A 288,358-nucleotide genomic window follows, 5' to 3' on the forward strand; every position below is an offset into this window, starting at 1 on the left:
TATTTGGAGGCACCAGGGTTGTGCTTGCTTCAGACATTTTCTGTGTTCTCGATACAGTATTTGTGCGATTGGTTGATCTAAAGTGGAGTCAGTAGAATGCATCAGAGCCTCCGAGAAGCTCCCAGGAGCTGAGAGCCTGGGAAGGCATTTTGCACACCTGGTTGGGATGCTTTCCTCACCATCTGTCCCCTTCTGCTCCAGTGACTGAGAGACTGGTGGCTGGAAGGCTGACTTTGTACCTATGGTTTAAAAGGAGTCTACTTTGAGCTCCATGGTTACCTGTAGGTTATATGGTTTTCAATATGCTTGGGGCAATTTAATAATTAAATTAAGGTACTGCTGATCTTCATGAGATATTAATGTAATTAACATTTTGTTTGCTCTTAATGATTTTGACAAGGATGTCACATTTTTGCCCCATGCCATTGTATTTCCCAGGAAACTCCTGATCTCAGTTTTTTGAGTCTTGATTGCAAGTTTGTTAAATTCGCTTCATTTGTAAAGTTTTTAGCAAGATCCTTGCCAATGAAAAATAATAGCCAAACCAGACTCCACAGGATCGTTGCTTGGTTGGACTCAGCTCTCTGCTTGCAGGCAGCACTGGGGGAAAGTGCTGGAGAAACGCCGGAAGCTATTCCCTCTCTGCCCCCAACCAGGCTCCTCCAGGTCCCTGTGGGCTGGAGGGGGCTGTGATTTCACATTTCCATGAGAAGCAAGCTCAGCTACTCTGGGGTGGAAGTGAGGAGACATGCTGCATCCTCTTTCTGTTCCCCGCGGGCCACCAACAAGCTCCCCTGCCCAGCTGTCCCCTCTGAGTTCTGATGTCATGGCATAAAACCAAGCCCAGGGACCCGGGGCTGAGGCTCACTTTCTCAAACAGGCCATATTAATATCATTAAGCTGCCTGGTTTTAATTTTCAACCCCTTCCCAACTGTCCATTTAGGAGTGCTTAAAGCCAAACCCATTCATTCTTTCCACCATTTGCTGGAGGTTGGAACAGCTTAATGATGGTCCTGTGAGGAGGAGAGGGGATACAGACTGGGAACAACCACCGAGTGATGAGAAAGAAGGGTCATAAGTTGGAAGAGAATGTCAAGATAATAAAAGGGTAATTGAAAACATCACACTTGTACAATTACCATGGTGTGCCTTGCTTAACACAGAATCTAAATTTCTCTCATTGTTGATAGTCCGCTGTGAGAAATAAAATATAAGAAGATCCAGGGGGCATGCCAGTATTTCTCAACAACTTTATCTAACAGTTTTGTATGTGGGAAATAGAGCACAGGGTGATTTAAGTGCCTCAGTGATCCCCTTGCTCTCAGAAAGTACACCAGACCTGTGATAGACTGTTCGGGTCTGAGCCTGGTCACTGACCAGGACTCCTCTCCTATACACATATGGGGGGGAGGGCGCGGGTGGACAGACATGTTTCTGCCTGACTTTGATTGCAAGTTCTTCTCATATTGACAGACCTTCCATCTCAGGGCAGTGTGGGGACTGCTGAGGTTAGATTTTTTCAGATGTTTCCCACTTGCCTTGACCTGTGACTTGTCCACAGCTGTCCTGTGGGTATCTGGAATACGTTTTCCCAGCATCGACCTTCACATTCCCCAAATAATGCCCTTCTGCAAAGTAGTTCCTCACCCTGGGAAGTGCCTGTGCCTCTCAGGACTTCCCCAAGCTCCAATCCTACCTTCCACACCCTTACTTCTGGGGAACCCCATGCCCATCCTGGCCTTTTTGCCCGCTAATGCCTATTCTCTCAGGTGCTGGAGGGTTCTCATTATGCTTAAAGTAAAGTGAGAGTGTTCAGACCCCTGCAGTGCCCTGCGGTCTCTGATGGCCACCTGGTGCCCTCCCACAGGAGAGAGCAGGCCAGAGTCCTGCTATCCTTTTTGTTTAGAGAATGGCTCAGGCCCCTGCACACTTAGGGGCCTTCCAGCCCTGAGTCTTCTACCTGCAACACCACCCCCGCACCTCGAGGTTGTCCCCTGGTTACAGGTCTCTCTCTGTTCGAACACACCTCTGCAGAGAGACTGCCCTAGTCCCACTAAAGTGAGCCCAGAAGGACAGCATACTCCAGGACAAGCAGTTCTCAAGGCAAGTACTAGTGCCCTGTCCCCCACGAATGAGATGAGTGATTTCCTGTTATTGCAGAAGATTTAATAATTTATTCCTAGATATATTTTGAAGCCCTGATGAATGGCATTGTTTGCTGAATTTCTTTCTTGGTGGGTTCATTATTGGTGGGTAGAAAAGCTACTGATTTTTGTATGCTGATCTGTATCTTGCTACTTTGCTGAATTTCTTTATAAGATCTAGAAGTCTTCTGGTGAAACTTTTAGGGTCTTCTAAGTATAGGATCATATCATCTGCTTTTAGGAATACACTTAACCAAGGAGGTGAAAATCTCTACAATGTGAATTAAAGAACACTTAAAAAAAATTAAAGAAGACACTAGAAGATATATATATATATATATATATATATATATATATATATATATCTCCCATGTTCATGGATAGGCAGAATTAATATTGTTAAAATGACCATATTACCAAAATTGATCTACAGATTTAATGCAACCTCCATAAAAATACCAAAAATATTCTTCTCACAATTAGAAAAAACAAAATTCCTAAAATTCATATGGAAGAACAAAATGACTCAGATTAGTCAAAACAATCTTGAGCAAATAAAAAGCAGTGCTGGAGGCATCACAGTACGTGATTTCACCTTGTGCTGTGGAGCTAGAATAACCAAACAGCCTGTCACTGGCGTAAGACCAAACCTGTAGACCAATGGAATAGACAGATGCACAAAGCTTCAGTCATTTGATGCCTGACAAAGGTGCCAAGAGCATACATTGGGGAAAATACCAACTTCTTAATAAATGATGTTGGGGAAACTGGTTAATCCATATGGAGAAGAGAGACTAGATCCCTCTCTCTCAGCCTGCACAAAATTCAATCAAAATGGAGAGAAGATGTTATAGTTTGGATGTGAGATGTCCCCCGAAAGCTCACGTGTGAGAAAATGCAAGAAGGTTCAGAGGAGAAATGATTTGCTTTGGTTGTGAAAGTCTTAAGCCAATCAGTGAATTCATCCCCTGATAGGGAGTAACTGAGTGCTAACTGAGGGCTGGCAGGGTGTGGCTGCAGGAGGGGCTTTGGGGCCGTGGCTTTGGGGTATACATTTGTATTTGGCCAATGAAGAGTCTTTCTCTCTGCTTTCAGATCATCATGTGAGGTGGTTCCCTCTGCCACACTCTTCTGCCATGAAGTTCAGCCTCACCTCAAGCCCTGAGGAATGGAACCTGCTGTCTATGAACCAAGAGACCTTGAACCATGAGCCCCAAATAAACTTTTCTTCCCTAAAACTGTTCTGGCCAGAACTTTTAGTCACAGCAGAGGAAAAAGCTGGCTAAAATAGAAGACCTATGTATAAGACCCAAAACTTTGCAACTGTTAGAAGAAAAAATAAATTCAACACTTCAACATATAGGCACAGGCAAAGACTTCATGAATAAGATCCCTAGGGTCCAGGAAGTGAGAGCAAGAATCAATAAAAGAAATGACATCAGATTGAAAAGTTCTGCATAGCAGAGTAAACAACTAACAGAGTGGGAGAAAATCTTTACTAGCTACTCTTCTGACCAAAGATTCATATCCAGAATGTATAAAGAACAAAAAAAAAAAAAAAAAAAAAACCTCAACATTAACAAACACAAATAACCCAGTCAATGAGTGGGCGGATGAACTGAACCCTGGCAGGCACTGAACTTCATGCCTTTTAATATCACAGCGAGCAAATGCTTTCGTTTGAGGACCCAATGCTCAGCTGGGCTTTGGGGTTTCCTCTAGTTCTCTTCAACCCCATTCCCTTTCCCAGGGCTGTAGGTGGTAGAGAAATGAATCGGAGGGCTTCCCGAGCCCCTGAGAGTTCCAGCAGTAACACTACAGATAACCCTACATAGGTTGCCAGGGGCTTGTGGAGGAAGTAGTGTCAGAGGAGAGAAGAGGGGTGGCATGGTGATGAAGGAGAAGGGCAAACACAGCAAGGACAAGACACTCTGAAACTGCTCCTCCTGAGAACATGGAGAGGAACTGCCACTTCTATGGCCAACCCCCAGACACAGATGTGCCAATCACAAGAGAAATGATCACAAGAGGAAGGGCGACGGCTGCGGGGCATCTGCACAGATGAGACGGTTCTCCTTGCCCAGTCTGCCAGGGCCATTTTTCTTGGATGTTGGAGGCTGCGATTGCTGCCACCATATGTTGTACCGGAGACAACACAGCCAGCCGAGCTTCGTTTTGAATAAGTGTTGGCAGCCACCGTGATTTAAAATTAATATTAATGTCAGGGTTGCTTTTTATAGTTTTCCTCAAGTTTTTAACAACAATAGACTAGGTCAAGGTTCAGGGTACCTGAACCCAAATCAAGCTCACATTTTTTGATGCATATTTAATTTGGTTTTGGCAGAGAGTCTGTGTTTTTCTTGGGTTTTACATCATTTGTGAGGTTGCATGGATACACTCTAACAAAACATCATCTATAATCAAATGAGACTCACAGAAGAAAGAAATGCATGCCAACTCCGACTAATCTTAGCCTTTATGGGAATAGCTGTTTGCTGTGAATGATTAGCCAAACATCTGTGTCAACACTTTCTGAGCTGCAGATATAGATGTTGTTAATCACCACATTTACAGTGATATTTCCAGCTCTATGGAGGGGGAAATGCCTGACCACAATCAAATCCCTTGACTAAGCTCTTCTGAGTAAAATCCACTCTCTTAATTATTTCTAACAATTAAAGGCAGGGCTATTTTTATGGAGTGTGTGTGTGTGTTATCTTAAGAGTTTTGTCTGCATCACACTAAATTTTATAGTAAAATGATCTTCAGTCATTACTATATCAAATTATAGAGTCATTTTAGGTAGAAAATGATTTTCTTTTCCCTGTTATGCACAGGCATCTGGCCCCATCTACCCCTCTAATCTGGGCATCATCCAGCATTTGCTGGGTTGAAAAGAAGCAGACATATTCCTCAAGGAAGATTTATGTGATCAAGGATGACAAAACATCTCAATCACTGAACGCACTGTAAAGCATTCCGTACAAGAGTCAACATCTGTCCCTGATTGTTGTACACATACGTGACAGTTTTGAGCTTGTTGTGGGGAACATATTTCTCCTGGTGATCACAAAAACACAGCTGCCAGACAAATTATGTCCTTAGTCACACTTCTGCTGCTTTGGGGGAGTGGGGATTGTGCGAGCTGCGCCTGGCAGGAATGTCTTCTTCCCCCTTGGCACTTCGTCTTTCGCTGCAGGTTGCCCATGATCTGTTAGGTTATTTGTGCTGCTGGTTTTGAGAACGGATCTTGAAGACCAAGTGTGATCTGCACACATTGCTGGCTAATGTGCTTTGGGGCCATAATTTTCTCAGGTTTAGAAATAGTCCCAAGCTGTAGCCAATCAAAATCAGAATGCTGCTCACAACCTGGGGCCAGGCTGGTGCTTCTTTGGTGCTTCTCTGCCGTTTTCCTGCATTTCAACGACATCGGAGCCAGCTGAAAGCAGCCCTCAGTGTTGGGATCCGCAGCTGTCCCGGGCTGCTCTGTTTTATCAGCGGTGTCCTCTGTGGGCATGCTGGACTTTCTGAAGCCCCCAGAGGAGGCAGCATGAAAACTGAGTCATCAGATCAACCAGAAACAAATTCCTTGATTTAATAAAGTGAACTTCTACATCAAAAGAGTTTTTCTTTTTAAATATCTGTCTCTGTTGAATTTGGATCCTCCTTAAGACCCCAAACTGAGGTTCGAAAGAACAAGGGATAGGAACACAGCAGCCCGAGATGGCTCAGTCTCTGATGCCCGTGAATTCTTTGCTTAGTAATGTCAGGCCAAAGACATGCCATTTCAGATTGGATCTCGCTCTGGAGAGGCTGTGTTACCTTTCAGTTTCCTTAAGTGTCCTCACTTTGGAAGATTCGCCTACAAGGTGGGATAGGTGGAGAGCGAGAAGACACAGCCCCAATGTTTCTGGACAAAAAGAATGAGTCCAGCAAAGACCTTTTGCCCCTCTTTCCTTCTCAGAAGAAAGCCCTGGCTGTCCTCTAAGTCACCAGATTTCCAACAGGGGTTTGCAAGCAGCTCCCACCAGCTCGAGAGCATGCAAGGGTCAGCCTGGGCCTCTGGCTCCGCTCCACTTGTGTCCAATCAAGGGCCTCAGAATTGTTCTGGTTTAGGCACGATTAACCAGGAAAGCAATTTATTCCCTTCACCAAGAAGACTCACACCGACGGGAGAGAAGGTGGGTTGCCATTTTACTTCAAGGTTGGCAAGTCTGGACGTCAGTAGATGAGGCTCCCAGCTCAGTGGCCTCTGATGGGCCATGACAGTGTCACCAGAGTTCCTTAGTCCTCTTTCCTACTTCAGAGTCCAAGAGCCAAATAGAAGCTCAACTTGGGAAATCTTCAAGGGAGCGGATTCATTCACAGTATCCTCCCTCATCCATAGCTCCCCTTTCTGAGGTTCCCATTACCCCGGCCATTGCAGTCCAAAGGCATTGAATGGAAAGTTCTAGAAATAAAACAATTCATTAGTTTAAGATTGTGTGCCATTCTGAGTGGGATGATGAAATCCTGTGCCATCCTACCCTGTTCCACCACGATCATGACTCATCTCTGTGTCCAGCTTCCTGCTCTTTGTGCATTACCCTCCTGTTAGTCACTTAGTAGCTGACTGGGTCATTGGATCAACTGACATGTTAAATGTTTGCTTTTAAACAACCCTTATTTTAGTTGACAATGGCCCCAAAGCACAAGAGAAATAATGCTGGCAATTCAGACAGACCAAAGAGAAGCTGTGAAGTGCTTTCTTTAAATAAAATGTGGAAGTTCAATAAAAAACAAATCATGTTCTGAGTTTGCTAAGATCTAGGGTCAGAATGATCTTACATCCATGAAACTGAGAAGAAACAAAGAAATTCATGATCCGTTACTGTTGTACCTCAAATTGCAAAAGTTACAACCACAGTGCTCGTAAGTTCTTAGCTAGGAAGAAAAAGAGCTTTGCATTTGTGTATGTATAGAGAAAATACAGTATATATGGTTTGGGTACTATCCATAGTGCCAGTGGTCTTGGAATGTGTTCCCTAGAAGAAGGGGGACAGCTATGCTCAGCACCATGTTTACCAGAGGACAATAATGTAGCTACAGAAGATGCTCAGGTACTCAAAGAACTTTCACCGAGTAGAAGTAAATGCTTTTTCTCAGTAATTCCATCTGACATCACCAAGTCCACCGGACTCCTTCCTTCCCTTGTGAACAACCCTTTGCTGGATGGCATCAGCCTCCCTGCACTATGTTAGGGAGATGGGGTGACCCTGAGTTCTGCCACACTGGAAGGTCCCTCTTACCCCCTTTCTTGAGCTCCAGAAGACTCACATTCCAGGCACCTGCAGCCAGGACACGTTTGGAACACAGACTAAATGTGCTAATAAGTCACATGGACGAAATGCTATTATCACACCCCTTACTTTGAAAATACTATTTATTTAACTAGATTGGTGGGTGCAACATGCTTCCTGGTCAAATGTGTGAGTCAGTCGCTGCTCGTTAACAGAATTCCAGGTCTCAGTCACTCTGGAGTGAACTGGCGTGGCTCTAGGGCTTTATATTCAAGGGGAATTTTCATTAAGTCTTATTTTGTTATGGTGGAAACAAAATAAAAGCTCTTCTTCATTTGAGTGTGAAATAAGAATTCACTTACTTTTTGAGACTGTAAACTAATTTAAACACTGGGAGGTTGGAGAAAGCCTAAAGAGGACAGCTGTAGGAATGAATAGGAGGCTGATCCCAGCCCTGGAAGTGACTTAAACTCAATCTTCATCCTTAAGATTTACCTCCCTGCACAGTGATTCACAAACTGCCTTGTTTCGCATGTCGTGAACAAAAGCCTGCGGGGCTGCTTGCTTAGATGAGCTTAAACATGCAAAATTGACCTCGAAGTTACAGACGGTGAGTCACTGTTTCCAGCAGTCTCTGTGGGCTTTGCCTTTTACTCTGGGATTTGGTCTGGTGACTTTCTTATGGTTCAAGTCCTCAGAAAGGTGCAGAACAATCTGATACCCTGTCTGTGATACAAGTGGTGTTTGAGTTAAATCCATCCCACATGCTCCCATATGCCCCTCTCCCCCCTCCAGATTCACCTGCAGAGGAACTCAGGTCAAGCAGCGGGTGGCAGGAAGACAGTCACCACTTACCAAGAGTCACTGAGACTTTTCTGCACCATGATCCACAACAGGACAGCACACAGACCTAAGATGGTTTTCTGTATTAATCCATTTTTACAAAATATGTTAACTTTACAGGAGTTAGTTTCCAACTGTCAGACTTTCTAACCAGTTAATTTGAGTCATTGAGAAATCATCCTGTTTTGTTAAATAATTTTCTCCAATGTGTACTTTTTATTGAATTAAATGTTTGCAATTAGAATGATTAAAAGTTAATTTATTGAATCCACATACTCTGTCATTGTGATTTAGTTTTGATATTAGGATGTAAGAAAACATGAATATGAGGTTTGTTGTCTAAAATTTTCTTGGGATACTGTTTAAAGTTTTGTCTCAAAATTAGAAAAATCATCCTTTTGATATTGTCTTATTGACTTTTCTATTGTCCAAAAAAATAAAAATAAATAAATGGAAGGGGATGAACCAAAGAGCCGATTAAACTTCTTTGCTTTCCAATGTCCTTTCTGTAAATCTGTCCAGGAGAGAACAGAGGGACATGAGGGAAGAAAGAAAGGGAAAACGTGGGGATCCAGGCACCACCCAGCTCCCCAATTCCTGACACCCCACAGCTGGAGAGGTGCGTGTGGGAGCCCTGAACCAAGTGAGTGGGCAGAATTCCCTGCAGCATGTCCTTGTCCTGGGGGCCTAGGGGAAGGCGGGTGTGGGGGAGTGGGCTGCTCCACCAGGAGGACATCTCTCTAGTCCCTTCCTGAAAAGAACCAAATATTTTAAGACTTACAGATTTTACCATTTCTTTTTATGAGCCACTTTTCTGGAAATGAAACATGACTCACTTCCTTTGGAGGACAGTGGTCTGTCCCCTTCCTGCTGTGCCTGGCCTCTCCTAGGCGCTGTCCCCTTTCCTTTGGGTGAGCTCTCCTCTCTTCTTCCCCAGGCCCCCTCCCCTCCTCAGGACAGGAGTGCTCACCACCCTCTCGGGCAGGGCCCTGGGACACGGGTCTCTCTTCCCTTTAAACCAGGAGCCACCGACATTCAGTGTCACAGACACTCCATGCCGACTTCCACTCCCACCTCAGGCTGGAGCTCCCCTGACAGCTGGAAGGCCAGCTCATTGCTGGGGAGATTAGGTCACTGTGGCTTGTCTACACAGCTGTGTTTCTGGCAGGGCCCAGGAACCACACTAATCCCATCCCTCATGGAGGAACCAAGAGTTTAGTCTCAGATCCAGTTTCCAGGCAGGCTCCCACTCCTAGAAGCATGACATATTCCCATAAAGTCAAAGCAAGAGTCACCCAGCCCTGAATGTAGCCCTGCACCCACTTCCAAATGGCCCTCTGTAGGTTCCGTTGCTCCTGGAGGGGGCCCTGGCCTCTGCCTTCCTCCCAGCTGGTGAGTGGCCAGAGTGGTTGCCATGATGACCCCTGAGGCTGGCGCAGTGAGTTCTGCAGACCCGGGTTGTATGTGGGAGCTGATCTTGGGATGATGAGGGCTGTGCTGCAGCTTCAGGGTAGGGAGGCTGGCAGCTTCAAGCTGGCCAAGTTTTGTCGCAATAGACACACCTAATTTGGAATCTGATGGGTGTCAGCAGGACCCATAAATTGGGTCCAAACCAGAAGAACGTCAAAGACATGCCAGAGGGAGTTGGGAATTAGGTAATAGGGAGGGAAGAGTCTAGGCCGTGACTGGGCTCTCGGTCCATCTGTGGTCACCAACAGTCATGGGTTGGCTGAGGTCGAAGTGAAGGCCAGGCCAAAGTTGTCAAAATAATAAGTCTGCTTCAACACAGACCTTATAATCATGGGAGGTCAGAGAAGAAAGTGACTCAAGCCACTCTAAAACCTGAGAGGTTGAGCTGGTGGCCTGAGGTCACAGAAGCTTGGGACCTGAGTCCAAGTTGCTTCCCTCCCACTGGCCAGTAGAGGTAGGTCAAAATGAGACAATGAGGAGCTCACTGACACCCATGCACCCCGCTGCTGTTACCCACAAAGCTTGTCAGAGGCCCATGCATTTCTGCAGTTGCTGGAAACTTTATACCCCGCATCACTTCCTGAGTCACTTAGAAGAACTAAGTCATTGTGGCATCTGAGGATAGTGAGCAGAAGTGACAGGCCACCACAAGCTGATAGGCCCACATGGTCCCCTCAGACTCCGGCCCTCTTCTCTGTCTTCCAGGTGGCCAGATCCAGAGAGGTCCTGTTGTGTCAGGAGCCTCTACCCAAGGCCCTCGTGACTGACCCAGGGATAGAAACCTGATCCACACCACGAGACTCTGACTCGTCCCCACGTTGCTTGAACAGGAAGTCCCTGGAGGTGCGAGTTGAGCAGAGTGGGCCGGGGCCATCATGCCATGTTTCCTGCCATGGGGAACACTGTGGCCCACAGAGAGGGGCCATAACGGGGGTCTGAAGCTGAGGACACAGCATCACCTGTGTCCTGGGGATAGCAGTCCTGGGGGTCAGGGTCAGAGGATCCCTCCTCCTCCAGGGTGGTTGTGCAGCGTCCCCTTGAATTCTGCCCAATGACCGGCGTTTCCACAAGCTCACTTGAGTCAGTTTCTGTGTCCTGCCACAGAGGCATCCTTCCCCCAGCCCTCGTCATTCTGGAGCCCAGGTCCTTGTGAAAGAAAACTCTTTGGAGCCCTAAGATGAGCAAGAGGGTCACCTGTCCTGATTAAGGCCTAAAAGTGGATGATCCCACACCCTGGCTGGGAATGAAATCAGCCTTGGCCACGAGGGGCAGGGAGGCCTGTGCCTAGCAGGGTCTCCCTAGAGCCAAGCATGGCCACATCTCACAGCGAACCCCAGGCACATGTCCTCTGGGACCAGCATGTTCCAAAAAATGCAGAGCTGGAGAGTTAGTGAAAGTGAAAATGTGTCGGGATAAGGAGACCTCAGCATAGGCCTGGGATCAGTGTCATTTACTACAAGGGGGAGTGGGAATTTATGACCAAGGAGCAGGCTGGGGGCCAGCAGATAGAACATTTCTGAAGGGAAGCCTCAGGGGTCAGGGGATTCTGGCTAAACTGACTTACCAGGATTCCCGCGGAGGCAGGCCCCAGGGATGAGACGACCCCTGGGGGACAGCAGAGGAGGAGAAACCTGGTAACACTTGTGAGCTGGTCGGGGAATGGTGGATTCCAGCTAAACTGACTGAACAGGATTCCTGGTAAGACTGAGCAGTGCAGAGACCAACTCCAAGTCCAAGAGTCAAGGCCTAGTCAAAACCACAAAGGAGCTTCAGTGGTCTGGTCCAGGAAAGAAACTGTCCTCTTGAGATTTTTTTTTTTTTTTTTTGGTTAGAAAATAAAATGATAAAAAGAAGAAGATGATAATTTTAAGATGAATTTTAAAAATGAAAAATGATGGGGCATATCACATAGAGCTACTGATAGGGTTGTCAGTACCCAGATCTCCCCAAATAGTTAAGAATGATGTTTTAGTCAGCTCTTTCCCTGCTGTGACCAAAGTACCTGACAGAAAGAATAAGAGGAGGAAAAGGTTAGTTGGGGATCATGGTTCGGAGGTCTCCTCTATAGATGTCTGCACCATTTCTGGGCCTGAGTAAAGGAGAGAGAGAGAGAGAGAGAGAGAGAGAGAGAGAGAGAGAGAGAGAGAGAGAGAGAGAGAGAGAGAGAGAGAGCTCCTCACCAGGACAAAATGCAAACCCCAAAGACACACCCCAATGACCCACCTCCTCCAGCCACACCCTGGCACCTATAGTCACCATCTTGTTAATCCTCATCAGGGGATTAATGCACTAATTAGGCTGAGGCTCTAATTTCACCTCTGTACTTTCTGGCATTGCCTCTCACAGGAGCTTTTGAGGAACACCACATGTCTTATCATAAGAAATGGTAATGATCTGAAGAAAAGTCTTGAGCTCACTCACTAGTAATTAGGTATGTACAATAAAGGGAGAGAAGGGGTGGCTCTTGCTCCAGTAGAAAGCCAGTTTGGACTGGTCAAAGTGGGGGGGTGAGGGGTGGGGGGTGGCCTGGAAGCCCAGTCTCCTCAGGGAGGGCGGGTTCTGGTGAGGAGCAGGACAGGGGTGTATCTACTGAGCCTCCTCAGAGACTGCCTGTTAGAGGAGAGGGAAAATCTAGTAACCACAGAGGGAGAACCCGGGCCACACCCTGATAAAGGGCTGGGTAATGAAATCAGCCTTGGCCCCAAGGGGCAGGGCGGCCTGTGCCTAGCAGGGCCTCCCTAGAGCCAAGCATGGCCACATCTGCACAGCGAACCCCAGGCACACGCTCCACAGTCATTTCAGAGGAAGGGTGGCCGTCTGCACAGTGTGGGACGAGCAGAGTCAAAGAGCAGTCAAGGGGCTGTGTAGGCATAAGGTTCTGTAAGAATGTCATTGCGGTGTGTGTGACCCACACTGGATCCTTTCCAGGAGAGGAGAAGCCACAAAGGACACCCGTGGGCTTTTTGACCCAACTGGAATCTAGATGGTGGGTTGGATAAAAGTACTGTACTGACGTTGAATTCACTGACATGGATGACTGTACTGTGGTTATATATGAAAGACTGTTTTTAGGAGTAAAGACATACGACGTGTCCAAGCTGTTTTTCAAATGTTTTGAAATACACACACACGCACATACACATGTACACACAAGCACACACATACACACACAAATAGTTATTCCCTCTATCTGCAGTTTTACTTTCTTCTGTTTTAGGTATCTGTGCTCAACTGCAGTCTGAGAATACTGACATTTGTCTTCACTCTTTTAAGGCAGAGACCACAGTCGTATGTATGTATGTATGTGTGTATATATATATATATATATATATATATATATATATATATATATTACAGTTCTATTTTATGATGAGTTATTGTGTTTGATTTCTCCCTTTGCCTAACTCATAAATCTAACTTGATTGAAAGTATGTATGTACAGGAAAACCGTAATACCTACAGGGTCTGGTAGGGTCTGAGGCTTCAGGCATCCCCTAAGGTCTTGGAACATATGCCCCATGCATGAGAGAGAATCACTTGAATTTGTGTATATGTATTCATATGTATTTATAGGGTATTGCAAAATTTCACTCAGCAGGTAACACTTGTTATCTTTTCACCTTGAAAAAGCAAATGGAAAAGGTAACATGAGTTGCTTCTGCATACACAGAATACATGAGTTTTAATTCTGTTTTTACATTTTTTTCACTAATGTTGAAATTATTTACAAATAAAGAGTTAAAAAAACAACAACACTGCAACAAAAGCAATGTACCCACCTAGAATTAAGTCAACCTAAGTCAAGAACAAAGAAAATTACATTCATTTGGGGATAAATAGATTGCCATCTGGGAAGCACAGACTCAGGCAATTTTGAAAATTTGCTCTGAGGTTTTGCAAAATGGAGACTGCACTCCTAGCTGTGAACCACATGAGGGTTGGAATCCTTGTCACCCTCCACTCAGCAATTAGGACTGGTGTTGGCAAAAGTCAAGGTCCCTGGCAAGAAGGGCACAGGGTGCAATCTCAGCATCTGGGTAGTGTGTGCTGAAGTGACCTCAGAGGAGTTTAGCAAGGTGTCAAAGGGCACTGCACATCTGGGGAGAGTATCTGCAGCCCTGAGGGTTCAGCTGTGAGACTGATGACAATGGCCTCTCAACTCCATTCAGAATGCCCTGAATCAATGCTATGCCATTTTGATTTTTCCCAAGAGCAGGACCCACCCAGTGTCAGTGAGTCCTGTGTCCTTGCTGCCGCTGGGCAGCCTCAGCCTTGGTCCTGGGGCCTGGGCTGCTCAGTGCCTGGCCCTCTGCTGTTTGTACTCACTCCTCAGGGAGTGTGGCCTGGTTCCCAGGAGGCACACTTCCACGCTTCCTTGTACTTAGTTACTTTCTCCTTTCCAGGATGTTCCTTTCAATTAACCTCCAGGTAGCAGAGGGTGAAAAAAGCCCAGCTGGATGCCAACAATTAGGCTTGGCTCTCCTTCGACCTCAGAAAAACTGCAAACAAACAGAACGTGAGTGATTTTATTTGATCTGGAAAAGGGTTAGTGAAGTGTTCCAGGATGTTGGAAACAAAAGATATTTTGAATACCACAAGGTTTTAAAAGAGTGCTTCAGAGGGTGTAATACTGCTCCTACTAGCTGACATCGATTGGAAGGAAACTACAGCTAGGAACCAAACCCCAAATGTAAGATGAAGAGAGAAAAAAACAACAAACCTCAGTATCTTAGAAACTAACACTTGGAGGCTCTCTATCTTAAGTGAGCAATCATGACATGAACCTATGTTTGAGATACTTGAGCTCCGTGACCAGAAGGTCACTCCTTTTGTGTCCATCATTTCCTTTCACTGCTACAGCATTCAGAGCTCAGAGAGGCTGTGGGATTGCAGCACGGCCAGGCTGGAGGATCAGAGTAAGAGTTTCTCAAAGTAGGGCCTCGGGGCGGGCAGCATCGGCACCACCCAGGGAAAGTGTTAGGCATGCACCTTATTGAGCCCATGCACCTTATTGAGCCTAAGTCAGACCTGTCCAACCAGAACTCTTCCTGGACGTTTTAACAAGTCCTGCATGTGATTCTGTTGTACTCATTGGTTTGAGAACCATGGAGTAGTTCTCATTTCCATTGGAAATCGAGTGCTCAGGAGAAAGGGTCCAATCCAGCTTTATCGCTCATGTGACTTTGGGTGAGTTAAAGCAGTGGGCCTTATTAGTAAATTCAAGGAATCTGATCAGAGAATTCCTTACTTTCCACTTCTTGCTTCTTATTTGTTTACGCAAAATAATATAAAATTGGATTTATTTAATTCAAAGGTGTTTTCAACCTTGATACAAAGGAGCGGGCTGAGCGTTCACTTCTGTACTGACTTATTAACAACAAGGAATCCTGACATCAAGTTTTCTGGTGCAGGGTTTGTGGAAAGACATTGGCAACTGTGAGAAACTCCATTCTGCCTTCCCACCCCAGTCTCTGGTCGGGGAGAAGATGGCCATTAGAGAAGTTAGGCTTAGGGTCCTTCTAACCTTCCCTTTGGCGAGCCTGTGGGATCACAGGGTGCCTCCAGTGGCCTTGCTGGAGCGCCTGTCAGCTGGCTAGAAGGGTAGCTTCACTTTTCCCGTGATGGAGAGGCAAGGCACAGGAGCTCCCCTGTTCCCCTCCTGCATGGGCTCCCAACCCTCAGATCCGGCACCTCCCTGAGCTTACTGCACCACAGCAGCCTCTGATGGGAAGTCGATTCTCACCAAGCCAGTGCGAGGCAGGGCTGCTCAGTGGGTGGTATTAGGGAGGCTGGGACAGCCGGGCACAGGCCTTCCCCTGCTGCCACGATGGAAGCCCCCCAAGCCTTGGGCTGCTTTCTGATCACCCCTAGATTCATGCTGGGTTTGAATGTGGCCACCCCAGCTTTCTCAGGAGGGCATCTCTCCTTCTATGAGGAGGTCCTGGTGCTGACCCCTTCCCAGGTTGCTCCTTTTCCTTCACCAAGAGTCCCAGGCTCAGGAGACATCCTGGGAAGGGTGGTCCTTTTCCTTCTCCACAGGGAACTTGTTTCCTGATGGTTTGTGGATCCGATGACACCAAGTAACCTGCCTGCTTTGATTAGATCTGTTTCTCAACAGTTCATGGGTTGGGAATCTAGGAGGTAGGGGCTTTTCAAGGTAATTAGGATTGAATGAGGTCATAAGGGTGGGTCCCCCATGATGGTGATGGTGGCTTTATAAGAAGAGGAAGATAGACCTGAGCTGGCATGCTTGCCGTGTCTTCACCATGTCAAGGTGCAGCCAGATGACCCTCACCAGATGCCAAGTAGACTCTAGCATCATGTGCGTGTACTTCCCAGCCCCTTGAACTGTCAGCCAAATAAACTTCTACTAATGATACATTACCTGGTCTCAGGCATTTTTTTATAGCAATAGAAAACATCAAGATACTAACCTTCAAGAAAGAGAACAACAACAACAACAAAAAACCACAAGCTTTTCTAAATGTGTGGCTCAAGAGACACAAGATTCCTCCCTGATTATGTTCCTTGCTCCCCATTCCTGACCCCTAACACAGGAACCTGTTATTGTCCAGGAGGACTGGGTCCCTTCTGACCATGTGTGCTGGGCATGGCCCAGCTGCCAGGGCGCCCCTGGAGGTGGGTCTTGGAAATGCATCCTCCTTGCTGTGGCTTCTCCTTTCAGTGCTCTGGGAAGGCATTCCTCCAACGGATTCTCCCAGGTCTGAGTGTGGGAGGGCTCCCCTGGATCCCACACTGGCTCGCGTTAATCATGACTTCACTCCATTCGGAACTGAGGACTTTTGTGGAATAAGTAGAATAAATAGGAGAAATGATGGCCCAGGGTTAACTTCTGGCAGAGAGGGAGATTTCTCAGCCTGGCATTCAGAGTACTTGGGGTTTCTCTCTCCCGTACTCCCCTCTACCTCTCCTGGACAGGGGACTCCCCAGTTAGGAGATCCTATCATCCTTATCTGTATCTCAATGGCTTCATCTCCTGGTGTGGTACATGGCAGATGTTCAATAAATGAACAGTTCAATCCATGAACTCAAAAAAGAGTGTCACCAATACATTCCTGTAGGAAAGGCAGCATGTAAGTGAGCAGTGAGCTAAAACATAATCTGTAAATCAGAAATATCTGCATGAACTTCCCAGAGCGCCTGGTCTTTCTGTAGGTGCTCAGCTTGCTCCTCAATGACAAAGCCATCAGGGAATGGGATAGTGACAGTGAAGCCTGATGAGGTGGGGCAGGGGAAGACAGTCTTCAGGCCAGCAGTTCAGGAGGTGGCCACTCCATCATCAGAAGCACCTGGATGCCGAATCGGAGAAAGGCTTTGGAAGGTGTGAGTAGTGAGGCTAAGGTGAAGGTCAGTGGTTGGAAAGCTGTGAAGCTCTCCAGGTAGATTGGCAGGAAGTGAAATGGCAGGTTTTTTTTTTTTTTTTCTAAATCCCTCAATTACCACAGTTTATTTTCCTTCTTTCTAAATGTGTGCAGCTCCTCTCTCCATGGCCTTTATGCAGGGGCAATAGAAGGAAGTGTTCTCCATCTAGAAAGTGGCTCTGGGCAAGACAAGAGAGCAGGTGGACGTGGGGTGGACTCCTGCTCCCTTGGAGGCTATGTTGCCAAAGTGGAGAGTGAAACTCAGGGTCTTCCCCAGCAAGAAGAGTCACAGGATAGCCTCCAGAAGATGCTCTGAGGAGGAAGAAGAGGCTGAAGTTTTTTTTTTAGCTAGTAAGTCCTGTCTCACTGCCAAAATAGTAACTCATGCTGGAACGCCATGAATTCATCAAAGGAGAAATGGTGGGGAAACAAATCTTGGAGCAGGGGTTATGAAGGCTCTTGATCCAAACCTGCTTTTGGAATAAGTGGGTTGGAAGTCAATATGTGTGCGTGTGTGCATATAATGCATGTGTGAACGTGTATGTGTGTGTGTATGTGTGAGTGTCATGTGCACATGTGTGTGAGTGGATGTGTGTGCACATCTCTAGGTGTGTGCGTGTATGTATTACACACATGTGACTGGATGCATGTACATGCCCTCTTTGTTACCTTCAACACCTAACAGAGTCTTAGTGGCCACTTGAGAGTGGACAGGAAGAGCAAGAGAAAGCAGGAGAGAGAAGCAGAGAAAGGAAAGGTCCCAGACTAAGGGTCTCTTGGTGGCAGTCGAGGGAACAGGGCTGGCCAGGTGCTCCCCAGGGTGGCATGTGTTGGGCACAGCATCTCTCTCCAGGCTGTCTGCGTGCCTATCCTTTCTTCTGTCCTTGTTCCACTTTGCTTTTGTAAAGAACAGCTATCTTAGTAGGTGTCATCAGGAAGAGCATGTGTGTTTACCTGGAGGGAGGATATTAGAGGCAGCTGGACCCTAAATTCTAACTCTGGGCCTGCCGGGAGGCAGCCGAGCACCATGACTCATGGCTTAAACGCTGACACTTTGTCAGTCAATCTGAATACTGATCAAATGTTACCATGACACACATTGCACTCATGGGCAATTCTCTACTCACCAACAAGACCAACTTGCAGAGAGAAAGTTGTGTGCACACATACCTGGAATTCAGTATCTGTTTTATGTCCTATCTGATCTGAATATATAGTCAAGCACTTTGCTTATTTCCAAATTCAATAGCTGACTTTGAAATAAAATGAAAAAAAAATGTATGTAACTTAGCTCAGGGACACAAGCTAAAATGAAACTGTGAATGTACCATTCACCAAATCACATGCTTGAAGGGGACTACAATTATGACTTCTATCCTATGTGAATTTCACCCCACAAAGTTATATACATAGCGTAAAAATAAAAATGAAGAAATCACCCTCACTTGAAAGCTCCCAGTCTCCAGTCAGGCTTTCCCACTGCTGCTCCTTGTGGGGCACACAGGGTGTTCAGAACCTTCTGTGCCGGCTCACCCTGATTCTGCATGGTACCCCATTCTTACTGTGATTGGAGAGTCAGGACCCCCAGTCTCCCTCTGGTCCCTGGATCCAGAACCAGCAGTTTCAGGACAAGGGGAATCAATAAAGGACCCTGGGGGTGCGTCTCAAGACAGCTCAGTGCCTGCTGGTGCCGCAGTCTGGCTGGGCACAATCAGGAGCCACTTGTCAAAAGAAACTAACTTTATTTTTAGAACCACACACGCCAAACAAAACAGCCTCTCAGGAAAAACCCTCAGAGCCTCAACTGCCACCACCGGCTTTCCACAAGCCTCTCTCTCCCACACCAGCTTCTCTCCACCTCCCACAATCCTCCTGCTCTTGAGGCCAATTGGCTGGGTCACGTGGGCGGAGCCAAAAAAGTCCCCCAATGAGCAGCTCCTTGGTCTGAAAGGGCAGGGAAACAGCCCAATGAGCATCACCGCAGAGGAGCCAATCAGCTAGATGTTGCTGGGGCCGAGGAGCCAATCAGCTAGATGTTGCTGGGGCCGCTGTGAGCCAATCATCAGCCGGCAGCTGGAAGTTTGCTGGCAGCTGGAAGTTTGCTGGGGCCCCTTCGGCTGTGGCTCTCAACATCTCCCCCTCTCTGTTTAAACAACAAGCATGTGGCTTAGGGACCGTGCCTGCCTTAGGTTGTCCAATAGTACATATGGTCTTTACCCGTTAGGTTGGTACCATTGCAATTGGATCTTACCCGTCACTGACTACCGGTCCAGTATACAGCCACACCTGTGGAGAGGTCTTTGTACCAGCGGGGGGGGGGGGTGAGGTTCTTTGCCTCACCTCTGTTGGCCCCCAAATTTTAGCTGGACGATCATGACAAGCAGAAGGGAGGAAGATACACCAAGCCAATTGACGGCTCCTTTTGGAAAAATTGTACCACCAATGACATCATCAGCAAAAATACCCCAACACTACCACAAGTCGCTGCACCAACAGATAGTTCACAATGCATACAGGTGAGCTCACAATGTGTCCAGGCAAGTTCTGCAAGCAGTTCAGTGATGGCTATTGTAGAAGCTGTAGATTGGTTTTATCTTTGACTTCACCAGCACTGGGATGAAGATAGGAATTCTGGCAATAATGGCTAAAGAAAAAATTATGTAACATTACAGAAGGCACTAAAAGAAAACAATTTTCTTAACAATTTACATTATCTTTAAGAGAATTATTAAATATAATGAAAAGGAAAGGTGAAAGTAAACAAACAGATCTGTTAACCTTCTTTTTTGTTTACATATTAAAACAATCCTCAACAGTTGTTTACCCAATTTAAATTAAACCATATAAATCACGTGAAAAAAAAATTTGGATCCATTTTATCATGAGCACTCATCATATATGATATATGGACATACGTACATTCAAACATATAACACAAAACACAAGTGTGCACACATAATATAATACATACAACACATAACATTATAGTAAAGGCCTTATAACTTTTTACAGGTGAAATCTCCATTGCAATGTTTAAAAACTCTATAGTCAAAAAATAGAACTGATCAGCAAAACATTAACCTAGGTCTGTATGAGCTCAAAAAACAAAATAGAACTTCATGATATGGCAAAGGGCAATAATAAAATAGATATTGAAAAAAGCATCCTGGTTCTGTTGCAGATGTAAGAATAGCCAAACTGGAGTTTTGGATATCAGTTGTTATGGATTTGAGCCAAATCATCTTCTTTTTGGTCTGTAGAAATCGCTTTAGTTAATCTTTCTGGAATCCAAATCGGCTGCTGTTCTCCCTGTGGAAACACACAAACAGACCCCCGACTCCAGACAATTACTGGGTCAGGACCTTTCCATTGTCCTGTTGGAATATCCTTCCAAAGTACCTTGGGCTTATGCACATTTTTTGGACACATATGCCTTTCCGCAGCACTAAGTCCTGATGAATCCAAATTTAAAAAGTTTAGAGTAAAAAGGGTTATTTTAAGTTTATCTTTGGGGAATATATACCCCTTCCCAATTCCTTCTTTTTGCTTTAATAAGTACATTTTAATAGTTTGATGAGCTCTTTCAACTATGCCTTGTCCCTGTGGATTGTATGGGATTCCTGTTATATGAGTAATGCCAAATGTTGAGCAAAATTGTTTAAAAGAGGTAGAAGTATAACCAGGGGCATTATCTGTTTTTAACTGTTTTGGAACACCCACAGTGGCAAAATTTTGTAAGCAATGAGCTATAACATCTTTAGTTTTTTCTCCGGCATGAAGGGAGCCCATCAAAAATCCAGAAGAAGTATCAACTGTAACATGCAAATATTTTAATTTTCCAAATTCTGGCAAGTGTGTGACGTCCATCTGCCAAATATGGTTAGGTATCAATCCTCTAGGATTGACTCCAAGATTAACTTGTGGTAAAAAGGTCACACAATTTTGACATTGTTTTATTATTTGTCTAGCTTGTTCCTTAGTTATTTTAAAACGCTTTTGTAAAGTATTAGCATTGACATGGAACTTTTTATGAAAATTTATAGCTTCTTCTAGTGTAGAGAAAACATGTATGTCATGTGTAGTTTTATCTGCTAAATCATTGCCCAAACTAAGGGCTCCAGGCAATCCTGTATGTGCCCTGATATGTCCTATAAAGAATGGATCTTATCTGTCCTAGATTAGACTTTGTATAGTGGAAAGCAAAGAGAAAACAGTAGAAGAAGGGGAAATCCTACAGCATCTTCAAGAGATACTATAGCATTAACTACATACTGACTATCAGAAAATAAATTAAATACAGAATCTTTAAACATCACAAAAGCTTGTAAAACTGCATTAAGCTCTACCTTTTGAGCTGATTGTTTGGGTACTAAAAATGTAAAAGTTTGATCAGGGGTAACTACTGCTGCTGTACCATTATTTGACCCATCAGTGAATATATTTGGAGCATTCATGATAGGTGTTTTTCTTGTCATTTTTGGAAAAATTACAGGATGCAATGACCAAAAAGACAATAAAGGATTAGATGGTAAGTGGTTATCAAATGAAACATTAGATTTGCACATGATTATTGCCCAAGTATTTAACTCATTAGCTAACTCATCAATTTGATTCATAGTATATGGAGTAATAATTTTATTGGGAGAAATTCCAAACACTCCCTTTGCTGCTTTTATTCCTTTGAGTATTAATTGTCCTACAGCCTCAGGATACCTAGTAAGAATAGTGTTAGGAGAATAAGATAAATGTATCCATAATAATGGACCTTCTTGCCAAAATACTCCTGTAGGAATATTTTTTGTTGGTAGTACAATAAATAATAAAGGCAAACTTATATCAATTCTATCCAAATGCATATTTTCCATATATGTTTCAATGATTTTTAATGCCTTTCTTGCTTCAGGCGTTAACATTCGGGGTGAATTTGGATCTGATGGACCTTTTAGGATATCAAATAAAGGTCCCAACTCTCCTGTTGGTATACCTAAATAAGGCCTTATCCAATTTATGTCTCCTAATAACTTTTGAAAGTCATTAAGTGATTTGAGTTGATCTACTCGTATTTGAATTTTTGGTGGACGGATCATGGTTGAGGATAATAGAACTCCTAAATAATTAATTGGAAAATTTAATTGTACTTTATCTATTGCTATCTCTAGATTATAATTTTTTAATAAGTTTGTAAGTGTGGCATAACATTCTAGCAATGTGTTTTTATCTTTGTGTGCTAATAATATATCATCCATATAGTGAAATATTTGTAGTTCAGAATTTTGATTTCTAAGTGGCTGGATTACTTTGTTAACATAAATTTGACACATAGTTGGGCTGTTAGCCATCCCTTGAGGGAGTACTTTGCATTCATATCTCTGATCAGGACCTTCATGATTCAGTGCAGGGATAGTAAATGCAAAACGTGGACTATCCTCAGGATGAATTGGAATTGAAAAAAAAACAATCTTTAATATCTATAACTAAAACATACCAGGTTTTTGGCAAAGCAGACAACTGAGGAATCCCTGATTGAGCAGGTCCCATAATAACCATCTCATTATTAATGGCTCTTAAATCTTGCAATAATCTCCATTTACCAGATTTCTTTTTGATGACAAAAATGGGAGTATTATGGGGAGATACAGAAGGTTGTATATGTCCTTCCGCTAATTGTTGTTTGACCAGGTCATGGGCTGCTTGTATCTTTTCTTTAGTCAGGGGCCACTGAGGAACCCATACTGGTCTTTCTGATTTCCAAGTAATTTTTATTGTCTCAGTGGCCCTTTCTGAAAATCCAACCCATGTCTTTCTGTTCCTTGATCTGTTTGTATTGGTGCTGCTATACCTTGTTCTTGTTTTTCTAATTTCACAGAAAGGGGCTGTGCGGGGAGGTCAGCTGAGCTGAAAGATGCCCTGGAGAGCAGCACTTCCAAAGCCCTCTCCTTCTTCCCCTGGAGACAGCAACCCTGTTCCTAATTCACACAGAGGACTTAAGTGACCTGTGATCAAAATTCTGGTCTCAGCTCCCAAACAGAGCGCTCTTGATTCTCACCTTAAGATACCTTAGCCAAGAGCAAACTCCCCAGGCGCAGCGCAGGGAGGGTACAGAGAAGAACCGCACTGCAGTCGTGTGTCCTGAAAGTGCGCCTGGGATAAGGCAGTTGTGTTGGCAATGGGCAAACGCCTGGCTAACTTCTGCAGGAATGGGGCTATTCTAGTGACCTGGGGTCTTCACAAACGGAGCACCTGTCCATCTGTGAGCTGAGGAGGAGGCTCTAAATACCCCTGAGGGGCAGGCACTTTAAAATAAATGCTTGGCTTTTGTGTATAGATTGAATGTAAAGTCACATCCAGGCCAGGCCTAGGATGCCTGGAGCATGCTGACAGAGAGGACAGGCTATGGCAGGGCTGCAACTTACGCGTTTTGTTTAAAGGCGATTGGGGGTCGTTGCTCCTGTCACTATGGTGCTGTGAACAACTGCCCTCCCAGACTATCACATAAGAGCAGCGATTCTGAAATGGAACAACCCAGAGGCACCACGAGAGGCAATTTGCTTCCTGTCTAGCTGGGATGTGGTCATTCCTGACGGTTTCAGTGAGCCGGGGCCACTTCACACTTCCCGAGCTCCTACGATGCATCTTGCTGTCTGATTCTTGTGCAGAAACGGTTCCTCTCCTGACAGAGGCCCTTATTCACCAGTACTGACTGTCCCTGTTCCAGTGGTCACAACTGAGCAACTCACAGGCCTGGAGACCCTCCTTTCCTGCCAGCATCCTGCTCCAGGTCTCCGCTCGCCGGCACTAGCCCCGGCCTCTCAGCCATTTTCCAGGTGAGTGTCCTGATTGGAGGCCTTTCTCCTGATCACTGTGGGCAGGTGAAGGCCAAGGGGGCTTTGTGGGATTGCACCTTCTGTGCCCAGCTAGCTCTGTTTACCAACTCATCTGGTGACCCTGGAGATGGCTTTGTCCTTTGCACAGACTGAAAGAGCTTTGAGAATCAGAAGCCAGAGGCCGGAGGGACACCTGGGCCATTGGTAGCCACAAGTTCCCAGGCTCTGAGCCTCTTTTGCTCACAGTTTGGGGGATCCCCGTGTTCTAAATGGCCTCAGGTTTCTTCAGCTAGAAGAGGAAGAGAACTTCTGTCTTGTTTACTCTCCTAAATCTTTCCAAACACTAAAATCTTTGTTCAGCAAAACTATAAGAAAGACTCATTTATGGAAGTTGTGTTTTATACTTCTATACCCTAGGCTTATTTTGGCAAAGGTCATTCAAAGATTTGGGGTGTGAGGTGGTTTCTTCTGGACAATTTGTTATTCTGTTGGCTGTTTGTCATCAAATACAACAGCCTGTCCCAAGTCCAGCCCTTGGGAGACCAGGCATCACACACAGAAGGGAGAGAAAGACCTGTCGACATGGCCTGCCCATCTGGATCCTCTTGGTGCTCTTCAGAATTCCAGGCAGCTCTGCAGGAATGAGCTGTTGGCAAGTGGCCTCAGGAAAGCATCCTGTGGCAGTCAGGTTCTTAGTGCAATCACACCACTCAACTGTCAAGCACCAAAGCACAGCAGAGCAGTCGTGGTGGATCTTCTCACCTTGGACTGAGCGTGAGCTCACTGTGCTCTCTGGACCCTGCCGGCCTGGAGCTGAGCCAGCCCCACACCCTCTTTCTTCTCCAAGGCTGTCCCCAGCCCACCCTTAGGTCCCTGTACGGCATGCCTTGCTCACAGCCCCTGCAGTCCCCTTGATTTCTGGGTGTGGCTGGTGCTACTGAAAAGCCTGAACCCTTTCCCCACCTGCACCCTTTCAAAGAGGCACCTAAGGGAGGGAGGTCCGTCATCTCTGGGGAGACTGGAGCCCTCTCACCTCTTTCTTTACCCTCCCTTCCTTCCCTGGCCTTAAGGGCTTTGGTCCTGAGGAATGATAGGCAGTTCGCTGGCTACCCCAGGGCTTGGCTCAGAGCTTGGCTAGGAAGGGCACAGGGACCCTGAAAGACCCTAAAGACCCCTGTGGAGACACATGTTCATACATTTATTTTTTCTGCTTTAGCAATTCCGGGACACTAGGACTGAAGCCACACAACAAAACCAAACAGGTGAGAGAATTGCAGCTCCCAGGTGTGGCTCATGCCTGGGCAGTCTTAGAGTTCACAGAATAACCCTGGTCTCCCTTGTCAAGAAGGGGCTGTCTGCCCTGTACACTCCATGTGCAGCCTGGCCGTGTGTGGAGGGGAAGCCCTGCAGGCGTCCTTGTTCTGCCGAGAGCGCCCATGCTCACAGCAGAAGCACGTCTGTGCGAGGCTAGAGAGGGCACATGCTGATGTGACAAGGTGTTCTTCCACAGTCATTTAATCCTCTGGGGGGGGGGGCGGGCAGCAAGCCGGCTTATTGGGTCCCAAGTGCTCCTGTACATCTTGGTTGAGGTCCCCACCATCTATGTCCTCAGATACACGGGTCTTGGTGAGAAAATGGATGAAAAGTAGTATTTCTCCCCAAAGAAAAATAGTGAAGTCCAAATGCAATGCTGCAAGTCTTTTGTCATCATTTTACACTTGTGCTGAGTTAAATTGCCACCCAATGTCAGAAAAAAAACTTTGACACTCCTGAGGGTGGCAGGCGGCCAGTGCTAAGGAACTGGAGTGATCTGAGACTGAGGGCCGCACTCTTCAGAATCTCCCAGTGAGGCTGAGGCCTTCTGGGTCCACCTGGAGAGGCGTCCCTGCAGAACTGGCTCTTTGCCAAGGCTCCAAGCCACATACGTGGTTCCAGGTCAATCAGTCCCTTCCAACACCCACAGGAGAGATTTGTGCCCTCTACCCAATTCATATGAAGTTCAGGCTTAAAATGATTGACATGAATATGTTGTCCCTGAAATGCTGCACCCAACCGCAAGGTATCCCAGACTGGGCATGTTGTATGTCCCCTTTGAACCCAGGCCTTGTTGTAAGGACAAGCTGTGTCTCAGCACAGGAGGTCAGCTGCCAAAACTGGCTGTCCAGTCACATTAGTCTTAAAGTCAGCTCAAAACATTAGAAAATCTGGAATATTAATTCCATGACTTGTGCTACATGTATCCTGTTTTAGGATAAGCCAGAGAATGCAGACAATTCATTTTAATGCTTCTTGAAAGAAATTACTTCATTAGTTGGAAAGATCAAGACACTCTGGACGGTGTGGACAGCCCGAGTTTCCAGGCTCTCCTTTGCTCTGCACGAGCACGGGACATTTCCCAGGTTCCTCAACTGCTAACCTCGTGCACAGAGAAGGTCTGCACTGTAGCCAGGGCTGTGTTCACACTAGCTCTTTATGATCTGCAGCTGGCTGAGAAGGCTTTCAGTGCTTCTCGATCACACTGGGATTTATGTTTGCGCACTTGGGGCTGGTTTATTTTGCTTTTAGGTGTGGGGATATCTCCTGTCCAAAACCAGTCTGTTTGATGATCATAAGATGTTTATATGTTAAAAAGAAATTTGTGAGTATCATTTATTCCAGTTTGTCAGGAAGACCATCCCCTTTGACCTCAAGGTCTCTAGCTTGAGCAAAGCCCAGAAGTTTATCTTTGAATTAGGTGACAACTTTAAGGTAACAAAGTCTACATATTTCTGAAGGGATCTGTTTTAAGTCTGCAGGCCTGGCATATCTGAAGACCAACTATGTTTTGTATCCTACAAAGATACATAGATCATTGTGATATTAAGTGATTTCTAAGAAGACTACACACACACACACACACAGAGAAAAGTATATTTTATAATTATGATTAGCACTTCATTGTTGATGATTTTTTAAATTACAAAATGTACTTCTAACCCAGAGACCTTGCAAATAATTTATAATGCCTGAGCTTTGGCATATTTTCTAGAATTTAGTAATGCTAAACTTAATTTATCATTGCAAGAATGATTGTGAAATTCAGTGACATGACTTTCAAATAAAAATAAAAGCTAATTTTTGGCTTCAAATTTCTGCTTATTGAGTAATTTAAACCTCTGTGACCTTAACTTTTAAATATTTTGCCCATATTAAAGTAAAATTGGCTTGCTAGCAATATCAAGTTTTGTGGATCCATCCATCCATCTGTTCCTTCCTTCCTTCTTTCATGACTTCATGTTCTCACATTAGCGAGTCTCGTTTTCATTCTGTCATGGGAAATGGTTTGGAGAATTCACCTGGTATGATATGTATGTCATGTATCTTGCTTTCTCCCCTTCTCTAAGGTCAAAGTTAATTTCTTTTGGAGGTCTAGGAAGGAATGTGGAATTGGAAGCATGAATGAAGCTTTGAGGGATAGGAGCCATCACTGTGCCTTGGGAAGAAGCCTGTGGGACCAGTGAGGACCTGGGTCACCTGAGCAGTGGATCACACAGAACTTCCGGCAGCTGGACCCTTGGAGTCAGAACACAAGCTGGAAGGAGAAGTGATTCTGGCTGGAGTCACTGGGCATACCTCATCCACTTGAGGTGTCCACTCCCGAGTCCCTGGGACCCACAACGGGTCAGCAAGAGCAACCTGCACCACCGGGGAGCCTGACGTACCATGGAGGGGCCGATTACTACCAATGGTGAAGGAATGCATGGAAGTCCTCCATTACCAAGTGCTGGTGGTCATGGCTGAAGTCAGAACAGAGAGGAAAGTATCAAACACCGAAAGACAGAACCGTGCCATCAACATCATAACCAAATCACAACCATCAGATAAATAAAGATAAAGCAATTTACTTTCCCAAGCAACAAGAAAAAACAGCCAGTCTATGGGCTGAGTCTAGCACCAGCACACTTTCATCCCACAGGGGGTAATGTCAGTGGTTAATGTTAATTATGATTTCTTTCCACTAATCAAAGATCTAAAATTAAAGGTCTCATGAGTTTCTAGGCTTCACGGGACCACATTTCTCTTGAGTAACCTAAGATGAAAAGTAATTTTTAAATAGCTGAGTCCATGGTTTTCTTAAGTAAAGAAATATCAGAAACATGTAGAATTACACAACCATATTCGAATCAGCGGTGTTTCCCCATCCTGTGATTGATGACAGGCCACTGGGGCACTGGTGTGTCACACCACAGGGGGCCACTGTGCCAGACTGTGTTTATTTACTGAGAACTTAAAAGGAACACAAGACCATTGGGATGCTCACGACCTTACAAAGGATTAGATCAAACAGGAGTGGGCTTCAGCAGGCTGTCCAAAACCAATGTTTAGAATAGGACGAGGAAGCCCCAAATGCAACAAAACCCCAGTCCTCTGGCCTTTCCATCAAGACCTGTATATGGGTGGGGCCACGTCAAGATGCTTCTCCTGGCTGGGACCAGTTTCCTTTCTGTTGAAAGTGAGGCCCTGGCTTTGGAGGAGGACATCTCTGTTTTGGTCTGAACACTTCTTCTTCTTGTCAAATGTCTATCAACCTTCAAGGGAGCCCGTGGTTCCTGCCCTCTTCCTCTCCATGGGCCCTTGGTCTGCACAGTCTGGAGGTAGGGAGCCCGGCTATCTGTGCCAGCAGAGGTGACTCAGGGGCTTATAGGGTAAAGGCACAATCAGACATTGAGGCATGGTGAGCTGGTGACAGGGCTTGCCTTGCTGGGTGTTCCCTGGAGCTGGCGAAGTTTGGAGCCACTGATGCTCACAGGACAAAGGGCTGCCTTGGGCTGGCCACATCTGTCCTCCTCAAGATGGGGATGACCTGTGATGGAGCACTGGATGTGGGGCTGGTCACACAGTAGGTGGGCTCTGGTCTGCCTTTTAGTGCTTGGGTGAGCCTGGGCAGGTGCTCACGCTGCCCTGGTTCTGTCTCCTGGTCTGTGCCAGCCTTAGGTCCCCTGTCTGTCATGGACTGGGAGACATCCACCCCCATACCTCACAGAGTTGGAGAAGATTAAATGAATAGTCCACATAAATCACCTTGTCCAGAGATGTGTAGCTATGAAATGCAATATGAAAATAAAAGTCATTTCAATACATGCTACCGGAACCACTGGACATCAGCATGTGGAAAACGAACCTCGCATCTTGCACAAAAAGTATCTTCAAGTGAATCACAGATAAATATCTAGCTAAGTAAAGAACTTCTACAGAAAACATGGGAGAAAGTATCTGTGACTCAGGTTAGGTAAAGAACCCTAATGACATCACCAAAAGCACAACTCAAATTAAAAAAAAAAATGCTAAATTGAACTTCATCAACATTGCAAAGACTTATCTACCAATAAGAAAACTGAGATTTAAAAAAAAAGATATTTTTGCCAGAGATGCTATTTGGGTGGCAATGGGAAACATTTTGGGTACCTGGGAAAGAGCTTATCATCAGAAAAGCCAATGAAATCCATGCAGGAGACCAGTGCATTCCTATTAGAAAGACTCCAGCAAAATATCTCAGCAGGACCCAGTGGAGAAGCCACAGGTGGGCAAGCACCCTGGACACTGGGTGGTGTCCTGGGGGTAAGAAGAAGAAAGGGGACACTCAGAGCAGAGACAGCCAGAGCCTGGGCTCTAGCAGAGCAGAGCCCACCTGGCAGGAGGCTGGAGAAGTAGCTGACTGTAGTTGTCTCTGCCATCAGCAGTAGGGGACCCTTGAAGGTGGTTAGTCCAGCTATGGAGCCAAAAAGAGGCATATCCATTTCCTAAAAGTCTGGATTGTACTGTGGACCCCCATGCTTTATCCGCACACTTGAGAATACCCAACTTTTGGAAAGAATACTCATTCTGCAAAATTAAATGGCTAGGAGGCTGGAAATCCCTTTCTCCCCAGCCAAATGCCCCCTGGAGATGTGGTCCATCTGTGCTCATCAGCAGCTCCTTGAGGTCCTCATGGATGGGACTCAGCAATGGTAGGAAGACCCCGGGGTCCGCAGAGAGGCAGCTGTCAGTTTTAAAGAGAACATTTTAAAGGATTCTGCTGCAGTGGAGGGTTTCAGGTATTTTTAGCATATTTAAAATTCTGTTTTCCAGATGTATGCACACACAAAACCCCAGAAGGCAGAGCAGATAGAGAGGCCTGGGCAGAAACCACATTTCTGGTGGGTGCAGCTCTCAGCCTCCGCATCAGGGGAAAGTCACTGGGGATCCACTGGCCTCCGTCCTCTTCAGCTGGGAGTCTCTGTACGTGCAATACCATCCTGCTAGCTGACTTTCAATGGAGCAGGCCTCTTGACATTCAGAAGATTGTGGTTCCAGAATATTTTTTTAAAGCCTAGAAGGAAATGTATAAAAAGTTTAATAGTGATTATTTCCAGCTGGTGTGATCAGTGATATATATTTTTCTTTTCTGTACTTTCCAAGTCACCTACAGTGAGTATGTGATAATTTCATAATTGTAGGAAAAGTGGAGCAGGTTGCAGGTCCAGCAGACTGTGGTTGGTTCTGGAAGGCCAGTACCTGAGAGAGGCTGGGCTTCACCCCAAGAGGGGCCTCTGTGGGACTGTGGCTTTAAGGAGCTAGTTTCTAAACTGTGACCCACGGGCATGTCTCCAGAGAAGACCACTCTGGCTTTTGCTTCCTCCTGAGGGAGTGTGGATCCTGCATGTTGCCCGTTGACTAAGATGTTTGATAGCAACTATTCTCTAGGGAGATCTTGTCTTTATGTTTATTGTGGTGGTGGTTGTGTGTGCCTGTGTGTGCGTGAGTGTGTGCTTGCATACGAGTGTGTGAGCACATTTATTATGAAGGAAGAGAGACCTAAAAGTCGATGCTCATTAAAGCTGGGAGTTTTGCATTGCGACTCGAAGGTCCCTTTCTGTGAATGTCCAGCTTTTGGTACAGAGTCCATGAAGAGCGGCCCTGCCTGTGAGGGCAGAGGCCCTCGCTCGCCTCACCCCTCTGGCTTGCCCAGGTCCAGGGAGTTCACCTAACCTCCCTGAGCCTTCACCTTCTGGTCCGCAGGTTATCCTTCCCAAGTCACCTGATGTCTCTGAGCAAATGAGACAATAATTGTTTATGTTTTGAAATATATGGACCAAGATATTGACAGATTGGTGTGTGTGTGTGTGTGTGTGTGTGTGTGTGTGTGTGTTCAATGGCAATGTGCGGCTGAATTCAACTGGGATTCACAAAATGCTCCATCTCTTCACCTTGAATACTCAGGGCGTTGAGCAAGGGAATGAATCTTAGTGCCCAGCCGAGACCTCAGGGGTAATCATGGAAGTCCCCAGTGTTTCCAACCCCAGGCCTCTCAGAACCCACTGCTGATTCCTGAGCATTTCATTGTTTAGTCAGGAAGACATTTGGCGTGATGAGGAGAACAGGCTGCTCCTCTGACACCCACATCTGTGCCTCTGTTTCCTTAGAATCCATGGAGGAGAGAGCTGCTCACGTGATTGCCACACAGCGCATCCCACAGCCCAGTGCCGCTGTGACTGCGCCTCCCCAGAGCCCGGCCCAGATAGCAGCAAATGTTAGTTTTCTAAGAACACAGGCCAGAGCAGATGTGCAGAGGCATCCAGTGACGAGGTTTATGTCAAAACTACAAACAAAGGGCTGCTTTGGCCACCCAGCGCCAGGCAATGGAGCTTGTGGAGATGGCCTTGCACGGGGTGACAGGAAGCAGTGCTGAGTGGGCACGTCCTGCGTAGAGCTAGGCTGGGTGTGCTCCTCGGGGCGTAGTTCCCTACCCCCACAACCCCGCGAGGAGGCGCCCACTTGGTGGAGTAGGCACAGGTCTGCCCTCGGCCTCCCCGACTCCGCTCTCTATCTCTTCTAGGCAGACAGACAATCAGAGAGTGTGTGGCAGTGAGAGACAGAGATGATGAAATCCCTCCTTTCTGAGACTTTGGGCAGAACGGTCCCCACAGTGGCTGGAGGGACAGCAGCTCTCACATCTCTCACACCACATCCAGTTGCACCGTGGAATCTCTGGCACTACCCGGGTGTCCAGTGACTCACTTCAATTCCAACACCATCTGCTACAATTTGGATATGGAATGTCCCCCAAGGGCCCCGTGTGAAGGCTCAGTCCCCAGCCGTGGCACTGTTTGGAGGTGAGAGACCTCTGGGAGGTGGGGCCTCGGGAAGGAAGTTGGTCCTGGGGGCGTGCCCTTGAGGGGAGGGGTGAGCACAGCCCCTTCTTCTCTCTTTGCTTCTTGGCCACCACAGTGTGATTGGCTTGCTCCAGCACATATTCCTGGCCATGATGAAGCCAAGGGCCAACCACCATGGACTGAAACCCCTGGAACCTTGGCCAAATAAAACTTTCCTCCTTACAAATTGTTCTGGTGGTGGACGCTAACCTACCGTCTACCAGAAGTGGCCTCACATCCACAGGTGAGGGGCTCGTTCCCACACGACTGCCTTTACTTGGGTTGGAGCTGTAACCAAGTGGCCATGTCCTGGGGGGGTCCCAGCACGTCCGCTCAGGCTCAGCGATGTCCTGTGGTGGAACTCACAAAGCCACTGTGCTTCCTATGGCTCGTTTATTATTCAGGAGACAGGTGAACAGCCACAGGGAGAGGCTCTCAGGGCCAAGCCTGGAGGGGCCTGAGCCCAGGAGCCTCCGTCTCACGAAGCTGTTTGCCCCCTGTGGCAGGTGCATGTGCTGGCCAGCTCTGAAGCTCTCTTAGATGGTTCCACGGATGTTCCATAAGGTGGACAAGGCCAACGAAGTCACTGGCCCTTCTCCAGCCCGCCTCTCCCTAAATGTGTGTTCAGTCTTATCTGTGATCTCAGACCCTGTGAGGATCTTATGAGTCCAGGATCCTCAGATGAACATGGCAATGTGACAGTTTGCTTTTTGGTCCTTAGGCTCTTGTGATCAGCTGGTGTCTTTGAGAGCACAGACTTGACAAATGCTGTTTAGGGTACCACTTAAAACCTGCCAGCCCCTGTCTAGAGATCACAGCCAAGTCAGGAGGGCGCTGGCTTGGAGACATTCCTTTTCTCGAGTCTCTTTCTTTTCCTGAGTTTACAAGCTTACTACCTTAGGGATATTTGTTAATTTTATATACTTATATTTTGTGCATAAAGCCTTTTCTACAAGGTAGATGTCCTCAGGGCCTTTTTTATTCTTTCTAAATAGTTTATAATCAGGATTTTGACTTCCAGAGGAGCTCCAGGAAGCCCTCCATCAGTGCCATTGGCGGAGTGACAATGTCTCCAGGTGTGGCTTCTCATTCTTTGATGTCCAGGCTCATGGGTGTCTATTTGTTGTTGTCTGGGGCTTTATTAATCTGTTTACAGTAGATAACTAAAATTTTTATGTACATATTTGATGTACAACGTAATGCTTTGATTTCTGCGCACACTGTGGAGTGGCCAGTCAGGCTAGCCAACGCACACGTCCCCGCACGTCCTAAAGCTCTCCTGTGTGCCAACAGCACTTCTACACCTGCTTTAGCAGTTTTTGGGTACGCAGTCAGCATGTTAGGGGCAGTCACTGTACTGCACCATGGTCTCTTGTACTCATCCTCAGGTTTAATAGGCTTTGCTTCCCTTGCCAACCTCTCCCCATGTTGCTGGGGCCGCGCAGTGCTGGGAATGCTATTGCTACTCATCTTTCCCTAAGAACAAACCCATACTAGCCGCATGGAGCTGGTGCTAGGGATGTGCCACCATCTCTCTGGGTGGCAAGGAGGACTGTTGTGGACATGGTCTGCTGCAGGCAAAGCCAGTCGTAAATGTGTGCCCACTGAATTCTTCCACAGCTGTGGGTTTAGGAGCAAGCACCCCTCATAGGTGAGAAGGGGTCAGGGCTGTTCTTCCCACCCAGTGGGAAGCGGCAAGAGGGAGGCCTCAGCAAGACAGACTAGGTCCGTGTCCATCCAGGGGGATGGTTGCTTCATGCATGCATGGAGACCCCTCACACCATTCTTGGTGCACCTTATGCCCTTTATGAAGTTGCTTTCTCCCTCGATAGAGGCACAGGGTCACGCTCGGTCATATGGGGGTTCAATTGGGAAAAGCTATTTTCTCAGTTGAGAGGCCGAGGGCAGGGATGCTAGGCAGTGCCCACTGATCAGGCCTAATGATGGTGGGCACACCAGTGTGTTCTGAGGGTCTCTCCTCCTGTCCCATCCCATCCACATCACACCCACTCAACACTGAGCTGCTCAGGGTCTGAATGGAACACCTGAAGCACACTCAGACACACACACACACACAACACACACACACACACACACACACACACACTCATGCTTTAGTTTCTGCTAAAGCACTGGTTTTGAAACCTCTGATTGGTTCTCATGTGACTGATTGTCATGGAGCAAGGTGACTGTGACTCAGATTCTGTGCTGGGTCGTGCCTCACTTTGTGGGAGGAAATGAGAGGTGAATGCAGAGGAGTGAACCCAGTGACTGAGACCCCCAAGAACACACAAGTGTGCTCACACTCTTCTCAAGGATGCCCACGTCACCGCTGTCCACTTCAGTCCACTTCAGTCCACTTTAGAAAACCCTCCTTCCCTGTCCCCCTGCCCCTTAGACCACACCCTCCCAGTGACCACAGCTACCCCTTGGCCAAATTCCTGTGTTTTACCAGCTTTTTCACTGCTGTGACCAAAAGACCTGACAAATACCGTTAGAGGAGGGACAGTTTACTAGGGGGCTCACGGTTTCAGAGGTCTCAGTCCACAGACAGCAGGCTCCATTCCTCAGGGCTCGAGGGGAGGCTGAACATCATGGCAGGAGAGTGTGGTGGAGGGAAGCGGCTCAGGTGGTGGTCATTCCTCTCCTCTCTCTCTTCGGCCTCTCTCCTTTGTTCTCCTCTTGCACTCATGATTGAGTCCATCTGCCCTCTGCCTCAGGATGTGATCCAGGAGGACGTGACCCAGGCAGCTGTGACAAGCTGATGCCCGACTCCAGCCCAAACAGTGGCCGAGTCTCTGCCTGCTCCTCTCTGTCCAGCCGCTGGTGTCTCACACCAGCCCAGAGTGTCTCCCTTGTCCTCCCCCAGAACAGCATGGGGCTGGGGTGGGTGAGGACAGGCTGTGGGACCCCACTCTGTACTGCAGTAGACAGTGGCCAGTCCTCCACCAGGTGGATCTGGCTGACGTCCTCATTGGCAGGCAGGTGTCCCTGCAGGGAGGAGAGGATCGTGACTCTGTCTGGGGAAAGAGCAGGTGAGTCCTCTGGGACAGGGTCAGAGCAGGTGTCCCCCTGGGAAAGTGAGAGGAAAATGGGTGGCCTAAGGAGTGCTTGCAGATGTTTGACCAAAAGAATAAAGGACCCAAAAACATAATCAGGGTTTGATGCAACGTCTGTTGTCCATGTCGCAGCGGCGAGCGGCTGGGTGAAGTTGGTGGTTTCTGAAGGTGCAGCACCAGGTGGGGAAAGGCTTGGGAGGATGTGCAGAGAGACTTGAGTTCCAATGGGAAGATCCAGGACTTCTGCAGCAGAGCCCTGACCTCTTGCACCTTTGGACTTTGCTATGGTCAGGGGAAGTGAAGGTGTCCTTGGTCTCACCAGTCAGGATCTCTCGTCTGGCCCCATCCTTCCACCTCTCTGCAGGGAAGGGCCCCCAGCCTGGAGGGTCAGGGGCTCGCTCCTGAGTGGCTGTGGTGGGATCCTGTGCTGCTCTCCCCTCCTCAACGCTGACAGGAAGCTGGACCTGCCCAGTGGCCTCTGTGGGAGCAGAATGGGGGTCAGCGTTTCCTCCCCAAAGGGGAAAATTTAGGGGAACCAGGCTCCCTACCACGTCCCAGAGGCCTGGCTTCTCTGCGATGTGCTGGGCCTGAGACATGGTGCCACTGCGCATCTGGTTTATACGTCTGAGATATTTCACAATTAAAATGAAAAGTAGTGGGACAGAGAAAAATCAAACATGGCAGAGAAAACAGCTGACTGAGCTCATCCAGCTTCGAGAACTGGTAGATGGGATTGAGAGAGTGTCGATGGCCGGACAGTGACAGACTTGGGAGCAGAGAGGTCAGCCAGGTGGGCACAAGATCAGCTGCGAGGAGAACAAGAGCAACAGCAGAGGGAAGGTCTTCCTGGGAAAGCGCTCAGCTGCCCTGTTCCAGGCTGAGCCCCACAGACACGAGAATCCACACGAGTTTAGAGGTTCCTGGTGGCTTCCGAGTTGAGACTTGCTTTGTACTCAGCTCTATCAGGTTTCATGGGAGGGATTCTTTTAGGAGTAACATGAAGATGCACATCTTTAAACCCCAGGAGGGACAGAGCCAACAGCATGCTTGTCCCAACCATGGAAATAGTCAGGACACATTTCCAGCAAGGAAGGTCCCCGGCCACCGGGAACGCGGCAGGATGAGCACCCTGCCCCTGCCTGCCCGGTGCTATGAAACCCTAGGAAAGAGGCACTTTCACCATCCAGGGTGGAACTCCATCCAGGGTGGAAGCTCTTCTGGGCCTACTGAGGGCAGGGTCACTGGCACAATGTCCTGGGCTTCATTGCTCCATGGCCCCCTCCCTCCTGGTCCCCAGGCTGGAGGCGGGGGTGGGTGAGAACGGGCTGTGGGACCCCACGTCTGTACTGTATCTGCAAAGCTGGTGGGTCAGACAAGCACACTCACAACCGCTGTTTACACTGCTCTGCAGGCTGAAGAGACCTCGGGCATCCAGAGTCCAGATGGATATTTAGTGCTGATAGCAGTCGGCCTGGTGAGTCCATTTGTCACTCATCTCGACAGCTGCCACCACTTGTCACCAGGGAGCACAGTGCCTGAGAAAGGACCCAAGATCGGGAATCGCAGCCTGGGCACAGTAGAGAAGAAAAAGGCCCTTCCTCCAGACGAGTGCGGGCTCTGAGGCCTGGTGATGTGTGCCATGTCTCCCTGCAAACGCGGGAGGACGGTTACGGGGCGAAGCTTGGGAAAGTCCACGTTCCTGTGGGCCCCAGCACCCCCTGCTGGCTGCAGAGCCGCAGGTGCCTCCTTCCTGCTGAAGGGGTTCTCCAGTTGCCCTCCCAGGGTGCAGGCTGCATGGGACCCGCTGAGTGTTCACTGTGGAGCCTTTGGGGCTGTGGACAGGGGAGCCACCGGGGCAGGGGTCAGCCCTCGGGATGTGAGGAAAGGGTGCCCTGGGTTCTCAAGCCTGTCACTGTGGTGCCAGTGGGTGGTAAGGAGTCCCAGTCCTGCTTTGCATTTCCCACCAGGTGACCTCGGGAGAGTTGGTTATACTCTCGGCTCTCAGTGTTCTGACCTATGGCACAAATGGCTTCGGTTCTACGATCCCTTCTTTTACAAAACTCCGTTTTTCCAACTTTGAATGAAGTGAATTGCAGTGCACAGAATTAACCGGTTTATGCCAAGCCATCAAATCACCCATGGCTTTATCTTTAAATTTGTTATTTTTATTAATTTTATTTGTGTATATATGTGTGTGTCCAAATGAGGAGTGGCCTCATTTTCTGAAGTTATTTTTATTTTGTGTCGTACACAAGGGGGGTGGCCTCCTTTTCTGCTGTTCTCATTGTTGCGTGGGCTTGCTCACGGGGGGCATGGCCTCATTCCTGAGTGAGGAGTGGGCGAGTAAGAGGGGTGTGCACCTATTGTCCTCTGGGTAGACAGGCAGCTGCTTGCACAGCTGGGTTTCAGTGCAGATGTCTTATTGCTGTGCACATTGTTCTAAAGTGATTGGCAGTATTGCAGCTTGGAGAAGGGACATGTGTCCCCATGACTGCCTGAGAACTGGTGGTCCTGCGACCAAAGGCAGTAAGAAGTGCCCAGTGTCCAGAGCAGAGGCTGTGGCTCAGGCCTGAGGCGAGGTTGGCAGAAGCCACAGCACCCACGTGTTGGCACCCATCTAGCAGTGACAGAGAGGTGCCACTGAGCCTCAGCAAGAGTGTAAGCGGGCAACATTTGGCTAAAAAAAAGCATCAGTGAAACCTTAATATCCCTCAAAAATGCTTCAGACTTCCTCGTCCACTGTCATAGATTGGGCTGATGGGTTCTGCCTTTTATCCCTCTGCCGAGTCCTGGCAGGGAGCCCAGGCCATTGCCGAGACAGGCCACACGGCACCGACCTTGGCGTCAGGTTGGCTCCCCGCTGCCCACTCCCACCTCCTGCCATACAGCAGCAGGTCTTCCTGCCGCCCCCCTCACAGGGACTCTGGATGTGACCTCCTTCCGTAGCCTCCACCTCCAGCACCCTGGAGCCTCCCCCCTGGATTTGTGATGGCACCTGTGGGCCTTACTGCCCCACCCCTCCCTCAGGCCCCTCTGCTCCACAGTCTCAGTCGCAGCCTGTCCCTCACCTGCCCTCACCCCCTGGCTCACAGAGGCCAGTGTCCTGGAGACTCCACGGCACAGCACCCTCGACCTGACTCGCTCTCCTGTCCCCTCCCTGACGTCTGGAGCTCTCTCTCCTGCCAAGCAGGACACTGATTCGGGGAACTTGTCCTGCTCTTCCCTCTGGCCAATGCCTCGCCGGTGCTTCTTTGCTTCAGCTCTCACTGCCCCTGAGCAGCCAGGCTGTCCTGCAGATGAAGACACCCCTCCTCACTGTCCCTGCCTGCGGAGCCCTTCTGCACTCGTGGCCACCAACTCCCACAGCCTGGATGGTGCGAATGACAGGGATTTACTGTCCAAGACCAAGGTGTCCATGGGCTTGGCTCCTTCTGGGGCTGACAGGGGAATCCAGCCCAGGCCTCCCCTGGTTTCTGTGGTTTGCAGTCCTTGGCCTACAGGGACATCATCCTGATCTCTGCCCTCATGTTCACAGGACGTTTCCTCTGTGTGTGTGTCACTTCTCCTGTCGACAAGGACAGCAGTCATACTAGGGAACACCTAGTGACTCCGATTTAGCATGATTACCTCTTTAAAGACCCTACCTCCAGCTGGGCACAGTGTGCACACCTATAATCCCAGCTGCTCAGGAGGCTGAGGCAGGAGGATCATGAATTTAAAGCCAGCCTTGGCAACTTAGTGAGGCCCTAAGCAACTGTCTCAAAATAAAATACAAAAAAATGACTGGAGATGTGGGGATGTGAGCATGTGGCTTAGTGGTTAAGGGCCCTGATACAATTCTTGGTACCAAAAAAAAAAAAAAAGATACCTTACCTCCAAAAAAGGCCACAATCTGAGGAACACGTCAATTCAGGGGATATAACTTGCCTGTGACATGGGAGGCTCAGCACAGAGCAAGAGAAAACAAAGTGGGGGGTGCACTTGAGTTGGCTGTGGGCAGGATGGAGGCAGCTCAGAAGTGTTTTCAGGGTGGACTGCAGAGCAGACAGGTCAGGATGCAGACAGATGTAGCTTGCACTTTAAAGGAAAGAGTGTTGGTGAAAGTGGAAGTGTGGGTGTGTGAACGTGTGGGGTGTGTGTTCAGCATCCTGGGCCAGTGTGCAGAAATGCAAATAAGGGAGACAGACAGTTGCCGAGGAGTGGTCTCTGGGACAAGTGGGAGCAGTGCACTGCAGGCACTGCTGACGATAGCTGGAAGCTCTCTGCCACCCAGGGCTGATCAGGAGCTCTGATGACAGAAATCATCTCTGTGGGAGGTTTCCCTCCAGCAGGACCGACCCATCAACACCCCACGGCCCGCCTTGCTTCAGGGATACAGGTTCAGGAGGAGGCCCCAGGAAGTCTTCTTGCACTGCCCCCCGGGCTTCCTCCACCCATGGGGCTTTGCTCGGGTGCCCTGGGCTGCAGCCTACACCATCGATCCAGGCCCAGGGACTGCAGGACACCGGTGGCCATCTTCTATATGCCCAGCCCACTGAGGAAGCCAGCATTAGAGCGTGTCCTTGTGGGGACCCAGGTCAGAAACTCCTCCACGTCTGCATTATCAGGCACAGATGGCTTCTTTCTGAACACTGAATTTATTTTTATGTGTATTACATAGTCATGTTTCTGCGTTCAGCTAATTTTCCTACAGATCTAGCATGTGGGGCTGTGTCTCGCCAGTCCCTGACAGCGTCCCTTCAGGGCCTGGGCTGCTCGGCTTCTCTACCCTCCTCTGCCTCTTCCCCAGCTGCCCGCGCCGCTGATTTCACTATCCTGTGTTTATTTTTACAAAAGCCCTCAAAGTCTTTGCTGATCTAAATAGGCTTATCTAAATAGACTGCTCTTTACTTTAAAAAATGAAAGATTATTAATTTTTCTAAGGCTTCTTAAGGAGTGGTATGCACCCTAGGGGTTCTCCAGAACATTTCAAGGGGGATGCAGACAAACACATTTTTAACTATAACACATACAAATTTATGACACACATTCAAATACACATAGATGCAGATTTTAAATGAAAACTAAGATCCCATGAATAGAATCAACTAAGACAAGGTCAAAGTAAGTAGCACCTATTTAAATTTTTTAGTCAGTCAAGATGTATAATATGTGTGCACGTGTATACTCATGTTATTAAGGAGGCTTAAAGAGAGGTAAACACGACAGACTTACTTGGAAGATGTGAGCTTGCAAAACGTGGATACTCAACACACACACAGTTGCAACATCCACTCAGAAGTGATCAGAGGCAATTTTTTCACATGTAAAATCTGGCTATATGCTGACACACTTACAGCAAGAGGTACAGGAAAGCTGCAAGTAGGTACAGGAAAAATGCAAAAGGCTACATCCAGGACATGCCATGCAGCTGGCACAGCCTTGTCCCATTAGATTCAGAAAGCACCAAAAACAAAGATGGCACTTCCTGGGGATGAGAAGAACAACTGAATAGGAAGGTACACGGAATGTCAATCACTTCGTGCCTAATAACAGAGCCTCAAAATACATAAAGTAAATCCACAAAATAACTGGCAGACATTCACAGGGCAGCCGTGGATGCTGTTAGGACAGGAGGTGACTTAGCCAGAGCTCCTCAGCAGCCTGAGCCCAGCCTCCCCAACATGTAGCCACGTGCCACATTGGCAGCTACAAATGCTGAAGCAGAGAGCAGAGACAGCTGCTCTAGGAAGTGCAGTGGATCACGCTGCTCTTGAGACCTGAAGAGCTTTAAATGCAGAGAAGCAGCTAAAATGTCACCGTAAGGCACAGAGGACCCTCGGGTGTGTTCTGCAGCGGGTCGTATGCTGTGAGTTTTACATTGGAAAGGTTGGTCTGAGGTCTCTCAGAAAAAAGTGACCGGCTGTCTGGTCAGAGTCCCTGCAGCTGGGTTGGGTGGGGCTTGGAAGAGTGCTCACTAAAGCCCAGCTCCCTCCCTGAGCCTGAGACCCTGGGTCCAGATTAGCCTGCACTTCTAGTTCTCAGGTCACACACTACCTGCTCCTGTGTTGAGCAGCCACAGGCTGGGCAGTCCTGACTCTTCAGCGTGTGCTGTGTGGGTACTCCTCTCCCATGCCCCATGTCTTTCTCTCAACTGTCGTTTGGGGAGATGGGTAGCTGAGTAATGGCCGCTTCAGGCCTCTAGAAGGGTGAAAGAACAAATATGTGCTGCTTAAAGCCATTAAGTCTCTGGAAACTTGCTACAGCAGCCACAGGAAACCAGACAGGTGGGCTCCACTGTTGAGAACTTGGCATGGGAGGGGGAGTGGGGATTAACCACTGTGGGCCCAGCCTGTCGAGGTGCAGCTTGGAAAACGGAGATGACCACTTCTCAACCATGATGACCCTGGCCCAAAGTACTTGCTCACAATTTCTGAGGCTGTGAATTCTGATATGGAAGTACCCCAGGGGAACAGGCTGGGACCAGACATGGGGAAGTGAGCCAAAGTTCTCAGAGTTTCCTGGTGCAAGGCTTGGTGCTAGAGAAGTTTCCTTTCTCCAAGTGCATTCTTCTCCAGGGGCTGCTTCCCCAGATTCAGCACCTCTCCTCACCTTGTAGAGACAAGTTTTACTGAGCTCCTCTGTTCTCTCACAGGACAGTGCATTTCCAGACCCATGTGGGGTGAAATGGCGTGATGCGTTCCTTCAGCAGCCCCCAGGCATCTCCTCTGATGACCCTGAGGCCTTCTGAACCTTGTGCATCTAATGTCACTTGAGTGAGAGGCAGGAGGACTGAACAGTGGCATAGAGAGTTCAGAGCCACTACGTTCTGTCAGAGGCCACAGTGGTCCACACAGCCTTGCAGAGGAATTTGCTGCAGCAGAAGTGCCCCTTGTGTGCTGAGCTGGAGGATTCCATTTCTAAGGTAGCACGCAAGCCTGAAGACAGAAGGCACATCTCAATTCTTCAGCCAAAAACGAGGAGAGAGTATCTTCTACTTGGTTAGCTCACCTGATCTGAAAGAGTATCATTGAACACACACGTTGCACAGGTTGATGTTAAATCTTGTAGCTATTTATTAGTATCCACAAGTAATAAATGCTGGGTGGTTTGTCTCTGCATCTAAGATGTCACAGATTGCCACCTCCAGGGCTATATGTCATCTGAAGAGTCCTGGCCCATTCAGGCTGCTGAAACAGAAAGCATACACATGGGTGTCTCCAACACCACCCATTTGCTCCTCACAGCTCTGGGCTCTGGGAAGTCCAGGATCAAGGCCGTGTCCTGGTTCATGGACAGCTGTCTTCCCGCAGTGTAGCACATGGCCGGAGGCCGAGACAGCTCTCCTGGGCATCTTTTTTGTACAGGCACTAATCCCGTGCCAAGGGCTGCACCATCGTGACCTCATGACCTCCTAATGCTATTGCCTTGGGGTTAGGGCTCAAGGTGACTTTCAGGGCACACGAACCCCCAGTCTGCAGTACAGAACCTGTGTTGGGCCTGCACTGTGCTGGCCTCTGGGAAGACGGCTTTGAGTCCTTTCGCTGAACTGCACGTGCTCTAGCTTGCCAGGCTCTGCACTTGCTGAATCTCCTCCGTTGGCCACTCCGTGTCTTTGTAACTTTACAGGATCCTCGGGGATGCAGGTTTTGAGACGTTGCTTCAACAAGGACTATCCATCTTAAAATGACTTGTTTGTTAAAGAAGCTGAGAGCAAGAAGAAACACAGCCATGATTTGTAAGCTGTGTCTACAGAACCATCCGTGCTGGAGGAATCTGTTATTGGCTGATTTTTGATTAATTAATAGAAGATGGGTGAACTTGATACAAGATAGACAAAGTTTTTTTTTTTTGTTGTTGTTGTTGAGTTGGCACACAAATTACTTATGTTTACCTGAGAACAAAACTTTTTAAAGGGTTTTTTAAGGTAGAAGAGACATTCCAGAGTACCTGCGTCCCTGATTTTTGTTTTGAAAGAACTGAGGCCAGAGGAGGAATTTGGAAACTTCCGAGTTCTTTTTTCTTTTGTAATCTCTCCTTCAGAACTTATTGTGAGAGGCATCATTTTCTTTGCCAGAATTTCAGCCCCCTCCCCTCCCTTCCCGCTCCACAGAAGGGATTTCCTGGGACGCTAGGCTGAGATCTGGTTGGATCCACCTGGAGCGTCTGCACACGGGGCAGGTACAGGCTTTGTGACTGACTGAGCCTCATCTCATGCAGATCCGCAGGGCAACCACCTCTGATGCTAGATGGGACAGGAGGCTCCAGGGCTGCAGTGGACACCACACTGAACAGTGGAGAATGGGAAGCCAGGTGTGGGTGAGCTGGAGCAGATAGAAAGAGTGGGGCGGGGGGTGGGGGGCTGCCAAGAGACTGCGGCCGGAGCAGTCAAGAAATAGGGTCAGAACAGGGAGCCACGGTGATCCTGCTGCGTCTATGCATTTAAGATGCTCAGCCGTGAAGCTTGTACCGAGCCAGCAGGAGCTTTGCCTGACACACACTAATACTGATGATAAAACAAAGGGCAGAGCACTTCAAACATCTTTCTCTGGACTGGCAAACTGTGCGTCTCTGTCTTTTGCTCAGTCCAGAGGTTCCTCTGAATCACTTCAATTAGTTCTTACCCTCCCATAAATGACCTGATGGTGGTGGAATGACCTTGCTGCACCTTTTAGATTCAAAGCAAGGCCTTGTCCAGGCAGAGCTCGTTGGGCACGACCATAGGTCCAGTTCTGATCCTGGGGCTGTGGGGCAGCAATGATCCCTCCCTCCTGAGCTTCCATGCTGGTCAGGGACGCACATGGCAGATCAAACGGACAGATGGCCATGTGGTTGTCAAAATGACGGCTGACTTGAAGACCCCCCGCTGGTGATCCTAAACTTGGCTTTGGAGTCAAACCTGCCTGTGTCCCTGACCTTCCACTTCTGTTGACCTTGGGTTACTGGAAACGCTTTAAATTTGATTTTAGAGTTCTATGAATTCAGGTGCTAACACTGTTTTCTGAGTTTGGATTTCCTGTTTACAAACACTTCGCACCTTGTCTATTTAGAGAACTGTTACCAATACATATTATTAGTAATGCAATATTCTTTTCTTTTTTTTTTTACTTTTTAATTTGTTGTTTTTAGATATTCATGACAGTATAGTGTATTTTTTTTTTGTATTTTATTTAATTTAGAGACTGAGTCTCATTGAGTTGCTTAGCACCTTGCTTTTGCTGAGGCTGGCTTTGAACTCATAATCCTCCTGCCTCAGCCTCCCAAGCCACTGGGATTATAGGCATGTTCCACTGCACCCGGCTAATAAGGTGTATTTTGACATATAATACATATATGGGGTGCAATCTATTTCAATTTTGGTCTCATTTTTGTGTTTGAACGTGATGTGGAATTATACTGGTCATGTATTCATATATGAGCATAGAAAGTGATGTTGATTCATTCTGTCTTTCATATTCCCATCCCCTCCCCCCTCCCTTCATTTCCCTTTGTCTAATCCAATGAACTTCTATACTTCCCCTTCCTACCCTCCCTGTTATGGGTGAGCATCCACATATCAGGGAGAACATTTGACCTTTGGCTTTTGGGGCTGGCTTATTTCACTTAGCATGATAGTCTTCAGTTCTATCCATTTACTGTCAAATACCATAATTTCATTCTTCTTTATAGCTGAGTAATATTCCATTGTGTATATATTTTTCCTTTTTCATTTTCTTTATTCATTAATCGGTTGAAGGGCACCTAGATTGGTTTCTTTTTTTAAAAAATTATTTATTTATTCTAATTTGTTGTATATAACAGCAGAATGCGTTTCAATTCATAGTGCATATACAGAGCACAATTTTTCACGTCTCTGGTTGTTCACAAAGTAGAGTCACACCATTCGTATCTTCATAAATGTACTTGGGGTAATGATGTCCATCTCAACTTTCCTATCCCCATGCCCCCTCCCTTCCCCTCCCTTCCCTTTGCTCTATCCAAAGTTCCTCCATTCCTCCCATGCTCTCTCCCTATCCTCATTATGGATCAGTATCCACATATCAGAGAAAACATTTGGCTTTTGGTTTTTGGGGGATAGGCTGACTTCAGTAAGCACGGTATTCTCCAGCTCCATCCATTTACCTGCAAGTGCCATGATTTTATTCTATTTTAATGCTGAGTAATGTTCCATGGGGTATATATACCATAATTTCTTTATCCTCTAGGTTGGTTTCATAGCTTGGCTACTGTGAATTGAGCTGCTATAAACACTGATGTGGCTGTGTCCCTGTAGTAGGCTTATTTAAAAAGTTCTTTGGATATAAACCTAGAAGTCTTGTGATAATTTATGTGTCCCAAATATCTGACCAAAGGTTGTTTTCCAGACTGGAGAAGAATATCTGTATGACAAGTTCTCAAAATTCTTTATTTCGCACAGGGACTAGAGACATTTTTTGTTCATATACTTGAGAACTTTGGCTATTTTGCACTTGTGTGTTCTGAGCAGGCCTCTCTGTCACTACCTATAGTGTTTTCCTTTGAAGAATCTGATTGATTTTGGTACTATATTTTGCTAAAGTCTGGAGAATCTGGACGTATGCTAGCTTTGAGGAAGTGGTTTATCCTTTGGGTTTTCTGAACTCTTCTGAGTGACATCTGAGTGACACAGAGCAGCTCAAAGGTAGACAGTGAACGGATACTGAAGGAACAGCGTAAGATGAGAATCCACCCATCTTTTGACATTAAACGTGCAAATTCGAATATGGAGTACTTGCAAAGTAACTTGCACTATGATTATAATTTTTGAATTTATGGCTAAATGATTTGGGATATATCACTGGGAGTAATGGAGTGGTGTGTGTGTGTGTGTGTGTGTGTGGTTTTATCTCTTTCCCATCAAAAGTGAGTTGATAAAGGATGGGGAGGTGGATGATGAAACACACAGTGTGATCAAATGCCAGGGGTTGGCTTTAACTTCCAACCTCCCCCTCGGTTTGGCAGCAGAAAACCAAACCAAACACACTCCAGGGATCCCTGTGTATTAATGAGACACTTTGGCCTCTAGGGGCAGATGTGATAAAATCTGTGAAAATGTGGAGCTTGAAGGATGTTGCCTAGGAAAGAACCATAGATGGATTTTTGCTGGGCAGGATGCATGGGTTGAATGACTTTCTATTTTATTTTTTCTTAATTTCCTGAATTTGTGAGCAACAGTTGTGAGCCCAGGGGCCTGGGGTGGGGAAGAGGTGCAGCCATGTCCTGACCCACTTGGAAGAATACCGGGTGGGAGGAAGGAAGGACCCGGTGAGCTTAGGTGGAGGCTGGGAGTTCACTTTAGGAAGGGAGTCCCGGTGTCTGGAGAGAAAGGAGGACAGGCCCTTCCATGCTGAGGGTCTAGACACGTTGACACCTAGTGTCCAGGAGGCTGGAATATGCTTCCTGTCTGCAGGGAGGTGGACGTAAGCTGGGAAGCCCCCTGCTCTGGAGGAATGGTGAAAACTCTGGAGTGTTAGATTTTTAGAGCATTCTAGAAAAAGAGGAAATGAGGTTTGGATGTGGAATGATTTCAGCTGCAGAAAAATGATTAGAACGAGACAGGGAGTGAAGTCCTGGAAGGGCTTGGAGCCTCCTTCACCCACCGCCCGTCACTGTGCCCAATTCGATCACACTGCAGAAGGTGCATCCAGGAGCTAAGAGGGAAGGCTGCAGAAAGAACCAGGGGTTCCCCAAATATACAAGTACACCTTTTCTACTCCACTGTCAGGGCTGGTCTCCTATCACTCTGGCTTTAATCTCTCAGGATTACCTAAAGAGAATGAAACGGACTGACTCATTTTTCTCTAATATTTTTCCTTCTTTTCTTGTCCTCCTTAAAGAGTGTAGATCATTGCTGGACTCCTCAAGAGCAAAGGAGGATTCTACTCTCAGAAGAAAACACAGGCGTAAATCTTCGAGATCTGGGATTGGGCAATCTTATCTTAGAGAAGATACCAAAAGGCCAAGCAGCAAGAGAAGAATCCAGATAAACCAGATGTCACTGAAATTCACTTTTGTTGTCCAGAGGACAGTGTGAGGACAGTTGAAAAACAATCCTCAGAAAGGGAGAAGCACTCGCGAATCCTGTCTCTGACAAAGGACTCATTCCCACAACACGTAAACACGCTTAGAGCTCAGTGACAAGAAGACATGTGACCCAACTGCAAATCACCAAAGACTTGTATTGATCGTTATCCAAATAAAATACACAAGCCTCCCCCCAGCACTTACAAGATATTCAGTATCATTCGTTATTAGGACTATCAAATCAAAAGCACAAGGAGGCGCTCTTTGTACTCACTGGAGTGGCTTTTAAAATAAAGATGGACGGTGGAAGGGCTGTGGAGAAGGAGCACAGAGGGCGCCCTCACGGCTGGGGGGAAGTGAAGGGTGCTGCTTTGGGAACCAAGTTGGCAGTTCCTCAAAATGTTAAAGAGTTGCCACCTGACCCAGCTGTTCTACTCCTAGCAACAAACCCAAGAGAAATGGAAACATGGGTTCACATAAAGCCTTGCACACAACTGCTCCTAGCAGCCCCAGTGCCCATCAGCTGATGAGTTGGTAAACACTATGCAGGACTCCCATTATCTATGATAAAGAAATGCTTTTACTATGTAAGTGAGAGAAGTCATATATAATAGCCATGCACTGTATGATTCCATTTATGAGAAATGCCCAGAGTAGGCAAAGTCACAGAGACAGAGAGCAATTTAGTGGTTAGCAGAGGCTGAGACTCTGACTGCTAATGTATGAAGTTTGTCTTTGGGATGATGAAAGCATCTGGAACTGGATAGTGGTGACAATTGCAAAACTTTGTGAATATACTGACAAAACCACTGAATTGTACATTTTCAAAGGGTGAAACTTACATGCGAATTGTGTCTCGATTTCAGAAGAAAAGCCAAGAGGAGGAAGGCCTCGTGCATCCACAGGCCATTCGTAAATAAATTAGTGGGAGTAATACTAAGGAACCCCGCCCCCAAGTATTCCAGCCACAGATCATATGTATGCATGTCTAGTGGCGTCCTTGGTGCTGGTTGGATGGCTGGGACACTGTTGTCCCCTCTGGCACTCTCCAGTAGCTTAGTGGACGAGTAATTAGTGAGGTTGTCACTCTTGGAGAGGCGCCTTGCCCAGCTCTCCTGGTGTCCACACCCAGGACCAAGATCGTCCCCAGCTGCCAGCCTCAGATTGGGGGGAGGGGCTCCTTCACCTTCTGCTCTGTTCCAGTCAACCTGGTAGCCAACAGGGAGTCCTGGTGTGTGTATGGACGTCAGAAGGCGCCAGGGTTTTAACTTATGAAGTTGACTGAGTGGTGGCACAGAGAGGGAAAAGACACAGAAAGGAACATGGGGGATCTTTATTACTTAGGCTTTCAGAGCAGGGGTCTCCATGCCACGCAGGGCCATACAAGGAAGCACCAGTGTCCTCAGGAGGCAGAAAGGAGGAAGGAGGAGGGAGTCCAGGCCAGACCCTCCATCGCATTTCCTGGGAAAAGATGGGGAAGGGCTCAGGACTGGCCACTTGGAATAATTCTGGGTCTCTGGCCTATGGGGGTGACTTCTAGTGGCAGGCTCCCTGGGCCTCTGGTGATTCTGAATTCTGTTTTCAGTTATTTTGAACGGTTACTTTCTCCCAAATAAACTCCTCCCTCAAATTCAAGGCCCTGAAAGGTGGACGGTGTTAAGCATCCAAGGCCTTATTTTTCTAAGCCCAGTCCTGGACCATTCATGGACGTTGGGGCCTGAGAACACCGATGCAAAGCACAGGAAAGATGCAGAGGGCAAGGGGTGCGAGGTCGTAAAGGTCCATCTGTAATTGATTTCTCAGATACTTAGAGATAAACCAGTCAGAATCCCTTAAGAAACAACGTCAGGAAAGGGTGGTCTGTCAGGGTGTAGGGGATGGGGGTCACATGCCTTGGGAAGGTCCAGCCATTGTGGAATGAGTCATGCTAAAAGGAAGTGAATGTGTGGAGGGTCCACCACACAGGAGGCCGGCCAGGGCCTGGTGGATGGGACTGGGGAGTGGTGGGCAGTCTGGGAAAAGCGTGCTGATGTTTAGGGTCCCCTTTCCTGCCATTCCCCTTGCCGTGTCTCCTCACAGCCAATGTGGTTTAAGTGGGTTGGTGGATTAATTGCTTTCCTCCTTTGTTTGCCTGTGAAATCTGCTCTACCTCCCTCACCAAGGATTTGGCCACACAGTTTTCTTCTGGCCTCAGATCCTACTAGGGGGCAGGAAGGCACCAAGAAGAAGTGCCAGGCTCCAACCCTTCACTACAAATCGTAGCAATACCAATCAAAGAGGCAAATGAACATTGTTTCATAAATTCATATTTGATGTGAACAATTTTGGATTCGTTGTAAAACACAGTAATAAAACCAAAAGGAGTTCTGTCCCAGAAACAGGTTAGTATCACTGAGAAGAAAAGAACACATGGTAGGTTTGTCTGCGGGTCTGATTTAACCCTGGGGGGTGGCTCATAGAAACATCCCCCCCCCCAGGGAAAGCCACAGGCACCTTCCCAGCCCCAGGCTTGACAAATCCAGGAGGAAGCGTGGGTCTGCAGCCCCCCATGGGCTGTGAGAGCTCAGGCCAGCCCTGAGACCAGAGGCCTGTCAAGGTCCAGGTTGTCCCGAACACAGAGACGGGAGGGAAGGTGCTCAGGCACTGCCTCACCTGGCGCAGATCTGACGTGAACAGGAGAGGCCACTGCTCTGTTCCCGACTCTCACCTCTTCCCAGCGGCTTCTCTGCCTCTTGGAACTGACTCTCCTGGATTCTAGCAAAGGGCAGTGATCACGAGTCTCCTGAGCTTGGCTCCTGAGCAGAGCAGGGCGATGTACTCCAGAGAAGGCCAGCGTGTAGGGCTAGCTATTATGAATAATGTCACTATGAATATTCATAAGTATTTCAGAGAGTGTGCTTTTCAATTTTTTTGAGTTTGTACCTTAGAGTGTCATTGCTGTATCTTATGGTAATGCGGAGTTTTACTTTGTCAGGACCTGCCAAACCATTTTCCACAGTGGCTGCAACATTTTGCATTCTTAACACTTGGCATTTTACATTTTTATCATCATTATTATTATAACTATGATGGTGGGTGTGAAGGGCTATTTCACTGTGGTTTTGAGTTTCCCTAATGACCAATAATATTTAGTGTCTTTTCATGTTCTTGTTGGCCATCTGTATATCTTCTTTGGAGAAAAGTGTAAAGCAATTATTTGGCCATTTTTACTTGGATCAAATAACCTTTTAAATGTCCTTTTACTGTCAATCTGTACAAGTTTTATTTATAAATATATAATATATATGTATATACTCTGTATGTTAGATCCTGTCTTACCCTGGGTTGTTATGACAGAACGCACATACTCTTTGATTTGGGATGGTGTTAGGCCATAATTTCATACAGCTCCTGTTTCCTATTAAAGCACTGAGTATCTCATGTATTTTTTCTTTAAATTCTGTCCTGAAGGTGCAAAACAGAATGGCTATATAGGTATCGTTTTATATCATTGTAAAGTTCAAAAATGATAAGCCAAATCATTGTAAGTTAGGATCGTCTGTACCTTAGACTGGGAAATTCTGAAACCAAGACCTTCATGGTTCGGAGTTCTGCAGTCTGGGAAGTTCACCATCAAGGAGCACACCTGGCCCTCTCACGTTCTCTACCTCCAGTGATGGGCCTTGCTCCTCCTCCTGGAGGCCCGTCCTACCTCTACCCTTCCTGTTTCACTGAGGATGTGTCCCTGTCTCACCCCATGGCCCACTCTGCCTGACAGCTTCTTGATGATGCAGTCCTGTTCCCTTAGACTCCACTCTAGCCCTGCCTCCAGGGCTTCAGTGAGAAGGTGTCCTTGATACTTAGCCCCTTTCCCATCGTCCTCCCTTCCGGCTGCACTAGAGAAGTGCTCATGTGGAGGTACCAGCTGGAGAGTCTAGCCTCCCTGCAGACCCCAGCGCCCAGTCTGAGGACTGGCTCCTCTTTCCACACCTTAACCTTAACACATGCCTTCCACCCTCGGTCCTGCATGCTTTTGGGTTGGATGCCTTTTGTTTCACATTTGCAAAACTTATTCCCACAGTTAGTGAGAAAGCAGCTCCAGGACGGGGACTGGCTCCTTGTAACTTCATAGCACCTTGCTGCAAACACAATGGGGAAGAAGGACCTAGTGATGAACTGGGGTGAATGGATTTAGCCACATGCCTATTAGACGTTATTAGCTAACCCGACCCCACAGTGTGACCAGACATTTGCAAGTTTTACTGTCTCAAATGTCTTGGGGTGGGTAAAACTGGGTAAAAGGGAGAAAAACAAAGAGAAGCAGTGATCCAGGGAAATTGGCAGAGAGGTTTCTGGAATGAAAAGTTTCTTGGGGTTTGTGACCCTAGAAACCACATGCTTTGGGGACCTGGTGTTCAGGACAGAACTGCTGAGCCCTGAGGAATGTGTGCACACTCGCTCCAAGTGCAGCGATCTGAGAGCATCCACAAAGAATGTCTCATGTGACTGAAACCAGATCATGACCCCCAGGACGGAGATTCCTGGCACACAGTGGCTGAAGCCTGCTCCAGGCAGTGGTTTTCTTGTGTGCTTGAGTACCCGCCTGCACTAAGGGAGAGCCCGTGTTCAGATCTTCCTCCATGCCCACCGTGCACCCAGCCCTGGTTGGCAGCACATTATGGTTGAGGAGGAGAAAAGAAAAGGTATCTTCAACGATGAGCTATGAATAAATTACTATGAATATTAGTAACATACTTGTTTTCCATTGTCAGAAGACAGAGCTGAGGAGTGGTTAAGGAGATCTGAGATATGTGCATAGGGTTTCTTTTTAAAGGGGAATTAATCACCACTGAGTCATCACAACTTTATCCTAACAATATCTTGCATTTTATGGCTTTTTTGAGTGTTTTTGTGTCTTTGATCTGCTTTTCAAGACGAAGCCAGCAGCTGCCTAGCAGGGGCCCTCTGCCTCACTGTGCTGGGTCTGCACAGTGGCACCACTGGCCATTTGATTTCAACCTAGAGACTTAGGGTTTGCTAAATACCTTCACAATTGCTCTCTCGTTATTGAAGAAGTCTGGTTCAAACATACACATTAATTTATTCCTCAATCATTTATGACTTATTCCCTGATAACATTAACTTACAAGAAGATCAGGGCCTCTCTGATGAGAATCTTTGCCCTTCACTTGGCTCATGGCTCTCATGAGGAAGTCCCCGTCCTTCCACCTTCAGCACACCTGCTGACTGAGAGTTTGTCCTGTGGGACCTCCTCTGGCTCAACCTCACGGCTCCCACAGAGGCTTCCTGAGGCCTGATGCTCCCCATCCTGGCTTCTGGGCTGGGCCATGGAGCATTCTCTGTCTCTTTCCTGTAAGCTGAGGAGAAATCCTAAGCAAGTCAGCCTTCACTGAGTCCTAAAGCAAAAATGTCTCACCCCTCTCCCAAGCCAAAGGCCCAGGGGCTTGTGCAGCATGGCTGATGGTCCTTGTGCCAGCTTACTTTCTGGCCACTGGTGCTCTTCTGAGACAAGGCTCTGTCCCCATCTAAACCACTTCCCCTGCTAGGAGTAACGCAGTCGGGTCTAGGGTGTTCAGACCCAAGGTTCAAGCTAGGCAGTTCTTGTGTGAATGGAAGGAGGGGTGTGTTTGGGAGTCTTCAATGTACAGGGGTGACAGAAGGTGGGAGGGATGGGTCACAGGAGTGGAACTGGGAGGGAGCTGGACAGAGGACACACTCCGATCTAAGGTGAGCTGGTGATTTCGCCAGGACTCCCAGGGAAGCAGCCCTCGGGGACCAGAGTGAGAGAGCCTGAGGCTGAGGCCATGTGGAGCTTGTGGGCCAGGGCGCTGTGGGCATGGCGGAAGGGAAGCCCTTGCACAGGGGTGAGGACAGCTGCTGAGAGAAAGAGCCAGGCAGAGTCAGGCTGGGGCCTTGTTTCCCTACACCTTTGGCTCAGTTGGAAAGAAACAGTCAAAATATTAAGGGGAGCTTAGCTTCAAAAGTCCCCCCGTTGCTGTGGTAAAAACTCGGAAAGCAGGTTGAAATCCTCCAGGGTGCTTTGGAGAAAGTGTTCCTCTACCTCAGGACTGGGAAATGACCCCGTCCTCCACAAAGACCTTAAACCCCAGGTCATAGGTGTTCGGCTTCTGTAGCCCCTAAAATAGAGCTTGACTGGAGGCCTACCAGGTCATGCCACAGCAAATGCCCGTGGGGACATTGTCCAGGCTCTCTGCCCGTGTACCTGGTCTCCACCTCATCTCAGCAGTCTTCCCCAAGACAAAGCTTCCTCCTGGAGCTGGGAGCAGCGACCATGAGATAGGAACTGGTGGGACCTGCCACGGGGCTGGAGACCCTGGACGTGAACATCCATTTCCAGACAGAAAAGCCACCCACATGAAGGGTGTGACGAGTCTTAGTAATTCTGTCCTGCTGTGGAGGAGCACCGGAGAGGCAGTGAAGCCAGATTTAAAGTGAGGCAGTCAGTGCAGTTAGGTAAATCGGGTCTAATACCGAGTGAGATCTAAAATGGAGGCCATGCTGACCATGATTCCGGGACCGCAGGACAACTCATGGAATGTTAACGAAGTCCCGGAAAGGCCCTAGGCCAAAGCCCACCCCAAAGAAATGTTAATGGAGCCCAGGAAACAGCCCCCAACAGATTCGGAGATAGCCCATCCCAGAGAAGTGATAAGCCCATCCCAAAAAGTGATAATTAAGTCCTTCCTGCCAGTTTGGCCCACCTGTGTCCTAACCCTTCCCCGTGCATTCCATCACTAAACCTATAAAAAGGGGAACACATTTGCCTGCCAACGGATTCCACCTTTTGGGTCCCCTTCTTCCTCCAGGAGAAGTCTTTTCTGCTGTCCTTTAATAAACTTGTAATTTCTACTCTGACCTTGCCTCGGCGTGTGCTTTTCTGCTGTTATTCTTCAACGTCTGGGAAGCAAGGACTTGTCACCGGTAACAGCAGGACGGTACTGAGAGGTCCTGAACATTCACCTGCCATGGCCTTCTGTTCCTTCAAGTCGAGAAGTGTGCCATCTGTCACACGCTGCACCATTGGCTATGGTGAGAGTGAAACTCAACTCCTTTGCCAGCCAGGGTGGCGCATACCTGTAATACCAGCAGCTCACAAGGCGGAGGCAGGAGGATTTCAAGCTTAAAGCCAGCCTCAGCAACTTAGCAAGGCCCTAAACAATTTGGTGAAAATCTGTCTCAAAATAAAAAAAAATAAAAATAAGGCTGGGGATGTGATTCAGTGACTATGCCCCCTTGGGTTCAATTCTCAGTATCCAAAATCAATCAATTGATCAATAAAACTACTGTGTGTGTGTATGTGTGTGTGCGTGCGTGCGTGCGTGTGTGTGCGTGTGTGCGTGTGTGCGTGCGTGCGTGTGTGTGTGTGCGTGTGTGTGTGTGTGTTTTCAAATTACACATGCTCTTTCTTGATGAAACTTCCAATAATGAATGGTTACACCTAGGACCTTGAGATCTACTTGACCACAAATTTGTAAAAATAGCACAAGGTTTTTTCCTCTTCTTAACATCTGTTCTAACTTCATTTAAAATTTCCAAGAGCTGAGAGAGGCATAGACGATTACACAACCCTCATTCTAAAACAAAAATGGAAAAAAGAATAAGAAAATACTGTGAGAGAAGAGAGACAAAGACACGCACATACCCTGGGAGGCTTCAACACAGAACTTTGTCTCCCCACAGTTCTGGAGTGAGAGGTCGCAGGTCAAGGGCCCAGCAGGGTTGGTTTAGGTGAGGTCCCTCTTCCTGGCTTGTAAATGTCACCTTCTCACTGTGCCCTCACATGGCCTTTTCCCTGTCTGTGTACACAGGGGGATCTCTGGGTCTTTTCCTCTTCCTACAAGGACAGTGGTCCTGCTGGATTAGGGCTCCACCCTGTGACTTCATTTAACCCCTTTAAAAGCTCTGGACACATTGGAAGTCAGGGCTTCAGTGTGGGAGCTTGGGGATGTGGTCCACAAGAGGAAGTGATACAAGAGGAGAGTCTAGGGTGCCCAGGGGTGAGGAAGTGAGCTTGGGGCTGTGAAAACATGACAGCACAGCACGTCCTAGAACCACTACACTCACCGAAGACAGGAAGCAGATAGACCCGAGGGGGTCCACATGCCCTGGGAGGAGGCCCGCTCCAGGTAGGACCCCTCTGCCACCCTCAAATGCCCCCGGGAAGGTACGGCTTTCAGCTTGCATGAGCACTGGGAGCTAACGGCACACCCCTGCACCGTCATGAACCAGAGGAAATGGTCCTGCAGGGGGATTATGGAGACAGACCTGGCCTTCCATTTGTCCTGGTGATCTAGAGCCTGTTGTTTGTGGGAGAGATCAGCAGGCTGTTCTTGGCCTTGGGAAGAAGATGGTGACAGCCAGATGAGCCAGCAAAGCAGATCAGTCAGGCTCTGCCCAGCCCTCCCATGCTCTAGCCTGCCCCCTCTGCCATGGGCTCCTGGCCCGCTCTTGCTAGATGGTGGGGGGACACAGGTGCTGCTGGCACTCTCCAGGCTTTGGATTCGCTCTTGTGATTTCAGACCCACCACAGATCCTTTGTGGTTTTCAGCCTCCTGCTGGGGCATCTGCCACAGGGCCAGCCATCCACAGCCCTGAGATCAGAGAATAAATCCCCATCATGAAGTCATGGTCCCCTGGCGGCAGCTGTGAGCACTGGGAAGCTCCTCTGTGACGTCCAGACCCCAGAAGGGAGCCAGGCCACTGTCAGTGTGATGGCAGGATGTGAGCATGGGTATGACTCCTGCTGGAGGCCACTGGCAGGAGGATCTCAAAGTCGCCTTTGATCCCCTTCTTTGCCAAGGGGGCAAGTTGTCCTGGACTCTACCCACCTGGCCTGTCCACATATCAGAGGTGGTTTCTGCTCTGTCCATGACCTGCAGTATGAATGTGGTTGTATAAGGCTTTCAAAAGGCATCACCAAAATCATCCTTAAAAATTCTCCAGAACTCTCTGTGTCTGGCTTCTGACAGCAGAACTTCCTCTTCGTCAATGCCACGTGAGCCTCAGTCCTGTTCTCAAGGCTGGGGTGTGACTTTAAGTGAAGAATTGACTGCATAATAGTAAGTGAGAGGGAAGCGCTAGCATCTAGCATCATATACTCTTGGAGGAACCTGGAAGAGTGAAGTGCTTTTTATAAACAACAAATCCAACAGCCAGGGAGGTGAATTGACTTACATAAGGTCACACGGGTAGCTAATATAACATACCTGTTCACTGTACACCCCAAGGGAAGGGACCCTGCCTTATTTAGCTTGGAACTGACCACCCTGCACATGTGATTGATGGTATCACTCTTCTACAGTTTTCATTCCTTCTTGGCACAGTGCATTATATGTCCCACCATGCCACCGACCACACAGGACTTGATCATGTCCTGTGTTCAGCCAGTGGGGTGTGGGTGCAAGCCACAGTGTGCCCACACTAGGCAGAGGCATTGAGAGGCAGCCTGCATTTCTAGTAATTTCTTACTGTTTTTCCTGGGTCAGTGGAACAGGAAGTCCTGGATAGGAGCCATCCTTCCACTTGGATTCAGGGCTGAAGAAAAGGCAGAGAACAGAACCAAAGTCATGTGAGTCAACATGAGACAGGAAAGAGATAACCTTCATGGCTGCATGCCATGGGATCTGGAGGTTATCATCACAGGGACCACGCTGACTGATAGAAGGTCTGACTACAGTGTCCCTGAGATTTTCTCCAGCTCCAAGAGACCACAGGACTCCATCCTCCTGAAGGAAGTGAAAAGCAGATATGGGGCCATGATACACTCCTTGCACCTGAGGGACAGGGACAAGAAGCGTGGAGAGGTGCCTAGTACCAGAGTCAGAGTTGAGCCTGGGAATCTGGCCTCCCTGCCAGGGGAGACTCAGCAGACCCCGGGAGGTCCCTGCATGCCCGGAGGCAGAGGCGTGAGCACCCAGCACTTAATGAGGCTCCAGGCTGAGGTGGTGGTTTGGTTTTCCAGAAGCTGCTGCTCAGAATGACAAAGCCCAGCAGCACAGCAGGTTTGGGGTGGGCTGGGGTGAGCTCTGACCTAGGAAGGCCCAGAGGGAGTGCTGGGCTGTGCTGGGGGTGCTTCCCTTTCTGAAGTCTCCTTTAGACCTTCCTTGTCAGGGTTGCTGGGAGCCAAGAGTTTAGGCAGGGAGATTTTGCAGAGTTGCAGGGAGACAGATGGGCAGACGGCAGACTGGGAGGCAGGGCTGCTACTGCCAGCTCTGGGGTGTCTGTCTGTGCTGCTTCCTCCTCCTCCCACAGCTTTGTTCTGCCCACGCCTGGCTCAGCAGGGAATTCCTGGGGGCTGGTTCCTGGAGCACTGGGATGGCCCCCACCCTGCCCTTGGGCTCCAGGGAGCAGCACCTGGCAAGGTTCCTGGGGGCCCAGGCAGAGAAGGACAAAGGCTGTCTGTGATTCCCTTGTGGCCTCTGAAAGCAACTGAGAAACAAGCAGAGAAAATCCCCGTGAAGAGGTGAATCCCAGGTCTCAAAGCCAGAGTCCAGTGTCAGCCCCTGCAGGTGCCCGGGCCCTGTGCCGGTCGTGAAGACGCCTCTCTGCTCTCCACCAGCCTGGCCCCATGACACTTGGAGATCGGGGCAGTGCACAGCACACCAGGATTCATCAGGATCGGGTCACCGGAACCAGAGAGCCACTTCCTGGGAGCTGCAGTTTCTGGGAGTATGTGGCTGAGGCTGAGGCTGAGTGCAGTGAGAAAGCAACGGGGTGAAGAACAGTGACCGTGGACCCACCTGTGCTGGGAGCTCAGGGCATTTCACACGGGGGTGTGGGTGGTGGATCATCCTGCCCTCCACTCATCCCCGGGGCTGAGACTACAGTGGGGGGCAGAGCAGGGCCCAGCATGTGGTTCCCAGGAGCTCTGCAGGTGTCTGGACACCACTGGGAGGGCTGGGTGGGTCCACCTCACTCTGGCTGGGGTGGGAGGGGCTGCGCTGGCTACCGCTGAGGGAGGGCTGCCAGCAGAGAGGCTGCCATGGGGGGGCTCAGGCCTGTCCATCAGGAGGGTCCACGTGGAGGTGAGGGTACTTGCTCCTTGGTCCAACCCAGCTGTGCCCCGGCTGACTGGCAGCCGGTGAGTGATGGGGCACGCAGTGCTGTCGACTAATCCTGTGGCTGAGCACGAGTGCGGCTGCAGCAGGTGCAGGCTCTGGGTGGGCCTGGCAGGTCTGAACCAGAGCCCCTCCTCCTCCTTGTCGGGATGTGAGCTGGAGGGGCCACGCCCAGGTGAGGGGGATTCACCAGTACTGGTCAGTCCCACAGTCCCCTCAAGCCTTGGCCCTGGGCAGCCCTTGGCCCTCCCTCGACTGCCTAGCACCTTCCCCGGAGGGGCACAGATGCCCGCTACGCCTTCCTCCGACTGCTTGTGATTTCCTCCATTTTAAGCACCTGATCAAAGCTTCCCCTCTCTGACCCATCATTTCCCTTCTGAACAGAAGCAAATCTCTTCCTTTGCCTGTCCCTGACCCTGTCCTCTGGGGCCTGATCAGCCTTGAACTGCATCAATATGTGGCTGTGCATTTTCTCTCTGACAGAGACAGATGGGGTCCCTGGGTAGGGACCACATCTGGGCCGCTCTTGCCCCCTCTCAGCTCCACCCAGCAGGTGTCTGATGAGGAGCTACTGAGGACAGTAAGCATGGACACTGGAAGTCCTCTCTGTGCAGAGGCCTAGAGACCCGCTGAGTGCCTTGGAGAATCAACAGGTCCCTGGTGCTGGCGTTTTGGCCGTGAAATAGGTGGCCCCTTTTCTCCTAGCACCCCTCAGAGACGTTTTTCCTGGTGTGTGATTCTAGGAAGAGCCACATTTGTTTCCTGTCCTGATTTCCTCTCTGTGAAATGGGATGAGGGCCATCTCCTCCCGTGCTCAGGCCCAGCTACGGGTGGTGTGGGCTGAGCGAATGCAGGTGTTCTGTGAACCAGGCAGGCTCTCCAGGGGCCTGGGGCCGACCCCGTGGAGCTGCTGGTCAGCAGTTGACATTCTGAGGGGCCAGGGTCGCCTCAACGACGGGGCAGCAGTGGCTTCCCGTGGGCTGGTTACATCCAACCGTGGGGACTACAATGGATGAGTTCATGTGTCAGCTTGGACAGACTCCGTGACAGACACCAGACTAGACGCTGTCAGGGTATTTTGTAGATGCGATTAGGGTAAGTCAGTAGACTTTGAGGAAAGCCTATCTCCCTCCACTCCATGGGTGGGCCTCAGTCTCATCAGATGAGCCCTTAGACACCAGCACTGAGGTCTCACTAAGAAGGGATTCTGTCCCAAGCTGGCACCATGGGGACCCTGCCCAAGTATGCAGCCCGCTGTCTCATGGAGGCAGACCCAGGAAGGCCACATCCACTCAGCCTTAAATGTCCAGCTTTGCAGTCCTCTGTATGGTTTCAGGGTATCCAGGCTCCACAATTAGGCAAGCCAGTTCCTTAACCCATCACCCCACTTTTCTCTGTATGTCCTATTGGTTCTGCTTCTTTGGAGAATGCTGATTGGCAAGCAGGGGTCGCAGGGTCAGGACAGCTTTCCCACTGGACATGGCACCAAACCTCCATTGCCCGAGGCCACCGTCACCCCTGCAGCCTCTGCCTCACGGAACCATCTCTCCTGGTCTAGTCCAGCCCTTTCTGAAACCCTCCAGCCCTGCTCCTCCCTCTGTGAGGCTCACTTTCCAGTATCTCCTGCCAGCCCTCCATCTGGGAAGCAAAGCTCACGGAGAGTCACAGTGCCACTCAGGGGCTTTCCGTACAATATAAAATTTATTATAAAACTTCGGCAAATATAAATATCCAGATGCCCATTCAGAACGGAGCCACACCATAGGAGGGGAGCCAGAATTAAGCACCAATGAGGATAGGGAGACGGTGGAGGCCCACGGTGCAGCCGGCCTTCCTCCTCGACCTGTTCCACAGAAACAACCAAACTCACAGAATGAATTTGAAAACCCCACGACACACAAAATCAGACCGCAAGGCTTCCGGTTATGATCACACAGACTGCTCCGCAGACATCTCTCATGGCAGGAACCCCTAATGCCGGGAGAGTCAGATCTTGCTGTAACCTGTTCATCCAATCCATCATTTAAACCAGAAAAGCACTAAGAAACAGGTTCGAATAGGAAACCTCGCTGGTAAGTAACTGAGAAAGATAAAACAGTAAGTAGGAAGGTCTCTCCTCCAGCGCCTGCGTCTGAAGGGGAAGAGGCCCTTGAGCAGGGATTTCCCTCTTTGGGTTCGTAAGCAATGTCCAGATCAGGGGCCTGGGAGCACCTGAGGGATGACCTAAACCCCCATGGCCACTGGGGTAGGAGGGGGAACCTGGGCAGAGCCAGGGAGCTCCACAGCACCTGCCCCTCCAACCCTGAGCGCAGAGGGGCCTCTGAGGTGAGGCGGGAAGCTGGTATATTAGTGCACTTTTCTTATTTCACAGCCTCTCCTTCATTTTACAAAGCACCAATCGTTTAGTGTTCAGCATGGTCAGCTCTGCCTGTCTTTGGACTGATTTAGCTGGAATGTAAATGTGGTTGAGCACTGCTTCTCCTGCTTCACAGTGTGGGCCCTCCTGCCTGATATGCCAGAGATTAGCCCACAGGGCCCCACAGGTCACCCCAACAGGAGACCGTGCACCGCATGGGCACGGGTATGCATGTGCCTCACCCTGAAACACTTGTGCATGCACTCTGGGTCAAAGGGCCTAGCACTGTGTTCCCTGTTCCAGCTGAAGCTTCCTTGGAGGCATCCCACTGTGGACGGTACAGAGACTCTGTGCTGAGACTCCTCTGCTGCTCAGTGTCTTCTCTGCGTGGGGGCCGGTCCGACTCACAGGTTGGACTTGGAGCAAGTCTTGCAGCACTGCTTGCCGTAGAATTTGTGGCTGCACATCCCATGCTGAGGCACCAGGTGGCACCAGTGGAAGTAGTCTTTGCAGAAGGTGTCTAGAAACAAGCATACTCTACGTTAGCCAAGTGCACTGAGCACAGCATCGGCAGACCTCTGCTTGCTAAATAACGGCAGACTTATCATTGGAGGGCAGCTCTTCAGGTCTAACAGAGACCTGTAGAACTTCTACTTTTCCCAAGACCTGTGGGAGTTTCTGGAAAAATTTTGAGCTTCTTCTTGTGTTACATGCACCCACCCAATCACCCATCCTCCAAGATGATGGGTTCTCTAGGACTGAACACCAACTGCCTTCTTCTCTGGGTGAGCCCATTCCTTGTCCCCTGTTCCATTTGCTGTCAGAGGAACCATGGCAGATTGCCAGCTCTGCAGCTGCTTCAGGCACGGGTGGTGTTTTGAGACCATTAGAAGAAAGTGAGACCTTTGTGTAATGCAGGGTGAAAAGCTCCGTTAGTTAAATTTTTCTTCTTCAAGTATTGTAAATAGCCTTGCCAGAGTCAGGAATCATATGCCTTTTAAGGTCAGACTTACATCACAAACAGCTCTGTCTTTCTAAGGAGGCATGAAGATGGCAGAGGCCTGCTTCGTAACTATTTTATTATAAAACTGGAGGACGAAGTGACAAAAAAGAAAGGGCATAATGGACAGAAGGCCCAACTCTGGATTTCTCCAGCCATGGGCACCCCCACTTCCACAGGCCTTCCAAGGAACTACTCCTGAAACCTGACACCCCCATCCCACATGAGGGGCTCCAGTGCTCACCTTTCTTCTCTGGGATGGTGCAGAAGTGAGTGTTGCAGGCCAGGGAGGACTCAGGCTTCTGGTGTGGTGAGCAGTCAGAGGCTGGCCGGCCCCCTGCCATGCACTGCACAGAACGCCTCTGCACACCTCCCCCACAGCTGGCTGAGCACTGCGAGAGCAACACAGAATGGTAACCAGGCTGCCAGGTCCCAGCACAGGGCTGGCATCACTGTGCCCACCCACCGAAGAAGGCAGCTGTTGCATGCCAGCACATCTTCAGTGAGGATGAGGGTCAATAAAAGGCATCTGAAGTGATGCTCAGCCCCAGTACAGACAAACTGCCCCTGCTCACCCCCTCTCCCAGAGTGCTTCATGCTGGGCACTGGGTTGGGCTCCTGCAGGAGATTTCTGAGCCAGCTGGTGACCCTTCCAGGTGCTCAGGTGGGAGGCAGCCCTGGTATGACTGGGGTCACTCAGGCTGGGGTTTCAACAGCTATAGCCCGAGGGAACTCCTGAGATCAGGCACTCTGGGGCAGAGTAAACTTGGTAAAAATAATTATACCAAATAATAATGGATATTCATGGATTGGCATGTTATCTCCTCAAATAGGCAATAGTGAGAAAAAAAATACCCTTAGGTTCCAACCTCCAAGAAGGTTACCCATGAGTTATTCTTTGATTACAGAACAAGAGGTTCCCCCTTTTTGGTTTCTAATTAAGTATTTGAGAGAATATTGCTGATGTCAGACCCAGAAGCAGGGCAAAGGTACTTTCTTACCTGTTGGTTCTCCCCTAACTCTTAGGGCCTACACCAGCCCTGGCTACTGTGGAATGCAGGGTTCCTCTTCCTTCCCCTCCCAAGCATCCCCCTTGCCCAGGTGGTCTCCCTCTATGACTGTGGTTGCTGCCCAGGTCCTCGATTAACTTCAGGTATGGACAGAGGGGAAAGGTTATCATAAGCCTGGAATGTTCTTGGGGAGCCATTGATGGTCTGATGAACGCAGGAAACGGGTGCATTTCTGGTGATATCAGTTTTGCTCTCTGTGTCCGATGTAAAAGAACCAATCCTTCAGGGAATGTCCTCACTCAGCCACCCTTCAGGTGGTCCTCACTGGGAAAGGCTTCATGAGCCAGCTCCTGGTCACTGCTCCACCCCAGGTTCACCGGCTGCAGTGCCTGGGCGGTTCTGCCAGCTGCAGGGATCACTGCTCATTGTGCCTGGGCCTTCACATCCCAGGGCTCTGGGCCGGAGCAGAGAAGGAAGGGGTGTGCCCAGTAGATGATCCTTCATCAGCTGGCTGGGTGCACACACCACAAACTGTGAACTGGACCCATCCAAGATCCACTGGGGCAAAGAAATCAGGGGGTAAGTGACTAGAGAGGCAGCGGCACCTGGACCCATTGTGATTAATCCACCTCAAAAGGCCACTACACAAGTCTAGACTAAATCACGTACGTGGCGCTCCAACAAGGCTCCCAGCTCAACAGTGTTAAGGGTTAAGCCATGAAAGAAGACCTGCAGAAGATGGCCCAGATCAGGGTTCAAAACTCCGGGTGTGTGGTGCCAAACTAAGTGGGTGCTTAGCTTGAGGGATCAGGCTGTGCAAATCTGGGGACATTCATGACCAACACTGCTCACCCAAACCTTGAAGACCACGTCCTGGAGTCCCGCTGCAGCCTGTCACAGCAGAGGCTGTGGGGGCTCTCCATGGCTGGCACCAGCCCACAGGAGCAGCCAACCTGAGGCCCAGCTTTCTTTGCCTCTCTAGGATCTGCTGCAATCAGCACTTTCAAAGTGACCTTAAGTCCCCTGGAAGAGCAACCAGGTGATGGAGCAAGTAAAACATCTTCCTGTACCCTCGGGAAGGGAGAGGTGGGAACACTGTGACTCTAAGCTGAAGCAGTCATTCACTTTCTGCTCTCTGGTTAAGGCAGAGCAGGCCCTGGGCCTCTGTCTGGAGCATTTCTCGGAGGCTTAGCCCCTCACTTCAACGCCAGTTTCAGCAAAAGTCACCAATAATTCAGTTTCGATATATGTCCATGGCAAATGAACAAATAATGATACGGGCAGATTCATGTCTGGTTTCTGAATTATCAGGGTCACCCACAATAGAGCCGGACGTTTCCTGTTGCTTACAACCTTTTTATGAGCATTCTGTGGAAACACAGCTCTGCCTCTGTTCTGTGTTCTGCATGTCGGGGGTGCACCGAGGGCTTTGGGGCACGGATGTGCCGTGCTGAGATGGCCATTCCCAGGGTCTCATTGGGCATATCCACATCTGTTGGGGTCCACAACATATTCCATCCTTCAGGCTGAATTTCTTTCCTAATCAGCAGCTGGGGAAGAATTCTACTCTTGCTAAGGGTATTATGCCCACCTTAGCAATCAAGAGAGCTCTCCAGAGACTTTCATCAGTCATAAAATAATTAATATCTGGTTTGATTCATTTTTGTCATTGATTCTCTTACTCAACAAATATTAATCACTCATCTCTTCTGTACCCGGTATTATTCTAGGCGGCAGATACTCAGTGATGAACACAGCGACTGGCCCTGGCCTCAGGGTGCTTTAAAACCCAATTCTCCACATGTCTTTGGTGCAGCGGTGAATAGCTGGGACCTTGAGGTGGTGCTGACTCTTGGCATCCCCGCCTCCCCACATGGCTGGATCGGAATCTGCACCAGGCTCTGATGATTCAGACACACAGTAAGTATGAGAAGCCTTGGTCTAGAACGGTTTAAAGTTCCCCAGGGAAAACATACTTATGGGATAAACAGCCTCTAAATTCCTCAAAATTTGCATCTCTCATGTAAACTGGAGGAACTAAGATGCAAAGCTCCAAACTGAAAATATTTTGAAAAGAATGTTTTGAATCAATAAAGACATTATTATACAAGGAGATGGAAGGGAAATAAGAGACTTGAAAATGTGTGTTCATTTCTCTCCAGGAAGAAAAAAAATGCAAGTTGTTTGTCAACGGCACTAACATGGTGGCTCAGACCTCAGCAGGGTGTTTAGAACTCCCATTCCAGACTGTCCGCTGAGTTGGGCAGCCTCTGGTTCCCAGGCAAACTCAGCTAAGAAGCACCTGGACCCCTTGACCACCAAGTGAACTCCAGGGGTGGAGACCTGTGGGCCAGGCAGGGACAGGAAGAGACCAGGAGGCCACGGTTAGACAAGACGGTGGGCAAGTCACTGAAACAGCACCACTGGGGAAAATAATGCTCAGTGAAAAGACAGTCTGGACCCTGGACCTGGAGGCTAAAGCTTTGGCTTCCTCCCCCAGCTTCATGAGACTCAACTGAGCCTCTTGCTGATGGCCCAGATAGGCCTCCATGCTGCTCAGTCACAGTGACCTGCTCATCCAACCCCCACCCAGGGCCAATTGTTGGCTCCTTCCCCAGACCACAGTTCTCACTTTTGAATGTGCATGGAATCACCTGGAGGACCTGATAAATAGACTGCCGGGTCCCCAACAAAAACCTGAGCTTGGGCTGGTGTGGGAGGCTTCAGGGAGCCTGTATTCTAACAATGTCACTGTGGCTACAAGTGGGGACACGCTGGGGGAGCTGCTGCCCAGGTTTTCAGTTCCATTGCTGTGCTGTTCCCTTTTATACTTTTCAGAAATGACCTCAGCTACCTCTACCTCTAACAGAAAGGGTCCACGGAGTCAAAGTGTTCTGACTGTGAATGCTGAACCAGATCACCCTTTAAAAAGATCGAGGCTCAAGATCATTGTATTGTCTTGAGCAACTAATTAAAAAAAATAGTAGAAGACAGAATGAATAAATAAATAAATAAGTAAATAAATAAATAAATAAATAAAAAGATCGAGGCTTTTTCCAAAGTGTGGCCTTTGCAAATGCCATCATCCCTTATTCTCAATGGGCTGCTTCTCACTCCGTCCAGTTGCAGCCTTGGAGAAGACCCTTGGCCCCTTATTCTAAATGAATCCTTCTATTCATAAAACTCCCCCCCCAACACAGTACAGCCCCAAGTCCCAGCAGCTCTGCAGGATCAGTGTGGACATTCTTTAAGGTCCACTTCTCCTACTGGTATGGAGGCTCCCCAACAGGACTGGGCTGTTGATGGGTGAGCGCACCCTGGCCTGGTTGTGAGATGTGGTGGTGGGGTGAGGATACAGAGCAGGACCACCCTGCACTCCAGTGGGTTCTGCCAGGGATGGGCAGCATCTCACAGTGCTGGCACCTTCCTGTACCCAGAGAACCTCTCCTTGCCTCCCTTCCTGTTGTTCTCAACCCTGCCCAGCCTGAAGCCATTGCAGTGAGCCCAAGACTCCCAATTGCCAAGACTCTGTCCAGCTGGGAAGATGGACAGAGATGTGGAAGAGTCACTGCAGTATCCAGGGGGACAGTCCTTCCCAGGCACCAGCAGTGAGCGTCTTCTGGCAGTTCCAGTATGGAGTCAGCTGCCTTGGGATGACATTTATTCCTCGGCTGGGAGACCACCTTGCTGGTTATCAGAAAGACCACCTTGCTGTTATCAGAAAAATGCTGCAGATCCAGATTGGGTCTCATGTCCCCACCCACTCCAGTGGGTCTAACATAAGACAGGTCCTGAGAACACATTATTCAAAATGGTGAAGAGCCCGATTCTCTTCTTTCTGAGAGTCTAAGACCCCGGAGTCTCCCGTGTCACTAGTGATCTGATGTCTGATTTTAGAGAGACCAGCGGCTCACTTTAGGAAACAACACAATGAGGTGAATGGGAAAGATGGTTACTCTCAGTCATTAGTAAAATAAATCAAAGAAAAGCAAATAATAATGTTTGCTTCTAGCACTTTTGTTGTTTTTAAATGAGAGAAGTACTTCTTTTCTAGGCCATTGAGCTTTGTGGAAAAATGCCAGTGGAACATGGTGACTGCCAGTCTCCAAGTGGCGCCTGATGTTCTGACTGCCCTACCTTGTCACTCATTGGACACATTGAGATCATGGGGCTTCTCGCATGGGATAGTTGTCCCCCAAGCACAGGGGACAGTGAATACCTAAGTACTTGCCCACTTCCGAGGGCCACAGGTTTCTGGCTTTCATCTCCCGCCTGTCGTGTCCCCACTGAGAGGTCCCCATTAAGTTCTCCTTTGATGTGCCGTTTTCTGCTGGGCCTCCATGCATTCTCTGCCTTCAACTCTAGAGCTTCTTTGCACTGTGACTTGTCCCTCTGTTCCAGAGCCAAAATGCCAACTCGACTGAGAATGGAACCACGCAGGTCTCAGTGGCCTGACCCAGGGCAGCTTCTGGTGGCTTATGCTGCAAACCTGAGTTGAGGAGCTTTGGGCTGTAGCTGTGGTGCCAATTCAGTCCGTCACAAGCCCAGCTCCCTTGAACTCGGGAGGTGTACCACGGCCGGTCAGTGGTAGTGAGCTGTCCTCGCCCGGTCCTGGCCACATGGCAGCTGTGAGGACGAGGTGCGGGTGCCCTTGTTAGAGGTCGGCATTTGGCACTGCATCAGAGCCACAGTTACCAGGGTGAAAACCCAGCGCTCCGTCTGTGACATGGCTGCTGACTCCTCACAGTGCAGCGTGCTCCTCCGTCAGTCTGTGCACAGTCCTGGTAAAGGGCTCCCAGAGAGAGAGCTGGGGCCCCCACACACTCAGCAGGGCCACATTCATCTCTGTCATGTGGAGCGAGACACAGTCCAACAGGTGATCCCGCTTAAGCCGTTCCCAGACCAAACAGTATGGGAACCACCTGACTAAGCCCACATGACTAAAATGATCTGGCCAGTGCTTCACCACGCCCACCGTAAAATGTGGGGATAAGCAATGCCATTAGATCTGCAGAAGCCCCACCGAGCAAACCAGGAACAAGGACTTTCAATTGCTACAAGAATAAGCCTGTCTGGTGGCAGAGCTCAGTGGTCACCGGCCATTCACTACACTGGCAACGTCCCAGTTTGAGGGCACAGCCATGGGTACAAGTGCTCATGGCAAGCGTAGCCCCTTGAGTTATCACCTTTCCCAAAACAGCTGCAGTCTCCTAACAGTGGATGAGTCACAGTGGATGGAGACTTTAGTCTGCTGGTGGTAAAAAAAATCATATATTAGACGACCAGATGGGATTCTTCAGACTTGCAAAAACGATTGAAGATGTCCTTTTGGTTTTAGGTTTGGGTTTGAGTTAAATATTAGTAAACCTTGTTTTACTCTTTCTAAATGTGCTGGCCGGCTCCGTGCTGAGCAGTCGGGGTTAACAGCTGGGGTTGGGGGCGGGACTCACCTTAGGATCCTCAGTGTCCTTCTCTGGTGAGGACCAGACCTGGGCTCGTCATACCTGCATACCCACAGCATCAGTGGGGTGAAGTATGGCATCGTGTGGGGGGATTTTAAACTGCTATTATTCTAATGAGCTTTTATCTAATTCTGAAAATCATTCCATGATGGACTTAGTTGGTTCTGTTAAGATGTCTGTTTTCTTTGGGCTTCAGTAAAATAAAAACAAAGGGGTGTGTGTGTGTGTATGTGTGTGTGTGTGTGTGTGTGTGTGTGGTTTTTGTTTTAGGTACTGGGGATTGAAGTCAAGGGCTTTTAACTACAGTCACACCCCAGCCCTTTTTATATTTTAGAGACAGGGTCTCACTAAATTGCTGAGGTTGGCCTTGAACACACCATGGTTAGGATAAAGTCGACCTAAGGAGAGAACCAGGTTGGGGAGAGCTGGTCACTGCCAGGGAACCAGACCCTAGGCTGGCTAAGCATGTGAGACACAGTGGGTTCCTCAGCTCCAGGCTCTGTCCATTCTTGGACCTCACCCCTGGCCACCTGCTCAGTGAGCCCCTGACTCCATGGACACATATTTCCTTCCCAGGACGGGTTGTGTAGGCAAGTACCACCTGGCCTGTGGAGTGGGCTCCAGTGGCCTTGCCCAGTGGGTCCCATCACAATTCTTCAATCCTTCAAACATACTCAGATCAAATTGGTCACTGGAGTCTATGGGCCTGGCGACATGGCGCCTGGCGGGATGTGAACTGTGGGCAACTGTTGATGAGTCACTGGCTGCACTCGGTTTGCTTTCTCCAGGAGCTCCCCTCACGCACCTGACATGCACATGTGCAGGGACAGCGTGGACCTCCCGACCCCAGCAGCCTGCTCTCCAGCTCAATCCTGGGAATCTGGGGGGACACACCGGCAGGCAAGCTGGCATTGTCTTTGGCTATCAGGGATGATGAGCTACGAGTGGGTCCCTTGGCAGAGCCTGCCACGCTGGCAGACAATGAAAATGAACCTCAAGACAAGGGCACCCCCTCCCCTGCGAGGAGTGGGCTCTCCAACAAGGCCTGAAGCAGCTGCCCCAGTGCGCTCATTGGACTCGTTTCCCTGCAAATCCACCCACTCATCAAGCATTCCCTGAGCGTGGGCTGGGTGCAGTGCTAAGCACAATACAGCACGTGCACAGCATGTACATACGTGGATATGTGCGCATGTGGTGTTCATACGTGTGCAAGTGCAGTACATAGAACATGTGTGTAAAACACCTAGCAGATGCTTCCACCTGTGACCTGTGGCTAAACATCATCCCCATGGTGATCTGCAGGGATCTCCCCTGTCTGGGCCTGCGGCCGCTGCACGAGGCTCCAGGTGGGAGGGGCGGGTACCTGGGATGCTCCAGACAGCAGTCTGTACTGTGTCCACACTTCCTTTATCAGGCCTGGGGGGCTGGGGGTGTGTGCACGCTTCCTCAAGGGGGCCGCACCCTCCCTGGGTGCCCTCCCTTACTGACGCTGGGAGCCCAGAGTAACACTCGCTGTGATGCAGGCTCCTGGGACAGGCTGGCACAAGGAGAGTGAGTGGACTGTCCCAGCAGGTCCCCTTTGTGGGCAGTGGCAGGAGTTAGACCAGGGGAAGACCATTCTCTGGCACCAGGCACTGGAAAGACCATTTGGGAAATGTCTTGGAGAGAGACCTGAACCCTGGAAGGTGCTTCTGAAAGTGACGTGGCACAGACACCAGCCCGTGTTCCCTGGGATTGGGTGCTGGAATCCACAAGGGCACCAGCTGGGGCTGCAGGAAAGCCCTGGGTGGGGCGGCCTGATGCCCCTGTGCATCTGATAAACTTGGGACTTTACCTCGGGTATGTTGGAGCAATGTACCTGACAAGCTTTGGGACACTGGCCAGGGACGGAGGTGTTTCTGTATGACAGGAGCCCATGGCTCACTCTGCTGCCAGCCGACCAGATAGTCACAAAAGGAAAATGTCCCTGAGCTGGACAGATGCGAGGCTAGACTGCTGGCCGGTGGAGCCGGGGTTGCATGCAGGACCCCGGCACCCATGGTCTGCGTCCTCCTGGCCTGTGGCAGGAATCCCAGCAGGTGGGAGAGGAGCTAAGCGTGGTTCCAGACCAGAGGGAATCCAGAAACTAAGGGCCTGGGAAGCAGGACCCCAGACCCAGAGAGAGCCGAGGCTGCTGGGAACCCAAGCAGGAAACAGGATGAGGGATGGGGTAGGACACAGTCTCGGCTGAGTTCTTCCTTAGAGTGGAGGACGTGTGGGAAGAGGAGGAGCATGGCATGAGAGAAACCCCGAGGGAAAACAGTGGGCACTCAGCAGAGGCCAGCCAGCTCCCAGCGCCCAGGCAGGCCACTGCATTCCCAGGGTGTCAATGGCCTCTCTACTTTTCACAGCCTCATGGTTAAACTACAAACTGACAGCTGATGACTTACTCCAGATCTCACATTTCTTCTCATTCACACCCCTCTCTGAGAAATCCTGCCCAGCTATGACCAAAACCATTATATTTCTTTACACTTAATGGGACAGAAACTCAGAACAATACACACAGGGCCTGTAGGGCTGAGTGACATTTGGAGTCCATCCTCAGAACGAAACGCCCAGGAAAGGGGCCACCTGCACATGCTGGAGAGAAAGGTCATGGGGTGGCCAGGTGGGCTCGGGCAACACACCTCTGCAGAGAGCCCCCCACACCTCCCACAGGCCACCAGACCCTGGGGCCGGGAGCTGTGCCACTCCCCCAACAGGATGCTCAGAGCCTCTTACCTGGGACCAGGGAGAGGCAACCCAGCCGCCCCGTGGGGGCCCTGCGGCAGCCTGTAGGGGGTGCGCAGGGCACGGGAACAGCGCACAGGGACGTGCCAGCTCCAGGTCGGGCTTTGGCACGTGCAAGCACTTCCTGGAGGCCAGCTCCCGGTACTTCCCCGAGACGTACTTCTCAGCACATTTTAGGAATCGTTTCTGGGTCCCCCTGTCACACGTCGCAGAGCACTGAAAGAGGAGGCAAAAGACGGCTGTTTTTTTTTTTCCTCTTTTCACAATCAGCGGTTGTAATGTCTTCTCATGATATTAGCTTGAAAATTTATATGAATATAGACATTTAGTGGCAGTTATTGGGCCTTGGCATTCTGAAAGGCATGATGGATCCATCACCTTCACAAGGAGGATCTTGAGGTCACAGTGGTATCTGATCATAAGCAGGGGCAGGACAGTCAAGAACTGCTATAGGAATAATTCTGAAGCTACTGTTTCACTGAAAGGTTAGAATATTGGGCTCTCACTGATTAAGAACTAGAGAGATTTTATACACAAAGAACATGAGATAGACGACACAGACCCACAGATTGATTCAGCCACCCAACTTCAGGCATGTTGTGGGTCCCTAAAGCAGAGACAGGTAGAAGCAGCCAAAGGCTCACAGATCTTCCCCAGAAAACGGGGTGCTGCCCGTGAAGACTGCCGCATGAATTGAGAGAGCAAGCACATCTCTGCTCCCTCCAAGGTATTCACTAAGCCTGGGCTGTCCCTGCCACCAGCAGCCTGAGGGCGCAGAGAGACCCTGGGCAAACAGCACATTGGGCAGAAGTCTGCAGCTGCCCGTCAGGCAAGAACAAGGCATGCTGCTTTCCCTCAGCCAGGCCCAGGGGCTCTAAGAGGAAGCCTGGTCCCCAGTGTTGGTGACTTGGGCTGGGGGACAGTGGGTGAAGCTGAGAAGCCCAAGGACTGCCAGGCTGAACTGCCATCAGGTGGCCTAAGCAGAGGGGACCAGGTGGCAACACCTGCCCAGCTCTGACCTCACATCCCCAACCTTCACCTCGCAGGTGTGTCTTCTGTGTGTTCCGATGTCACAACAGAGATTGCCCTGAAATCATCATCTGGGTTGTTTAGTGGACCATGCCTCAGAGAGAAGCTCTGGGGTGTGTGTGTGAGTGTGTGAGTGTGTGTATGTGTGTGTGCAGGCACATATTCCATTTCTGGCCAAGGGTTTTCTGCCTAGACACAGCCCACAGCCTGCACAGCCCAAGCTGCTCGCTCCACCATTAAGCTCCAAGGGCATGCACAGCTGACGTATCTTTTCTCATGACGTAGGATTCTGTCTGGAGACACTTGCTCCTGTGCCTGGGTGAAAGAGAGCCAGGAGCTTCTCATTAGAAATGACCAGCTTGCTCCGGTGAGCGAGCATGACCTTTCTAGTTTCTAGTGGCAAACAGCAGGATTAAAGACCCTGCTCGGCGCTTTCCATTCTGAACAAGGCATTTCTGAACTAGCATGGGGAAATGAGACACCTAGAGGGACCCGTGTCCGACCCTGAGGAGTGTGGAACCGGGACGGCTAGGAGCTTGTTGCCTGCCTGTATGGACGTGCAGAGCTGCAGCCCGGGAGATGGAGACCCCTCGACACTCATGCGGATGGGTGCTCATTTGGTGGGCTGCTGCTGCCATTCTGTGGGTTGTAAGGTATTTGAGGTCCTTTAGCCTCACTTCGCCAAAGCAAGTCAAGAAGGCTTCCACACTCCAAAGCCATGCTTTCGCTGTGGTCCCATTGTGATGGTCTCTAGGGTGGCCCCTGAAGGGGGCAGCACAGGATGGGAATTCCAGGGCGCTCAACACAGAGACGTCCCCTGGGAATATACAGGCCGCTTACATATCAGGAAATGAGACTTCTTTATCCTAAGTGATCCAGCTTCTTACTGCTCTGCCCTGGGGGAGCATCTCCTAGAAATGGTTGCAACTGTTCTGGAGTTAGGGGATGCTCTGGGACCCCCTATCACCACGAGGAGGGTCCCCTGTACTCACGCTCGTGCCCTGTTCTCACACTCCTGTGCTGGATGCTGACCGAGTGGGGCAGCATGGACGTTCCTGGGGGTGATGCTCAAGGACATGACTTAAGGAGTAGACCTGAGCCCAGGGAGGGCCTTGAAGAGGGGCTGGGAGATTCGGGACTTGGGCAGTGCAAGAAGCCAGGTGAAGGAAGGGGAGCAGGAAGCAGGGAAGCAGGAGAGGAGGGCGGCCCAGGAGGTGACTGGCGAGGCTGTTCCTGAGGACTGGGAGGCCTACCTTGGACCAGGCGGACACCAGCCACTGCAGCTTCTTGTGCTTGTGGCAGCGCTTCAGCAGGCAGGGCTCGTGAGTCCTGGGCTTGGGCTCCGCGGTGCAGGTGGCGTCGGGCAGCAGCTGTGCTCTGGCTGAGGGGTTGGTGCTCTTGCAGGCCACGGCCCTCTTCCTCCACCCCTTTCCGCAGGTTTGGGAGCACTGCGCACAAGAGCCGACGGTCAGCCCCCGGCAAAGGAGGCAAAGGAAACAGACAGTGCCGGGACCCCAGGCTGCAGGCCCTGCGTTCCATGGGGAGGGCCATCCACTGCCCCCTGGCTACCCCACCCAGTTACCTCTGCCCAGGGCCCGGCGCTCCATGCAGGTGGGCAGCTCTGAGAGTTGCAGGCCTGCCGGCTGGAGGGCACAGGCTGTGGACACAGGCTGGCCGGGACAGTCTCCGTCTTGTAGTTCGCCCGCTGTGTGCACCGCACAGGTCGGCTCTGAGTGCCCCCGCCACACGTCCGGCTGCAGGTGCTCCAGTTCCCCACGGACCAGCTGGGGGGTTGGCAGAGAGAACCACAGTGAGGGCACAGATGTGTCCTGGCCCCAGGAGTGGAGGTCGGGTCTCTAATGGCACAGTGTGGCTCGCACGGCTTCCGAGGTGCGGTCTGCACCTGTGTATGCTTTTCAACTACAGTTTCCACAGAGGAACCATTTCTGCCCCCAAATCTGTCCTGATCCCACTTGTTCCTCCCATCTTACTGAGGGATCTGCCATTCTCTCCCCTTCCCTGGCTTTTGGGCTTCCTGGACTTGGAAATAACCCAGCTTAGAGCGGTGTGTCTGTTCTCTTTTATTAAACAGAAAGCTCCAAACATATTCAAAATAAAGAACCTTCACATTCCCTCCACTCAACTCCAACAAGTGTCAGTGTATGTCCTTATGCATGAGGCAACTTAAAGCAAATTACAGATGGAAATATTTCAGTGTCTCTGAAAGATAAAAGTTCTTTGTTGTTTAACATAATCACAATATCATGATGACTCCTAAAACATCAAGTATACTTTTTTTTAACATTACTAAATATTCAGCATCTGAATTCCCAATAGTGTTATAAACTTTCTGCTTATTAAAGCAAAATCCAAATAAAGCCTGTACTTTGCAATTGATTTGTGTGTCTTTCTTGTCTTCTGTCTCTAGGTTCTTCCTTAATCTTGTTTACTTTTGTCTTTGATTTATCTGTGACAGAGCTGGGTTGCCTGCCTTACTGATTCTCCCTCTGCTGTTCTGCTGATGAGGGATGTTGTGAGTTATGTCTCTGTGTCCCCCAGTCCTCTACCCTTCCTGTCCGTGGTTGGATCTAGAGGCTTTGATTAATTCAGGTCCAACTTGATTTCACATGACTGTTTCACAAGGGCGAATGTACTTTTCCAACAGCAGGTTCAGAATGTCTGATCATTTTCTTTTAATGTTGACGCTATATAATGTGTTTTTTCCCCTCAAAGTCACAATATTATTTTTCTTCTCTGGTTATAAAAGTATTCCTCACAGACAGCTGTGTAGACAGGTGATGGGAGGTGGGTCTGTGTCAGTCCAGTGGTGCCCACATTGGGTCTCGGTCAGTCTGAGCATGTCCACAGACTTCGCTGGCTTTGCACAAGCCCACCTGCAGCAAGGCTTTGTGTGCACACGGGAGGGGGCCATGCAGAGGAGGGGAGGTCAGGAGGTCAAACATGGCCTGAATGAAGGTCAAACATGGCCACTGGGCTGAGGAGCCAAAGCAGCACCAGTGAGCCTGGTGAGGAGCACACAAGGCACCAGACACACCTGCAGCAACCACGTGAGATGCGCCACCAGCTGGAGCCTGGAACCTGCGTGATTCAGAGAGTGAGGAGGGAGAAGATGAGCCTGCCCTCACACCTCCTGGCAGACTGCCGCTGTCCCCGCACCCTGGCTTCTTGTGCTTTTGGTGTGTATGTGTGTAAATGCATCTTCAATGTGGCTGAGGCAGATAGTATATGCAACTTTTTATTCAGCATTTTAAAATTTCAATACTTAAATCAACCACTTTCCCACACAGCAAAGCCTTTGTAAATATATCTCCAGTGTCGCTAATACTTCAAAACATGGACCAAGCTCGAACCCAAGGACATGAGGACCTAACGGCAAAGGACCGCTCTCGAGCTTCAGGAGAAATCGTCAGGACTTCTGAGCAAACTGGCCAGGGCCTTTCCTCAAGTTCACACGGAGGCCGTTACCCAGGTGATTTTAAAGCCACGTCTGTGTGCTCTCTTGTTCCTTCTCACATTTTCTCTCAGTTCTGCAGCCTTATAAATTATACTTGGTGTCCACACTGGGGCTGTGAAGGACGTCCTGGCTGCTCCTGGACTTTCCAACCACCCCACCGTCTGCTGTCCCCTCGTCTGAAGACGTTCTCACTGGGTTCATCCAGCCTTGCCCTTCTCCCCTAGGTCATTAAGAAATCCTCCCGAACAAAGATCGTTCTGACTGCATCTGAAGTGCCAAGGTCTGCTTTGCTTCACAAACAGGACTCTGGGGAAATGTCTTTGTTTGAGCTCATGAAAAGGTCGGAATCCCACCAGCTTCTGTGCTGGCACCCGAGGGTCTCGCAGCTGGGTGGGCTGTTCTGTAGCTCACCAGGGGCCACAGCTGCTTTATCTCAGTTTTCCTAAGTCCACCAACTGGAAGGAAGTCAGAGGCTGGGATTCCTCAAACCAGTTGAGAGTACTAGACAGGACACGGGAGGACTTGGTCACCCGTCCACCATGGGAGCCTGCCACTACTGAGGGGTCCACTGGCAGGGCTCTCAGTGCTCCAGGACAAGAGGCAGGAGTGGCTGCCATCACTGCTGAGCTCAGGTGGGATTCCTGGAACCACGTGCTCCAGGTCGTTGCTAGCACTGGGGACGGGGATGTCCACCAAAGGCCCACGTGTCAAAATCCTGGTTCCCTGGTGACAGCCCTTAAGCAGGGAGCCTCCTGGGAAGTCTCAGGTGACAAGGGTGTGCCCTCGAAGGGGGTCATGGGACCCAGGCCTCCTTGACACCCGTTTCCCAGAGGAAAAGGGGCTTCCTGCCCCACATGCTCCTGCCATGGTGCCTGCCTCCCCACAGGCCCAAAGCAAGAGAGCTGCTGGGTCTTGGGCTGATACCTCCAAAGCTGTGAGCCAAACTAAGTTAATAAACTTCCACTCTAAGTTGATTTATTTCAAGTATTTGTTTTTGTATTGTATTTGTATTTGTATTTGCGAAGTGAAGCGACTTGTACAACAGTCACTAGACATTTCTCAATAAAATGACCACACCCCCGTCTTTCAGAATAAAAGCAACCCTTGGGCTTTGGTCATGGAGTGTGTCCTCGACAGTGCAGGTTTTGACAGGGGCTGAGGAAACCCCTGGTCAGGGAGCACCACGGAGCGCTCGGTGTGCCGGGACAACAGTCCAGACCCAGAGCCCCGCCCTGACCTCTGCTGCCCGTGGCTGAGCCCCAGAGCCAGGCACAGCTGCTCTGGGCTTGGCAGCCTGAGTTTCCAGAGGACAAGGGGACGCCACCTTCCTCCAGAACTTGGTCCCAGGTCCTTTCTCTCTGGCTCTTGTTGGGTTTTTAGGTGAAGCACTCTGCTGCATTTTCAGTACTAACTCTTGGCTCCGTGCACAACTCTGGCTGCTCGGTAAACATGGGGGCACAGTGAGAGCACAGAAGCTGTCACACTCCGTGAGAAGCCACCATGCGCTTTAGGCACTTGCAGCAGGGTGCAGAGGAGGACATGGAGGTGTAGCCTTAGCACTTACTGCCGCGTGCTTCTTCAGCTTCCCAGTCCGACCAGGGCACAGGTGGCTTTCATACATTGGCACTCCTGCCACTTCAGGTGGGCTATTCTTCACGGAGTAAGTCACCCCTCTGACTTCCTGACATGAGCTCCGATGGATTCTACACGCGGACATGCGCACAGTCAGCCCCAGCAGCGAGAGGCCGAGGCAGCCGTGGTGTGGCCGGATGGGACAGGCATTAGCTGAGCCTCGAGGACACAAGGACCCCGTCCTCCTCTGAGCAATGACAGCATTTTCACATGTGTAAGTGACTGGAGATCTACCACGGTTCTAAATGAAATGTTTTAAACATAACAATCCCCACTCAAAAATAAACATATGCCGCTTTGAAAAATCTGCCTTTCCTTAGGGAAAAAAAATCACTTAACGAGTTAATTTAAAGCCTGCCGGCAAGCTGCAGCCTGGTGGTGCCGCCCAAGATCGCAGCCTTGGGGGACAGGAGGAGAGGATCGGGCTTTCCAGCTGGCAGGTAGCCCGGCAGGTCACCTCTTCCTCCTCCCTGACTTGGGTTTATTACTGTCTAGGTCATAGGGCATTTTGTCAGAATCTCGTGGTGCCAGGTACACTCCTAGCAAGCTCAGGTAGAAGTCCAGCTCAGAAAGAGCCCATGGTCTTGGTAGGCGAGGGTACACGTCAGAGTCATGAGCATCCAGTCGCTGGACTGAGCTGGGCTTGCGTGTGCTGATGTCTGGGCGACTCAGAGTCCTCCAATCCTTCTAACGCAGAGAGTAAGGGCCACAGGAAAGAGGCCAGGTGGTGAGCACGCCGTCCCTCCTCACTCAGTCGGCTGGTGCAGATGAGCTGGGACCAGGACCTTCCAACTCTGTCTCTTTGATGGTTCTTCTCGCAGCGAATGTGGGTCCAGCCTGCTCTTCCCATCAGAACAGAAAGCCCACTACTGGCAACGGTTGCCAGGGAACGGGGCCCAGAAACCAGGCCTTCTGGGCACGGCAGGACTCGCGGCTTGAGAGATCTGCTTTTTTCTTCAGCCTCAGAAAGTCAAAGCACTTCCTTTGCCTTGTGAGACTCGGGAGAGATTTATAATGAGCCAGACACTCATGCAGGATTGTTTTCATGCTCCCTGGAACATGCAAAGCCCAACTGGGGGACGCAAGACGCTCCCCGCAGAGGAGACACTGTGGGCGTTGATTTTATGAACTGTGAGAAGCCAAAGGTATGTAAAGTGGGCAGCGTGCTATTTTTACCAGGCTCCCCTGTCTTGCTGTCCTGTCATCAGATCTTATCTTAAAAAGACTCCATGGGACAGACAGAGCTTCACTTACGCGGGCAGCGGGGAGACAGGGAAATGGGATGAGACATGCAGACAGGAAAGTCTGACCTCGGTGTTCAAAAGGGCCTTAAGAATTACCTGTTTCAAAAAAAAAATCCCTCATGTGGGGTTTCTCTCTGCACAACACTGGGGTGTCGTGCTCCGTTCCTACTTGGCCTCCTAAACTCCCTGCTCCCTGAAGCTCTGCCTCCTCAGGAGACTGCTCCTTCCTCCAGTGTCCATGGAAGATTTGCCAAGAGAAGGCGAGTGATGGGGCTGGAAGGGACATCAGAAGTGACCAAGGTTCCCAGACTTGTCGTCTGTATGGGGACACTGAGGTGGAGAAGCCAAATTATGTTTCCAATGTGTTAGTGGAAACACAAACAGGAGGGATGGGAATCCTCAGGCTGCACCTGCCCTGAGTGACTCCATGGTGTGTAGAACAGCAGTCCTCAGGCTGTGCCTGCCCTGAGTGACTCCATGGTGTGCTCCTCAGGCTGTGCCTGCCCTGAGTGACTCCATGGTGTGCTCCTCAGGCTGTGCCTGTCCTGAGTGACTCCATGGTGTGTAGAACAACAGTCCTCAGGCTGTGCCTGCCCTGAGTGACTCCATGGTGTGTAGAACAGCAGTCCTCAGGCTGTGCCTGCCCTAGTGACTCCATGGTGTGTATAACAGCTTCTCTAAGGCTGTGCCTGCCCTGGTGACTCCATGGTGTGTAGGACAGCAGTCCTCAGGCTGTGCCTGTCCTGAGTGACTCCATTTTGCAAAGCAGTAGTTTGCCATAATTTGATCCAGTTTCAGTTTAATAGCTAAGGTTGGATGAGTCTATACCTTGTTTGTTCAAGTAAATAACCAGCATAAAACTGTGATAGTAGGAGCAAATGTGACTCCATTTTGTTTTATGACTTCATCCTGTAAAACAACCATGCCAAGTAGAAGAGTCATGACTGGAGCAAGATGTTCTTTTCCTTTTGCTATAGAAACCTTTAAGAACACGGAACTACCTAATGGGTATTGTTTCTGTAACTAGGGTAACGGGGCTCTGTTTCTGTAACTGGGGTGACTGGGCTAACTGTGATTGGTTAGGCTTCCCTCCGCTTGACTGTACTGTCCTGCTTCTGTAACCTGGCTTGCTTGCATTGGCTAGACCCCCAAACATCCCTTTTGCAGTTTTCAGGCTTATAAGGAGTTGCCCTTGCAATTGTTCGGGGCTGATCAGGGGAACAGCTTTATGTTCTGGTCAGCCACCACCGGTGTGCTTCGATAAAGGCTTGATTCGATTATACGTGAGTGGTTTGGAAGTCAGTTTATGAAACCCTGGGACAAAGCTTTAACTATAACAAAACAAACTGATAAATAAATTAAGTGTGCTTAATAAGAATGACCACTGTGACTTATCAAATCAATCAGAAGCACATGGATGCAGGGGCATATCAAACTCATATCAGAATAACCAGGCCCATGAGCTTCCTGAATACACCAGATCACCGACATCACCACAAGATGTACCCCGTCACTAGAGACCCACAGACCTGTTAGAACAGTCCAGGGATGGGGTTGGCCCTGAAGTTCTGAATCACTTTCACCCATTTTGTACTTCAATTCCTTGTATTAAGGTTGTACTGATTTTGTTTTTAAACCATAATGGAAATAGTGTATGCTAATAGAAAATCTGAAGGGTAAAGTCTGATAGACAGGTTCTTCTGTGAATGATGGGTGCCTTCATTCCCGGTCACTAACATCTCAGAGAAACCCACCTCAGCTCCTCCCTGGGCCACCTCCCTGCCCCTGTACAGCCCTCCTGGTTTCGAAGATTGTGCCCTGGGGCTGGGGTTCCAGCTCAGTTATAGAGCCCTGCATGCCATCCCCAGCACCACGAAAACAAAACAAACAAAAACAACCCACAGCTGGGCGCATTGGTGCATGCCTGTAAGCCCAGAGGCTCTGGAGGCTAAGGCAGGAGGATTGCAAGTTCAAAGGCAGCCTCAGCAAAAGTGATGCACTAAGCAACTCAGTAAGACTCTGTCTCTAAATAAAATATAAAATAGGACTGGAGATGTGGCCCCTGAGTTCAATCCCTGGTACCCACCCCCCAAAAACCAAAACACACAGAAACAACCCCACAAAGACAGTCCTGCAAGAGGCCCTGGCCCATACTCAGGTGAGCTTCTGTGAATGCAGAGTCCAGTAGGTGTGAGATCCTAACCAAAGGACCATCCAGAGCCACTGCCGGGGAAAGCCAAGTCCTTTGAGACCACGTCCTCCTACGTGGACCCTCCCAGCACAAGAATGCAGCTGTCAGGGAAGCAAAAGGAACTCTCATGGCATTTCCTTCCTCCAAGGCCCCCCTAGAGGTCTACACAGACATCCCTGCCCCAGGAGGCTCTGGGATGCAAGGTGTCTCACCTTGTCCTTGCATTTGGATGTGAAGGGTGGTGATAATGGATATTCACAACTGGGGATGCTGCCAGGTGATAAGGGTTCCTCTTACGCACAAAGTGGCTGCCACTGGGCAGGGGCCTCTAGCCTCCCACAGGAGTCTCCTCCGTCTTCTCCTCTCAGGAGGTTAGAGCAGGGGCATGTTTGTCAGGTTGGTCTTTGTCTTGGTGGCTCCCTACACCTATTCCATTCTGCCCTGGACACCAGACACACATCCTGTTCCGCATGGGCACCTCCCTGCAGTCTCACTGCAGCCTATGACAAACTCCTGTGTGCTCTGAATGGACACCTCGGCTCACTGCGCCGCTCCCCTCTGCTGGCAGAGCCCTGGGAGGAGCCAGCCTTGCCCAGGGATGTCAACAGCCTTCTGCTGCCACTGGTGACTGGAAGACTCCCCAGAGCCCACTGAGTCTGCCTCCGAGTCTGTTTATGCCGACGGAACTCGTCACTGTTATGTAATATAATTAGATTTGGTGCGGCTGCGTGAAACACGAAAACAGAGTGGCTTGTTTCTAAGAAAACCCAGCTGTGTGGTGGGCACGACGCCCTGGAGGCAGTCATTAAGTGAGACTGCTGTCAAGTGAGGTGTGGCTGAGGCAAAAGTAAAACATGGAAAAAAGACGGAAAATTAAACTGCTTTGGCACCTGGACAGACAGGACGTGTTTCACCCTCCGTAAAAGAAACCTGAATTGCACATCATGCTTAGTGAGCATGTGAATGCCGATGGTTAACCTGGACCTCGCACAGGCAGACCCTTATGGGATGAAAGTTTGGGGCCGTAATGAAAAGAATTAGCAAATGGATGCATTTAATTATTTCAAAGGAAAATACACATTTAAGGTATCTGTGTATCTTTGAAATGATTCCTTCCCATAGTCTGCTTTTCTCCTCAAAGGGTGGGTAGACTCTTCTTCCATCAGGTGAGGACCCTCAAACCTCCCTGGGGGGTCCCTGCATAAATGACTGCTTCAGGTCATCTTCATCTGATGGCTCCATCCCGGCTCTCCCTGTCCTTGCAGGTTCCTGCACCAGAAGAGGGACCTCGCCAGCTTCCTGCCTCCAGGCCCCACAGCCCCAAGATCACAGATTCTGCTTCCAGACTCCCCAGCCAAGTGCTCACCCCCAAACATCGGGTGCTCACGCTGGTGGAGTCCAGCTCTGTGATGGTTGGTTTTGTCAACTTGACTTGGCCGTGGGACACAGATATTTGGGAAATAATTTTTCTAGATGTTCCTGTGAAAGTTCTTTTAGATGAGATTGATATTTAAATCAACGAATTTGAAGTAAAGCCAATTTCTTCTCATACTGTGGGGGGCCTCATGCAATCCGTTGAGACAGGGAGAGCCGGGATGGAGCCATCAGATGAAGATGACCTGAAGCAGTCATTTATGCAGGGACCCCCCAGGGAGGTTTGAGGGTCCTCACCTGATGGAAGAAGAGTCTACCCACCCTTTGAGCAGAAAAGTAGACTATGGGAAAGAATCATTCAAAGATACACAGATACCAAATGGACAAAGTCACCCAAGGAGGAGAGAGGTCTAGCAGATGGACTTTGGATCTCATCTGCAGAACTGCAGCTCCTCCCTGGTCTCTGGTCTGTTGACCCCCTTGTAGATCCCAGACTTGTCAGTCCCCACAATCATGACAGCCAATACTTTGAAATCAATCTCTCTATGCTCACACACAAACACACAACCTATCGGTTACTTTCCTCTGAAGAATCCTAACTAATGCCAGATCCTGTCATTTCTCATGTAAATGTCTCCCTCTGGGTCTTCCCGGGAAAAGCCAGTCTCTGATCTGTTGGTAGGAAGTATTTTTAGTGCTAATATGAACACTATTTCTTTTGTTCCATTGCTGTTTGGACCCCTCATTGGCTCCAGTTCCCCAGGCATGGGCTCCCCAACAGGAGCCTGCAACACCTGCCTCCCCAAGTGCTTGCTGCAGGCGGTGGTCAGGTGTGCAGGAGCTCAGGGTCCCCGGGAGAGACCACTGGCTCCTAGAGCAGAGGAGGGTTGTTCTGGCAAAGTGTTTTACGATGGGAATCTCCTGGGCTCGGTACAGAGCCCGACTCAGCGCTGAGGTGTGTCACCGGGTCTACACTAGGAACTGATTTTGTCTCTCTAGTTACCTAGTGAGCCTAACGCTGGCTTCTGCCTTTGCCCCGCCTCATCTGCCGAGCTGCCCGCTGTGTGGAAGCTGCCTCGGCAGTTTTAATTTCCTACAGGGAGGAATGGAAGCTTACTGAGAGCACAGGAGCATGTCATGAGAAACACTGTGTCTTCTGAGGACCTAGAGAAGCCACCACTGAAGGCCACAGACCCTGCCCAGATGGCAGCTCCCTCACCAGCCTGGATCCCCTCCTGTTCAGCTCCTTGGGACAGGCCTCCAGGGGAGACAACAGCTCTGGATGGCAGGAGCCAAGGGGGACCAGGATCTGACACCATCAGGGAACAAGAGAGGTGTTTTTGTGGGCAAGAGAGAGAGACTGAGGGTAAGACGCGGGAGGTCCACCTGGCACTGTGGGAGGCTCAGGCTGGCCCAGCTGGCAGGTGGGCTCATGCCGGACACAAAACCTACACCTTGCACCTGGGTTCCTCAGTGCCTTTGTGAGGCTCCCACAGCTAACGACCTGCAGAATTCTCAGCCTGGTTGTGAACTGACAATGGACATCACCACCCTGAACCCCAAGATAAAGCTCTGCTCTTTGTTAAGTACCATAACATCCCTGTGGCTTCCTTCTGGGTTCACCATGATGAGTCTATGCTTCCTAGGATCTGCTTTTGCCTGTGGACTCGGAAATCTGCAAGTTTGACCCTGTGCCCTCAGAGCCATGCAGACAGTCTGAGCCCTGGGTTCCCATGGGCTGCATGGCTTCCATGGGCTGCCTTTTCTGGTGTCTGACTTGAGTGTGAGGCCCTGGGGTGTGGGGGTTCAGGGGTGACTCTGCCCAGGTGGCCTGGGTTGGACCCTGCTCTTCCTCACCAGCCGGGCATCTTTGGGGGAATCACAGAACGCCTGGCCACTGCATCGTCTGCACAGTGGGCCATCCACACCGCAGCCCCGGGCAGAGCTGGGAAGGTGGGGTACTGAGCGGCAGCTGAGGTCCTCCTCCACCTAGTGCCTCATCTCTCACTCCCCCTCCTCTTCTCCTAACCAACCCTCACTGGGGAAAGTGAGGCCATTCACGGAGACCACACGACCAGTGCATCCAGCCCCTCTACCTCACTGCTCAGCTGAAAGACGGGGAGGGAAACCCATGTTTTCACAGTTGATTTCTACGGAATTTTTTTAAGTCAGTGAAGTTACAGTTAATAAATATGAATTTTTAAAAAGCAAAAACTCATAGGGACATAAACAAATTTTGTTGTGTTACCTCCTAGAGATTCTCTGCTGTGGGACTCAGTCTTCATAACGGAATGAAGAGGCCAGGAGGGTGAGCCTTGCATTTCTAGAGGACGCAGTCTTAGAGGACAACTGAGAGATTTCAGAACAAGTTTCTTGAAGGGGGCGGGGAGTGTGAGAAAGGACATGGAAAGCAACGTCCATGGGGAAAGGGGACCAGGAATCAGGCATGAAGCTCATTTAGAGATGCCCAAAAGACCTGCATAGTACCGCCACCCCTCTCACCCAAGGAAAGGACAGAGCAAGTCGCGTCCCAAACTGCAGGTCTGAAGAAAGGATAGGCCTGGTGACAGCTCTGTGAACCCCGTCTTTCCAAGAGAATGCACAATTAAATAGCCAAACAGCCCCTGGGAGAGCCTGCTGAAGCCCACCATGTCCGGAAATGAGAAGAGCTTCAGGCCTCTTGAGCTGCTTCTGGGTAACGTGTTACTAACATTCCCAGAGAAGTGGCATCTCCCACTACGTCCTTGGAGCATGACCGCACTTGGGCATTTTAGTAGCTGGCTAGGAAACACCCTCCTGACACCATTTAGGTGAAAACCAGCCTCACAGACAGGAGCTTGTGGGCTCCCTTGGCGTGACAGCGCCAAACCTAACTTCTTCTTCACTTTGGGAGCCTTCCCTAGGAGGACAGGGTTAGGGTTAGGGTTAGGGTTGGGGTTACATAACAAAAAATGTTATGTTACAGCAGCACAGTTTGCCTGTCAGGTGCCTGGGCAAACTTCCATGAGCGATTACACAGAGAGGGCCATGCACTGAGGGACCACATCATTTATCAACCGAACCAGGACACCTTGGTGGGAGGGGAGCCACTCCTGAATAATAGGACAACAGGCAAACGTGAGCTCCATCCTCCCTGGGCAAAGGGGGACATAGTTCATCCTTCCTATAGGAATGTCCAGTATTCATATCTTGCATATACACATAGAAACATGCATTATCAATTTTAACAGACACATGTATTGTATAAGCAATTTCCTAATACATACACATGCAAAAAATTAATAAAGTGAAGATAAGTAGCTTTGAAATTCACTTTTGCATGAATTCACTAAAAGCTTGCTCATCTGTCCAAGAGTGTGCTTCAAGCCTGGCCTGACGTTTTTTTTCACGATACTCCTTTGGGTGCCCATCTGCCTTAGTCTCTCAATCTATACCATGGGGATGACAGCAGTGTCTACTGAGTGGGTTACTGCGAGGATTGAGAGTTAGCTTTTCATTTTTTCAAGCATTAGGTAAAAGCTGGTTCTGTTATTTTATCATTAGATCATCATTTATATGGATTCTAGTTTTGTGGGGCCAGGGGCTTACGAAATTCATGGCCAACTGCTCTAAGAACAAGACCATCAAAATTAAGAACCTAAAATTGGAGGAGCTGAGGGCTCCACATGATGAACACCGAACCTGACCAACAGGTGCTGGGGGAGTGAGCTCTTGGCCTGGTTTGCCTGGGACTAAGGGGTTCTCCAGGAACGGGAGTTCCAACTGTGAACCCAGGAAGGTTCCAGGCAATCTAGGATAGGTGGGTCTCCCTAGGGTTAATTTACTTTCTCTTCTTGTCAACAGATTTAGTCTTAGATCATATGTATTTCCAATAACTGTGCTATAATCCGAATGCTTTCACATCCATCCATTACTGCTAATTATCATAATTGCTGTTCCAAAAGTGTCTACCTTTTTACAGTGTGTCATGAGCCATTAGTTGTTGCTCTAAGCAAAACAGATACAGGTCTTTTAGTCAAATGTGGCAGATGTGGCAGAATTAACACCTGCTATGGTTTGGGTGTAAGGTGTCCTCCAAAAGCTCACATGCGAGGCAATGTGAGAGGGTTCAGAGGGGAAAATAATTCAGTTGTAAGAGCCCCATCAGTGCATTATCCCCGGATGGGATTAACTGAGGGTAACTGGAGGCGCGTGGGGTGTGGCTGGAGGAGGTGGGCATTGGGGGCGTGGCTTTGGGTGTATATTTTGTATCTATCAAATGGAGATCTCTGTCTCTCTCTGCTGCCTGATCATGGTGTGAGCTGCTTCCCTCTGCCACCTTCTTCTGCCGTGTTGTTCTGCCTCGCCTGGAGACCTGAGGGATGGAGCCAGCTGTCAATGGACTGAGACCTCTGAAACTGTGAGCCTCAAATAAACTTTTCCTCCAGAACTGTGCTGATTGAGTCTTTAAGTCACAGTGGCAAAAAAGCTGACTATAACAACACCCATGTTTGTCTCTTTGCTGCCTTACTAACTGGTAATGAGGGCCAGGAGGGACATGTGTCTAGAGGGACTGACTTGAGGACTCCAGTGAGAGGTGTCAGGGTGGTGGCTCTGAGACTTCCTGCATCTTCCCTTTCATTCCTTCTGTCCTCAAATGCTGGGCACAGGCACCAGCTGCCCCAACCCAGGATCTCCAACACCCTTGGCTCCGACACAGGGTCCTTCTCTGGAGAAGCAGGTGATCCCTGCAGAAAGGACGTCGGAGGTGACAGAGCAGAAAGAGAAGCAGCTTCTGTCCAGCTGTCCTGCTGGCTGGGGTCCCCCAGTGACAGCCTGACTCAGCACGGAGGGTGTGGGACCAGCAAGTCCTGGTGACTCAGCCCCAGCCTGCCTGCAGGGTTGAGGACCACTGGGGTTTGAGCAAGCCCACACTCCAGCCATCGAAACGTGCCATTCCTCTTCGGCACAGTAGGGGACTGTTGGTGAAAACTGTCTCATGGATTTCAAAATGACTAGAGGACTACAAAATTTACAGCTCAGAGAAATGATTAATGCTTGAAGAGACGGAAGGGCTTGTTACTCTGATTTGATAATCGCATATACATTTATGAAATTACCAAGGCACCCTACAGATGTGTGAATAGTCTGTCTCAATAAAAAGAAAACATAAGAAAGTGAAAATACTAGTTGAATATGTGCATTCAGAAGGCAAAGAATATGAAGAATGAAGGGAATATTAATGTTTTCTCCAAATTGAAAGGTATCACTGTGGACTCAGCACACTGAGTGGAAATACCATGCCATGTAAAACACATCAAAGCTCATCAGAGACATGGGGGTAAAGAGGCCACCCTAAGCTTCCACAAGGACTGCCGGGAAATGCACCGACCCTCGTAACTGAAGGCCTCGTAACAGAACAACAGCCAGCTCCTGGGCAGCCGCAGCAGGGAAGCTGCACCACAATGTCCTGCCCACGAAACTCCAGAGGGGGACTGCCCCACAACTGCATTCTCAAACTGCTGCTGGGAAGTCGGAGTGAACCCAATCCAGGGAGGGGAGGTGTTTCCAGATATGGCGTGCCCAACAAGGCAAGGCCTGGCATCCAAGACACCATCTGTGACTGGATGTAGGTGGCACGGGCAGTGAGGCTCCGGAGAGGCTGGAGAGTCTGGTGTGCTTGGGATGTGGGCGGGATGTGGGCGGGATGTGGCCGGCACCTGCCCTCCCCAGGCCCTCCCAGCCCTGTTCAGCAGGTGCTCAGCAGCCAGTCTGCGGCTGCCCCCTCCCCTCCCAGCTCTGCTCCCACGGGCTCCGCCCTGCTCTGTTGATTCTTCTTCTTTTCACCCGTGACAATTACCATTTCTAAAACAGGTTATCACTTAAAATTTATATTGATAAACGATAAGTTAAAAGTAAGGTCTAAGTAAACAATGTATTGACAACATTGCACGGTGCTGTTGACTCTGCTCCTCAACTCAGTCAGGAATCCCAGGGGCCGGGCCTGAGTCTGCTATTCACCAGTCTGTCCCAGGTGCCCAGCGCTGCGGGGCACACACTTGGTGGACGACTCAATAAACTTAATACATATTTTGGAGCTTATGTAAGGAAACCTAAGGAAACAAAACTCAGATCACTGTTAACTTTTAGGCAAGCAAAATTTTATCTACAAAAGGCAACACACAAGGTGTTGTACTTAGCCAGCAAGGAATCATAGGTAATGAAGAAAATAACGACTACTGGTAGGATAAGGGTCACACTGGCATGACAGAGGAGAGGACGCCATGCAAAGGAGCCCAGTGATGCCAAGTGATGAAAGAGACCCCAAGGGGCTACGTCCTCACCTGTTACGGGTAGCTGGTTAATCTTTGAAACCGGTAAGTAGACAAAGTAGTCACATATATTATTTAGACATGTTGGGGGACAGAGACCAGAAGAGAGAGAAGGTAACTGAATTGTTGACTTTGGTCTGTGAATTTAGGTGTTTGTTGGGAGGATAGAAAGGAAACTGACTTGTATAATGAGCTTTAAAGGATGGGACAGTTTATTTATTTATTTTAAAAGAAACAAAATAATAACTGAAAAATAGATGCAAGGAATAAAGGCCTAGATTCAAGTTGGCATGTTGAATTTTGAGAATTTAAATGGATTCTTCTTCATCATCCTACTTTTTAAATTAACAAAGTATGTAATAAATGCATCAAGACAATTAAAAAGTCCTTAGGGTTGGAACTTCATTTGGTACAAAAGTGAAATCAGACGTGGAGGCAGTGAGGGTAGCTGGTGGTGGAGGGATGTTCTTGTGGGGATTCCTGCCCTGCGCTGCATCTCGACAACTCTGAACGAGCCAAGAGACTGTGGTTCTCCTCCAGGGTGATTATGTTCTCAGTGACCACAGGCAGGGGCAGATGGAGAAACTGTTTGCTGTTTCAGAAATTTGCCTTAAACTTACAGGGGCCCTGGAGGAAAGCAAGCCAGGCTGGACACAACTGTGTCTAAGCCATCATGTGGTTTGACTTTTTACCTTGTAACACTAGTTCATCAGCGAGGCAAGGTCTGGCTGGAATGCAGTGTTTTATTTGAAAATGCTACTTACACAAACAAGATTAATTTGAGGATCACTTTGATCCTGGGAATGTTGTTTAAATTATGTAAAAACGTGGATGTGTAACTGATGTGATTCTGCAATTTGTATTTGGGGTAAAAATGGGAGTTCATAACCCACTTGAATCAAATTGTGAAATATGATATATCAAGAACTATGTAATGTTTTGAACAACCAACAATAAAAATTATAAAAAAGTAAGCATATCTTTTAAATGCAATAGAAGATTTAAAAATTATTTATTGGAAACTTAAAAAATAAATTAAGAACTGCTTAGTTAGAAACCCAAGGAAAACAGAAGGATGGAAAAAAGGGAAAATTTGGTAATCTTCTTCCTACCTGTAGGAAATGCTCATGGCCATATGCTAAAATGAGTGGATAGGGTTTTTCCTTCTAGACCCAGGTAACTTCATAAGGAGAGAAAACCCAAGTCAGTTCAGATGGCAAATACGTTGCACAAAAGCATGGGTACAGGTGATTTAGAAGTGACAGTACAGCAGGTCAACAAAAAGTAGCTTGAATTCTTAAGCAAATTAAATTGTAAAATAAGCTGTCACATTCCTGAATCAAATCTAAAGTCCACGGGTCGGCTTTAGATGCAACTGTTAACACACACTTCTTAACCAGGGCTTGATCAGGATGGCAGGACCTCACTATTCTCACTTTTCCCGCCTTGGAGGCCAGGGAATTTTTAGTTCAGTGAAACTCTGGATTTTCATTTTTTATTTTTTTATGGTGGTGGAACTGGAGTTGGGTGGGGTGGAGTGATAACATAAAGGATGGTTATGATGGGAAAGTGACTTTTTCTTCCAAAATGATGCAGGTAGCTTTTCATTGAAAAGATGGAAAAGTGCCATTTCATGAAAAGCTAGAGGCACCCCTTGTAAGTTGGTCTAAGACCTTAGAGAAATTCTGCACGCTCTGCGGGTCAGAAGCCCTCCCTTAGCCAGCACTGCTACACAGATGGATGGCAGCAGGGCCTGGTCCAGCGTACAGATGCCCAAGGTGCCAGGAGCCGCCACAGTTGAAGGGACCACCGTGGTGACCCTTTCCACCCACTCCCCACACTCTGCTGGGCTCATTCCAACATGCTGCTCCCTGTAGGGGGTGCTAAAGGTGGGGCCCTCCTGGCTTCCCAACTTCCAGCTGACTTCTGAGTTACCAGAGAGCTGCAGGAGGAAGCCCTTGATCTTGAAGAGGAAAGGCAGGAGTTTTGTCCAAGGTTAAGACCTTGAACAAAAAAGTTTAAAAAGAAGAAAAAAGAACAGGAAAGAAGAGACAGTCTTTTAACATAGTCTCCTTTAAAAAGCCAAGTTTATTGCAATGCCACATGATACCAAGTATCATGGCCTGAGCCGGGCTACTGTCCACCGTCCAGCACTCAAGAACGTGTCTGAGCAACAGCACAGTTGGCTCACAGGAACTATTACTTGCCACCCTAAACTTATAAACTCTAGAATTTGTACATTTTTTTTTCATCAGATCTAAACACTATCTAAAAATACCATGTTTCACTGAGTGAAAGTCCCTTATTCCCATTAAGTATCATAGAATGATTTATAGTTGAACCAAAACATGAAAATGTGTTATCCAATCATGCTCTAGAGGATAGCAATACATTTCCACAAGATGAAGTGCTTATTTCCTTATTTTTCAATCCTTACATTTTTGAGTTTGGTCACATGTTTTGATTTCTTGAACTGTACCATTGAGTGAGTATGGGATTTTGCTAGGGTGATGTTCAGAACACTTGACCCCCCTAAACATGGCTTGGGCAGGGACTAACTACAAAGGACACCAAGGGTTGACATCAACTGCTGAGTGGTCCCTGTGTGGCTGCTACCCACTGCCCTGTGTAAGAACACTTGTCACACAATGGCTGACTGGGAGACAGGCTAATGACCAACATCTCTTTCAGGTGGCACCTAGCATTGTGAAAGTTTTGAGTAGCCAATTCTGAACCAACCGAATAATTGAAAACATTTGTTCAACGTTCAGTATTCTTACAACCTCCGAGACCAGCCTCCCTCCTCCCTCCTCTAAGCCTTGCTTTTCTTAAAACACAGTATGAAAAACATGTATCTCCATCCTGTGAGGATGAGCTGTTGGAAGCTCTGACCGCAGACAGACCCCATGTTCCACTTGACTCTACAGTTATGTCTCCTGAAACACAGTCCTCAGAACAGCTTGGGTTTTAATGCAGACAAAGAGTTTCCCCACCAGATACCCCTAGAAGTGTGGTTCCTCCCAGTCCTTACACATGCTGGTCTCTGGGCATGTCTGGAAGGACAGGGCATCCTTCAGTCACCCTGAGGAAGCCACCAGAGAGAGGTCCCTGGGCCAGCAACAAGCTCCCTCCAGCAGTGGGTGCATGGTCACCTCTACCTTGGAGCCACAAGCCAAGCAGTGGTTTGCTCAGATTTGGTTTCCAGGCTGGAAAAAATGCACTTCATTAACACAAGGCCCAAGGAAACCTATCAAATGCAGGAATGTTCAGAGGTGGAATGATTTGATTATGAAAAGTGCAACCTAATCTGCGGATTAATACACTGATATGGATTAATTGGGCAGTAACTGTAGGCAGGTGGGATGTGGCTGAGGAGGTAGGTCACTAACGAAGTGACTTTAGGGTGTATAGTTTGTCACTGGTCTTCAAAGTCTCTCTGTCTCTCTGCTTCCTGGTCACCATGTCCTGAGAGGCTCTCTTCCTCCGTGCCCTTCTGCCATGATGTTCTGCCTCATCTTGGGCCCAGAACTATGGAGTCCACCATCTATGGGCTGGACTCCTGAAACTGGGAGCCAAAATAAACTTGTCCTCTTCGTTTTTCTTGTCTTTTGGTGGTTTGGTCACAGCAACAGAAAGCTGACTAAAACAGACCTTTCTTTCCTTGATTAGTGAATTGAGCACCAACCAATATCTGAAATACACCTCTGAGTGCTTTGGCGGGATGCGCATGTGACCAGAAGGGGTTCCCTTACCTGCAGCTGGTGCCTGTATAGACACATTTTTATTCTCCGTCACTGACACAAGATACTCTGGGATTTATTTGCTTTTCAAGTGGGCCCAGCAGTTTGCCATGTGGTCAGGTCACTGCCTAACCTTTCTCCTTCCTACTCAAACAACCAGTCCTCCCCACTGTCACTCAAAGCAGGTGACTATGCCGTTTTCACAGACAAAAAGAAATGGTCAGTAAATACTTCTCAACACTTGGCCACCTTCCCTCTCAACACTGTGCCCCGTCCACCCACAGGTAGCACCTGGGGCCCTTCATCGGCTGCCCACAGCTTCTCCAGCAGGGCACAGCCACACAGGCCACCTTCCCCAGCTCTTGACATGGGTTACTTATTTCAAGAGTCTGTGATAATCATGTAGGAGTGCTCTTAACACGAAAATGTGAGAATAAAGAGAACTAATAAATATGAAACAGGAAGGAAAGAAAGAGAAGTGGAATCTGATGACAAAACGATAACTTCAAACAAAATCGACTGTGAGGTGAAAACAATATTAGAGATAAGGATGGTCGTTATGTAACAATAAAGGAGTAATTCATGCTGAAGCCACCGTCCTGTCTCACAACACAAAGTGCAGGTGTGAAGTCAACTAAGAGGAAAACTAACAGGAAAGGCTGAAAAATAACCAAATCCTGTGATTTTAAAACAAGTCACTCAGCAATAGATATAAAAGCAGAAAAAAATTTAGAACATAATGGGTTTATATAATTACCTAAGGAGTTGGATCTAATTGTCACATAAATATCTTAATTCCAGCACAAAACACACATTTCTTCATTCTCAGGAGAAATATTTATAAAAATGCCTATTCATAAGATGTAAAGAAATCTCAAAGGTGCCAAATATAGATCATTTTAACACTTTCTTTGATCTCAATGTAAGAGCACTTGAGATTAAAACAACAACAAAAACTGACCCCGAAGCCTCCATACATTTGAAGTGCAGAACTGCAGTCCTACATAATTCATGGGTCAGAGGATGAGGCAATGGTTTCTGGTGGTATCCAAAAACAGTGTGTCTCATTCTTCCCGCAGACTGCTAATTCTGAGGGAAGCTCCCATCTTCAAGGGATGCTTAAAGACGCATGATGAGTACATACTCACGGAGTGTGTGGAGAGAGTGCAGGCTTGGAGTGTGGCCCAGTTAATATTTCTGTCTATCTATCCATCCATCCATCACCTCTCATCTTTTATATCCACCATCCATTTGTCTATCATCTATCCATTATCTATCAATCTATTATCTATCAATCATCTATTCTATTTTTATAGTTTAGACACGAGGTGTCTCCCAAAAGTGAATGTGTGAGACAATGCATCAAAGTTTAGGGTTGAGATCCTAAATCCAATCAATGCTTTAACCCCCTGATAGGGATTAACGGGGTGGTAACTATAGGCAAGTGGAATGTGGCTGGAGGACATGGGTCCCTGGGGGCATATTTTGGGGATTGATATTCTGTCTCTTGTGAACAAGAGCACTCTGTGCTTCCTGATGTCATGTCCTGAGCTGTTTTCCTCTGCCCCACCCTTCCACTATGATATTCTGAGTTGGCCATCTATAGACTATGACCTCTGAAACCGTGAGTTCCAAACTTTTCCTCCTCTAAAATTGTTCTTGTCAGGTCTTTTAGTCACTGCAATGAAAAAGTCGACTATAACACCTATCTTGCATTCTACATACTTATCTTTCATTAATTCATCTGTAATCTATTATCTATTTACCTATCTACCATCTATCTATTTTATTTTCTATTTATCATCTAGCTGCCATCTTTTTATCTACCATTCATCTCTTGAATATCTATCTCTCCTTTATCTAGTCTAAATTACCATCTATCTATCTACTATCTCTGTCAGCTTATTTTATATTCTTATTCTGAAATATCAGAAGCATTGCCACAGTTTCAATTACTAGGCTAGGGTTATATTGATTATAGGAAGACTGAGTGAATTTTGGTGTCAACCACACTGGAGTCTGGAGGCCAAAATAATGAAATATTATGAGAGATCAAAATATTTAACCTAAGTAACCAGCTAAATTTCCTCCCAAAACAAGTATTCTTAAGTTTCCAAGGCACAGTTAAATGACCCCAACTGATAGCCTTGGCATTCCTGCGAGCTGACCTCTTCCTGTGTGGATGCCACCTACCGTGGTCAGGTTTCCTTCATTGCCGTGGCAACCAGCAAGCTGCTGGGTGGTTAGTATTTACAGACTCACATTTAAAAGAAATAGAAGAGGTAAAGAAAGGAAAATAAATAAAATGAAAGGAAAGGAAACGAAAAGAAAAGAAGGAGTAAATGTTTTTTAAATCCCAGCAGCCTAGGAGACTGAGGCAGGAGAATTGCCAGTCTGAAGTCAGACTGGACAGCTTAGCTGTCTCAAACGAAGACAATAAATAAATAAATAAAAATTAAAAAGGGCTGGGAATGTATCTCATGGTAAAGCACCTCTGGGTTCAATCCTCAGTAACCCCCACCTCCCCCTAAAAAAACCAAAAGTTACAATCATCGCCCCTTCCTGTGACTAAAAGCATTGCTATAAGAGAATGTTAGTAATAAGATTATCCAGCTGAATCTACGTTCAATTTCTACAGTGTGCAGCCCAAGGACACAGTTCCTGGCCTGGGTATCTCTGTTGTGGAAGGAACAACTCTGCACGAAAAAAGTAACGTGGTCAAACCAACATCAAGCGGACACGTGGCCCGTCTGCATGGATTCCTGAGAGGCTGAAACAGCACTTCATCCCAGTGTCTGCCCACACTGTCACTGTGCACCCCTAGACTGGAGGGCCGGAGCAGCCCTTCCCCATCTGGAAGGCATTTCCTCTTGCAGTCAATCCCTCCTCCAGGAAGGCTTGCTATCAGTGTTTGTACTTAAAAAACTAGATCCTAGAGATAAATGACATAAGAGCCAGTCCATTTAGATAAGCTGACAAACATAAAGGAAGCAACTAGTTGTGTGATTTATAATTCCTGTCTCAAAAGCAAGGGATAAAAATGCCTGACTCACACTAAAATAGGGCAGGGGCAGGGGGGCAGGGGAGGGCTGCAGGCTGCTTTCTGCTGTAATGTCAGGAGGAGGAGGAGGAGGAGGGGGATGGGGGCCTGTGTTGGCTTCCTCCCTCCCAGAGGAGCAGCTACGAACTGCTCATGCCCAGGAAGCCCCAGCTGACCAGACACATTAAGATCATCTCTCCCTCACAAGGGGATCCATGGGCTTCCCATCCCCACCCCCACAGAGATTGATAATTTAGGGCCATTCCTTCTGGCTGGTGACCCTGTGGCTTTACAGGGACCCAACCCAGGGCCCTAGAACCTGGGCAGGCAGGTTTCTGGATGTTGATGGGGGCTCAGGGACTCTGACCAGCAGAGCTCTGACCCCCTGCCAATCAGGGTGCATGTGAGAAGGCTGGGGTTAAGAGTGTAAAGGTTCCCATTCCCCATTCTTTGGGGACCCTCCTCCAAGTCCACATGAAACTCTGAATCTCCCCCCACTGCACCCTGCCATGGAATCATCTGGAGCAACAGCTGAGGGTGGGATCGTTTGTTCCTGCCACGCAGCGATGTCAGCTCTGTGAGCTTCAGAGTACCCGAGGCTGGGCAGGGACCCAGCAGCCTCGAGGAGAAAAGAACAGGGACACACGCTTTCCCTGTCCCAGAAATGGACTCGGGCTTTCTGTCTACTTAGGAGAAAAGAACTGTCAGTCTCCTACAACACAGAAATGTGCGATACCTTTCAGAGGAAACCCAAAACATTTTTAAATTAAAATCTATTTCCCAACTCAATCGCTAAAAAATAAAGTGATAAAATAATATCCCATAAGTATTAAGTAGTGCAAGACCATGTTTCTGCATTTCATCCCGATTATTTTACTTCATAGACTAAATAAATATCTGATGTGGATTTGTTTTTCTTTTTACAGAAGAAATAAAAATATCCAAGCTTTAGTGTTTATCAAACCTAGGAGCTTTTATGTGGATTATCTCAAGAGATCCTCAGCTTGCTCTAGAAGACAGGTACCATTATGACATGGATCACATCCAAAGTGGGGGAGGCAGGTGGGGCCCACTCACCCTCCAGCCCACCAATGGCCTCCACCGGGCTGAGCCCTCCACTGGAAGAACTCCATTTAGGAGGCCTGTGAAATAGACACTGGTGGAGTCCCATTTGTTTGCAGGCTCCTGTGACTTGCTGGGGGTGAGGCAGGAATGGGACAGATGCACTCTTGCTCCTCCAGAATCTCCCAGCCAGGAGCTGGGGTCTGTGGTCATGTGCAGCACCTTTGAAAGTTTCCTCTTCCAAAGGATGATATTAATGGTTCTCAACCATGCAACACACAGACATCAAGGAGACCAGAAGGAGGTCTCTCGCTTTTCCCTGGGTAGATCTGGGGTCACCCCAGCCTCAGTTTTCCATCAGTCCAACTTCCCCTAGACTGATCCCTTTGTCAACTAATTGTGACTTTTCTTTCAGCATACAATGCTTTTGGCAGAATTTACTTATTAAATTGGATTGGAATGAGTTAAGCATAGAATACAGGACCCAGAGGACTACAGAAATGTCTTTGGCTCCGATCCCTCTGTAATAGAAAGAGGCAGAGGAGAAAACCAACACTGATCATTATGAATGGATGACATATGAGGAAAAAAGGGCAATGTATGAATTCACATACACACCTAGCACAGATATGGTCATACGCTGTGTGACAGCATGTTGGTCCAAGACATACCACATAGACCAAAGTGGCCCACAGATTATCTTGGGCTGACACTTACCATTCATGATGATGGCCACTGGAGCACAGGGGCAGTCCCTGCTGTTCAGGGAGGTGGTGAAATTAGTGTGCCAATGACAAAGATCCCATCCTTCCCAAACTAACTCCAGGCTCCTCTGAGCCCTCCTCCTTACTCAGCCTTGGCCACAGTTCAGTGGCATGTCCCTATATGACCCCAGCCCCCACGGTCTACCTGCTGAGGAAGCTCAAGGCTGCCCCCAAAATTTGTTGCTTGTTCCAGCCGACACCCAAAGAGAGGACCCACTGCTCTCCGTGGGAGGGCATGAGCCCGACTCACTGCAGCCTGACTTCTGTAGACAGTCCAGATGCCTTGCCCAGAGACCTACCCTTCCTTCCCCGGATCCTGCTTCCTTCCCTTCCAAGACTCCAGTGAGCTCTGCTCACCTCCACATGGATCCCTTCTTCTCCCAGTGACCTCTGCACAAGTCAAAGCCGAGCCTGGTCCATGCTGGACTTTCTCTGCTGCAATAGTCATTGCTGATTAAGATCTTCTCATGTCCAGCCTGCCCTGTCTCTGCCCCTATTTCCTGCAGTGGTGGCCTGTTCTGTTCTGCCTGCCTCAGCTGCCCTGAGGTTCTTGTTCTTCACTCTCCTGAAGTGCCTGCATTGGTCCGACCCGCCAGGTCCAGAACTGATGCTCTTGCTGCACCCTGGCTGTCCTCAGCCCCACCTGTAGGGCTGGCCAACCAGGGATAACGTGCAGCTGACCCTGCAGGACAGGCAGGGGTGCACAGCACTGGCTCTGGAATCACCGACACTGTGGAGCATCAGAAGTAGGTGTGTGTGACCTTGGAAAGAATCTCCAGGGAGGTGGCAGAGACCTCAGTAGCTAATGGGTTTCAAGGACTAAAATTCTTGTGTCAGTTCTGATGGACATCTCTATCAATACCGGTGGGACATGGTGGTCAAGGAACCAGGACTGAGGCAAGTCCCGTGGTGAGATAAGGTGGTCCCCAGCTGCACTGTAGGCAGCTGTGCGGGGAGGACGGGACCTTCCTAGAGAGTCCCTTGTCATGACTGGGGAAATTCCTAGCTCCTCAAGTTCTGATATTGTCTCCATGCCTACACCAAGCCAGAGCCCAGCACATAGATAGCTCTGAGAAGGACAGAGAGAAAGCACCTCTCATCTCCCCTCTGGAGGTACATTCCAGCACACCAGGGACCCATTTTCCTACCACTGTGGATCTTCATAGCCAATAAGTAGTAGATTGACTTCTAGTGAGTGTTTGAGTGCATTTGGCTCTCTGAAAGGTCTTGCTGAAGCTCAAATTTCTCCTGTAAACACAGTATCTTAGGCAATTTACACCATCCTCCTTGACATGTCCCCAGGCCAATATGAAGACATGGAGACCAGACAAAGCAAGGCCTTGCTCAGGTGGTGCTCCTGGGGCCAGAGAAGGACAAAGCAGGACCACACTGCCTCTTGGGGACATTCCCAAGCCCACTTCTCAGAGAAGCTGAGTGTCGATCTGGAGATCCCCAGGGGTGGCAGCCCTGAGGGCAGAAGCCCTGGTGCTGTCCCTCACAGGTGCACCTTTACGGGGTGTGGCAGCAATTCTGCATCCCTCACCAGCTGGGCAGGCCTGGGTCAGGCTCTGCTCCTCCAGTGTGTTTCATTAAGTAAGAAAAATGCCATGATACTGAACAGGACCAGAGGCTAAGAGAGAACGTGTTACTGTCACCAAAAATAAACCCAATGGAATGCTATTGTAAGAACGCGATTCACAGACACAGACCTTCCAGGCCATTTCTCACTAAAATATGCTTTTCTAGACACCTTATTCAGGCTGCTCTTGTCCACTCGCCTCTCGGTGGCTATGCGTTGAAAGGAGGTGGTCAGCACTTCTTGTGGTGCAGACTTAGGACCTCCAATGACTCCCTGAACTGTGTACCTGTTGTGTTGAGCATGGTACCACTTACCTGGGGGGACAGGCAGAGACTTTGCAGGACACCAGCCCCGTGATGGGTCGGGTCTTGGGATTGCAGAAGGATGTGTTAACTTGAAACTTCAGGTCTCTGTAGCAGCCTTCCTTGGTGGCCATCTGCCCTGTGGGAAGGAAGAGATGGACATTACAGACTTGCCATTGTGCTCTGCATCAGAGGAAGAGCTGGCACGGTCTTCCTGAAAACCTTGATTACACTTTTATGCCTGTGTGTTAAGGTCCAAAGGCCAATTCTGACTACTCCATTTGCTGACCTGTCTTAATGATTTTTAACTGGTGGATTTCAACAGTTCTAGGATGTACACAGTTCCTCCCATATTTTAACACCTTTAAAATTAATACGTTTCTTGTGTTTAATGCTGTAATGTGTTTGATAGAATATAGCAGTTTTTTTTTTAAACCATAGCTGGGAATACTAGCGTTTATCAAAAGAAATGTCAGAATTATATAAACTGTCTCAGATTTCCAATTGAGAGATGACAAAGGGAGATAACTAGCAATAAGTCAGCAGGAAGCACGCACAACAAAATGGTTAGCAGTTTATCACCAGAGAATTGGGGGCTAAGTGTTGTCTGGGTCACAATCTGGATGCTTGACTTCATGATCGTGACTCAGGAGCTGCGTGGAATGAGGCCGGTGGGAATGAATGTTGGTCTGATTGCTCTCCTCCATGTACATCCCATGAGCTATTTAAAGCTTTATGAATATCCCTTAATTTGTTTAGTATTTCAATTAATGAAATTGTCTTGAAGGAAGCATTATGTGAGGCTCCAGGAACAGTCATAGTCCTGGAGACAGGGAGCAGAAGGGTGGTTCTAGGGTCTGGCAGGAGGAAGAGGGTGGACTCATTGTTTTATGAACTCAGAGCGTCTGGGCTGACAATCAAGTTTTGAGGTGGACAGCGTTGACGGCTGTGTAGCAACACAAATGTACTTAATACCAGTGAACCACACACTCAGAAGCAGTTAAAATGGTAATTATAACACCAGTGAACCACACACTCAGAAGCAGTTAAAATGGTAATTTTATGTTGTGTATATTTTTGTGATATCAAAAGAGACTATAAATAATTGAAGGATAATAATTAGAAGTTCATACAATAGGGAGAAGTCGTGACTTTGAGAAAGTCACAAAATACTCTGTGAAAGTATAAGAAAATTTATTTGAGAATGTATTTATTCTCCTGAAGAACATTCATATGAAAGAACAAGATCTAAGTCACACACAGTGCCTCTAAGAGTAGAGATGAGAGGTCAAGTTGGCATCCACTGCACGTGAGGCTGTGGGCAAGGAAAGGTAATAAGGACAAGTGGTTCAGGCACGTGGCAAGTTCGTGACCCCCTTATTCTAGTAGATTGACTCAGGAAAGCCAACAAAGGGTTGAGGCTGGAGTGGAATCTGCAGGCCCGAGTGCTCCAAGGATCCCACTCAGGTGCCACTGGACCAGCTCGAGGCAGACCAGGTGAGCACAGGACCTGGAGGAAGTGTGGACAGCCCAGTGGGCTCCTCAAGTGAAAGCACAGCAAAAGCAAGTGATGTCCCAGAAATTCAGCATTCTCAGGGACGCTGAGACCTTGGCAGGCCACAGGAGCTGTGCCATCACACCTGGGACAGACAGGCACTGGGGGCACCGCAGCACCCAAATGCCTTCATATTCAAGTCCTTAGCGAAGCCCCATCCACTCAGAAGGGTCAGGCTGCGCTTGTGCCAGATGGGTTCAACTTTCTAAAGGAAATTCCCTCATGTCCATGGGTGAACACATATGCCACGTTCCTACTGCTACCAAATTAAAAGCCTTTTTTCTTTGTTTAAATCCTACTTAACCCTTCCTTTGCAGCCATGTGACACTGTGACCCTGACCTGTGGCCTTCCCCATCCTCTGACTCCCCAGGCCTGCCCAGGTGCTGTCCTCTGAACCTGGAAGGTACCCCCCACTGCCATACCTCTGGGCTAACCAGGCACATGGCTTTCCTTCTGAATAAGACCCTGGCACTGCCTTCTCTGACTCCCTTGGTGGGGAGAGGGTCCTGCATCAGACTCCCAGGGGAACTTGCTAGTGAAAACCCAGAAAGCCTGGGCCACCCAGGGTTTCTGATGCATAGATCTGCAGGAGCTGCAGTTTGCAACCAAAGCCCAGATGCTGCAGAGGCTGCTAGACCAGGGGCCACCTTAAGAACCTCTACTCTAGGCCATATTAGAAGCTGTGACTTTTATGCCTCAGTTTACCCAGGTGTCACGTAGTACACACAATTCCCCAAACCCTGGGACTCTCTGGAGTGTGGGAAGATACATGCATGCTGAAGGGGTGACTGGGAACTGGGGGCCCCATAGCTTCAGGAAGGCAGCTGGCCATCAGAAAGACTGAGGCACCATTGGGAGGTTGGAACTCTCAGCCCTGAGCACTGGCCTGCCCTCGCCAACCTCAGAGAGGGGAGAGGGGCTGGAGGCTGCGATCATCTCCAGTGGCCAATGAAGTACTCGATCAGGCCTACCTACGTAAACCTCCACTAAACTTCTAAAGGATGGGTTCAGAGAGTTTCCCAGTCGTGAACATATCCATCATCCAGGAGGAGGTGCATCCCAGCTCCACAAGACAAAAGCCTGTGTCCCTGCTTGGCCCTGAGCCTAACATGCCATTCACCTTTATCCTTCATGATAATCTGTGACAGTAAACGAACACGTCCTGAGTCCTGTGAGCCATGCTGCAAATAAAGCCACCTACCAATTATCCAGAGGGAAGGACTGTGAAAGCCCCAACGTTGCAGTGAAGTTGGGCAGAAGTGTGGGGACCTGGTGCTATGGTCCAGATGTCTGCACCCAAACTCATGCTGAAATGGCATCCCTGTCAAGAGGGTGGACACTTAATCTGGCCATATGTCTGGGGGTGGGGCCTCTGGGAGGTAAGAGATTACATGAGGCCTTAGGGTGGGGTGCGAGCCCACAGGGAACTGAGCTGAGTTGGAGACACCCAGCTGTTTCCAGAGAGGGGAGGACTGCTGCTACGTTGGAGTCAGGGGTGTTGAGAGTTAAACAGCCGATGTCAGCCCCACACGGGTCTGTGCTCATCATCCCGGCAAAATGCCAAATGGCAATGTCTCTGCTGCTCGAGGCATGCATCATAGGCCGATTCTTGCAAGGTTGGCCTAACAAACACATGTCATCCTCTGGAACACGTTTCTGGAGGGCAGAGAACATGTGTTATTCATTTCTGTAATTTCAGTAGCTGGCATGGATTAATTTGTTCTCATTCATAAGTACTTGGTGAGTCATTGGCCAATTTTTTAATGTTTAGTAACTTCTAAGCTCGTACAAGTTAATGGGGGTTAACTAATACTTTGCCAAAAAAATCATCAACGTAGGGGAGTAATCTTTCTTTTATACATTACTTAGGAGGAACTGGGACACATTTGGTATGACTCACCTATGCATCAATACCGAGATTGAATTTGGATCATGTTTTATGAACTCACTTTTCTACTTGCTCACCAGGAATGAGAAACTATTAAATTAGAAAAAGAAACAAATGTCTATTTAAAACTATTCTACAGAGAATCTTATGGACTCTCTTAAGGTAATAATCATAATGACCCCATTTAAGGGAGGAGCGTACGGAGTAACTGTCCTCTTTTCTAACACTGTTGGAGGTCTCCCTAATGAGCACAGAAGGAAAGCTAACTTTTCCTCTACTTGCGTTTCAAGCCAAAGTTCCTTTTTAAAATTCTTTAGCCAAATTCCTACACTGTTTTAGGGGGCGTGAGTCTACAAGTAACACCTTCAGTTTGATTTCCTGCTTTGAAATTAGAAACGTGTGGAATTCAAACCTGTGTTCTAGTCTCAAAAAAGATCTCTGAGGATTCCAAGCAAGGTATAGCCCCTTAACTAAGCAAATAGAAAAGGTGCTTCACTCCAAAACAGAAGCAGAAGCTGACTGACTAATATACGTATTTTTCTTTCTTATTGGAGACATTCTTTTGGCTTTAACTTTGAATAGCCTTAGTATCAGTTCAAACTCCTATGGCCCTGGGTTTTTACCTGGCAGGAAACTCATGTGATAACCAAGTAAGAATGCATATAGGTATAACACACACATATTTCTCAAAGATAATGTTGGCTTTGTCTAGTGGGCGTGCATGTTCTGACTCTGTTATTTTTTAGCTGTGACTTGTTTTTCTTGATGGGACAACAGCACATGTGGCAAAACTATTCTCTGCTGTGCAGCTCAGACACAATGCCTCAAGGCTTCTAGCATCCCAGGGTCTACCTATTAGTGCCTGAAGTGCACCCATCACAGTGACAGCTGAAATGCCTCCACAGTTTTCCAAATGCCCCTTGTGAGGACAGCACCATCTTCGGTTGAGGACATTAGAATGACTGTAAGCAGATAAACAAAAAAGTATAAGATAAGGAAAGAAAGGTGGAGTGCTCTGTGTACCCTGGGCAGCTTAACTGGTTAATGGAAATAGAGCTGAAAAGAGGGTGGTTAGCAGGTTTAAAATAAATTTTTCTTATGAAAATGTTACAAAAAAGGAATATGTGGGATGTGGATAAAGCCAAATTCCGAGGACAACTCATGGTCTTAAATACAGACATGGATAAATAAGAATGGAAATAGGTGAAACCAATAAGGGAAGGTCATGGAAGCAGATAGAGGGAACTGATAGAGAACCAGAGGCCAGGGTATTAGAAACAGATGGCAGATGTCAATCTATTGAAGACGAACACTGTAACCCCAGCCCTGGCACTCCCGCCCATCACACTGTTCCTAGCAGCTCAGTGGCAGACACTGGCCGTCTGTTTTCTGAATCCCTTGTCTATGTGGCAATCAGCTGGACCCACCAATGGGAGCACTAGCACAAGACCAGGCAGGAAGAAGAGTAAGAAGTTGAATCACCACATCTCTTGCCCCAGTGGACATAACACGGGCTTTGGGAGGTGAAAATGTTTGCAGTAGGCCTCAGGCATTTTCCGGGGAATCACCTGCTCCTGTGATGGCTAGAATTCCCTACAGCTTCTCTGACCTTCAAAAACCAGAGCCACCCTGGGAGCTAGAGTTGTCTGTCTGTGACCTTGACTCCTTCATTCTATCTAGTAAGCAACCAATCCCCTGTATTAAATGCCTCCTGCCTGAACACTTCCTGTTAGGATCTGCATTCCTGGCTGAACTGTCACTCACATACTGAGGGAAAAAGAAAAGAAGCAATAAGTAGAAACTTACAAGATTAGAAATGGGAATGAAAGTTCACATGTAGAATAAATAAAAATAATCTAGTGAGAAACTCAGTTTAAACATAAAAAATAAAATTTTGCATCCCTTAAAAAGATGGTTTTCTTAATTAGAAGAAAATAGCACCAGAATTGATAAAAATTTTTATAAAGTTACCATTCATAATATTAAAATGTATTATAGATCTGCCTCCTGAAAAAGCAACAGATTCTCATTCTTCAGTTATAAATTATACCAACTGCTAAGAAATAGATAATACCAAAGTTACTTAAATTGCTCCAAAGCATAAAAATTTAAAAAAAAAAGGTTTCCAACATCAAAAGAAATAAATTTAGTACATCTTAATAAATGAAAGAAAACTACTGCTCAATAATACTTAAAGGAGTAAATGTGAAAATGTTGAATAAGAGAGGACGGGATTGAATAGCACATGGAGAAACACAAGTCATCAGACAATGATTCACAGCAAGAACGTAAGAAGGTTCTAATATTAGGATGAAGGTCACAATTCAGTGAATAAAGGAGCAAACAAGAGCTTTGCCATTCATGTAATAAAATCTACCTTGTGATAAATTCGGCCTCCATTTTTGTAAGAATGTTAATGAACCATATATAACAAATGAATATTCACTCACATCAATATATTAGTAAATTTGTGTCTGTGTGCAGATGTGTGATATTTATGTGTACATATACAGATATCATATGTTTATTTAAGCCTAGAAACTGGCATCATTGAGAACACCAGGAATATTTTCTGTAAGGTCAGGGATATGAAAATAATTTTATTCATTACCAGTAGTAAAATTTAAATGATTTTGAGAACACTGTTTTACACAATTAGACAAGAGTGTAAGTGTCATGAACTTTACAAGGGAAAATGCTTGTGGTGTAACGACCTAGACAGCTGAAGAGAACAGACGCGAAGTCATCTGCTAAGTGAGGCTGGGGGTGGGGAGTCGGGGTGGGGGGACCTAGAGACAGAGCAAGATGGAGTGCCAGAGAGTCTTGGATTACTTGAAAAGAGTCAAGCCTGACTTTGCAAAGACCAGAGGGGTCTGTGGTGAAGGGCCTGACACTGGGGCTGAGACGGGCTGGGAGTCCAGGAGTGGAGGTGTCCACCGGGCTGCAGAGAACAAGGATGGAGGCAGAAAGCGCTCGTGGGTGGTAAGTTGAGGAGAGACGTGAGGACACACCTCTGCTGGGGGCCAGAGAGAGGGAAGGAGGGCCCCGTTTCATTCCATGTGTGGATGGGTGGAGATGAAGGTCCTAGAGATGAAGGGAAGAAACAGTTTCTAAGAATCAGCTGTTGAGCCCTGCAGGTCGCAGAGAGAAGGGTGAGAAAGCGCCCCTGGATTTGGTGCCTGGATGGGTCCTGACCGGCAGGTCCTGTGGATGCCTGTTCTTTGGGCTCCCTCTCTGGACCAGCAGGTGGCCCCTGCATGGGGCCCACAGCAGGAGGTGCAGAAGACTCTTGTGAATGGTTTCACGTTAAAAAACAAGAAATAAAAGGAAAGAGGAGGAGGAGGAAAGAAGAGCTTGTTTTAAGACTGAGGCACACATTTCTGGAAAAAAAAATAGGGGAGCGTGCCCCTGGCAGAGAGAGGGCACACGTGCTGAGCAGAAATCCTGGGGAGGGATGGGGAGAGCTCCTGGGGAACTGGGTCTGGAGAGAGAAGCGCCTCCTGGGCAGACAGGCCCAGGGAAGCCCCAGGAAGAGCGCACCCCCTTGGCAGTGTGGTGGGAGCAAGCCCCTGAGTGCGCCTGGCACGCCTTCCCAGCACCGGGCATGGGAGTGGCCTTCTGAGGGGAGACTCCACGGGGTCTCTGTGCAACATGTGGAACCCATTGTGGCCCTGCTCCACCACGGCTCTGGCTTCCAGTTTGCTTCCGAGGGTTGTTAAAGTGGGGACTTTAATCTGTTAAGATCAGTAGAGTTTGGGATTCTGTTAACAGAAACTGTTTTCCTCTTCCTCCAAAATTACCCGATTAAAATCACAGCGGGGAGGGTGGGTTAGTTCCCCAGGCCCAGTCCTGGGAGTTCTCCAGGGACGTCCTGGTCTTCTGTTCTCCCAGCTCTCACTGAGCCCATCTTTGCTCACCTTCCAAAGACCTTAGACTTTCTCTGTCTCAGCCGGAGGCAATCCTCTGATGGCCATTTATGCAAACTTCTGTGTGCAGCAAAGTTGTTCTTTTAGAATTTTCCTCCAGAACAATAGTTTTCCATGGTGATTTCTATACACAAGGGATTTCAGAAATTTCTGGGGGTTGCCTGGAGAACAGGGCAGGGACTGCACATTAGATATGACGTGTTTGGAGAGAAGTCCACAGCAAAAGCCCAGTGGCAAGGGTCCCCTGCACCAGGGTTTCGCCAGCTTTGGTGCACAATAGGAATACCAGGCAGTGGTGCTCAGCCGACTTTAGGCCCCATCCTTGGGGCTGTGGGGTAGCAGGTCTGGGCCGGGGCCCAAGAATCTGCATTTATAACAAGTCCCTCAGAGATGCTGATGCTGGCCTGGGCTCCTAGATGCTAAGGGCCTGCCGTTACTTTTCCACAGGATTTCTCACAAAATGATCTTAAACTGACAGCACTGAGATTATGAAGTTAAAATCAGAATCTTTATAACTCCGTCACTCAGCTCTCATGCTACTGTTCTGCCTTTGTGTCCACAAGCAAACTAATTGTGTGTGGGGTCACATACAAGTACATACATGCATACTTATGCACCCATATGTAGAAAAGTTCTTCCCCAAAAGAAAAATCTTTAGACTTTTGGTAATCACCCCTGGGAAACACTCCCCCAAGTGGAGTCAACATTTGCAATTTCTAAGACAATTCTGAGAATATTTTTACAGTCTATTCACTGTGAATAATGCTTAAATAATGCTTAAATATGCCAGTGAACTGGCAGTAAAAATCCACTGGCATAGGAGAAACTAGGCTGATCTCCAAGGACCGTTGTGAAGGGGCCCAGGCATGTGGAATACACACACCCTACCACGGCATCAGGTCGAGGAGCCATGGAGTGAGGGGCATTTGCCTTCTCTATTTTTATTTATTTTTGACATTTATAATGAAAAATAATCCCGACATGCCCAACTGGGCCCCCATGGAAGTGGACTTCCTGTCTGTGCAGGCCCAGCTCAGGGAGTCTGGGGCATCCAGCAAGAGAGCAGGGACCTCACTTATCCACATGCTCCTCTTGTCTGCAGGACTTTGGAGTCTGCTCTGGCCTCTCCTTCTCTCCTGCTCACCTGTCCCCAGGAACCCAACATGGGAAGGCCCCACAGGGCAGGGGAAGGAAGAGCTGACTGCTATATTGAACCGTATTGCACTGTTAATTGACATGTCTGCAGAACAACTTCTCTGTGCCTGGCACACATCACACTGAAGAAACTGAAACAAACCTGCTTAAATTCCTCCTTTGGCAGAAGGCAGAGGGGAAGTCAGGCTCTGGGTCCCACTCCCTCGCCTGTGCCCAGATGTTTACTCCTGAGCTCTGGAGTGACTTCAGGGTGCAGGTGAGGGTTATGCTTCAAGAGATGGTTTTTCCAGTTAGTCCAGTGCCACAGGGGAACAGGCGGGCCTCAGTCGGGGCTCCTAGGTCTGCCCAGGAGGAGCATCTGGTGCTTCGACAATCCCTGACTCTCTCCCTCAATTTTCCTCTGACTCCTGTCAGACCAGGATTTCCTTTCTGACCCTCTGAAGGAGCTCCTCGTGCCTTTCCACTGCCCATCAGACACCACGCTTCCCCGTGTGCTAGCCACCTGTAACCTCATCTGCAGCAGAAATGACAAGGACTAAAACTTAAGCACAAAAACCCACACTTGAGTTCTTGCATGGTGTCTTTTTGTCGGGGACTTCCGGGGGCCTTAATCAGAGACTGTAGCTCTGATGCGCCTGTGATTTGCATACTCAAGATCCTCGGCTCTGTGTGCACCTAGACATGAGTACTGAGGCCTTGGGCGTGGCATTAGGGTTCCCGCCCTTGGGTGTCAGACGTGGCTGGCTACACCATTCTCCCTTCCTCTCCTCCCTTACACTGGTCTTCCTGGTCCCTGGCTTGGGGACAGCATGGAGGCTCACACCCTCCATGATGGTATGAGCCAATCTGTCAGTAGAACACATATAAACACATATCTGATACATGTACACGTGGCTATATATGTGGTCACATCTCAGCTTGTGGTTAAACTTCTCTGGAGAATCCTGACTAATATGCCATATAAACAATAAAAGACATATAATGAATTTAAATTATTTCTTTCTCTGTTTTCAAATGTCTTTTCTGAGGAGACAAAATTGTGTGTAGACAGCCACGTGTCCAGTGGCATTTGGCTTCTCCACGACCTGTTTTTACCCCATGTGTGGATAATCGTGCTGTCCGATGAGTCCCACTTGGTGGAGTGGGGTCTCCTTAGTCATCTGGCTGAACATTTAGAGAAACTGGGGTTTTATTTCTCTGCCCAACAGCACATCTGTGAAGCAATTTCTCATCATTGCATATGGCCACTTTGTCAGAGAGAAAAATCGCATAGTCCATGGAAATGTGAGATGAATGCTGGCCAGTTTTCTAAGATGACCCATAGTAATAGATAAGAGGAGAAGGCTATAAAATTCAAAGTACAAAATAAGAAATTCAGAAAGAAGGATCCATTAGCTGTGTCGAGATGAATGCTGGCCATGGAAGGAGGTGAGTTTAATGAGCAATGTGCTCAGCAACTACTTTTATCTTTCTATAGAAATCAGCTTTGGCCTGTTCCTTGAAAATCACTTAAAATCTCCATATTTTGCCAAAGTACTTGAAAGAGGGCTATTCATTCTTAAAGACTATGATTTTATCAAAGAATCTCTAATTTTCAATAATTCTAACTACAGAATGAATTCCAGCTGTTGCCCAAAGCGCTATCCTTCTAAGCAAAACCACGCGGGGCAGTGGAGATGGTTCCACAAATAGTCGTGTGCGTCCTAGGGCAAGGGGCACTGCCTCTCTCTGAGTGCTGGATGCACCGACGGAGCGCAGCGCAGGAGCCTTAGAGAGTCTCAGAATCAGAAGAGGAAGGACCTCTCTGAGAAACTAGCATAAGATCCTGCGAGGTGTTCAGATTCTGAAGGTTCCTGTGTTCTTAGGTGACAGCTTCTCCAGACACGATGGCTCTCCTCACAGGACCAGAGCATAGAGGATGGTGACAAGGGTCACTTATAGATGGCTGTGACATCGTCCCCTGTCTGATCAGAAGCAGACACTATGCTTAACAAGGAACTGACCAAGTGCCTGACTTCCCCAACAGCATCAACCTATCAAAAATGGCAAAGGGATATTGAATTAGTCTGTTTTCTCAGTGTTTCAACGGCATACCCGAGGCAGAATACTTTATAGAGAAAAGCAGTTTCTTTGGCTCGCAGTTTGGGAGGCTGGAAGTTCAAACAGCATGGTGTTGGCTCTTGTGTGGGCCCTTGGCTGCCAAACAGCACGCAGCCAGCGCCCAGCCAGCGCCCAGCCGGAGCTGCTTTGCTCCTCTTTTCCTTAGGTGGACAAATGGCGGCTCCCTGGGGCCATCGCCTATGCAGGGCTTCCTTGTGCTTCTCTCTGCTGCTGAAGAGCTACCTGCTTGCTGTCTTTCTGCACAGAAAGGACCCACATTTCTGCATAGAAAGCTCCTGGTGTCTAGGCTCTGGGCTTTAAGATTGGAATATTTTCTGTTTGGTTTAAAATGGGAAGAATTAACATACATCAAGTGTTAGCTTTTCAGATTAGTGTGGTTTCCTTTATCTTTTGGTTTTCCCTCTATCTCATGTATTTAGAGTGACTATTGTGAATATATGAATACAAATTTTGATTTTTCTTTATTCACGCCATTCTCTCATATTGAAACACAGTCTTGTCTAATTTCTTGACTACTAAACCTGAGAATGCACCAAGCCAAGATCCATTTGTTCAGGTGGAAACGTGTCTCTTATAAATGTCAGAGCCTGTGTTTTATTCTAAATTTGCAAATATTTACAAATTTACTCCCACCCTTCCTCAGGGCACATTGGCTCTTTAAAAAAAAACTGTTTCAGTGGAATTGATTTTATCAGGGAAAGCACGGGCTTAACGTTTGTATGTTGTTAAGACAGCAAAGCCATCGGTTGTCACGTGAAGATCTTTTTGACATGTCCTTTCATAGCATCCTCACTTCAACTTTTATCAGATTCATATGATTCCTGGGTGGATTTGAGTCTATGACTTGAAAGCAAGTTTTCTTCCAGTAAATTGAAGTCTAACACGAGGTCGACTTACAAGAAAAACTCTCCATCACTGTGTTTTCCATGCTCAATTCTGCTTCTTGTCACAGACATACCTAATAATCACAGTCACTTACATTTGAATGATATTTGAGTAACGACATTATCCTTAAAAACATCTTACAATGCACCAGATGACGTCCTCATGGCTCCACACTGAGGCAGGCAAAGAGACATGACGGCTGGGGCTTACCAGTGACAGGGCCATCTTCCCTTCTCTGTCACTTGGAATGATTGATTGCTCAGTGGGATAAGCCCTGGTTTACTTACTGGGACCTGATGAGGACCCAGTCAGGGTGACCCAGGGCCTGATGCACGGGGCACCAATGTCCCCACCTCCAGGAGCCGCCAGAGGAAACCTACCCCCTCCACAGGAGACGGAGCACTCAGACCGCACGATGGCCCATGTGTAGCTGGGCTGAGCGATGGGTTTCTTCTCAGCTCCCAACCGGGGCACTGAGTATTCCCAGGAAATGCCTGGGTTTCTTCCCTGGAACAGGAGCTACGAAAGAAGAACGAGGAAAATAAAATTAATTAAAGGGAAATGAATAGCTACACACTGATTAGTTGCTTTAAACCACTTAAAACATGGATGGAATCAACGAGAAGTTGGATAGAATGGTAAAACAGACCCATCCTTTGAAATGAACATGAGTTTCCTAACAGGGATAAGACTCAAGTAGACTCAAACACAACTAGGAAAATTAAACATTCCACTCTGCTGCCTGTGTCACGTATTACTCTGTACAAATTTTCAAGTGTCTGCAGGACATCGAGGGCATGTCCCTTGATGCTTCTTTGGGATTCCCTGTGGGTCCTCTTCATTGCAGTGAGCCAGAAAATGATACTGAAAAAGGAGTCTCACTTCCTCCAGGGTCGGAGATGACCAGGACACTGAGGTAAAGATGGCCAGGCCCACGCCTGGACAGTCAGGTGGAAGCACTCCCTGCCCCGCGAAGCTCAGGGACTTCTACGTGCTGGCAAGGGCCCTTTAGTCCAGGAGGGACAGGTTTCATTAGCAAAGCAGCTTACTCAGGCCCAGTGAGTGGTGCCTGGTGATGGAATTGGATCTGGATCGTGCACTTCCTACCTGAGACCTAATCGTAGCCCTCAACATAGACCAGACCCTTGCATCTCAGTAAGCAGAGATGTTGGAAACCTCATCTTTCATTTGCTGACACAAATTCTACATTTTTGCTCCCCTTGACATTAAATGTGGATAGAGACCCTTGCCCCTGCCTCACTGCCCTGGAGTCTCTTTCTCTCCCTGAGGACACAGCAGGGGTCCTAGCTGGTGCAGGTGTATGGGACAGGAGCAAGCTGCAGCAGGTGGTCACGTTGAACGAGCGACAGAGATGCTCTCCAGACCCTCTTCCATGGAGAGCAGCTTCCTGAGAACCCCATTTTTTTCCACCTTGAATTATCTGTCTTTTGTGGAGGTCATTAAAGTTAAAAGCTTAAATGATGGGAGAGAAAGAGCAAGCAAAGAATCCAGGATGAGGACCTGTACAGTGGGCAGAAGGCTGGGGGCTGGGGAGATGGAGGTGGCCTGTGGAGACGCAGTAGCACCCTGGGCCATGCCCAGACCTCCTGGGGAAGCATCTCCCAGGCTGACACAGAGGAGGGGATGGGGCTGCCAGGCCAGAGAGTGGGTAGGGGCATCTGGTTAGCAGCCACCTCCACGGTGAGGTGTGGGTTCACAGGCAACTTCTGAACCCAGAGCTCTTCCTGAACTTCACAGAAACGTGAAACAGGCGGAATCTAGTACATCCACAGTGTGTGCTGCCCTCTGCCTGGGCCTCTGGGGTACATTTGGTTGCCAGAAGAAGCCTGACAGTATCAAGTGACTACACGCTCATGGCGGAAAAGGCAAGGGCTTGGTCAGGAGGAGACCCACATGCACACCAGGCCAGTGCGACAGCCCAGGTGTGGCCAGTGAGGGTCAATGCTGTGACACTGGAGGTCACATAGCACATGGCAGCAGAAGGCTGATGTCTCCAAACATAGGCATCGAAAGCTCCCCACTCCCAGAATGGGCTCTTCTCACAGCCATTGAGTATACAGGAGAGAAGTGGAGATTTATAAAAATCAACGGATAAAGACCAAAGATGGAATCGTGTGTTCCCCTCATCACACACCAAGAAAAGACAGGAGGCAAAAGCCAGTCTACAGCCCCTGCAGCTGCACATGAATCACTCTTAACTGCACATTCTGCCCCATAGTTACAAGTAGGCCAACTGCTGTGACCTATGAACACACCCAGTGACCACCAAGCCCGAGCCCCCAAACCACCAGGCTGCTCTACCTCCACCATCAGCGTTTCGTTGGTTGGTCCGGCAGCGGTCAGGCTCTCGGGCTCCTTGTAGGACCGCCTGTAGCGGAAGGTAGTGCCTGCAAATTCGTATCGTCCGGGCCAGTCCACAGTCCAGTGTCCGTTCAGGTAGTACCTCTTGAGGGCGTTGCGCACACAGATGTAGGAGGTGGATGTGTTCATTTCATAGATGCGAATGCTCCGGGCTCCAGGAGGAAGGGTGACCACGTGGTAATACTCTGCATGACCAAAGAGGACAGGGCATCTGACTAGTGCAGCTTCTCCACAGACTTCAGAACCCACTAGGACCCGTAGAAGATCTGTGTCAGCCATCAAATGGAACTCGATTTGGAAATTGATACACAATGTTTTCATGGAGTGAGCAGGGCTCCTGTGATTTTCACCCTCCTAAGAACCCTACTTAAACTCAAGTAGACTAGCAACCACTTCTCATCAACACCAAAGGCTTGAGAAGCAAGCTGTTGGCACTCTGAGCGCCTGCTGTTTTCACTCTGCCTCCCTCCTCCCCCCGGGAGCTCCTCCAATCCCCCTTGCTGGAGACCTGCAAGCAGCGCTGGGACACTCACGGTTGGTGTGGTGGTGTGTGGTGTAGACGCCTCTGTGGGTCGTGCAGTCTGAGTTATTTCCCTTGCACACCCCGCAGGAGTCCTCAGCAGCATCAGATCCAAGGATGTTGTCACAGCCCACTCTCTGGAGGACCCACCAGGTCACATGTCATTCATGAAAGAAAGGATGATACAAGCAATACCATCATTAGTCTCATGCAAGCAACCTCTTCGCCAGCGTAGGTGAAAATCTCACCAACACTGGGTAGTTAACAAATATTTGTTGGATACCCAATATGTGCACAGCGAGAGAGACTATGGCTCTACTCTTGAGAAACCTTAAGTTGTGAAACGCTACAGTGCTGCTCCCCAGCAGGAGTACCTTGAGCCCAAATCAGACCTTGGGTGTTCATGTTGGAAACGTGGGTGAGTTTCAGACCCATAAAGACCTTGGCACAATGACAAACAATGGTCCACGTGAGCTCCACTGGAATGCACCCGTGTGCTTCTGAGCTGCCAGGTGCCGTGGCAGAAATGACAGCTGCCACGAGGAAATTCTCCCCTGTGATCGATTAGAAAGGGTGTATGTGTGCAGTGCCTTGGAATTTCAGGAGCTCTACTTTCTATGATGCTTATTTCTTTTATCCTACCAAGGAAAATAGGATCTACATGTTTTTAAAAATCCAAATAACTATAGCCCACAATTGCTTGAAATCCCTGGGGTCAGATTTCAGAACTCAGAGTGTGAACTTTGGAAAGGTGAAGGGTGCCACACCTGAGATGCACATGGGAGACCCAGCAAGGCCTGGGGAGCACCCCACACCTAACACATTAATGTCTCCACCACAAAGTCATTACACTGAGTGGGATAAAAACGGAAAATTGACATTCACACGTTAGTTCAGGGCAGATTTTGCCACCAAACAAGTACAGGTCCTAAAGCCCTTTCACGGTTCTTTGGATTTCAGCTTTCTAGCTTTTTAGATGTCAGAGTTACAAGCAAAGGATTGTGACACTATAGGTATTTCATGTTTAAGTTTGCTTAATAAGTAATTAAAATAATGTCATATTGAACAAATCAACTAATAATTAGACAAAATTGAGCATTTTGCAGAAGAAAGAGGTTCCTGGAACACCCCACCTGCTTTTCCTGCCTCTGGAAGGATTTCCCCAAGGACCTCCGTGGGGGACCTGCACAGCCCGGAGTGAGGCTTGGACTCCACAGGATATGCATACCAAATGACCTCCATCGGTGCTAGATGGGGTCTGGCCAGCAGCACTTCCACTTTATTGGTAACAGAATCCTTTCCACCCTTATCTCTGTGAATGACAAGTCCCCCACTAGCTGTTCCCCTGGCTGCCACCTCCTCCCGCCTGTCTCCCCCTTCCCTTTCCTTCTGCCCTCCCCTGCGGAGCCTGGGTTGCTGCACCTTGAAGAAACCACTGTCCTGCAGGAGCTGCTGCACGGCCCCAACTTCCCTGCTGTCCACGTCCCCACTGACTGTCCCACTACTGCCCAGACCTGCCACCTCTTCCTACAGCTCCACTGTCCCCAATCCGCCTCAGCCAGGCTTGAGGATGGAAATGCCAATCTTCATCCTGGCAGGCAGTTCCCTGGAGAAACATTGCTCCCTGTCCCCTTCCTCAGTGTCCCCCCAGCCCTGACGACTACACCAGCTCCCGTCCACCCCGGCTTTCTGACATTACCTGGCAGCCCACTCAGCGACCCTCTACCACTCTCCTCTCAGACCTGGCTGGGATGCGGATGCCCCCTCCTCCTGGCCCCCCGGATGTCTCAGACAGACCCACATCTAAGAAGGGAAGGCTCCCCCTCTCCAGCTCTGCTCACTCCTCCGTGATCACTGGCTGTGACTGGGAGGGAGGGGCTCCTCTTCCAGGGCCTCTCTAGCCCCCAGCATGCCTGCCTCAAAGCGGACTGTCTGGAGACATTTGTTGAATGAATAAGCAATCATCATTACCTCACATATCCCATCTACACAAACATTACGGCTATCCTCCGAGCATGGAGTCCCATCTTTCACTTTATTTGACAAAGAAAAGAAGAAATCAAATCCTTCTGCGATACAGTAGAGTTTGCATAAGTCCTGATCTTAAAAAGAAATACACACACAAACACAAATAAGAGAGATACTTAAGCTCGGATCATTTTGCTCTGAATTTCAGATAGATCTCGATTTCCCCTTAAAATACCTCCCACAGTGACACATGGCAATAACATTTTCCCAGGGTGGCCTCCTTGGCCTTTACTTTTTCTTTACACTTTTTGGGGTTATTTCTAGGCTTCACTATTCTCTTTCACTCCAGGGTTCCCTACTGCCCCTGTTCTTTACACAGTGGTTGGCACATAGTAGGCATTCAATAAATATTTGTTGACTTAACTCTGACATTATGTTTCGCCACACAACTCTCTACTCTTTCAGGAGTGCACAAAGGCCACTGCCATGTGTAGCATGTGCAAAACTCTTACAAATAAAATGTAATAAAATAATTAAGAGAGCCATCAAACTTCTTAACACACTTGATGAAATATATACAGTTTTTAAACATAAAAGGGATCACTTTTAATAGAATTCTCCAGAAAGCAACAATTTCTACAAAGGTAATGGGTTCTCAAGAATAGTGACTGGTGTATAGAGAATATAGGAAGTTCACGTCTGGCCCCAGGAATCCACTTCAAGGTCTTGTGGCTGATCTAGTTAACATGGCTTTTGTAAAAGCCTTTATCTCTGTGTTCTCTTTCTGATAAGGAAGGAACAGTTGGGGATGAAAGCTGTCCACCTTGGCAATTTCCATAGGCCCAAGACTCATCCACAGGTCATTTCCCTCCTGATCAGGGTAAGTGGCCCCACAGAATGATTTCAAGAATCAAATTTAGTGTGTGCTTCCAGCGGTGACTAATTTATGACTTGGTATGTGCTTCCATGAGTAACTGATTTATTCACTGAAGGCTAGCAAAATCACGAGTAGCACACACATTTCTGACCCCTATTTCAAAGTTCATTCCTCTGGTCTCTCCTGACCTTGGCTGGCTCCTCCTCCTGCCTGGCCTCATTCGTGCAGGGTGTGGGGAAGAGCACAACCAAAGGTGTCATGTAGGAGTGGCCTGCCATCTCCCACCCTGCATTTACTGCCCCCGTGCACTGCCTCCCAGTCACAATGAATCAATGACTGGGAACCCCAGGTGGGATATCCCAATGCATGTGTTTCCCAGGGTCTCCGTGTCTGTCTGGACAGTGTTCCCATTTCAAAGAATGAGGTGACTAACTGTGCTTTAGGTTTCTCCCAACTACGCCACTTGAGCTACACTTCCTGAATATAGTATATTTGAAAATTATCTAATGTTCTAAAATCTCCTACAGTTTTTCTTCCATTCTTTAATAATTCTAAATATTCAATGGGTTATATGTTTCTAATAACATTGCCATCAAATACTGGGACTCATATTTTTTGAAATTGATTCATTTTTAATATACCATCAGCTTTGAATTTCTTATTATTTCTTTAACAAATTTCCTTGCATTATGCCCCTGCTCTCTGTCTGGCCTATGGATTGCTGACCACACAGCTAGCCACATGTGGATGAGATGCCAAGGTGGTGGGACAGGCCAAACTACACCAGCCCTCATTAGAGTGAGCAGCGGAGCCGACCCCACAGGGCGGTGTTAACGTAGTAGTTTGGCAACCGCGCTGCCAGTCACACAATTGGAAAGCAAAGGTCACAAAGCCAGGGCTGTGCCCAAGGGCGGGCTCGGGCTTACCTGCCACCTGGGTGTAAGGCTTCCACTTGTAGTGCCAGCCCCGGAAGCGCTGGCTGTTGTACGCAGCACACTGGGCGGCGCGGAAGTCCACGCTGTCCTGGGGACATGGCTGACTGTTGCAGAGCTTCACGGTGCGGGTCGGGCCCTCACAAAACTTCCCTCCGTGCGATGGTCTGGAATGTGAAGCCCCCAGTTAGGAACCTCCCATTTGAGAAGCTGCTCCACGTCCAGTCCCCCGGGGGGAGCCGCTCGGGAGGGGCGGCTTTCCCAGGGCCAGCCTCTCTGTGACAAGGCAGCATGCAGGGCCCGGTGAAGGGCACCACCGGCCCCGGGGCAGGTGCGAGCAACCTGGGAGCCAGGGCCTGGGAGGACAGTGGACAGGTCATACCCGCCTCAGGCTTCGCGGACAGGAGGAGCAGAAGAGTACGGCCACTGGGGTCTTCAACCAGGAGCAAGAGGAGGATTTGAAACTATCCCATGTGGGAAGTGCCTCTCTCTGCCTATCTTCTACCCAAGTCCATGGTTAAATCTCTTGTGGTAAAGGTGAAGGCATTTGATGGAAAACCAATATTTTTTGTTTGTTTTATCTTTTTGCATGGAAGAGTTGTTCTTAGGGCTTCTTATTCCCTCGGGTTCTACATATTTCTCTTACAATTTAGCTGTTTAAGCAGACCCTTAGCATTTCAAGTACCCGTGGTTAAATCCCAATTTCTGAGTCTGTTGCTTTTTGCTAGGGTCAGGGAGTTATCGGCATCTGACATTGTCTCAGAGATACTCATTTAAGCAATTCTTGAGTAAAATGTTTTTTTGTGCTCAGTGTCTTGTACAACGTTATGCAAAGTACATAGTCACTGGCAGGCTGTTGGGAGGGCCCATGGAGCGAGGGACGTACCTGGGATTGGTGCAGAGGCGGTCTCTGTGAGACACTCCTCCCCCGCAGGTCCTGGAGCAGGGGGACCAGGAAGACCAGTCCGACCAATGTCCATGGGTGGGCCTGGGGCCTTCGTCACCATACTTCACACACTGTCCTCCTCGGCACCACTAAACATTTTTAAAATACATAAATAAATAATTCGTGTGAGTCACGGGTGAGCAAGTGGATCGTCCCACCGCTATGTATTGGCAAATTGCGTATTTGTAAAATGCGCACACGCTAACATCCCCACTCGCAAGTGGACGCTCAGAACAACAGTGCTGCTGCTTCTCCCTCTCATCCCCAGGGAGAGCACACCCCGGGAAGACACGGAGAAGACCAACTTAAGAGGGAGTTGTGCTCTGTGGACATTCAGTGCACCTATTCATCTTCTGAGGCACTCAACTCTGACCTCTCCTGCAACAGGTGCTTTTCATAGCTCCTGCTCAGAAGAGTCAGTCTCAGGTGCAAAGTGCAGCTGGAGGCCCCAGGGGCTCAGCACCTTGTCACTCCTGTGACACTCTGTGCTGTGACTGCAATGCACCTGGGCCTGGAACCTCAGGCTTGTTCACGAGGGCATGTTAGAGGTCATCCAGCTTTCCACAGAGATGACACGATTCCTGTGGAACCCCACCTGTCCCCACTTGGGCCAGAGATTCCAGCTGCTCCTTCCCAAGAGAAGTGCTCATGGTTTTCAGTTCACATTGAAATCGACGAGATGACATTGCCTCTGTGGAGCAGCGAGGCCACACCCCTCCTGACCCCGAGTTCAGCAGCACTGTCCCCATGGAGGAGGGAAGGAAGACGGCTGTGCCTGGCCCTGGGCTGCATGGAGCCAGCAGAGCCAGAGGGCAGGGGAGGCGCAGTCACTGCAAGATTAATATCACAGGTAGCAAAGTCACTCCAAGATTAGAGCCTGCAGCTCCAGACTGAGAGAAGAGTGCTCCTTCTGTAAGAGGAAGATAACACCACTCCATCACTGATTCATGCACCAGGTTAAAACTCAGCACGCCAGTGGTATCAGAGCATCCGTGACACAGGAGTGGCAAGTTCAAGTGGTTCCATTTAAAATTACTTCAAAGATAAAAACTAATCTTAAACCCGTAATTAATTTTGAAAGCTTTAACCGTCTGACTATTTGATTTTTCTATATAAGTAAAAAACAAAAACAAAACCTCTGTCTCCCATCAGTGCTTGTCCACATCCCAGGTGGCAGAACAAACCCTGCCAGTTCCTCAGCTCAGTGACAATCCTGCAGCTGGGCACTGGGCACTTTGTGAGTCGGGAAGAGAGATGGAGAGGAGAGAAGGGAGAGGAGAGGAGCGGAGGGGAGGGGAGGGGAGGGGAGTGAGGCCCTGGAAGGAGGAGGAGACAGCAGTGTCCTGTGTGTCTGTTGCTATTAGTGCTTATCTTTTTTTTTTTTTTTTTTAAATCACCTGGTTGTAGGTTTCTAATAAAAAAGACAGCAATTATGAAGAGAAAAATCAACAACTTGAGTCAGTTGAAAAATGTTTTCAGAAACATCGGTCCAGTCTGAAGGTGCAGAGAGGACTGGCGCTCCTGAAGGAAGGCAGGCCGGTGGAACCAGGGCCCCCCTCGAACGCGAAGATCCATTGCACAAGCCGCAGCAAGGCTTTCGCCAGGTGCCTCTGGGCAGCCTTGCTGGGTGGTGCCCACTGCTGTCGATGTGATGTTGCTACCTGGCCACGTCCACAGGAGTGATGGGTAGTTACAATGTAGTGGATATAACCACCTTCCCCCCCACCCAAATAAACCCCCTAGCCTTTTTTTTGTACTAGGGGTTGGGGTTTTTGTTTTTAAGATACACATGACAGTAGGGTGTATTTTGACATATTATAAATACATGGAGTGCAACCCGTTCCAATTAGGATCCTGCTCTTGTGGTTGTACATGATGTGGACTTATACTGGTCATGTATTCATAGATGAGCGTAGGAAAGTGATGTCTCGTTCATTCCCCTTTGTCTAATCCAATGAACTTCTATGCTTCTGCTCCCTACCCTCCCTTGTTATGAGTTAGCATCCACATATCACAGAGAATATTTGGTCTTTGGTTTGGGGGGACTGGCTTATTTAACTTAGCATGATAGTCTCCAGTTCTATCCATTTACTGGCAAATGTTGTAATTTCATTCTTCTTTATACCTGAGTGATATTCCATTGTGTATCTATACCATTGTGTATCTTCACCCATGCATCTGTTGAAGAGCACCTAGATTGGTTCCACAGCTTAGCTATTGTGCACTGAATGCTATAAACATTGATGTAGCTGTGTCACTGTAGTATGCTGATTTGAAGTCCTTTGGGCATAGGTCGAGGAGCGGGATAACTGGGTCAAATGGTGGTTCCATTCCAAGTTTTCCAAGGTCTCTCCATACTGCTTTCCAGAGTGGTTGTGCTAATTTGCAGTTTCATCATTTGACTTGCTTCTAGGCACTTATTGTAAAATATACTCTTATCTGTTAAATGATACATGAAGCTATTCATTGCAATTTTTTTTAATAATAAAAGGTTGGAAACAACCTAAATGTCCATCAGGGCTTAGTTTAACTATAATAACATTCATATAAGGAATCACTTTTCAGCTTAAAATAGAACAAGAGTGCTTTTTATGTATACATATAGAATGATACATATATTACATATTTATATATATATAAATATATATGCAACATTTATTGTTACTTGTACTCTTTTTTAAAAATATTTATTTCTTAGTTTTAGGTGGACACAACATCTTTATTTTTTCATTTTTACGTGGTGCTGAGAATCGAACCCAGTGCTTCACGCATTCTAGGCGAGTAGGCTACCACTTGAGCCACATCCCCAGCCCATTACTTGTACTCTTGATAATTGCCATTCTGACAGGAATGAGATGGAATCTCAATGTGGTTTTGATTTTCATTTCTCTAATTGCTAGAGATGTTGAATATTTTTTAAAAATATTTTTGCGAGGGTACCAGGGATTGAACCTAGGGGCACTCAATCACTGAGCCACATTCCCAGCTCTATTTTGTATTTTATTTAGAGACAGAGTCTCACTGAATTGCTTAGTGCCTTGCTTTTGCTGAGGATGGCTTTGAACTCATGATCCTCCTGCCTCCGCCTCCAGAGCCACTAGGATCACAGGCACGTGCCACCACACCCGGCTCATATTTTTTTGACCATTTGTATATCTTCTATGAAGTCCCTGTTCAGTCCCTTTGCCCATGTATTGACTGGGTTACTTAAAACCCTGACTTTGTAAAAAGGAAAGTTTCAAGGACCTCACAAGCACAGTACACGGCACGGACCCCCGGGTACCGGCATCCAGCTCAGCACGTATGCACTCAGGGGCAGTCCTGTCTAATCTGAACACTGTCCACATTTTCCTCCCTAAAAACTGACCCCCAGACTTTGTACCACTTCTTTAAAAGTATTTCATTACATGTCTTAAAAATCAAAGACTTTAAAAAATGTGGACACATTGTAAAGAAACTTACAGCAATCACTTAGTGTCATCAAATATTCAGTCGGCGCTCACTCTTGCATTCATACCTGTGTTCTTCACTGACGTGAAAGAACTGCAATGAAGCAGACCCCTCCAGGGCACGGGCACAGGTGCCCTGCCTCGCCACGTGTCCTCCCTCCATCCTCTCTCCTGCCTCCATCCACCTGTCTCCTGCGTTAGGATCTTGCTGGCTGCATCTTCAGGAGGCCTCCATCTCCAGGGTACCACCAAACACGATCCTTTGTCCCCTGGGCTTGCTGCATTGAGACAGCTGCGCCTAGGGGGTTGCCCAGGGTGTAGACTCACACACAGAGGGCTGTACGTGCGTGTGCATAGGTCGAGGAGTGGGATAACTGGGTCAATGCCTGGAACCCAGTGTCGAGGTGCCTCAGTGTCTCAGGGGGCCTGGGGCTGCCTGCTGACTACGAAGGTCCCCAGCATCTTCCCATGTGTGAGTCTAACAGCCATTTTACTAGTTGGATCAGACATTAAGACAAAATATCCTTCATCAGTTTGATGCTTGGCCCCTGAGGCTGAGTTCACACAGGAAAACAGGATGCTCTCTCTCTGTGTGATTGGAGATGGCTCCACTCCACATTTCTCTTGGCAAAGCTGCCCCCCAGCCCTTCAGCAGGACCCAGAGTCTGGGAGGCTACCAGGTCCACTCACGAGGTGTGCCAGCCTTGCCTCGCACGTTGCTTGTTCTAGAACTGGAATCACCCCTGACACAAGAAGATCCTTGTTTCTTTTATTAATAAAACTGGATTAAGAAGCTACAATCCATTTGAAGGGTGGCCATTACAGCGAGTTGGTCAATAGAGTTTGTGTATATGTGTGAATTTTTAAATTTTAATTTAAAAGAAAAAAATGCTTCATGAATTCAGGGCAATTTATCCTATTCAAATTTAAGGGTTACACATGTTTCTCATTTCTTTGATTTTGTACCTGTATCTTTTTCCTCTCACACATGAGAAGTCTGGGTCTTAAGGAGACAGCACTGACCATTTCCTCTGTCTTCCATAGTTTTAGAAGAACAAAGCCAATGGCTGCTGAAGAGTTTAAAATTCTTTGTGGTAGTCTTTTTTCCCATTGTGTATATCCCACTGGAGACGTAAGGTCAAATTACTGGGTTTAAAGGTCATTCGGGCTCATTCCTCTATTATGGTCATGGTAAAGCCACCCACTAGAATTATCATCAGTTTACATCTTTTCATTTCACTTTTGTTTGTTAGGGGTTATCTTAACAAATTTCAAAATCACCTAGAATGTTTCAAGCTTTTCAACGTATGGGTTTATCCTTTTATTTTAAAATATAAGTTAATGATTATATAGAATAGTTTTTTTTTTCTCTCTTTCTCATTCGCTCGGTCTTTGATAATGACAGCATGCTACATAAAGCTTTTCTGCCCTGCTTCTGCATTTGAGAAAGTGTTCTGCAGATCATTCCACAGAAGGACGCAGTCATCTTACCACTCTTTTCAAAGCTACGTAATTCCCCGTCATGTTTGTTTCGAGAAAATTCCCTCCTGATGGACATCTGTATATTTCCAGGCTTTTGCTATGATAACTAGAGCTGCAGTTCATTTTTCTGAAAATGCATCTTTTCCTATTCCTGTCAGACATCCTTAAATGACTATTCTAGTTTTAAAAATTGTCTTTTAAAAACCCTTTTAGAGAATCTGACAAGAAAACATCATCCCATGGGGTTGGGAGAGGATGCTCAGGTACAGGCGCTCCACAGTTGTGAGTACTGCTCACCTGTCATGATTACCTGCTACCTAGCACTCAGGTCAATTACCCCGTGTCCGGGCAATCAGAATTCCAAGACTGCAGGATCCCATCAGAGCCATATTCTTTCAAGAAACAAGAACAATTTTTATGACACGGTTTTTACTAGGGATTCATTGAGCTGCCGATGTCACTAGGTGAACTTAGCTCCAGATCTCACCCCTGTGAGGGTGCTGGCCCTGGTCCAGGGAGCTAGCCTCTTTCTCTGTGCCTCCTCAGTCACTCTCAAGGCTTAGCACCCTTCTCCAACAATCTAAAACCTCCCTGTCTGCAGCCACATTTAAACACGCTTAGGATGTGCTGTAGCTTGGAATTTAAGCCCAACAGATCAGTGATACATTTAGGCAACATTTCTCTTTCATATCCGTTAGTAACACTAAAAAGACCACAAACATAAAACATGAAAATGTCTGCAGTAAAAAATTGATTTTCATATATTTCTATCTTCATCAATAATTTTTACATTCTAAAAAGGCAACCAGGTTAAATCAAAAACATTAAAATATTATTCTTACTTGCTAACTTATTATTTTAATTTATTTTGTTTTATTATTTTTTTGTGGTACCGGGGGTCAAACCCAGAGCCTCCACGTTCTGGTCCAGCTCTCTACCATCGAGCCACAGCCCAGCACAACCAGTTTACTCTTAAAATTTAATGACATACTTGTCCCTGCTTGCCACTAGGTAATAGACTTGCTATCTTATTTGTTTCTTCTTTTTACTGAATCAAAGCTCTGCATCTTTACCCACAGCCAGCAACAGGTCAAAATGCTTTACTGCAAGTTCTGCAGACTGAAGCTCAGAGGCTTAGACAACACAGATGCTGGCTCTTTGCTGTCTAAGTGGGGTCAGTGGTTAATGTTTCCCTTATTAAATGGACTCAGTCACCAGGTCTTGCCTGACTTCTCTGTTAATTTTGGAAAGCTCATCAATAATATTCCCACAAAAGTGAGAAATATCGATATAATAAACCACAGCTCTTGGTAGGGGTGCAGGCAGACACAGGGGTATCAGGAACGCTGGGTTAGAACAGGCAAATGAAACAGGAGGAGAGTTGTGTGCGTTGGGGAAGTGAGAGCTGTGCACGTTGTCCCGCCAACCGCAGCTTCTTACCATGTCCTGCCCGCACAGGGTGCCCTCTGCCGCCGGCATGAACTTCGTCTCACATTTCCTTCCTATGCGATGGCACCACAGGGCTTTACAGATGTCCTAAACAGAATAAACGAGGTCATCAGTGTGGCCAATGGTCCATACACTTGCGATAAAATGTCAGTGAAAAGTCTACAGGAAAAACAACATTCTCGATTAAAAACGGATGTGTATCCTGCAGCAGAGCACGTGGTGGACGAGGCGTCCGAACCTGTGTTTGGAATTTCTTCTTCAGAATTCCATCTCTGAATCTGTGTTTATTTGGATTTACCCAGTATAAATTTAACAACATTATATTCTCCAAGTTAAAAGGAAAAAATATGCTTGAACCAAATATTGTAGAAAACTACAAGACAATTACAATTTTTTAAAAAAGCCAACAAAACAATTTATGATTTATTCTTTTCCACTTCAATTTCCACTAACCTCTTGAAATTGGGATTATAATTTTTAAATTAAAGATGATTAGGAAACTTGTTGATCCATCCTTCCTTCTATCATCCATACATTCACACCCATCCATCACCCATCCATCATCCACCCATCACCCTTCCATCACCCATCCATCATCCACCCATCACCCACCCATCACCCTTCCATCACCCATCCATCATCCACCCATCATTCACCCATCCATCATCCACCCATCACCCACCCATCACCCTTCCATCACCCATCCATCATCCACCCATCATCCACCCATCACCCTTCCATCACCCACCCACCATCCACCCATCATCCACCCACCATCCACCCACCATCCACCCACCATCCACCCATCACCCTTCCATCACCCACCCACCATCCACCCACCATCCACCCACCATCCACCCACCATCCACCCATCCATCCCTCCAACATCCCCAAAGCTTTGGTGAAAACTTTAAATACGTGAAGCATCTCACTAGACACAAGGTTCTGTAATGAACAGGACCCAGACTCACAGTCTTGAACTTGGTCTCAAAGGAGTGAAGAGAACCTACTGCACAGGGAGGGAGAGGTGCCTCAACTGGGGAGGGACAGGAAGTAGGCTGAGCCTGCAGAGCCGCAGAAGGCTTGCCTGGAGGACTCCAGGAGTCTCTGAACAGCCGCCCTTCTTCATTGTCCCTTGGTGCTGGGGATCAAACCCACGGTCTCACACGTGCTAGTCGAGTGCTCCACCACTGACGCAGCCCCGACACAGTTCTTGAGCTGGGGCCCTGTGCCAGGAGGCAGGGGACACTCAGAGAAGAAGGGCGTGTGTAGGAAGCACTCAGGATGAAGAGGGTGTGGAGGAAGAACACCCAGTGGCCGTGCTGCGTAAAACAAGGGCTGGGATACGTGAAGGACGACAGGCGTCCCAAATGGAAAGAATGATTTTTTTACTTCGTATCATTTGATTCCAAAGGAACATTTAGTGACAGGCAAAGTAGGACCTGTGATATGACGGAAGCTTCTGGAATGCTGGTGGGAGCTCTGGCACAAGGTGATGAAACATTTCTGAAGCTGTGTGCAATTTTCCAGGAAATGGAGTGGCTGCAAGCGCCAGGCCCCGTGACTATGGAGAAAACGCAGGCAGGGAAGCTGGGCGGAGAAGACGCCCCGCGGCCTGGTGCGCACTGCAGAAGCACCGACAGCGTCTCGGCACTGTGTAAGGCGGCTCGAGAAGGGCGTTGTTTTTAATGATCCATTTTAACTTTACTGTCGTGAAACTTGTTCGGAAGTCCCCTTACACTTGTTTATGCACCACACATTAAGAAGTTAGGTATTTATTAAAGACACAGCTTTGTCTTTTTTCTGCCTGTATCTCCTCAATAAAAAAGTAACTCTGGAACTTGGAATCTTTACAAGTGAGCTTTCAGTGTTTTGATTCAGAAATCAGTTGCTTTCATTCTGAGCCATTCATAAAAATCTCACATGGTCACAATCACTGTGCCATTAAGTGCCATTTTCTTGTGAATCCCCAGGATCTTTAAGTACTCCTGGGACAAATGTGTCACATTGGTGGCTGGCACTTTGTTTGGCTCAGGTCCTTCTCAGAGGGGGACAAAGAGCTCTACAGCTGCTCTGTGAGAGCCGCGGCCCAGAGAGCGGCAGCAGGTGGCACAATTGCATTGGACTGGTGGCCCACAGAGGCCTCTGGGTGGAGGGGACATAGAGGTCTACTGATGCAGGACGCTGGGTCTGAACATGGAAGAAGAGAGTGCAGTGAACAGAGGCGGACAAGGAAGCTGCTGGCGTGCTGGGTCAGGTGGGAGATGGCCACAGGGGTCCAGCACAGAAGTGGGCATCCCACAGAAATAGAACTGGTGTGGATTAGGAGGACTGGATTGGGGCAGCCAGGGCCTTGTGTCCTCACTGTGTGTATGAGGGTCGCCAGTCACCAACATGTCCAGAGGCTGGATGTAGTGGGCACAGGGAGCATGCCTGGCTTGGGGCCTGGACCTAACAGCTGCTAAACCACTGCTCGCTCTCTGCACTCCTAAGGGCTTGAGGGTGTTCCAGCAAGTCACAGTTCTCATCCTGCCATCACAGCGCCACTCATCCTGCCATCACAGCGCCACTCATCCTGCCATCACAGCACCACTCAGTGATTGCTGTGACTGCAGGACTAGGGGGCTCATTCCCAGGGCCCAAGACTACTCAAGATGATGCAAGGTAAATGGTGCAAATTATTCTAGTATGTTCATGGTCACTACGTGGTGCAGTGCTGGGTACCTAACAGGCTGTCAGAAAATGCTTTCTCAACAAGTCGAACATGTACTTGGTTGTTCCTGTACAAACAATTGACAGTATGAGCAGGAAAAGTTTTAGTATATGATGAAGTTAATGATGATCAGTGAACTGAAGGAAGGACTGGACGGTAAGATGATATAGCTCCCATCCAAGGTGATTCCAGAACATTCTTAATGTTTTAGTTTTTGGAAGCATTATGCAGAATAAAGAAACAGGGTGGCAGATACTATCACAGGTAACAGTTTCAAACTCAGCTAAGTGTAAAGCCTTCAAATGCAGGATACTGTGCCAGCTCACCACCAGAGCAGGGACATCCCTAGCTCTCCTGCACCCTGGCTCAGACCCTCTGTGCACTTCAGCCTCAGCCTGGGACCCACTCAGTGCCCAATTCCAGTGTTCAGGCAGGAAAACATTTTACATGAGACACACTTGTCATATCAAACAATCCATGTCCCTGTTCAACATTAGCAATAGCACTCGAGACCTTGGCATCCTACAGATTTAATTGTCTTCCATAAAAAATATGGCGCTTCGTCTGGACACCCCAGTAAATGCTGTAGTATCACAAAGAGTTAAGTGAGGAAATGAAAATTAAACCACAACTAAACAACCCCAAGCCCTTTGCTCTAACATTTACCACACTGACTTGACTTCTAAGTTGTGGACATAACCTACAATGACGGTGTTAAAGCATCACTACTGCGTGCCGTGGTGGCCTCAGGGAACTAAGAGTCCTCTTGGAGTAAGGATCCTGTTAAATCACAGTTCTAGTATCCAGGCAGCAGTAATGTGAGACTTGCTGCATGGGGTGGGGGAGCTCCTAACTTAGCCACAGGACCCAGCACACTGAGGAGATCTGATTTCAAGTAATTCTAGCTAGTTATATTTCAGACAGCAGGCCACGGAGCTATGTTGATGGAGCACAGTAGTAATGGTAAAGACCCAATGTTTGTGACACTAGTGCTTAACGTGGCAGAAAAGAGCCAAACCCTGTGTGGAGAGGGTCTCCTGCAACCTTCTCTGCAGCTTTAGGGAGGGTGCTCGCTCATGACTCGACCTGTGACTTCAGAGCTTTGTTTACAAAGACCAATTTCAGTAATAACGACGTGACTAAGCTGGACACAAAGCATAACACCCCAAACCAGCATTTCAGATGGCTGAGTTGAAGACTTGAGGAGGCCTTCAGCACAGTTGTCTCATCTCCTTAGACAGCCTGTACGGCACTCGGAAGATACAAATGACACCATGGTCAGATGTGCAATGCCCTGTAACATGTTCCACCCGGTGGGCTGCTCCTATCGCTAATTCCCATCATCACTCTGCATCCGTAGGTAGACAGAGAAATCCGTTGTCACACATGTGTGTGAAATTACACCCAAGAATGTAGACACACACACACACACACAAATTCTAGGGGAACTTATTCCATAGGAAGAGGCCTTAGGAATATGGGGTAAAGACAATGATAGCAATTTGAATCTGAGATCTATAGGAAAACATAAACACATAATGATAAATATATAAGGAAATATAAAATACAGTCATTTCTTGTCTTAATGTTATAAAACTATTTTAAACAAAAAATATGATATTGCACCACGTGGCTTATAACATGAATATGCATCGAAGTAAATGTGGCAGTGATGGGTAAAGTGTGGGCAGTAGGGATCTTCACACTACAGACAGCATGGACAGCTGCACATGGACTGACGTGTGGTGAGAATCCTTTACCACACACCAAGAGGCTGTGCAGACTCTTGTTAAGAGGTTACTGCACACAGTAACCTCTAGAGCAGCCAAACACTAGCACTAGAAAGTGGAGCCAAAAAGCAAGTAGAGGTTAACCAACAGAATCTATAACAAGTAATTTCTTCCACAAGGCAGAACATAGGAATCACAAAAGAAAAAGAAATGAAATAAAAAGCAAAGAGCAAAATGGCAGATTTAACTTCCCTATATCAATAATTACATTAAACAGAACAATTAAACATTCTAATGAAAGGTCAGAGATTGCTCAGTAATACCAAATAAAAGAATGCTTACAACACACATTTTATACAAAATACAAGCAAATTAGAAATAAAAGGATAAAAGATTATTATGTGCATAGGATTCCTAAGTTAGCTAATATGGCTATATAAATATAAAACAAAGTAGGATTTAAGAAGAGTAATATGACCAAAATTGTTATTATAAATTAACAGAAGAGTCAAGAAGACGGAACAATCTTAAATACATACACACCTCCTATGGAGTTTCAGAATATAGAAAACAAAATCGGAAGCAGAGAGGGAAATAGGGACATACACAACCATCATCGGCAATTAGAACACCCATCACCAAGAAGCTGCTATGACTGATAGCAAATATAATGCAGGATACAGAAGCTGTAAATGATATTTTCAAATAAAAATAGGCTTTTCTTAAACAATATACCTGAGCAGCTCAGAATTCACATTTAAGTGTCCGAGACTTTATGGAAAGGGATGCTGGTAACAGGTGCATGTGTTTGTCAAATTTAAATTTTTTTTTAAATTTTTTATTGTTGGCTGTTCAAAACATTACATAGTTCTTGATATATCATATTTCACAATTAGATTCAAGTGGGTTATGAACTCCCATTTTTACCCCATATACAGATTGCAGAATCACATCAGTTACACATCCATTGATTTACATATTGCCATACTAGTGTCTGTTGTATTCTGCTGCCTTTCCTATCCTCTACTATCCCCCCTCCCCTCCCCTCCCCTCCCCTCTTCTCTCTCTACCCCCTCTACTGTCATTCATTTGTCCCCCTTGTATTATTTTTCCCCTTCCCCTCACTTCCTCTTGTATGTACTTTTGTATAACCCTGAGGGTCTCCTTCCATTTCCATGCAATTTCCCTTCTCTCTCCCTTTCCCTCCCACCTCTCATCCCTGTTTAATGTTAATCTTCTTCTCATGCTCTTCGACCCTACTCTGTTCTTAGTTACTCTCCTTATATCAAAGAAGACATTTGGCATTTGTTTTTTAGGGATTGGCTAGCTTCACTTAGCATAATCTGCTCTAATGCCATCCATTTCCCTGTAAATTCTATGATTTTGTCATTTTTTAATGCAGAGTAATACTCCATTGTGTATAAATGCCACATTTTTTTTATCCATTCATCCATTGAAGGGCATCTAGGTTGGTTCCACAGTCTAGCTATTGTGAATTGTGCTGCTATGAACATCGATGTAGCAGTGTCCCTGTAGCATGCTCTTTTTAGGTCTTTAGGGAATAGACCGAGAAGGGGAATAGCTGGGTCAAATGGTGGCTCCATTCCCAGCTTTCCAAGAAATCTCCATACTGCTTTCCAAATTGGCTGCACCAATTTGCAGTCCCACCAGCAATGTACAAGTGTACCCTTTTCCCCACATCCTCGCCAGCACTTGTTGTTGTTTGACTTCATAATGGCTGCCAATCTTACTGGAGTGAGATGGTATCTTAGGGTGGTTTTGATTTGCATTTCTCTGACTGCTAGAGATGGTGAGCATTTTTTCATGTACTTGTTGATTGACTGTATATCCTCCTCTGAGAAGTGTCTGTTCAGGTCCTTGGCCCATTTGTTGATTGGGTTGTTTGTTCTCTTATTGTCTAATTTTTTGAGTTCTTTGTATACTCTGGATATTAGGGCTCTATCTGAAGTGTGAGGAGTAAAGATTTGTTCCCAGGATGTAGGCTCTCTATTTACCTCTCTTATTGTATCTTTTGCTGAGAAAAAACTTTTTAGTTTGAGTAAGTCCCATTTGTTGATTCTAGTTATTAACTTTTGTGCTATGGGTGTCCTATTGAGGAATTTGGAGCCCGACCCCACAGTATGTAGATCGTAGCCAACTTTTTCTTCTATCAGACGGCGTGTCTCTGATTTGATATCAAGCTCCTTGATCCATTTTGAATTAACTTTTGTGCATGGCGAGAGAAAGGGATTCAGTTTCATTTTGTTGCATATGGATTTCCAGTTTTCCCAGCACCATTTGTTGAAGATGCTATCCTTCCTCCATTGCATGCTTTTAGCCCCTTTATCAAATATAAGGAAGTTGTAGTTTTGTGGATTGGTTTCTGTGTCCTCTATTCTGTACCATTGGTCCACCCGCCTGTTTTGGTACCAGTACCATGCTGTTTTTGTTACTATTGCTCTGTAGTATAGTTTGAAGTCTGGTATCGCTATACCGCCTGATTCACACTTCCTGCTTAGCATTGTTTTTGCTATTCTGGGTCTTTTATTTTTCCATATGAATTTCATGATTGCTTCTCTATTTCTACAAGAAATGCCATTGGGATTTTGGTTGGCATTGCATTAAACCTATAGAGAACTTTTGGTAATATCGCCATTTTGATGATGTTAGTTCTGCCTATCCATGAACAGGGTATATTTTTCCATCTTCTAAGATCTTCTTCTATTTCTCTCTTTAGGGTTCTGTAGTTTTCATTGTATAAATCTTTCACCTCTTTTGTTAGGTTGATTCCCAAGTATTTTATTTTTTTTGAAGATATTGTGAATGGAGTGGTTGTCCTCATTTCCATTTCAGAGGATTTGTCGCTGATATACAGGAATGCCTTTGATTTATGCGTGTTGATTTTATATCCTGCCACTTTGCTGAATTCATTTATTAGCTCTAATAGTTTCTTTGTAGACCCTTTTGGGTCTGCTAGGTATAGAATCATGTCATCTGCAAATAGTGATAATTTAAGTTCTTCTTTTCCTATTTTGATGCCTTTAATTTCTTTCGTCTGTCTAATTGCTCTGGCCAGTGTTTCGAGAACTATGTTGAACAGAAGTGGTGAGAGAGGGCATCCCTGTCTTGTTCCAGATTTTAGAGGGAATGCCTTCAATTTTTCTCCATTCAGAATGATGCTAGCCTGAGGCTTAGCATAGATTGCTTTTACAATATTGAGGTATGTTCCTGTTATCCCTAGTTTTTCTAGAGTTTTGAACATAAAGGGATGCTGTACTTTGTCGAATGCTTTTTCCGCATCTATCGAGATGATCATATGGTTCTTATTTTTAAGTCTATTGATGTGGTGAATAACATTTATTGATTTCTGTATATTGAACCAGCCTTGCATCCCAGGGATGAATCCTACTTGATCATGGTGTACAATTTTTTTGATATGTTTTTGTATCCGAGTGGCCAGAATTTTATTGAGGATTTTTGCATCTAGGTTCATTAGAGATATTGGTCTGTAGTTTTCTTTCTTTGAAGTGTCTTTGTCTGGTTTAGGTATCAGGGTGATGTTGGCCTCGTAGAATGAATTTGGAAGTTCTCCCTCTTTTTCTATTTCCCGAAGTAGCTTGAAAAGTATTGGTATTAGTTCCTCTTTAAAGGTTTTGTAAAACTCTGCTGTATACCCATCCGGTCCTGGGCTTTTCTTAGTTGGTAGTCTTTTGATGGTTTCTTCTATTTCCTCAATTGATATTGGTCTGTTTAGGTTGTCTATATCCTCCTGACTCAATCTGGGCAGATCATATGACTTAAGAAATTTATCTATGCCTTCACTATCTTCTAATTTATTGGAGTATAAGGATTCAAAATAATTTTTGATTATCTTCTGTATTTCTGAAGTGTCTGTTGTGATATTGCCTCTTTCATCCCGTATGTTAGTAATTTGCGTTCTCTCTCTTCTTCTCTTCGCTAGCATGGCTAAGGGTCTGTCGATTTTGTTTATTTTTTCAAAGAACCAACTTTTAGTTTTGTCAATTTTTTCAATTGTTTCTTTTGTTTCGATTTCATTAATTTCAGCTCTGATTTTAATTATTTCTTGCCTTCTACTTCTTTTGCTGTTGTTTTGCTCTTCTTTTTCTAGGATTTTGAGATGAAGTATGAGATCATTTATTTGTTGGTTTTTTCTTTTTTTAAGGAATGAACTCCAAGCAATGAATTTTCCTCTTAGAACTGCTTTCAATGTGTCCCATAGATTCCGATATGTTGTGTCTGTGTTTTCATTAATCTCTAAGAATTTTTTAATTTCTTCCTTGATGTCCTCTATAACCCATTGATCCTTCAGTAACCTATTGTTCATTCTCCAAGTGATGTATTCTTTTCCCTTCCTTCTTTTATCGTTGATTTTCAGTTCCATTCCATTATGATCAGATAGGATGCATGGTATTATCTCTACTCCTTTATATTGTCTAAGAGTTTCCCTGTGACATAATATATGATCTATTTTTGAGAAGGATCCATGTGCTGCTGAGAAAAAAGTGTAACTGCTTGATGTTGGGTGGTATATTCTATATATGTCAATTAAGTTTAGGTTATTAATTGTGTTATTGAGTTCTATAGTTTCCTTATTCAACTTTTGTTTGGAAGATCTGTCCAGTGGTGAGAGAGGTGTGTTGAAGTCTCCCATGATTATTGTATGGTGGTCTATTAGACTCTTGAACTTGAGAAGAGCTTGTTTGATGAACATAGCTGCACCATTGTTTGGGGCATATATATTTATGATTGTTATGTCTTGTTGGTTTATGGTTCCCTTGAGCAGTATGTAGTGTCCCTCTTTATCCCTTTTGATTAACTTTGGCTTGAAATCTATTTTATTTGATATGAGTATGGATACTCCTGCTTGTTTCCGAAGTCCATATGAGTGATATGATTTTTCCCAACCTTTCACCTTCAGCCTATGTATGTCTTTTCCTATCAAATGCGTCTCCTGTAGGCAGCATATTGTTGGGTCTTGTTTTGTGATCCATTCTACTAGCCTGTGTCTCTTGATTGGTGAGTTTAAGCCATTAACATTTAGGGTTATTATTGAGATATGGGTTGTTCTTCCAGCCATATTTGTTTATTTATGTTACTAAACATGGTTTGTTTTCCTCTTTGATTATTTTCCCCCCTTTAGTGTCCTACCTCCCACTGTTGGTTTTCATTGTTATTTTCCATTTCCTCTTCCTGTAATGTTTTGCCAAGGATGTTTTGAAGAGATGGTTTTCTAGCTGCAAATTCTTTTAACTTTTGTTTATCGTGGAAGGTTTTAATTTCATCTTCCATCCTGAAGCTTAATTTCGCTGGAAACACAATTCTTGGTTGGAACCCATTTTCTTTCAGTGTTTGAAATATGTTATTCCAGGATCTTCTAGCTTTCAGAGTCTGTGTTGAAAGATCAGCTGTTATCCTGATTGGCTTACCCCTAAATGTGATCTGCTTCCTTTCTCTTGTAGCTTTTAAAATTCTCTCCTTATTCTGTATGTTGGGCATCTTCATTATAATGTGTCTATGTGTGGGTCTCTTATGATTTTGCACATTCGGCGTCCTGTAGGCTTCTAGGATTTGGGGTTCTGTCTCATTCTTCAAGTCTGGGAAGTTTTCTCGTATTATTTCATTGAATAGATTGCTCATTCCTTTGGTTTGAAACTCTGTCCCTTCCTGTATCCCAATGACTCTTAAATTTGGTCTCTTGATGTTATCCCATATTTCTTGGATGTTCTGCTCATGGTTTCTTAACAGTCTTGCTGAGCTGTCTATGTTCTTTTCAAGTTGAAATACTTTATCTTCACTGTCTGATGTTCTGTCTTCTAAGTGTTGTACTCTGCTGGTAGTATTCTCAATTGAGTTTTTAAGTTGGCTTATTGCTTCCTGCATTTCTAGGATTTCTGTTTGTTTGTTTTTTATAACCTCTATTTCCCTGTATAGTTGATCTTTTGCTTCTTGGATTTGTTTATGTAATTCATTGTTGACGTGATCTTTCATTGTCTGATTTTGCTGTCTGATGTCTTCCTTGAGACTCCAGATCATCTGAAGCATGTATATCCTGAATTCTTTATCTGACATTCCATCTGCTGCAGCTATTACCTCTTCTAACGTTGAGTTGACCTGCATTGCTTGTGGTCCTTTCTTTCCTTGTCTCTTCATACTGTTCGCGTTCCTTTCTACTTGGTGAAACTGTTGTGCTATTGAATTTTCCCCCTATATATTTATATTGGTCTTGTATAGTTGCAAAGTCTCCCTCGAAGGCGCGGGCGGCGGCTCTGCCCCTCCTCCAATTGGGGCAATGTGCCTACCACGCTGGCAGGCCGCTGGGCCTGCTCTGCCAGTCGGTAGCAGGTCCGCCGACCTTGCAGGCACGGGCGGCGGCTCTGTCCCTCTGCTGGCCGCTAGGCTTGTTCTGTCGGTGGTCGCAGTTCTGTCTACTTTGCAGGCGCAGGCAGCGGCACTGCCCCTCTGCAGGCCTCTGGGGCTGTACTGCCAGTGGGTCGCAGGTCCGCCTACCTTGCAGGCGCGGGGGGGGGGGCGGCTCTACCCTTCCTCAGGCCACTGGGCCTGTTCTGTCTCTCGGTTGCAGGTCTGGCCTGTTCTGATGGTGGTCACAGTTCCGTCTACCTTGCAGGCGCGGGGGGGAGGGGGCGGCTCTGCCTCTCAGCAGGCCGCTGCTCCTCTTCTGCCGGTGGGTCGCAGGCCCTCCTACCTTGCAGGAGTGATTGGAAGCTCTGCCCCTCCGCGGGCCACTGGGCCTTTTCTGTCAGTGGTCAGAGTTCCGCCTACCTGGCAGGCGTGGGGGGTGGGGGGCGGCTCTGCCCCTCAGCAGGCCGCTGGGCCTGTTCTGTGGGTGGTCACAGTTCCCTCTACCTTGCCGGCGCAGGGGGAGGGGGCGGCTCTGCCTCTCAGCAGGCCGCTGCTCCTCTTCTGCCGGTGGGTCGCAGGCCCGCCTACCTTGCAGGAGTGATTGGAAGTTCTGTCCCACCGCGGGCCACTGGGCCTTTTCTGTCGGTGGTCACAGTTCCACCTACCTGGCAGGCGCGGGGGGTGGGGGGCAGCTCTGCCCCTCAGCAGGCCGCTGGGCCTGCTCTGTGCGTAGTCACAGTTCCCTCTACCTTGCCGGCGCAGGGGGAGGGGGCGGCTCTGCCTCTCAGCAGGCCGCTGCTCCTCTTATGCCGGTGGGTCGCAGGCCCGCCTACCTTGCAGGAGTGATTGGAAGCTCTGTCCTGCCGCAGGCCACTGGGCCTTTTCTGTCGGTGGTCACCGTTCCACCTACCTGGCAGGCGCGGGGGGTGGGGGGTGGCTCTGCCCCTCAAATTTAAATTTTATACTTAATGTATTTCACTACATGTAAATGTGCCCTCAAAAATCAAAAAAACATCCTGAATTTGACTGATAATTGTTTTCCAGAGGGCTTTAGGATACCATAAGGGACATGGTTTGTGGTCACAAAGCAATGCCATGAGGAGAATGGAGCACAATCTGGAAAACCCCATCTTTAAAAGAAAACACTGGTGCTTTGTCTCTTCTCCTCAACAAGCACAAGAGCAACAGTCGAGAAAGAAAGCCCTCAGGGAATTCCCATCTCCTGCCAGGTCTCAGGCAACACCAGGGTGTGGGCCGACCTGACTCACGGGCTACCCACTGGCAGGCCAACGTGCCCAGCTGAAGAGGCAGGAGCCCCTCCTGGGAGCCTGCTTGAGTTTAAGCTGGGGTGTTCCCAGCACATTCCCACGTGTTGGGGTGGGGGCTGGGGTTTGCTGCAGGACTGTATTCTTTGTCTGTTTTCCTCTTGATTTCATTATAAACTAGAATAGAGGAGACCTCAAATCTAGATACTTTCATTTAATTCATGAGAAGCTGTCTGTGGTCCAGTAGAGCAGGCTCCTAAATCTCCATTTTCCCCGCTTAACAAAAGCATGAGGAATATCTATAGGAAATGATGTCGCTGGGGTAGACACCATCTTTTATGAGAAACTGTTCTATAAATACTTTATTCGAGGAATTTAATAATCAGAAGCCCTGCATAGGCTGCTGCTTTCTAATAAATTATCTTACATAGGGAGGGAGTAGAGGGAACATTGTTTTCTTAATATCATCTGAAAGAAATGCAGAATATTAATTTGCTGACTTACCCCAGCTAAAAGTTCTTGTGGAGCTCCCACATGATAAATCAGAGAGAGAGATCCCACCTAACAGGCCAAGTTGGTTCTCAAATGAAAACTGATACCCACAGCAGTATCTACTGTCATCTTCTCTGCCAGTAAAACATGTGTTTCCTGTTATGTAGGGCCAGCCCTAACATACAGAGGGTTTGACATTTGGTAGGTACCCAATAAATTCCGAATACATCAATGTCAGTTACACTAAATAAAACGATTTTGTGAATCATATTGCATTGAGCGTTTGCCAATAATCACTTGCCTTTTTAAAATCCAGCATGCATAGCTTGGCTTTTTCTCCAAATTGCCACTTGCACTGTGTGTTTGCATCGTATAACTCTCCTGGTAGCTTCTCAGGGTACTTGTATTCCTTTCCAGGTTTTGGCTGGTCAGCAAGGCATACTGCTTGGGTAGTGCTGAAACAAAGAGGAGATGGGCAACTGGGGAGGGTTACCAAGGAGGTCCCATCAACCGAATCTCTATCTCATGCAATTGTGCAAACTATTTTGCCTAGAAGGAAACTTTTTTCCTATGGTTCATTGTATCATTTATCCTGATCATATTTAAACACAGCAGCACACATTTCTGAGATTATTAATAATAAATTTTACCTTTTCCAAGAAGGCAATTTGTTCTTTGTTAGATTTCTCAAACTTATCAGGGGGAAAAGTGTAACTGAATAATTAAAACCAGATGTTCAATGTGAGAAGTTCCTATAACAAAATCTTTTATGTACTCTTCTTGCCAGAAACCATCAAAAGATGAAACCAGGCACTGTAAAAATCAAAATGCAATGAGACTATTTCAGTCTGGAATTTCTTCCTTTCCTTTCTGCCTCCCCTCTTATCTTTTAGGCAGGGAACAGTCTGTGTAATACCTTAGACCTTCTAGAGGACCTTCAGGGAAGACCACATTTCCACTAGCAAATGTCTATGTTCAGGTGATTTCTGCCCAGACCTTCCAATCCAGAAGGAATCTAACTCTAGTGAAGTTCCCTAGTACATGACTAAAGACCAACTAATGCTCACTTCCTCCACAAATGGAGCATTACATTCCCTACCAGGATGATTTGGGAGTAATTTGTGCATTTTAGGGTGATATTTGAAAGTTTCTATGATTGCAAATAGCAACTAAATCCTTTCAATAAATTTCAATACCTCCCAACCTAAAACTGGCGAAAACTTATTAACAAAATTCAAGCAAGTTATTCTGTAGATGTACAGACTGATTCTAAAGCACACAAGGAGAGGCTAAGTACACAGAACTCTTCTCACAGTGCTGAAGGAGAATGCAGCTGGAGAGCTGACACTGCCCAACGCAAGACTCACGGAGAAGCCACAGTACCAGGAAAACGTGGAGCTGGTGGAAGGACACACCTAGATCAGGGAGAGCCCAAACAGACCACATACACCTGGCCACTGATTCTTGACCTGGGCGGAAGGCAAGAGAAGGAAGAAGGGACGACACGATTTCTGTAAACACTGCCAGGACAACTGGACATCTACATGCAAAAAGAAAAATCTAGAGACTTTAGAGGCTCACAGTACCTGATTTCAAGATTTACAGTGAAGCTGTGGTAAACAAGCCATTGTCATTTTGGCAAAAGGACAGACAAACAGATCAACACAACAGAATGGGGATTCCAGAAAGACAGCAGCGCCATAGGTCAGTTAAGTTTCTGACGAAGTTGCAAATCTAATTGAGAAAAGGAAATCTGTCCTTTTCATTAGACAGTACTGAAAAAAATTGGACAGCTTATGAAGAAAAGAAGCTTGGTCCATACCTCATGCCCCATAGGAAAATTAACTAAGACTGGCTCGTTAGCCTCAATATAAAATGAAGAGAACCTATACAATTACAGGAAACTAGACTGTACACCCTTCACGAAAATTGGATCATAGACTTAATATAAAGTGTAAAATTATAAGACCTTTGGAAATAACATAGAAGAATGCCTCCATGATCTTGGGAGTGGTGGTGTCCTTTTAAGATTTAACACCGAAGGCATACTTGATAATACTTGATAAGCTAGACTTTATTAAAATCAAAACTTCTGTTCCGTGAAAGACACTAACAAGGAAATGAGAAGACAAGCCACAAACTGGGAGAAAATACTTTCAAAAGTCACACCTGATAAAGGATTGTTATAAAATATATAAATAACACTTAAAATTCAATAATAAGAAAATAAGACAAAGTAAAAACTCAAAGAGAGAGAAAAGCTCTGAATAGACACTTTGTTAAAGAATATATACAGATGACATGCAAATAAAAGATGTCCAACATTGTGGGTGATTAGAGAATTGCTATGTAAACTCTCAGTGAGGTTCCCCTGCACACCTACCAAGATGGCTGGAATCCAGAACCCTGACAGCATCAGGTGTTGATGAGGTTGTGAAGCCACAGGAACTCTCATCCGATCAGAATGGGTACCAAAGAAAAGTCGTTTGATCATTTACAAACTATCTACCACAACATTCATTTGGACAAATGAATTTTGACTTTGCTGTATGCCTGGCACACAATATCCAGTAGCATCCATGTGACATGCAAAGCAATAAAACTTGGAGATTACTTGGAAAACTATATTTAAGACTTTGGAATGAGAAAACATCTTTTCTCAGTGGTTTATAGGAAGTACCAACCCTAAAGAAAATATAGATGATTCAGACTCCACAAGGAAAATGAAAACCCCCACCTATCAAAAGACTATACCGGAAGAGCAAGTAGGAGCCCCAGAGTGAGAGATGTTTATGTTCCATATATTCTAGGATGGATCAAAATGTTCATGGGTGCGTAAAGAATTCCCACCAAGAAGTAAGGAAAAGAAGGCCTTGGTTTTTTAAATGCTCAAGAGATTTGAACAGGCACTTTACCAAAGAGGTTTGTCAAGTGGCCATTAGAATTGTTAAAATGGTATTTGCCCTCATTAATCACCACCTTAAGCTGCCAGTGCACACCCCACAATATGACAAAAGTGAGAAATATCAACACCACATATGGCAAAGGTCAGGAGCACGTTTAAATGTCCCACTATTTTATAAAGAACTTGAGAGATGATTTGGTGCTAGCTCATCATTTTCCAAGTAAGAAGAGGGGGTTTCTGAGAAGGATGCATTATTTGTTAAGGAGCCCCCTTCCAGGGATGAAGACGTGCTCAGCTCCTGGGCTCCACCCTGCCTTCTCCCCACTACATGGCGGTGCTCCTCTCCAGCCTCAGAGTTGCACGGGCTCTGCAGAAACCAGGACCAGCTGTGACTCGCTTGCCTTCCTGAAGGTGGAGTTTACACAGCAGAGCAAGCTGAGGACTGAGTGCACTGTTTCCATTGGATGTAGGAACATCTTTAATTATTTTTAAAGTAAAGAGAGTCCATGTTGTCATGAATTGTGAAATAAGAAGCTAAAATTTCCCTGTCATGGACCTCCCAGCTGCAGACATGAGCAATCATGATGATTTTGTGTCTGGTAACAGAAAATGACATAGGAATTCATTGAGTGGGCTGATGAATTTACTCCAAATAAGTATTTGTCCTCACGACTCTACAAGAATGGAAGTTCTGCTGACAACTTCAGGCCAACTGGGTTCCCTCTTCATGTATTTTTTTTTCCATCTGCCCGATGCTAGACTATTAATAAAGGAGAGCAGATTCATCTCTAGAAGCTAGCCAATTATTCTTACTCACTGTTGGGAACCTGTCCACACATGATTGATATTTTCCTATTAATCGATTGAAGATGCCTATTTATAAAAGTAAGAAAACTTTCCAAAACATTAAATGCTGACAAATGCCTTGGTGTGATTGATGCTACGTGGACTTCCTTGGAGTCTCAAGATCAGCCTGGGATTGGCTGTCAGAACTCCATGCTGTAACAAAGTGTCTAGTCAACTCCATGGTCAGCTAAATCTCAAGATACCTTGGGAGGAGCCCAGGCCGGCAAACCCACCCGAGCTGCATGCACAGGAGGCTGAGCAGGGAGTGACCACCAAGGGCGCAGGGAGGTGACACAGTTGGTGCAAGTGTTCATACCTTAAAAACTTGTGCAGGTACTGGCGGCTGCAGGGAGACCAGGAGAAGACTCCGTTGCGTCCTGCCAGCGTGGGGGACATGATGTTGCCCTCTGACTTTTTGCACATGTTCCCTTCTCCATCGTGGACCATGCCAAAGCTACGGAAGAAAACGAGAGAGGTGGCTATTCAGAGCATAGTGCAGTTTCAAGTGTCAAATGTGCTCCAACAACCCCAAGTCTGACTGTGAATCCTCCCACAAGCTTCAAGCAAGGGAGGCCAAGGCAGAAGCCAACGTGGCCTGGGAGTGCACGGGTCTCTTCCGTTCTGAAGAATAGACCATTCATTGGAGTGATCAAAAGCATGCATGGGCATCCAATCAGAGCAAGTGCCCAGGTGCGTGCTGAGGGCAGATGTTTTAAAAAGGAGCATTTCAAGCCCATGGGAAGGACAGTTTGTTTGTGACTTGAAAAAGCTAAACTGATCAATCTTGCTTCCTTCTCTCTGCACTCTTTGATCACTGGGACTGTCCAAATTTCTAAGAACATTAGAAAATGCAAAAAACAGGCTCCCAGCCAGGAATTGTTGACCTGGGGAAGAGCAATCCAGGTATCTGAGGTTGCCAAACAAGCTCCCCAGGAGTGTGTGGTGTTTAATGCAACTAGAGGACGACTGAGGCCCTGCTGCTCTGGTTAAGGGGCTCACACTCCATCTCCACAGCCACCCTGTGTGCCTCCTTCTCATGCCAAGACCAGACCAGGCTGCGGGGTGGCAGCTGGGCAGTCCGTGACTCCTTGACCCACGCCTCTCCTCCCTCTGGAGGGGCTTCTCCCCAGAACACAAAAGGGTGAACATGGTTGATTCGTCTGTGGACATTTCCTGAAGCTGTTCCTATTACTCTTGAGTGAAAACCAGACCAGGGATCCAGCCCTGGCCTCGTGTCTGGGGGCAGCTCAACTGCAGTGGCTACAGATCAGGGCCACACTGACTGGCCACACTGACCTCCTGTTACCATGAGCCTACTCCAGCTTGACCTCCTCGAGTTTTCTGTTGGACAGCCTTGTGCTGCCATCGTCACCTCTCCCAGAGGACCCCAGCATGCTGCCTGGGGAGGAAGGCAGGGGGTTTGGGAGCTCCACGTGGCCCTGAAGACCTCCATTAAGGCAAATGCCTATTAGGACAGCCAAGCCATTATTGGCACTGTGTCTCCTAACCAGTCGTTGTGTGAACTCCCTGAGCACAGGGTCCTGACTAAGTGAGACACAGAGGAAAAAGAAAGGCAAGGGAGAAAAACAAGGAAGATCAAGGCAGTCACTGGATCTGGGAGCTTTCTGAGGCCCAAATCCTTGAAGAGGGGAGGGAAGGGCAGGGACAGGAAACCCCGCAGGGGAAGTGGCTCCATTTGGGGATAAGAGGCTCTGCACTTGTGGCTAAGACTGAACTCCTTTGTCCACTTAGCTGTGGACTTGGTGACTTAGCACTGCAGGATAATAGGAGTGAAAACAGCATTCACAAACACCCACTGGGGCACAGGCACCATGTCAAGCACACGACACACATTTTCTAACTTAAACCTCATCACACCCCTCAGGTCAGCAAGGCTGAGGACTGGAGAGAGGCCCTGTCCAGGTGCAGAGTGAAGACCCGAGATCAGACACCAGGAGGTCAGGCCCTTGCTGGACATGCAGTGGTTAGACCTGAGCAGGACAGAAGAGTGTATCCAAGGAGATGTGGCCTGCAAGTACTGCTGGATTCCTGCAAAACTCCGACCAGTTCTGAGGATGATGTGGATGTGGTCATTCCAGCCTCCGCCCATTCTCTGAAGCTCTATTAAAGGCAATTAATCAGGGCCAAGGAGACCCTGTGGCAGAGGAAATGTGTCATGGCTGTGGAAAGGAGCTGGGCTCAAATCCCAGCTGGGAGGCGGCCCTGGGAGGCAGCAGTGGAGAGGAAATGCTTCCCACCCTGCCTGGCTGGCCCTCCACCTGCTTGTGAAGAAGATGCAACGTGGTCCAGCAACGGCCTAGATAGAGCCACTCCACCGCGGCCTACCTTTCTAAGGAACTGAAAGCGCCAAGGCCTAGGTCTACGGATACCTTGGTTTTAAGCTTTCTCATTAAAGGCATTTTCCGTGATTCTTCAAACTCTGCAGTGCGTTAAAGATCTGAGATACACTGCACAATGTGGCTAACCACAGCCTCTCTGGTGGCTTCTGATGCAGCAGGTTAGGGGTCAGGATCTGGCACTTGGCTGGATTCGTACACACCCCAGGGGATTCTGATGCCCACCCAGCATCACTATTTCATAAGTTGCGTTGTCCCGCAGTATACCATGCACAGACATGATGAATGCCAGTAAGTCAGCATAAATATACCACAGCGGTCATATCTCATATTAACATTAATGTTAAAAGAACACATCTGGAAGATGAGGTTGGTATTTGTCAACCAAGAAAAATAATTACTACTGAAGGTATACATGCTAGATAATTTTATTTGCTCTTGTGCATCAGAACACTTTAGTTAAGTGGTTATCACCCATGCTTAAAATAATAAAATAGATTTCCTTCCTTCATCCTTTACCAATCTGTTAAGTTTGGGAAGAGCCTAGACCCTCTCATCCGTGCCCACAGCCCCACTGCCAGGGCTCCAGGGCTCACGGCAGGCTCTCCATGGTGGACCAACAAGACAGTCTTTCTGGCTGTAACACTAACTCAAATGCTGGGCACAAATCGAATTTCAGATTAGACTGGATTTGAAAATGATACTCAGGGTTGGATATGTTTAATGTTTTCCACGATGCTTTCTTGAATGATCTAATTGTTATCAGCAAATACTTTTGCATTTCTAGTGGTAGACCAGGATGAGCAGACCCGTGTGGCGGAGTGCGCACCAACTATTTCAGCTGTTCAGAGGGCACAGTTAGGGAACGGGGACACCCTTCAGAGGAGCGGCGGCTCAGTGTCATCTGGGTGCTCACTCCACCCTTGGAGTGATGATGGTGTTCTGGGGGAGGGCCCCAGCATGGGCTTCATGAGCAGCACAGCTCATCCTCAAGAGGGGCAGGAGGCTGAGGTGGAGAGAGCAGCTGGGAGCGGCAGACACCTGCAGAGATCTCGGACTGGAGGGTCTCATCTCTGTCATGCACAAGCTGTTTGATAACAGGCAAATTGTTTAGCCCCCTGGGCTTCAGTTTCCAAATTATAAAGTCTACATAAACTGTACAGCATGCCCAGCATTGTGTAATTCACAAAGGAAAATTCAGAACTTCTGTCCCTTGTCCTGCTTTGAATATGGTCTTGGTCACATGCCTCGACATGTGGAAGTCACTCGTGCACATGTGTTGTATATATGTATGTGTATGTATTGGGTGGGGGGGGGAAGCCAATGGACTTCAAATACTTTTTGGATGCAGAAATAAGAACTTTCAAGAGGAACAGTGATAAATAAACTTGGTAAGAGCTGAAGCCCTTGGTCGGCCAGGGATCCTCAGGGAACAGTCTGACGATCACCAGACCAGATGATGGAGCAGGGGCCAGCTTGCTCCAGTATTCTATAGGTCCTTAAAGTCACCAAGCACCTCCTTGTCCCAGTGGAAGGGGCTCAGGGTGACGGCAGAGCACGGTCATGAACAGGTGGGAATGCCGATCACCCCCTAACACCTCAACGGCATCTACCATCCCTAGGGAGTGTGACTGAGTTGCACCATCTCATCACCCAGCTGTGGGGCTGCCTGCCCACGCTGCTTCTTCCAAGTGTCCCTGACTGTCCCCACGTGACCTCTTGCAATGCCCACACCCCTCTTTACTCCATCCCTCGCATGGCATGTCTACTTTGTCTTCTTTCTTAGAATTTGGGAGGGCACGGGTTACTCTTTCAATAGATTCCTACACAATGCCCCGTGGGCAGATGCAAACTGTGCCCAGTGACTGGGTGCGTAGATTCAGGGGAGCCAGGCCTGGAGGATCACACATCCCCTCAGCGCGGTAATCACGCTTTGGTGGTGTCTTAGTGGTCTGAGACACAGCACAAGGGTAACTCTTGAAGCCTACTCTGTAAAATGGACACGTGCAGCTCAGCTAGTATGGTTCATAATGGTTCATATTGCATGTGCACACGTGGCGGGGAGCTCCCGGGGCTCTCCTGATTGCAGATGGCAAGCCCATGTAAGAGCTGATGGGTGATGCTCTGTGAGCTCTGATAGTGACAGGGGCAGGCAGAGGGCATGGTGGGGACATCAAGTCAAGGGAATAATTCTATAGTCTGGGCCCACGGTGCTGACCCCACATGCTTTCACTTTTTTTTTCTTTTTTGTTGGTACCAGGGATGGAACTCAGGGGGACTTAACCACCGAACCCAATCCCCAACCCAATTTTTGTGTTTTATTTAGAGACAGGGTCTCACTGAGTTGCTTCATGACTCACTTTTTTCTTTTTTTTTTCCCTGAGGCTGAATTTGAACTTGAAATCCTTCTGTCTCAGCCTTCCAAGCTGCTTTCACTTTTGAAAAGTAATTTACATGCAGCCCATGCTGGTTTAGTTGCCAGGATATGTTACATTTCTCTGCAAACCACAGGAGAAATACAGGCCCTGTTTTAATCAGCCTTTTCACTGCTGTGACTAAAGGACCTGACCAGTACAACAATAGGGGAGAAAAAGTTTATTTGGGTGCTCACGGTTTCAGAGGTCTCAATCCATAGAGAGAAGACTCCATTCCCCGGGACTCACGGCAGAAGAGTGAGGCAGAGAGAAGCAGCTCACATGAAGATCAGGAAGCAGAGAGAGACTCCACTCTCCAGGAGATACAAAATACATGCCCCACAGCCACACCCCCCATGAGCCACCTCCTCCAGCCACACCCCACCTGCCTCCAGTCACCACTCAGGTGATCCTATCGCTTCAATAAACTTGTTCCCATTACTCTGAGTGACATGCCTGAAATCATTCTGACTTGATTGCAAGATCTGGGGTTTGGAGGGGGGCCTTCATGCCATCTCAGTTTTCTTGGAGGCCCCAGCCTCCAAATGATAGAACCCATGAATCTGGAATCTGTGCCCTGCCCACCAAATGGTATGACTTCTCTTAGCAAAGGGAATTCTCCAATGGACTTGTGTCCAGACACACTCTTCCACAGGTGCCTTCTGCCCTCTGTGCATCTGTGTGATTCATCAACACCACTTGTAGCAAACTCTATGTCCTGCTTCAAGACATTTAATATAACTAGAAAACTCTCCTTGAACCGTGTTCACTCAGCAATCCTGGTTCATCGCCTTGTACTGGAGCAGAATGCACATCTGGATTCCGGCACCAGTCTCTCCAAACCACCCGTTCTTGACAATTTCTATTGTTAGGTCCAATTCCCCAGTATGAAGGGCAAGTAGGTGGTGGATGAAAACAACTTAGAAGAAAGTGGATGGGCATAAACTACGATCCTTCCTTGAGTTGCGCTGAAGGTGAGAGATCATGGAGTGCGAAGCTAGATACACGCTCCATCGTGAACGGGACCCAGGACATGGCTGTCACCTCTGAACCAGGACGTTCATGTGTCTTCCACAGCAAAAGTCCTAATAGATGAAAAATTACTTTTTAACCCTCAACATGTGGAATTCAAATTTGACCCTCCTTGGAGCTCCTTGCCAAAGATATGGTAAAGGCACAATGTCTGTGCCAAGGCATCTGATCCCTGCATCAAACCTGAAATTCCTTCCTCAAGAAATAGAATAAAATTCGTGAATGCAATAAATGTGCTTGTCTTCAAGTCAATTAAAGTAAAATGTATGACGTTTATTACTGATGTCATGTGCTGTGGCCTTTCTCATTTGGAGCTGTCAGGCCTAAAGCTCCACCCTTCATTTGTCCCCCTCCCCGCTCACATTCTGGCTCACTCACCCCCATTCCACACACACACACTTGCTGAATACTCAGCCTGGACCCCTCAGTTGGGGAAAGCAGTTTAAGAGATTTTCCTAAGTGATTTCCTCAGTTTGAGTTGTCTGTGAAATTGCTCCACAAATTTTACAAAAGTTGCCTGATCCAAAACAGGCATTGCCATCATCATGGCTACTACTGTTATCATAACAGCGATCGCTGGTTTGCGTACTTAGCTTATGCCCAAAGCACACATTTTCCTGTTTTCTCGGCGTGAGCAGAAGCTGTTTCGTCGACAACATTGCCTCTTAGAGCTCTGGGTGTCTCCCCTGCAGTGTCCTCTGAACTGCCGCTGGTCCCGAGGATGGGGTTGCTTCTGGAGGTCATTCTCCCATCACTCTCCCTCCTCATGGGAGCTCCTTCCTTCCCACCCACCTGCAATCCCACTCTCAAGTGATCTACATTTCTCTCGTTTTAAGGAGGTTCTTCAGCCATCAGGCCCAGGCTGAGTGAGGAAAGGAACTACTAACAATTGGCCGACTCTGGTCCCTGTTGACCTGGGGATGGAGAGCCCTGTTAGAGGCATCCAGATTCGCGTCAGTCGGCTTCACCTCCTGCAGCGGCCAGCACTGCCAGCGCCCATATCTCAGCCTCTTATCAAACGCTGACGGCTCAGTCCCGGTGACTTAAATATTTCTTGCCTTGATAGTTTAATTAAATTCAGGTACGGTTCAGAGGACAGCAAGATCCTCGTGTTGCTACAATAATGAAAGTTTTTGAAGTTTTTACTCTAGCAGACTATTAAAAATACAATTATGATTTAACCGAAAGCCTTATAGAGTATAGGTGTAATTTTCTAGGCAATGAAATAGTCAATCATTACCTCTAATGATAAAGGGATCAGTAATGGGATATGGAGCGTCATTTTCAGGTTACACGGAGTCTAAGCTGCAGAGCCCCATGTAGTTCCACAGACAGAGGTCACACATGTGTGTGCATAAATGTGCACACACACGCACACACACCACACACACACACAATACACATGCCACACCCCACACACAATGTACACACAACACATGCACACAATACACGCACATTGCACACACCACACACCACACACCATTCACACCACACAAAATATACACACACCACACACACAACACATGCACACAATACATGCACAACATACACCCCCCCACAACACATGCACACAATACACTCACACCACATACCACACACACCACACACACAATACACATACCACACCCCTACACACAATGCACACACAACACATGCACACAATACACACACCACACACACAACACATGCACATAATACATACACATTGTACACAACGCACACAACACACACAATACATGCACACAATACACACTGCACACCACACACACACACCATACACACCACATGCACACACACCACACACACACACGCCTGAATGGGTGTGGGTAACATGAGTCTGTGACTTAGTTTGTTTTTCAACAGGGGATAGAAAAGTTAGCTTTGCAGAAACACAAATCACAAACACCCCTTTTGATTTTTTTTTTTTTTTTTGCCAGTAAAATCAGCTTAAAATTTAAAAGGAAAAAGAAAAAGAAAAACTGATTTTTGTTATCCACTTTTGTGCTATGGGTGTCCTATTAAGGAATTTGGAGCCCGACCCTACAATATGTAGATCGGAGCCAACTTTTTCTTCTATCAGACGCAGAGTCTCTGATTTGATATCTAGCTCCTTGATCCACTTTGAGTTAACTTTTGTGCATGGCGAGAGGAGGGGATTCAGTTTCATTTTGTTGCATATGGATTTCCAGTTTTCCCAGCACCATTTGTTGAAGATGCTATCCTCCCTCCATTGCATGCTTTTAGCTCCTTTATCAAATATAACAAAAATCAACAAATGGGACTTACTTAAACTGAAAAGTTTTCTCTCAGCAAGAGAAACAATAAAAGAGGTAAATAGGAAGCCTACATCATGGGAACAAATTTTTACTCCTCACACTTCAGATAGAGCCCTAATATCCAGAGTATACAAAGAACTCAAAAAATTAAACAATAAGAAAACAAATAACCCAATCAACAAATGGGCCAAAGACCTGAACAGACACTTCTCAGAGGAGGACATACAATCAATCAACAAGTACATGAAAAAATGCTCACCATCTCTAGCAATCAGAGAAATGCAAATCAAAACCACCCTAAGATACCATCTCACTCCAGTAAGATTGGCAGCCATTATGAAGTCAAACAACAACAAGTGCTGGAGAGGATGTGGGGAAAAGGGTACTCTTGTACATTGCTGGTGGGACTGCAAACTGGTGCGGCCAATCTGGAAAGCAGTATGGAGATTCCTGGGAAAGCTGGGAATGGAACCACCATTTGACCCAGCTATTGCCCTTCTTGGACTTTTCCCTGAAGACCTTAAAAGAGCGTACTACAGGGATACTGCCACATCGATGTTCATAGCAGCACAATTCAAAATAGCTAGACTGTGGAACCAACCCAGATGCCCTTCAATAGATGAATGGATAAAAAAAAATGTGGCATTTATACACCATGGAGTATTACGCAGCACTAAAAAATGACAAAATCATGGAATTTGCAGGGAAATGGATGGCACTAGAGCAGATTATGCTTAGTGAAGCTAGCCAATCCCTAAAAAACAAATACCAAATGTCTTCTTTGATATAATGAGAGCAACTAAGAACAGAGCAGGGAGGAAGAGCAGGAAGAAAAGATTAACATTAAACAGATACATGAGGTGGGATGGAAAGGGAGAGAAAAGGGAAATTGCATGGTAATGGAGGGAGACCCTCATTGTTATACAAAATTACATATAAGAGGTTGTGAGAGGAATGGGAAAATAAACAAGGAGAGATATGAATTACAGTGGATGGGGTAGAGAGAGAAGATGGGAGGGGAGGGAGGGGGATGGTAGAGGATAGGAAAGGTAGCAGAATACAACAGTTACTAATAGGGCATTATGTAAAAATGTGGATGTGTAACCGATGTGATTCTGCAATCTGTATTTGGGGTAAAATTGGGAGTTCATAACCAACTTGAATCTAATGTATGAAATATGATATGTCAAGAGCTTTGTAATGTTTTGAACAACCAATAAAAAAAAATTAAAAAAAAAAAAAAGAAAAACTGAAATGTCTAGGACATTTTCTGGGCTGAATTCCAATACAGTCTCAATGCACAGGACACTATCTACACCCCACTCCTGGCCTGTGTGCTCATGAGATCACCTGTAGGAAACCCTGGCTGCTTGGGCTGCAAGTAGGACCCTTCAACCCTTTTAATGAACAGATCCATGAAGTTAATCAGCTACAGCAATATCAGATAAAGAAAGCTTACCTGAGTCTCACAGCTGCCATAAGTAATTGCTAGACTTTTTTTTCCCCCATTTTACAGGTGTAAGTGTAAGGTTTTCATGTACAAAGAGGACGGACGCCAGCATCACAGCAACCTTGATGAGAGCCACTTGCCAGGACCCTGTCCAGCTAGACGGAGCCTCCTGGTGCAATGAGATGCCACCTCAGTTCAAAACCAGTTACAACACTGAAGTTGGGTGTCTAATGACAGCATTTTACAACTGACATCTCACAGTCTGCATGTGAACTCCCTCTAGAAACATGATTTAACGCCCTGGTGACCCTATGGTGTCACCCAGTTAGGAAGGGCCCCAGGCTGCACCCTCCCTAGAGATGGGCTTACTTGTGTCCAGACTCATGGGCGATGGTGAAGGCCAGTCCCAGCCCTGTATCTTCATTGATCGTACAGCTGCGGTATTTACTACACATTCCACTTATGGGCGCGAATCCTATGGGGCAAAAGATTGAGACAATCTATACTAGTGTTGTCATACAAAGAGTAAGTAAATATCTATTTTCTGCCCTATGATACAATCTGGTCCTCACCTTCATTTGGGGAAACATGAAACGGACCACCCTTGGACAGTCGTGGAGGGATGTGATCGTGTGTGGGAATGTGGGGAAGTGGTCTCCCCGGGAGCCCAAGGACTCTGTCCCATGGAAGACGGCTCATGTTTCTAGGCCATGCGCCTGGCACAGGCTGTACCTGGGGCCAAACAGAAGAGGGTTTACTGTGTTTCTCTATTACACCTGGGTTCACAAAGCCACTGGAAGAGCCCGTAGAGAACCGGTGTGTCGGGAGGCCCTAAGCCCACCCCTGTTCCGTGATTCTCTCACTTCTGATGGGTCTCTGGCAGAAGGAGACAGATCAAAAGCAAGGGAGGGAAAAGTCACATGGCGCAGAGTCTGGGAACCAGGGTGAACTTCTGAGACCCTTCCCCACTGGGGACACAGCTTATCTCCCCAGCAGTGAGTGTGACCACAGTGTGAGGTGCTGTCCAGCAGCTGGGAGGCTCAGCGGGGCTCAGCCTCCAGGGTTTACTAGAAGCTGGTCATGGGGGCACCATGCTTGACATGGACCACTGCAGACTCCCAGAAGGAAAGCAGGGTAGGCACGGGCTATGGTGAGGCACAGTGGGCCACTCTCCTAGGTGGAGTGCTAAGGACCACCCTAAAATCTTGAGTGTTCTAGGGACAGCCAATGGCCAGACTTGTAAGCAGGTCCCCTTCAAAGGACAAGCAGGCCACTGTGGGAACTCCACACAATAGGATAAACCTGTGCTAGACAGAGTCCTGCCCAAGAGATTTTCCAACAAAAAGCATTCCTCTGAGAACCAGGGAACAAAAAGAGTAAGAGAAGGTTCCAGGGTGTTGGAGTTAGGGGCCCACTGCCTTACAAAGCCCGCCTCTGGGTTGCAGCCAGCCTTAGAAATAGCTAAAGCTTGCCAACTTGCTAAGATTGAGATATTTACAGAGAAAAGGGAAAATGAAGAGCACAATATCTTATGCTATCTTTATAAATATTCATAAATGTGTTGTTTCTGCTGCTTAGTGAGATCTTCTGTGTATAACTTGGATCTATTAGCCCATTCTCATGTATGGTAGAAAAAATGGAAAAAAAAATATGTCCCACATCAGAAGAGATGGAGAGTCAAACTCTGAGCGACCTTCCTTGTCTCATGTCACTCTGGATGAACAAGAGCCTGCTCCCGGACTGAGCCCCAGCTGTGCAGGGAAGGCAGTCTTTTCCTCACAATTATGCTCAGCAGTAGCTGCGGCTTGTGGATGTGGACAGGGCAGAAATCCTCACCACCCACACGGCCCACAACCTCTGCTGGAGGGTCTTACCTAGAGTATCGCAGGGCTCATTCTTCCAGGAGCATATGTCCAGGCCGGTCAGTAGGATGGCGTGGTCATGGCGAGTCCCATCCTTCCCCATCAATCCCGACTGCCACTGACAGAAGCTACTCAAGGTGTGGTCTGCGTGGTGACTTATCACCAGCCCTGGCTGTGCAAGAGAGCCAAGGCCCCGTGAACATGGAGGGAAATGTTTCAAGACCTTATCATCATCGCCAATCATCATTGACTTGGATTTCAAATACAAAGGTGGACCCGGATAGCAGTAAGCTAATGCATGCATTTTATGCAAAAGAAACCCTGACAAATTCAGTGCAGAGACTCATGTACCTTTCTGTTTATAAACAATTGGTATATGTCTGGCTGAGCCTGAATGCATGTTCAGTGACTCAAGAAAGAACGTTGGTGCATCTTTTTTTTTTTTTTTTGCATTTAAAACCTTTGGAAAACTTTGGCAGAGTTACATAAGGTAACAGAATCATTCAAGCACGGTTTTCCTATACAGACAAACACACATAGCCAGTGATAGGATGCTCATTTCATAACCCGGCTGGCAAGTGGTAATCTCCAGCCATGCCCCCTAGCTGTTCACTGTTACAGAGTTCCATTAAGTAACCATCCTAGGACAGAAGCAGAGGGGTCTTATTTCTGGGAGGCACCCTTCAACTAGAAGGGAACCATCTAGAAAGACATCCATAAACACCAACTTCTAGCAGAAGAACAGGGATATGCCGGAGTGAAGAACTGGGGAACTCATGGGAACTGGGGAATTCGGGGTGTGCAGGAGCATCCGTCAGAGCAGGCTGCCCCGAGCTTTCTGAGCCACTAAGACAGGAATGCAACCATGTCCTGTGGGTGGCCAGGGAGAATCAGGACAGGGGCCTCAGTTTCAGTACACCATCTTTTTGAGAGCTCCACTGATGGAGTGGGGTCAAAACCTTTGCCTCTCGGTCACTAAACACGTTTTCTCCTTAAATGTTTATTTTGTTTTTCTGGAGAGACAAATGCATCCAAGCTAAGTGCTGTGCGTCCACACTGTGGCGCGCCTGCATTCCTCAGCGGCAGATTTCCAGGAACATGGCACTAATTAAAGTTAACACAGGTGTATGATCAAAAGATAACCTTGCTTATTCTTTGCCGCTTGGATGGATTCCAAGGCGAAAACATTTTAATACAAGGAATAATTAACCTGTCACCTGAGAAGCCCTGCTGGTCTGAGGCTCTCCCCAGGCACACACTCACAAAAAGGACAATGAGGTAATCCTCCCTGACCAGCCAGGCTGGACACAGCCCTGCCCAGGCAGACACACCTCCCCCCGTCCCCTCACTCCGTGGGGAAACAGTGATCTTACAGCCCATGAATGGGCTCAGGTTCTGTCTAAAAATTCTTTGTTCTACAAACAAGAAAGCTGTGGCTAGCAGGAAACACTGATGCGTCACCAAGGTGGAAATGGACACCTGTCCTCACTTGGGTCCAGAGCACACTCTCCTTTGCTGAGTCGGTAATCAAATTGGGGAAGACCCAAGTGGTCACCTTTCATGACCAAGATGCCCTCCACTGTTTACGCATGCCTCTAAGGGCTCACTGTGAACGAGTTCCTCGAGTGTCCCCTAGGGGTCTGGAGGGGACAGAGAGGTGCTTCCACACACTGCTACTGGGATCCCAGAGAACTTGGGGTCTACGTGCTCTCATAGTAAGTGGTAGACATTCAGAGTCTTCGTGAGGAAAGGTGGTGAGGTCAGGTGCAGGCACTCGGCTCAGGAGCAGAGGTGATGGGTAGGGCAGCATGGCCCTCAGCCCGGGTCAGTTACAGGCTGCAGCATCTTTACTCCTCCAGCAGAAGGCAGAAGGAGCTGCACTCCAACTGCCCCCAGAAGGTCACGGACACAGTGGCCGAACCCTGTATCCCCAGCGTTCCCACCCATAGTTCTAAGGCAGCTTTTCATTCCACTTCCAATCATAGGCCAATTAAAAGAGTGTTCCTTACTGTGCATGCACACACACACACACACACACTTTAAAACAACTAAAAAAAAAAAAAAACCTGACTGCAAAATCAACTGTTCCTAAGAGAAAGAGATGTAAAGAATCTACAGAATGTGATTTTTACTATAAGGGAAAAGCATCATTTTTCACTTAATTTTCTGGGGAAAAAGAAAGCTGCTGGTTTCGAGGGCACTGTACCTGTTCGTCTTCTAGAAGGATGAGACCTACGACTGCGATGTTGATGTTTCCCCCTATGGTTCCATCCTTGAATAAAGCAGACACCTGGAAGAGCAAATCCACATCAGACCCCGAACAGCCACATGTCCCCTACTGCACGGACACTGCCTGCGTCCCCCAGGGTGAGGGCAATTTTCATGCTCTCATGTTGTCAGACAGGCATAGACACATCAAAAGGCCACTGGTCAGTCCTCACAATGTGCTCCTGGAGGTGAAGGCGTGAGGTGGGGGTTCACCTCCTGTCCAACCCCACTGAAGGGATGGCCAGGCCCTGGGTGGACAAGTGTCCTCCTTAGAACAGAGGGGACTGCTTTACTCATGGTAGTGAGCATGAAGAACAGGGGCACTGCTTTACTCACAGGGATGACCACCTAAGCCAAGCAGGCCCCAGGCTCTCCTGGTGAGGAAGCCCAGGCACACAGAGAACTGGTGAGGAGGAGGGCAGAGGACGGGAGAAAGAGAGGGAACGTGTGAGAAGGCCATGGCAGAACAGAGCAACCTCGAGAGACAACGGAACAGGAAGCAGACGTGAAGGATCAGTGCAGTGTCCCCGGTCAACAGCAGGGACAGTGTGGCCCCAAGACACGGAGGTAGAGGACAACTCCACACCAGGGGCACAGACACCACCCTCACTCGGAGCAGGCTGGTGCTATGGCCCTCCGTGAAGAGCGCCCAGAGCCCTGCCCTGCTGGGCACCTTCTGAACCTTCCCTCAGCCACACGACTCGACCGCCCAAAGTGATGCTAGCAATGAAAATCACAGATCTGTGCAAAGAGACACTTGGGTGCTGCTTACTGATGGTGAAGAACCAGGAATGCATTCAAAATAGTGTCATTGAACTATTTTTGAAAACATTCAAAGATCCTAGACTTTGCCGTCTGGGATCCAGATTTCACTCCCATGCTGTGGGGTCAGCACCCCTTCTCCTTGCTCCTGAAGAATCCCTGCAGCTGCAGGTTAGAGAGGAGGACACTGTGTGAGACGATGTTCTGCCAGGTCATACTGCTTTAGAGTTTTTGTAGTAGATTAAAAACCTCACACTCAACACCTGAACATCAGCACTCCTAGAAAAGTGGGTGCATCTACATTCTCACTTAAAAGCACAGATACTGCTGACATACTCACTGTACTGAACTCCCTGACCCTCCTAGGGAGTCCTATCAGAGGAAGAGCCACCTACCCCAAACACTGCAGGGCAGACGGGCTTGCAGAGGGGTCTGTTCACGTCTCCTCTTTATGACACCCTCTGAAGTTCAGAGAAGGGCTCTTTCAACAGGAACACACTAAAGCAGGGTTGCCACCCACTGAGCGCTTCTTCCCCAGAGACGCCCGCCCAGCTGGACGTCGTACAGGCCGGTGCTGGCGGCCGACCCTACCATGTTGAGGATGGTCAGCACGTAGGTGGTGATGTTCTCCTGCCCGTGGTTCTGCATCATCTTCCTGTCGACCACCACCAAGGTCTCCACGTTCAGTTCTTTATTCCGGTGGGGCTTGAGGAGTGAGCGCCGGCACCGGGGGACAGACTCGTACTCATCGGGAAGGACGAAGAGGTCCTCCGTGGGGAGCTGGGGTGCATCTGTGAAGCAACACAGGGGGAGAAATAAGGCAGCGGTCCCCTCAAGCCCAGATGAACATGGGGAGCGGGGTAGTGACATCACCAAAGCTTTCTGAGCTCTCACCCCTTGCCATCACATTGACGTAACCAAGGTGGGCGCAAGTGCCACCCTGGGCTGGTCTTTGTGGGACCCCTCCAGTCTCTGCAGGAGCCCGTGGGATTCTAGGATGGCACTGCGCAGGCAGAGGGAGTGAAGATGACCCCCTTGGAATCCCTCCTAGAAGCCCTCGGGTCTGGGTGGTGTGGCCCAGAGCCCTTGGTCTTATTTCTACTGCGGAAATGTGGGTTTGGAATAAAAGCAGCTGCAGCCCAGGGCACGGCAGCCGGAGGTCCCTGGTGCTAGACGCTGGGGCAGAAGCATGAGGTGAGGGTCTGACAGGCCAGAGCCCCCACAAGCCCCTCAGAGTAAACCTCTCACCCTCACCAAGGTGCCTATAGTACTGTCTCCTAAACAGGAGTGTCACCTAAGCACCCGCCATCAGCCAACGCCTGAGCCTGAGAAGCAGAAGGTCCACCCGCCTGAGAAGCAGAAGGTCCACCCGCCAACAGGCTCAGGCTCACTGTTGACTTTAAGCAAATCAATCTACCTGAGTCTGCTGTCTCCAAGAGGGACAGAGGGACATAGAAAGCAAGCCTCTGTTTCTGAACCCGAGGCGCAGAGGGAAGAGCCCTCCTAAGTGTGAACTGCCCTGAGGCAGGAGACCAGGACCACCCCAGGGAAGTCCAAAGACAGAAGACTGAACCCACTGACCTAGTTCATCCAGGTTTGGGATTTTCAAGATCGTAGGAATGTGTCCCATGGGTTTTATTTATAGGGTCAGATGGCCTGAGTGGTGCTTATCTGGCTGGTTGGGCCAAGTGACTTTCTTCCTGTTCACCAAGGTCTGCTGAGCACCTGCCCCCGACTCCCCTCTGCTTCAGGGGGTTGGTAGAGCGGCCATCAAACCAGCCACAGGGGAGGCAGGGGTGGGGGAAGCCAGGGTTTTCAGATGCCCTGGGAACCCGGGACAATCAGGGGATGCTCTAGGGACCGCTCAAGGAACGAGGGGGAACTCCAGGAAGGTGCATTCCTGACTTTGTGAGAGGGTTCCACATAACCGTAAATAACAGGTCACCCCTTAAGGAGCCAAGGCAGACAGAGCTGTCCCTAAAACTTTGGTGGTGAGTTGCAGATGATGACACCTTGTGGGTGTGCTGTGTGATGTGGTGAAGCCTGTGAATGCATGCGTAAACAAATTGCCTCAGTAGGAAGCAATGCAGGCCTCAACAAACCCAAACCTTCAAAATACAGAACCCCTGAGCAGAGGGGACAGGGTTCTTCTGAAGATGTCTGGTGGGTTCTGTGCTTCTGAGTGTCACTTTTCTGTCCAGGGAACAGTTTGCTTAAAAGAAAAGAAAAAAGGCTCCGTCTCCCAGGGAGCGGTGCTCCACCCTGATACCCTGAGTTGGCACCTAACAAACTCCAGAACCCTGCTCCAGGGTCGTGATCGCAGATGTAGACGTCATCTTGCAGGTAGGTGTGTCTTGAAGGAAATCAATGTTTTCCATTGGCTTACACAGACATCAAATCTTTACATTCACGGGAAGAACCGCCTTACATACATTTCTTGCGTCTTCCACAGAAGTGCTGCCTGTGCCACAGCCCGAGGTTGTCACTGAGGCCCTGCAGGCCTGGGCTGGCTGGCTCCCCGGTCCTGGTGAGCAGCAGGCCGGTGGGTGCTCGGGGGGCCTGGGGCTCCACTGCTCTCTTGTACAGCACGTGGGAGGCAGGGCCACCCTGCTCAGAGCCCTTCAGCCTCCCTGCCAGGTGTGGAGGGAGAGGTGTCAGGAAGTAGTCGGCCTCCTCGGTCCTTATCATGCCGGCCTAGAAAACCAAGAGCAGGAGGGAGAGCAGGATGAGCCACCGAAGCTGCAGCGGTGACTCCCCAAGCCTCACGTTTCAGAGGGTTCTCTCGGGAACATGCTATTCTCTCCAGGGGAGCATTTGTTGGAAAACCTGGGCCAAGAATGAGAAATGGCAGGGTCCCCGCACACAGCTGAGCCCCTTCATTCAGTATGCATGGAACGGTTCTGTGACCCAGCTCCAGGCACAGACAGAGGGCTCACTACTACCAAAGCTGGCTAATTTAAACCAAAAAGGCTGAGGGAATGCGAGCACAGACTTCCATGCAATATCAGGAAGAGTCCCAGATAGACAGATCAAAATGGAATCCTAATAATTTGAAAACTATGTTCAAATGAATTTTACAACTGGAATCACATGTGACGCTTTCTAGAAAAGTATAACTTAAAAATTAATCAAGAAGAAAGCATGAGAGAATTACTTAGGGAAACTGAAAGATCTTTCTAAGCAAGATATTTAAATTTTCTCCATTAGGAAATGAAAAAACAAAGTGATTCCATGAAAACACTGTTCAGTACAACAGACTGAACAAGGAAACACATCTGAGAGACTATGTTTTCTCCCTTTCAGAGCGATAAGCATCTTAAAGTTTGATGATGGCTGTTGGTGAGAATGAGGACAGACAGACAGACAGGTGTGGGAGCAGCTCAGGAGACCATACCACAGCCGCCCGCCCTATCCGCCTCCAGGATGGACCCTGCGGACACTTTGCAGAAGACGTCTTGCCAGCACTCCCTGCAGAGTAGAAAAGATGGACCATTCACAGGATCCTCACCATGATGAAGTGAGGTTCAGCCCAGAGCTAGAAGGACCTTCGACAACGCCAGTCACACAAGCTCATTGCAGGAGAGCCAGGGATGCCATTTCACAAGGTAAGAACCATCCTTTCATGGCCAGAACACTGAATGAATTAGGTACAGAAGCCAGGCTCTTCCACACGACAGTGCCCCACACAGAAGCCATGCGGACATCCTGCTGGGAGGTTTCTGAGGCCCAGAACTCAGACTCACACAGTGAGAGCAATCAGGCAAGAGGAAGAAACAAAGGGCACCACAACTGGCTGATCAACGCTCTCAGCAAAATTGCAGGAAACAGAATTGATATGCATAGATCAGTAGTGTTCCTCTCCACCAACAGGAGATTTCCTGAAAATCCAAGAGAGCAATCCCACCTACAATAGTTCCCAACACACACCCAGGAATGAATTCAACCAGTGAAGTGAAAGACGTCGGCAATGAAGATTGAAAACACTGATGGAAGTAACTGAGGAGGACAGAAAAAGTGGAAAGACATCCCACATACATGGGTGGAAGAGTCAGGCTTGTTCAGAGTTCATTGCCCACAGAGCCCACTGCGGGTCCAGTGAGATCCCTACCGACCTCCCAACGGCATTCTACACAGAACTAGCAGAAGTCCAAATGTCCGCATAGGACCACAGAAAACCCTGAACAGCCAAGCAACACTAAAGCAGGAAGAACAACATGGGAGGCTCCACACCACCTGCCTCTAACACACTGCAAATCCCAGCCATCATCAGATCAGCAGAGGGGCCTAGCACACACCGATGGGGCCCCTGATGGACAGCCCAGAGGTACACCCGAGCAGCTGCAGCCTTGATCCTCAGCAGAGGTCCCAGGAACACACGCTGGGCCCCGTGATGTGAGAGGCTGTGGAGGTGGTTATCTTCAGGGAGAGTCAAGCAGGAGGCACAAGAGGGGACTCCACTGCTCAAGGTCTAAACGTCTGTGGGTGGCCATACTCTTGAAAAGAGTCGGTGGCAAGGCTGGATGACAGGATGATGGGACTGACTCCAGATGAATTTTTTAAACTCTTAGAAACGTTATTAAGTATGGCTGTCAGTTTATGATAAATCAACTGCCCCAACGGAATGTCGATCCATCATTTAGAACTTGGCAGGACTGAACTTCCACTGATTCTCGTGGTACCCCTGTTTTCCAAGGCCATTTTGATATTGTTTACTCCAGGACACTCATCAGGTTCTAGAAGATCCTGATTTCAGGAGCTGAGTCTGATCCTCACTGTGGGGTTGGGCAGCAGGCATCCTCTGACCTCAGTGCCCACTGAGAGGGGTTCTGGGCTGTCCTGAGGGGGTCGGAGTGCTGGTGTGCTGTTGGGTGTTGGGAGGGGACAACTGAAACTCGGGGGGGAAAGCAGGTGGGTGAGAGGAGATGTGACCAGAGGGAGCCCAGGCTTCTCATGCGTGGGGGACCAAGCTTGGCCATAGTGCGCCTGCGGGTGCAGGAGGGCTGGCAAAGCAACCCGGGGAGCTATCGAGGAACCATCGGCCCTGTGGGGGGTGGACCTCCTGGGGCCCCGGCCGTCCAGCACAGGAGAGGAGAAACACTGTGTGCCCTGGACCAGGCACAGGAGGCGAGGCAGCCCCCAGGCAGGGCTGCAGTGAACCGCTCGGTCACCGTTTCTGCCTCCAGAGCCAGCGACTGAGGGAGGTCAGCTGTAAGCCTGGAGCTGTGCCAAAGAGCCCAGTGTGGGGCTCAGTAACAGCTGAAGCCAGGCGACTTGCCTCTTTCTGCACTTTAAGAACCCGGGAGTGTCTAAACACTTACTGAGGGCTTCTACCTGTCTGCTGCCCAGGTGGGTTGTCCACACTACTGAAGGTAACCCGTGTGAGTACTGAACTGAAAGAGAAGAAACCATGTTTTGCTCAAAGTTTTTTTTTTTTTCTGACATGCCCAGGATTCCATATTTCAAACCATCCCTTAGAACATCATCAGCTCTTAAGGAACCCAGGACAAATATTACTCAGCATCTCCCCTGCAAGATGGCGTGAACTCCTGGAGAAGAGCCAACGGAATGGGACTCCCCAGCCTTTACCATCCAGTTCTAACATTTATTAGCTGTGTGACTTGGGATGACTTGCTCAGACTCTCTGTGCTATTTTGTCATCTTGGAAGTAGATAAAAGGATAGCCACTTGCCATGAGTTTGTGAGACTTAACAATATATTTAAAACACATGACCCATAGAAAACTTTCCAAAAAGGTTTACTGAATTAATGGAAGAATGAGTGTAAAATACCCTACTTTGCCCTGACGCTATCTGATTCTTCCTGGTAATTCAGGTGTCCCTGAGGTTGCTTCAGACCCTCTGAAGGAAGCCCTGAGTATTTCCATACCCAGCATCATGATCACCCCAAGCACAGCTCTGCTTCTCTTTGGACCTTCTGCTCGACTTCTCCACTCTCTCTCACTCCCTCACATACAGCTGTTCCAGGTACAAAGCCAGTTTCTCACCTCCCCTGGCTTAGCTCCTTCCTGGCTGGCCCTGGCTGGAGGACCCAAAGCTCAGGCAAGTGACCTACTTACACTGGCAGAGTTGAATCCCATTAACAAAGAAGCCAAGCATGACACTGCTGTATTAATGATTTATCTGAGTTACAATATTCTATATTAATCATTGCTAGTTTGACTAAGCACCCAGAGTGCAGTCACGTGGACATTTTAGTATTCCTTGGTAAGCAACAGAGTCACCCCACCAGCTGGCTGTGTCCTTAACATGCATTTAAAGGACAGGTGAACACAGGAGATTGATGTCTCCTTCTTGTCAGAGCGTCCCACTGAATCGAGGCCGCTTACTTGGAAACTCATCAGAAACCTCGTGCACAGCTGCAGCGGCCCGCCACCTGGCAGGTGTCTGCGGCTGGATTATTAACCTCCTCGCCACTTTGCAAGGGACTCCCCGGGGCCTGTGTCCCCTGGGCCAGCTCTGTCACTCCTCACTGGGGACTCACCATCCACTCGAAGTGCCTCCATGAGGAAGGAAAGGGCAGGTGTCCCTCCCATCACTGCTGAGCAGAGCTGTTTCTGAGCCCGGAGGCCGATGCTACTGTTTTGCGTTTGTTATTCTTCACGGTTAAAAGTTGTTTTTTGTTAATTGTGCACCCACTGACACATGGATTTAGAGCTTATCTGTTCGTGTCAGCTGAGCCAACCAATAGGCCACACAGAAAGTACCAGGAGAGTGACGACTGCTCGCAGAGCCGGCCTCTCCTGCAATGCGGAGAGCCCTTGCCAAGGAAGCCAGCTACACTGGCGACTTGCCTCTAGTGGCTGCTAGTCACACCTCTCCAGGAGCCTGCCATCTGCCACTGATTCCTCCCAGGCTCCTGCCCCCCTGCCCCACCAGAGGCCTACAATCCACCAGCCATGGGGCCACCACGTCCATTCTGGGATCACCATTTCCTTGGACTCAGAGCCTTGTTCCCCTCGTCCTCTGGACACGCACCTCCCAGAGCTCTGTTTGCGGGTCTTTCCCATATCTCAGTGTGCAATGACACAGTGTGGGGACGCGCTTGCTGTCACAGTGTTCTTGATGGTGGAGCAGCAGGTAGACCCAGGCCTCATGGCAAGCACAGTGGCCCACTGGCCAGAGGTGGCTTCTGAGGCTAATCATGTGGCTTGTGGCTCGTGTCCTAACTCTGCCTTTCGTGGGCATAAGCACCGCGTGTGTGTCTGCGTGTGCTGGTGTCTGGAGACCCTGCTTCTGTGTTTGCAGATGGAGGACAAATTCATGCTCTTTCACTGGGTGATTACAGGTGTAAGGACACACTTCAAAGGTAGCAAAGAGAAGACACCTTAGACTGTCCATCAAGATCACAGGATGGATTTGTAAAGAATGAAAACAGCACGTGGAGCCTGGAGAAGAGAGGAGAAGAGAGGAGAAGGGGGGGGAGGGGAAGGGAGGGGAGGAGGGAGGGAGCCACATGAAGAAAGGAGAAGAGAGGAGAGGAGAAGGGGGGGAGGGGAAGGGAGGAGAGGAGCTGGGAGGGGGGGCTGATGCCACTGGGGGCTTTCTGGGGAGGTGAAGAGAGGAGAGGAGAGAAGAGGAGGGGAGGGGAGTGGAGTGGGGAGGGGAGAGGAGGGGACAGGAGAGGAGAGGAGTGGAGTGGAGTGGGGAGGGGCCTGTGCAGAGTGCGCTACAGGCTGGGGAGTGCCCCAAAGGCTGAGGGTAGTGCAGAGAGTCACAAGAGTGAGGGACAGTTATTGCCAGGGATGTCCTGGCAGCTATGGGCAGGGCCGGGAGGAAGCCAGGGGAGGAGCACACATTTCCCATTAGAGTCCATGGGTCCCCAGAGCCGTCACCTGGACCCATGAGCCACTGATGGAATCACCCAGGTTCCATCCCAGAGTGCGACCCCATGGTACCCCTCCCTCTGGCTGAGTGGCTGCCTGCTCCAGGCCAGTCCTGCCCGAGCTCATCCCACGGTCACCTAGCTCACCAATCAGCTGCTGTCTCTGTGTACTTGGGCCACAGAAGGAGATCTCTCTCTTCCCACCAGCTGTGGCCCTGCTCCATCTCGTAGCTCTTAAGGTCTGGAACAGTCACACCAGGCTTCTGCTGCATCCATTTATCAGTGCCCTGTGATGCCCCTGCCTCCGCCCCGGTACTTCAAGCCACGTTATTGTTCATGACCCTGTGGCAGATGTGCACAGCAGGGATCAGTAGCTCTGCTCTTTTAGATAAGGAAATCAAAGCTGTCTGTCAGCTGGTGACTGGGTAAGCAAAATGCAACATAGACATAGAGTGGCCACCAGTCAGCAGTGACAGGGACTGATGTGCTGAGAAACTCTACCATGTGAATGAACTCGATGACACCATGCTGCATGAAACAGAGCAGAGGAGGCCCAACATTGTACAGTGCCATGAGCTGGCACAGTGGCAGGAGGTGTGTGGATGGTTGGCAGGGCTCAGGTGGGGCTGGGAGGGGGCGCTGATGCCACGGGGGGCTTTCTGGGGAATTGAACATGGTCTAAAACTGGATTGTGGAGATGGTTACACAACCACATAGATTTAGTAAAAACGAACAAATAAAACAAAACCCACTGAACTGTGCATCTGAAGGGTGAGGTCTTGCTCATGTGATACACCTCAATAAAGCCTGGGAAACCAAATAAACTGAAGCTCTGAGAGCGTGCCCAGGACACAGGGGACCCAGGACTGTGGGGCTCCCATGCCGGCTACTTCCTCCACCTCGTGGTGGCTCATTAGCACACAGGAGCCATTCCAGAAGTGCCCTTGAGAGACAGCCAGGCTAGCAAACAACGCGGCACAGAATCAAAGGCTGAAGGAAGGGCCACAGTCCTCCCCAAAGACCAGAGGCAAACCATGAAGTGGGGAGACGCAGCGAGTCCTGGGTGTGGTAGGTGTGCACATCCCTTCTCTGTGACCTGGGATATAGAGAATGCGGAAGAAGAATCCATCCATTTTCCTTCCAGCAGCATCTCTCCAGAGGGCAGTGAGGTGTGACAGCAGCTGTGTCTTCTCATGCTGCCCCTGGACTGGGCAGCCCCAGGGGAAGAGGGGAGGCCTTCGCCCAGGGGTTTCCAGCTGCAAGCACACTGCAGGAACTGGCCAGACGTTCACTGAAGGGGGACTGACACGCTGAGGTTGGAATCCATGTTGTCTGCCCCCTTCTGCTCCTCCATCCATGACTCCACAAACCATGTCTCTGAGGACCCTGAGAGCCCCTCCCTCCTGACACCCTGAGTCAGCAGGTCTGGGGACCAGGGTGACAACCTGCATGCTTAGTGAGATTCGCAGAGCAGACGCCCAGACACACCTTCTGTGTCAGGAAGGCCAAGGACCAGTGCCACCTGGCTCTGCATTTACCTTGCCCCACCTGATGGTGAGAGAGCAGGGCAGATACCACCACATGGGAAAATATGCAGGTTCTTGATATTTACTATATGTGCAGGGCTTTCCAGGACACAATTAGATCTGATGTGAAGTTTGTTATAACTTATGTTTCCTTATTTTCAAGCAAGTTAAGGTTAGATACCTATGTTTTCTGATGGAAAATTGTTAAGTACCAAAAGCCATTCCAACTATGACCACTGTCTGCTACAGTTACTGGAACAGTCTGGGAAGATGACCCAAGAAAAGCATTTGCAGAGAGGCCTAGAGATGATTATCTGTATCGACACTGTTCTCCATGACTTCTGTCACACAGGTGAAAGTCTAGGCAGTGTCTTCAAACACCTGTTACTATGGATGCCGAATGTGACCAATCGCAGATCCCAGAGTCGGACATATGACTGTATGTTCTCATGCACATCAAAATCTCACAGGGATGTTAAAACTATATCTGGTCCTATTCCCAGGCTGCTAAACTCACCTCGTATACTCTTTAGATTAGGTGCTAATGCATATTCAAAATGGTCTGCTTAAGAATATCTTCCTATCAATAATTTAGTATGCAAATGTCTTTTTGTCCTTATAAATAAAACATTGGCGCATGAGAATCTGGGAGACTCTATGATCTTTCAAACAGCATTATTAGGAGTGGTTTACCTCTAGAACACATGGGCAGACCCACCACGTCAATGAACCAAAAGGAAAATCAACAAAACAGATATAAAAAAACAACAAACAATAAACCACAACAAGTAACAGAAAGAGAGCAGGCTGGGTGGATACCTTCCTGTGACTCCTGATTCTTTCTCTAAGCCACCCTGATCAGTCCCCAGCACCTTGGCGGGCCAGTGAGGAAAGGCTACAGTCCCCCTGCTGAATCAAACAGACCAGCTCTACAGGAGCTTGGCAGTGACCTCCTCCTCCTAGCCCATGGCCAGAAATCCAGCCTGGCAAAGGCCCGCCAAGCCTGTACCCCCCAAAGTGGCACGGTGGCTCTTCTGAACCACTGAGTTCTTGCACTAATGCTGCCGCTCAGTTAGCCTCCTCTGCAGTTATAATAACTGCAATTCTCTCATCAACAGATACCCCCAGAGGTAGCTGAGCGTCTCCCACATTGCCTCTCCTGTGATTGCCAGCATTCAATAATACGTGGTGACTTTGACTCTAATGCTACACGAGTAGAATTCTGCAGCTATGGCTCAGTTCAACCACGGTATTTGAGAGTTCTTTCATCTTTGTAACAGATGACTTCCAACAAATTAGGGCAGAGAAAAGGAACCTGAGGTAATGAGGATGGAATTTCAAAAACATCCAACTGCCCTATTGGCCACTCCTCTGCCCTCCACATCTCCACTACAACCTGTGCACACTAAGCTCTGACTGCTGAAATCTGAGGGGTGCCTGCTCTTCTCCAGGTCACCACCAGGGGCTGAACCTGTGGGTGTAGTCCCCATGTGATGGCTCAAAATCCACATGTGCACTCTGCAGAGGTGCAAGCTGTCTCTCAGATCTTATGGTTAAACATTATGATCAAAATAGAGCTAACACCGTAGATTAAACACAGTAGACGATCAACAGACAGGAGCTGTGTCTCTGGTCGGATCACAGACCCAGCATTTACAGGGCAGCTCTTGGGCCAGTGAAGTTGTTCATGCTCAGTTACTCCAAAAACAGTTCAGCATAATGAAAATTCTCAGAAAGGAGAGGTTTTTGAAATCACTACATAAGAGTGTGAATGTTATGGTGTGGATGCGAGGCGTCCCCCCAAATCTCCTGTGTTCGTGCAGGAATGTTCAGAGGTGAATGCTGGGATTGTGAGAGATGTGACCCAGTCAGGCCATCCTAGTTTAGATGGCCTCACTGGCTGGAACCTGTAGGCAGGCTGAGTGTGGCTGGAAGAGGTGGGCCACTGGGGGGGGGTGTCCTGGAAGGGCATCTTCTGAGACCCCTTCTCTGACCCTTCTCTCTGCTTCCTGGCTGCTGTAAGTTCAGCAGCTTTCTTCCACCACGCCCTTCACCTCGTCCACCACGCCCTTCCACCAAGATGCTAGGCCTTGCCTCAGGCCCAGGGCAATGGATTCAGCCAATAGTGAGTTAAACCACTGAAACCACGAGCCCTAAATACATTTTCCTTTTCTACGTTGTTCTGGTCAGAGTTTGGTTACAGCGACACCGTTTGGTTACCAACTCAGTGCAGGTGTGCTACTCACTGACTGGAGAGTCCTGGCAGGTTATACATACTGGTTTCCATAAAACAAACTGAAAACGCCCCAGTTCAGTTCATTCAGCAATTTCCAGGTGAATCGCTTGCCCCTCTTGGCAGTCAGTGGTACTCTCATCACGGTGCCCCTCAGGGAGCCTTCCGCCATTCTCCACATGCCCTGTTGGCTCATCAGTGTCAGAAGGAAAGGCTGCTGTTGGAGACTCTGCCACCATGTCTACGAGAAGTGCGCCGTTCCAGATAGGCAAAGCTGGCTGCACTAAGGAGGCACCAGCTGTGTGCAATCTGAGATCTCTGCAGGCTTCTTTCGTGAGTTTGAGATTTAAAGAAATTTGTTTCATGACATGTTTGCTCTCTTTCTCTCTCAACTAAACAATATGTTCCTTGGGAGCTGACAACACTAGAGCTTTAAAAGTCCTGTAAAACCTCCAAAATTCCCTCAAGGAACCATGGATTTCTGAGCAAGGTAAGAGAATTGCAGATGCCCCTGCCCTGCCACATGCATCAAAATGATGGAAAACCTGGATTTTGTACATCAGAGTTCTGTTGTCAAAATCCATGGTTCCCAACCAACCAGACTCTAGTGGCATTCAGGGAAATTGTCCCTGGAAGGGGACATGGGAGCTAGGCGGGAAGGTCCTCACTTGTTGGGGGATCCCATGGACATGGTTTGGAATTTGGACTCTCTCCCTTTATTCTCCTTATATAAGATGGGTGTCAAAACTTCCTCAGAACAAAATATGATTAGTGCAGCAGTAAAGCATGCCATGAACTCCCTGGGACAGTGCCTGGCGTACAGCAGGAACTTGTTTTCATGTCATCTCTCTTCCCTACTATGACAGGGGCATTTTCAGATTTGACTGTAGCTACACCTGTCATATCACGGACATACTATAATATGCACGCTCCTTCATGTGGTGATGGAGCAGAATGCTATGTCAGTTTACTCCATAATAAGAAAACGTGGCATTAGATGACTTTGCAGCTGCCATGGGGCACACAGAGCATAAGAAGTACAGGTTTAGACTTTACCCTCAAACCCTGTTTTAGAGTTGTAGGAAAATGACGGCAGATTGAAGGAGAAGGAAAGTAGCCCTCTGCATGGAAACTGCACAGTCCTTCCATCGGAGGTCACGGGGGCAAAGGAGCCATCACTCCCAGAGAAGGTCAAGGCCTGCAGACACATTTGCTGCTTCCGTGACAGAAAAATGCAGCGCTGTGTGCTCAGAGGCCACCCTTCTGGTCAAGGACTGTAAGTGTGGCTGCAAGAGCATCTTGGATGTGAACAGAGGAACAGTGGAAAGGGTGTGTGAGTCGAAGGCGAACTCGGACATTAGGGGACTCGGGAAACCCGCTCCTTACAACAGAGAGGGTCCCATCAACCCAGCGATGGCAGCCAGGTGCCTCTGCCTCTTCCAGAGTCGGCTGAACACAGAATGGAGCCTCTATTGTGCTTGCCACCTCTGTGGCCTGACTCCCGTGTGCACTGTCTGACCCTAGTGTCACGGCCACCCGGTCCCATCACAGGGCTGGGAGTGGCCACTCCTTCAACAAAGGGCAGATGAAAGCTGAAACCAGAGAAAGGAGAAGCTGGCTGGGGCTGACTTTGAAACCGAGATCAAAACAAGTGACTGCTTGGAACTCTCCAGATCGAATCCATTTCACAGAGCACGAGGTGCAGGTGGCATCTAAACTACGAGTAATTGCCAAAATAGAGGTTCAGCTTTGCTGTGGAATGTGATACAGTGTCAGAATGTAGCTGTATGCTTGGCCTTTGGGGATGGCTACGGGTGCTGGACAGAATGGGTGCTCACTCTGGTTTTATTGTGGTAGGATGAGTCTATCTGAGTACCTCATTATGTGTGTTAAACACGTACACACGAGGCTGAGGGCTGCCCCTCAGTCACATGACTGTTACGGTAAGGGCTGTAAGATACTCTGACATGCAAATTACCCCTGTGAGATCAGTGAAGTGTTCTCACCAATGTACTTCACACTTACAGACAGAAGTGCCCAAACTGCCTCCTACACTGCTCTCCCTGTACGTGTGGAGGCTCCCAGCTCCCAGGGCTCCAGGCCTCTCTGCTCGGGGGCAGGGGAGGGGGGTGGTGCGGGCAAGGCTGGGTGGGCCAGTTCTCAGCCACACACACAGAGGACTCAGCCTAGGTGAGATGGGGGTTTCGTTTCTTTGCTTTTATGTTTGTAAAGTTTTCAGTCAATGTCAGCCATACTCGGAGCAGTTTACGTAAATACAAACTTGCATGTTCTGTTCACTATTTTAGAACAAAATTCCAGAGGAAACTGTGGTCCCAATGAGCCCCTGCACCTGGACTACAGTTATTCAGAACTTTAGACTTGAACCTGTTTCAAATAAATGGGCTTGATAAGCAGTCTTTCCAGAAATTTCACAAACCAAGAGGCTCTTGTGCTTCCTCTAGCAAGGAAAACTCGGCACATGGATGACTCTTTGGGGGTGGAGTGAGTTAACAGGAAGTTCAAGGTGTCAGGGATCAGTAAGCTAAATTTTATTAGAATGCATAAACTCATAATCTGTCTCCCAATAGACAACATGCTGAACTGCTGGAGTCCGGTAGACACGTGGACGTGGGACCCAACAGTTTTTAATGGTAAAGATCTAATTATGCTACGCATCCCAGCAGTATTAACAAAGGATAGTGACAGTGCTGAGCAGTGAAGAAAACGCTAAATGCTGTTTCTTCTTAAGGGACAGAAGACATGCACGCCTTCCTCGCGCACTTGTACATGTAAGCTAGCAACAGAAACTTGCCGTGAAATACGCTAGCTTCTCTTTTTTGGCTTGTAGCCCCACAACCCATCACTCTTCCCTCTATTGCCTCATGTCAACCTGCAGAGGGAATCGGAGAACTCCCCAGCTTCACTTGGATAATCTTTGCAAATAAAAACAAGGTTATGGCTCCTTTGGCTGCTGTCGTGGGAATCAAGGGCAGAATGTCAGCTCTTCTGGGTGTGTTTCTCATGATTCTTGTTAAGCACAAAGTGATCTCCCAGGTGTTAGGAATAGGCAGCTTTCGTCCAAAAGCGCAGGCATGAGCGTCGGCTGTGAGCACTGAACGGACAATGCCCTCGCAGTCTAAACAGCCACGTCAGTGTCATGCCTTTTAATCCCCCTGATTGTCCCCAGTTCATCACTCTAATGGTTCTGGTGTAAATAAAATACCTTCCTTATCCTATTCCCTCCCATCTGCGGGACGTCTTTAAAAGTCAGTGCAATGTCAAGTCTTCGTTTCTTAACTCGGAACTTGCTTGCATGACAAAGTGCATCTCATGTTCTGGTGAGGTTTTTCTGTATCCTATAAGTAGTGATGGGCAGGGGGGCTGAGGAGGACCAGGACAGTGCTGGATTTGAACTCGTGATGCTCCTGTTGCTGCCTCTGGAGCCGTTGGGATTACAGGTGTGCACCACCACACCCAGCTCTTTCCAGGATTCTTAATCCACAGTGGCACACTGTCCTGCTCATAAACTTGGTAATTAAAAATGCCTGACTAAGTGGCCAAGGCACACCAATTACACTGTCTCTGTGCCCATGTACAAGGTATGAAAGACTAAGGAGCGAATGACTACCACTTAGACTTGGTTTTTTAAAAATTGTGCTTGATTTAAAATATATCACATTACCCGAAGTGCATTGGAATACATGTTATTTAGAATTTGTTAGAGACTCTCTTCACCTGCACTGGAACATTTACTCCTGTGGTCAGCACTGGAGAAGTGTTCATCTCCGTGGCCTTTCCCGAGGTCCTCTGAGGGGACGGCCCTGGCCCTCTTTGACTCCCTGCTGTGAAGTGCACTCCAGGGCTCCCAACAGGCTTGGACAGTGCCATGGGGTGTGCATGCTGCCCAGACTCCACTCAGGGTCCTTTCTAGGCTGGGCTTTCCACAGGTGCCGCACCTCCTGTCAACACAGGCTGTCTCTAGCACAGCATGAACCGGTATAGGAAACTAACATCTGTCCTCCTTCCACCATCCCTCCATCCCTTCCCTCGTCCATCCGGTTCCTTCCATGGGCCACGCACCCTGCTGGTGCCGACAGTCAGGCCGTGGCCCTCAGGACTCTCTCTGTACAGAGGGGGAGGGGTAAACATTGGCTAGTAACTAAAGGAGGAATTACACAGGGACAGGGTTTCTGAGGGGAACCGCAGAGTGACGTGTGACTGTACTACATGCTGCCCGGACTTGGAGTGTGGGGGGATAACTTACGGGAGGGTTTTCCAACTGAGACCGAGAGGATAAAGTAACATTTAACTAGAGCGAAAGAGATGGTCGGGATGGTGTTCTGGGCAGAGGGAATAGTCCTTGGTAAGCCCCTAAGGTCGTGAAGAGCCTAGCTGTATTTCAAAATTTACAAGATGTTGGGGCCTGAGCCTGGAGTTTGCCCTACGAGGCTGGAGGTGCAAGCAAGGCCAGGGTCCCAGGGAACTGCTGGTCACACTGAGGATGTGCCCAGAGAGCGCCGGCTGTGTTGAGTAAGGGAATGGAGAGATGGGAAGAGGAGGAGGGGGACATGTGGGAGGGGGACAGGGTGGGTCACCTCTGTGCTCATGGATCATCATCAAGCCCCTGCCTCCCCACTGCTGCTCAGGATTCTACAGGCCTCCTCTGCACCACCTCCGGGGAGGCACATCAGATAAAACTGCCTGTGTTGGAAACAGTGTCGGGAGCTGCAGATTCAAACAGGGACTCACCACATTGCGGGAGGGTTCTTACCTCCAAGAAGATCAGACGTGAGATGCTCACATGACAATTTAAATTATGAGGGAATGAAATGACCTTAAGGTTACAAAGGCAAACACTTCCACAGACTGGAAGAAATTACTATTTTTTTTTTTTTTTGGAGGGGGTTTCCTAGGGATTAAACCCAGGAGTGCTTTATCATTGAGCTACATCTCCGGTCCTTTTTATTTTTAGATAGAGTCTCTGTAAATTGCTGAGAGTCTTGCAAAGTTGTTGAGGCTGACCTTGAGCTTGCTATCTTCCTGCCTCAGCCTCTACAGTCACTGGGTTACAGGTGTGTGCCACTGTGCCCAGCAAGAAATAACCAATTAACTAAACTATATTTCACTTACATGTTTCATTCCCAATTTCTAATGTCTTAGGGTAGACAGAAAACTATTTACTGACAGAAAACTGGATTACTCTGATAGTATTTTCACATTAAAGTAGTCAACTACTTGACCATCTGTACAACGCTAACAATGAATCACTATGTAAAATTTTTAACTCTGTTAGGTCATTTTTCTTTCAAAATTGCTAAGATTTTATGCATGAGTATACATGATTACATCCACTTATTGTTAATTGGCTACAGAAGAAAAAACAGGTATCCAACCTACATTCCTTTCTCTCGCAGTTTTTTAAGAGAGGTAATTTTATTTAGCTTTCTTGCAATTTTCTGAATTATAGAAAAGAAAAAAGTAAAATCATGCTGATTTTGCTACTGATTAAAATGTTTGGATTTATCCAATTTAATGCCTTTAACACACATGCTATCTTCCTCAAAAAAAACTATCTTCCTTAAGAAAACAAACTCTTAAGCAATGAATTATGTGTGCACAAAGTGAAAAAAGATGGCTCATGTTATTAGGAAGAGATCAAAGTCAGTAAGAAGATCTACCCTGAGAGAGGGGGCGATGGAGTTTCAAGAGAAGAGAAGGGGCAACCAGTAGCTGCTGGCTGGGCTTTGAGGCTGGGGCCCTTGGGAGTGTCGTGTAGGACAGCTGTCGTCCATCATAAGGGGGGACGACCTCCACCAGGTGTATAAATTCACTTTGATTCAGAGCCTGGCCTCCGGCCTACAAGTAATGACGTCACAATTTCTCCTTCAGGAGTGATTCAGAGCAGCAAAGCAGAGACAGAAAACTCACACACACGCATGGAGAGAAGAGCCCCTGAGTGCCATATACTCCTGAGTCCATCATGAATGCAGCCTCCAAACCTGCTGCAGAACAGGGACACTGCGTCTCCCCAGGAAACCCTCAGGCCCAACTTTAACCAGAGTAGGAAGCAGGTCAAGAACCCCCAGCAGAGCAGAGAGGAGAGAGGCCTGGCCGCTGGGTCTGACAGCTCCTTCCTCATCCCACACAACAGCAACCTGCCCCCAGGCCCGGTAGACTCTAGTCCTTCAGAGAGGCTGCCTTTTCCCAGATAGGTCTAGGATGCCTCTACTTTAGGGCCTCCTCTCCCCTACAGGCCACTGGCTATGCAAATGATTTGTGTAAAGCAACAGAATTCTTATTTTATCACTAAAAACCATTCTCATTTAACATTTTTTTTTTTAAATGAAAGCTTTGCAGTTTGCCAGGCACAGGGTACTCTACTGATAAAGTCAGAAGCTGCAGGGAGTATAACATCCCTGCTGTACTCTCGATAGTTATCTGTGGGATGCAGCTTGACTGTTATTAAGAAATCTTCCATAGCTCTGCACTCTCCTTTTAAATTCTGCTCCGTGATGCTGACGATGAGCTGTACAAAGCCACTTTTTTTCTGTCATCTGCTTCCTGTTCACCTCTGTAACACTTCACACAACGTGAAGCCACAAAATCAGATCCAAAAAGGCAGAACTGGCTCCTGCGGTCTGTCCCACGTGTACTTCCTGGATGCCCTCTCACTTCCTGTCCACCCACTCACCTCCTGTCTGTCTGCTCCAGGCTCCCTGCCAGTCCCCTGTGGACTTCCTGTATACCCCTCACTTCCTGTCTGTCTTCTGGAGCCTTCCTTTTGTCTGCCTCCTCGGTTCCTGTCTGTCCCCTGTGGACTTCCTGTCTGCTTCCTGTTCCGATGCGCCTGGCTTGACCCTGGCAGTGGCAGTAGGCTGCAGTAGAACAGCCGATTCTAGGCTGCAGTTTGCCTGAAGAACCACCCACGTGCATCATGCCCCTCACAGTTCTAGCAACCGCTGGCCAGCTCCTCCTCGGGCTCAGGGTGTGAGACCCAGCTCCAGGCTTCTAAATTGTAAAGAGTCTCCCTCAGTTTCTCAGCCCAGGGTTGGTAGTCATTTCCAGCTGAGTCCCACACTGCCTAGCGTTGTGTCTTTAGGTTTTCAGCTCTCCACTGCCTGCTTAAAACAGCATTAATCCACTCTTTACTGATAAGTGGTGCACTTTCCGTCTCTTGATTGAAATGTGATTGATGTCATTAATGATGACACTGAAACAGGTATAACAAGAGTGAGAGAGCGGGAGGGGGGGAGGGGGGAGAGAGAGAGAGAGAGAGAGAGAGAGAGAGAGAGAGAGAGAGAGAGACTGTTAGTTTAGAAGTTTAGATGGGCGAACCAGGAAAGTTATGCCACGTGTATTGTTGAGCTCAGTCAGGCAAGGCAGCATTCTGTTCCGAAGGCCTTGGTTTCATGTGGCCTCTTCTAAAGAGCAGGTTTCATGTGCCCTGTCCTTCAGGCAGTCCCACACATGGACTGTCCCCCAGTCCATGCCCACACGGATCATGTTCTGCTGCTCTTGGGCATCTCTTTGTCTCTCTTCAGAGAGGTCTTGGCAATGAAGAACTTCCTGGCTACACGGAACTGGAGGTGGGCACCATTCCAAATGGCCCTGAGCACAAATATTTGTCTCACCACAATAAGTCCTTGTGACAGCTGTCCTTGTGGTGATGCAGGACGCACCTGCCTCTTGACAAAAAGACATTGACATCAGGAACACAAAACAACAACCAGAAGGGACGTCAGTCACACTGTCCCCTCCCCTCTGCTACCTGGCCAGATCTAGACCAGGGACACGGTGGCTTAACTATAAAATCTCTGGACATATTCCAACACTTAAACTCCTTCAGTTACTTTTTCCTTATAATCAAAAAGTAATATCACACTGTACATTAAAGTGAAAACATTGCCGGACAGAGAATTTGAGACTCTCATTCTAGACCTTTCTACCTGTCTTTGGAGTATTTGCCAAGGCACTCTACCCCTTTGGATGTCAGTTTTATTATCTCAATAATGAAGGGAGTAAAACAAAACCCATGGATTTTACCGTTAAATTTCTCTAGTCATCTAATTTTTGTTTGCCACTAGTTGTAAACTAATAGAAAAATCTGTGGCCACTTCAGGTGTGAAAGTTACTTTGATCTACTTATAGTAATGAAATACATCCATTTCTGACAATTTTAAACTTTTACCATTGTATTTATTCTTAAGTAATTATCAGAAATTTATGAAATTTATTCAGTACTTTCAGTTAGTACTATCTTGAGAGTTTCCCAGTAGACCAACTCGGAGCACAGGGCACGGGGGCGCTGGGTGTGGCACATGCCTCCCGCGCCCAACACCGCAGCTGGTCATGCCATGACTACTCTTCCCAGACAGTGTTCTCCCAACACTCACACTGTCGCTTCTGACCATTCCCAATGCTGATTCCTCCTTTTCTACTCCTATTTTATTTTCCTGGCATGAGAACATTTTTCAAAGTCAGTTAGAAATCTGGCAATATTCCAGACAGCTTTCTAGGATTTATTAGGTGCTTTAGAAAAATATCTCAATGACTAGAATTTCCAGGGAATCCCTAGAGTTTGTGACTGGAAATAAAACCATATAATTCAACCCCACCCACCCCCAGCAAGTTTCCAACCAAGCAAAGGAATTCTTAAACAGAACCAAGAAGTGTAGCATCTGCAAATTTTTCAACAGTTTTGAAAACAAGAGAATAATTGGATTTTTAGAAGAAATGATAACTACCCTATGCATTATTTCCTTAGCAAATACCACACTTTATACAACGGGAACTAAATTTCATATAGATTTTATTCCAAGGACAGTTATCATACCATGTTCATTTTTAAGCTAAAATGCTAACCTAAGTACAGAACTTGCAAGAAATTGTTTAGAAAATCTATTCCTTTCATATTCAACAGAAAAATATTATTAAAGAAACTTCATTTAAAACTATTGAGTAATGAAGTTTGTAAAAGCAGTTTTATCAAAAATCCTAGTGATTAATCCATTTCTTAAATATGTACTTCATTAGAAAATTTAGGGAGTTTGCCATCAGTAATAGAAAGAAGTCAAATGAAACAGATTGTAAAATTGGTTTACGTTTATGTATACTCCAAAAGAGAGGTTGAGAAGACTCACGATTTCTGTTTGTAAATTAATTACACATTCATTTATTGCAAAAAAATGAATTTGGGTTTGCATACAATAAGAGCTTGGTGGCACAAAATGGCATAAACAGGTTTTTTAATTAAATGATCAGTTCATAATATGTTATCAAAACTCAGACCTAGAAGCAGATAATTATAAATTAAAGCCACAGGTATCACCACTGGGGCCCCTGATGTACTACAAATGGAGATGCCAAGAACAAGTGGGTAGATGCCAAGGAAGATGGCACTGGGGTGGAAACCAATGAGAAAGCCACTGCAGTGCAGAGCAAGCTCAGTGAAGATTCAGTGGAAATTCACATGCAGAAGCCACCAATTCCCTGTAGGGAGATGACAGCCTCGTGATCAAAGGGATCCAAGCATTGTGGTCTTGAATTATTGGGGTGGAGTCAGAACACATAGGTCCATCATCTGCTTCTTTAAGAATGAGCTTCAGAATATCCTTAAATTAAGGATAATAAAAGAGTCTTGGGTAATTATCTATAAAATGTGCTAATAATTACACTTAGTGGAGCCTGACTTTCTGAATGGCAGTGTGAAAAGTGTGGCAGCACTTTTCCCCGGTTAAACTGCTGAAAAACCACACACTCACACACACACACCCTTTAAAATGTCTGAAAATTATCCCAAAGGCATAAAAAATGGAGAAACAACAACTGAATATAATCTAGTAACTCCTGAAAAGAGTATGAAATCTGGTAGCATTTGAGCTATTGTCCACTTATATCCTCACTCTGCCTCCAGCTCAGTGTGACAAAAATTCTATCTCAGGCATATGCAGCCACAAAGACAAGGGATCCCAACCTCTTCCCATCACCAACTCCCATTCTAGGGCTACATTTTTACATCAAGAATGACAAGTCTAGCTGGGTGCAGTGGCTCACGCCTGTAATACCAATAACTCCAGTAAGCTGAGACAGGAGAATTGTGAATTCAAAGTCAGTATCAGCAAAAGTGAGGCATTAAGCAACTCAGTGACACTCTGGGTCTAAATAAAATACAAAATAGGGCTGAGGATATAGCACAGTGGTTGAGTGTCCCTGAGTTCAATCCTTCATACTCCCTCCCCACAAAAAGAAAGAAAGAAAGAAAGAAAGAAAGAAAAAGAAAGAAAGAAAGAAAGAAAGAAAGAAAGAAAGAAAGAAAGAAAAAGAATGGCAAGTTCCTGAATTCAAGTTCCTCTCAGTTCCATATTGCAGAAGCTCAACTTCAGGCAGACATGGCCATAAGAGCTAGTTTTCCTTCTATTAAGAAGTCCCTGCTCATACAGTGGAAACTCTACTCCAGGCTCAGTAGGCCAAGAAAAATGGATCCTTATACACTTCACTCCATCTTACTTGCAGGATGGAAATTTCAGACTAGGAAGCAAATCAAAGCAGACAGTGGGCTTCCATCTCTATCCAAGTTCCACTCACAGAGGAGGAGTGTTGCAATGGGATGGACAGGCCACTCCACCAGCCCCAGCTGCAATCTGGTGCCTCAGAGGTTTTCCCAGGAGAGACAAGCTGTGATAATAAAGTGCTCACCTATAGGGGTTAGCTTTATTTGGAACAGAAGGTAGGGAAGTTTTGCCTAACAACATCATCAAAAATAATCACCATCTTTGTTGTGAGCAATTAAAAGGAGGAGATTCTGCCACTTTTAACAACTTGGATGAATCTGGAGGACACTGTACTAAGTAAAATGGGTCAGACTCAGAAAGAGAAATACAGCATGATATAACTTAAATGTGCAATCTTAAAAAAAAAAGGTGAATGCATAAAACAGAGAGTATAGTAGAACACTGATTACCAGGGGCAGGGAGAAAGACAAAATGGGGACAAATTGGTCAAAGGACATAAATTTGCACAAAATAGGTAAGAATCAATAGCTAACACAAGGACTTTATATAAAGATATTCTATTGTATATTGAAATTTTCCTAAGGGAGCTCTCCCCCTGCCCCGCCCCCCCAAACACAAGGTATCATGGAAAGTACAAGAAGATTGATTTTCATGTCTGTAGTAATTATTTCACTATATGTATGTACATCAAACCATCATGTTCATACCTTAAGTACATATAATGCAAACTTATTTTAAAAAAAGAAACACATGATGATAATGTATCAGAAAATGGAGAATACAATAAAGAGAAATATAAAAAAAGAACTAAATGCAAATTCTAGAATGGAAAAGTACAATATATTAAATGTTACATTTAGTATAGGGACTTGATAATAGATTTGAATCGCAAGGGGAAAATCATCAAACTTGAATATAAATTAATGAAGATTATTTTATTCAAAGAACACAGAGGAAAACAGAAAAGAAAAATGCACAGAGTCTCAACAAACATGTAACATCTTTAAGCATATCAATGCTTTCATAATGTAAGTATCAAAGAAGACAAGAGACAGAAAGAAATAAACTATTAAAGAAATAATGGCTGAGTACATTCTCAGTTGGTCAAAAATATTAATCTACACATTCAGGAATTTCAGCTAAATCCAAGAAGAATAAACACAAAGATAACCATACATATAAACATAAAAAATGTGAAAGACACAGAGAAAAACTTAAAAGCATTAAGAATAATAACTATGTACAATGAAACCGCAACGAAATGAACAGCAGACTTACATCAGAAACAATGGAAGTCAGAAGGCAGTAGAACAACAAACTCCAAGTGCATCCTCCCCAACAAAAGCAAAACAAAACACTGTCAACCAAGACAAGAAAGGTCTCTGGGTGAGTTTGGATCAACCTAATTTATTGCACTTCCTTCCTCATCATTCCCAATAATATCTGTACAATCTACTGAGAACAGGACATCCTGAGATAGGAAACAGGGGGGAACAGCCCAAACTCTGCTCCAGTCTCCCTTCCACCTTGAAACAGAAAGTGCTTTAGTGTTTTTACATTGTGCATTACAGTCACCAGGGTATGAAACCCAGGATGAGCTGCATATCAGGATCATTTAGCTATAGTGCTAGTCAAGCATATGCAGGCAAGACCAAGACTCCAACCTCCCCGGGCAGGTTGTAGAGCCTCAGGGTCCAGCTTATGGGGACTCCTAGGCTTCATTTGTCTCTTGCCTCCAACCCAAAAGTAAATACCCACTTTGTGTGGCTTATTGTGTATTTGGTGTTCTGCCTCATCAGATTTCAGATATGTTGGTAGCCAATACTCAGTGAACCTTCTTACCAAACCAGTAATCTCTAATCTTTATGCAGAAAATCAAAAACAACTTTGAAATACCACTTTATAATTATAAGAGTGGATAAAATAGAAAAGATAGACATTAAGAAGTTAGAAAGAATGTGGTGAGATTGGAACCCTCATAAACTGGAGGAATGTAAATGGCACAGCTACTATTGCAAATAGCTTGGCAGTTTCTCAAAATGTTAAGCACAGAGATTTACATGACCTGGGAATTATACTTCTAGGTACATACTAAAGAGAAATAAAGACACATGTCCATACATAAACCTGTTCACAAATGTTCATACCAGCATTATTCATAATGGAAAAATGAAAATATACAGTAGTGTTTACCAACTGATAATGGATAAAATAAGATATGTGGCAAAATAAAGCAGTGGTATATACTACAGCATAGATGAATTGTGAATATATCATGCTAAGGAAAGAAGCTAGCCACCAGCAAGCCACAGGTTGTATGTTTCTCATAATAAATGGGCAGATAGGCAAATCTGCAGGGAATAGGTTGGATTCTGAGGCACTTCAGGAATAAGAGAATTTGAGGAAATGGGGATGAACTCTAGGGTTTTATTTCTGAGGGGATGTCAATGTCTACAATTAAGTTTTGGTACAAACTACACAACTCTGATTATACTAAAACCCACTGAAGTGTACATTTTGAAGGCATGGACTTTACATTATGTTAATTATACCTTGTTACAGCTTATATTTAAAATAAATTAGTATTTATCTCTTTGGCTTATCAGATTAAGTGAATAACAAGTGTGAAGCTACTAGCAAATTATTTTGCACAAACATTCAACAAGTGAATATCATTCTTGCAATCATCATCATCATTATTTCTAGTCCAGGTGGTCTATCTGTTCAACAGTTTTTATTATCTAAATGAAAACAGGGCTTTTTGATCCTTCCTTTTTCTCCTTTATTTTGTCTAAGCATTATAATGAATTTGTGTGAGTGTGAGGTCATTACAAGAGACACATACTGTCAATTTGGTAGAGATGTAAGTATAACAGATATTGTCTTGAAAAGGTCATGCTTATTGTTAACTAATATTTTGAATCAAGATGATTGGTGGTACAGTACACCAATATTATTTGGTATAGTACTTGATTAATGTAAAAATATTGATATCTTTTTTGGGGGTGGTATTATCAAGAATTCCATAAATTTCTTAGATGTTAGGCACCTTTCTTAGGATGCTTGTGATCCCTCCCCTGATGAGCATCATGTCCTGACTCTACCCTGAAGACTGGGCTTGGTCTTGGTTTGTGGACCACTCCATGTGCCACCACGGTGGTGAGGTGCCCTCTGTTGAGTCTCCTGGTGCTCACTGCCTCTCCTTGTTTAAGTACCTGGGAGAGAATGTACCCTCCCCTGCCCCTCTCATCAGCCATGGTCTCTCTGGGCCCAGGTCTGGCAGGCTCCAGGGACACAGTTCTGAAGCCCACTTACCATTCACATCCTTTTTGTCAACATAAATCTAAAGTAAAATGCTTGTTTTATTAGTTTTGCTTTTCTCCTTTATGATATTTGTTTGCTATAAAGAGAAGAACAACATCAACTAGATTTCAGTGCTCTTCAAACCAGTCATAAGAGGACAACTTAGAAAATGTTCCACATGCAGAATCGGACGACCCAGGGGAAACTTTATATGGCTCTGGAAGGTGTGTGGCCTCACTGTGGTGGCCATGGCACAAGATGCTACACTCTGAGGCAACATGCTTGGAAACTCAGAAGTGATATTTTCATCCTGAAGGTTAAATGGGGAGAGGAGGGAGCACTTCCCACTAGACAGGATCCTGCCTTCATGTGCTTTCCACTGGGCCCTGCCAAACTGTCTGGGTGAAAACAAATAGACCAGCGCCTGGCCACACCCAGGGCCAAATTCCTTAAATAAGGAAGTTCTTGTCTCCAGGGAAAAGCCTATCCACTCAAGGATGGTTTGGAACCAGTTTTCAAGACAGGACAAGAGCTACAGAAGCCTGCTCATGCAGTCAATGGCCTGTGGATTTCACAAGCTCAATCCACCTGCACAGAGCCTAGTATGCCCAGAAAATAGACCTACGGCCCTCGAGGGGACAGGAAGTCCTGCTTCTCACATGCAGTCAGCAAGCAGCATCTCCTGTCCCTTCCTGTGAGCCCCATGGACACCCCAAGGGCAGGCAGCTGTGAACTTCCAGCCCTTGGCTGCCCTGGGGCTGAGGGTGCAGTGCAGCCTTTTCTCTGGGCGCAAACCTGATGCCACAGCATGGACTTGGACGCATGGCAGGCAGCGCACCTCTCCTGGCATCAGGAGCAGCACAAAATGCTCTACTGGTTCCTGGCTCCCACCAGAGAGGGGGTCAATGAATTCCACCTAGAAACTGAAAAAAGTCTCAACTGAGGCTGCAGGTAGCTCAGGGGCAGAGCACCTGCCTAGCCTCCCTCTGCTGCTCCTCCTCCTCATCTTCTCTGAGGTCTGGGTTAGACTTGAACCAGAATCTGAACATCCCCAAATGATAAGAGAGCTCTCATCTCACGGAAAAGACACTCTCTTGTTCTTCACGTGCCACAAGATTTGAAGGTGAGGGGTGGGGCGACCCCCAGCTGGAGAGAAGCAGCAGATTTGACTGCTACTTGAGGGGCCCCTTCAATATTCTTCTCATCTGGCTAAAGTGAGAGGACTTTTAATCCTTCCTTTTTTTTTTTCCTTAAAATGCCATTGGTTTGTCCTATCTCAGGGCAAGTGCCTCTCACTCTAAAGGCCAGCTGAGGTCACATTTGCAATGACCGTCTATGGACAAAATATCAGGCAAGCTGGCGTTCATGTATTTGGAAGATTAATGGTGAAAACATACAAATTTCTATTCCCTAGGTCACACTATCAGATTCCATTGTTTACTGCCCAGAGGAGCCCATTTTTCTGTTCTTTTTCACTTTTTATCTGCACAATTACACTTCTGCTGTTAACTCCCGTCATGTTCAAAGAGAGCCAGAAATCCCAAGCTGCTGCCAGCCAGCTTGATGCATGGGACACCTTCCAGGGCATAACTCAACTACCACGGGAGGGCCCTGCCTCTTGGAGACCCAGGGTCGTCAGTGGGCCTGTGTCCCCGCTGTTAATGGCAAAGACCCACCCAAGCCCTAAAACCAGAGCCAGCGTTGCCGAAATTGGAAAGGCATGTTCCACCTTCCCACACATGGCTGGTCTAAATCTTTGCAAAAGAAAATCACGGAATAGATGTCATAATTTTGTGCAATACATGAAGAGTTTCACTCCATGTTATGATTTGGAAATGAGGTTTCTCAAAAGCTCATGTCTGAGGCAATGAAACACAGTTTAGAGGCAAAATTATTTGGTTCTGAAAGCTTAAACCTAATCAGTAGACTAAGCCATTGATATGGAGTAAGTGCACTGCACCTGTAGGCGGGTAGAGTGTGGCTGGAGGAGGTGGGTCACTGGGGGCATGCTTTGGGGTTTGTATCTTGTCCCAGGTGAGCGGAGTTCTCTCTCTGCTCTCTGGAGGCCACACCCTGAGCTGCTCTCCTCCTCCAGACCCTTTCTCAAGATGTCCTGCCTCACTTTGGGCCCAGAGCTTTGGAGTTGGCTGTCTATATGTTACTAACACCTCTAAAATCATGAGCACCAAATAAACTTCCTCCTCTAAAATTGTTCTTGCCATGTCTTTTGGTCATAGTGATGAAAAAACTGACTAAACCACTCAATTAAGGAAGACTTGCTTTGGGGAGAGGATGAGAAAGAACCAGCAAAATGGTCTTCATGCTCCACAAGAGAGCGAAATCACCCCCACCCCTGAACACCTGCTCCACGCATCCCAAACCAAAAGCCTTTACAAAGGAGAGCAGGAATGAGATCGACTCACATCAGATTCCTCTAAAGAGTAGAAAAAGTATTTTACAGGATTCGGCATTTGCTTATATGTAGCTATTCAAAGAGCGGTTATGGATGTGATTTTGACATCTGATGCCCCCCACCCCATACACACACAAGTCCTTAGGAGCTGTGGGGTCTGGAGTCCTTCTTTCCTGCAGGAAAGGAAGTGGAGGACAGGCTGGGAGCATTTTCCCTAGCTGTGGACGATGTCCAGAAGCCCATGTGCTCAACCTTCTGCTCTGCCAGGGCTGGAAGCGTCCTGACCACGCAGTTTCACTCTGGTCCCGGTCACGTTTTGTTTATCTGTGCCTGAGATTAATTTGTGGCCGACAGTCTAAGTATCTCCTAAGACTTTTTCCCCTAAAACTATGGAAGCATTTTGAGGATAGTAGGAGAGAATTCATCAAGATTTCGGCCTGAGCAGGCCTGAGGGAGGCAGGGAGAGTCCCAGCCGGCACTTGCTCCTCACCCTAGGGTCTCTGCAAAGTGCAGTACAGGAGACAGACAAGCTGAGGGGACGGTCTCAGTCACCTACTCAGGAATTGAAACCTGCACCAGCAGAGGCACCATCTGATGTGGTCAGTGTTGCCCTGGTCTCAAGCTTGTCACCAGCATCAGACTGACAGGAGAACGTTCTTAAAGTCTCAAACACCAACCAACTGACCAAGACAGCCAACCCAACAACTAGAGTCACATGAAGACATTTCCCCTGTTTCCATAATGGACTCTTAAACTAAGTAAAAACCTTCCTACGAAGCTGGTTGACACCAACCTGGCTGCAAGTTCAATACAGACTTTCTAAAAAGCAGAGTTCATCTGCCAGTCGCGAGGGCAATGGTGGGGAGGGGTCTACACAGCTCATTTCAGTTTTACTTGGCAGTTTCCCCCTTCTTTTACAGATGTCTGCCCCATGATGACAGAGGGACATCTCTGGTGGTGCCCCACGTTTTAGCCAGTGCTACCCACATCTCAGTCCTGGCAGCCAGAACCATCACACTCACCAAACCTTGGCAGGTTGAAAGGGCCACGGAGGAGTTTCTGTGGGACCTCAGGTAGCCTTGGTAGAAGCAGAAGTCCTCGGGTGGGAACATCTGCACGGCCCTGGTGCCCCTCTTCCCCAGGGTCTGCACCAAGAATCCCGGAGCTACCAGGTTGCTGGAAGCTTTCAAGTCCACCTGGAAGTCATGCCTGGAACCCTTCAGCCGGAGGTGCAGAGAGTCACCTCCTGGCTGGGCCAGTGCCCTTCGCCGCCGCTGGTGGTGCACGATGTCGTGGGACACGTAGTCACCTCTGCTGTCAACCTCGTAGGCAGACACCAGGTCATACTCTGAAATCAGAAGAGAGGCAGGAAGCTGAGTACCTTCAGGCTTTTGGAAAGAACCATAAAGTCTTAGAATCAAGACTACCTTAGCATTTTCACCAGTAAGAAATGATGGAGGAAAATCCAACACCTTCCCATCCTCAGATCCAAATGCGGGCTAAATAACATCTGTGTTAAAAGGAAAAGTCTTAAAAGTGACTTTTAGGTAAAACACTGCTGCTCTCATAATGCCTTATTACCAATGCAGAACGTTCTATAACATTTAAAAGGGAAAATATATTATGGATCATGTAAGACCAAAATTGGTCTTCTAGAATTATATCTCATAAATTGTGTTGCCAGAGTAACCATCACAAGTAGTCATTTTTGCAGCTCTGAGACATTCTGGATTAATATTGTTTTTATCATTGACCATCTTCAGTGATCTGACAAATTTTATCTTAAAAAAATCATAATTTTTTATAAAATAACTTGCTGCTTAATTATTGAAAAGCAGGAGAAAGTGCAGAGTGCCGACATACTCCAGATCTACCAGGTGCCAGTTCTAAATGCTGGCATGTGCGTCTGCACCCACTGGAGAGCTCATGAACCCTCTATTGGTCTGGCTTCCCCTCCTGTTTCCTTGGGCTCTTGTAATTTGATCGGATCTCACATTCCTCTGCCCCTCAAAGGTCACCGTCATACTCTTCTCCCCATTAAAATTTATACTGTACCCGTTTACACCATATTCAAATTAATTAATTCTTTTTAAAAAGCAGAAGAAATCCCAAAGGTGCTAGCAGGTTTCTGGACAAGCATCCAAGCCTTCAGGACCATGGTCACAGGCACCTCCCAGGCTGCATCTGGGGTCAGGCCCTTTCTGCAGAAGAAAGAGTGGAGCTTGGGGCTCTGAGGGATCCTGGCAGGTCCTGTGACCAACCCATGTGTCTTCTCCAGACGACTCCTCCCTCTCCCGGAAACCAGGACCTGTCCTCTCGTCACCACCATCAACAATACCCTCCAGGGCCCAGGGCAAGGCTGCTTCCCAGAGGGTGGGAGGGAAGGCAGGGCCTCACCCTTGGGGTCAGATCTTGCTGCCCAACATGTTCTCCGCTCAGACCTGGAGTCGACAGCCAAGCAAAGGCCGCTGTGTCAAGGCCGGATCACAAAATATTTTAGTTAGTGATTTGTCAGCTTGTTTTATATCTTTTCATTATTTAACCCATTAAGTCTCAGTCTTCCAATTACAAATTGACACAGGTGCATTAAAATAGTTTGGAATAATTTAGAGCTTCCATTTCCCACCCACTTTAAGGCCCTGTGTCAATTGACATATATTCACATGCTCTAATCACTGTCTATTACTTATCTCAAAAGAATAGACCTCCACAAACATAATGATTATTTCAGAGTTACCATACATGGGACATAAGTTTTCATAGGTGTCCCACATCCCAGATGATGGGGCACAGTGGCTTATGCCTATGGTCCATGTGCCTCCAACTTCTGGTGAGCTCTGGGCCTGCACATTCTAGGAGAGGGCTGGCTTCCTCTCCTGAATTTTTTCTACACACTCACACACTCTAAAATATCAGCAGGGTGTGAGGCCTTCCACCAAATGTGAGATGTCTTTGAAAAGGACACTGGACCCAGCCCCAGAGCAGGCCAAAGGAATCTCGCCAGCATCCAAGTGGACATCCTGTGGACCCACAATGTAGTTCCTCTGGCTTGTTGGACATAACCCCAGTGCTCATATTCTAAGAATGCATATCCCCTCTGTTATCCACATACTCTCTCAGGAAGCTGCTCTGCCAGACGCTTAAGAACCCAGCTCTTCTCTGCGTTGGCCTGAAGATAAAGTAAAACCTCAATCTACTTCTGTCAAGTGGAATTTGTTGTAAGTCAACAATATTCAATAAATCGTTTTTGGAGATGGGGAGAAGATTTTCTTCACAATTAAACTTCAGAGTAGATTGTCCTTCTGCTCCTGCTCAGTCCCGGTAGGTGACTGCGTGGTCACACAGGAGCAGGGCTCTGGGAAAAGGTGTGTGTTGGCTTTGGGGGAGGTGAGGAAGGCTAGGGATGATGGCAGGACGTAGCCGGGGAGCCTGCTGCTGGAGCCCAGGGCAGGCTGAGGGCTCGTGCAAGGCAGGCAGGGGTCAGAGGGCATGGCAAGTCCCCCTCCATGCAATTCTTTTTATTTCAGAGCCAAGCTGAGCTCTGCTGGGCCCCACAGGTCAGTCCCGACCGTGTGGTATGAACGGGCCCTCAGCCTACCTGACTGGGGTGGGGAGGGCCTTGCAGACTGGAGAGGCAGCAAGTTCCCACAGAGGACTTGACAAGTAACCACTGATCTGCAACTAACCACTGAAGAAGGTAACTTGTGTCTGACGGGGTAAAATAGGTTGGCAACACTTGGTATTTTAATTAGGAAAATGAGAAATCATATGAAACTGATGAAAGTGCCCGTCTGGTGGAGAAGGAGAATTGGGGCAGGGGTTGGTGCTTCTGGTGAGATGTGGGAGTCTGTAGTCTGCTCCAGGTGCCACTCAAAGAGGAGGAGCCTTGCTCCTGTGTGGCCTGCATCTGCCCAAAGCACTCTCCTTACAGGGAGACACCCCTCTCACCCCGGGTTCTGGGTTCTAGGAAAGGCTCCTCCTCATAATCTGCTAAGGCCTCTCACCACCTGGCCTCCCAGGGGAAAGCTTTCCATTTGCCCCTGGCCCCTTACCCGTCCTTCGGGGTCAGTGGGGACAGGAAGCACATGGGGTTGCTTCAAAGCACAGCTCATCAGCAAACTCTCTTGCACACAAAAAGGTGACAACCAAATTAAAAAGTCACACTTCTCCCCAGTGACATAAGCCACTTCTTATGACCTTTATTTTGGAGGGTGGATGATATTTACCATTCACTGAGAGGAGGGTGTGATTGGTTGAAGGACCTCTTTCCCTAGGGCACGCAGTGCTGTGCTGAGCAGGGAAGGACAGGCAGCCACCCAGGAGAAAGGCTAACGTGTGGCATCGCCCCATTTCCCTGGCGCAAACACCCTGCACGGCTGGCTTCAGTGACCAACGTGGTATTGCTGGCACGGAATCAGGAAGGGACTGACGGTGGTCCATCACTGTGACGTGTGTCCACCTCACAGACGCCAGGTGCTAACGGCCTCGGAAGCACAGGGGACAGCAGGATGCGGGAAATTAGGAAGGGAGGGGAGCTGCGTATTTAGCTGTTTTGAAACAGGGGCTTCATTTCTCTGTGTTTTTATACTTTTTGATTTTTTAGCAGTCAACTGAATAAACCCCACCATGGCAGCCGCTGCCTCTCCAGAACTGGCATGTGCTGGTGGAGACCCCAGCTCTGCAGCCTGCTTCCATCCCTGTCCCTCCCCAAGAGGGAGGAGAAGGGCCTGCTGGGAGAGCCTCCTCCAGGTTCTGTCCAGTAGTGCTCAGCTGAGGTGACTCCCGCTCCCTTGGGACACATGGCACTGTCTGGAGACTTTTTGGTCATCACAGGGGGAAAGGGAGACTGTTGCTCCTGGACTGGGGCAGGCTGGACCCGGGGCTGTTGCTGAGCATTCTGCAATCATGGGGCAGCCCCCAGAACAGGATGCCACTACAGCCAGGGTTGAAAAGCCTCCCTGTGCTCCAGAGGGCAGCCCTTAGAATCCCATGTGTGCTCTCAGGTAGAGTCTGTGGATGGAAAAGCCAGAGTTCAGAGAATGAACCCACCCAGCAGGGTATCCCCCCCGGCACCCTTGGGAGAGAAGCCAGCTGGGACACCCGTGAGCCGAATGCTGACCCTGACCCTGCACTCCTGCTCTAAGACTGTAATCCCCCAAACAGTGGCTCATATGTCCTTAAAGCACAGTGAGATTCCTGCTGTTTGCAGTCCTTTAAAAAAGACCTTGTCCATGTAAGATGTGTTTAATGAGAAAAAAGTTTGTGGATCCCTGCTCACTCAGTACACTGAACTACATGATTTCAAGGTTTTTTGACCACAGCCTCAAGTCTAGAAGGAGTCAGTGTAGAAAAGACCACTGCGGGTGTGGACCCCCTGGTGAGCCTGGGGGGCCAGCAGGTAGCAGCTCCAGGCACTTTGCTTCCTCCTCTGTGTTCAGTGACATCCTACTGGTGGCTGGGAGTTGGCAGCAATGGGAGTATTTATACCACAAGAATCCAATCAAATGTATGAACTGGTGCCCAAGACCTCCCCCCCAAAAGGGAGGTTGTCAAACATTTACAAGCAGACTGCTGGGCCATCTGGACACTGCCCTGTCTCCTGGCATGTATGTGTCTGAATGTAAACCATTGCAAACTTCAAACAGACACACACAAACATACATCTTTTACATCCGGTTAAAGCAAGTTCTAAAGAACTTCTAAACCTTACTTAGGAAATTAAAAAGTTAGCAATCTGTGATGGGTCTTTGGTTTAACAGAGCCAGGATTTTTATTACAAAGATATATTTGTAGCAAAGAGAATTTAATCTCCCATTAATGAATAAAAAGCAATGTTGAATCAACAACAAAAACAAAAACAAAAAATTGGCATGTTTCTTAAGAGTCTGAAAATGGAATGGATCAAGGACATCCATGGCATGCTCTCTCCACTGGGAGATTGATCGCTCAGACACCCAACAACATTTTGGAATTGTTACTTGGAACAAAAATCAGGGCCCTAGATAGTTATTTCAAAATCAACTTGTATCATGGGTACCTGACATCCTACAGTCAGCTGATCCCAAGGTCACATGAAGTGCATGATAGCTCTGCTACTCCAGACCCAAGCAGGGAGTACTGCTGAGTGGTCTTTCCTCTGGAGGTGTGGACACTGTCCACTGATGCCCACTTTCTCAGTTCAGCCTTTCATAAACAAAGAGCTAAAGCACAAGAGGGTTGGGGAGGTGGGGGCGGGGTGTCTACTAAGACAAAACCTCCCTGATGATGGCTCACACCTGATTCAGGTTCGGACCCAGCCAGGTAAGTGGCTATCATGGGCACACTGTGCTAACGATACCAGCTGACAAGGTGACAAAAAGATGCTTCCCTCCGTGCTCACAGGAAAGGTAGGAAGCCCAAGTCTTAGGCAGGAAGCACAGGCTTTTCTTCCTGAATAGTTCTCTATCTATAATGTTCTTGCTCTAAATAAAACTTCAAAAATGCTATAAAATACTCTAAAATATCCTGAATCCCTCTGGAATTTTCATGATTTTATTCTAAAACAAGTACTTTTTACCAAATCTTAAAAGAAATACATGAAGGTGGACCATTAACTTCTAATATGATCATGTTGTAGAATGCATGGGGAGAGAAGCATTAAAGGAGATAAGGATCACTACAGAAGGGAGCTTTAAACAGACCCAGAGTTAACTTTCCCCTTAAATACAGTGAAAGTGATTTTTAAAAATTTTATATTATTTGTATCTAGCGCCCTCTGGTGGTGCTCAAAGCGGCCCATGATCTAGTATCAATCTCCTTATATACTATGTACAATTCACATATTCATTCAGTAGGAGAGAATTTCAACAGCTAATGCATATATATTTTGTCTTTCTGTTAAACAGGATGAAGAAACTGCATGGAAGAATTTGTAATCATTAACTCTACTTTTCTAGGTTTTCTAAGAACACATTGAAATAATCAAACCTAGTTCTTCCTCTAATAGCCAATGTCATTCCCTGTGGAAAAATGATACAGAGAACTAACATCCAGTCACTGCTGCCGCATGGGGCACAGAGAGAAACCACCTAGAGACCAATGTCACACATCTGCTTTCTCGTTTATCTGAGGAGGTAGCATGACACAGACCCATTCCACTCAGATGCTGCAAAAGCCACTTGTAAGCAGTAGAAGCCAAACCACACACTGTAGAAGGATCGGATTCCCTTCCCTACCAAATCGTGGCACAGAACACAAACATTGCTGATGACATCACAACAAGCTAATTAGCCATTCCACTCACTATGATGTTTCATTTGTGACTCAGTTCTTGAAAAGCATTAACTTTTATACTCAGATCACAAGCACTGTGGGAAAATGTCAGCCTTTTGTCTTACTCTGATAGTTAGATATAGAGGGAGACTTGGGGTGGGGGAGAGGAGGGGAATTGAGAAACTCTGGTAAAGACTTTACATCAATGAGGTGTACATTAACCTATACATTGGTCTAGACCCTGCCTAGGCTCTTCTAATTTTCTAAAAGTAAATTATATTTCCTTGTCTCTTTCTTACTATTAAAACTGGCACACCGTGACTATTATATCAGGAATTTCAATATAAATATCGTGAAAGCCCACTCTTGAGCGCGCACTCAGGCTGTTTGAAGAATGCAGTGAAACGTCTTAAAAGCAGAGTTTAGAGTTAGGAACATTCGCAGCGGTTTATAAACCAGCGGTGGGGTTTTTACGAGCTGCTAAATTGCAAGGATTAGAAGACCCCAATTCTATGACTTACCGCCGGTTTCCATTCCTCCAGGCCGCTCCGGGGGAGGGGGCAGATGCGGGACGCTAGGGCTTCCAGCCGCTGCAGCTGCGGGTTCCATCGCGCACGCAGGTGCCTGCTGGAAAACACCTTGGTGAGACCTCTGGGGTTGCGGGAGAGGAGCCCCGGGAGGGACGTGTCCCCACCTGTCAGGGATGCACGGCTACCGCCTGTGGCAGAAGCCCACCTTACTCACCTGCACGCAGACCTGCGCCAGCAGCAGCACCCAGAGCGTCGCGCAGCCGGGGACCCTCATAGCCCGGTCTCCCCGCGCAAGCTGGCGTTGCGCTCCTGAGTACAGTTCGCAGGCCTTTATCCAGGGGCGCTCGGCCGTGAGGGCGGATCACTGGATGTCCCGCAACCGGGCAGCAGCCAGCTACCAGTGTGCAAGCGTGCAGCGAGGATCCCACTCAGGCTGGGCTCAGGATTCCAGCCGCCACTCCAGCGCCCGCGCCGGGGTTATTACTGCGCCTCCGCGCAGCGCGGGGGGCGGAGTGGCAGCCCCAGTGGCTAGGGCGGCTGAACACCCGCCCGAACCGTGGGAGAGCCTGGGAGGAGGGGAAAGGAGGGGAAGACAGGAGGGGGAGAGAAGAAGAGGAGAGGGCAGAACAGGGTAAGAGGACCCAGCAGACCTGCTGTTGGGTTGCAGGACTCTGCGGTTAGCCTTGGGCGGCCGGCTTCACACACAGGAGGGCTGGACTTGCGCAGCTCAAAGAGCAGGGCACCTGCAGCCAGCAGGATTGCTTTCTGACGCCCTGGCTTTCTCCGCGTCCTGCCTGCACCCTGGGCCCTCCGGAGGGTGCAGAAGATACCCTCTTAACGCCCTGCGGAGGGTATTGCATGAGCACCAAAGGGTGCCCAACCTTACTGGGCGCGCATGGGGCTGGGCACGCACGGGGCTGTGTGTAAGCTCATGTGTGGATCTAGGCTTTGGGAGCTGGGTGATCGGTGATCGAGGAATTTCACTCTTTCACTGCTGGCCTGTTGGATTGTACGGTAGGGTTACTGAGTGCCTGGGGAGCCTATAGGCAGGTCTAGGGGCTGCAGGGAAGTTCTGCCTCAGGTATGGCCAAAGAAACAGCAGTATGCTGCCACCCACCTGGCCTGTGTTCTGCACCCTACATGACATGTGACTGCTTTTGATAGTGCACCACATGTGTACATCATTGCACAATAAGTTCATGCATACGCACGTGCATAAGTACACGAATATGTGTCTGCATCTGTGTGCGTACATGCAAAGGGTATCTCTCTGCTGGCTGCTCTCCCACTCCCACACTTTCCCTAGGTCCTGGGTCTTGGGCTTCTGCTGCTGTAGTTGCAGAGTCCCTCACATTCAGTATGGTCTGACCTTGCTGAATTTGAAATTTTGGAGAAAGGTTGCATGAGAAAATGTGGCAGGTGTGCTCTGCACTTCTCTGCCAGCCTGCGTGGAGCCGGTAGGTGCCCAGGGAGAGCCCACAGTGGACTTCTTGCCGTAGGCAGTCCTGAGTGTCAACCATGCTGGGCAGATCACCTGGCTGGGCCTGAGCTGCTCCTGCGCTCAGGAGCCAGTAGGTGCCCAGGGAGAGCTCACAGTGGACTTCTTGCCTCACCTGGAAGGGTGAGAATGAGCTTGGACAGTGCCTGGATGTCTCCAAAATGTTCTTCAGGTGGAGGCAGAATTTCCCTTTCTCCTAAGTACAGGACTTTGCGTGTTTGGTAAATGGGGTTTCTAATGACCTCCAATTGTGTCCAGTGTAACATAAAAGGGAATCAGACTTTGCGAGTGGAGTTTCCCCATGGAGATGACCAGGGCCTCTCTTTTATAAATTCAAATGGATGAAATGAAAGAAGAATGGTTGAATATAAAATGTTTCACTATTAGGGTCTTTTTTAAAAGACTAAAACCAAAACAGTGATTAATGAGTTTCTTTCCATTGTGAAAAGTTAATGCTGTCCTTTACAATGGTGCGAGTTTCCCATTTCCTCTAGTTGTACACGGAATCCAGTGCTCATCCTAGAATAGGAGAGGGCAGACTCCAGCCTGTGGGTACAGTTGGGAACTGACGTGGGTGACAGATCTTAGAACACTGTGCAGTTACTTAAAGCTGCTTCTCAGGCTCAAAATGCATTCTTCTGTCATATATACCAAATTCAAATAAATAAATAATTAAAAACATTACATAAAAAGGGGGACAGTTGGAAGTGAGTGGCCAGTGTGTGGGTTGTAGCAATAGTGATGGGGGCCAGATAGACCAATTTTTTTTTTGTACCCAGAATTGAGTCCAGAGGCACTTATCCTCAGCCCTTTTAAGTATTTTATTTAGAGACAGGGTTTCACTGAGCTGCTTAGGGCTGTTATTGAGACTGACTCTGAACTCTAGATTCTCTTGCCTCAGCCTCCCAAGGCGCTGGGATTATAGGCATGCACCACTGTGCTGGACTTCAACCTGGCTTTTAAAAGGAAGACAAGGATCCAAATTTGGATGTAGAGTTTTCTTTAATTAAAAACATCCTACAAATATAACTCTAAGGACAAATATTGCAAGGATTCAAGCAGCGATAATCCTTCAGTCTGTGACAGGTTGAGAATTTAGCCCTGAACTTTAAGGTCTAATTTAGAAAAATGATGTTGTTATACTTTGCTTAGAGCCTGAACTGTCTGGCCAACTGCTTTTGCAAGTAGAGTTTCACTGAAACCTGGCTCATTTGTCTACAGATTGTCCATGACTGCTTCACAATGCCAAGGCTCAGGTGTCACAGCAGAGACTGTGTGGCCAACAAAACCCAAAGGACTTACAATCTGGCTCTTTCCACAAAAATGTGGCAGATACTACCTTTTTAGTCCAACAGATGTTAGCAGTTGCCTGTATTCTGACAGCAGGTTCTCCTTCACGAAGTCATTCGAAAAATCAAGGATATGTTTGATAGGGAATAAAAATTAAAGCACAATGAAAAGAAAGTGCTCCCCAAAGTACCTGGCTATGGTGCCTTACCCCATGCCAGTGACCTTTTCAGATCAAAGAAGCAAGTGCCCATCACCATGGGGAAACTTAGGGAACTTCAGATCATAAGGATGGAACTTGGTCACAGCTCTTTTCTAATAGGAGTCAATTTTAAACCAAAGCAATGCAATGGGCAGACGGTACACCAAACATCAAACACTGTTCTCACAACAAACACAGAAGACATGCGGCAGGTTTGTGAGCTGTGAAGGCCGTTCACCCTGTACTCCTGCTCCTGATCCATGATGTGCACAGAGGGGACTAGTCAGGTGTCATACAAACTGGAATTACTTTGGGTGTGGACGCTTAAGGGGAACACTGTCACAAGGACCTGTTGAAAAACTCCTGCCACTCATATTGCTTTCCAAAAGATTAATGTCACTATTTATTACTTTACACAGATTAGAAGAGCACAATTCCAATGAAAAACTTAGTGCCAAATAACTGCAGTCTAAAGTGAATCTTGTCAATTCTTGCTGGGGACAGATGAGAAGTGAGGCCCCAGAGAGGTGTAAGCAGGTCACTTGACCTCACCTGACCCTACCTGATGTGTGGCAGAGTGATACCAGGTCAGGCCCCATGACGCTTTCTCAAGTCATTCCCCAGTCCCCAACCCCAAAAGGATGGCTCATAGGTCCAAAGCAGAAAAAAATGCCCTTTCAATGTAAAAAAAAATAATAATAATAAATAGAAAGTACATGAAGAGCAAGAGCAGGGGATACTGATGTGAGAAGCTACATTCTGAATCTAGATAGAAAATAAGGACGGGGCAACAGGTCTTAGGAATTGTGTGAAAATTGGGACTCACCATGAAGACTGACAGGGGAGCTTCAGAAATGAGGGGACATGGAGGCTCTTTTGGACTGGTTGGCAGGACCTGGCACAGCCCTGGGTCTCCTCAGGATCCCTCATCTAAGTCCTAACTGCACCCGAGGAGCTCAGCTCATCAGTGGCAATGGGATAGCTAGCCTTGGTCCACGGGAATGAACTCGTAATGTCCTAAAGCCTAAGGGGTGTTTCAGCAGCTTGCATGCCAATACTGTTGCTGACCATGCTCTAAAATCTGCATTCCTCCTTCACTCTGAGTCTTCAAAGATGAAAGAAGAAAGGAAAGTTGGAACTAAGGGGAACAGACGATATTAGATTCCTGAATTCAAAATAAGACATTTGTGAGCTTCTTCCTCCATCGTTAAACACAGAATTAAATTATTATTTAATTCAAATAATAATAATTCATTGAGTTATTGTACAAGATTAATTATGGTTTTTTTTTTGCATTTTATGATCATCATTGCAAATTTAACATTGCTTATTTTATGACTTCTGTTGGGATTCCACAGGCCCTCTTACAGTAAGGCGCTTGCTGTCACCCAGACGGCTGGGGAGGGAGACACGCGTGTGTTCTCACAGCCTCTGTTCATAGGAACCAGGGCTCTGGCAAGCCCAGGCCTGCTTCCTTCTGCTGGAGACCGCGGGCGGTTGGTGAAGGCTGGCCTGCCAGTCAGCTGTCAGTTGCCCCACAGAACCTCCCATAGCTGCAGTCGGAGCCTCCGCTTTACATCTGTGGAGCTCCAGGCTGTTGGGCACTGGGAGGTGGAGCGGAGCTGCTGGCCTCAGTGGCCGTGACCAGGCGTGCTGTGGGGTTGGGGGATGGCTGCCTCCTGCTTCCCAGCTCACCTTTCTGCACAGCTGGGTCCCACAGCCTCCTGCCCTACAGGCTGAGCCATTGTCGATGGTGAGTGGATTCAGATGAAGAACAGTACAGGAAGGGCCTGTGGAGCCTGGCCTTGGGCTGTCACACGCCACATTCTACACCAAGCAGGTAACCGGCAGCCCGGGGAAAGCTGTAAGGCTACCTGGCCAGGTAGGGAAAGGGTGAGGGACAGAAATGTGCCGTTTTTGCTATCAGTCTACTTTGGGTGTCAAGCCTCATCCTTTTGTGAATTTTAATGTAAGGAAATGGTGCTGCTGGTCCCCATGTTACCAGTTCAACAGCATGAGACGTGAACTGGAGCAGGTGGTGTTCCTGTGGTGGGCCTTCCAGGGACACCTGCAGTGTGAGCAGGGACAGGTCGAGGTCAGATGTGCATGGAGTTAGGTCAGGACTGTGGTGCCCCCATCAAAGAGGGGGCTTTCTGCTCACCCCCAGTCACACTCTCTAAGGGGTGGCTAAGAACCTTCCCTTCCTCTGTTTGTTGGAAGATAATAGGTTAATCAGGGTATAGGTTAAATCATGCCCCCTACCAAGTTCACACATTGAAGTCCTAGCCCCTGGCACATCACAAGGTGACCTAGTCTGGAGATAAGGTCTTTAAGGAGGGAATCAAGTAAAAATGAGGCAGGCCCTAAGCTAGGATGACAGATGCTCTGATAAAAGCAGAATTTGGGAACAGATATGCATACCAGGAGAAAGCCATGTGAAGTTGAAGGCAGAGACCTTTGTAAGTCAGGGAGCACCAAGGATGACCAGAAAGCACTCAGAGCCAGGAGAGGTCCCAAACAGACTCGTCCTCACAGGCTGACAAGGACCCACCCTAGTAGCACCTTGACCTCAGTCTTGCAGCCTCTAGGACCAGTCTGAGTCAATAGGGTCTCTATTGACCAGGAAAGAATGTTGGGGAAAAACACAAATATTTATCCATAATCATCTTTCCATTCCAAAGCCTGAGGTAGGAGTCTCTATGACTAAATCCGATTGCTGAGGAACACGGAGGCATTCCATTAAGGGTTTACAGAGATGGGCAGGGGTACAATCTGGTCAGTGAGATCCAGAGAGCTAGCTGGAGACCAGCATCCTAGGGGGAGGTCCCCCGGGCACTCGGGGAGATGGCATTGCTTCTAGAAAGGTGCCTGGATCTTTCCTTTCATGTGCACCCAGAGATCTAAGTACACAGAAAAGATTTCAGAGTATAACTATGAGCATGCTTGATACCACCCAGAAACCTGTGTACAGAGCCTTCCCACTGAGAAGATTCCAGATCAGTACTAAGAACAAGCTTGGTATCACCCACAGGTGTTCCCCCCACAGAGGGACCCCGGCATGGGGCCTAAAGACCTCCCAGGAGAAGGCTCACAGAGCCATGATCTCCATCTCTCAGTGCCCTCAGAATCCCCTGTGAGTTGAAACAAGCTGTCCCTGGGCCATCACGAGAGCCTGAGGTCCTGAGTGTGGGTGGAGCTGGATTTGTAGAACTTCTTGGGACAATTCCATGAGCCACTTGAGATTGAGACTGGGACAAAGCTGGTGTTATGGTTTGGACTTTAGGTGTCCCCCCAAAGCTGATGTGTGAGACGATTCAAGAATGTTCCAAGGTAAAATGATTAACTTATGAAAGCACCACCCGATTAGTGGATTAATCCACTGATAGGGATTAGCTAGGGGGTAACTACCGGCAGGCAGGGTACGGCTAGAGGAAGCAGGTCACTGGCAATGTGCCTTTGGGGTTTATATTTTGTCCCTGGTGATCAGAGCTCTCCTCTGCTTCCTGGTGGTCATGTCCTGAGCTGCTTTCTCCTGCCACACCCTTCCACCATGTTTTTCTGTCTCACCTCCATCCCAGTCAGTGGAGTCAGCTGATGATGGACCTGAAACTGTGAGCCAAAATAAAAATTTCCTTCTTTAGGTTGTTCTTATCAGGTCTTTTGGTCACAATATTGGAAAAGCTGGTTAAAGATCAGGAAGACAATCACAGCAGGTGGCTCCCAGTGAGGGGCCAGGATGGGTAACAGTGAGGACATTCTGCTGGAGGCTGATAGTCCTGCAGCCATGGTGTGCTCATGTGTTCTGCCATAGAAGTTATCCACCCAGAAATGTGTGTTGAGCATAAGTGTGCATGCACATTGGAGTGTGCATATAAGTGTGCATGTACATTTATCTATAGTTTAAAGAAAATTATCAAGTAATGTGTGCAACACTATTTTTTTTTTAATTATTAGGGAATTTTTAGAGAAAAGGAAGAGGTGTGGGTGGTGCCAGTTTGAGAAGCACAGGGTGCTGTTCTTATCTTGAGACACATTTTATGTTGTTGAGGTTGTGACATCAAATACGTACTGCTTTTGTAAATAAAAAAAATATGAATTGGTTCTGAGATTTAGAAATGGTCAGTGCAAGTGATGAGGTGAAGTTTCATTAGCTTATATGTGTATATGTGTCTGTGTGCCCATGTGTATGTGTGTGTGCCCACGTGTGTGTGCACATGTGTATGTGTGCATGTGTGTGTGTGTGTGTGTACATGTGTGTCTGTGAATGCTCTTTGTGATCACCAGTGGCCCTTCACAGGAGCCAGCGGAGATATTTCAATATTTCATATTTCGATTCAGCTTTTTCACTTCTGTGACTAATAGACTTGACTAGAACAATTTTGGAGGAGGAAAAGCTTATTTGGGGCTCATGGTTTCAGAGGTCTCAGTCCACAGACAGCCAGGTGCATTCGGGGCTCAAGGTGAGGCTGAACAACGTGGCAGAAGAGTATGCTAGAGGGAAGCAGCTCACATGATGGTCAGGAAGCAAAGAGACTCTACTCCCCAGATACAAATGTATACCCCAAAGCCTCGCCCCCAGCCCCCCCCCCCGCCACACCCACCTACCTCCAGTTAGCACTCAGTCCCATCATGGGATTAATACACTGGGTTAAGACTCTCACCAGGTCATTTTACCCCCGAAATGTTCTTGCATTGTCTCCCCCGTGAGCTTGTGGGGGCACCTTATACCTAAACCACAACATTTCTTGCTGCTTTGCCCACAGTCCCGAGTCAGGCTTGCACTCCTTCAGCTCCAGAGTGGGAAGCTCTAGTGCCCCTGCATCATTTGCAAATGACCAGGGGTGGTGGGGAAACCCTGGGCTCTACTCCTCCAGGCAGATTCCTAGCAGGACTCTTCAGAGGGAAGTTTGCATTGTGTTTCTCTGAGATGGCCTTGTGTGCCCCACCAGGATTCGAGGTGATGCAAGTCCCCCCCCCCCATTGTGTGCTGGGATGCGAGGTGATGCAAGCCCCAGTGCACCACTCTGGGCTGCTTGCCTCCCCAAACCTGTGCTTTTGGGCTCTGCTAAAGGGAGTCCTGTTAGGCTTGGCCAGACAGAGGCACATGCACTAGTGACAGGTGAGGAGAGGGACAGCCTATTCCCAGGAGGGCTTCTCCAGCAGGCATGTGGGTGGGTGCAGAGGGCCAGCAGGTGTGCCTGGGCCTCCATCTTAGCATCCTCCCAAGAATCATCCCCTTAAGTGCCCTGGGAAGCTGAGGCCACGGCAGGCAGCTCCTTGCCCCCTGAGAGGCCTGGGGCCCTTTCCCCTGCTTCCTGGCCATCTCCTGTGTGGAAGCTTTAGTTCCTTGTGTGGAATCAAACTCTCTTCTGTAGATTTAAATGTGAATTTATCATAAATCTCATCTTGCACCTGGTAGTGTCTCTGTGCTCAGTACATTTTGCCTCCGTGATCCACAGGCAGCCCCCAACTTTGCACAATTAACTGGAAGTTTTAAAACAAATGACAATTATCTGTTCCCCCAAGATGTGATAAAATGTGTAAAATTATTGCTGTTACTTCTTATTTGGAAGTCATTTTTGTCTAATTGTTCTTTGTGTTTTATCGTCAATGGTCTACTGTATTATCTATCTTCTTCTTCATGTAAATTTTCAGTTTCTGTTTTCCTAGAAAAGAGTTCCTATCATTTTACAATAGATTATTTTGCCTGAATTCCATTTCCTCCTTCTTTGTTTTCTATATTATTTAATTTTTATTAAAGCTTATTTTCTGATTTTTCAGAGTACTGATCCTCCTTGGACTTACCCTACTGTTTCTGCATATTAAGTTCCCATGACTCTTCAGTGAATAAATCATTCTCTACAAATTCTCCCTTCTGTTTTTATCTCCTAGTCCCCCATGGGACTAGGAGATAAAAACAGAATAATCTTAGCACACAGTGAGGAAGAGCGGCCCTGTGCCCACTTCCTCTCCTCTCCAACCTCCACAAGGCCTGGAAGAATTGACAGAATCAATCATCTATGTATCTTTACCAGATGCAGCAACTAGAAGGGAAATGTTTAACCTGCAGTTTCACTCTATGCCAATGAATAATGCGGTTGACCTGGGTGAACTCATCCTGCAAACCCATACATACTCAGGAGCAGAGATCATAGCCGTGTGCAGACAGGCAGCTCTCCTGGCTCGGGAAGGAGACATTAAAGCCAACTGCATTATGGAAGGGCATTTTACTCAAGCCTTGAGCACGGTGGCACCTTGAATTTCTGAGTCACAGAGATACTTTTATGAAGAGTATCAAGAGGAGAGTGGGCTGTATACATCCTGGGAAAATCCTCATGTCTGTTATGCCAAACTCCTTTCTAGGGAAAAATTGGTTTTTGTTTTGTTTTTCTTTTTTGAAATTTTGCCTTAAAAGTGTTTTTAAAAATCCCTACTAGATAAAGTGTTTGAAGTGATTTCACTGGAACTGAGCAACTTCAGTCTTTACACACATTTTGAATTGTATGGATGCATTGAAAATATCTCTGGGTGTGAGTTTACATTAGTTTTGTTCTGGAAATGTATGGCGCGTTCAAAAGGTCAATGCTCAGCCTTTTCATTTTGACCTGGTTCGTTCATCCCTTGAGATGATTTCCTTGCTCTAGAATTCACCCTGGTTCCCTCCTAAGTGTGCCACCTGTGCACATCTGTCTCATACAACGAGATAGGGAATGTATGTGGATCAAGGCATCATGGAAAATATTCATGGAGCTTTATTTTTGGAAGGCCAGCCAGTGAAACATCAGGATGCAGCGCCAAATGTGTGCTCATCCTCATTATAATTTACACCGGCATCTGTGGCAGAGAAAAGGACTGTCATGTCAAGGTTGGGCTGTGGCACAGTGGTGGAGCACTTGCTGGACATGCACAAGCCATGGAATCAGTCCCTAGCACCACCAAAAATGTTGCTTCATATAATACAGAACCATCTGAAGGGTGAAATTTATAATTGTAAGGTCATTCTAAGCCCAGAGCAATAGGCTTGGGCTTTTTTCTTTTTCCTTTATATGTGATGTATGAATACACACATATAATGTACTTGTATTTTCATTTGTATGTATTTTCATGTTACAAATGAACTTTTCAGTTCAAACATAAACATAAAATTTAAAAAAAATATACAAATGAGAATCTGTATACTGATGCATTCATAACTGAGAATCTGAGAAATTGACTAAAATTCTTTTTTAAATGTTAAAAGTAAATACTGATAATAAAACTATGCCAAATACATGGGAAAATTTAAAAGACTCTTACTATTTAAGAAATAAAAAGCAGAGGTTAGCTGCAGAAAATGGAATCAGAAGGCAAGGACATGAAGAGAGTTACAGACACTAACTCATCTGTCACACACAGTGCGTCTATTGAAAAACAGGGCCTTAGATTGTGTTTAAAAGGTAAAATGTAATCATAGACTCAAAATATATATCTTTTGCAAAGGAAAACTGAAACATAAAACCAATTGTTCAATTAATATTAAATCAAGCTAAATATTTTTTAGGCAAAGATAATAAAATGGCAAACGGGATGTGACTCTGGACACTCATATGAACATCTGGAGGTCTTCATTCTCTCATCTGTATAACCAACTCAACAAAAATAGAGCCTAGGTCAATGATTGTTACCAGGAGGGGTTAAATATAGTATTTGTGAAGCGCTAAGTGCCTAGAATGTTGGACCTGTTGTATGTATTGAAACCACTTTAATTTAAATACAATTCAATAATTTAAAATGATACTTTAAAATAAGAAAACAAATGGGAAAAAACAGTTGTCAATACCAGATGAGTGAAGACCATATTCCTTTCCTTTGCTCAAACTGTTGCTTCCAAATCCAGTTGATCAACCTGGGGAACAGTTGCAGTGATCTCCAGAATGAAGATTGCATCTCTGGAAAGGAGCCTGACATCCTGCAGCCCAAAGACCAGGAATTGTGCAACCGGTCCATCGTGACAAATCCAGTTCCTCTCTTCCAGATCGCATCTCCTTGTAAACACCTTGAGCAAGTGGAAATGCTACCCATCAGATGCACAAAAACTCAGTCTCTACAGAGGCATCCCTCTGAGTCGGCGGATCTTCAGAGAAGAGGCTCCCCCCATGACGATGTCTGAACACTGGACTCCCTGGGGTTTAGTACCCTGGGAAAGCTTCAGGGGGACACCTGGACACGGAGGGCTGATTAGCACCATGACTCTGTCCCCTTCTGTCTTCTAGAGATGGAAACATTCAGGTTCCCATTCATGAAATTCCAAATTAGTAGCCAGATGATACCATTTTTCAGACAAAGAGGAGAGTATATCTAGTTTCATCATCCATGTTTCTTTCATGAAGAAAATTGTCATATGACTAGAATAAAAGTTTCCCTGATAACTCAGCCACAATTTCCGTGAAATTTGAATGTCTGTTCTTCAGATCTGAATAATCAAAATAAAAGTTTCTCAGTTTCTAGCTGCCTCTATCAGTCCTCACAAAAGAACTAATTAATTTGATGAGGGTTTCTGAAACGTCCTTACACCAAATCCAGCTTGATGAGTATACAAACCCGATGACCTCCTGTGACGTGACTGGAATTTGAAAATACACTAAACATGTACAAAGTAAATCAATAGGAATGCAGAGTGTTCTTTTCCACGTTGCTGCACTCCCCTGTTGGCAGGGGGAGGCTCCGGTTCATTCAGGCATTGAAAATCCACCTTCACAGGCAAAGTGCTATTGGCGAGGCTGTCTTTTCCAAGCCACAGGTTGACTTATGCCTTTCTTAGGATGGATGATGGCTCCTGATCCCCTCACCCTGACTTGTTTTCGTTATTGCTCTTCTGCTACCTGGGATCATGACATGCCATTGTCTTCTGCCTCCTCACTGCCTGGGTTCCTCCTGGAATGGCTTGCTCACCTGCTGTCTCTCTCCTTCACAGAGATGCCCAGCATGTGGCATGTCACCTATTGGTCACCAGCTCTACACTAAGTTCCCTTTCAATTTTCGTGATCTTCAGAAAAAAAATGCTCTCTCTCTGCTGGAGCAGAATAGAAGAGCTGACCTTTTCCAGCCTGTCCTCAGACCCTTCACAGGGCCTCGCTGGTGTAACAGGAGGAAAGTACAAGCCCTCCCCAAGCCTTTCAGTGTGCACAGTTTTGGAAGAATGACATTATTTTTGTGCCCAGAGACAGACAGACAGGCTGGCACAGAACAGGCTGAAGAGTGCTCGTCCATTGTGGATTTGCAATCTCTGTCCCTTTCTCTAAGCAGATTTAACCCTTTCAATTCACTTGTGTCCATGTGTTTTAAATTATCTGGGCTTCACCTTTGTCATGCTTCAGGGAAGACTGACCAGAAAGGAGAAGGGTTGATCAGATTCCAGGAAGGCTCTAATCCAGCAGAGGCCTAGGCGGGGCTTGCAGACTCCCAGTGGGCACCTGGCAAGGTGTCTGGGCTCCAGGGAGCAGAGCAGGGCCACATGGGCACCAGCCCTTTGCAGAGCACTGGAGCACATCCAGGGATGGAGTGATTCAGAGGCAGATGTGAGAGCAAAGGCCAATCAGAAAAGTAGAGCAGAGGGAAGCCAGAAGGTGACCAAGCCTGGTCACCTGATGGAGAGGATGGCTGCAGGGAGCGCCTGCCTCTGAGCTGCCGTGGGCCTTGAGGATGCACAGTTAAGCTGCCCTCCCACCCAGTCAGCAGCTGCTTCTCCTTCCAGGAAGTGCTTCTGTCTCTGGCACCAGGTGTGGTTTTTTTGAAGAAGACCCAGTGTGCGCGGGAGTCCTGCAATCTGGCTGGTTTCTGATTCCGTAGATTCCTGCTCATCCCAGTATCACCCAATCGTGGCACATACTCACACACACCCCTGTGGTGGCACCCTATGAAGAACACACGACCATCCCTGCCTCATCCCCTCCCGAGAGCACCCTGGTGGGTCAGGGTCTGGAGGCTGACCTCTGCACTTCCCCAGCCAGTCGGGTCCCCGAGAGGAAGAGGTTGGGCTTGCTCCTCTGCACAGCCTGGGCTTTCACACGAGAGAAACGTGTGTCACAGGGACTGTGGCTGGAAATTGTCCTTTCCTAGGGACACACCCAACAGGCTGAGCCACTTTGTGGTGGCCAAGAACTTGTCACTGAAGGATGTGGAAGGGACCCAGTGCAGACGATTACTCTGAGGAGGACTAGAGTGTGGTTAGTGGTGTCAGCCCACCCAAGGGCTTTGCACCCTTCTCCAACAGAGATGCTTCATGGGTTGACAGTGACCATGGTTCTGTGAGGGGCCATGGCTGTCAGCTCCCGTACAGCCTCCCGACAACTGTGTGTTTTACAAACTTCAACTGTGACTGCTCAGGAGTGAGCCTGCCGCTAGCTGTGTGTCCCCACACCAGGTCAGAGCACTGTTGTGCATGCAAAGGGCTCTGCCGCCTGACCAGAGGGAGTCGTGGGAACACCTCTCAGCACACCCGCAGCAGCACGTCTCAGACCGTCACCCAAGACCAAGATAGAGTCCCCTTTCACAGTAGCTACACTCTGTGAGTCCCCTCTCCCAGGCTGGCATCTGACTTCCTGCTTAGGACAAGCACAGCCTGTGTCCTGGTCACCCTCTGGAGCACTGCTAGAGGACTGGAAGACCTACAGGGCTCACTGCCCCCCCGTCAGGAAGCCCATGCACGGCCCCAGGCTCCATCTCCAGTCCCCATCAGCACTGCCCCAGCCTGGGTGGCACCTCTGCAATATCCTGGGAGCAGGTTTGCAGGGTGGGGGTCAGAGGTCTAGAGTTTTGCTGGGGACCAAGATCAGGATATAGACGAGTCATGGTCTAGCTTGGAATACATCTAGGGTTCTCATGGGATGTACAGGTGTATCTCAACCCACTGTTCGGTTTTACCTGCTTCACGGAATTGAAAGGTCAGAAAAGCCCCCAGACAACTAGGTTTTAGTGGAGTCCCCTGAACTGGTCTTGCAAGTCATAAGTGAGTGACAATCAGACCTGGGCCTTCACTGAGTCAGACTCTAACCTGCTTACACAGACGGGAGCAGCTGGACCAGGTTGGCCAGCAAAGTCCTCTGGAGTGCTGGATTCCATGCCTCAGGTGAGGTCAGCTCCGTCTCCTGAAGTCCCATGGCAATGCCCCCACCCCAACTCCTTTCTCTGCCCATGTCCCCTGTAGATGCTCGATTGTATAAGAGCTGGGGAAAGCTTATCAGATGGCTGAGCAGCAGCATCGAGTGGATCCTTCCTGGATCCTGGTGCAGGAGGGGCATGTGAGGACAGTACTGTGCAGCTCTCTGCATACTGTCCTAAGGAGGATAACCTTGGGAAGGCCCTGCCATTTCTTTTCCCCAAACTGCTCATTTAGATCAGCCAGCTGCTTCCCAGGGCAGAAAGAGGCAGATATGGAGAGGTGTGTGTTTCAGCTACATTCCCTTCTGGGGAAGAAACCGGAAGTTTGTCTCCTCTGCAGACAGGAGGAGTCGGTCAGAAGCAGGTGGGAACGTGCAGCTCACCCTCTCCTGACCCACAGAAGGTCACACCAGGTGTGTCAGCAGCTGTGTGCTGGGCTGGGATGATGGTGGACGTGCCAAGCCGGCTGCAGGAAACCATCTCACATGCCCACCGCTGCTCTTCACGCTCTCTGAGAGACGCGACTGGGCAGGGCGGCTGGTGCCTCCAGGAGGGCTCTGGCTTGGAGTCAGCGTAGTCCTTTATTTGCGTTTCCCCTGAATCTGTCAGGAGGTCCATCAGGAGTCAGAAACCGCACAGTTATTTGAACAGAGGAAATTTAATACAAGGAATGACTAGCCCCTGATAGCAACACGTAGAGATGTGAAGAGAACTTCACTGGGCGGTCCCTGCTGGGGGAAAGCCAAAGAAGCCACACCAGGAAGGGACCCCTCCAGGAGGCTGATCTCCTTGCAGAGGGCATTGGTCCCGCCCACTGAGCATGGGGAGGCTGCTGTGCTGCTCAGGCCAAAGCCCTGGCCCTGCCATTGAATAAGGCCCCCTTCCTGTGGAGCCACTGACCAGTACACCCCTCCTGGGGCTCTGCACACTGAAGCCTTAGTGCAAAGCTACAATCTGTAATGCCTCTACTCACCAAGTAGTCAACTGTGCAGACAGGCAAACCCAGGGTCTCAGCGGGAGCCATGATAGGTGGGGCAGAGCGAGGGGTGTGCCTGGACAGGCAGCAGCCTTACCCCAGGCTAGCTCCTGCACAGCTCGCTCCTGTAGCCCACAGAAAGGAGCAGAATAGGGGTGCCAGCCTGGCCTGCCTTGCCACCGGGGCTCTGAGGCTCTGGAGCAGACAGGCTGGGCATGGGTTCCAGCTCTGGGACTCCTCTGTGGTACCGGCAAGTGGCTCGCCATCTGTGTGCTCAGTTTCCTGTCTCTAGGCTGGTGGGGTGATAACAGCACCCACCTGTGAGGTTACGAGGAGGATTGAATGAGTTGCATCTTGAGCACTCGGAGCAGTGAATTTGTTTCTCAGGCAGCTACAACAAATGACCCCAAACTTGGTGGTTTCAAATGGCACACAGTCATCATTCCCTAATGGTCCTGGAAGCCAGGAGTCCAAAGTCAACATCATGGGGCTGAAATGAAGATGTTCACAGAGGCTCTAGGGTAAGATCTGCTTCTGACCTCTCCATACTCCTGGGCTTGGGACAGCATCATCCTACCCTCTGCTCAAATGGCTTGATGATCTGCTTTTCCACGCTGAGTCACACCTTGCTCAGTCTCCCTTTTGAAGGGTGCTCACACCTGCATCTAGGGCCCACCCAGATAATCCAGGACAATCTCCCCAACCCAAGAGATTCTGACCAGCAACAGATATAGGCTTTGAAGCCTTTGGCTTCACACATCTTTCAAAGACCCTTTTCCACAGAAGGTGACCTTTGCAGATTACCAGGACTAGGGCCTGATGTCTTGGATCTTGGCGGCCACTCAACATCTAAAAGAAGTAAGTGCTAAATATGTGTTCACTACTCTTTTTTTTATTGATTAAAAAAATAAGTGACAGTGGAATGCATTACAATTCTTATTACATATATACAGCACAATTTTTCATATCTCTGGTTGTATATAAAGTATGTTGACACCAATTTGTGTCTTCATACATGTATTCACTACTCTTCTCATTACCTGTCGTTTAGGATATATGATTGGGCGAAAAAAAAAAAAAAGTGTCTCCCAATGGCTTTAGAGCTTGGAGAGGACTGAGAACTTGCCTGTGTCCAAGTGAACTGTTACGGGGACACCAGTATTTTTCACTGACAATGTGATTTCTGAACCAACATCTGCTTCAGTAGACGCTGTGCCAGCCTCATTCAGGCCAAGGTCAGGTGCTGTGTCTGGCCTGGGAGGTCAGTCTGGTTACCTGCCATGGCTACTCATGACCCAGGCTGGCTAGGAGCCAAAAGCACACTGTGAAGCCAGAACAGGCCAGGAGTCCTCTCTCCTCATGACTCCTGTTCTCACTGGTGTCTCCATCTGCGGCCCAGGAGCCCACCAGGCCCTGTGCAGGATGCTGAAGTTCTGGAGGAGCATGCATTACTATTTCCGTTTCCTCTCAGGCCTGGGCTTGGAATGAACCAGACAGACAAGCAACTCCGCATGAGTTTCATTATCAGCAAAGCCTGGGTAGGTGCCATGAGTAGCCACAAGCAGTCCTCATTTACACTTATCTCAAAAGCCTGAATTGAACATGCATGTGCACACACACACACACACACACACACACACCCTTAGCTTATACTGGAACCTTAGAACCACAGGTGTCCCCAACAAGGACAGAGCCCAACCCATTAAGAAGCAGAGAGCTTGTGCTCCCTACAGAAAATTGGGTGCATGGGCAGGAGGCTGAGCATCAGCTGGTCAGTGTGGTAGACACCCTGTGCTGTGGAGAATGGACACAGCCCTTAGCCACGCACAGGGAGGGAGGGATGCAGAGGTCAGGACAGGGGTTGGTAGCTGCATCCCCAGCCTGGGCTCCTTTCTCTGAGGAGAGTTATGGTGACAAAGGCTGTGAGTTGCTGTTGGTACATTCCTGAAATGCACGTGGGTTCCCTGGAGTCATCTGAAACCACTCATCAAGACGGAGTTGGTGCACAGCACATGCTGAGAAGAGCTGGAACCTGTGGGCAGGTGCAGGACTTTTGAGTTATAGGGCTGGAAGAGTCCAGACATTGGGACTGAAAGTGCCCAGATGGTCAGTTGGGCAGCCTGGGTGATGAACCGGGACCTATGACTTAACATACTCAGTGCTGACACTTAAAGAAGACTAACCATACTCTGAAGACAGTGTCCACAAAAGCCCTGTGTCCAGAAGTGAAAGCCAAGTTCTTGGTGGAGACAACAGTGTTGTTAGAACTCTGAAAGCTTCACTGACATCACAAGGCACGGCGTGGAGGCCTCATCCTACATCCCGAGGAAGCCCGAACAGGGAAGGCTCCAGGTGTGATGCAGAAAGAGCTCCTACTGCCCGGCAGGGCTGGAACCTCTCCTGGGTTGGAGCAAGATCCTGGAGGGGACCACCAAGCCTCGGGATCAACACTGTGGGGGTGGGAGAAATAAGAGCACCCAAGGATCCCAGGGACTCTGAGAGAAGGGGACCTAGGGGAGGCGGCCTCACACATGCCTTCCCAGACCCTAGAGAAGATGTCATCCTGAGGGTGTGATGAGAAGCCCCAGGAGAACCAGCTGCCCTCTAAGGGCCAGTCATTCTATCCAAACTTCAATACCTAGCACACGTATGACACAGGGCTCGCATGAACCATTGCTTTTGTTTTCTTTTGTTATGTTATGTAGCTGGGGGAAATGAGGGCACAACTTGAATCCAAACATAGAGAACAAAGGAAGGCCACCAGTGGGGGTGGGGAGAAGGAAGGAGGTAGGAGGGCAGGCAGGGGCACACATGTGTTCGTCTTAGGACCTGATGTGAGTTCTAAATGTGTATGGTGGGCAGAGGTTAGTGACTGACAGGAGGGTCAGGGGGTCAAGATCACCTTCATCTGCGCAGTGGACATGTTACCTCTGAGGCCCCTCAGATGGCTGGTGTGGGTACACACCTGTGGGCAGGTGAGGAAGAGGCTCTTTGCTTACCTGTCTTGGACCTCAATGTGGAAAATCTTTGTGGAGATTCTGTTCTCCATGATTCCTAAATAGTTCCTATGACCATTCCCCCCTCCCACCCCAGAATGTTCTTCAGAATCTTTGGAGTATTAGACTACATAGAAGGGATGTGTATAATTGGTCTGCTTGCTGAATCTTTTCCTTTTAAGAATCTATTTCTGACCCCCATCGATTTCCCACAGCATATACTTGAGAAAGAATTATTCCCAAGGACACATGTTAGGCCATTCCATAGCCACTCAGTGGACATTCCATAATCCTCAGGGCAGTGGAGAGATGTAAAAACAGGATGCTCAGAGAGGCCCCCTTCACAGGAGACTGGCCCCGGGCAGCTAGTCCTCCACAGTCTTCAGGATCACCACCTCATTCCCTCAACTCGGCAGCCTCTGTGCTGTGGTCCCTTAGTGAGGAGTGAGTCCTTTCTGGTGTGGGACATGGTGCATTTCAACAGATCTTTTCTAGGACTCTGTAGTATGCTTCTGCTGCAGCATTTGTGTCTTTCACGGGAGGCAAATGTGAAGTATGCCGGTCCTGCAAGCTCAGGACCCTCTATAACCACGTCCTTATCTCTCCTGCGGCACAGAGCTGGGAGCCAGCTGCTTGCCTCATTTATGTGTCTACTGGGTAAACTCTGTGGCCCAAATTCTACCTTCTCAATTGCTTTTCCCCTCTTATGCTCACTAGCTGGCTTGAAAACTTTGTGTTCTAGAATAAATAAACACAAACAAAAGCAGAGGAGCTCTGCATGGTTCAGCGTGGCCAGCACCAGTCTAGACTGAGGAGCTGGATTCCCAGGTTGGGATACCCAACACCTGCCTAGGGTTGGAGTTGTGCTGAAGGCCTTACACTTCCACAGAGTTTCCTTGTGATTTATTTTGATTATTTGGCTTAAGTCAATAAATTTCAGATTTCTGAGACTGTTGTAAAATTTTAGCACTATTTTAATGAATTTCATGAAGATTCTTGGATTTGGAGAAGTTTTTAAATGTGAAGTGTGACATGCAACAGTAAGCTAGGAGTGCCTAGTGTTGGAGGGGTGAGGCCTGCTTTCTGGCCCAGAAATCTGTGGGAGATGACATGATGCTTTCTTTAACCCAGCTGGCTCTGTCCCCAGACCAGGCTAAATGACTGGTTCTCACCATTAAATAACAGCTCCCCACCAACCTGCCATGGTTGAGTGGACTGTAATATGCTAACAGCACTCAAGCCTCTGCTCTGGGCAGAAGTGTCCTGCTCCTCTGCTGCTTCTGACTGGGGGGCTCTTTGCTTTGGGGATGGAGGAAATTTCTGGAATGTCCCAATCTTTCTTCTTCCTGACGGTGTTCTTCTTTGTGTGTCTCAGGTCTAATTCCCTCTCCCAGGCTGTGGAGCTTGGGCCTGGGCCTGGGCCAAGGCTCGGCCTCCTGAAGTAGGTGAGATAGGGAGGAGGGAGGAATACTAGCCTTCAGTTGTACTGGATTAAAAATCAGGGTTTGGTCACTGAGAAAAGAATGAGTCCAGGAAAAAACCTGAAAAGGCGACCAGGTGGGCTCGAAGTCCTGGGAACTGGTACTTTGGGTGCAGGGTCCAGGCCTGGACAACAGAGAACAGGACCAAGGGAGTTACTCTTGAGTCTTGGGACCTAAAGGGATCTGTCTCGCCTGGCCTGGGGCTTGCTGAGGGCCCACATGCCCTTCCTCTGACGTCTCTCTCATAGCCCAGAAGTGTCCTCTGGTGAAGGTCATGTTGCTGAGTTCTGGAAGCACTTAACTGTTCTCATGGGCTGACAGCTAGAGAGCTATTTGGCTCAGGAGGAATCTCACCTTGACTTTCACCCTATCTGACTCAAGTCCTATTTACATGAGAAGTTGGACTTTAGAGTTGATGCTGGACTGACTTCAGACCTTGGGGACTATTGGGATGGAATTATCTATTTTGCATGTAAGAAAGACATGTGTTTGGGGGCGCCAAGAGCAGAATGTTTGTGTCCCCCCTGAAATCCTGGAGTCCCAACCCTCATCTGTATTTGGAGATGAGGGCTGTGAAGTGGTAAGGGTTAAAGGAGGGCGTAGGAGTGGGTCCTAAACTGATAGAGCTGGGGCCCTGATTACAGTGGGACACGAGGTGTCTTTCCCTCTGCATGTTGTGAGGACACGGTGACAAGCTGGCCCTCTGCAAGCCACGAAAATTATCCTCACCACACAGAACCCCGCTGGGCCTTGATCTGGGGCTGCTGGCTTCAGATCCGTGAGAAGTAACTTCTGTTGTTTAAAGTATCCTGTCTGAGAAGACTAACGCAGAGTCAGGGAAGAGGGTTGAAGGAAGAGTCCCAAACCAACCAGGAACCCACAGCCAGGAACTCTGCTCCTATTTCAAAGCCATCATTGTGAACACCAGTCACTTGCCCAAACCCATGTTTTGTATATGTAATAAAGCAAATAAATATATATATATATATATATATATATATATATATATATATATATATTTTTTTTTTTTTTAAATGCAGAGATACTGGATCTACCAGTATTAGTTTTCTTGTGAAATTCTTGAGAACTCCTGGGTGAGGCATAACCTTAAAAAATAAAATGCCTCTCTGTTCCATTTTTATCCACCTAACAGAGAGAAAATTGATGTCCTCCTCATACTTACAAACTCAAAAGCTCAATATTGTCCAAGAACAGGTTTTGTAAAATTCTTTTCAAATTTCAGGACAAGTTTACCAATGGTGTGTGCCACCCATCAGCACAGGGTTTATTTCTAATATAACCTCAAAAGCCAAAAATCCTTCAGCTGGAAAGCATGAATGCTCCCCAAGCCCAGCAGACTAGTGGTTTGGGGCAAAAATTATTCCTGAATCATTATCCATACAACAGGCCCAATGGCCACAGGTCTTTCAAAAGACTGAGCATGAGTAAAGCACCTCCAAAGTCCAGGAGTACACTTACATCACCCTTATTCCACTAACTGCACACAGAATCTCCTCTCAGGACATTGACTTTAAGCCAGAGGAAAACATCACCCTAAAACCAGGGGGAACGGGTCTGCGAAGCCCACATAGTTGGCAGTGCTGTCTTGGCTGTGAGTCTCAGCTCCCCGTGGTGGAAGCTGTGTTTGGGTTAGGAGGCCACCAGTACCTTGGAGCAGTCAGACTGTGACGTGGACTATAGCATGTGACAGAAAAAGTAAAGTGACACTTATGGTTTAATAATGTCCTCCTGAAACTCACATAGCAAAGTCCTAGCCCCTAAACCTAGCCTCTAAACAGGTGAGCAAACTAGAGGGAGATGATTAGGGTGGCCCTAATTAACACTGCTGCTGTCCATGCAGAGAGGAGACATTCGGACCCCGACAAGTGGGCGAGCAGCATGTGAAGATGAAGGTGATGGATGACTGGGACAGCGCTTCTACAAGCCAAAGGCCACCACAGGTGGCACGAACCCCCAGCAGCCTGGACAGAGGCCTGGATCAGATCCCCCTTGGGTCCCAGGAGGAACCAAGTCCCTCAATCTCAGACTTTCATCCTCCAGAACTGTGAGGCAATCTCGGTGGTTTCAGCCACCTGGGCTGTGGCACTTTGTTATATAGGTTTGGCAAACTGATTCAGTCACCGTGGGATTGCTGCATTATGTAATTGAAATACTATTTATATATATATATATATATATATATATATATATATATATATATATATATATATACTTTAATTTAAATAAACTGCCATTGTGAAAACTACAATACCTTGGTTTAAAGCATTGAGGACTGAGGATTGTGCTTAGTATATTCATTTATTCAACAACCACGTGTTCTGTGCACCCAGCATGGTGGTAGGACCAGTGGACAGTAGGGATATAGCCAGAACTAGTCATTACTCCCTTTTTTTAAATTAAAAAATAATAGTGAAGCGAGTGGGGAGCCCTTCTTACTTTCCTGATCCATCGAGAAGAAAGAGCCCCAGGTACTGAAGCAAGGCACCATCTGGAGATATTTATAGGTTCCCAATTAAGAGGGGAGAGTTATTTTGGATTGGAGAAATTTTACGTAGAAGATGAGCTCAGAAATAAGAGTCACAAATAGCTCTGGGCAGAGTAACATCTGAAAAAATAAATAACCAAGCAAACTGATAAAACTGCAAGACCTATATGAGACTAAAGAAAGCAAAAAGAACAATACAAACAGATAATTAAATTTGCTTAAAAGTACTGAAAACTATATGGAGTGAAAAGAATCAGGCATTGAGAAGACGCTATAAAGCAGAAATGCATGCTACAGAGCACAACAGCATGCATGTACTTAGGAAAAATATTTCCAAACCTTAGAAATAAAAAAATATAATTATTGAAAAGAAGGAAATAATGAGATAAAGCAGTATATAACAACAATGCAAAAATGATAAATGCTAACAGCAGCTTCAGAAATATACTATGGAATAGCAATATAAAGAGATGGTTTTGGAGGAGATTCTAGAATTCAAGTATTTTTAAGAAGAATGCATTTAAAAAATAAAATGAGGGGCTGGGATTGTGGCTCAGTGGTAGAGCGCTTACATAGCACAGGTGGGACCCAGGTTCAATTGTCAGCACCACATAAAAATAAAGGCATTGTGTTGTGTCCATCTACAGAAAAAAAAAAAAAAAGATTCATTCTCTCTCTCTCTCTCTCTCTCTCTCTCTCTTTAAAAAAATAAAATAAAATAAAATGATATCTCGACGGGTAGGAAGGCCTAAGACTGTGATCTGAACAGTACTGACTTTCTGTGAAAAATTCTTGGGAATTGGGGTGTCAAAATGCACACACCTGTGGTGACATGCACAGGACAGGCATTGGCGGAGCTCCAGCTAGCAGTGGAGAAAGGGGGTTATGTTGACCCTCCAGAGCTTGGGGTGCTCAGATCACTGGGCCTGGGAACGGGGGTCCACCAGGGAAGCAAGGACAGCTAGCAGATCACCCCCAAAAGGAAAGAGGTCCAGTGATGTCGGCCCCCCACAGTGTCACCCACCAGATGCATCACAAGAGCAAGACATAGAGATAGCAGAGTGTCCCTCAATATCCTCCCCCTTTTTTTAGACACTCAATGTTTTAATAAATAGACCTAGGAGATTAGTATACATTTAGGGGGATAAAATACAATCCTTATACACAAAAAGTCAATTCCAATTAATTTATAGAGCAAACACTTAAGGCAAAGCATTAAGGCATTTAGGAGATAATACAGAAAACCAGCTTAAGAATGTTGGGGTTGGGAAGTTCCTAAATGGGATAAACTTGACTACTTTAGAGGTACTCTAGGACCTTGATACTTGTTGTTTCCTGTCGGGAATGCTCTCCCCTTACTAATCCACATTCCCTCACCTCCTTTACTTACTTTCACTCTCTCAGTGAAGCTGTTCTAAGAATATCCGCCCCCCCCCCCTTTTTTAAAGGAAGAAATAGACATTCTTTTGTCTGGGCTACAACGGAGACATGGGCATAGCAAAAGATCCATCCACCATCTTGACCTTTGGAGTCATTTGATCACTGGGAACACAGGGAATGTTTTATATTTTTATTGGATAATCAGTAAGTTAGGTATTGCCTTTGATTTTATTCTTTAGAAGAGTTAGGGTTTTCTGAGTGATACTAAGGGCTTTTAATGTAACTTTTTATAAACCATATTAACCCTTTTCTGTCATATTTTATGCAAATAAACAAGCATAATTTTATGATGTTGTACTGTTTGGACTTTAAATAACTCAATGTAATATATCTTGCTTTTTCACTTTTTCTTGTTTAAATTCAAGGTCTTTTATACATCACCTTTCTTTCTATTTTTTTTTGGGGGGGTACTGGTGATTGAACCCAGGGGCGCTTAAACACTGAGACACATCCCCAGCCCTTTTTTGATATTTTATTTAAAGACAGGGTCCCACTGAGTTGCTAAGTGCCTCTCTATGTTGCTCACTATGTTGCCTCTCTATATTGTCAAAGCCTCCCAAATCGCTGGGACTGCAGGTACATCCCCCATACCTGGCTTAGACCTCATCATTTTTATTTTATTTTTATTATTGCTTCTTTCTACTTTAAGTCCTACTGGTTCAAAAATATAAAATATAATTTTTTTAATAACAGCAATGGCATGCTTAGTTCTTTGATTTATATTTAATAATTAAATAAACTATCAAGGCTACAAATCTGCCTCTGAATTTATCTTTGGATGCATTTTGATTTTCCATATTTCATAGTTTTTTTGTTCTTTTTGTTCACTGATTTACTGTAAACCCCACAAATGATGCAAAACTTTTGCCACTAATGGTAACGGTGACTATGCAGTACTTAGATATTGTAACTTGTACAAGGTGAGTTCCGAACACAGATCAGAGCGTGAGCTCTCTGTGGCTGTGTTGATGGAGTGCGGGTAGCTTGCACAGCCTGTAGCTGGGTTCTCAGTAACTCAGGTTTGCTGCTGCCCAGACACCACTGAAGTGGTGAAATCAGCTTCTGCCTCCAGAACAGTAGCCGCCTGTCTACACTGCTGTGCCGCGCAGCCTCGCGCAGCCTCCAGCACGGATGCCTTAACATCTCCGGCCTCTCCTCCCACCCATACCAGGAACTCACTTTTCTCCAGCCCTTCCTTTGCAAGCCGCCTTGTCCAAACATGTGGAGGTGTGGAGGAAGGCACTTCACCGTAAAAACACATATGGTGTGGAAGCATGGCTCTCGAGTTTTCCACTGTAGAATTGGAATTCTGGATCCTGTGATGTGGAGTGGGGAAAAGCAGTATTTTTGAACATTTTTAAACTGTGGATCCCATTTCAAGAGGCAAAGTGCAGATGTAATACAGATCTTTCTGGTGTTGGCACTAATCTTTGGGTCAGTAGAAATCCTTCCATGTTGCCTATCTTTATATTTATATTGGTATATTCTACATCCCTCCACCCACCCATTCATCCATCTTTTATTTTCCTTTACCTTTGGTGTGAAACTCCAACTCCACTTTCTGCAATATAAACATTCGAGTTAGACCTGGGTACTAATAAATCTGCTTTGGACCATGTTTGCACATCAAGTGTGTGGTGTCTTACTGCTGATATTCTTCTTCTTTTTTTTTTAAAATAAGACGACCCATTAAACATGCCTGTGGTAGAAATAAACAAAAATCATCAACGTAATGACCCCGACGCTTAGAAGTTGTGTGATCTACCTCCTCATTCTCTGTCAGAGTTTTATTTCGGGGCCTGGGTGACTTTCAGCACAATTCAGGCTCTCTACTATCTACACTCAATACCGTGGAAGGGGTCTACACTGTGCATCGCACTCACCTGCATGAAGCAGATCTCATTCCACTCTGCTGACTTCTCCTCTGGCTTCACTTCTGTAGACACAGCACCCTCTCCTCTCCCCATGTCCTGAGGGCTGGATCGATGCTCTCTCCCTCAAAGCCTTCTTCCTCCTTCACTGCACCAATGGTTTGGCATCACTTCTGAGTTCTAAACATGCTGTAGGGCTGCCATCCAGGTATGGTGAGGCTCACAGATCCAGAGTTGTTGCTCCCAGATCAAGACAAGGGGACATGGCATGTTATGCCATGGAGGGCCACAGAGGGAATCACCAAGGTTGTAAGAAGGCAGAGGGGGAGAAAACATGGACAAGAATTTCCAATGTGGCTTTTCTGAGAAGGAATAGTCTGAGACAGTTTTAGAACTGTCCAGTTTTAACACCTTCTGCAGGCTCTGGGGCACAGGAGCTGTCCTTAGATGTGTTGAACCAGGTACTGGGGTGATTAGAGCAGGAAACAGCGGCCTTGTGTGTAAGTGCTCAATGAAAGGGTGATTTGGTGAAGGGACTCCGGGTGGGTTGAATTGCATATGGCGGGTGCACTCGAAGGCACTTCTTTACCACATCTTGCAGCTACCCCAGGGAAGGGCAGGCTCCCAGAGTTCACTAGTCTAAACATCAAACAAACAGAAATTAAAAGCCATGGCTATTTTCTACTGGCACATAAATTCTACCGTATATTCTTATTTTTAACTTATTTACCAAACTCCTTAACAAAGCGTTGCTTTCTTGTACAGCTTTATGTGTTCTTCTGCATCGGCTACCATTGAATATTTATTATAAATACATGATGGGTGTTTGTTCACCAAAACACAGCACAATAGAAATTTATGCAGAACATGGCAGAGATGAGAAGACAGCAGAGCACTTTGTGCCATACTTGCTGTTCAACCTCTAAAGGGGTCAGCTATTAGCAATTTTTGTCTTTTTGTTTTTATTTCTTTCACCCTCCCTTCTTTCTAGAAAAAAAAACATCCATTTTTTTCTATATCCTGGTATTAAAATTCCACTTATTTTCTATATGGTATATATTGAATCTCTAAAGAAAACCTCACAAATATGAAATGCTTGTCATTCATCAAAGAACTGAAGGATGAACCCTTTGCTTTCGGAAACTCTTACTGTCTCCTGACCTGGCATTCATTTTCACGATTTTTCATATCTTCATTTCTGACACAGCCTAGAAAGTTCATGACCAACCTGATGACCAACAGCACAGGGGGGTTTCTAACTAGACTGGTGGGGGACACAGGTGCACATCAGATAGGTAGGAACACATCTCTGAACCAGCTGGGTGGAGGCACACATGCACACCTGCTGGGTGGGGGCACACGTGCACATCAGCTGGGTGGGTACACATGGGCACATTTATTTTATAGGTGTGGGTGTGACTGTGATGATTGCAGGATTCACTTCCTACGAGTCATGCTCTGGAGAGGTGCTCCTGCTGCTTCCCTGTGGCCTTGGCTTGGTGACACTGTTCTCACCCTGCTGAGGTGGTTCCAGGAGACAAATGCAAGGTTAGGGACCCAGAAAACCACAAGACTCTGGGAAGTTTGCCACAGCTTTGCTTCAAACCAATCTTTCAAATTAGATTTGCAGAGGCCTCCTTTTCTCAGTGGGGGATTTGGAGGATAATGGAGCATTTGTACAGTATGTGTTAATCTACTGATCCACCTCCATTTAACAACTTCAAAGCATCACAAACACTAGGCGCTCGTTAGTACTTACATGTGGCTGGCAAGACCATTTTAATGCTGAGCCCCACGACAAGAAGAGTGTTTGGAAACAGATTGTCTCTGCTCTGGCTGGGAACATCATCTAGAGAAATACCTGAAAACTTTGTCAGCACAAACACTCAGCAAAACAGTCCCCAAAGTAGGGCTTGGGGGTTGAAGGTGCTGGCCCCAGATAAGCGCACATTTGCTGGGGTAGCTACCTCAACTGTTAATCAGACCTAAGTGTCTGCTCAGGTGAGCTCCGTGGAGCTGGTGGCCCAGGGGCTGGTTCTCACTCCTCCGTGTTCCTGTCCTGGATGGAAAGGGCCTCTCCTCTTTATCGATGTTCTTCCTCCTTCCCACACACCAGGCTCTGCCCCTTCACTCCTAGTTTCCTCCAAATTCTTGCTCCACCCAAGATCTCAGTTTCTCTTTCTTTTCCAGGTTTTCCTCCTTGTGACTCTGTTCATTTGGTAGCACCCTCAGCTCCTTCCTCCCAGGGAGATGGTCTTCTGAGCCTCTCTCATGCCTAAGCTGCTGCAGAAGACTTCTCCTCATTAGAAAAGTCCAAGCATGTCTCTTCCTCCTTTGCCTTCTGTGAATGACCCCCAGAAACTTCTCTGAAAAGGTCACTAATGTCATCTTGATCAACAAATACCATGTTTCTTAATTTTTCTAACCAAGATGATTCTTCTTATGTTCTCGTTCTTTAAAGGACACGTGCTAAACTATGTGATATCCCATTCCCAGTAGGTGATACTGTCATGGTTTGGATCTTCATTGTCCATCAAAGGACCCTGTGCTATGGCTTCATCCCCAGCCATAGCGCCCTAGGGAGATGGTTGAACCTTTAGGAGATGGCGCCTGGGGAGAGGAAGTTAGGTCATTAGGAATGTGCTCTTGACATGGTTTTGTGACTGCAATCTTTCCTATTTTCTTTGCTTCCTGAAAGCCCTGAGGTGAGTGGTTAACTCTGCCATACATTCCTACCCTGATGCTTTGCTTGCCACAGGCCCCACATGGGGTCAAGTGGCCATCGACTGAAACCTCTGCAACCATGAGCAAACATTTTCTCTTTTAAAGTTGACTTATCCCAGGTCTTTGTCACAGCAATGGAAGCTGACCAATATGGTGCCTAAATCCAGAGTGATATAAACCAGTTCTGTTCTGGAGCCCAGAGGGACAGTCTAGAGCATCAGACAGGAGCATGGAGGCCAGAGCCCACTGCCTGTATGGCCTGGGCAAGTGGCTCCACCCTTCTGTGCCCACCTCTAACAAAAGGCTAATAATTGGCATAAGGCTATGGATATGTTGATATATGAAGAGTGCCGTGGCCAGTTTCCACAGTGCAATAAGCATATGAGTGTTATGCTTCCCCATTCCCCTTCTTTCGTTTCTTGTCTCGGCCCCACTGCCTTCTGGTCAAACACCCATGCTGTGCAGACTTTCTGCAGGAACTTGGTGGATGTTTCTCCTGTCACACTGCATAGTGGGAAGCATTATTTGTCCCTTTTGATCCCAGCTATCTAGGATTTAGTCTCTGAAGAGAGACAAGATTGAGAACAACAGGTCTGGTCCATGGAAAATAATTTTTGAACACGGAGACTTTGACCATAGCTCTGGGCTAGAGGAGATGGCTCTGCTCACCTCCTACAGTGCAAGTATCAGCTTTGTGTAAGTACTCAAACTCATGACCAAATCCAAACAGCTCTGGGAGACTCTTCCAGCGATTTCAGACCTGGCTGAACTTGTGGACAGCCACCTCTTCCTGGTGCTATTTCAGGTAAGTTTCACATCAGCTCAGCTCTCACTTGACTACTGTTTTCCATTGATAAGGACTAAAACCTTAATACCCCAAACCAGAGACAAACAGTTTTATCATTGAGTAAGTGACACATGTAGTACTTGATATCAAAGTTTTTAGTCTGATTCCATTTTTTTCCATAATTCACTAGCAGGAAGACTCTCTTATCCTAGTAATTACAAAAAGAAGAGAAAAATCAAGAAAGAGGGCTGCGGTTGTGGCTCAGTGGTAGAGCACTTGCCTAGCATGTGCGAGGTGCTGGGTTTAATCCTCAGCACCATGTAAAAATAAATAAATAAAATAAAGGTATTAAAAAGGATTTACATATTAAAAAAATCAAGAGAGAAATTTGGTAGGTAAAGGGCATCTGTGAACTTATGTTTCCTGGTCGTTGGCGCACACACAGGCTGCACGCGTCCTAGCCCTTCTGACCAGGTCACCCTGCTGTGGGTCTCACAGAATGAGACCCGAATGCTGCTAATGGAAAATTCTCTCAATAGAACAAGAGACCCTTGAACAGGTGGCTGTGATGTTTGAAGGATGTCATTGGGCCTCAGGCTTGCCTCTCTCCCACTCGTGATGTGATTAAAGACCCAAAGGTTTCTCAATTTATAGCATTGCAGGACACTTTTGCAAGAGGAGACTGGGTTCTAAAAAGGTTGAAATATAAAAATGGAAGAGAAATCCATCCTAACAGATGCTTAAAATCTTTCTCAGGCATACAAGAAATATGAAAAAAAAAGGTAACACGATGGTTGCTGAATTTCATAATTCACCAACAACTGACTTTAAAGATAAAGGGGGAGGGGGAAGAATAGATAGATATTCAATAGATTACACAAAGAGGAATAAAAGAAAGGAGGGGAATAGATGAAAGATAGATAAAAGACAGTGGAATGAATCTGAAAAAATGTTTCTCTGTATATATATGAATGTACCACAGTGAATCCCACCATCATGTACATCCACTAGAATAGGGTTCTAATTAGAATAAGATAATTTCCATGCTTGTATAATTATATCAAAATGAATTCTAATGTCATGTATAATGAAAAAGAACCAATAAAAATTATAAAAGGAAAAAAGATATTGAAGTGGATGAATACCAGAAAACAATTCAAAATAATGATTATTAAACTGATCAATAAATTCTGAGAGCACAGAAATATAACTGAATAAATGATCAAGTCAGTACAAGATATTAATTAAAAATTCAATAAGGAGACCAATAGAGATATTGAAAAAGAACCAAACAGAGATCTTGGGAAGGAAAAACATAATAAGTCAAGTAAAATATCCAACTGAAAGTCTCTGTGCTAGATCAGAACATGCTGAAGACAGAGTCTCAGAGCCAGAAGATAAAGTGACCAACCTTAAACTTTCAGACAGTATTATAACAAAGAAAACAAGGAACTATGACCAGAATATAAAAGAAAACTCTGAAACCATATTAAGAGACCAAATTTAAGAGTTCTTAGAATTGAAGAGGGTTGTGATTTGCAGGCTAATGGCATAGATAATGTATTCAGGGAAATAATAACAAGAATGTTCTAAACATTGAGAATGAAATGGACATGCAAATAAGAGATAATTTAGAATCAAACACACAGTACTTAAAAAAGAACCTCTCCATGACACATTACAATTAAAATTCCTAACATACAGAACAAGAATAGAATCTTAAAGCCGTAAGAAAAAAAAAAACATAGGTTGCATTTAGAGACAGGCCGTTATAATTACTTTCTATTTCTTAGCACAAACTTTAAAATCCAGGAGGCCTTGGAATGCTGTGTTCCAAAGCCTGCTGTCAATGAAGATTGATGTGTTCAGCAAGTCTAACCTTCAAAATCAAAAAGAAATAAAAACCTTTCATGATAAGAAGAAATCAAAAGAATTCATGATAACCAAGTTGTCACTAGATAAAATAATTAAAGACATAAAGTTCTTCATACAGAAGAACTCACAAACCAACCCCACAACTCACATATGAACTAATCTCTTTTGGAGAGTAACTAAGCAAATGAGAAAGAAGATGAAATTATACATTGGGAATAAATCAAATGACAGGAATTAATTAAAAAAACCTTATAACAACATTAAGTGTAAATACCCAGTTCTCCAATTAAAAGGCAAAGGCTAAGATAATGGTTTAAAAATCAAGACCCAACTATATTTTGTTTGCAAGTGACTCATCATCATACAGTCAAAGACAACAGAAGGCTGAGAGTGAAAGCATGGAAGTTGATATCCCAGGCCAACTGAGCCTGAGAAGAAGCAGGAGTAGCTAGCATGCAACAAAGCAGAGAGCAAACCAAGATTAACTGAGGGAGACAAAAACGTCACTTCATACCAGTAAGGGAACAGTTCAACAAGAAGATATGATGATAGTAAGGACTCATGCCCTAAGTGTTGGTGTACCTAATTACATAAAATAGACACTGCAGAAATTAAAAACTGAGACGCCAGTACAACAATACAGGGTGATTTCAACACACCTCTCTCACCAATACTTTCTGAACATAAAAATACTACAAATCAAATGGAATTAACAAATTTCTATAGATTCTTTTATCCTACAACTGACAAATGCACTCTCTTAGCTTCTCAAGGAAACTTCTTCAAAATAGATCATATTGTAGCTCACAAATCAACTCTAGGAAGTATAAATATTTTTATATAATTCTTTACATTTTCGCTGATGAATTATAAATCAACATAAAAAAATCCCAAAATATATAAACACATGAAGAATGAACAATACATTTTTGAGTGATGAATGGGTGATACAAGAAATCAGGGAAGAAATTTTTAAAATTCTTAGAATCAAACAAGAATAGTAATACCACATATCAGAAATTCTGTGACACCGTGAAAACAACTCTAAGAGGAAAGTTTATAGCTATGAGTGCTTACATAAGGAAGTCAGAATGATCCTAAATCAACAACCTAATGATGCATCTCAAAGCCCTTGAAAAGCAAGAACAAATTAATTCCAAAATGAAGACAAAGTAGTGAATATTTAACATCATAATCAAAATCAATGCAATTGAGAATAAAAAAATAGAAAGAATTTTTAAATTCTTAAAATTTTTAAAGAATCAATAAATCAAAGTTTCTTTCTTTAAAAGATAAACAGTGTTGTTGAGTTAGTTTAGCCAAACTAACCCCCTCCCTGCTATAGACTAGACCTGAATTAATAAAATTAAAAGTGTAAAAGGAGAAATCTCCACAGACATCTCAGAAATACAGAGTATCATTAGGGAGTACTTTGGAAACTTATACTCCAATAAATTGTAAAACCTAAAATAAATGAATACATTTCTAGATACATAAGACCTGCCAAAGTTGAATCAAGAGGATATCGAATACATAAACAGAACAATAACTAGCAATAAGATAGAAGCAGTAATAAAAAACCTTTCAACAAAGCAAATCCCAGTACTATATGAATTATCAGGTGAATTTTACCTGACTTTAACAAACTAATGTTAGTGAACCTCAAAATATTCCATGAGACAGAGAAGGATGGAACATTCCAAATTCATTCTATGAGTCCAATATCACATACATACCAAAATCAGAATACATCAAGGAAGGAAAAATACAGAGCAATGTCTCTGATGGACTTAGATGTAAAAATCCTTAGTATAATAAGAAAATTATATTCAAATATATATTAAGGAGATTGCACATCACTACTAAGTTGGTGTTCCAATGCAAGGATATAATATATAAATTTATAAATGTATTTTACCACAGAAATAGACTTAAGCATAAGAATCACACAATCATCTCAATAGATTCATTCAGAGAAAGCTTTGAAGAATTTAGTTCCCACTTATGATTAAAAAAAAAAAAACCCTGAATGAGCAAGGAAGTGAAGGAACTTACCTCAACCTGATAAAGGTTATTTATGACAAACCCAAAGCCAACATCATAGTGAACAGGGAATATGGAAAAAATGTTCTTACAATTAACAACAGGATAAGGATTTCCACTCTAAATAGTATTAGAAATTCTAGCTAGAGCATTTAGGCAAGAGAAGGAAATAAAAACAATAAAAATAGGAAAAGAAGATGTCTGATTATCACTATTTGCAGATAATATGGTCTTAGAAGACCTAAACAGCTCCACCAGAAGACTGATGGATCTAATAAATACATTCAGCAAAATACCAGATTACAAAATCAACATACAAAATTTAATACCTTTCTATACAACAATAATAATCTGCTAAGAAATCAGAAAAACAATTTTATTCCCAGTTGCCTAAAAGAATACTTATGAATAAATGTAACAAGGGAGATGAAAGACTTCTACAATAAAAACTATAGTATATTGAAGAAAGAAATTGAAAGAGACAAGAACATGGAAAGATCTTTCATATTCATGGATAGGCAGAGTAAATATTGTTAAAATGGCCATACTACCAATAGGAATATACAGATTCAATACAATCCCCAACAATTAACAATGACATTTCTCAAAGAACTAGAAAAAAAAGTCCTAAAATTAATTGGGAAGAATAAAAGAATAGCCCCAAAGAAATGCTAAGCCAAAAAAAATCAATGCTTGAGGCACCACAATACCTGATGTCCCATTATACTACAAAGCTACAGTCACAAACTTCATGGTATGAGGTAAAAACAGAACCCTAGACCCATGGTATAGAAGAGAAGACATAGAGACCAACTCACATGGGTAGAGCCGTCTGATCCTTGGCAAAGGGTCCAAAAACATACACTGGAAAAAGTCAGTCTTTACAACAAAAGGTGCTGGGAAAACTGGTTATCCATATGCAGAGGAAGGAGACTAGACCCCTATTTCTCATCCTGAACAAAAGTCAACTCAAAATGAATCAACAACCTAGGAATTAGACCAGAAACTGTAATTCCTAGAAAAAAAATGCCAATACTCCAACATATAGAGGCAGGCAATGATTTCTCAATAGGAAATAATGCCAGAGGTTAATAAATGGAATGACATTAAATTAAAAAACAAAACCTCTTCTTACAAATGAAGCAATAATGTATGTGAAGAGAAAACCTTCCAAATGGAAGAAAATATTTGCTATCTATTCTTCTGATGAAGAATTAACATCCAGAATATATTAAGAACTCAAAAAACTTAACACCACAAAACAAAGTAACCCATTTAATAAATTGGCAAAGTTCTAACCAGACACTTGTCAAAGAAAGAAATACCAGTGACCAACAAATATATGAAACACTCACATCGTTAGTGATTAGGGAAATGAAAATTAAAACAACATTATAATTTATTTTAGTCCTGTTAGAATGGCAGCCACCAAGAACACCCACAATAATAAATGCTGGAGAGGATGTGCAGAAAAAGGAAGACTTTTACATTGTTGGTGAAAGTGTACATTAGTGCAAACACTGTGGAAATTTGTATGGAGGTTCCTTACAAGACTAGGATTGGAGACATCATGTGACCCAGCTCTACCTCTCCTATTTATATATCCCATTTATCCTAGAGAATGAAAGCAGCTTACTGTAGTGATACACGCTTACCCATGGTGATAGCAGCACAATTCACAGTTGCTAAATTATGGAACCAGCCTTTGTTTAAATTAATGAATGAATGGATAAGGAACATGTGGTATATATACACAAAGGAGTTTTAGTCAGCCTTAAAGAAAGGAATTTTGTCATTTGCAGGAAAATGGATGGAGCAGGACAACATTGTGCTAAGTGAAATAAGCCAGGCTCAGAAAGTCAAGGGCTAAATGATTTTTTTTTTTTCATACGTAGGAGGCAGAGAGAAAAGAAAGAGGATCTTGCAAAAGTAAAAGGGAGAAGAGTGGAGTGGAAGAAGGAGATGAAGGCAGAGGAAGAGAAGCAGGGATGGGAGGGGAGGGGATCTGAGGAATTGAATTGAGCAAATTGTGCTACATGAAAGCATGAACTTGTCACAGTCAGTTCCACTTTTATGCGTAGTTATAATGCACCAATTAAAAAACAATAAATAAATGGAAGGAAGACCAGGAGAGGAAGGGGGTTTGGGGTGAGGAGGGAGGGAAAGGGGAAGTAATGGAGAGGGAAATGGAACAAATCATGTTATATGGATCTATGAATATGCGACATGGACCCATGGCTATGTACTACACCAATGCACTCACAGAAACATAACAAACAAAGAAGTAAAAATAAGATCTGATAAAAGTTTGTCTCAAGGAGAGTGAGCTCAGTGTGCCAAAGGGAGTTGCCCTGGGAACCCAGGTTTAAAGCAAGACCTTCTTACCACAATTTACCCAGACTCAGTTACAGAATGGAGGCTTCATTGGAAAAAGGACGTGTGTGTGTGTGTGCGCGCGCGTGTGTGTGTGTGTGTTCTTGCACTCTTGCAGTAGGAGAACAAATTTTTATAGGGGAAACCTGGGGAATGGAGAACCAGACAGAGCCTCCCTCGAGGGCCACGGGTCTGAGGTAGGCTGACGTGTGTGCTGCTGTGCCTCTTCCCCTGGGGACATGGGGCTCTTTGTTCAAGTTGGCAGGGACTCCCTGAGAGACTCAGATCCAGGTTTTCTGCTCCCCTTTGATGATCAAATTCCAGCATCAGTTTTGGCCAACATCCAATATGGAAAAATCGTATAAAACAAGAATAATACAAACTAATGAAAATAAAATCATTAAATTTGGTTTAAAACACCTGCTGTAAGAATTCTCTTTTGTTGTTGTTGGTTGTAACCTTTCTCTTTTTTTTTTTTTTTTGTTCTAGTCAGTTCTACATGACAGTAGACTTCATTTTGACACATTACACATAAACGGAGTGTAACTTCTCATTCTTCTGCTTGTATACACTGTGCCATCACCTGGTTGTGCAGTTATAAAAACCACACAGGGTAACAGGAATTCTTGATGTACATAAATATATTTATGGAGAATTTCTTGGAAAAGTGGTCTGACTTAAAAAAAAAAAGAGTGAACAAAAAAAAAATCCCCCAAAGAAGGTGGCTGGGCACCCGTGTCCACCCGCTTGAGGCCAGATGGAGAGAAGCCAGAGGGGAGAGCCTGTCTGCTTTTCAAGGTCCCTCTGGAGATCGAGGCATCAAAGGAAGCTGTTGTAAGGAATTTGTGTTGGAAGGGATAAAACCAAATCGCACACTGTATAGAAGACACTTCCAACACACAGGCCCTGCCGGACCTGAATCTATGGAGCCAGAGGGATTTATGGGTCCACGTTAGCCAAGGGCTCGAGAGCCACCTCTATGCTCTTGTGGGTGGAATTCCAGCAAGAGTCCTCCCCAGGGGGTCTGGAGACTCCCTGAAGGGCCCACCTCGTGTGCTGGGAATGCCGAGTTATCAGAGGTTCAGCTAAAGCACTGGGAAGACTGAGGGGTGATGAGGTGGACCTGTCCATTGGAACGCTACCACCCTGTCTTACCCAGCCTGCCTCTCCCTCCCTCCCTCCAGATGATGATGGTTTCAAACACCTGGCCACCTACCAGCAGCACAGAGGATGAAGGATCAATGGAAACCAGGATTATCACTTTCCATGGTGTTACTATCTCTTTCCTTCTATCAGAGACCGTTGTGAGTCCTTTTACTTGCCAGTCCACTCTATGGGGCATTTGAGGACACAGTGCCCACCTTGCCAGGATGGCCACCAAGTAGTCAGCTGGCTCTGAGGGCTATCTGTGGCAACTGGCTTTGCATCTTAGGTGAGCCATTTAACTCCTGGGGTTCTCAGTTGGGGCATGGAAACCTTGGACCCTCAAATCCTCTGACTGACTGCAGAGGCTCACCATTTTTCTCTTTACATCCCAACATTTACTACAGGTGTAATCCATATTTATGTTCGTAGATCTTGGTCTTTTATTCTTTTAATTTGCTATGCAATAGCAAAAACCTACTGTAGATTTATCAATTATCTACTGATACACTTTTCCTGTGTCTCTGGTAGGGACCAGATGTTCTTTGGGAATTATCAACCCTACATGTTGGGCTGCAAAACCACAGTGTCTGACTCCTATTAAACCTGGATTTGGCAGGAATCACTGGTAGAATTTTTCTTCAGGGTATTGTTCTTTCCTCATGAAGGAGGTTTAGAAGTTCAATTGAAATTTGCTCCTGCAATCATTAAAACCTCAAGGACATTTTCTCCCATTAAAACAAACAAACAAAGTACGATCCACAGCATCTGCAAAAACACCCCCACTTCTTTGAGTCTTTCCTAAGTAACTGGCGATGAAGTGAGGAGGTAGATGTGAAGGTCAAGTTCACTGGTGGAAGTTCTGTGCTACATATGGAGAGTAGACATAAGACTGTCTGCAGACAGGAACTGGGGCCTGCAACCTCTATCCTCTTCTGTAGCTGAAAATAATGCCTTTCCTCCTCACTTTACACTGCTGAATGTCACCCAGGACAAGCTGCCAAACAGTGTAGCATCACAGACTGTTAAGCAATTCCATGATGCTGTTTGCAAGTGCAGTTTTTGGTAGACTAGCTGTTCTCTTTCATATCACTGTGACTCTAGGAATGTAGACAGGGGATTGTCAGTAATGGGAGCAAAAAGAAAAGAAAGATGGCAGAGAAATCAGTGGTGAGGAGGGCAGGAAGAAAAGAGAAGTCAGGAAAGTGTCCTCCCTGACTGCTACATCATCCTCCAGCTGTCAGTACCCGAGGGCTCCGTCGCTCCTATAAAACCCGGGGTATCAGGAGAGGTTTTGCCTAATGAAGACAGAACCCAACCAGTACTGGTTATAAGCACTTCCAGGAAATGGTGCAGTGAGTGCGGTAGCTTCCAACATAGAAATTCATCTTTGTTGCGAAAATAGATGGGGAATCTGAGCATAAAAGTCACAGAAACAAGTTCACGGTTGAATTTGAAACAATATAGCAGAAAGAAAAATGGTGAAGCCAAGATCATTGGCTTGGCCCTGATGCCAGGGAACTTAGTATAAGCAAAATCTGTCACATCCTACCACCGACTCATCCAAAATGCACTTCTGTCTAACTAGGCCTCAGGGACGTAGGTTGAGGCTCTACCTGGCCTACAGCACCAGAGTGGACTGTAACTAGCACTGCGGCACTGAAGACACCTTGCCCAGTCGGATGACCAGTCTCCACGCCCCTGATGCAACAATCTGTGACCTGGGATAGGGTATTCACTGTCTCCAAGCCTCAGCTCCACCTGTAAAACAGTGGTGGGGTAATAATCCTACCTATTTCTAGAATCTCTAAGGAAAAAATAACAACCGATGGATGTAAAGGTCTTCACACACCTGTGGCAGGGGCTGCCCGGAGGGATTGTGGCAGGGAAGACTCCCCATCAGATGACTGGTCTGCTCCCTGACCTGAGGGCAGCCTGTGTGCCCTCCAGTGATGAGGAAGGCCTGTGACCTGTGGGACTGGAGCTAGGGACAGGCCTGTGACTCTGCTGTCCCTCATGTTACTCAAAGGAGGGCCCCGACAGGTTGCTCTACAGACTCATCCAGGCCAAGATAAGTTCTTGGAAAAATGGCAGCACTACCTGAACAGGAGTAATGGCAGAGGTGCAGGTATTAATGAGGGCTGCAGTGATATTTTTATAGACAGTTTGGGTATCAGAAAAATATAAAGAAGTATCCAGTCTTGGTTCCAAGTTACACAGGAATGTCACAAGAACTTGTGTAAATGATAAATGTGGTTCCTGGTACCATTCACATGATCTTCTGGTGTCATAAGAAGAAACATGGTCTGGTGGGAAGTATATCTCCACTGGCTGGTCTCCCTGGATCTTGAGTTGGACCTCTAATTTTTACTCCTCTTTGGCCATATGGCCACCCCAAAGAAAGATGATATTTTCCAATCTTTTCTTGAAGCTTCCTGAAGTCAAGAGAGCAGTTCTAAGTAGTGCAATACCAGCAGAAGCTGAATGTTCACCCTTTAGGTGAAATCGCTGAAGAGGAGACATGTTCATTTCTCAGTTCGCCTTCTTTCTGGCTGGAGAATGGTGCAATGGCTGGAGCACTAGGGTGTTATCTTGGACAATGGTGTGGCCACTGTGTACCAGGGATGCTGCTGTAGTCAGAGGGAAGAAGCCTCAGAAAATCCAGTGAAGTCCACCTGACACCCACTGTTGCCTGGAATTTTTAAGAGAGAGAAACACACGTTTATCTTTACCCATTAACATCTTCCAGGAACAGAAATAATGACAGACTATTTCACATGTCACTCGCAGGTTAGAAGACTAAAACTCAGCTCCAGAATGAGGATAGTCATCCATAAATAAAACAATAAGGATGAAGAAGAAGTGGATATTTTAGAAAATAAAGAGGTCAATGACATTCTGAAATCACATAAGAAGGAATAAATGTCCACCTCTTGAACCCTGATTAATGGTTGAAACAACCGCAATGTATTCTTCCTTCACGTGGTTCTTGTGCAGATGGAGATGCATCCCATTTTGATCCCTTTGTGCGTCTCTTCCGCTGGTCGCCATGACAGGGCAGCCATCATGGTCGGATGGCCGTCCTTTGTTCAGTGTCACTGTCCTGCCTGCTTTTCTCTTGCATGTGGCATCAAGTGCTGGGTCAGGAAGCTCTGCTTTTAGATTTGAGAACATTCAGTTTCATCTGGCCGAGATTATTTTCTAACTCCAAGTCTGTGAAGCTTGAAGGCGCAGGAGGAGACCCCGAGGGTGTGAGGGAGTCAATGGGCAAAGCAGATCCACCCTCTTTACCTGACCGCCAGCAACGGATCCCAGAAGAACCTCCCCCGACCAGAGCTGTTTGGGTTGGAGACGTGACAGCGGCAGAGCCAGTGCCACTCAGGCCGGGTCAAGAGTTCACTCTTTACATACGTGTTCTCTGACCCCGTGATGTTTCCTGGTGTTCCAGTGACTACTCTCATCACCGAGTAACTGGGGTTAGCACAAAACACACACGTGCTCTCCCAGCTCTTCCAGGCCTCTCTGCCACATATCATGCTGGGCACTCAGCTCATCCGCAGCCAAGGGGTCCATGCCTTATCCAAACAGAGTGGGTGACTTAACCTCAGGTCACTGTTCAGGAGATCTTGCTGAAGCCATCAGGGAAAACCGGCTTCTCCTGTACCCAGAGTGGCACAGAGCTGCAGCTCCAGGGGAGGATGGTGTCACCTTGGCTGAGGAGGTGAGGCTCTCCCTGAACAAATGTGCAGACAGAAAGAGACACAAAGAGAGAAAGAGAGAGAAAATGCTTCCCATTTCCCAACTCTTTTTAGTTTTCATTATTTTTATCTTTTTTTTAAGTTTCTACACTAGTGAAAACATATGATACTTGTCTTTTTAAGTCTAGCTTATTTCACTTGATGTTATGTCCTCCAGTTACATCCATTTTCCCGAAAATGTCATGGTTTCATTTATTTTTTATGGCCAAGTAATTCTCCCTAATGTTAATGAACCACATTTTTTTTGCCCACTTTATCCATTGATTTTTTCCTAGACTGATTCAATATTTTGATTATTGTGAATAGTGCTGCAATAAACCTAACCAAGGAAGTATAAGATCTGTACAATGAATCTTGAAATTACTAGAAAGAAATTGAAGAAGACACCAGAAACTGGAAGGGCCTCCCATGTTAAGGATTAGAAGGGTTAATATTGTTAAAATAGACCATACTACCAAAGCAATCTACCAATCCAATGCAATTGCCATCAAAGCACCCATGACATTCTTCCCAGAAGAATAAAGCCATCTTCAGTGTCATACGAGACTTCAAATAGCCAAAGAAATCTTGAGCAAAAAGGGCGATGCTGGAGGCATCACAGTACTTGACTTTGAAACACACCACAGAGCTCTAGGAAGAGGAGGAGCATGGCACAGCTTGAAAACAAACATGGAGACCAATGAATCAGAAAGGAAGACAGAGGCAAACCCACATCGTCATAGTCATCTGAGTTTTGACAAAGACCAAAACACATCGGAGAAAGGACTGCATCTTCAACAAATGGTGCTGGGATCTGGGTTTCCCTGTCTCCCACTCTGCCCAAGAATCAACTCAGATGGATCAAAGACTTCCGTAGAAGGCTCCAAAACCCAGAGTTACTGAAAGGAAGCATTGGATAGTCTGTTTGATGCTAAGAAGGTCTTTAGCAACGGATTTTTATGCCAAACACAAGGGTTAAACTTGCTTTTTTACCCTACTAAGTAATGAGGCCACACAAGGGAATCTCACTTTGCAGTCTGACGCCTGTCCGTGCACTAAAGAACACAACTTACGTTGCCAGTGGGCGCAGTGACGTCACAGAGGCACATTTCCAGGTCTGCACATTTCCTTCGGGCCTAAGTCCCAATTTCTTTACATTCCTGAGTCAGGCTTACCCATCTTGGAGGTAACTTGGCGGCGAGTGATGGAGATCTCGTGAGGTCACCATGAGTGCAGGTGGCTGTGTGATCCACATGCTGATTTTTTCCTGGGCTGCCCTTGTGCTTAGCTCTCCCTGTGGGAACTTTGGCACATGCCCGGTTTTCATTGTTTCATGTGCCTTGCTGGGTTTGTTTAGCTCAGATTAAAAATTTTCTTTGGTGTTTTGGATCATCATGGTTTGCATCCAAGTTCTACTCTGCACAAGAAACGATGCAGACCCACATCTCCCCAGGTGTGTTCCTGGGACTGGTTTCTTAATCAAAGGGATCTGTGATCAAATAAATTCCAGAAATGCACAGCTGCCCAGGTCAGGCAGGGTTCTTGGCATAGAACTGTCTGAGCTTTCACCCTTGGAAGGCATCTGCTGACCCCTGTGAGGAGAGTCTGGCATCACAGCCACCAGCTTATTGGACTAGAACTGCTTTCCTGAGGGTCACTGCAAGGGATTAGAATCTGCACATTATCTTTTAGGGAATGTTGTGCTGCAGCAGGATTGTAAGGGCAGATCGCTAGCCTTCTGTTTTCAAAGCTCCGTGCATTCCAGTGTGGCACAGAAGGCAAAGTGGAAATTTAAGAAATATCATGTTTACTTCTAGAAAGTGTCAAACACATGGGGGACATACTCATGATACAGAAGCCTGTTACCCACTCAGCATTCCAATAACAAATCTTCTCAAGGTACCCCTTTGGGTAAGGATGATTTTTCTCTTTGCAACCTAATGTTCCATTTCATGAATACTAGAAGAGTTTCCTGAAAGCAGCCTGTCAAATCACCTTGGTGGTCACCCAAATAAACACATGTAGCTGGAGAATGCATGTCTCTCTTGTCTTGAGACATAAAGTATCCCTTTGGAAAGAAAAGAATAAAGAACTTAATACTGTGCTTTATGGTTCGTGATGTATTCTTCTTATTTACTTCCCATTAACTTTACTTCATAAAGTAAATATTATAAGTGCATTTGAATGTAATTTGATTTTCTTTGTTATCTCTTTACCTTTGGATTCCTTTCAGCATGGCCTTTTATTTAATACTGACTTTTCAATAAAAAGAATTTGATAAGAAGTCTAGAAAGAGCATTGTGAGCTCCCCCTGGGTACATCAAGATCCTTGATGGAAAAGATACACAAGAAGCCTGTCTTCATGAATGATGAGCAGGGGCACCTCATATAAGCATGGGTGGTGGACGAGGGACTAAGTAGCTTTACCACTGATTGTGTGACAGCCATCCAAGTCAATAAGCTGACCTGGGATTTTGTAAGGTGGGCTTCATTTCTCATGTATGAAATCTCTTGCATTTTTTCCCCTTGGATAGAAATAAAATAAAAGAGCTGGAGGCTGATCTCCACAGACATGGTTGCTTCTCCATCAAGGGCAGGTCCCCTGCTGGTTCTCGTCTAGGAGGGGCTCAAGCACAGGAAAGCAGCCATTCTGACCTTGCACAAGGTGATGCGTTCATGAGAGCAGGTGGTCTGCAGGACCCCCGGGGGGCTCTGGTGATCACGCAGTCATCCATTTCTACTCATTCTGGAAGTTCTCAGGTCCCACCCTTCCTGTATGTTAAAGTAAGAAGTTGGTGGTTATAATGATTTTGAAAGTCAAGTTAATGGTCTCTGGGACACAGTCTCATACAAAGTGTAAGTTCAAAGTCTCCCATTACATAGGATAGACATGTGACCTATCAACTGCACACCAAAGAATTTAAAGCAGGGTTCAAGAAGAACTTGTGCAAGAATGTTCATAGCAGCGTTATGCACAATCACCAAATGGTGGAAAAATCCCCATGACCATCAACACATGAACAGATAGACAAAGGTATGATATACCCATGCAATGACATGTTATTTCTGTACAGAAGGGCTTGAAGACTCCTGCATGCTCTAAGGTGGTGAACCTCAAACGCATGCCAAGAGGAAGAAGACACTCACTTGTTTATGGACAGCAGGATTGCTCTAGAGGCTGAAGTGTGAGATCAGGGCCAGCATGATGGGATTCCTGGGAGGACTCTCCTCCTTGCTTGTGCATGGCCTCCTTCTTGCTGTGACCTCACATGATTGAAAGACACTTCTTTATAAGGCCACTAACATCTGGGAATTCCATCCTCAGGACCCATGGAAGCCTGATCATCTCCCCAAGGCCCCACCTTCAAATACCATCATCCTGGGGTTTAGGAGCTCGCTCTGCAGCAACAGGACTTCCACATCTGTGTGGCAACTCATTTCTGGTAAGGACATAAGTTAGCAAGTTGATAGAGTTGTGTGAAGTTGCTGCCTTTGTGGATCATCTTACTGTGGTGACTGCTGTCACTGTCATTTGCCATCTCCCTTGTGGATAAGAGAGTGGTTCACACATTTGGTTTTAGGATGTCCAACTGCCCACAAAAGGTTAAGACACTAACCACATTAAAAAGGAACAGATGACTTCACTGTTAGGAACATATCAAATGTCAGACGTGGTTCAATTTAGATCAATCAATCGACATAAATTAAACAGTGAATCAACTAGGGCCAGCCATGGAGGATTAAGAATGCACCAAAAAGACATGCCTTTAAAATAGATCACTGTCAAAGTTCTAAGTTCAAGGAGCACAGTGAAGGGACAATGACTCCACATTAAACATGATGCTGATGCTCACAGAGGGCAGGGATGCAGTGCCCCACCTGCAGAACAGGTGAGGAGGAGCTTCACTACCTGGGCAGCAGAGGCAGACGGGGAAGGCTCTTGGTGCAAGCTGCCCTGAGCCTATGTGGAGGATCTGAGGAATGAACAGGAGAAATGGGGAGAGGAAGACGCAGGAGTTCAGAGAGCTCTGGAAGCAGCTCGCCCAGAAGTTCCAGGCTGGAAACACCATCGGGCTGCACTTTCCTGTCTGGCTGCATTTCTTTGCCTACAGTGCAGCAAGCACTTGGGAACACAGTCTGCTGGGGCCCGTGGGGCCTCGGCCTTCATTCACCTCGATGGACCTTGTGTCTGGGCAGACATTACATCCAGAGAGGCTTCTGTTGTTCCTGGGCTGTGCTGGAAGAAGAGGCTGAAGGTGCTTGGATTTATGGGGCCTTGCGACAGCCTTGTTGCCACAGAGTACAGCAAAGGAGAGACCAGCAGAGGCCCTGCCTCTGACCCTCAGCCGAGATGGTCACCTGCCTCCTGGGGGTGGAGGGGCTCTGCTTTGTCTCACCTTTGCCCAACCCAGGCTCCACACTTGGCTGGACGCTCAGAAAGTTCAGAGAAGAAGTCACGTCTCCATATCACTGAGAGTTTGCAGGAGTGCTCCTGAGGCACTCCAAAGTGGAGACATGACCTTTCGGAAGGACATTTCAGCCACTGTTCATCTTACCCAGTTCCTCCCATCAGCAGAGCGTGAGTGGGGTGGTAGGAATGGACAGGAAAGGGAACCGAGGCAAAGGAGAAGGTCCGGCAGAATGATGGTCGTGCTCAGAAGGGCCCCAGCTGCACATGGAGCCCCCAAGGGACCCACCAGCCTCTTGGCCGGCAGAGCTGTGTCCCAAGACAGCTCCTATAGGACATCATAGAGGACCCTGCCTCAGAGAGTGTCAGAGGGTGAGAAAGCAGGGCCTGTGATCCACCTTGCTTCCTCCTCTGCCGTCACCCCAGGGGGGCTGCCCACTCTGTGTTTCCAGGTACCTTTCCTGCCCTGGGCAGCAGGAAGTCAGTCCATACCTGGAGCTGGGACTGCATCTGAGTCAGGAAGGAAGAGCAGCCAGGCACAGGCCCAGAGCAGAGCATGAGGTGGACGAAGGGAGGAGTGAGGGGAGACCCCGGAGAGCCCCCCGAGAAGTTGGCACCTTTGTGTGTTGCACCCTAACTCATCTTTGACACTTTAGAAAATGGTCTTGAGATGTAATAGGGCCAGGGCTCCATCAGAATCGTCTGCTAAGGGAACACAGGTCTGCCCTGTTGTGGATAAAGGGGGCAAGGTAATGGGTGATTTCTGTAAGTTGGTAGAGAAATAACTTCTAAGGGTCTGGGAAGAAAGCAGGGTGAATGGCAGAGTGGGCTGGAGGACAGCGGGAGGAAGGGCAGAGAAGAGGCTCAGTGACCAGGACGGGGGTCCTGATGTTGAAGGTGACTCCGACACTCCTGATGTGGAAACAGCCCTTCCCAGCCTGCCGTCCAGTGGACGGACCACACCACCCAGCATGCCGACTGCTGTCTAGAAAGGCCGTGCTCACGTCCCACCGCAGGTCTCGGGCTGGAGACACAGGAGCTCCTGTTCTCTAATGGCTTCTGGTTTCTTTGCTGTCTGGTGGCCTTTTGGGTTTCCCTCACACCTGCCTTACAGTGGAGGTTCCTGGTTTGGCCCCACAGGGAATCACAGCCCAGGAGACAGCCATGGGGAGGGAGTCCCAGGCAGGCGAAGAGCCCAGTGTCCTGCCCTGCCTCAGGGTCTCTGACCTAAACTTCAAGGCAAATCAGAATGGCAGCTCCCAAACCAAGCCCAGTGCCGTCCAGAAGGCTACGAGAGCGCTGGAGAGAAAGGGGAACTTAGGGCAGGACCTTCAGGGAGGTATGATGGTCGGAGGGGAGAATTCAGAGGGAAGCATGGGAACTGTGCACTGCACACAGACACTTGCAGGGAACAGAAGGCCACGCTGTCAGAATGAGGAGGGGACAGTCAAGTTCTGTAATACTGGGCGACAAATACCTTCAAGAAAAAGTAAAAAAAAAAAAAATCCTGCTGGGTTTAAATGATCCTAGTCAGCAAAGTTTGCACTTTTGGAAAAATGTGTCTGGAAATGGGACCACAATGCACGTCATTGTGCCACCCCCGCCCCCACCCTGGGGCCTCGGCCACTCTCACAGACAGACACAGGAGATATTGAGCCCTGGGCCGGGGCTGACCGGGCTTCCTCGCCCCTGGAGGAATTCCTTCCCTCTGCAGTGCCCGTTCTCAAGGACAACTTTCTTCCTGCGATGGTCTGGGCAGGCCTTCACTGCAGACAACGGATCTTTGGATACACTGGCCCGTGCCAAGGACAGTCCACAATAAACCAGTCGTCATGTCCAGCAGTGTGGACCCTGGAATGTGAACAGGCTGGGGGACCTCAGATTTCTCTCCCTCCAGCCCTAGAAACTTCTTGCAAGCTTCTTCCACATTCTGGAACTATTTGGAGCTCTTCCTCAAACATTGTAGTGGCCTTTCCACCTTTGAGTCCACTTGTACTGGGCTTTCTGCTTTTCTCCTCATAGGACATGAAATTGCAATCTTTATCCAATCGCTACCAACGCCAGGACATGCTGAACAGAGAAATTCCATCTAGGAGGAGAGAGAGCTGGGTCTGTGGGTCTCCTGCTATGCACCTGAGAACTCTGCATCAAGTATGAAACACGGAGTTTTCCAGGGATTTGAGTCATGTATCCATTGTGTTATGGTTAAAAAAGAACATATGTCCGTAGTCCTTCAGCTGAGTAGGCTGAAATATCACTCAGTTAATGGCCTTTCTGGTTCTATGTTGGCTTTTTAATTCTTTACTTTGTCAAAATACACTGTCAGTACAGCTCTTGGAGAAGACGTCCCAGGGCCTGTGTTGGGTTTTCTGTTTGTCTTGTGGCAATGGTAGTACTCGTGTGTGAGTTTATCCCGTGTCTTGTGGCAGGCAGGCGTTTCCCAGGGTCAGCTGGCTGGGGGGCCTGTACAAACGCTGTTGTTGATGTAGGATATGATGGATTTATAGAACAAGGCCAAGTTACAGGGAATCCTGGAATTTAGGGAGTGAAGAGAAAGTTCAAAATGAAGAACAGATTTTCAGTGTAGATTTGTATTCTCAAGAGAGTAGGTAGATAAATTTTAAGTCATATTTACACAGAATTATGATCTCCTTTGTTTTTTAATTGATAGAGCATTTTTAGAGCAATTCTCAGTTTACAGATATGTAGCACAGAAGAGGCAGAGATTCCCCAAATCCTTACTGGCCTTCTGCAGTGTCCCTAGTGCTATGAATGACTGGCAGGAATGTGTCATTCACAGCTGATGAACTGATGATATTATGATGTGATTTGAATGCAGCCTCTGACCCCGTGATCTCGCCCGGTCACCTAACAGTTCTTGCAGAGCATCCGACTTAGGATGTATAGATCTCCTACATATTAGCAGATGTATGCATCTAAGAACTGTGCAATCAAGTGTGAAATATGGACTCTTCTAGAAATTTAAGTTGTGTCTCCCTTGTGTTATGGTTGAAATCAGGAGATGTGCTGTAGTCTTTTAGCTGAGTGGACTTAACACACTCAGGTGTGCCTGCGGCCTGTCTGTCCTCGTCTTGCCTTATTTCATTCACCTCAACTTGAAGCTTTCCTTAAATACAACTCATCAAGTTCATCTGCAGGTAAAAGGGGTGACCCCACAGCACATGAGCTCAGAAGTGGGTCTTCACCCCTGCCCCAAGACGGGGGTAGGAGCAGAGCCAGAAACATGGCTCCCCACATCTCCAGCAAGGGCTTTCTGTGAAGTCAGAAACTTTGTGCTGTGGAAACAACTATTGTTACTGGGAAGAGGCATACATTATTTTATCAAGGCATTTAGAACTCTTTATTTTACTTGTTTTCACAAAAATGCTTGGTTTGGAACATGGTCAGTACAATCCAGAAGTACTGCTGGCTGCTGCAAATGCAGGCCCCAGTACTGCACAGCCTTGCAGGACTCGGGATGCAGATTCCTGGACATCCTTCTTATTCATCCAAAGACCTCTTAATCAGAAATAGGAACCGAGGGAGAAACACCAGGATGGAGAGGACGCGGATGGTTTGCCACACACTTGGTTTCCATTCTCTCGGGTTCAGCTTAGCAGATGTCTGAAACTTAAAACTTGCTCAGTTTTTCTAAGTCTGGATGGAAAGTGAGGGCTCCCCTTGCCAGAGTCGGAGATGAGACCCACAGGACCTGGGGTGTGCTGCTGGGGAGCCCTGCACGGCTGCAGCTTCTCAGCTCTGGTCTTGACTGGACTCGCCTGCCCAGGCTACTATGCATTTTAATTCTACAATGAGAAAGTTAGAGTCCAAGTCATCATTAAAGGATTTTCCATCTCAAAAACTCACAGTCCCACAAGCGGCTCGGTCAGGTCATCTTTACTGCATGATAATTGGCACACCTACTTTCTGTTAAGGTTAGACGAAGTTCGGTTCTCCTGTTGGGATTCTCGTGGGGCTCTCCTGAAGTCTTCCTGGGGTGGGAGGTTCAGGAGGAGGTGCTGTTCTTGTCTTGGATATACTGTGACAGCACCCAACTCCTAGCCCATGTCAACAACTGCCTTGGGCCATCTAGGACCTCTTGGCATTTCTGCTGCTTTTCTTGAGGAGAGAGAGACAGTCAGAGAGAGAAGTGGGGACACACAGCAGCCAGAAACTCGGGCTCCTCATCTGCCTCATTTAAAAACATAAAAGAAATTGTTTTCTCTTCTCATCTTCTTAATCAGAGTTTCTCAATCCCTGATGTATGTGAGAGTCACCTGTGTAGGCCTGCGTAGGCCTCTGAACCAGGTAACCCTGGGGCCGGGTCAGCTGACCCTGACTCTCAAGGGAGATGGTGGAGCCTTATTTATTTTTCCTCTAGGGGTTACAGCTGTTTTTTCTTTCTTTCTTTTTTTCTTTTTGTCCTTTTCAGTTCTTTCCCCAGGGTCCTTAGTTTCCTGGGTGGCTCTCAGCCCTGCTGACTGAGAAACCTTGAGGGCAGGAGCAGCCATCTGTGGGCCAGGGCCCTCCAGGGGATGCTGCTGAAGCCAGAGGTCACCTTCTAAGGCCCAAGGCATCCACTTCTTCCATGTCCAGTGCCCTTCTGCTGGTTCTAGGGATCCATCGAGGTCTGGTGGCACCCATATTCACATCAGAACGAGATCCCAGCTGATCTTGCCTTTGGTTTCCACAGTCCCCCCACAATTCTGTCTGTCTAGACTCCAGCAGCACCGAGCTTCCCCTCCCAGCAGCTGAGGTGTATCTAGGCTGTGCCTCTTTCCCACCCAGACTGTGTCCCTGGCCCGGCCACTCTCTGGTCATCACTCGCGAGGATCAAGTGTGGGTTGGCATAATACTTTCTCTCTTCCCTGGAACTTAGTCTCCCTTCTGAAACCTCCTGCGGGCTAGGTGCTGCTTTGGTCAGTGTGCCTAAGGTCCGCCTTGCTGGCCTTCTCTTAACCGACTCCTTCTTGACCTTTCCAATCTCATTGACATCAGGACCCTCAGTGACCCAGGGGAATCCTGGACGTGTTTTTGACAGTCTCCCCATAGACCACCCTGTGCTCAGAGGTATTGACTTGTCTTTTTTTTTTTTTTTTTCTGTATGATTTGAATCTTCTGCGAGGTTCTGAGAGCAGTCTATTCCATTCTGTGGTCAGATCTGTTGAAGGTATAGCAAGCACAGCCTTTGGGCAAGGGGCACCTTCTGTGTTTCCAGCTCTGTGGCCTGGGTACTGATGCTGAACCCGACAGCCAGGAGGGCGCCTATCACACTATTTGAAAAGGATCATTACTAAGGACCTCGGGAAGGCAGAGGCATGGTACTTGTCATTAATTAGTGGTGCACCTGGGAATGAGCCTTGTGCACATTCGCTGCCATTCACAGCCACCTCACTGTCTTCTCAAACCCGTCCACCTCACCCCTGGACACTTTGTCTACCAGGTTCCCACATTTTCCATTAGTTGAAGGAGGACATATATATGAACCTAGAAAGTTGAGACTGTCCTATGTTGTCCCTTTACTCTCTCACGAAATTGAAGGCATCTGTTCTTTTTTGTAGAAGACCTGAGGGAAGCAGCCTGTCTCGTCCCCCTGCTCCTTCTCTAGGGCAGTGCCCACCTTGAAAGGTGAGGAGACAGAGAGTCGACAGGTCTGTGTGGACGGGGCACGGTGGTCTCGTGGGCCTGTCGATGCTGCGGACCTGCCGTCTGCCTCTGAACCCACATTTCATGGTAAGGCTAACCTCCTCTCTCATGCCTGGCTGTGGCTCCCCTGGCCCCTTTCTGCTGGAGCTGTGTTCCCTGGTAGCAATGCTCTTGGTAGAGTCTTGCACCCAGACTCAAGTCCAGCTACTTCTGGGAGCATCTGCTTGGGATATGGCAAGGTCATGGTCATGGTCATTCACTAACTGTGGGTACAAGGGGATCTCTTCCAGATGGCCACAGGGGCTGTTCCCACCGCTTCTGTGTTGCACCTGCCCAGGTGAGAGTTCACTATGATGTTGGCTTTCTATGCCACCTAGGAAAAGGGTTGAATTCTATCCTCTGAGAGCTCCCTTGGAGCTGCCCAGGGAGCTTCCACAGCTTAGAATGGCCCCAGGGCTGAGGGTGGGGAGACACACTTGTCTTCTCTCTAGCAGATAGTCCTTGCTCCTGATGATTTCTCTCCAAGACTCTTGCTTATTTTAAGGTGTGAATGGAATGCAGAGCACTCCATAACTCAGTTCACTGAATGCTCAGTCTCTTGCTCTCTGTTAAATCTTTAACTTTCTCTTACATGTTCTGGGGATAAGTACCACATTTCAGAACGGGAGTGGTGTGGGGGGCACAGCGTGCTGCATACACACCGTCTGCATCTCTCCTAAGAAAGTCCCATAGCTGTGGCACGTTCATCCCAGCCTTGGGGCCTCAGCTGAGTCCAGAAGAAGCTCAATTTAACATCTGGCTACTTAGTTAATTGTAACAAAATATATATCATGAATGGGGCATTCAGAATAAAGCCAGAGCTCACTCGGCAAGATGGTAGAATCCCTGCAGGCTGGGCCCTGCTTGGTCCAGTCCAGCTGCCTCCTCTCCCACATTGCCATGTCCTGTGGGCCCTCTGCTCTCCAGCCCTCCTTTTCCTAGCCAGGTCTCCAGGATCTGCTCATGTGCCTGCATACTTGTGTGTCTGCATGTGTGTGTGTACACCTGTTTGCACGGAATCTCGGAGTTTGAAAATGCATGCTTTCAGTAATAAAACTAAAAGAGGGATTTTATCAACCATGTTCCCAGGGCATTAGTTGTTTTTCTGCTAAGCTTTTCAAATATATGTATTATTAAGGGTGGCTTTTCCCACAGTGTGTAGCTCCCGGGACTTGCATTTCTTCATTATTTTAATTTGAACCTCCTGGTGCCCATTGCTCTCTGCATGTTTGTCTGACCACCGAGGGGCCTTGTGAGGGTCCTAGAGGTGAGTTAGTGCATGGCTTCTCTGCAGGAGGGACTTGCTTGGGGATGTTAGCTGAGGTGATATTTAGAAGGATTTTGAGGGCTATGATGAAAAGATGGGATTTTATTTGGAAGAGTGGGCCATTTCACCTTCTGATGACAGCTAACCTGTGTTTTCAAAAAGAAGTTCTTCTTATTAAGGTCGGCAATAAATCAGAAGGTCTGTGCCTGGAAGGTTTATTGTTTTATAGTGCGTGTTTATGTTTGCAGTCCCGGTAAGTTAATTTTTATCTTTGAAGTGAGGTAGAGCAAAATTCATAAGATTCCCAGACACCCCCCATGGAGGGGACCTCACTGTCCCCTGACTCTATGGTCTGCTTCACTTCAGACTCTAGGTGGGAGATTAGTGGCATATAGATCCCAAAATGTGTCTCTGTAGTTTTGCTTCCCTTTGGACTCAGCTCTGTGATGTATTTTGGCCAAGTGGATGTGAGCACTGTGAATTTCCATGTACCTTTTTGTATTATTGGGCTTGCTTGGTGGGGGGTCTTCTCTTGCTATGATGATGTTTTCTGCCTGGAGGGATGTAAGAGACCCATTGATGTTGGCCCAGTCCTGAGAGCCATCCCAGGTGATGCCTCATGCACTGGCAACAGCCTGCTGAGCCGTGAACAGGTAAGAAAGCCCAGCATTGATCAGCCAAGGCACTCACGGACCTGCAGCTAATCACACGCCCAGGTGAGATCAATGAAACCACCCTGCTGACCACTGACACATGAGCAATAATAAATGTCCATTTTTAAGGCATTGTTCTAAGGCTAGTTTGTAAAATGTCATTGTCATGACAATAGGTAACTAATGGCAAAGCTGCTACACATAAGTAGGGTGTCAGTGCTGTGGAAGCAAAAATCGAAACCACTTGACACTGCATTGGGCTGGTTGGTGAGCTGAGGTTGGGAGGAGGAGATGGTATTTTAGAGGCTTGAATTCAGTGGCCCATGTTATGGATGGAGGAATGACGTGTAAAACCACCATGCAAGGTAACTTGGGAGGTGGACAGCAAATATACCTAATCAACAGGAAATTGCACAACCAAATTTGGAGGCAGAATAGTGGCTCCTACTAATTATGCATAACAAGAATTACAAAGATGAGGTGATCTGTGGGAACATTGGGGCATTTTGAAATCAGAATTTAGAAAGAATATGGATAGGCTAAAATTTTGCAGAGTTGGGATGTAAAATCACTTCTCATCTTCAATATGCCCACTGGGTGTAATACTGTCAAGAGTCAATTCTCACCTTGGAGTGAAGGTTAAATTAGCAATGTGTCTGTGTAATCTCCCATGGTGGCCTTGATGCACCTTCTCAGCTGAAGAAAGGGTTGTACATGTCACGGCACAATAATCAAACTTGCAAATGTCATACTAGTCTTGAATCCATTGTTCACATTTAAATTTTACTGGTTATTTTTGCTTAGCTACATTTCTTTTTTGTACATCAGGATCCAATTCGGTGTTCAACCTTGAATTTAATTGCCATGTCGAGTTGGTCTCCTTTTAATCCAGAAATTTTGCTCAACCTTAATCTTTGATGATTTTTACTTTATGATTTCAATCCAATTATTTTGTAGACTGTTGCTCAACGTGGGTCTGTTGCATGCCTCCTCACGACTGGATTCAGGTTATTATTATTATCATTTTGGCAGAAATACTGAGGAACTAACATTCCCTTCAGAGGGAGTGGTCCCTGTGGGCACATGAAGTCAGTGTGTTCCATAGTTAGGGCTCTTAACTCAGGTCAAATAAGGCTGTGTTCTGTGACAGTTGGTAAGCAGTTCCTCCCTTTGCAGTCCACACAGTTTGGACTCTCTGTAAGTGCCTACTGTCTGCCAAGCTCTCACTCACTAGGTCTGCATCCCTGAAGAACCTGGCTTGAATCAACTGTCACCGTGGGGAGGCTACGTTTTGTTCACCAAGCCTAAAGCCATTTAGGGTTGTTGGTCCTACATCACAAATCAATTCTGGAGAACAGCAGAAAACATTAACTATGAAAACATATTAGAGACTCTCATGTGAGTCACGGAGCACGAGAGAACTGACCTTTGACGTGTCTTTGGAAGCAGCACTGCAGGGCTGCTCCAGCTGGGGTGTGCTGCCCGGGGCAGGGCCACTGAGGGCAGTGTCGGGGGCTGTGATTGGACGTGCTGGAAGGTCTCTGCCCTCATTCTCACCATGAGGACCCCACAGCACCCAACTTGTAGCATCCCTGGTCTTGGAACAGAAGGCTCATTCTTACTCACTGAGACATGACTTTGGGGGGAGTCTTGTGCTGACGTGGAGGCCAAGGGAGGCTGAGAGGTAATTCTGGCTTCCTCTTCCTGAGCACAGGGTAGCAAGGCACTCCTTCCACCCCTGGGAGGCATGTTTGCAGATGAAGTAGACAATGACCTTTAAGGGTTATTGTCCTCCACCCCCTTCCTTGCTCCTTCCTCTTTCTTTCCTTCTTCCTCTCTCTCTCCCCCTCCTCTGTTCCTCTCTCATTCCTCCTCCCTTCTTTTTATATCTTCAATGTTATCCATGCTTCTATAAATGGGGTTTCTTCTAAATTCACCCCCTCCTGTTGTCTGAATAACTTGGGACCTCTGTGCTTGCACAACAGGACAGGGACCTCCTTGCTCATTGGCTATGCCTTCCAGAACTCCTCCACCTGTTTGTCTTTGAGCATTCCAACCCCAGCATTATACGCAAAAGTCAAATCGGACACACGATCCACTGTATAGTCACGTTTGTTTCTAAAGTCTTTACTGAGCAAGTTCCTTTAATTTCACTTCCTATCTCAAGATGCATTTCTTCTTTTGATAAAGTATAGTCTCTCCTTTGAGGAGGATGCTGCTAAATGGTCTTCAAACTTTAAAACTGGTAATGTCTTCGCTCCCTAACAAACTTGAAAGCTTAGTAAATTGTTCCATGCTGATAATTTCTTTTTCCCTCAACATTCTGAAGTTGATTGTCTATCAACCTAGCTAATGAGAAGTCTCTAGTTAACCTAAAAATATCGATAACTTACATTTATTGTTGTCCTTGCTTCTGCTGCTCCAAGTTTCACTGTGTCAGGACCCCACATGGCCTCCCAGCTCTTTCTATGTGTGCTTTGAGTCCTGGTGGGGACCCAGGACTGCCCCTGGCAGAGGTCCCCAGCATCCACTCTCTCTCACCTGTTCCGGAGCTGCCGCTGGCTTCCTGGGAAACTGCTGATCCATCTTCTGCATCTCTTTTGTCCCTTAGCTGTTTGAAAGTGGCTGCTCCGCGTGCCACTGTGCACTGTCTTAGCATGGAGTGGCTGTTTGGGGAGCTCAGCTGTGTCTTGCTCCCCCTCCCATCTCCAAGTTGACTGCCTCAGCATTCGTTGACCGTCTGTGTCGGAGTTTAGGGGACATTGACTTTCTCATGAACTTACGTGCTCACGGATTTGTGCAGGCTTTATAGGCATTCAGTGAGTGTCTGTTGGCACCACACTTTATGTTATGGGTGACAATATTTATATATTCAGAAAATGGGCATTGTGTTCTTTATGTAGACATGTTTACGACCTTAGATCAAGATAATGAAAATGTGATCACTCCTAATGGAGGTTTTAGGCTCTCACACTTAAAAGGCTGAATTGGAATTCCAGAAGTTGCCCCCCTGAGTCCTCTCCTGTCTGGCATCCTATCTCTGAGGGTCCGTAGGTGGCGGGGTCTTCCTGTGTGTCGTGTGGTAACACGTGTTCCATTAACTCTCACCCAGTGGAAAGATGCAGGCCGCATTCAGTCATTGATCTTTCAATACTTATAGTACAAGAAAGTAATGCTGTTTTGATAGGTGTCTATAGTTAATTGATACAAAAAAGATGAAATCCTCTGTATCCCTCGCTCCCTCCCTCTCTTCCTTCTCCCTTCTTTATTTTCTTTCTTTGTCAAATGCGTAGTACCCATTCTGTGCCGCCAGCTTCTGATAATCCTCTTAGTAAAATAGACTGTCCTTGCCCCCCCCCCCCCTGATTTCAGATTTTCCAGCACAGCAGGGTTGGGGACAACCAGGCATATCCAGTTTAGTGCGTCACCAGGAGAGAGATGAGAGCAGAGACAAGAGGCACCCAGACCTCTTGCAAATCAGAATCAAGGAAACTCTTCAGAGGAGTTGTCCAAACTGATGCTTTAATAAAGAAAACTGGGAAAATAGAGAAAAAGTGGACAGGGCTGAGTCTTAGTAAAGGCAGCAGCCAGAAGGCCAGAGAAACTGGGTTCAACTCCCAGCTCTGCACCTGGTTACTGAAAAGTCCTGAACCACTGGAAGGCTCAGCTTCCTGTGTGTAACTCGGCTGGTGACGACGTGTACCTCTGTAGGCTTATTATGAGGAGTCAGCCAGATTACGCCCACAAAGAACTTGGCGTTAGGAGGGCCCTGGTCCAGCACTATAAGCACAGAGAAGCCACCACCACTATGTGCTCAGGTTGTACAGGGGCCGCTGTCCCTGCCCTTCTCTGTCAAGCCACTAACAGGACTGGCTGGGTTAGGTTTGCTGAGGTCATGGAGCTCACTGGAATAAAGGGGTGCCCCTGCCTCCCAGCATTGCCTGCCCCGGGTCATGATGGCACACTCTCCCTCCCCAGGCAGCTGTAGGCTCCTTTGCCAGCAGCAACCGTCAGCGTCTAAAAGCCAGGTGCTTCTGTGTGGCTCCCTACTGGGTCCAATGAAGCAGTGGACCGAGCATATGGGATGACCAGTCAGATGACACTGCGGGGAGGGGGCAGCACAGGCCCTGGAGGGCCGATCATGAGGAGCCCAGGGCAGAGCTCCCTGTGGAGGGCAAGAGGGCCCTGCTTTGTGGTTCTCAGGACTTTGCACAGACTCTGCCCAGAATAAAGGCAGCTGAGGCCAAACACGTGCCAAAGCAGGTTGATGTCTCTCACTCCCTCACCTGCACCAGTGATCCCGGTGGCTGGAGACAAATTTAACATCACTGTGATTGACAGCCAGCCATCAGAGCTTGCTCCAGCACTGCATTCCCAGTGAACGCATCCTTGGAAACTTGGCTGAATGGCTTTGAACAAACATAAACCAAGAGCTTTGGCAAAATTTGAATCCATCTTGTTATATTTCCAATTTCTTCAGTTTTTGAAATTAGAAAGATTCACACTATTTTTTTTTTTTTCAAATTTCTGATTTAGTGTAAAGTCAGAGATAAGTGTGTTAGTCAGCCTTTGTGTACCATGACCAAAAGACTGGACAAGTACAATTTAGAGAAGGAAAAGTTTTTTGGGGGCTCACAGTTTTAGAGTCTCAGTCCATAGAAGGCCCATGCCATTGCTCTGGCCTGAGTCGAGGGAGGACATCATGGTGGAAGGGTATGGTGGAGGAAAGCAGCTCAGGACATGGCATCAGGGAGCAGAAAGAGGGACAGAATATAAACTCCAAAGGCACGTGCACAGGGTCCTACCTCCTCCAGCCACACCCCACCTACCTACAGCCACCACCCAGTTAATCCATTCAAGTGGATTAATGCACTGATTAGCTTAAGGCTCTTAGAATGTGATCATTTCACCTCTAAGCCTTCCTGTTTGTCTCACACATGAGATGTTGGGGATACCTCATTTCTAAACCATAAAAATAGCTATCCTGTCCAAGGTCCTCTTAATCTTCTTTTGAGACTAGATCAGCATGAGTAGGAATCTTGGTCAAGATACAGAATCTCCCAGAGCACAATGGGGACACACTCACCAGAGTCTGTGGGGAAGTCCACACGTGAGCAGGTTGTCTTCAGGTGTCCTCTTCCGGCCAGTCCCCAACACACCCCAACCACTGGCCCAGATCTGAACTATCAAAGTTTTAGGATAGTTTTGTCAACTTTTCCTGTTCTTTAGGAAAATATGAATCTGGGGACCATATTCCTTAAAAGGCAACTACACCACCATTTTCTTATTATTGGACACCTGCTAGCAGGGCCAGACCTCGACCCAGGAGGGGACCCCAGGGCCATCCTCCATCTGCTGTTTCTGTCCCAAAGGGAGACTGGGAATTCTGGCCTTTAACATAGGGGAAATCATGGGACCTTGGGTGAGAAATAAATTTGAACTTAAAAAATAAAAATTGAGTAATAAAAGCTAAAACTTCTCTCTAGACCTGGCTTCCCTCTTCTCTTCTCTGAACATGGTGAAAGTTCAGGTATGGTAGAAACAGGAAGAAACAGAATATTATTGAAAAGTGAAAAGAAAGTCCAGTCATTGGCCAGGGAAACCTCTTGTCAATCTATAGTGAAGCTGACCAGGGTTGATGGGACCCCATCATGTTTGTCATCCATGTCCCATGGGAAAGCAGTACCGAGCACTGGACTGAGTCGCCTGGAGAGGGCCGTCCTGTGCCGGGTCAGGAGTGACTGCACGTGGTCTTAGGTGTCAAGGCAGAGGAAGGAGCAGCAGGGGTCAACCAGACTGAGGACAGCAGTCCCTGGATCTGGAGGCTGCAGCAGACACAAGCAGCCTCCTGAAGAGTATGCGTGGCCAAGGTGTCCCAGGAGCCACCAGGAAGGGACACGTGGAGACTTCAGGAGTATTAAAGAGGGAATCCAATGGTCACAGGTCAAAAGCTACGTTTTGTAACACCTTCTGTTTTCTAAATCTACAATACGGATTTCTATACATTTTTTTTCTTTCATGTAAGTTGGAATCCTGGAATGCATTGATCTAGTTTAGCAATGTTTTCATCTACCAGGTGTAGCTGAATTTCATATTTAAGCTCCACATGAGGAATGGAAACGTTTCCTACCACTTTGGAGTTTGAAAAGTTTCCTTTCAACTTGGTGAACACAAAACCATCCTTCTAGGTAGGTTCATGCAACCAAGTCTTGAAAACACTTTCGTAATGAATTCAGTAAAGGAGACTGGTTTGTAATTGGATGAAGATCTAATGGTCTTTGAGGAAATCAGTTAACCTCATGGAACTTGAAATGGTTGCTTGGCTGGCCACAGAGACTTTAGATAAACCTTAGGAAAAGTACTCTCCAAAACAATGATGGCTTGCACTTGGCAGGGATCTGTCTCTCGGTGGTCACTGAGCAGCCAAAGGGACCTGGGGCAGGGTCTGCACAGCCTCCTCACTCTCCTTTCAGAGAGAAGGATCAGATTCAGATACCTGACAAAGGAAGCCGATGGAATAATAGCCTCTTTGCAAAGCTTTCTCAAGTCTTTGAATCAACTCCCTTTGTGTTCTCAGGCAGTGAGGTTTCCAGACACAAAACAAGGGATTGAAAAGAGGTTTTTTTTTTTTTTTTTCTTCAGAAAAAAAAAACTATTTCAAAGAAATACAGCAAGACACATTCATACTAAGAATATAAACTGAGTTTGATGTTTCCTCTCAGCTCTTTCCTAGAACTGGACCTCAAACAAACCATCCTGTCATTAGAGCTCCATACCAGAGCTATACAAAAATAACCCGGGGTGCCTTAACCAGGGTGGAGAAAATCATTAAACTTTGGACAATGTTTTGCTAATTCATGGATCTCTTTTCACTGAAAGGAGGAGGGGGTTGGAGCTGGCAATGACTGCAGCTAGCTACAGTGGGAAGTCCCCTGGGCTGAGCGCAATTGTCCTGAAACACTGAATTCTTGTCCTGAACGCCAGAAGTAGCTGGCATGCAGCAGGATTTGATCCCCTGGTCGCAGCTTCTCGGAACACTATTTGCAGCCTTAAACTTGAGAGGAGAGCTCTTCACTGAAAGTTCCACATTTGGCCAGCACCCTTGTAAAACTCCACGGGCACTGTGGAGGTCCTGCTGCCACCATCCTGTCGAGGTCCTGCCTGTCAGTGTCCATTCGCCATCCACAACCGAATGAGAAGCATGTGTCAGCCCAGCGTCTCAGCAGGCTGCTGACAGAGACGTGAAGCTGCTGCACTTGCTGGGAGATGGAAGAGAGAGTTCTGATGGTGCCAACTGGAGCTCAGCTCTGAGAACAAACGCGGGGGAGAATGACTGTGTAACACTCTTAGTTTTCTGTAGAGTTTGACCAAAATTGCTGAATCTCTCCACACGTGGTTTCCAGTTTCACGAAGCTCACCTATTTATGTGGAGAGCAAGGGCAGATCAGAGAAGCAGAGTAAATCCCAGATCCAGGTAAGGCAGCCCCCAGGTCTGCAGAGGAGAGCGGCCCTCGTGGGGCTACCCAGAACAGCTGCCATCTCTCTCTCTCTCTCGTACGTGTTTCATGATGGCTCATTTCAAAGATTATAGATGTTACTCTACATGAAGGCAGATGTAAAAATTAGCAAAAAATCCATATTGTAACGTTGGGAAATCATCATCAAAACTCATTATGCTCTACAAGATAGCTTCTATAAATGAAAGGTCATAGGGTACCTCAACTTAAAGCAGAGAGTAAGTGGGCAAGTGCTTTCTCAGGCACATGTGAGAAGTGGGGTTCAAATGTCCTGCACCATGGCACCAGAGCATAGCACAGGTCAGGGTGGGCCAAGACGGGTGGCACATGACTCGGGACTTGATGACAAGAGACTCCTGTCACCACACAGGAGAGCTGTCAGAACCAGGTCACATCAGCACTGCACCCTGGACTTCTGGACGGGAATTCCTACTCCATCATGGCTCCATGAAAACCGATCTGTAGACAGTAGGACCTGAGCTGCAGCTGAAGGTCAACTCCCATTAGTAGCTGGAGAAAGCTTGCCCTGACTTGCTTTCTTTGTGTCCGTCTGAGGCCCTTGGGAAGGACAGCACTGGCTTCACGCTTGGTGATTACTGTGCCTGGATCTTCCAAGCTTGCAGGGTTCAACCAGGATCCTGAGGCTGAGCTCTGACCCTCATTGTAGCCCATGTCTTGCACACATGGGCTGGCTGCTTGGATTGGGGCTGGATAGTCGTCAGCCTCCCTCCAAGCTTGGCTGAGGCCCTCCTGAAGGGTTCTTTCTGATTCAAGCCCTGTGGCTGAGATTCCTTCCTGCAGACGGGAAACAGGAGTTCAGGGTGAGAACCCACACCACTGTGAGTGAGTAGCTACCACCACCAGTGTCCAGAGGCAGAGGGAAGGTACTCTCCACTTGTCGCCTCGCTGCGTCCTCTCTCTCATCTGGGCAAGAAGATGATTGCTACTGCTGCTTTTTAGACTAGGAAACAGGGCTTAGGGCTGTAAATTCAGATTCAAACCCAGAACTTCTGAAGTGAGGCTTTTGTGAAGATAAAACTAAGTTAATCAAGGGCATCCGATGCACAGTAACGCCCATCGCCTTCCCCTGTGAGAGTGCCCTGCTTCACAGTGGACTGCAGAGCTGCTCCAGTGGCCTCGACAGAGACCACGTGGCCCTGCTGGCTCAGTTTCTGTTCACACTCCTTAGGTTTAGCAACTGCATGGATGTTTTTGAATGACCCAATCTTCTAGAGCAGCTTTTTAATCATTTTACCATGTGGTTATTGAGCAAAGTAAATTGCAATACAGAAACATGTATATCCAATAACACGTATGTACGCACTGGTGTGCACTTACACGATGTGAATATATATTCGTACATATGTGCAGATGTAGACAAACATACATGCACACACACAAACACATAAATATGTATGTCTTTGATCTTGGTTCTTGGCTTGGGCTGGTTAGGTGGAAAGGACTGGTGTCTCACAGGATTGAGGGGAGACAATTCCATGTATGATCCTCCACTCACCTATGAGGTGCTGGGAAACTGAAAGTGTGCTCACGTTTCCACAATCCCGTCGCTGCCGTGTGAACCGTGCTGTTTCTGTGATCTGCAGAGGCAGTGCTCAGGGATAGGGACTTGGGGCAGAGGCCACTGAACGATGTCTAGGAAAGGAGGACACACCGAGGAGCCTAGACGGAGGTCCTCTGAAGGCCTGGAGTTGCTCATGCTGGGCGCTGGCAAGTAGCCAGCTGCACAGGGACAGAGAGGATGTAAGGAGACACCAGTACCGTGCGATAGAAAGTTGCCATTTGAAAGTTAATGTATTTTTAGCAGGTTCTAAAATAGATATGAACCATATTTGAAATTCCTTCACCAGCTATTTCAAGTATCTAAAGTTTAAAATGGTTTTCTTCTTGTGCTTTCCTATTGTGTGTTTAAGAACATGATGTTTTTATACACTTATCTTGACAATATATACACACAGGTGTGATTACTACAGTCAGGCAAGGTGATATATAGGTTTTACTTGGTGTGTGTGATAAAGAGTATTTAAAATCTGCCCTTGGCAAACTACCCATAAAAAATAAATCCTTTTTTTTTAAAAAAAAAAATCAGTGTGTACATATGTCAATCTACATCCATGTACACTCATCCGACATGTTAGTGAATATTCACAAGGTGATTGCCACTCCGGATGCACAGAAGGAGTACACACCCAAGCTGGAAGAAGAATCAGAACCATTTCCTTTAGCAGAAATTCTATTTCTGGGCCCCTGCCTGGCAGGATTCCAAGTGAGGAGAAGGGATCACAGTTGTCCCTCAGAGCCACCCCACAGGAGAGGAGCGGCAGGCGTCCTGCTGCCTTGCTGTCTTGGATTACAAGCATCCTGGGGTGACAGACAAATTTAGAATGCATTTGCAAGCTAAAGTTCATCCTAAAACACAAGCTGGTCCCTCCTGAACTTTCCCAGTGGGTGTATTTCCACGGAAGCATGGGAACCTCTATGACATTCCGTTTCAGACTGGTTGCTGTTCTCAAGAGGGCTTGAAGTTCAAGCTCAGAATCTGGGATTGTCCAACTTTCCATTCACAAAGTAAAATTCTATAAAAACTCCCTAGACATGCATTTCCCAAGCTCCTGTTTGTCACCTCAGTCATGGGCTGAGAATCCCACAAAGACCTCAGAGAGATCAGGTGTCAACTGCTTTAGAGTGCCTAGACCTTCTACGCAAAGTGAGAACATTTATTCCATGTTTTTATCTAACAAAACCAACTGTATCTATGGATTTGTTATGAATATCAAGCACACGGCCTTTACTTTTCAACACCGAGAGGTTTCCTTCAAACCAGGAAGAGAAGAGTTGCCCTTCTGGCTCAGAGCCCGGCCCCTGAGGCCCTCAGTTCTGCTGCCAGCAAGTGTCTCCAGAGATTCTGTAAGGACGGGCCCATTACTGGCCTGATTCGACCTCCAAGATTCATTTATGGACTGTTTTTCATTATTCCCATCAAACTATTATTTCTTTTTTGTGCTCCTTACTGACAAGAAATCTTGGTGGCATGAGTTCCCCAATTCCACTTCCTGCTTCAAGAAACAATACTTCTTACTTCTACTCACCTAGTGGTCAGAGCTCAAGGTCAATGTTTGCCTCAAGGTCAAAGTTCCTTCCATATACAATTACAACCTTTCCATTTCTGTTCTTTTTCTTTTCTTTCTTTATAGCTCATTTATTTTAAAAAATAATTGTCCTGAGCAATGTCTTGCTTTCAGCATGGACACCAAACCCCTCTGGGTCTCTGGAGCAAGCTCCCTCTACCTCATCTTCAGTAGCACACAAATCAGAGGATGGCCCCTGAGTCCTTTCTGGAGACCATCAGTCTATTTACCACTGAGACTCTCCTCCTAGAACAGGTGTGGTTGTGTGTGGCCACATTCATTTACAATGTGCATTAAAATGAAAGGGGAACAAAGCAAAGAGGGACTGTGGCTGAGATTTAACATAAATACTCACCATAGCTCACATTAGACCTCTGCAGCTGCTGAAGTTCACAGACCTGTATGAATTCATATGTTAGTCTCACAGACTGATTTTACAAGTCCATTCCCCTGACAATTCAACCGATAGCTTCAATGGCCCTGCTCAAGGTCAAGCCTGCAACTGCAAGAAGCATTAGCACCTTCAGCCATTGTTCCCCAACACCCCTTCCCCTCCCTACTCTCGTTTCCTGATCTCCCTGCTCCTCACTGAGAAACGATAACAATGAGACAATCCAGTCATTTCCCCTTATCCGCGTAATTCCCTCCACCCTGTCCTTATATGTTCTAAGACCCTAGTGGATTCCTGAAACCTTGGATGGCACCAAATTATTTTCCCTATGTATACATACCTATAATGAAGTATATTTTATAAGTTAGGCACAGTACAAATTAAATGGCAAAAAACTCATAATGACATAGAACAATTATAATATACTATAGTACATTATGTGAACACAGTCTCTTAAAATACCATTCTGTATTCTTGTCTTTTCACTTAAAACAATTTCTCTTTAGCATATCCAATTTGCCAGCATCAATGTCCCACATTTTGGGTCACTGTTAAGTGAAATAAGAGTTCTTTCAACACAAGCACTGCAAAATTGAGATGGTGAATCTAGAAATGGGGATGGCTATTGAGTGACTAATGGGTGGGTAGTGTATACAGTGTGTACACGCTGGACATAGAGATGATTCATGTCCCAAGCCGGATGGGGGAGGACAGCATAAGATTTTATCACACTACTCAAAGTGGAATGAAATATGTGACTTAAGAATTGTTTGTTTCTGAAATTTTCCACTTAATAGTTTTAACTTATTGTAACTGAACCTACAGAAATTGCAACCCTGGATAAGGAAGAACTGTTGAGTGCCCACTGCCTCCCTCATCCTCAGCCCTTCTGTCTCACGTCTTTCCTTCTGTACCCATTCCCCAGATGACCTATCTTAACTGCAGCAACCTTCTTCAGGAACACGTGCAACTCCCTTCTCACCTGCTTGATGAAAAGGCTCCAGGGGCTCCCACCCCATACCCCCTTTCCATGAGCTGCTCACTGCCTCTGTGGAAGCTGCTGCTACTCTTAGCAGCCCCTCCCTCCTGCCTTCCTCCTCCTGCAGTAAGGTGTTTGCCCCTGAAGACACCTGCACTCACTGATGCACACGGACCTCCTTGTCTCGTCTCCAGCCAGCAAGTGGCTGAGCTGGGACTTGAACCTGGCAGGGAGAGCCCAGAAGTCTGACTGGAATACCTTGGTGAAATGCTTCTCTGAGAACAGAATGGCCAGTGAAATGGTAGACCAGGCCCTGCCCTCCTTGACATAGCCGTCCAGTGAGTGGGGTAGACACTAACTTGTAGTCAGAAATGCCTTCATGTTTTGAACCCCAACAGAACCCTAACATAACCCCCATGATGACCTTGCCTTCCCACTCTGCCGACTGAGCATCCCTAAAGCACTGGTGGGATCTCTGCGGCTGCCTCACCCGGCTACTCAGGAGAAGGGCTGGGCAGTGTGGCACTGGCAGAGAGAACCCAGTCTGGTGGCACCTGCTCTCAGTGCTGGAAACCCACCAGGGGGCCTTATTCAATGGTTTGCTGCTGCTGGCTCTGTGGAAAGATGACTTCTCACCGAAGTTTCAGTGCTGAGTGAATGCAAAGTGCGCTTAATATTTCCAATGATATTGGAATGAGAAACTTGACTTGCAATTGTTTTCAGATTAGCTGATTAAATAGCTAGCAGTTATGGATGGATCAGAGAGAAACTAGAACTATACATTTGTTAAAGTAGCTTATTGGTTTTCCTATGGAAAAGGGTCCTTTGTATAATAGCGATGGTATTAAAATGTAATGAATCATGTATTAAAGAATTGTATGTATTTAGGAAGGTAAGCTTTTGGAGTCAGCATGTACACATAAGGCAAAAGTTCTAAAGATATCCAAAGACTTTGAGTCATTCAAAAAAATCTTCTAAGAATTTATAAAATGGCTCTATTGCCCCAGATGTCATGAGCCAACTGTCCCCAGCAACATCACTACCAGCAGCAGCGTAAATACTCACCATAGCTCACATTAGAGAAAAGATAGAAACCTAAGCTGCCGAGTGTACAATATTTAGCCCCACCCTTCCGTTGCTTTACCAAAATGAACATCCACCACAGTGAAAAAATATGTACACCATCATTAGGTAAGAAGTGCCCAAGGAGCATAAATAGGACATGGACTTGAGCATAGTCTCTGTGAGGGGTTTCAAGCAGGTCTTTAGCATCTCCTGACGTAGGTGAGATGGAAACCAAGATCGTGCTATGATTTCTAATTATGAAAAAGAACCAAATTCTAGGCCACAAAGAGCTCTCTGAGTCCCAAATTCACAACAGAACTTCTTTTATAGAGGATCTACATAGAGGATGTGAACCAGCATAATAGCTAAGTCTCAAAAACACCTTCAAGGCACACTTTTATTGGGCGTGTAGTGATAGACTCGGTAGCTTCGTCCCACATGGCCTCTCAATGAAAGCTGGCCTCTGCCTGGAGGGCTGAGCAGCGGAAGAGTGGGGGCCTACGTTTCAGACCCAGAGTGCCCAGGGTCGCCCAGCCCCACGGTCAGCTCCAGGTCAGCTCCACGCTCAGCACGCAGGCCACCTCGGTGTGGCTGGAGCCTCAGAGACCTCATGGAGGTGACCTCTGAGAGCCAGACTCCAGAGCTACATGCTCCACCCCATGCCACCAGCCACTGCTTCTTACTTCTGAGGGAGAACAACCTGTACCTTTTGGCATTTAATGCACAAATAATTTTCTTCATGGAGATCGTGGAGCATTTATTCAGGTGTTTCCATTATGAGTACGGAAGCTACACGTATAGAATCGCATCTATCACGACAGAACAGCAATTGAGGACTGGGGAAGGCAGACTGCCAAGAGCGTGCCCCCAGATCGTCCTGCCCCTGTGTTCATGTCCTGCGCAGTCCTTCTCTGGCCGTGGGAGGCGGTGACTCACTGCCCACCCAGCTAGCTTCTCTGCCACGAGGGCAGCGTGCCGACTTCCTCAGTGGGTGCTCGCCATGACGCCCTTCCTCCAGTTGCCTCCTGAGGACTCTCGGGGCGCAGGCTCTTCTCTGGAGTCCTCTTGCCATGTTCCCACTTCTCGTTAGCAACTCTCTGGAAAACCCTCTGTTCGGGTCCCGGTAGAGCTTTCCTCTCCTGGTGGCACCCAGCTTGACACAGAGCTCCTGGACCCTGGATGCAGGATGGAATGCCCGGTGAGAACCCTGGAGATGGCGTCAATGTGCCCAAAGGATGGGGCTCCTTGTGACCTGTGGGCTTTGGTTCCAGGCTGGTCAAACGTGGCCAGGGAAGTGGATCATTGTGGCAGGGAAGGAGAGTGAGCCTGCTTCCCCGGCTTCAGGGGCTCTGCAGTGTTCTGTCCCATCTGAGGCCTACGGCTTGATGCAGGCTGACTCCTTCCCCAGGGCATCACCTTAGACCATGACAGACACATGGCCACAGCACCGGCCCTGTCACACTCTCCAGAGGAGCCTCTAGCCTGTGGTGACAGGAGAGTCCACGAAGAGGCGCCTGCCATGCCAGACCCAACAAGCACTTGTAGGTGCTAATCAGTGACCATTACTGCTGTCTCCAGTAGATAAATCACTAGGTTCCAGTTAGAGTGCCCTGTCTGCTACCAGAGCCACCTGTGAATGTGTGCTTCCCATCTCCAAATCCAGGTGTGTGCAGGTCAGAGGTACAGAGGACACACAGCAGTTCCACTGATCTCTCAACAGCAGCCCCCACCCAGACACTGCAGCTGTCTTTTTCCAAAGGAGCAGAGTTCTCTTGCAGACTGACTGATCCACAGAACAGCATTCCATGTGACTTCACTCAGACCAAATGTTCCACTTTGGGAAAGGGAAATGGAACAGAGGGCACATTGCAGGATACACCCAGAAAAGGCGGGGTCCCTGCCGCAGAGGTAACTGAACCTGGCTGCTTCTTAGTGGAGCCAGGTAGGAGCTTGCCACCGATCTCTCCTGGGGTATTTCTTAGGGATTTCCCTTCAATTTATTTGAACAAATGCAATAGCTGTCCCCTGGTAAAAGGCATGCCAGACAGAGCTCAGATCCCCGGGTAGGAGCTGGGTCATGGCCCCAGCAACGACATTACCCAAGGGAGTGCAGAACCTAGGGTGGGTAAGAGAGGGAGCAAGAATGTGATTTGTGGGTTTGAGCCTCAGCATCCTGGCAAAGGTGGATGGTCCCAAGGACCTTCCTCTGCTCAGTACTGTGGAGGAGAGGCTGCCAGAATCCTGGCAGAGCTTCTCTGAGATCTCCCACGGGGTGAGCCCAGGAACCCCAGGGCAGAGCTGAGGGCTGTCAAGGATCCTGAGCTGCATCTTCCTGGTCTGCTTTCCAGGACAGTAGGATCCATTTCTATAGCTGCTGAGAAAGTGTTGTGTTTCCATGCACAGGCATTGAACCTGCGGCTCCCTGGTGAATTTCCTGCCCTCTCATTTCTGCCCAGTGGATCCTCTGCACATCAGGACTATAAGCAAGCATGTGAAAATGCCCCCATTCTTAATTGAAAGCACTAACAATTTAAAATCTTCAGCTCTTTTCAAATGACTATGACATAATCCTTTCAATGTTTTCTAAAATATAAGTATCTTCTGAAATTACTTATATTACACTTATTTAAGTATTTTTACTAAAAAAGTAATTTACTAAAATTTATATAAGTATAAACTTCACTTCAAAGGAAACAGCAAACCAAAATGAAACTGAGCCAAGCCAAAAAGATCATGATAAGGGCTGAGAGAGAGAAAAATGTTAGATTTCCTATATATCCCTGCCCCACATACAATGAGCAAAGGGCTATTCAAATACTACATCAGTAAAAGAAAAAAAATACAATTTATATTTTAGAATGTGGAATTGCAGAAGACCAAGTTAAGTTGCATCCAAATGCAGAAGTGAGAGTTAAAGAAATGTGGAATTATTACAGTGCTTCAATTCTCCAAAACCAAATTTAGAAAACCAACAACATAGATGACTCCTAAATGTTAACACCCTAAGTACCCAAGACCTCCTACAAATAGTTAAAAAAATAAGAAAAAGAAAAAGAAAAAAAGCCTAAGAAGCAGTTAAGAGCCAGGCGTGGTTGCGCGTGCCTGTAATCCCAGTGGCTGGCAAGGGTGAGACAAGAGAATCGCAAGTTCAAAGCCAGCCTCAGCAAATTAGTGAGGCCCTAAGCAACTTAGTGAGACATGTCTCAAAACAAAAGAAAAATGAATAAATAAAAATAAAAAGGTTTAGGGATGTGGCTGTGGTTGAGCGCTCCTGAGTTTGATCCTCAGTACCAATAAATAACAGTTAAGATTGAGAATAAGCAATTCAGAATTTAAGAAATAAACCCAACAGCTACAGTTACAATTAACTTTGAAACTGAGTGATCTCAGTGATGATCATTAGGGTCTAACTTTAAAACACAATGGAAGCTACTGCCACCTTTCAGGTTAGAAAGATTAAAACAGAGTAGAGCAAAGTGGGAACTTCTGCAGTTTAAGAGCTGACAGGCTGTGGCTTTGCAGGATGACACCCACAGCTGCTGTTACTGACATATTACCATAGAGCCTGCAGTGGCTAACAGTACCTGTGACACAAACCTGCAGTAGCAGAAGCAGAAACAAAGCAACAGGGACAGAACAACCCTCTTTAGTCTTAGTGCAGTTGAAGTCCCTAAGCTGCATGAGCTCAGAGGCCCTAGGTGTTGACAAGCTTGAACCCGTATAAGGAATGTAGAATGTACCCTCCAGCAGAATTGCACCAACTCCCTGCCTTGATGGACCTCAAAGTTGCTTATGTATAAAAGTACAAGCCCTGTTCACTCAAGGCTCGGACTGTTGGAATTATCCCTCTGGTCATGGAAACTAATAAAACAACACTTTATTAGTGGCCATGTGTCCTGACCCTCATTTCCTGCTACAAAGACTGTGAAAGTATCTGGGGTTGCTCCGTTTACCCACTAGCACACTGTTGCTTGGGCTCTTGGGGCCAATGGGTGCAAAGCAACATCAAGCAGACATCTGCTCAGCAGTTCCACATAGCCTCATCTGCAGTGCTGAAGCCCAGAGCCCACTAGCTGGGCGACGCCAGGGAGTTGGAGGAGTGACTCAGGGCGTCTATGCCATGCAGAGCCACCTGAAACCGCTTTGTAGAAAAATATTTAATTGTGTGAAAAAAAATGTTCACTTCAGTTTCTTAAAATTTATTTTTAAAATGGTGTGGTGTCAGTTTTGTAGAATCCAATGATAGCTTACTAAATGCTAAAAATAACTAATAAGTAAACTCAGCGGCTCTCCAGACAATGACAACATGGGTAATTGCTAATTTTTCCTTTATGCATTTCTGCATTTATTTAAGGTTTACTATGCAATATAGTGAATAATTATAATAATAACTTTTAGGTGTGATACTTATTAAAATAATTTTTTAAAGTATTTTAAGATAAAAAGATTAAGGCAATGATATTCATTTCTGCTATTTGAAATTTGAAATTCGGGGCCTGAGTCCCACAGTGCACACCCCACTCAGCCCAGCTCCTCTGAGGCCACATAATGAGTTGGGGGTTGCTGAGCTGGGAGGTGCCCAGCTGCTGTCATCCTCCCCTGGTCTACCCCAGCGTCTCACACTGAACGCATCTCTCCAGTTGTGGCTCCCTTCTGACTTCCCAACACCTCCGTTTTCTGCCTAGCTTCTTCAGACCCTTGTTCCTTTTGGGGGCTCTTGCTGGTGCTCCTTCAACTTCTCCAGATCCCAAACTCCCTGCCCCACCATGATCCCTGCCATGCTCATCCTGTGGACGTGCTTAGCAGACCTCGCTGGAAGCTCACTTGGTGAGGTCTCGTGGTTTTCCTTCCTCTGCCTCCTAGTTCCGTGGGCTCCATGTGCTCTGGCAAGGCATCTGTGGGGGCACCATTGCCTATTCTTGTGCTGAAAAGCCACAGTGGCTGTGGGCCCTCTGTCCTGAGCTGGAAACCGGCCACAGCCTGAGCCTCGCATGGGGGTTGGGCTTCTGCACTTTATTTGGGCCTCTACCTCGGCTTCTGACTCACAGGTTTAGATCATATCCATTTCTTTAGATCCTGATTAATAAGGGTCGCTGCACGTGTGTGTGCTCCTGTGGCCCCAAGATGACAGCCCCAGGGGATGGGCATGGTTGATGCTCCAAACCAAGAAGCAAATAAACAAAACCAGCAGCAATAGTAAAGCAACAGTAAAGCTCTCTCACGTAAAAGCAGGAGCAGTTTGACGCCACGGAGCAAAGCCACGCAGCAGCCCAGGCTGGGCTCTGGCATCCGTTGGGAACAGCTGGGCGGATCACTGTGGGATTTCAGGAGGGTGAGAGAAGCTGGGGGCTGTCGTGGTATCAGGTATTGGGGCTGAGTGGTAGCAGAACTCTGGAAATGTAGATAAGGGGGTGACAAGTTCCCTGTGTGTCTCTATGGCTTCTCTCAACAGGACAGCAGTCACTGAATTCAGGGCCCACATCAATCAACATGCCCTTGTCCTTACTTGATTAAATCAGCCAAGACCCTCTTCCCAGGTAAGCACACATTCTCAGGTGCTGGGGTTAGGGCCTCGACACATCTGTTTTGAGTGACCTTCCAATTCACTACATATAAAAGTGAAAAGAGGTGGTACCAACCCAAGACTCAGGCTGTCTCAGGTCACCTGCCCTCAGAGAAGAAGAGGGCGAGACCACGCCCCTCAGCAACAGTCCGCAGCTTTTCTGTTAAGTATAAATCAATCTGCACGTTGGAATTTTCCTCGTGTCCCTCGTGCAGCCTGGGGGAACTCCATCTGGAACCGAGAACCACGAGGAGACCCAAACACGGATTCTGGACAGTGCTGACAGCTGCTATCCCAGGTCCAGCAGCAAGTGTCCTCCAACCCCCGAAATCGGACTGTTCCAGAAATCGGAACAGTCCTGTTGCTCCCAGGCAGGCCTCCCTCAGCCACCCAGGGAAACACGCAGAGGGAAAGGGGCTCTCCTCTCCTGTGACCTACGTCAGTAAAAACAGCAAGCACACACAGACCCCAAAGAGAAAGCCATTTGTTGTCCCTCAGGTGGGTGGTTGGGACGATGGCACATGCTTCCTGATACCAAAGGTGACCAGGGCTGCTTTGAAGTGTATTCAGGGGTCTCTGTGGACCTAGGGGTTGCAAAGGTCACCACAAGCCACCCCAAATCACTCTGAGGCCAAAAGGTAAGTTGGCGACATTTCAAATCCCAAAGCCCATCACATTTCTCTATTTATTCAAACTTTCCTGAACTCTGAAGCTACTTGTTGCTCTCATAAAGTACAAACTGACATCTCTCGTTACAAGTTTTCTACTACTTTTGTTTGGAAGGGAGGATAGGGTTATGAATTCTTCTTCCTCAAAAACTATTTTTTTTTTTTTTGGTACGGAGGAGGACTGAACCCATTAACACACTATCACTAAGCTCCACCCCTAGTCCTTTTTGTTTTAAATTTTGAAGGTTCTCACCAAGTTGCTGAAGCTGGCCACAAACTTGAGATCCCTCCTGCTTCAGCCTCCCAAGTCACTGGGATTATAGGCATAGCCACAATGACTCAAATTGACTTATGATATTTGAGCTGTTTTTCTAACTATGTATGCATAGGTTTTCATTTAAATTACTTTTGTTGCAGAATAATGGCATGCCACATTTGAGATATCTCTTTTGTGGTGTACAGGTTGTAATACATTTTTCCATTATTCTGTGCTTCTTGACTTTGTCCATGGTACGATTTTGAGTGCACTGACTGTCAAGTTAAATTTATTGATCCACATAACTACTCATGTTTAGAAAAAAAATTCATAGCCCATAATTATTTTGGAATGTTCTCTTCTTTGTGTAAGAAATAAGGGGTTAGTGCATTGACTTTCTCAATGGCAATTATTTTAAAATTATTTATTAAATCATCTATATAATAATTGTCTCTCCTCCCTTGGTTTGAACCTCTGTCTTCATTGAATTTGAAGTTGCCTGGTTGTTTTTCATGTGCTGGGCTCTGCCCTCCTGGGCTGGTCCATCTTCCAATTACTTGTAAGTACAGACAGATTTGGTTTCTGCTGCTTTACACTGTATTTTGTTACTTGGTGGCAAGTCCTAATCCTTTATATCTGTGCTCAAAATTTCCAAACCTAGTGCTGCATTATCCAGACGACCTTGGTTGGTCTTATCTACTTCCAAAGATCGTGGGACTCTCCATAGAAATTGCCTTTAATTTACCCAGTTATTAAAGGTAATCAATATCTCTAATGTGTCAATCTCACATTCGATAAAAATTATACTGCTAATTTATTCAAAAGTTTTTCTGATTCTAGAAAAGACTTTATAGAATTTTACATACAGCATTTTGAATATCAGGTTATTTACTGGCCTTAGAGAATTTGTAGAGTTTGGTTCATATAAACTCCTGCCTGCCATAGTGATGCTGGCCCCCAGGACTTCATGTCTGGGCTAGTACATATCACATTTTATATAGAAGGTGATGGCTATGAAATCTGGCAAAACGCTCTTCACTGAAAGATTGAGATTGCAAACTTACATTCTCAATTCCACAAAGAGTAAGTCAGACAAAGAGATGATTGAGAGTATTATAAAACAGCACACATTTTTATAAAATCTTTCCTTGGGGATGCATTTTTAAGGAACTGATCAAGTATGCCTGGAGTCATGCTGGAAGAATCAGCAGTTCTCATGTAATGGAACGCACCCTAGTTCCAGAGGCTGGAGACCACGTGGTAAGAGCAGAGAGGGAGGGGTCCCGACACATGACTGCATTAGTAGAAAAATTCAAAATTAATGGGATGCTTCTTTGCTCTTGTAGTCATGTAGCACTCTTTATCTGTTTACTGCTATAAATGGATAATTCCTGTAAACTAGATAAATATCCCTATCCCGTGCTAATTCAGATACTGTCTTAACATGTGCAATGCTCTGATGTATTGTGTGTTGCCTCCTGTCTGTTTTCCAACCCTGGGTTCTCAACCAGGGCTACTGCTCTTGCCCAGGGCATGTTGAAGATGTGCAGACTTGGTCCTGGAGCTTACCAGCTCAACTGGCTCCTGGGGGAGCTCTGCAAGCCCTGTGCCTGGAGCCTGTGCTTCTGCTGGGCTGGTGCCTCCCCAGCTTCCCAAGTCCTCTCACATGCAGGAGGCAATGGTTTATTCTCAGGTTGTTCTTTTTTCTCTGTAGCAAAACAAAAGCCTTTCTCCATAATCTAGAATTTCTTTAAATGATACAAGTTCTTTAAGGAGTGCTTAAAAAACAGAAAAGGACCCCTGTGATTCTTTGGCCCAAGCCTATAGGCTCAGGAGCAAAGGTCTGGGCTCAGGATGAGAGGCCCTGGGCTGTGGGTAGGAAGGACACCTGGAGCAAGAGGCTGTGCCGTGACACCTTTGCCATTTGCTGTATGATGCCAGCTTTATAGTACAAGGCTGCGCTCCGACTGGCACCTAGGTGAGAACCACGATAGTATGAACGGCCCTCCTGCTCATTGCATTGATATATTCTTAGGGAAAAGCACTGCAAGAACGATTCATTTTCTAAGATTCGTTTTCTGCCAATGGCTTGTCACAATTATTGTTCTCATTTTACCTATGGTGTATCTCAAAAATTACTCCAATTTGCCTTATTTCCGGGGGAAAGTGCATTTTCCCATCTTCCGTTCGTCCTTCACCTTTCCACCGGGTAACCTTCACAAATTCTTTCTTAATTCTTTGTCCAAGTTTTTCCAGTGTCAGCAGAATGAAGCCCAGACCCTTTAAGTGGAAGGTTAAGGCTTTCCTAATGGCCTGAGGTGACAGGGCCCAGGAGCACCACTGACCATGTGAGTTCCAGCTAGTAGCTGAGTGTCCACTGTAGTCTGGTCAATGAAACCAGGAAAGTGGTCACCATGTCCACTGCTAGAAGAGCATCCAAATAGAGTAGAGATGGCTTGGGATCCAACCCCACTTGCTCCTGAGCAGAGCTGGGGAGCCTGCTGGAAAAGAGGCTGAGCTGACTGAAGTCCGAGCAGATCCTCCATTTGGCGTGTGGGGGCCTAAAGGCAGAGCCTTGAGACCTGGGCCTCAGGGAAGGGAACAGGCCTTTCTCTGGTAGCAGCCCTAGCTCTGGGTGCCTCATTTGAAAAGTATCAAAGCCCAGTGGGGCAGCCACAGGGCGAGGGGTCAGGGGAAGCCTGGAGGAGGGCAAAGGAGGCAGGACAGTCGTGAAACTTTTCAGGAACGGAGGGCAAGAGACGTGGCTGTGCTTGGAGGGTCCACCTACCAAGCTGCACCGTGCTGTGGCCCATGGATCTGTCCGATTCAACTCCTGAGACGAAGGGCAGCAAAGGTGGAGCTGCCCAGGGATGGGGCCTCCCAGGCTGAGAAGTGTCTCTGGAGGCTCCTGAGCAGCGGAAGGGCCCTGGTAGGGGTCCTGAAGGGGTTGAAAGTGGCTCTAAAGTCACCTTATCCAAACGTCTAAGATGAGGCTTCCCTCCATCAGAAGTTCCTAACTCCCCCAAATAACCAGGAGTTGGTGACAGGCCCTTACTGCCCTCCTCAGCCACCAAAGGGCCCTCCCTCTGAAGCTGTCCCTGTCTCCAAGGCTGTGCTGGCAGGCAGATAACCCCAAGTCACACACTCCATCCCTGCTCCAGGGTGGTCCTGCCAGTCCCCTCCACAGGCCCTGCAATCCATGCCCTTTCCTCTCCTGGTCCCTCGGTCACCATGCTCTGCACTGTGCTCCCAACCAGCCTCCTTCTGGTCCAGGGTCCATGTAGCAGCACAGCCACCTTCTCTAACATGGGAGAGATCGTGTCATTGCTGAATCAAACTCGCCCCAGGCTTTCAATTATCCCTAGGATAAACCTGAACATCCTTTGGCCCCCGGGAGGTCAGGATCCTGGGCCAGCTTCCCCTGGCCCTTCCCAGCCCTGGCAGCAGCAGGTTCTTCCCTTCCACAGGTTGGTGCAGTGGAGGCTGCCTGGGCTTGATGGTTCCTCTCAACACTTGGGTCTCAACTCACAGGTCTTGGACTCCACGTGGCTCTCATGCCCTTCACGGGGAGGCCTGTGCTCTGTCCTCCTGCCTGACAACATCCTGATTCGTTGTGGCTTTCCTTCTGTTCAGCTGTCACAGCTCGTCACCACTGTGCCTGTTGGTTTCCATGTTACAGTGGATTTTTGTAGGGGCCTGTCATGTTCATTGGTCCCCACTGGACACAGGCCAAGCCACCCCTGATGACCTCCCCGGTCACCCCTGGACCCTGCTTTGATTTTTGCATTTCTTTATAATACCTGACCTGCTCTGACATAATGCTATCAGTTTCTTCTTCATGCCCCAGCCCCGCAGCAGATCATAAGCTCCATATTGGCAGGAACTCTGTATTTCCAGTACCTGCTTCAACCCTGGACACACAAGATGCCTAATAAATGTTTAATGACTCTGGGTTCATTTGACCACATGTGGCAGGAGACCCTCTCTACTGCTTGGCAGCTTGCCTTGTACATCACACATACCTGGAAAGTGTTTCTTTAATACGTAAATAGAAAAGCATCTGCGTGGCCAGCAACAGAGGGTGAGCCTTCAGTGGAAGTGTGGGAAGGAGCGATCGGGGATTAGAGTTGGAAAAGCCTATACACACACCCCTGCCTGCCGTCACTCAGTGGAATGTCGGGGAAGCCACTCGACATTGCCAGGTAGCAGATCTGTCACCTTCAAAGCAGTAAAATGATGTAATGCGTTGCAGGATGCTAGGACAATCAAGTAAATCCAGACATGTGCCTCTCCGGACCTTCTTGGCAATCCTCTGTCTAACATGGGTGATCACTTTCTTCCAATTATAAGGCAAATTCAAATTAGTTCTCATATTCTATTTTTAAAAATTCACATGTCAGATGTGCTTTAAGAATTTTAGTTACTAGAGACATAATTTCTTTGAAGAATTCTGGACCATCTCCCACTTGATCAGCTGTTGTGTACTCAGGGAAAATCAACTATGGTTTATTATCCTGAGGAGAGCATGTGAGAACAGCATCTAGTGTTGCTATTCTGCAACTTCAAGGAAAAAAGAAAACTGAAAATAAATAAAGAAATGTGAAATTTAATGCACGTCACGTAGAGAAGATTCTGGAATTCCTGGCATTTCCTGGTTTCTTTCTCTCAGTACTGAATGTGTGGACTAAGTCCCATTTGGTTTGAATGACATTTGTTTGACAGAACTTAATTTTCCTCTTAAAAACAGATCTATTTGACATTAATACAGCAGGACTGTGATGTTAAATTCAACTGCATTTAGTTTACAAAAATGATCCCGCAGGTGACTAGGAGCTGTGGATTGAAAGCTTAGAAATACAAGGCCTCAGACCAGAGGAGGCAGGGGACACAGTGCTAATGGCCGTCCAGGACTAATGAAGTCACATCAGAGGTCCGTAGGACCTGTCCTCCTATGACATCAACAGTTATAGTCACGTCCACTGTCTGTAGAGCAGGGCCTGAGGAGGGTGAGCAGGGGTGTCGGTGGGCAGTGCTATTCATTTGGAAATAGTGGATAAAAATACTGAGTGGCAGAAGGAACAGATGCCCTTGGAGCACCCGTGAGCCCCCTGGGAACAGGGCGCCTACAGGGTCCCCCCACTGGGACACTCAGGCATCAGTGTTGTTCTTGCAGGAAAACCTGTCTGAGGAGGCCTCCCAGGGCTGACAGGACGGCTTCCTTCAGCCAAAGACTCGGACGTCCAGCTCATGGCTTCTCCGGGAAGCCGTGTGTTGACAGCCCTTGGCAGAGCAGCGGTGCTGGGGATTGGGTTCCCCCTCCAGCACAGCGTTGCCCCTCTGCCAGCCCACTCGGTGTGGACACACCATGAATCACTCTGCTCCCCTGGGCTTCTCCTCGCCGCTGGGGCCCGGGCTGCTCTCATTCACTAGGCTGTCCTCTGTCCAATACTTGCCTGGACCTTTCCAAAATCCCATAAAACATAGACATGGCATTTATGGGAAACACGGTGCTAAATTACATCCAGTGAAAAGAGTGGGAACAGTCTACCTAAGGCCTCGAGTGTCGGAAGGACAGGATCTGGTTTAATGCTGAAAGGGTAAAAGGGACCCGGGCTGGGATTCCACAGATTCTTGACACTATAGCACCAAGGGAAAAGGGAAGCGGAAACTTGCCTGTTCCAGAAAAGAAATATATGGGGAACCATGTGTTTCCATTTTATAAGCTAAAAGCCCCTGTGCCTGAAGACACGCCCAAGGTATGGGGACCAGGCAGCCACCGGCTGGGGCCTCAGCAGCCAGACATTTGTGGCAGGGATCTTCCCGAAGCTAATGAGGAAAGCAAACATCTGTCTGTTTTCTGTTCTATTATGTGAATCAGAGCAGATGATAGCTTTAAAATTATACCATTGCAAATGCTTGTAAGCACACTATGCCCTCACTTTCCATAGTTCCTGAGAAACGACATGTAGCTGTATTGTCAACCTTATTTCAATTACATTTATATTTTGGTTAAATTGTGAATTAAGATTTCTCTTTTTTGTAAATTTATTTCCTCATTTCATCACCAGTTAAAATTGGTAAATAGAAAACATTGTGTTTTTGTAAATCAATTTTGCACGGATTTACCTCATGGAAGGTTTTCATCAGTTCAAATGGTTTTCAGTTGGCTCTCTTGTTTGTTTTTCCAAGAACAGGATTAGCTTACCAGCATTGCTCTTTCTAACTGGTTTTAGATTCTATACTTTTTGGCTTTGTTGTTCACCTTACTTTTACTGGTGTCTCTCTATATGCCTTGGTGCCTTCTTATCTATTATACAAATTTTCACAAACATTAAAAATAAATAAAACAAAAGTAGCACCTTGTACAACCCCTGAAGAAAAGTCTAACAGGGTATTTAATACAGAAAGAAAGGAAGTAGGAACATACAGAAGTGTCACGGAACTGGGCACAGGCTGGGTGTCTGTGTCCTCGTGAAGCCCACACTGCGACCTTCACCACCCACTGTGCTGGCAGCTGGGCCCTGTGGGAGGTGATGGCTCTGGAATGAGACCAGTGGCCTCATAAGTGGTGACAAGAGACCAGGGTGCTCCTTGTCTGCAGTGGGGTCAGGTAGTGGGCCTCGTGAGACAGGGAATCTGCCAGGGCCTGGGCTTGGACTTCTCTGCTATCAAGAGGTGAGAAACCGGGCTGGGGATGTGGCTCAAGCGGTAGCGCGCTTGCCTGGCATGCGTGCGGCCCGGGTTCGATCCTCAGCACCACATACAAACAAAGATGTTGTGTCCGCCAAATACTAAAAAATAAATATTAAAAAATTCTCTCTCTCTCTCTCTACCTCTATCTCTCTCACTCTCTCTTTAAAAAAAAAAAAAAAAAAAAAAAAAAAAAAGAGGTGAGAAACCATTGTCTGCTGCTCATAAGCCGCAGTCGGTGGTGCTCTGCTGCAGCAGCTAGGTGGATAAAACAAGAGAACAAGGAGCCGTATGGGAAATAAAACATCCCATCTCCAATATTGCTTCATCCAGTAGAATTTCATGGGTTTGAGTGAGGATGTTATGAAAGTAGATGAAGTTACAAGATTTAATTAGAGAGCAAAGCATCAGCATAACACATATTCTCTCTCTCCTCTCTCTCTCTCTCTCTCTCTCTCTCTCTCTCTCTCATATATCTAAACTATCTGTGTTCTTCTTCATCTGTCTGTCTATCTGTCTGTCTATCTATCTATCGTACAATGTAGGAAATCACTACATAGGTGAGGAAGGAACTGGAAGCCTAAGAAGGACCTTGAGCAAGCAGAGATGAGCATAAGCAGGCAGCCACAGCACCTAGGCCTGTGGTGGGATGGGAGGTGAAGTAACTGGACTGGAGGCCCCACGGCCAGAGGCCTCCCGAGAGTAGCTGAGATCACCACACCATCACTGTCACTGGGGCAGAGAGAGGGACTCAAGAGCTGGTATGTCACTTCCACTGTCCCCTCTGAGCCTTGCAGGGCCACAACCAGGCAGTACTAATGGATCCACAGCTGGGACATAGCTAGAAGCCGCTGGGCCTTGCAGTTAAAAGGGGAGGTGGAGAAGGACCATCTGAGAGCCAAGGTCCAGAGTCACCAACAGGAAGGAGAGAATTTTGTCCCTCTCCCAATCAGGCAAGCGTGTGACACTTTAGAAAGATTTCCATATCATGGCTATTTTGCTTAAATGAATCTGAAGTCGACAATTTTAATAACTTGGAAAGAGGATAAAACTGAAAAACATAGCAGCTCCATGAGATCTAGTAGAATATTATAAGCCTTGAGGATCCCCAGATAATTGATGGATGCCATTACATCACAGCAAAATACACTGAAATATGTCACCTCAATTTCAACAATTGTGAAATAAATAAGGTGGATTCTGTGGAAACTGTTTGGAAGAAAATACTAAGTGTACTTGCTAAAAGCATCTCAGTCTTTAGGATATTTGAAGGAATATCTTCAGAAGTATTCTTCTATAACTTATTTTAGTATAATAATATTTTATTTTAGTAACATAATTTAAGTGCCATTATATGTGTTATAATGAATAGATTATATGTATTACTGGCAAATTAAAAGGTGAAATGAACAAATCAATGTGCAAATAAAAATACTGAAAATATTTTTTGATTATTCTGGTGTAAAATAGATCCTGCTGATTTAGCTTGTATTCTTTCTATGAGTATCATAATGGTTAATTTGAATTGTCAACTTGATTGGATTAAGAGATGCTGATGATTAAGAGATTTATGGGTGTGTCAATGAGGGTATGTCAATGATTGGCATGTGGGATAGCCAACTGAAATGGAGACCCTACCTAAGCATGGGCAGTACTGTCCAATAGGTTGGAAGCTTGGGCAGAATACAAGTTGGAAGAATCAAAAGGCAGCAGCAGATGCAAGCTCCATGCTTCTTGAATGGGTTCTTGATTGCTGCTGTGATCGCCTGAGGACATCAGACTCTCACTCCTTCACTTTTCCAAAGTGGACTCTGCCAGGGATTCTCCAAAGAATTTCCAAAATCTTCTGTCTGGGACTGGGATAGTAGCATCATTGATCTCCCTTGTTCTAGGATTCACTCTCTTGGACTGCATAGCTACTGGGTCCTCCAGCTCTCCAGCCTGCAGATGGCCATTGTGGTCTGTCCAGCTTCTGGTTGTGTAAGCCAATTAATAAACTCCCTTTTTATAATCATATTTCTTATTGATTCGGTTCCTCTAGGGAACCCTGATTAATATAACGTTGTATTCATGGACAAGAATTTTTCTAGGGAAAGGAGACACAAAAGTGAAGAAAACAGAAATGTCCAGGACTTCCTGACCCTGGCTTCATGGCTAAATGTGGGAAAGAGATAATTGCAAAAGATATCATACAAAAGGTACCATGTTTTAGTGTTTAACAGGTTTCATGGAGAAAAATACTTACAGAAGTGGATGAATGGTCTTGCAGTTTGGTGGGGAAGTTCAGTATGGGGAAAAGTTGGTCAGATCTCAGAGAGGAGACTTGAAATAAAGATCTGAAGAGAGTAGGGGGACAGCCATCAAGGGGAAGGATCTCCAGAGCCCAGGGGCAAGTTAGGGGCATGGCCAGGGTGTTGACAAGATGGAAAGGTGCCACTCTAGCAGGGATGGAAACAGCAAGAAGATGAGGTCAGAGACTAGCCTGCAGTGAGGATTGGAGGGGGCAGGTCACCTAGATCCGTGAAAGCCTCTTCTTGAGAAAATCCTTGGAAGATTTCCAGAGGTGGGAGAGCCATCCATCACTGCAGCCAGCATTGCTCTAATGGACCATCTTATCCCAGACTGAGAGGTCCGGGCAGCAGGCAGGAGTGGAGGCAGGATGACCAGGAGGTAGGACACCGAGGTTATCCAGGCAAAGATGGGGACCTCAGTTCCAGGTTCTGACTGATTGCAATCTCTTCCTCCAAATAAAAGCAACTGTAAGAACGGACAAGTACCAAGTCGGCTGTGTTGGGGTACTGGGTAACGGACAGCACAAGATGCGGATCCTGGGGAGAATCTGAACCCAGAAGCTGTCCCCAGGCCGTCATGCAGAAGCAGCAGGAGCTGGGACACACACAGTGTGGCTGTTGTGGAATAAGAGGTCAGATGTGGGATTCTGGGGCTGCAATTGTGGGGCATGGCCATGAAGCAGAGGCAGAAGATGTCTGTAGAGGAGGGGCCGCAGAAGTAACCACGGGGCTCACACGGAATCCTCCTACAGGGCTGTACCCAAGAGGCCCCTGTAGGCCATGCAGGGGGCACTGTCGAGCTGCGAGCTGAGCAGGTTCGCAGGAGGTTGTGTAGGACTCCGATGCTGGAGTTCAAAATTATTTGAGCCATTTGGGGTATTTTGTAATGATTTTAAAGATTGCTTTTTATTTCTATAAAATGCCACTGGCATTTTGGGAATTTGGGGAGGGATTTCACTGAATCTCTTTCATTGAAGCGACTTTTGGTAGTGTGGGCATGTTAGCAATGCAAATTCAATCAACTTACCAGTATCACTCAATGAACAGAGAATACACTTTGTGTGTCTGCTTTACTTTTCCTCAATATTTTACTTTTCTGTGTACAAGGCTTCCACATCCCTGGTTAGACTTATTCCCAAGAATTTTATTCTTTTGGATGCTTTTGTAAATAGAATCATTTTCTTAATCATTATTTGAATAGCTTGGTGTTATTGCATAGAGATGTAACAGACTTTTTGCATGTTGGTATTTTTTTTATCCTGCAACCTTATTGATTTTTTCTGTTCTAATGTGTGTGTGTGTGTGTGTGTAACTTTATGGTTTTTCTGTATATCAGTTTTTGTGTTATTTTCAAACAGAAATAACTTCGTAATTTCCCATGTAGATGTATTTTATTTCTATTTCTTGCCTGCTTGCTCTGACGGGGGTTCTGGGACTGTGCTGAACAGGAGTGGGGAGAATGGGTGACCTTGCATTCTTACAGACCTTAGAGGAAAGCTGTTGGTTTGCCCTTGAGTGTGATGTCAGCTGTGGAATCATCCTATGTGAATCACACTGCACTGAAGTAAATTCCTGCAGTTCCTAGGTGGTTGAGATCATGTATTACAAAGTGTGTCAATATTTTCAAAATTTCTTTTCTGCACCTTTGGAGATGCTGACGGGATTTTTATCACTCTTTCTGTGATGAGGTATGTCCCACTGATCTGCATATATATGGAATGATCCTTGTATCCCAGTAGTAAATCTCATTTGCTCATGATGTATGATACTTTTACTGTATTGTGAACTTGATTTGTTAAAATTTTGAAGAAAATGTTGGCATCTATGTTCCTGGGGGTCTTGACCGGCAGTTTCTCCTGTGGTATTTCTGTCTGGCTTTGGGGTTGAGATGCTGCTGGTCTTGATAAAGGAGTTTGGAAGTATCTTCTTCTACTATTTTTTAATAGTAGAATTGGTATAAATCTTCTTTAAAGGGCTGAAGTCAGAGCACAGAGGCAGAGCACTTGCCTGGCATGCATGAGGTCCTGGACTCAACCCCCAATGTCCACAAAAAACAAAGCCAAACAAATAAAAAAAAATTATACTTGGTAGAATTTGTCTCGCCTTTCCTTCTTGGTGGACTCGGATCCAAATTCACTTTCCTTCCTCATTACTGCAGTGTCCAGGCTTTCTGGGTCTTCCATTCCATCCTGGTAAGTATTTGTTCATCTTTTTATTTTGGGAGATCCGATTCATTGGCGTGTACTTGCTGCTAATAGGTTGTTATGATACTTTTTGTTTTCGTCATATCTAATACCTCCTTTTTCATTCCTGGTTTATTTATTTATTTATTTATTTAGAATCTTCTCTTTTTATCAGTTTGCAAATAAAAAATGACTTCAAGTTTGGTCAATATTCTCTTTTTTCCATTTATTTCTGCTCTAATCTGTATTTTTTGGTTACATTGGTCTTGGTTTGTTCATTTTCTATCTCTTTGCAGTATAAATTTAAATGTCTTGAGATATTTCTTCCTTCTTTTTTAATTGATAAGACGTGATAAATGGTACTTTAAATTTTTTATGGGTACATTACAGTTATACATATTGTGACATCCATTTTGAAATATTCAGAAATGCATATGACATAATTTGCTCTGTCCCTAGTACTACCCCTGCCCTCATTCCCACCTCCCACAATCCCCTTCCTCTACCTGTCTTTCTTCTATTGGTGCCTGATAGGTACACATAAAAGGACACTCCACTGTGACGTATTCATACATAAATGAAGTACTGTGGTCAATTTCATTCTGCAGTTCATCTCCTTTCCCATTCCTCCTCCCTTCTCCTAAATCCCCTTCCTCTATTCCACTGCCTTCTGTTTTTATTAGATCCCCTTTTGAAATTTCCTTATTTCTCTCTGTCTTCTGCTTATGAGAGAATATATTCACCCCTTGACTTTCTGAGTCTGGCTTAATTCACTTAGTGTGATATTCTCCAGGTCCGTCTACTTACTAGCAAATGACATCATTTCATTCTTCTTTATGGTTGAGTAAAAATCCACTGGGTATATGTTTCATGTTTTCTTTACCCATTTCTCTATTGAGGGACACCTAGTATATTGTGAATTGTTCTGCTATAAACATTGATGTGCCTATATCACTATAGTATGCTGACTTTGGTTCATTAGGATAAATACCAAGGAGTGGGGTAGTTCATTCTATTCCTTGTATTTTGAGGAATTGCCATACTGCTTTCCAAAGTGGCTCTACTAATGTGCAGTCCCACCAACAATGTATAAGTGTATCCTTTCCCCAATATCCTTGCCAGAATTTTTTGCTATTTGTATTCTTGGTGATTGACATCAAACCGGAGAAAGGTATTTATAAAAATTTTACAAAAATATGGAATTATTTTGCTGCATCCTAAAAGTCTTCACACATTGTTTCTCATTTTGAATTATCTTGATATAATTTCCAATTTCCCTTTCGATATTTTTTATCCAGTGGTTGCTCAAGAGTGAGTAGTTTAATTTCCATGTATTGTGAATTTTCCAATTCCGTTTCTTATCAATTTCTAGTTTTATTTTATTATACTCAGAGAGGATACTTGAAATAGTTTCAGCCTTGAATTTTGTACATTGTATTTTGTGACCTCGCCTGTCATCTGTGCTGAGAATGTTCTGTATGTGCGGGAGAGGAATGTGTTCTGCCGCTGTTGGGTGGAATGTTCTGTACATGATTGATGGGTTCAGTTGATGGTGATATTCGAGTCTCATATTTCCTTATTGAATTTCTATCTGGATGTTCTATCCATTATTGAAAATGAGTTATTGCAATCTTCTATTATTGGATTATTGTCTGTTTCTCTCTTTAATATTTCAAGGTTGGCTTTATGCATTTTAGTTGCTCTGAGGTCGGTGCCTACTTACTTAGGAATGTGATGTCTTACTGTTGAATTAACTGTTTTATTAGTGTGTGATGACTTTCTTTCTCTCCTGTGACAGTTGTTGATTGTAAGTCTATTTTGAGATGAAAATAGCCATCTCCACTCTCTTGTTTTCCACTTTCATGATCATCTTTTCCTATCCCTTCACTTTCAGTCAGTGTGTGTCTTACACTGGAAATGCATCTCTAGTGACAGTGGAGAGGTGGGTCATGCTTGACTCTCATCCTTTAAGCTGTAACTCCTGATAGGTTACCATTCCTATAGCTGTTCTTGATGTACAAATGGTATTCATTTCCCAGCTCCCTTCTTTTGTAATGTGGCAATTTGGTAGAGTGATGCACCTTGAATATTTTCTTTATCTTCTTTTCTACTATAGGCTTTTCTCTTTGCATTTGAAATGAGGTTTGCATAAAACCTCTTCTAGTTATGACAGTCAATTATCAACTGATAACAATTTACCTTCAAATGCAAAAAAAAAACCCCTATCATACCACAGCCACACTGTTTTTATTATTGATTTCAGAATTTATTTCATTTTATGCTGTGTATAAATTACACAATTTTTGTGGTTATAGTTTTTGGTTATAATTTGGCTTTTAACTTCGATAATAGGATTGAGAGTGATTTGTGTACCATCATAATAGTATCAAGCTATTCTTTTAAGTCTATGTATTTCCCTTTTCCAGTGAAATTTATAGATATTTTGGGTTTCATTGACCTGAATGTCTGTAGCCAGGGACAGTGGTACACACCTGTAATCCCAGCGGCCCAGGAGGCTGAGGCAGAAGGATTACAAGTTCAAAGCCAGCCTCAGCAACTTAGAGGAACACTACGCAACTTAGCAAGACCCTGTCTCAAAATTTAAAAAATAAATAAATGAACAAAAAATGGCTAAGGATGTGGCTCAGGGGTTAAGCACCACTGGGTTCTATTCCTGATACCAAAACATCAAAACTACACCAAAACCTGGATGTCCATTTCCATCTCCAGATTTGGAAACTTCCCAGCTAGTATCTTTTATAAAACACTCTTACCTTTCTCTTCTCTTTCTGGAATTTCAGTCACATATGCTGGTTCACTGGGTGGTCTCCCTAAGTGTTGTAGGCTTTCTGCTCTCCTTTTTTTTCCCTTTTTGTCCTTTCTAAACACAGAATTTGGAATGGTCTGTCATTGAGTCTCCTGATCCTTCCTTCTGCTTCATTGTGGTTATTGTTGAAACTGTCTATTTAATTTTCAAGGTGTCATTGTGCTTGTTAATTCCATAATAATTTGGTTCATTGTTTTCTACCTAATTTGCACACTTTCCATTTGTTCGTGTATTGTTTTCAGGTTTGTGTTTGTCCATCTGCTTTCTTTCATGGCTCTTGGGTGGTTTCAGATTGTCATTCTGAATTCTTTGTAATGTAATCTGTGAATTTCTTTTTCTTTAGGGTCAATAATGGAAATTTACTTTGTATATTTGGTGGTGTCCTGCTTCCTAATCTTTCATAATTTCTGTAGCTTTGCAGGAAACGGTCAGTCCTCGGGTGCTCCAGGTGGATGGTCCTGCCTGGCTGCGGCTTTTGGCTTAGCTGGCTGGCGCTTGGGTGGGCATGTCTGCTGCTGGTCTGCGTGGGTGTGAGTGCATTGTGCTGGGCCCTTGACTGGCTGTTGAGATATGCACACTGGTTGTTGAGAGCCGACACCCTTAGTCTTTGTTCTTAGCTTCCCCAGCTAATTCCCTCATGTTCTGAGTGAGGGATAAACAAGGTGGCCCTCTCAGCTAGCACCCCACATGCGGGGGAAGTCACCAGCTCACTTCACTCTCTCCCATGTGGCCTGAGGAGTTCGCTCTTGGCACTGTACTGCTTTGGCTTGTGGAGATGACATACATAAAGTGATATACATATGTTTACCCCTCGATTCCTCTTTACTTATGTCTTAGCTCCCCAGGGTCCCCAAACCTCTTTGTTTGTTTGTTTTTGTCAATGTGTGGCTATTAAGTTGATCTGTCTACAGTGACGCAAAGGATAGAAACTCCTGTCCATCATCTTGTTGACATTTCCCCCCAGGAAATTCTTTTCAACAAATGATATGGGAACAATCGGATATATATGTGAGAAAAAATGAAACTTGATCCTCAGTTCACATCACATAATATTTCTTAGGATGAATCATTGACTTACATATTTAAAAAAATGATCCAGGCATGGTGGTACACGCCTGTAATCCCTGTGACTTGGGAGACTAGGCGAGAGGGTTGCGAGTTCAAAGCCAGACTCAGCAAAAGCGAGGTGCTAAGTAACTCAGTGAAACTCTGTCTCTAAATAAAATATAAAATAGGGATGGGGATGTGGATCAGTGGTCAAGTGCCCCTGAATTAAATCCCAGCACCCCCTCCAATATATATATATGAAACTAGAGTATGATAAATAAAAAATGTAAGTGAATATAGCATCAATTTAGGCTGGGCAAATTTTTTTTGAAGGAAAGAAAGAAAAAAATACTAAATGTAACAATGCCCAGGGTTAATAAAATTTATTACAATGAAAATTTCTGTCCACAAAAGAAACTATTAAGAAAAAAATAAAAATTTGATGCAAGCTAGAGTCTCTAGTAATTTTTTGCAATATATGAATCTGAATGACACTTGTATACAGAATATATATGAGTCAACAATAAAAAGTCAAAATGATTAAAACAAATAATTTGAACGAACTCATCAGATAAAACAAATCAAAGGCAGCGATGGAGAGATGGGCTGGCTGTGTGAAAAGCCAACAGGGAACTTTACGTTTTAGAGTGAAGACACAGATGTGTTGGATGTGGAGGTCAGACACACATCGTGTGACTAGCACAAGAAGGCTAGCTGCACTGGCTGCATTGGTGACAGAGAATACTAAAGGGAAGTTATTATCAGAGGCAAAGAGACAGTTCAAAATGATAAATAAAAGGTGCAATGTCAGGAAGACATAACAATGTGTGAATATATTATCCTGAGAAGAAATTTACAAAATTATCTGAAGCAAAAACGTTGAAGGATTAAAGGAAAAATAGACAATTAAATATCAAATGTTGGAGACCTATGTGACCTCTTCCAGTAGAGGATGTGACAGCTAGGCAGAAGGTCAACAGCACTCAAGTTAGCTGAGCCTAGATCTCTGCAGAAACCTCCCCCAACACAGAAGAGCAGAAATAACATCAAACACACATGAAATGTTCTCCAGAGCAGCCCAAGTGCTAGATCTTAAACAACCTTGATAAGTCCAAAAATTGAAAATGTACAAAGTTCCTTCTCTGACTACCATGAAATAAAATTCAAAAAGAGTAACAGAAAGACATTTCAGAAATTCACAAGTATATTGAAATTAACCAGCTGACTCCTAAACAAATAACTGTCTAAATAACAAACAAATGGAAAATTAGAAAATATTTTGAGGTAAATCCAAATGGAGAGGGAGCACAGGGAAACTTAGGGAGGCACTCAGAATAACCACTGGTAGGAAGTTATTCCAAGTTGGCGGAGTAGGGCAGAGCCCGTCACTGGCTGCTCTGTGCCTGACTCCGAGGGAACAGTTGGATGCTTTCCCCCACGGGGGCTCCCATTGACGAATTGAAGCTTCTCGGAGTGTGTGACAGGATTCTACACAGAGGACTGTTGCAAGCGCAGCACACAACAGGGGAAAGTGGAGTCGCTCTTTGGTGCAGAAGCCGGCCAGCAGCATGCCGCTGGAGCCCGCCGCAGGCAGACGGGCGGGGTTTGAGCTCCGTGGCTTTCTGGCAGCAGAGACGAGACAGAGTCGCAGGGTTACTGCTCCTTCAGGGCTGAAGTGCACCAGACTGCTACCTGCATCAGCGCAAGTGACCAGACAGAGGACCAGTTCTGCACGTAGGTAGGAACAGCCCAGCTCCCTCCACCTCACCAGACACCCCTAGGCGGAACGGGCGGTTTTGGCGGGTGTAGCTGACAGTGTGATGGGTGTCTGAACAGGGGTGTGGTTCCAAGCCTCCCCCTCCCCAGCTGTGGTAACTCAGAACATTTCTTGCCAGTATTTGGTGGGCGCGGCTATCAGAGGGACTACCACAGAACCTGTTGCTGGTTCCCACCTCCCCCTCCCCCCAGCTAGATGACCTGGTGACTACCCAGCACAGAGGTACTGCTCCACTGATCAGGATCCCTGGGCGGCCAGGGCTGCACCCACCAGAGTGAACCCAGGGCTGCAAACAAGAGATCCATCAACTGGGGCCTGATGGGCAGGAGAGGAAGGTGAGGGGATAGAGACTGGGATAGAGATCTCCAGGTGAGGGGGATAGAGATCACTTTGACAATGAATTACATAGGCAAATCCAAGAAACCCAAAGAGACCAGGATCAGAGAGGCAGGTGAGGGAGAGCTGCCTCACATGAATTCCTTCCACCACCCTCAGGGCAGAGACTCAACCTGGAATGCACAACGCCACCGACTGGAAGAGAAGAAAACAGAATGCTAAGAGTGCATTTTTTTCTTTCTTTCTTTGTTTCTTTTTATCTTTTTTTCTTTTTTGATTTCTTTTTATTTTTATTCCTTTATCTCTTTTTTCCTTTTTTCTTTTCTTTTTATTTTTCTTCCTCCTTCTCTTCCTCTCTCAACCTCCCAAGTGTTACTATTTCTACTATATGTAATATATGAAATGCAAATAGGTGTTTGTTTCTATGCTTCTTATCGTCCTCCCATGTTCTTATCTACCCTAAGATACCTCCTGTCTACCCTCCTGCTAATAACCCCCTTCATTAGAGTTCTCCTCCAAAGTTGCTAAGATATATTAACCCCATACCCTCACGTCTTTCCCCTTAACATAACGTCCTACACCCAACCCTCAGATCTCAATATGCCACCAGAATCTGTATGCCTTTTATGAAACCAATGACTCTATTTTAAATAATAATTGAATACAACATCTCTAGATATAGAGACTAACTATAAATGTATTAATAATAAAAACTTGCTCATACATGATGTATTGTTGATATTGGGAACTGTTAACATTGTCTTTCTCCACAAAGGAGAGATCTCAGAATTATACAAGAGCAATATAAATCTATAGGGGAAAAACAATAACACAACAGTCTCACAGAGCTGGAAAGAAACGTGAGCAATGTGAAAAGACAAGGAAAGAAAGGACCACAAACAATGCAGAACAATTCAACAACAGAGGAGATAATAGCTACAGTAGAAAAAATGTCAGATAAAGATTTCAGGATATATATGTTCAGATGTTCTGGAGTCTCAGGGAAGACATTAAACAACAAAAGCAGATAATGAAAGATCACTTTGACAATGAATTACATAAGCAAATCCAAGAAACAAAACATCAACTCTACAGGGAGATAAAGGTTATACAAAAAAAAAAAAAAAAACAGAAATCCTAGAAATGAAAGAAATGATAAACCAAATTAAAAACACAAATGAGAGTATCATCAGCAGAGTAGACCACTTAGAAGACAGGACATCAGACAACGAAGACAAAGTATGTCATCTTGAAAAGAACATAGACAGGACAGCGAGACTGATAAGAAACCATGAGCAGAACATCCAAGAAATATGGGATAGCATAAAGAGACCAAACTTAAGAGTTATTGGGGTAGAGGAAGGCATAGAGGTCCAAACCAAAGGAATGAGCAATCTATTCAATGAAATAATATTAGAAAACTTTCCAGACATTAAGAATAAAATCCTAGAAGCCTACAGGATGCCACAAGAGACCCACACCAAGACACATTATAATGAAAATGCCCAACATACAGAACAAGGAGAGAATTTTAAAAGCCTCAAGATAAAGGAAGCAGATTACATTTAGGGGTAAACCAATTAGGTTAACGGCTGATATTTCAACACAAACTGCGAAAGTTAGAAGATCCTGGAACAACATATTTCAAACACTGAAAGATAATGGGTTCCAACCAAGAATCTTGTTTCCAGCAAAATTAAGCCTCAGGTTTGAAGATGAAATAAAAACCTTCCATGATAAGCAAAAGTTAAAAGAATTTGCAGCTAGAAAACCTGCTCTTCAAAACATCCTTGGCAAAACATTTCATGAAGAGGAAATAAAAAATAACAATGAAAACCAACAGTGGGAATTGGTACACTAAAGGAAAAACTAATCAAAGAGGAGATCAAGTCAAGTTAAATAACAAAAATAAATAAATATGGCTGGAAATACAAACCATATCTTAATAGTAACCCTAAATGTTAATGGCTTAAACTCACCAATCAAAAGACATAGGCTAGTAGACTGGATTTAAAAAAAGATCCAAAAATATGCTGCCTGCAAGAGACTCATTTGATAGGAAAAGACATACACAGACTGAAGGTGAAAGGTTGGGAAAAGTCATACCACTCACATGGACTGCAGAAGCAAGCAGGAGTGTCCATACTCATATCAAATAAAATAGACTTCAAACCAAATTTAATCAAAAGGGATAAAGAAGGACACTACATACTGCTCAAGGGATCCATACACCAACAAGACTTAACAATCAGAAATATATATGCTCCAAACAATGGTGCAGTTATGTTTATCAAACAAACTCTTCCCAAGTTCAAGAGACAAATAGACCACAACAGAATAATCATGGGTGATTTTAACACACCTCTCTCACCACTGGACAGATCTTCCAAACAAAAATTGAATAAAGAAACTATAGAACTCAATAACACAATTAATAACTTAGACTTAATTGACATACATAGAATATATCAACCAACATCAAGTGGATACATTTTCTTCTCAGCAACACATGGATCCTTCTCAAAAATAGACTATATATTATGTCACAGGACAACTCTTAGCAAATACAAAGGAGTAGAGACATTTTATCTGATCATAATGGAATGAAATTGGAAATCAATGATAAAGTAAGGAAGAAAAATTTTGTACATCATATGGAAAATGAACAATATGCTACTGAATGAACAATTTTTTTTAAATTTTTAAATTTCTTCCTTGATGTCTTCTGTTACAGAAGACATCAAGGAAGAAATTAAAAAATTCTTAGAGGTAAATGAGAACACAGACACGACATATCGAAATCTCTGGGACATTATGAAAGCAGTACTAAGAGGAAAATTCATTGCATGGAGTTCATTAAAGAAGAAAAAACCAACAAATAAATGATCTCACACTACATCTCAAAGCCCTGGAAAAAAAGAACAAATCAGCAGCAAATGCAGTAGAAGGCGAGAAATAATTAAAATCAGAGTTGAAATCAATGAAATCGAAACAAAAGAAACATTTGAAAAAAATTGACAAAACTAAAAGCTTGTTCTTTGAAAAAATAAATAAGATTGACAGACCCTTAGCTATGCCAATGAAGAGAAGAAGAGAGAGAACCAAATTACTAGCATACGGGACAAAAAAGGCAATATCACAACAGACACTACAGAAATACAGAAGATAATTAGAAATTGTTTTGAAACCTTATACTCCAATAAAATAGAAGATAGTGAAGGCATCGATAAATTCCTTAAGTCATATGATCTGTCCAGATTGAGTCAGGAGGATATACACAACCTAAACAGACCAATATCAAGTGAGGAAATAGAAGAATCCATCAAGAGATTGCCAACCAAGAAAAGCCCAGGACCGGATGGGTATGCAGCAGAGTTTTACAAAACCTTTAAAGAAGAACTAATACCAATACTCTCCAATCTATTTCAGGAAATAGAAAAAGAAGGAGTACTTCCAAATACATTCTACGAGGTCAATATCACCCTGATTCCAAAACCAGACAAAGACACCTCAAAGGAAAAAAAAAAAAAACTTCAGACCAATATCTCTAATGAACATAGATGCAAAAATCCTCAATAAAATTCTGGCAAATCGAATACAAAAACATATCAGAAAGATTGTGCACCATGTCAAGTGGGATTCATCCCAGGGACGCAAGTTTGGTTCAATATACAGAAATCAATAAACGTAATTCATCACATCAATAGACTTAAAGATCAGAACCATATGATCATCTTGATAGACGCAGAAAAAGCATTTGACAAAATACAGCACCCCTTTATGTTCAAAACAGTTGGAAAACTAGGGATAACAGGAACATATCTCAACATCTTAAAGGCTATCTATGCTAAGCCCCAGACCAACATCATTCTAAACAGAGAAAAACTGAAGGCATTTCCTCTAAAATCTGGAACAAGACAGGGATGCCCTCTCTCACCACTTCTATTCAACATAGTTCTCAAAACACTGGCCAGAGCAATTAGACAGTTGAAAGAAATTAAAGGAATAACTATAGATAAAGAAGAACTTAAACTTATTTGCTGATGATATGATTCTATACCTAGAAGACCCAAAAAACTCCACCAGGAAACTTCTAGAACTAGTAAATGAATTCAGCAAAGTGGGAAGATAAAAAGTCAACAACCATAAATCAAAGGCATTTCTGTATATCTGTGACAAATCCTCTGAAATGGAAATGAGGAAAACTTCCCCATTCATAATATCCTCAAAAAAATCTTGGGAATCAATTTAACAAAAGAGGTGAAAGATCTATACAATGAAACTATAGAACTCTAAAGAGTGAAATAGAAGAAGATCTTAGAAGATGGAAAGATCTACCTTGCTCATGGATAGGCAGAATTAATATTATTAAAATGGCCATACTACCAAAAGCACTATGCAATTCCAATCAAAACCCCAATGGCATTCCACATAGAAATAGAAAAGGCAATCATGAAATTCATCTGGAAAAATAAGAGACCCAGAATAGCTAAAGCAGGAAGAGTGAAACAGGTGGTATCACTATGCCAGACCTTAAACTATACTACAGAGTAATAGTAACAAAAACAGCCTGGTATTGGCACCAAAACAGAGTGGTAGATCAGTGGTACAGAATAGAGGACACAGAGACTAAGCCACAAAATTACAACTACCTTATATTAGACAAAGGTGCCAAAATCATGCAATGGAGAAAGGATAGCATCTTCAACAAATGGTGCTGGGAAAACTGGAAATCCATATGCAACAAAATGAAACTGAATCCCTTTCTCTCACCATGCACAAAAGTTAACTCAAAATGGATCAAGGACCCAGGAATTAAACCAGAGACTCTGTGTTTAATAGAAGAAAAACTAGGCCCTAATCTTCATCATGTGGGGCTAGGCCCCAATTTCCTTAATAAGACACCTATAGCACAATAATTAAAACCAAGGATCAACAAATGGGATGAATTTAAACTAAAAAGTTTTTTCTCAGCAAGAGAAATAATATGTGGGGTGAACAGAGAGCCTACATCCTGGGAACAAATTTTTACCCCTCACACACCAGATAGAGCACTAATCTCTAGGGTACACAAAGAACTCAAAAAGCTAAACACCAAAAAAACAAATAACCCAATCAACAAATGGGCCAAGGACATGAACAGACACCTCTGAGAAGAGGACATACAATCAATCAACAAATACATGAAAAAAATGCTCACCATCTCTAGCAGTCAGAGAAATGCAAATCAAAACTACTCTAAGATATCATCTCACTTCAGTCGGAATGGCAGGCATCAAGAATTCAAACAACAATAAGTGTTGGTGAGAATGTGGGGAGAAAAGTACACTCATAAATTGCTGGTAGGACTGCAAATTGGTGCAGTCAATCTGGAAAGCAGTATAAAGATTCCTTGGAAATCTGGGAATGGAACCACCATTTGATCCAGCTATTCCTCTTCTCGGACTATACCCAAAGGACCTAAAAACAGCATACTACAAGGACATAGCCACATCAATGTTTATAGCAGCACAATTTACAATAGGTAAACTGTGGAGCCAACCTAGATGACCTTCACTGGATGAATGGATTAAAAAAATGTGGCATTTATACACAATGGAATATTACTCTGAACTAAAAAAGAATAAGATCATGGCATTTGCAGGGAAATGGATGGCATTAGAGAAGATTATGCTAAGTGAAGTTAGCCAATCCCCCCAAAACAAAAGCCAAATATTTTCTCTGATATATGGGGGGTGACTCAAAGACGGGTAGGGAGGGAGAGCATGGGAGGAAGATTACCTCTAGATAGGGAATAGGGGTGGGACGGAAAGGAAGGGATAAGGGGAATTGCAAGGATGGTGAAAGGAGATGGTCATCATTATACAAAATACATGTAGGAAGATGTGAATTTGGTGTCAATATACCTTAAATACAGAGATATGATAAATTGTGGTATAAAGGTGTATTAAGAATTGTAATGCAAAAAAAAATCAATAAGAGAGCTCATGTATACTGGCATAATTTGGCATGAACATACTTTATATAAAGAGTAACGAAAAGTTGTGCTGTGAATGGATAATTATGAATGTAATGCATTCCACTATTGTCATGCATGTAAGAAATAAATTTTAAAAATGCAAAAAAAAAAAAAAGAAAAGAAAAAGAAAAAACCCACACATGTTGTGAGAGAGTAGAGAGAAACAGAGTGTGTTTCTTAAGTGATTGTTTCACTTGGGTTGGAATTTATCTCCTATTTTTGTCTTTATATCTCTGCCTATATTCTACTGGTCTTGGACTGGAACCTCTAGGATCATGAGCTAAATAAACCTGTTCTCTTTATAAGTAAAAAAAAAAAATAAAAACTGTTATTGCATAAAGCATAATATGAATGTCCACGTGGAATGCAGAAAGATTCCCAACTGAAAGATTTACCTTTAGCTTAGGAACTGGCAACAAAAGTTAATCATGTAGAAAACACACAAAAAATAGAGGAAAAACATCTCCTTGAATAAATCTAGTTAATTAAAAATGGTAAACATTCAATTAGAAAATTTATAAATCTTTAGCTAAAAGGAAAAATAAGAATGCAATTACTGATATCAACAAGGAAAAGAAGACATTGTTCTTGCTTTTACAGAAATGAAAATGAACGTGAGCAAATACTCTGAACCACTGTATGCCAACGGAGTAGTTAGCATTAGTGAAATGGCGGCATTCACCAGGAGATGCAATGGGAAATTAATTCAGTAGGAAGTAGAAAATATGAAGAGGCCTCCATCAATCAAAGAGGTTGGAATAGTAACTAAAATCACCCCCCCCAGATAAAAATGCAGGTTCAAATAACAGCACTAGTAAGTTCTATGAAACATGAAAAACTTAATGCCAATTCTCCCAAAAATAAGAAAGGAGGGGACTTTCCACCTCATTTCATGGAGCTAGTATTACCATGATGCCAATCTCAGGCAAGGACATAAGCTCTCAACATTGTATTTAACATTGTACTGGAAGGTCCTGTCAGTGCCCCGAGAAATCCTCCTCCTCAAAACAAAGAAGATACCAGGACCCCGAAACAGGAAATCCTAAGGAATTCACTACAGAAGCATGAAAATAAATGTAATCCTGTAGGGTCACAGGACACATGGACATACAAAAGTCAATGCATTTATATAAAATAGCAATTGATAATCTTACGCAAAATTAAGGAAACAATTACATTTAGATAGCATCAGAAGGAACAAAATATTTAGGAATAAATTTTAAAGTTATACAAACTCATACTATGAAAATTATACTGTTGTAAGAAATTAAGGAATACGTGCATCAATGGAGACACACCCTAAGTTCAGGGACTGGAAGACAACCAAAAAACTTGTGCACAGCAAAGGAACAACACAGTGAAGAGGAAAATATCTATGGGATGGGAGAAAGTGCTTGCAAATTAAACATCCAAAAAGGGGTTACATCAAAAGTACCTAACAGGGGCTGAGGGTATAGCTCAGCCAGTAGAGTGCTCACCTCGCATGCACAAGGCCCTGGGTTCAAGCCCCAGCACCACCAAGAAAAAATGGTACATAAAGGAGTTGGACAATCCAATAGTAAGAAAACAACCCTATGAAAAAATGGCAAAGGACACAAACAGATATTTCTCAAAAGATGACAGAGAGATGGCCAAGAGGTATGTGAAAAACTAATTATCAGGAAAATACAGATTAAAACCACATGGATATGGCACCTCACGCCTGTTAAAATAGTTATCATCAGAATAATTAAAATGAAAACTTTTGGTAAGGATGTCGAGAAAAGGAAGCCCTGAACATTTTTTAGTGGAAATGCACTTTACTTTAGCTACTATGGAAAACTATATGAAGATTCATTAGGAAACTAAAATGCAATTGTTATAGTCTTCAAAAATTGTACTGCTGGGTACAGATCCAGAGGAATTGAAATCAGTTCTTTAAAGAAAAAAACTGGCCTCCAATTCTATTGTAGCACTAGCCACAATAGTCAAGAGCAAGAAAGCAACCTAGATGTTTATTAAAGAATGAAATTAGAAATACAATGTGGCCCCATATCCCCCAGAACACTATTCACCCTTAAAAGAAGGGAATTCCATCACTAGTGAGGTGTGTGTCCCCGGAAGACACGATGTTAATGAACACTAATTGGTCACGGAGAGACAAGTACACGTCATCTCACTTAAACATGGATTCCAAAAATGTTGATTTCTAAAACAGAGAACAGTACGGAGGTAACCAGAGGCTTGTAGAGGCTGGGGAAATGGAGCTGTTTAGTCAAAGGGCAAAAATTTCAGTTAGGAGGAATAAGTTCTGAAATATGCTGCACATCATGGTAACTATAGTTAACAATAGTGAGTTATGTGTTCCAAAGTAGCTGAAGTTGTAAGCTTTAAATATTTCTTCAACAGACACACAAATATATGAGGTGATAGTTACATTAATTGGCTTGATGTAATGGTTCCATGATATGTGGGTATATTAATACATCACGTTGTCCCCATAAAATATCTAATTATTTTTATTACCTGGAAATTCTTTTAAGACAATGCTATTAAGTTGTTAATATTCCCCAAATTCCTATTTAATCAATGCACCTCTATCGAAACTGTGCATGACTTGTATACAGAAAATTATCAAGCTGATTCCAAGACTCTTATGGGAGTTAGGACACCCATAATTGCCAAAAAAAAAAAAAATAAAGGAAAAGGAGGAGAAGGAGGAAGCAAAATATTGAAAAGAACAAAGATGGAGGACTCACCCTTCCTGATTGTAAAACTCACTACAAAGTTATAGCCTACAAAATGCATGATACTAAGATAGAGGTAGGTATACAGACTAAGGAAAAGAACTGAAATTTCAGAAGTGACCCCTAATATGAATGGTCCATTAATTCTCCACAATAGCATTAAAATAATTCAATGTGAAGGAATACTCTTTTTAGTAAGCAGTGCTCAGAAAACTGCGTGTCCACATATAAATAAACTAATTTATATCTTAACATGCACACCATGTAAACAAT

The 288,358-nt window shown here is 46.6% G+C and overlaps 1 protein-coding gene and 2 long non-coding RNA genes across 4 annotated transcripts; 1 reads left to right on the forward strand and 2 right to left on the reverse strand.

Annotated features, from left to right (window-relative positions):
• Positions 1–48,512: 48,512 nt before the first annotated feature.
• On the reverse strand, positions 48,513–50,128 carry LOC124083587 (uncharacterized). Its single transcript, XR_006848821.1, has 2 exons — positions 49,847–50,128; positions 48,513–48,655 (listed from the first exon to the last, which is right to left on the reverse strand). It is a non-coding gene; the product is annotated as an uncharacterized LOC124083587 (long non-coding RNA).
• A 9,826-nt stretch (positions 50,129–59,954) lies between these two features.
• Adamts16 (ADAM metallopeptidase with thrombospondin type 1 motif 16) lies at positions 59,955–191,244 on the reverse strand. 2 transcript variants are annotated; one of them, XM_046430335.2, is made up of 23 exons: positions 190,728–191,244; positions 190,505–190,607; positions 183,755–184,080; positions 157,337–157,598; positions 155,496–155,695; positions 154,081–154,164; positions 151,887–152,046; positions 150,382–150,487; positions 140,800–140,937; positions 137,034–137,187; positions 124,143–124,238; positions 117,712–117,860; positions 116,820–116,992; positions 115,020–115,150; positions 113,062–113,185; positions 112,469–112,713; positions 110,527–110,665; positions 98,628–98,754; positions 73,484–73,685; positions 73,155–73,349; positions 70,864–71,088; positions 61,873–62,020; positions 59,955–61,148 (listed from the first exon to the last, which is right to left on the reverse strand). In XM_046430335.2, the coding sequence occupies exons 1-23, from the start codon at positions 190,785–190,787 to the stop codon at positions 61,033–61,035; spliced, it is 3,663 nt and encodes a 1,220-aa protein (XP_046286291.1). In that variant the 5' UTR covers positions 190,788–191,244; the 3' UTR covers positions 59,955–61,032. The 2 variants fall into 2 exon arrangements, with proteins under 2 accessions (XP_046286291.1, XP_046286290.1); XM_046430334.2 differs by having other exon boundaries at positions 190,505–190,610.
• Positions 76,520–83,406, forward strand: LOC124083603 (uncharacterized). The gene is made up of 2 exons (XR_006848831.2): positions 76,520–78,153; positions 81,709–83,406. It is a non-coding gene; the product is annotated as an uncharacterized LOC124083603 (long non-coding RNA).
• Positions 191,245–288,358: the final 97,114 nt, after the last annotated feature.

This window comes from Marmota monax, unplaced genomic scaffold, assembly GCF_021218885.2.
Source record: "Marmota monax isolate L192 unplaced genomic scaffold, Marmota_monax_Labrador192_F-V1.1 WCK01_AAM20220418_F8-fsc00082, whole genome shotgun sequence".
Lineage (NCBI taxonomy): Eukaryota > Metazoa > Chordata > Mammalia > Rodentia > Sciuridae > Marmota > Marmota monax.

Coding starts and splice junctions, on each gene's coding strand:
- Adamts16 (XM_046430334.2), bottom strand. CDS start 190,787: ATGAGGGTCCCCGGCTGCGCGACGCTCTGGGTGCTGCTGCTGGCGCAG. Junction 157,599..183,754: donor TTTCAACCTGCCAAGGTTTG/GTGAGTGTGATG, acceptor TTGGTTTTCTAG/GCCGGCATGATAAGGACCGA. Junction 150,488..151,886: donor TGAGCCCTGCGATACTCTAG/GTAAGACCCTCC, acceptor TTTGCCCCATAG/GATTCGCGCCCATAAGTGGA.